The following is a 243,793-nucleotide window of genomic DNA, read 5'->3' as shown; positions in this document are numbered from 1 at the left end:
TGTGTGCGTGTGTCACTGTGTGTATCGCTATCTCTGGTGTGTGTGTGTGTGTGTGTGTGTGTGTGTGTGTGTGTGTGGCTGTGTTCTGTGCGACTGTGTGGCTGGTGTCCGAGTGTCCCTGTGGGTGTGTGACTCTGTTCGGCTCACTGTCTGCGTGTCACTATCTCGAATGCCTGCGTGCGTGTGACTGTGTGTGCATGTCGCTGTGTGTGCGTTGTGTGTGACTTGACCTGCGGTTGTCTGTGTGTCACTGTGTGTGTGTGAGAGATTCTGTGCGTGTGTGTCACTATCTCTGATGTGTGTCACTGTGTGTCTGACTGTATGTCACTGTTTCTAATGTCTGTGTCTGGGTACGTGTGTGTGCCACTATCTCTGATGTGTGTGTCCAGCAGCGCCGGCCCCAGTGCCAGGCAGTGCAGCCCAGCAGTCAGCGACCCGGACTGAGCGCGCCCCTCGCGGGCGGCAGGCACTGGGGAGGGGGAGGAGACGGGCGAGGGGCGGGGCGGGGCGTACCAATACGCCCCGGGGGGAGACCCACGGGCCGCCCCCCACCCACCCCCAGGGCCACATGCCTCCCCACAGCCCTCCCTCACGTCCCCCCTCTCCCTCCAGCCCCGCGCGCCGTTGGTGATTGGCCAGGCTGAGGGGGGCAGCGTGGCCGAGACGCTGGGGAGGGGGCGGCCGTGGAGTGCTCCCGCCCCCCCCCCAGGCCGGCGGGGTGGTGCGGCCCGTTCCAAGAGGGGCGGGGCGCGGAGGGCGCCGCGCCTCCTGGCTCAGTGACACACGCACCCGGCGCGGGGAGGCGGCGGCTGCTGGGGCCGGAGAGCGCGCCGAGCCGAGCCCGGAGCATGGCGAGGACCGCGGCGGCCGCTCCCGCTCCCGCAGCGCCCGCCCGCGGGGAAGCTGCGGTAGCGGCCGCCGCGGGGGCGCCGAGGCGGCGCTGGGGGCCAGGGCCGTGGCCAGGCCGGCGGCGGGGGCGGCGGGTGCCCGCCGGGCCGGGGCTTGCTTTGGCGCTGCTCCTCTCCCGCTTCTGCTGCAGTGAGTGCAACTTTCGATGGCGGCCGGGGCGGGCCGGACTTGGCGGAGTTTGGGGGAAAAGTTTTGTGGGCGGCGCCGGGCGCGGGGGGGCGCGTCGGGGCAGCGGGTGCGGGGCAGCCAGTGCTGACGCGTGTGCGGGGAGCGGCCGTTGGGAACCGTTACTCCAGCGTTCTGTGCGGGAGGCAGGAGCGGCCCGCGGGCCGGGGGGAGGAAGGGGCTCGTCCTCCTCCGCCAGGGCGCTGCCGCGCCTCCGGGGCGAGCCGGAGTGGAGCGGACGCCGCGCCCCGCAGAGCCGCTTCCTTTCCCCCTGTCCCGGCCTGCCGCCCAGCCGCCTGCCCCTGCCTCGGCTGTAGCCTTTCCCCAACCTGCTCGGGAGCGCCTCCAGTCTCCCTCCTTTCCCCTTTCCTCCGGGGCTTCTGCAGCGTTTGCCCCGCGCTGGCACTCCACCGCCAAGCACAGGGGCTCATGGTACGGCTTTGCAAAGCTTATTAGCCTGATTATGAAGTGGGCGAAATCATGGTGGTGGCCCAGCACGATAGAAAACTTGTACTGTAATGCCATTAAAAAAAAAAATTGCTTCAGCAGTGACTTTATCAAAGCAAGACTCAGTATTTCAGTGTGCGGCAAACTGAATTTGACTAGGTTGAGATGAAAATACAGAGTAGCAGCATCTCAGACGGTATCCTAACAGTGGTATCCTGTTAAGGAAGAGGTTGAACACAACAGGGAGCGTGTTAGTTCTTAGGAGGGCATCTTTAACATTGTTCTTACTTTGTGCAACGGGTAGACCTGAAGTGGATGGCTGTCAAGGCATTTGGTTGTGCTCATCAGCCCTGCTCTGAGCTTGGAGTTGACAAGTGGGAATTTGCAGTGCCCCTGAGCTGTGAGAAGCAGGCTGATCTCTAGCTCTTTGGAGCTCATGAATAAAAAGTTAATGCTGTGCAACCAGATTCATAAAATGCCTTGCTATGTCCTATGCCATGCCAGAAGCAGATACTTAAGCTTATAAAGAAGCATCTAATAGTGCTTAAATGAATCGGGAGAGTAAAGGTCAGCTAGCCTTTATTGGGGGATAATTGGGTAGGATCAATAGATAATCTAGTGTAGGTTTTTGAGGCCAAGGAAAGTGTTTGGCTTAATGGAATGGGTATATCATAGAGTGTGAAAGCTATCCTTCCTTAGCTTGGTTACATTAATTGGAAAGCTTTTGGGTATGTTTGCTTTCATTTGGGTTTTTATTTTTTGGCCCTCCACTTTATTTCCAGCATGGCTGCTAGTGACTTTTCAGTTGAAAACCAGCGTGTTTTAGCCTGAGAGAGAAATCATTGTAGGAGATGAGAAACTATACACAAAGCAATACTCTCCCAGTAAGTGAGAGAAGCTGTTGGAAAAGCAGAGAGGAACTGCATGTGTTTGTTTTGGGGACTCTGTCCAGTGCCTTGCTACATAGGAGCAGTTGGCAACAATAAAAATGAGAACACCTCTAAAACCTTAAGTACTCAAAGTGATGAAATCTAATGTTGATAGCTGGTCTGCTGTGATTATCATGCAAGGCAGATGTATTATCATTGTTTATTCTGTTAACTTGGAACACAAGTTTTATGTATGTATTTATTTATTTTTAAATATGTGCTGTTGGCTTTTTTTAGTAGAACCCCTTCAGCCTAATTAAGGACAAGTACTATGTAATGTACAGATAAAGGAATGGCTGCAAGGAAATAATTTTCTTTTTAATAAGTTAGCAAAGTAATTTCCTGCCCTTGAGTAGCTGTTACATTTTTTTTGTCTTTCATCCAGTGGTACCTTGAATGAGTAATGAAGACAACTTGGTGTTTTGAAAGGGTAGTGACATTAAATGTACATAAGTAATCTTGGTGTGCTTTAAATACTGGCAGCTGTTTGGGAGCCTGGCTGCTCTGGGTCATCTATTATTGCTAGAACTGGTGGAATTAACACATGGGCAGGGACAATAGAGAAACAAAAGCCACAAATAACCTTGTATGGAAAAAAAATCGAGCACCAGTGTAATCAGAAGGGCCACTCAGAACTTGGGATTCATATTAGAGGTTGTGAACTACCCTTCTGCTATGTGTTGCTCCTTCTCAGCAAAGCACTAATCATAAACAAGATGCCGCATATTACTTGGGTTTTTGAGAAATTCAAGATGATAAACACAAAGAACCTGTTCTTTTGACATGTGATGGTTTTCTACTGTATAGTAGAGATGAAGGGGCGCGCACACAACCTAGGTACAAAAGCGCTTGCTGCATTTAATAGCAGTTAATCATTTAAATGAAGTATTAAGTTGCCTGAAAGTAACACGGTTTTAGTTGAAATGGTCACGCTTATACCACAGTGTCTCTCTTAAGTGGTAGATCACACTAACTAATAGTCACAGTGTATGTCTCTCAAGTTAACTTAACACAGCTCTCAAGAAACAAAAAACAAAGTATATTTACAATTCATGTTTGACTATTCTGCAGTAATAGGATGAGATTTTCAAAAGAGAAATTCAAGAGTACTACACAGATGAAAACAGTATATTTGTGTGTGAACTCTGGTTACTAAGTTTGAAATTTTCCATACTCAGCTGTTTTCTGACAACAAAAATGTGTGTTTATTGAACAGTCAGTAAAATAGAGATTGGTCACTTATGATACATCACAGAATTAGAGTTGTATTACATATGTCCTTGCATTACCTCCTGTGACAGTCTTCTCTGTTACTAGTATGGTTTCACAATATTGTGATCAATTCATAATAAGATGCAGTTAACTTTGAGATTTATAGAGTTGGATATACCTTGATCAAGTGTTTAATTTACGTTTCTAAAGTTCTGTCTTGGTGGCTATCCCATCTGACAGGGGTCAGGATCAGATGCCATGAAGAGGGCGTAAAAACTTGGCAGGAAGCGGATGTGGAGTAATCTGTCTCAAAACTAGACTGAGTCACAACAGGGTGTTAGCTTGAATCACTGTAGTCCAGCAAAAAGTAAAGCAGCTGAATTGCCAAAATAGTGAATTGTCTTCATGGTGGATAAAGAAAACAAACAGATTGAATGAATATATTAGTTCACCAATTCCTTGATGAGTAAAGTAGGGAAGTAGTCATTGTTCATAAATGTATCTTCTCCTGTCCCTCTTTCATCAGTAAAGATGGCATTAATGGAGGGTTGGGAGATCCCAATACGTATATGTGTATGCTACTTTTATTTACTTTTACTGAAGAATGCAGCCTCCTAGAGGGAGCACATGAAGTTTGATGTGGAAAAAATGAAGCCTTGCCTCAAAATAGGTGTAATAGCTGGCGCTTAAAATGGGCCCCTACTTTTTATTTATTTATTTATTTATTTATTTTAAGTAGGGGTGGGGAAGGGAACTTAAAGGGTTTGGTGGAGCAAGTGAACACAGGCTGACTCAAAAAACTTAAATTAGGTCCTTGTGTAAGAAGCTAATGGAATAAAGGACAAAATTAAATGAAGCAAGGATGTGTGCAGGAGGCAAGGGTTTTTGTGAGTGATTTATCTTTTATTGGACCAACTGCTTGGCCAGCATAGACGTAGACGAGCTTGCAGATGCAATTGATAGAAATTCATTCGAAAGCTTGTCTACATCTATCCCAGCCACGCAGTCAGTCTGTTAAGATAAATGCCCACAGAAACCTTTGCTTCTTGCTAAATGAAACAATATTTTTGAAAGACAAATGGCAAAGAACGCAAAGCAGGTGAGCTCTGTCAAGCTCCTGGAAATGTGCAAGAAAAAACAAGGGTGTTTCAGAAGCTAGCAGAAATTTTGAAATAAAACTATTTTGTGTACAGTGATCGCTTTATTGGATCATATCACTTCTCTTCATAATCTCCCTACTTCGCAATGCTGTAAATGTATACGTTTCTGGATGCCATTCTCAAAGAACTCTTCGGGTTGCTGTGACAGCCACTTGTGCACCACAAGTTGCACCTCTGCATCACTGGTGAACCTGCACCTTCAAAGGGCCTTCTTCAGTGGTCTAAACAAGAGATAATCAGTTGAAGATTGTTCTTTACAGCAGGTGTGGTCCATGCAAACTCCTGACAGGCATCCATGCACTGGGTAGCTGCTCATCTTCATGCTGGAGAAGAACACCTTTCTTGAGCTTCCTACACTGGTCCTAATAGCTGACTTCAGGTGGTGTTGGAGAACATAGCAATAAGTGTTGCTGTTGATTGTGATCCTCTGCTCCATGAACCAGACAGAAAGTGGTCCTATGCAGTCCCAAAATGGGATGCAAAGACCTTGAGTGCAGACCTTTTTTGGTGGTGGCAATGCTATAGATTTTTAATAGCCTTCTCTGCCCTTTGCTCTCAAAATTGTAATGGTAGACCCAGGCCTGGTCCCCAGTGGCAAGTGAGAGCCCCCCACCTTCATCCCATACATCTTGTAGAAGTACACACTTTGACATGTCATTTTATGCAATCAGTCAGTTGCTTTGGCACACAACGGGCACAGACTTCAGTAGTTTGGATGATGGTGTAAAGTGGCATGGATGCTACCAGCACTTATACCTCCTTCTACCATTTGTTCAGGAATGCTCACTCGCCTATTTGCATGTACAGCGGGGATTGACATTAGCAGTGTTGTCCTCCATAGTGGCTGTCAGATTGACCTGCTTGGGTTTCATTTGCTATGGATAAGCAACTGTTCTTGAACTTTTCCACCTGTAAACAGACCTTCTGTTAAGCTGTACAGTTCTTACCATATTGTACTACATCCCTATGGTGCTGCAAAATGGATCCATTTGATATTTCTACCATCAGGGTTCCCTGCTGCTGTGTAGTTTCTCACTTTGTCTCAGACATATGGTGTGGGTAGCCATTTTACTGTCAGTTTCTGAAACACCCTCCACGGTGGAGACTTGGTACTATATGGTTGAAACAGGAGAAACTTGAGGATGAGATTTAGCTTTGCTTGAGCTCATGCATGCATGCTTGCTTGCTTCCAAACTAGACTGGAGTGCCAGCAACCTTTGCACTTAAGCAGAGAAAAGTACAGATGGATGGGAACCTAGGATCTGCATCATACTGAAGATTCAGTATTACAGTAGAGAAACTGAATGATTCACAAAAGTTGTGAAGTTAAATGCTCATCTTAATTAAGAGCATAGTGTGCTTGGCAGTCCGTTGATCCAAAGATGAGATGGCTGTTAAGCTCAGCTAGAGCCTGGTACAAGTAATGCCAATGTCTCAGGTTTGACCCCCGGCTGGAGTAGATGATCTTTTGAGGTCCCTTCCAGCCTTACTTCCCTGTGAAACTTTAATAGTTGTCCAGTGAATAGGGTGGTCATCAGCAAGTCCATAGATAATTAAGGAGGCCAATTTTGAGATCTGCATGTTTGGGTACAAATGGGCCAAGTAGTTTTGGGAGAAAGTTGATGTTGAGTTGCAGCTCTTTGTCTGGCTGTCTCCATAGTGAGGTGAATTTGCCTGACATAGATGTCTTGTCATATACCACCATGCCGTTAGGGATGATTCAGTGCTTGGCTCTTTTGGGGGCCAGTGTTAATATCACACTTCCGGTTGGCCTTCACGGTATCCTTGAATTACTGCTTCTTTCCACCTCCGAAGTGGTGAGCATGAGGCCAGTTTTGGGAGCTGGTTGTCAGGCATCCTTATGACATGTCCTGTTTGAGTGACATCCACTTGCTTTGGAGCATATGCAATATATTCAAAGTTACAGGACAGCTGAAATGTGACAGTCTGTGTTGGAAACTTGTAGTTAAAGCAGCTACATCTGCTGTGATAGACTTCAAGAGAAGTGGTGAAGGTTTCACAGTAGACTGTTTAAAGGCATGCTGAATCTCTTGGAAAATTAAGGTTATACAGGAAAACAGGTGTGTGTTTGTTTATTTTTAATGTTCTGAAATAATCCTGCACAAGAACAATTCTTCTAACACTAGTGATGGATTCTAGAATGTGGGAAAGATAAGGTGGTAAACCCTATTAAAGCTGCTTCCATAATCATAATAAGGGTAAGGCAAGGCAAAGTTGACTATAACTTTTTTCCCCCTCTTTCATGATGACTAGAAGTTGAAAGGCATTTCAGGGTTGGCTATACAAAATGCAGTTGCACATTAGAATGCAGTTTGCCAAATTGTGGTGTGTGTGTGTGTGTGTGTGTGTGTGTTGCATAATGTTAGGGCATTGTTGCACTGACTTAACATGGAATGGTGTCAGAACAGATGTTGCAGTTCGGGGAACAGAATGTTTACCGTAGTTCTAAAGACAGTTGAAGACTTGACAAATTTGAGTTTATTGGAAGACAGAACTTCGTCATGAAGGCATTTGCAGTCTCTGGACTGTTTCACATGGTGAAGAAAAACTGTCAAGTTCACAAATAATGGATGTAACAATCACTCTGAAAATAACTGAACGTGGTTAAGGAACTCTAGAGCATGGTATTAAAAACTAATAAAGCCTTTGATGTCTAATATAATGGTGTTTATATATGGATACTAGCAATTTTTTTACTGGAGCATGACGTATGGGTGCAATAAGTAGCCCAACAGCATGTCCAGAAAGCCAACAAGTATTAGGACCACTTATATAGGTCTGTAGTAAGGGTAAAGACCCAAGTGACAGTTTTAGAATTAGATTTATGAGCTGATAAGGCACATCGCTCTACCTAAATTGTTAGAGAACAGACCATGTCGAGATGCTGAATGCAAGACAAATAGTCTATCTTTTCATGATTTACATGTATTGTTGAACACATGCAAAGGAAAGGCATTTTCATGGCTTAAACCTAATTAAGGAAAGTCACTTTCCTGCACTCCCAAGAAACTTGATTTCATACAAGTCTCAGTATAAATGTCTCTGGAGTATTACTGACATGGTAGTGGTACTAAATAAAAGAGCAGCTACTGCAGATGTCTTACAATGCACTTCAGCAAGCTATGGTTGAGGTGGACCATGGATTTTTCTTTGTCCCCTGACAAGAGTTGGCTTAAACTTGGTTGACAAGAACAGGGTAGACCTACGTTAAGTAGCTGAAGGAATACAGCTCAGATGTTCTGGGTTCAACAGGTGACTCTGGTGGAGATGTGGGTTTTCTGGAAAATTTAAAATTGGAAAATTTTTCTGGAAATGTTTCCAATGCCATAAATAGAGGGTGATGTGATTAAGCACGTTTATTTGACTTGTATTTAGTAAAATCTAAAAAAGTATCCCCATGGTAATTTTATGCCCCAGTAACCATAAGTACTTGAACTGAAATATTTGATTAGGAAAAAAATTAAATATAGCATACTTAATGTGGTTTAAATGATATATTCAAACCATTTCAAAGCTTTATGTAGAAACAAATTATTATTTTTATTGGAATACTTGTAAAAATGTAAAGACAATACACAATAGCATGTACTTAGCTTACGTTGCTTGCTTAAATTTAAGGAAAAAAGACGAAGGCACCAATGACATGGCTCGGAGCACCCCCAGCCAGGTCATGAGGTGCTACAGAGATTTGGGAGCGGGGCTTAGGAGTCTGGGAGCTCAGGTGGTGTTTTCGTCGATCCTCCCAGTCTCAGGCTATGGGCTGAGGAGGGAGAGGAGGATCCATGCAGTGAACCAAAGACTGCGGAGCTGGTGTCATCGGGAAGGCTTTGGCTTCCATGACCACAGCCCACTCTTTGGCGAGAGAGGCAGCAAGCTGCTGGGAAGAGATGGCCTTCACCTCTCCCCCCTGGGGAGGAGGCTCTTCTCAGCCAGGCTGGCTGACCTGCTCCACTGGCCTTTAAACTAAGCCCGCTGGGGGTTGGGGGGACTACTGCCACTGCTGGCCCGCTAAGCAACCCTTGCAAAGCCAGCAGGCCAAGGCACTTAAGGGAGCCCACCCCTGCCCCAGCCCTGGAACAATCTATGGGCAAGGCAAGAACCCCCAAGGGGACACTCGCCTGCCTGTACACTAATGCCAGGAGCCTGGGCAACAAGCGGGAGGAGCTCGTCCTCCTGCTCAGTGCAAAGAATTATGATGTCATTGGGATAACGGAGACCTGGTGGGACTCCACCCATGACTGGACCACGGGTATAGAGGGCTATACCCTGTACAGGAGGGATCGTGTTGACAAAAGGGGCGGGGGTGTAGCTCTCTATGTTAAGGAAAGCTACATGTCCCTGCAAGCTGATGTTGGCGACCAGCATGGACAGCTAGAGACCTCTGGGTAAAAATTTGTGGGGAATACGGCACAGGGGACACAATGGTGGGAGTCTACTACAGACCTCCCACTCAAAGTCCTGAGCTTGACCAGGAGTTTGCCCGGGAACTGACTGAGGCCGCTTGCTCCAGGACCCTGGTTGTCATGGGTGACTTCAATTACCTGGACATCTCGTGGGAAGATCACTCAGCAAAATCTGAGCGGTCGCGAAGCTTTCTCTCGTGCATGGATGACCTCTACCTGACTCAAGAAGTCTATGGGCCAACGAGAGGCAAAGCGCTGCTTGACCTGGTACTGGCTATGGGGGACGACCTAATTGGCGACCTAGTGATCGATGGGAAGCTGGGTGACAGCGACCACGAGCTGATCACCTTCACCATCCGCTGTAAAGCTGGCAAGTCAGTCAGCAACACAGAAGTCCTTGACTTCAGAAAAGCCAACTTTGACAAGCTCAGAAGGCTTGTCGGTCAGGCCCTCAGGGACCATGACCCCAGGGAGAGGGGAGTTCAAGAACCACAAGAAGAGTGGTCGCTTCTCAAGGAAGCGATCCTCAATGCACAAGCTAAATCTATTCCAACATGGAGGAAAGGCAGCAAGAAGGCACAGCAGCCCTCCTGGCTCTCTAGGGACCTAGCAGACCTCCTGCGGCTAGAAAGGAAAGCCTACAAAGGATGGAGGATGGGATTCGCCTCCAAGGAGGATTATTCTGCACTGGTCCGGTCCTGCAGGGAGCAAACCAGGAAAGCCAAGGCTGCAACTGAACTCCAACTAGCTTCAAGCATCAAGGACAACAAAAAGTCCTTTTTCAGATATGTGGGGAGCCGGAGGAAAAGCAAGGGCAACTTTGGACCCCTGCTAAACCAGATGGGGCAACTGACAACTGATGCCCAGGAAAAAGCCAACCTATTAAATAGGTACTTTGCGTCAGTCTTTCATCAGTCCCATGGGACGCCCATGCCTACTATGGGACAGGGAGATCCGGGTGATGGGGATCCCCTACCCTCCATCAATGCTGACCTCGTGAAGGAACACCTTGAGAAGCTGGATACCTTCAAGTCAGCCGGCCCTGACAATCTGCACCCCAGGGTACTCAAGGAGCTGGTGAGAGTCATAGTCCAGCCCCTGGCACGGATCTTTGAAAACTCCTGGTGCTCTGGTGTAGCGCCCGAAGACTGGAAGAAGGCCAATGTGGTGCCGATCTTCAAGAAAGGGAGGAGAGTGGATCCGGCTAACTACAGGCCCATTAGCCTGACTTCTATCCTGGGGAAGATCTTAGAAAAGTTTATTAAGGAGGCCATCCTTGAGGGACTGGCCCACGCTAACATTCTAAGGGATAGCCAGCACGGGTTTGTTGCGGGTAGGTCTTGTTTGACCTATCTCATTTCCTTCTATGACCAGGTGACCTATCACCTGGACAAGGGAGAAGAGATTGATGTCATATATCTTAACTTCAAAAAAGCTTTTGATCTGGTATCCCATGATCACCTCTTGGCCAAACTGCCCAGTTGTGGCCTTGGCTCTACCATGATCTGCTGGCTGGGAAATTGGCTCTGTGGTCAGACCCAGAGGGTTGTAATTCATAGCAGTCGCTCATTGTGGTGCCCTGTGACCAGTGGGGTCCCTCAAGGCTCTGTCCTTGGACCCATACTGTTCAACGTCTTCATTAACGATGTGGACATTGGAGTCAGGAGTGGACTGGCCAAGTTTGCCGATGACACCAAACTTTGGGGCAAAGCATCCACGCCAGAAGATAGGCGGGTGATCCAGGCTGACCTGGACAAGCTCAGCATATGGGCAGACGAGAACCTCATGGTGTTTAACACCGAAAAATGCAAGGTTCTCCTCCTTGGGAGGAAAAACCTGCAGCACCCGTATAGGCTCGGCAGTGCTACGTTGGTTAGCACTACAGAAGAAAGAGACTTGGGGGTCATCATTGACCACAAGATGAACATGAGCCTGCAATGCGATGCTGCGGCTAGTAAAGTGACCAAAATGCTGGCGTGCATCCATAGATGCTTCTCGAGCAAATCCCAGGACATCATTCTCCCCTTGTACTCGGCCTTGGTGAGGCCGCAGCTGGAGTACTGCGTCCAGTTTTGGGCTCCACAATTCAAAAAGGATGTGGAGAAGCTTGAGAGAGTCCAGAGGAGAGCCACGCACATGATCAGAGGTCAGGAAAACAGATCTTACGATGACAGGCTGAGAGCCACGGGACTCTTTAGCCTGGAAAAGCGCAGGCTCAGGGGTGATCTGATGGCCACCTATAAGTTTATCAGGGGTAAGCACCAGGATCTGGGGGAACGTCTGTTCACCAGAGCGCCCCAAGGGATGACGAGGTCGAACGGTCACAAACTCCTGCAAGACAGTTTCAGGCTGGACATAAGGAAGAATTTCTTTACTGTCTGAGCCCCCAAGGTCTGGAACAGTCTGCCAGCGGAGGTGGTTCAAGCACCTACATTGAACACCTTCAAGAGTAAATTGGATGCTTATCTTGCTGGGATCCTATGAACCCAGCTGACTTCCTGCCCTTTGGGCAGGGGGCTGGACTCGATCTCCCGAGGTCCCTTCCAGCCCTAATGTCTATGAAAATCTATGAAATCTATGAAAACTGTTAACGCACTAATTTTAGCACACCCAAAGAACTGTGGGTTCTTTGATATGCTGTGGTCATCCACTCATCTACTTCAACAGAGTTTAACTCTTCCACTGAGGACGTTGCGGGACCTCCAGTTTCACTGTCACTATCTGTAGAATCACTTGCACTACTTAGTTCCATTTCAGAATCAGATTGAGGCAAATCTGATTCAGAACTACTTGAACCACATTCTCTTCGATAAAGGATGGTTTTACCAATGAGTCTATGGGCAAGGGCAATTTACGACACTGCATCTTCTTCACTAATTGTGTTACTGACTGATTCTCCAGAAGTATGAGATTTTTGAGAAATAGAAACAAGCTTAGTGGTGCATTCATTTGTTAGTCTATTCTGCTTCTTTTGTCTTGATTTGAGCTGAAAGCCTTCCAGTTCCAGTCACAAGAAGCTGCTGTTGGTGGAATGCTTAGGATTCTTAGAGCAATTCTGGACAACAGTTTGATGTTACAGTATCCCTTTCACCATGTGAGAGGAGATATATTCTCTGGTGCCTGCCAAATGGTATCTTTGCTCCAAAGTTGTTCTTTTGTGCAGTACTTGGCAATGTCTGTCATCATGGCTATTTTGTTGATGTTGGGGACATTCTTAGCTACTTCCATAATTGTATCGAGAGCAGTAGATAATTAATTTTTTGATGAATGTTGTCCTCTATGTTGAGGATCCAAAAGGTTTGCTGACAGATGAACTGGATGAGAGGGAAAAATCAGTCTCCTGGTAAACATTTGTTTTACTTCTTTTTTGGTTGGAGGTGAAGAAGGCAAAAGCTCAATTAGATTTTCAATCAGTTGTTCATATCAGTTGTCTAAAATATCTCTGGAATCTTTGAAAGGCTTGGTGCATCTCCTTCAGGTTTCTTAATGGCCACTGAAGCTGATAGTAGCAAACTGAATACTCCTTGAACTTGAGCCAAGAACATATCGAGAATCTGCTTCTGAACGTTCACAGGAATAATCTGGAATACTGTGTCATCTATCGAAGCACACTGCAAACAGTTCTTTGTGTGCAGCAAACTATGTAAACACTCTGTAGCTGAGCCCCATCTAGTTTCTCCTGGCAATAAAAGTGTACTGTCCTTCCCCTGCCTGTTTCTGTAATTTCTTCAAAGTCTTATTAGCAACATGATGGTTGTTGAATACCTTCACAATCACTTGGCAGTTTGCCAATATTATCTTCATTGTATTTGTACTTACTATGTCCTTTGCCAGAAAATTCAACCCATGAGCAAGACAGCCAAATACTAGTAAATGAGGATACTTTGCCTTTAATATTTGCCATCATGCAGCTTTCATGTTACTCACATTATCAGTTACAAGGGCTTGTACCCTGGAGGGACCTGCACTTTCAATCTCTTCACTCAGTAATTTGGCTACATATTCACCTGTATGATGAGACGATTTGGTAGCAATTGCTTTCAGGAATATTGGTTCAGGTGTTGCTAACATAATGTCCAATAAAGGATTTCCTTGTATATCAGTCCATCCATCTGACTGGGAGTTGGTGATTCTGCTTGACCAATCCTTTGAATAACCATTGTTTGAACTCTCTCATACTCCCTGTCTGAGAGAATATGTTAAGTGATAATGTGATGGTAACTTGTATGATGGGTGAATTGGCTTGTAATGTTCCTTCCAGTATTGATTTGGATTTATGAAAAGAGGTGTATCACTTGCAAATATAGCTTGAGCTAATGTCTCATCTGCTTTTTTCATGATCATCTTTTGACATTTTGTCCACAAAGCTTGAATGTCTTGAACAGCTACTCATGGTGGATTGCATATTTGGTGACAGCGATCCTGAAAGCAGGGATCCTGCTACTTCTACCCCAAGACCTAGCAGTTCAACATCTTCATTTTCCATTTTTTTTTTACAAGTCTGCTATTTTAGTTGAGTTCCTTCAGCAAAAGGAGGAAAAGATTTTTATTTTAGCCTGTTCTAGACTGGCCTCATCCATCAGAAAGAGAAGGCAAAGTGGCAAAGAGTTTGCTTCCTGCCTCTGATACTCAGGTGCCCTGGGACTGCAGAACCAAAGGGAAGTATAGTCTGGCCCCTGCAATTGGCCAGAGGACTAAGCTTGCTCTGTTGGGGTAAAATGTATATAGAGCTAGGCCTAAGCACTTTGGGTGCTTACTGCAAGCAGAAAGCAGGATACAAATATTTTAAATAAATAATAGTCCAGACTTGCATTAACAACTTTTACAATTAAAATGTTTTAAAACCATCTAGATGCTAGTCTATACTGTGTATTGTTTAACATATGAATTTGTTTACTTAGGGTTCCTGAAGTAGACTTTTCTCAGACGATATTGTTCCACCACTTGGTTGTATTAGCTTTCTCTATATGGTGTGTACTCTTTCAGGACAGTTTCTATATGTTATTAAATGTTTCTTCATTCTTGTTGTGGTGTTAGCATACTCCTACTCGCAATATTTGTATCTACCAACTTTCTTTCTTCCTTCAGTGGCTTGAATACTATAATGATGCCATGCACTAGTTTTTGTTTGTTTGTTTGTTTTCTGATTAGGCATTGTTATGACAACTTCAGACCAAAAGCACTAAAAAACTAACAGATCTTATGTAAGCACTTCCAACTTCCTCAACTCAGGAAAATAAATGAAACACTGCTCTGCTCTGTGTGTTTGCTGAACTGAAAGTGAAACAAAAATTAATCACAGTTTTAGTTTTGGTTTTGCTTTCACTTGTAGTCTGAGATAAAATGAGAACTTTTAGCTTTGGTTTTGATTTGTCCTGCACAGCCAATTAAGTGAACTCATAACTTGATTTTTGGTATGGATTATTACATGAATGTATTTACCTTCCTGTTTACAAATCGTTAAAACATCTATGTACTCTCTCTCACACTTCCTAGGGATAATCTTCTGAAAAACATTAATTACAACTTTGAAACTGCCAAGCTTGCCTGATGTTGTATTGGCATCCACTCATTACTTATGAATTCATTACTTTTAAATTTTATGAAGCTGTGAATTTTTAGAAACTCAGAAGTTCCCATGGAAAAATGAAGCACTGGAAAATTTTCTGCTGCACATCTCTGGATGCTGGGCAGTTTGGAGTGGAGAGTGTGGAGGGGTAAAGTTTCTTAAATCATTTTGTTTTTAAGAATGTCTCAAGCTTGAGAAATAAGTTTGTCTTTTAACAGATGACTGACTAGCAGAAATTCTACATCAGCTAGTTATGATAACACTAAAATAAGTGTGTCTGACAGCTTGCTTTACCACATGGAGCTGAATTAAGAAATAATACAGCTGCAGAAGCGGATGGCAGCAGTGACCATGAAATGATTGAGTTCAAGCTCCTGAGAAAAGGAAGATAGGAGACCAGCAAGAATAAGGATCCTAGACTTCAGAAACAGACTTTGAGTCACTGAGGGAAGCGATGGGCAGGATTTTCTAGGTGAACAGTCTTGGCTGAAGGGAGAGGAGTCCAGGAGAGCTGTTTTTTCTCTAAAGAAAAATGACTGAGGCTCAGGCACAAACCATCTCAATGTGCAGGAAGACTAGCAAATACGGTAGAAGACTAGCTGGGCTTAGTGTGAAACTCTTCGCTGAGCTAAACACAAAAAGGAAGCTTACAAGAATTGAGAAGTTGAACAAACAGCTAGGGAGGTATATAAGAGTATTGCTCGGGTATGCCAGGATGAAATCGGGAAGGCCCAAGTGTATTGGAGTTCGTTGCTAACATACTTGTAGAAACATTTTTTGTTATCCTTCATATCCCTTGCTAGCTACAAGAGGAGGGTCAGGGGAAGTGTGGGTCTGTTACTTAATGGGGGAGACAACCTAGTGATGGATGAGGAGGAAATGGCTAAAGTAGTATTCTTTCACCTCAGTCTTCACAAGCAATGTCAGCTTCCAGACTACTATACCTGGAAGCACTGTTTTGGGGAGGAGGGGAGCAGCCCTCAGTGGTGAAAGAACAGGTTAGAGACTATTTAGAAAGCTGGATGTATACATGTTTATGGGGTCAGACACTATGTACCTGAGAGTGTTGAGGGAGTTAGCCAGTGTGATTGCAGAGCTTCTGGCTGAAAACTCATGGTGATCAGGAGAGGTCCTGGATGATTGGAAAAGGACAGATAGGTAAATATAGTGTCCATCTACATTTCTAAGAAAGAAAAAGAAGGATTCGGGGAACTACAGATCGGTCAGCCTCACCGCAGTCCTTAGAAAAATCATGGAGTAGGTCCTTACAAAATCAGTTGCTAAGCACTTGGGGAAGAAGGTGATTGGGAACAGTCAACATGGATTCACCAAGGGTAAGTCATGCCTGACCAACGTGATTGCCTTCTAGGACAAGATGCCTGGCTGTGGGAAGAGCAGTGGACATGATGTATCTTGACTTGAGCAAGGCTTTTTATGTGGTTTCACAATATTTTTGAAAGCAAACTAAGGAAGTATGGTTTGAAGAGACTGTAAGGGGGATAGAGAACTGACTGGATTATCAGGCTCAATGGCTTGCTGTCTAGTTGGCAGCTGGTATCAAGTGGAGTTCCCAGGGGTCGGTCATAGGGCTGGTTTTATTCAATATCTTCATCAACAACCTGAAAGATGGGCTGGTGTGCACCTTCAGCAAGCTTTCAGATGACACCAAGCTGTTGGGGAGTAGTAGATGGAGAAAGGGCCAGACAGAGGCATGGGCAAACCAGGTAGCTGCCCAGGGCATGGACAGAAAGGAGACCCAAAATGGTAGTTTTAAAACTAATGTTGTTATTATCTCTAGTGAAGGGTGGGGGGGTCCAATACAAAAAGTTCACTTGGGGCTGCCAGGAGTCTAGGTATGGTGCTGGATACAGTGGCGGGTAGGACTAGGATTCAGAGTGACTGTGACAAGTTGGAGGACTGAATCATATTGAACCTCATAAAGGTTTCTTAAGGACAAATGTAAAGTCCTACACTTAGGATGGAACACTTTTTAATGCACTGATACAGCCTAGGGCTGGATTTGCTAAGCAGCCGCTCTGCAGAAAAGGAGTTACAGTGGACAGTAAACTGAATACGAGCCAACAGCATACCCTTTTTGTGAAGAAGTTTACAGCATACTGGGCTGCATTAGGAGCATTGCCAGCAGATCAGGGGAACTGATTATTTCCCTCTATTCGGTGCTGATGAGGTGCAGTCTGAAGAACTATGTCCAGTTTTGGGATTCCCACTACAGAGAGGATGTGGACAAATTGGTGACAGTCCAGCAGAAGGCAACAAAAATGGTTAGGGGGCTGGGGCACATGGCTTCTGAGGAGAGGCTGAGGGAACTGGCTTATTTAGTCTGGAGAAGAGAAGACTGAGAAGGGATTTAATAGCAGTGTGCAACTACCTGCAGGATGGTTCCAAAGCAGATGGCACTAGACTGTGCGCAGTGGTGGCAGATGACAAAACAAGGAGCAATGGTCTGGAGTTGCAGCAAGGGACGTTTAGGGTAGATATCAGGAAAACTTTCGTGTGAGGGTAGCAAAGCACTGGAACAAGCTATTTGGAGTCCTTGTGGATTCTCCATCTTCGGAGGTTTTTAAGATCTGTAGGTCTTGAGGCAGAGGCTCCTGTCTTGTTTGTTTACCCTGCCAGGTGTGATGAAATATTTGTGGTATGCAAGATTTCATAGATTTCATAAACATTAGGGCTGGAAGGGACCTCAGAAGATCATCGAGTCCAGCCCCCTGCCCAAAGGGCAAGAAGTCAGCTGGGGTCATAGGATCCCAGCAAGATAAGCATCCAGTTTGCTCTTGAAGGTGTTCAATGTAGGTGCTTGAACCACCTCTGATAGCAGGCTGTTCCAGACCTTGGGGGCTCAGACAGTAAAGAAATTCTTCCTTATGTCCAGCCTGAAACGGTCTTGCAGGAGTTTATGACTGTTCAACTTGGTCATCCCTTGGATGCTCTGGTGGAAAAAACGTTCCCTCAGATACTGGTGGTCACCCCTGATAAACTTACAGGTGGCCATCAGGTCACCCCTGAGCCTGCGCTTTTCCAAGCTAAAAAGCCCCATGGCTCTCAAACTGTCATCGTAAGGTCTGCTTTCCTGACCTCTGATCATGCGCGTCGTTCTTCTCTGGACTCTCTCAAGCTTCTCCACACCCTTTTTGAACTGCAGAGCCCAAAACTGGATGCACTCCAACTGCAGCCTCACCAAGGCCAAGTACAGGGGGAGAAGGACATCCTGGGATTTGCTCGAGAAGTATCTATGGATGCAAGCCAGCATTTTGGTTGCTTTACTAGCCGCAGCATGGCATTGATGACCCCCAAGTCTTTCTTCTGTAGCGCTAGCCAGAGTAGCACTGCCGAGCCTATAAGGATGCTGCAGGTTTTTTTCCTCCGTAGTGGAGAACTGCATTTTTCAGTGTTAAACACCATCAGGTTCTCATCCGCCCATTTGCTGAGCCTGTCCAGGTCAGCCTGGATCACTTGCCTGTTTTCTGGCGTGGATGCTTTGCCCCAAAGTTTGGTGTCATCGGCGAACTTGGCCAGTCCACTCCTGACTCCAATGTCCACATCATTAATGAAGATGTTAAATAGTATAGGCCCAAGGACAGAGCCTTGAGGGATCCCACTGATCACAGGACACCATGATGAGTGGCTGTCATCAATTACAACCCTCTGGGTCTGACCACGGAGCCAATTTCCCAGCCAGTGGATCATGATGGACCCAAGGCCACAACTAGCCAGTTTCGCCAAGAGGTGATCACGGGATAGCAGACCGAAGGCTTTTTTGAAGTCAAGATATGACATCAATCTCTTCTTCCTTGTCCAAGTGATAGGTCACCTGGTCATAGAAGGAAATTATATTGGTCAAGCAAGACCTACCTGCAACAAACCCATACTCTCCCTTAGGATGGCCTCTTTAATAAACTTTTCGAAGATCTTGCTCGGGATAGAAGTCAGGCTGATGGGCCTATAGTTAGCCAGATCCACTTTCCTCCCTTTCTTGAAGATAAGTACCACATTGGTCTTCCTCCAGTCTTCGGGCACTATACCAGAGTGCCAGGAGTCTTCAAAGATCCATGCCAGGGGCTGGGCTATGATACTTCCCAGCTCCGTGAGTACCCTGGGGTGTAGATTGTCAAGGCTAGCTGACTTGAAGGTATCCGGCCTCTCAAGGTGTTCCTTCATGAGGTCGGCATTTATGGAGAGCAAGGGATCTCCCTTACCCAGACCTCCCTGTCCCGTAGTGGGCATGGGAGTCCCATGAGACTGATGAAAGACTGAAGCAAAGTACCCATTTAATAGGTTGGCTTTTTCCTGGGTGTCAGTTGCCCCATCTGGTTCAGCCGGGGCTCACTGTTTCCCTTGCTTTTCCTCCGGCTCTCCATATATCTGAAAAAGGACTTTTTGTTGTCCTTGATGCTTGAAGCTAGTTGGAGTTCAGTTGCAGCCTTGGCTTTCCTGGTTTGCTCCCTGCAGGACCAGACCAGTGCAGAATAATCCTCCTTGGAGGTGAATCCCATCCTCCATCCTTTGTAGGCCTTTCTTTTTAGCCTCAGGAGGTCTGCTAGGTGCCTGGAGAGCCGGGGGGCTGGTGTGCCCTCTTGCTGCTTTTCCTCGGAGATGGAATAGACTTAGTTTGTGCATTGAGGATCACTCCCTTGAGGAGCAGGCACCCTTCTTGAACCCCCCTCCCTGGGGTCACGGTCCCTTAGGGCCTGAATGACAAGCCTCCTGAGCTTGTCAAAGTCAGCTTTTCTGAAGTCAAGGACTTCCATGCTGCTGACTGACTTGCCAGCTGTACAGCGGATGGTGAAGGTGATCAGCTCGTGGTCGCTGTCACCCAGCTTCCCATCGATCACTAGGTTGCCGATTAGGTCATCCCCAGTAGCTAGTACCAGGTTGAGCAGTGCTTTGCCTGTTGTAGGCCCATAGGCTTATTGAATCTGGTAGATGTCATCCATGTACAAGAGGAAGCTTTGCAATCACTCGGATTTTGCTGAGGGATCCTCCCACGAGATGTCTGGGTAATTGAAGTCACCCATGACAACCATGATCCTGGAGCATGTGGCCTCAGCCAGTTCCTGGGTGAACTCCTGGTCAAGCTCAGGACTTTGGTTGGAAGGTCTGTTGTAGACTCCCACCGTTGTGTCCCCTGTGCCATGTTCCTCATGAATTTTAACCCAGAGGGTCTCCAGTCATCCACCGTGGTTGCCAATATCAGCTTGCAGGGACATGTAGCTTTCCTTAACATAGAGAGCTACACCCCCGCCCCTTTTATCTACTCGATCCCTCCTGTACAGGGTATAGCCATCTATACTGGAGGTCCAGTCATGGGTGGAGTCCCACCAGGTCTCTGTTATCCCTATGACATCATAATTATTTGCACTGAGCAGGAGGATGAGCTCCTCCTGCTTATTCCCCAAGCTCCTGGCACTTGTGTACAGGTAGGCAAGTGTCCCCTCGGGGGGGCTCTTGACTTGCCCACAGATTGTACCAGGGCTGGAGCAAGGGTGGGCTCCCTTAAGTGCTTTGGCCCTCTGGCTTTGCAAGGGTTGCTTAGCGGGCCAGCAGTGGCGGTAGTCCCCCATCCCCCACCAGGCTCTAGTTTAAAGCCTGGTAGAGCAGGTCAACCAGTCTGGCTGAGGAGAGCCTCCTCCCCAGGAGAGAGAGGTGGAGGCCATCTCTTCCCAGCAACTTGCTGCCTCTCTCGCCAAAGAGTAAGCTGTGGTCATGGAAGCCAAAGCCTTCCGGATGACACCAGCACCACGGTCTTTGGCTGACTGTGGATCCTCCTCTCCCTCCTCAGCCCATAGCCTGAGACTGGGAGGATTGACAAGAGCACCACCTGTGCCCCCAGACCCTTTAGCCCCGCTCCGAAATCCCTGTAGCGCCTCATGACTTGGCTGGGAGTGCTCCAAGCAGTGTCATTGGTGCCCACATGAATAAGGAGCATAGGATAGTGTTCTGTGGGCTGGAGGAGCCTTGGGATCTTCTCTGCAATGTCCCAGATGCGGGCCCCTGGGAAGTAGCAGACTTCCTGGACTAAGGGGTTGGGGTGGCAGATTGCCTTCTAAGTCCCCCTCAGGATGGAGTCTCCCACAACAAACACCTTGCGTTTTGTCTTAGGGAGAGCGGGGAAGGTAGCTGCAGTTGAGCCTGTGTTGCCTGTGGGAGCTGGCAACTCAGCAGGCTCTGGAGCAGCGAGAGGTGTGTACATGTTGCTAAGCTCCAGTGGGGTAGGGGCCTTGGTGCGGCGGGCCTTAGGGCCCTTGACTACCTTTGCTTCATGCCCCTGACTGGACAGAGTGGGAGGTCCTGGAGTCCTCCTTTGTCTTGGAGGGAGACTGGTTGGTCTACCCTCTGGCTTCTGGGGGAGAAGGGCCTGGCAGTAGGAGTCAATCTCCTGCTCACAGTTCCTGATGGCACGCAGTCTCTGGACTGTGGCCTGGAGCTCCTCCAGCTGGTGTGCCAGAGACCCCAAAAAGGAGCAGACCCCATGCGGGGAGGTGTCCACGCTCCTGGGCCCCAGAGCCTGAAAAAGGACTGGCAGCCTGGGGCTCTGTCTGTGTGGAGACGGGAACCATGGGCTCTGTCTGGGTGGCGGTCTCTGAGGTGCCGGGGGGGGTGCTGCAGAGCCTGAGGGGACCCTCAGGGTGCGATGCATGCCCATCAGTGTCATGTCTCTGGTAGGGTGGCTATGGCTGGGGCTGTCTACCCTGGGGGGTTCACAGGCAGGGTCTGGGGCCCTCCTGTGCCCTCTCCTATGCGAACGCCACGCTAGCTCATGCGCCAGCAGACAAGCACAGCCTGTTTGTGCGGTTCTGGTCGTGTGGCTCCCTGGGGGGCTGGGCGAAGTAGGGGACTGGGCAGGGTTTGACCCTGCCTGGCTCCATGCAGCCGCCACCTCCCACTCAGTGAGGGGTTAACTCCCTCCCACCACAGGCCCCGCTTGCCTCCAGTTGTGCTGGGAGTCGGAGGGGGCGGGGAGCTCCGTGGCTTCTGGGGGGCTTTGGGGGAGCGGGGGCACAGCGGGCTTTCACCCGCACGTCTCTCGCTGCTCCGGAAGTATGCATCTCTCCCTTATCCACATCCAGTCTTTACTGTACATAAGTAGGGAAGCTGACAAGAGGGAATATTGGTTATGCCTTCCAGAGGGGCTGTAGTGGTCTTCTTGATTTAAACCCCTTGAAGCACTATTTGGAATTGTTCCAGTTATGCAGCTGTCTTGTACCTTACCTGCATGTGCAAAGAACAAGAGAAAGGTTTGCTTGTGACTGCGATAATTGAGGATATCCCTTTGAGTTGCTTGTTAGAGTGAACTAGATACTGACCAATTATTATTGGTTCTGGATCCAAAACTCATAGTGGAGTTGATGTATCCTTAGGCTAAAGGCTGAAAACCTCTTTGGAAAAAAGTTTGAGGAGATGGTACAAGTCTCTCAGCTAGGTCAGTTGAAGAAAGGAAAATGGAATATATTTTTAGAATAATTACTGCAGATGGATAAAGCACCCAAGAGATCCATATGCAGGATTCCGCCCCCCCCCCCCCCCCCCCCCCGAAAACCAAATCCTATGTCTGGGATGATCACCTTATGTTAACAGTTGTGTTAGTTGACCAAGTCAATGTTAAATCTTACTGTTAAGTTGTATTTCATAAGCAGGTACCATTTGGCAACAGTTACGCAAATATGCAAGGTAAAGCCAATCTTTGGGTCCAAGGTACCAGATAAGACCACTGGAGGATGGCATATGGCCCAGTGTAGCATTGGCAGTATGACAAACGCTAATAAAATGTTGTTTGGCTGTCAGTACTGTAACCATTAAACAGTAATATGCTTGGCATCACCTACTTAAGTTGCCTCTCAACGCAGTTCATGGGGGCCTTGTCTGTGTGGTGAAGTTTCGTAAACATTGAGATTTTCTTTGCAAAAAGTTAACTTTATTTGCCTGTGCACCAGTTGTGAGCACTCAGATTGATTTCTCTACTTATAACCTTTCACTACACACCTCTTGTTCAGTCTTGTTTATTCAGCTTTGATGCATTTATTAAGATGAGGAATAGCACAAGAAAATAAAGGATGGCCCTATGAAAGCAGCTGCAGGCTGCTGTAGGTAAGAGGGATTCTACCTCTGCTTTTGCTTGACATCCATAAAATTTCTTAAACTGCCTAGATTAAATTCTTCATAGATTGCTACTACATGTATGTGTGATTTCTTGTTCGCTTAATGATTGAGACCTTGGAGGAATGAGTGGGAAGGGGGCCTATTAAGTACAGATGACAATTCCACTTCAGCTGAAACTAATGGATTTAATGCTAGGAACATAAGAAGTGCAAGTGTGGTCCAAGACAAGAGATTAAATGGGTTCTACATCTCAAATTAACCTTGAATTTTATACCTGCCTCAATTCCCTTGCCTTAAAGTAGACTTTACACCCACCTCACAGAGGTGTTTTTAAAGCATCAAAATTTTTATGTAGCCTTTTTTCCAAGAAAAGAAGAATTCACAACAGCTGTCCCAAGTAAACACCTATCTGGATGCAACCCAACATTTAATTTTCTGGCAAAGTATTTTTTTGTTTTTTTCCTAATGAAAGTGATATATTGAGCAGTTCTAATTACAGGCCTTTTCTTATTTCCTAGTCTTCCTTGTAATGTATTTTAAGTGCAGGCAGCCCTCAGACTTGTGATGCAATTGGTTCCTGAAAACTGTGTCATAAATCAAAAGGTCATAACTCTGAACCAATTGTCCCACAGTGTTACAAATGGGGGCTTGGTCCCTTTTACCATGCTTGACACAGCTGTGTCTAGCTGGTATGTCTGTTGTGAAGGTGGGGAGGGGGATGAATGCCCTGCAGCAAAGGAGGGTTTGCAGCTAGGGCTAGGACAGGGAGGTGCCCAGCCAGGGCGGGGGGGATCACAGGATGCAGGTGCTGCACTGCCTTGGACAAGTGACACACAGCAGCAGGAGCCGCTTCAGTCTTCCTGCACCTATTAGACTAGCTGTGGCTTTGCCCTGCCCTGGCTGGGTGGTGGGGCATAGCAGGGGCTTGTGCCCCAGATTTGCGTGGATGGCACAGGGGCCTATGGGGGGGACTGTAGCCACCCTAAAATTTCTCATGGCCCCGGTCCCGGTCCCAGCCCCAGCTGCAAGCTGTGCCCTAGCCCCTTCCTTGCCTCATTCCCCACCCCTCTCCCCCAGCTGGGCAAGCAGCAGAAGGGCTGAGTCCTTGCTCCCAGTGCCTTTCCCCTGGAGCTCAGCCCCGTGCAGCCCCAGCCCTGCCTGCCTCGCACAGATCCGGGGCACGTGCTGCCACCCCTTTCCCACACCCCGGCTGGGTAGCTTGCCCCAGCCCCAGTCCAGTCTCAGTCACAATCCCTTCCTCTGTGCAGGGGTGTGCATCTGCCCTTCCATGTCCCTTCTCTCCCAGCACAACAGACCTAGCAGCTGGATGCAGTTGTGTCAAAACCCACATGGGAACCTTGAAATGGGGTGTCAGTTTACAAATATTGTAAATGCTGTTTGTCGTAATTCAAAGTCGTACGTCAAGGATTGCCTATATATCTCTAATACTGTTAAGAAAGTCCCTGAGGCGTAGGGCTGTGCGAAATGGAACTACTCCATTTAGGCTTCTATTTCGATGGGACAATGTTTAATTTAGTTTTGAAACCACTGTTCTATTTCATTTAGTTGAAACTGTTTCGCTGTTTTGACATTTAGCCTATGAGCTATAATGCGGAAGCATAAAACTGTCTAAAACTTTGTCATTTCTTGCCTGATAGGGGTGAAAATTGCAGGAATGGTAGCCCCTGCTGAGGCCATGAAGTCTTCCAAGCTTCAAGGAGATGGGTGCTGCAGGGTCTTCTGGGAAACTGCACCTCATGCTGCTGATGCTCATGACATGGGTGACACTTGCATGCGTGTTAAGGTGCACCTTCACTGGTGCTAGGGTACCCTGACTGGTGCTAGGGTACATGACATGGTAGTGTACCCCAGTGAGGCCGCTGCCTCCCCTACAGCCTCAGCCTGGTCCACCACTTTAAATGACAACAGATAATAACTTGGTAAGCAGCAGACTAGCACCAGCAATCGGGCAGCCAAACTGTCACAGACAGACCTTTCTTTTCTTTTCTGCAGGAGTTGCTTCTCTAGCAGCTGCCAGAGAACCCTCCCTGCCAGCCCCAGCCCTGGGACTTGGGTGTGCCCGGGGCCCTGTGTCCTTCCAATCAGGTGCTAGGGGTCTTGGTCTAAGGACATGACATGGCACTGGCACACAAGGTCTTTTTCCTTTGGGTCAATCTGGTCTGGTATGTCTTATCAGGGTTGAAAAACCCTTCATCAGGCTTAGGAAGCACCTGGGGGGGGAATGTGTGCATGCGTACACATGTGGCTCTTGCCAGATGGAAGGAATAGTAAAGAAGCCAGAGGCTGGCATGCAATGCAAGCAAGAAAGCCAGTCATTGAAAATGGAAGTAGAGAAGTTTGGGGGTGAGGGACAGGCTGGGGTGGGGGAGGTGACGAGGGATGTAGCAGTGCAGGTAGAAGTGCAGAGGTACCTGGGAGTCAAATGCTTGGCAGCTTGCAGTGTGTCAGAATTCCACTGTCTAATCTATATTGAGTCCATGAGTTTCTGTACCAAGGAGGCTGGTGAAGTGAAGTTTATAGGCCCGGCTGTGAAAAGTAGTTTGTGAATTCAGACAGGTACCAAACCTTGCTAACCTAACCTCATCACCAGAAGCCAACTTCCTACAGCTGGCAACAGTCTCCAGTACCCCTACAAACTGTACACCAGAAACTGTCAAAGACAAGAATACTTAACTACCTGTGGGGGTACATTTCTCACAAATAAACCACTCGGTCTCCAGTTTCTGAGGCCTGATCCTGAAAGGGAATTTACAAACCGCTTTTTACAGCCGGGCCTATGAACTTCATTCATCAGCCTCCTAGGTACAGAAACTCAGACTCAATATACACATTGGATTTATAACATGCTGCAACCTGCCAGACATCTGACTCCCCGGGTACCTCTCCACTCTTACCTGCGCTACTACATCCTCCCCTCCCCCTTCTCCAGCCTGTCTCTCATCCCCAGGCACCTCTTTCTATTTTCACTGACTGGCTTTCTTGCCAGCATTACATGCCAGCCTCTGGCTTCTTTACCATTCCTTCCATCCAGGAAGAGGTGTTTGTGTGTGTGTGCGCGCGCACTAACTGCAGGTGCTTCCTCAGCTTGACAAAGGGTTTTAAACCTGAAAGCCTATGCCTCACAGGTAGAATCCCAGGCAGCTAAGTTGAGCTCACCTGGAGCCTCGACTCCACTGCAGCTAGCAAGTCTTAGGCCTGTCAAAGATGTGATGGGTCTGGGGTTTCCCCAGCCAGGACTGTGTGTGTATGTGTGGTAGCTGGAGGTTATGGCACCTCCTACCTGCCTTTCATCAGGAGGATTCTTGGTCCTGGCATTCTGTGGGGCTCCCGTGCTGCCAGCAGTCCCACCAGGCCTCCCTGACCTGGGCAGAGTGCAGTTTTAATAGTCATGGCCATAGCCCCAGCCCATACCTCCAAGTTTGTTCTGGCACGGAAGCTCAACAAGGACGTGTTCTTCCCCTGCTGACTGGTGATGCAGTAGGTGCCCCCTCCAGCTCTGAGAGCAGGCCATTAAATGGCTTTTAAAAAAACTTTGAAATAGATTTGGACAGAGTGTGGAGGGTGGCATTCAGTCCATCTGCACCTGGAGCTTGGGGAACCCCAGCAGTGGGAGATTCACCTTCAGCAATGCTAGCTGCTCCACCAAACCAGAATCCAAGCAGGTGGAATGGGGTGTCACTACATCCCCAGCAATGCTGAACACCCTCTCACTCAGAACACTGGTTGGTGGACAGGTTAGGTGTTGCTGGGCAACTGTGGTCAGATCCTGCCACGTGGCTGTGGCTTGCCCAGTAGGCCAAGGGGTTGCACAGCAGTGGCTCCACATCATTGGCAAGATAGGCAGCCACCAAGGCATGAGCACTACCTGCCTGATGGTGGGGTCTGGTGCCTCTGGACCCCACCATGCAAGCCGTGCCCTTGGCCTACACTGACAGCACCTGTAGTGGAGGAGGAGACTGGCTGGTGGATGGCGCACTAACATGAGACAGTGGATCCCCCTCTTCCACATCCCTCCTCCCCTTCGCTGTTCTGCCTCCCTGACTCTCTTCACTGGTACCTTCATCTACTGATTCAGAGTTTGGCTACTGCATACACTGTCCTTTACCCTCTGGTCACACATGGTGGCCAGCATGTGGACTGTACTGGACTGCAAGGGATCAAGCCACTTCCTGATGTCCTCCTTCAGCCGCCTTGCCAGTGCTTGGATGTCTTGTGACAGCAGCTTGCCCCAGCCAAGAATATTGAATTCCTGGAAGCTCTCTATTTGGCTCTGAAGCTCCTTCACTATGGGCATCACCAGTACTGAGTCTCAGTGGCCTTGAAGAAGGGCTTGAGGATCACAAAGATCTGGGAGATGGTATTCCACTCAGCTCTGTTCAGGGGGCCGCTGATCCCAATCTCCCCGAGCAAGGCCATCTCATGGATGGCCTTCTGTTGCTTCACCAGCTGCTCAAGCATCAGGTATGTGGAGTTCCACTGAATTTCCACATCCTGCATGATTTTGTACTACGGGATGATCAGCTCTGCTTGTTGGTCCCACAACATCCTGCTCCCCTTGATGCTCCAGTGGAAGTAGCCTACCACCTTTCTGCATTAGGAAATGAGCTTCCTGCTGGTGCTGGCACCATCACCAGCAGCCCTGTCTTCCTCCAAGGCATCTCTGACAATGCTGCCATGCAGCAGATGCCAAAAAAGTTGGCATCCTGGACTGCTATATTGGTCCCACTGTGGGTGACCATGAACCCATGGGTGAGCTCACCCTGCCCAGCAAGCCACCTGTGCACCAAATAGTTCATGGCCCCCATGATCTCTGTTGCTGTGTGGGACTCCTCCTCCATCACTTTGGCTTGAAAGAGAGCCTACTGATGGCCTGACTGGTTGCAACAGTACCCAGTGGAGGAGAGGTAGGCATGATGTCCACCCCGGCTGCTCCGGATATCCCAGCTGAAGTGTAAGGCCACCTGTGGACCTGCCTTGCACAGCTCTTCCCTCAAGTACTCCCTGCTTGCCTCATACAGGGAGGGCACTACTGTTTTGCTGAAGGTGGTGTGTGTGTGTGTGTGTGTGTGTGTGTGTGGGCACTTGGTAGGATGGGTCCATGAGCACCGTGAGTTGCCTGAACCCTGGCCACCCAACTAAGAAGAACGCCTGGCCATCAACAGCAAGAATCTCCCCAGTGCTCTGGGTGATCCCATTCGCCCTTGCAATACGCCCTGCTTTCTGTCTGCCTTTCCCCCACTGTTCCAGGGTGGCCTGCATACTTTGGGGAATGGGGGCTTTGGAGCAAGAGGGGGTTTCCCTTTGGGCAAGCTCCTGCTGGTGCCAGGCTGAGGAGGAGCAAGGGGGTGGTGTCTGCATAGCTGCATCAGCATCCCCATGGTGCTCATGTGTGTTGTTCCCTTGCCCCAGCTGGTTTTGGCTCAGCATTGCAGGCAGATGGTGTATGTGGGATTATCTGCCAGCTCAAAATGATCCCAGACCACACTACCTGCTTACTTCTGAGGTGCAGGTGTATGTGTGGATGCTGCAGTTTCCCCTTCCTCAGCAGGCAGAAGCACAGCAACACGAGGAGCGGACTCAGCTGAGCCACTTGCCTCCACAACTTCTGCCTCAGCTGCCTCTGGGGAAGGAGACCTGGCTCTAGGGGAAACTTGAGGGGTGTGGAGCACAGACTCAGCTGGTTCCCCTCCTTCCCCAGAATTTCCCTTGTTATGGCACTCGAATCCAGATCCAGTTCTTCCTCTAGCACTGGAAGGCTCAGCCTGGGAAGTGAAATGGGGATGGAGGAGACTATTGTGCTGGTGCTGCTGCTTGTTGTGATGGTGGTGGTTGCAGGGGGGTTATGGCTGGTGCTCTTGGAGGGAATACAGATTCAGGCATTGGCACTGCTTCCTTCTCGCTGCTTGTGGAAGCCTCATCCCTGCTGGTTGTAGGAAAGAGGCTGCATCTCAGTTTTTTGTGGCAGGGAGGGGAACTTGCACCTCTCCTTCTACCCCCTCTTCTGCCCCTCCTTGAAGGTTTGCCAGCTGCCTTTCCACCACACTTCATGGTGTTTCATAGTGTTTTGCTTATATACAAATATATAATGTATCCGTGTTCCTATATAAGGTGTCATTTTTGGTGCACAGTATAAATATATAGAAATAAAATATAAATGCATCTCCCTTCCTATATAAAATTCTTTAGCGCAATATCCAATGTAATTATAAAATTCGAAAAGAATAAATCAATGAGTATAATAAAATAAAAGCATCTAGAAGAAAGGAAGGTATTCTAGAATGCTACTTCCTAAGCTAGGCTAGCAAGTAGGAAATCATTCAAATCAATGCTAGTAGTAGCTTGTTGTCTAATGCTCCTGAGCTGCTAGAAGATAGCTCAATAACTGTCAGACCTAAGGCAGAAAGCAGGGCAGTTCAAACAATGCTGCCTTTTATGCTGGTTTTCCATCCCTCCCCAAGAGCACTGGGATTGAAAGAGACCTCAGGGAAGTATCACAGTCACTTGTCAGCTACACGGTCAATATGAGAGCAGTCCTTCCCCCGCCTCCTCCCCCTCCCTCTCCTTACTCTATTTTCCTGCAGGCAAACCCAGCTTCAGCTTCAAAACTGTATAAGTTTTGAAACTTTCAAAACCTTTAGACTGCCCTTGTTTCATTTCAAGGCTGTTTTGAAGCTCTTCATTTCATTTCGATTTTGCTGTTTTGAACTCTAAATGAGTCAACTATCAAAACGAAACAGCAGGTAAAATTTTGCACAGCTTTACTGAGGTGTAGTTTAAATCAAAATGGCTAACTTCATTGCTTTGTAAATTAATTGTTATTTAAAGTTCCAACTGAAATTCTATAACCTGCTTGTGAAAACAGGAAAACTCAGATCACTGACACAGGAATTCTAAACGGTCATTAGTGTATAGAAACATAGCCTTTTCTGAATAGAAAAACTGGCTTTTTAAAGTAAAGCCAGTAACTGAAGTGGCAAAACTTTTTTTGAATTATACTTGAGCTTTGCCTTCTGAAAAGGATAGGCTTGTGGCAATTCTGTAGAAAAGTCACCTTTTCTTAAAAATTAAGGAGTGATGATGGAGAAGGTCATGCAGCTGACAGTAGCATATAGCTACTTTCAAGGTCGGTGTTGAGTTACTAAGTAGTTAAATCAGGGATAGGAAGAGCAGTCCACTTTGTATGTCAAGATAAACTGGTAACCTCAGCACTAGGAATGCATTGAATGGCAGCCTTCCCTTTAGAAATAACACCCTGACAATTTGGGTTACCTGCATGCATGATGCTGCTGCTGCAGGTAACAAAATATAGCATTATTGGAAGACTATGCTAGGTGGCCGGCAGTTGGGCTGAACCATGGGTTGAAGTCTTACCGTAACATAAAACCTGACTAAAAGCTTTCTGCTTTTCTTCTAGGCTCAGCAGATTCTCTCTCCAAATTAGTTTTTAAAAATAAATACACTTCTGAACTTGAGGACCAAGTAAGTTAAAGCAGAGATGTTTGAGGAGCTAAGTCACCTGTAAAGCCCTGAATGTAACAGAAGATGTTATACACAGTGGATGATTAAAACCCTATTGACCTCAATAAATTACCAAGTTGCAAGTGAAAAAGAGGTTAATTTTCATCTGAGAACTCCAAGGTAGTAAGTTTTTGCAGAGGCTGGCAGTTATAGAGAACACATCTATGAGCTGCCACTTCCATCTGCAATATATATATATATATATATATATATATATATATATATATATATATATATATATATATATATATATATATATATATATATATATATATATATATATATATATATATATATATATATATATATATATATATATAGGTCCACACTAGAAAGCACATTCCAAAGCAGCTGCTGGCTTTCCATTCCCCTGAGGTCTCCACAAGACAGGTCAGATGTTTGGCCAGTCCTTCTCTTCTTTCCACAAGTTTCTATAACTTGGACTACACAGATGAGAAGACAGCACAGGTTCAGCTATTAACTGGAAAAGGAAGAACACATACATGGTGTATAACATTGAGGTCAAGGAGCTCAGTTAACTTGTTTCCCCACTGTGTGCAACCATCAAGGTGTTTCTTCTCCCACTTCTAGGACAAAATGGTCCTCACTGATGTTACTTCCTGTCGTTCATGAAATGTCTTGCCTTCCATCTTCTGAGAGGCCATACTGCTTCTCCACAGCTTTCAGAGCATTCCCACCAACCACATTTCTACATGCCCCCTATTCTTTCAATAGCACTTTAATTTGAAACATTTTTCTTCACACCCAAGCCTTTTGTATAGGCTTAGAACACTCATATTTTCAACTTGTGAAACTGTTTTACTTCAATAAAGAGAGATTTTGAAATGTTGGTATGCCTTTTAGGTTTCTTCTTAACCACCTGGAATCCTACAAACCTCCTGTCTTAACAGAGACTTTAGAAGAGAAAGCACTGGCCTTTCAAAACTGAACCATATGGTAAAAACCAATGCCCCCCCCCCCGAGTATTATTTGAAGCTTGCTGTGATTTGTACTGAACTTGACAGAGCAATGCAAAGATGGATTTTTCCCTGCTCTTTGAAATCTAGGGATTTTGTTTTATTTTAAGAGCAGTTGGTTTTAAGCCCTAGGTAACCTTTTCAAACTTGACTGAATTCCATATTAATCAAAAAAAGATCAACTTTATCTTTACAAGTAAAGATGCCTCTATCAAATGTTTTGGCAAAAGCAGATCCAAGTATCCCTGTATTCAAGAAATACTGTTGCTGACACGGTATTGATTTTTTTTTACCAAGGTTTGTCCTTCATCTTCTGCAGTCAGAACAACCATTTCTCACAGTAGATCAAACTAAAAGCTATTAAAGATAAAGGCTCTTGATACGACTCTAGACCATCAAATTTGTAAACTTTGTTTAATATATGTAGATAAAATGAGCTTTATTCTTTGAGGAAAAGATCATGCTCAAGTACAATTGGATCTGCCAAATTTTGTCATGCAGTGTGGCTGAATTTTTTAAGAGACATCTTCAGTAGCAGTGGAAGTATGAAGGCAGTTACTGAAGAGGCTCTTCTGCAATTAATGTTTAAGTTGCAGTTGCTAAAGTGGGTGTTTCCATCCGAGATTGTAATGACAACACTGATCCCACTTAATTCTTTTTTATTTATTTATTTACTATTTCAGCAAAGCAAAAATGTCAGACACCTTGCATGTGCTACAGGGGTGAGAGGGGCTACGCTTTGATTATAGGGGCTCTGAGAGCTGTTCTAAAGTGCTACCATGTTTTGTGTATCAGCATCTCTGTGCTTAAAAATGACATGGAGGTGCTTGAACTCATGGCAGTTGCCATGCTCCAGGAGACTGGATTTAATCATGTCTGCTGGGATGCACTGGAATTCCAGCGCATTGGAGCAGCTTTGCTGTTTGTGTATAGGGACCCTTCATGAGTAACTTCTAAAGGGGATTGAGTTCCATTGGTATTGGCACTGCACTAGTGAGTTCCTTTTGGGCTGTGTTCCTGTGTCACGTAAATTCAAGCTGTCTGCCTTTACATGTGGGATGATCGAGTAGAACAATAAGCTTTGTTTCCCCATATAAAATGTTTGTTTTTTGACCAAACCAGGTGGTATCATAAGGATTCTACTAAAGCATTCTCTGTTGTTTAAAGGTTCAGCGGCCACCCACAGACTGCATTCCTTAAACATCCCAAAACCTGCTCTCCAGGCTGCTTGGCTGCATTCTTGGCCACATGTATGTGGCTGCATGCATGTATGTGGTGTCCAGGGGCCCTGGCCAGAAGGCATATTGTATTAATCAGTATGTTATTGGCTATGCTGGTCAAAAAAAATGCCAATAGTCAATTAATGTTACTTTTTCATTTATTGGTGTTGATCTGGTATGGCCCTGATATATTGGGGTACCTCTACCCATTATTTATACTTGCTCTGTTTTCAATGTTTAATCCAATTTCTAATCCACAAATAGACCTACCCTGTAATTCCATGACTGCCTAACTTCATTAAGAGTCTCTTATGGGGGACCTTGTCAGAGGCTTTTTGGAAGTCCAGATGCATTCTGTCTAGTGGATCAACCTGGTCTACCTGCTTATTGACTTCCTCAAAGCACTCTAGTAAGCTGAGGCATAGTTTCCCTTTGTCATACCATGTGGAGTCCTCTCCAGCAAGTCCATGTTCATTCATGTGCTTCAGCACATTTTTTTTAGCTGTTTTTCAGAAACACAGGTTAGACTAGCTTGTAGTCTTTTGGGTCCTGTCTAGAGTCTTAATTAAATATGGGAGTCACATTGCCAGTCCTTCAGTTGCCTGTTACCAAGGCAGCTTTTAGTGATTGTCTGCTCATTACAGTTAGGAGTCTGTTAGTTTCTGATCTGACCCTTCAGGACCTTAGGGTGAGTTGCCTGTTCATCTTGCTATGGTTTAGTTTGTTTCTATTTTTTTTAGTTTTTCTTCCATCTATGATCTCATTTGTTGAAATTTAATTTAGGTCAGCTCTACTGGCTTGTCCCTAGAGATGAATGGATCTGGTAAGGGGAATCTCTCCAATGTCTTTCACAGTCCAGAAGGAAGCAAAAAAATGTTTAATTTCTCAGCAAATGGTGTTGTCATCCTTGAGCACCCCTTTTGCACCTTGACCATCCAGAGGCCCAAGTGACTCCCTGGTGGGTCTTTAGCTTCTAATGAACATTTTTATCTTGGTTACCTTTTTATATCTCTAGCAAAATTCTCTCTCGTTTCTTTCTTAGCTTGTCTGATTATGGTTTTGTTTCATTTGTCTGTGTTTGTGCTCTTTATTTATTTTCCTCATTAGGATTTATTTTCTGTCTTTTGAAAGAAACCTTTTTATTGCCTCTGCAAATCTGCCATTAATCCATGCTGGCTTTCTTTTTGTATGTTTTCTTTTGTTGGTCTTATAGTATGCATTTGTTCCATTCTTTCAATATGGTGTTCTTAAGCAGTTCCCATGCTGTTTGTAAGTTCTTCATCTCCTTAAGTGCCCTTTTTAACTTCTAACTAGCTTCTTCATTTTGGTACAGTCTCCCTTAAAGTTTTTTAAACCTGGATTTTCTTCTAGTTTACTCCATTATGAATCTCATATCCCATTGCAATGCTGTCACTATTGCAGAGCAGCTCAGTAACACGTAACCCTTTGCACCAAATCCTGTGTACTGCTTAAGACTAGGTCAGGCATGGGCTTTCCTTTTGTATGTTCCAGGACTAATTGCTCCAAAAAGCAATCTTTTATAATGGCAAGAAATTTGATCTCTGTATCATTGCCTGAGGTTAGATTGACCTAGTCTGTTCGTGGATAGTTGAAGTTACCAGTTATTACGGTGTTTTCTGTTTTTGCAGCCTCTCTCAACTCCCTTAAGCATTTTTAGCTTCTTACTGCTGTCCTGGTTAGGGGTTTGATAATATACCGCTAGATATAGGTTTCCTGGTTGTTTTATTTTCCCTCTGGTTGAAAATAGTTTCTGTCCACAGAGATTCTGTGGTACCTATCTTATCTACCCTATGTGATTAGATGCAGTCTTTGATATCGAGTGCCACTCTCCCTCCAGTATGACTTATTCTATCATTCATGTGTCATTGGTATTCTGGTATGGTAGCATCCTGTTACTTCACCCACACCCCTATTCCACCGTGTTTCTGAGATACCTAGGTAGCAGTTATTTACTGCTAAGCATTCAAGTGCCCTCATCTTGGATTTTAAACTTCTGGTGTGAGTATAAAAGCACATATACTCTTCTTGTTACCTGGTGGGCCGCTTGTTCATGATCTTTAACTCAGTTCATCTATTTGTTTATGTTTGTCTTTTCTGCACTTTACCTGAGTACTGTTTTTCTTTCCCCCACTATTTATGGTGTCACACTCATAGGGTATGTCAGTCCAAATTTTTTTGTTTGTTTGTTTTTTTTGCTCCTTTCAGTTTCCCCCAATCGTTAGTTTTAAAGTTTCCCTCTTTCCTATGCCCTCCATCTCTGAGGCTTGTTCAAGCTTTAAAGTGCCCCTGCTGACATTTTGAAATGTGGGGGACACTGAACATGCATGATGCAGAGGCTTCTGGAGCATGTGAGTTTGCGCTCCAGCAGACTCGGTTTTAAGCAAGTTTGCTCCAATGTATGCTAATTAGGCACACATCAGAGCAGAGGTCTATCGTGAGTAGGTGCCCTAGATTAGTTGTTCTTAATTTAAAGGAACAAACAACTTAACTTGAAGGCTCCCCTCCAAAGAGTGGGGTAGCAGACTGACTTGTGAACTGCTTGCAAACTTCCCTGTTTGTGCTCCCCTGTTACCTTGCTCTCCTGGTTGCTCAGGAAGTCTTTCTCCAGCTATAATTTGACAGTAAATGAACGTTAAAAGATCAAGTGAACCTGACGGATGTAGAAGCTAATTGTGCAATTGATGTTAAATGGTCACTGTACCTAAACTATAATGTTCTTGTTAAAGAATACTTATTTTTAAAAACAGTAGTTCACTACTGGGACATTTAAGCACTATACAGCTAAAAAAACATTCTCTCAACTATTTTTGTAGTTCTATATAAATACCTTGAGAATTTTTAGCTCTCTAAAATGCTTCATTAAAGAAATCTATGTTACAAAGAATAGAAGAGAAACAAAATTTGCTTGATAAGTAAAAGTTAAGTCTAGTCTAGTAAAATGGATTATGTGGGCATTCTTACATGTACTCCAGGGCTTGAAGTGGTGGCACTTCAACAGCTGCTCTAATTAAAGTGCTGCAGCGTTTTGTGTATCATTGTCATTGCACTTCCAAATGGTGCTTGTTTGAGTTTTAGTTCAAGTGCCCCTACTGCCATTTTGAAGCATGGGGACTCTGATGCATGAGACGCAGGGGGATACTGGAGTCTGTTTAATCACAATGCTCCAGCAGACTCAATCAACAGAGGTACACTGATATATTGGTGCCATATCAGATCAGCACTGATGAAAGGGAAAATTAACATTATCTGCTTTTTTGGCTCGTGTAGCCGATAATGATAACTAATAAATAATAATATGCTTTCTGGCTGGGGCCCCCAGATACTACATTCATGCATGCAGCTGCATCTATGCACATGGCTAGGAATGCAGGTGGGCAATGTGGAGAACTGTGTCCTGCAGGTAAGTCTATGGAGGGGAAAGGGTGTGGGGGGTGGAAGGGGGGCAGGGCAGATCAGGGCCCCCATGGTGAGGGAGGGAGTAGACCTGGGGCTGGGGGCTCTGCACAGACCAGGCAGTGAATAGGACCATACTGGCCAGGGTGGGGAGTGAGATGGAGCCATAGGTGGCTGGTCTAGGGGGTGCAGGGGGAGGGGGAATAAGGAGGAGGAGGCAGCTCCCTGCTACTGTGTACACTCCCTAGAGTAGGTATGCAGGGGGCATGTGCTCCCCGCCACAGATTTGTGTGGGGCAGAGGCAAGCTGCCCTCGGGGCTCTCTGTCTTGCTGCTTTTGCTCTGGACCCCACGCAGTGGCCATGCACCACCTGCTCATCTGGCAGCAGTGGTGGCAGTGAGTTTGTGCCTTCTGCTGCTGGGCAGGCAGGGGTTGCAGAGTCAGTGTGTGGATCCCAGGGCAAAGGTAGCAGGGTGGAGAGCCCCAAGCCCACAGCGGGCAGCCCACATCTGTCCTCACTCTACTCAACTCCCCTTCTAAAAGCATCCCTGCACATAAAAATGGTGGCAGCACTTGAACTAAAGCTTATTTGATGAGCTTTAGTTCAAGTGCCCCTGTTGCCAGTCTTCAGTGCCAGGACGCTAATCCTCTGGATGTGCTGCCTGCAGCTCCATCCCTCTCCCCACCCTGGCCCAGGGGTCCCACTCACTGCCCTAGCTGGGCAGCAACTCCAGCCCCTGCCCCACTCCCTCCCTCACTGTGGGGGCCTTGATTTGCTCCCGCCATGCCCTTTCCCCCTGCACAGACTTGCCAGCAGAGAGCTGCTCTCCATGCTACCCAGCTGCTATCCTACACTGGTATTGGCTGATATGCCTCATGAATAATCAGCTATAGGTATCAGCCAAGTAAATCTTTAATAGCGCTGCACCAATAGAGTCTGCTCTAGTGTGCTGTAATTGTGCATGTGTACAGGCACACTACATGCAGTAAACTTAAATCATAATGCTGTAACAGATCAAGCAAAAACAGAAGATTATGGCAGCTACTGAAGCCAAGTAGGGAATATAGGAGTAGCTGCAGCTTAAATATCACTAAGGCCATGTAGGGGCATTTTGTTTCTACTGGGAGAATTGCTGTTCTGATAGAAACCACAAGTGTATAAACATTCGCACACTTTTTCCTTGACCAGAAATGGTTCCAGGAGAGAAATGCAGACTCAGATTTTCCTGGGAGAATGAACATTTATACATGTTCCCATTGCTTAATTTGTTCCAGGACATAAGCAGCCATGTGAAAAAAGTCCCTGTGCCTTCCTGAGACCAAGGTCACTCTAGTCTGGAGGGGTGGTGGGGGAAGAGCTGCTCTCCTCCCTTTTTAAAGACCAGGAGTGGGGGAAGGAGTAGCTTCCAGTTGCTCCCTGTCATCTTCCCTCACACTGCATTTCTGCAGTAAGAAGTGCATAGAGGGTTTTACCTTGTTGCTCCCTTTGTTTGGCTCCCATGCGCCAGGAGTAGCACTGAGAGTCGTCTGCTTGCTTCTCACTCTGGATCCTGATGGGAGAAGTTAGCACGGGACTTTGCTTTGCTTTTGCAATCACCTTGGGAGTGGGAGGATTAGAGCAGCTTGTGCTTTACTCAAATCAGGATCACCTTCCTATCAGAAAGGCATGTGGCACACAAAAGAGGGCGTGGTTGCAGGCTGAACATATTCAGTATTCCTCTCCCAGAATAATCTGTAGTATTGAAAATTCTTGACAGCTAGAAATGAATGTTTGTATGAGGCATAAATTGCAAGAATCTTTTTAGGAAACTTTTGCTGGGAGGAAGAAAAGGGTAACAATTCATTATCTTAAAAACAAGTATTTGTATATCACTACATATATTACAGATGTAGGAAGCACAGCCTGTGAAAAATAGGACTTTGGCACGTTCCCCCTCAACCCTCTTGCAAATTTGAAGAGGTTAAGGGGGGAAAAATATACATGGTACGTGGGGTGTTTAAGAAGGTAGAGCTCAGAGGTTCTTGCTTTACTGCTTGTTTGTTTGTTTTTTCTTTCCTTAATTCATGTAGTTAAATTCCTTAACCATATTTCATTTGAAAAAAATTTAGCTCCAGATGTAAGTTGACTTTTGAAGTCCTTAAACACCAGTCAATGCAAGACAAGTAATAGGTGAGAAGCAAAACTGAAAGTTTGGTAAGAAGTTTTTCATGGCAACTTAGGTGAAGGTGAAAACCCTAATGTCTTCTTTTAAAAGTACTAGAATTAGCATGAGCAACTTTCACTTTTAAGTGGAAATGTAAAATGTTCATGTGTTGCATTTAGGTGGGTGAGAGGACTACTAGGACAGAGGCCCATTATGTTATTAGTTCTCTAGAAAACTAATGAGCTCCCAAAAGAGATTCTGCATACTACAAATAGGATGGTTTCCAGAGGTGTCAAATGGGTAATTTGGCGTGCAAAAAGGTAGAAAGGAGAAGTCACAGGTTGTTAGCTCAAAGCACCTGTGCTGGGTATATCCATAAAAACCAGGACCATGTTGATATTTTGAAAGGTAAGTGATCTTAAAATAAGATGGCTATTCAAGTAACGAACCGTTTCATCCTGCGGTGGCGGGGAGCTGCTGGTAGGAAGGGGAGCAGCCAAGATTGCACCCTCCCTTCCCTCTGCTGATTGGCTGAGAGGGCTTCCTGTTGCATGGCCCTGCCCTGCTTTGCCAGTTAGTGGCAAGTGGTGGGGCTGCATGATGGACCACTCTCGGCCAATTGGTGGCAGGGGGCGGAGCCACGGGGGCTCCTCAGCCAATCATCAAGGGGTAGGCTCACTGCAAAAAAGCTGCAAAATTGGCTCCATGGACCACAAGCAAGCCATGAAAATTCCTTTCTCTTGCAGCAACTTGTTTGGCATGCACAGTACTAGGAGGTGTTCAGTAAAAAACAAAACAAAACACAATTTCTAAGTTTTTCATTGTGAAAATGTAATTTACAATTAAGATTTAGTCTTCAAGTCTAAGGTAAAAGACTCATCTGCAAATATAGGCAATTTAAAACATGAATAAGGACCAAAGACATCTCCAAAAGAATACAGATTTGAGTTCATAGATGGCAGTCAGCAGGGATCCTGGTTTTCTCTTATTTAAAAACAAAACAAACAAATCCCCAATTTTCAGATTTGACAAAAGTAACCCAAAATCCACATTTTCGCATGATTTTAAATGGAATACCACTCTGTGTGTGTGGTGATGGTATTTCATTTTAATCGCAGAGAAATGTGGGTTTTCAGTTACTTTTTTTAAATCGGAGAAAACCAGGATCCCTGATGATTAGTGATGGATTTGAACCTTCTTTGACTCCATACTTGCATATTATAGCCCTATGGCATGCAACTGTTCTAAGTAGTACAGTGGAAGCTTGGCATATACCCCAAAGCTAAATGTTGTCTCATCTAAGAACTTTATTCCCAAGCTCTCAGAGCAAATTCATGGTTCACCGGTTTTTTGTTTGGTTTTTTTTTTCCCCTGTTCCTTAGCATGTGACTCATCTTGTAGCTCAACTTAAACATTTGACTAGGTCTTAAATCTATATTCATAAAGTTGAATTTTTTTATTAAAGGGTGGTAGCTTTCTATGGCAACATTGTTTAACTTTGTTTTTTCAAAGCAAACATCTAAACTACTGAGGCACTTTTAATCTAATGACATGCACAAAATACTTTCTGCTGCAGTTTGTTTGATTCCAGAATTAGTGTTGCTCTTGAAGTCTTCCAGTTAGCCATTTCCAAAGGATAAGTTGTGCAGTTTGTACATATTGACAATCTAGCCAATGCCATTCCTGTGTTTATGGGAGAAATCACTTTCACACATTGATTGTGGGAAGGGGAAGAGAGGAATATTGGGATTATTTGTTTCATTCTTAACTGGAAATCCAAAACAAGACTCTTAATGCAGAGTGGCTGGATGGGCCCCAGTTGAGCTGCTCTTGCTGAAGCTGCCATCCATCCGCACCTGTGCCCGCTCCCTGTCTACCCGCAGCCCCATCCCACATAGGGATGTTTGGTAGGCTGTTGTGCAGGGTGGGAGGGGGTGGTGCCGACATGGTCCATGACAGCTCCCCAAAACTCCCTATGTGGCGTGAGGGACAAAATAATTGCTCACCCCTAATCTAGAGTGACCTTTATGTTGTGCCTTTGTCAAAATCCTCCTTGTGAGACATATGTAACAGCTACTTCATTGTGATTGTGGTGGCTGTCACTGGATCGCAGATAACTGCCCAGGATTGTCAACCTTTCTTTTTTTTCTTCTGATCATGAGGGAGGCTTACAAGATTGAGGCTTGCCTTCCTCTAAGTACAGGGAAAAACTTTTATTTTCATTGACGCTATGCTGAAGCACATTTGAAGTCTTTGCTTGCCAGTTGAGGATGGAACTTTGGGTGATGGGCTGGGACTGCTGTCAGTTCATAGGGCTTACTGGGCTGCAGACTATTTGAGGATAAACTTGCATACAATGTGCACATTTTATGAGGAATTGGGGATAATAACAGAAGATAAGCCAGTTGATTGGCCGACCACATGCACAAGTAGGTAGGTAGCTACCTCTACAGGTATGTAGCTGTCTTTTTTGTATTGAGTATCTGATCTGCAGTGTGAAATGCTTAATTGCATGTCTGCTGTGTTAAATATATGCAGGAATTGCTGGTGGCTTGGTTCTCTTCTGGGGTAGTAAATGGCTGCAAGAGGAGAGTACTTAACAGTTCAAGTGGACATATTCCGACATTTGTTCAGGACCACTTAAATGATACCTTAGGTGTGTTTCCTTCATTTGACAAAGTTCCTATGATGAGGGGTTTACCCAGCTTGAGGAGGCAGCTGGCCAGTTTTTGTGGGCTGGCTGCCATTTTCATAAATTTATCATGATGGGCACCACTCTTCCCCTCCCCCCCCCGCCTCTGGCAGAGAGACACCTGGTGGCCCTGCCTCCCCCCCCCCACACACACACTGATTAGCTGAGAGGGCTTCTGTCATGCCAACCCACCCCTTGCCACTAATTGGTAGAGAGGGATAGGGTCGCACAACAGACAGCACTTGGCCAATCATTGGTTAGTGGAGAGGGTAGCAGTGATCTTGCCTGCTCGCCCCCTTTGTGCCAGGCAGCATGGCCAGGAAAAATGCTGACTTCCACAGGGGAGTTAGCATTTTATCTTTAATAAGTTTTTATTTTAATGTTTTGTTCTGTTGTTTTTTTTCCATGGATTTCATGGAGATGCCTGATTTTCATGATTTCTGTGGAATCCGTGCAGTTATAATTTAAGTAGGTTCCTACCTATGACTGATAACAATGGCTACATAGCCAGTTGGAATGACATAGAGGAGTAAGTGGCTGACCATTGGGGACACAGGGATTGTCAATAAGAAGTATATAGGCCTTGTGTAAGTTCCGCTGGTACTGAAGAGTGATAACTGGGACGAACATATAAGTGCATTGTTCATAGATCATATGGTAAACTTACAGATTTTTATTCCTGAGGGCCTAAGTGCAATTTGACTCAATGACAGAACTGCCTCTTAAAATTTTTACATTTTGCAAAAGCATTTTTGTACAAGTGTGTGTTCATCACTGTAGTGCAGCCTCAGCTAATAAGGGTAGTTTCCTTCTTCTACTGCAAAATCTAGGTTGTATAACAATTTAAAGTTGTATTTGGAGCTAGAGGTATTCCACCCTTTTAACAGCTGTGGGGGGAGAGGATGTCCCCAGGATTCAGTCAGGTGCACCTTATGAGACTCACTCACGGGGTGGTCTCACACCTTCAGGGGTCCCTTTCTTCTTGAAACCCCACTTCTTTTCATAGAAGAGGCCTGCCTGTGTGATCAAATGCTTTGGAAGTGTATTTTATACAAATGTATTATAAAAATGAGTAAAGATGAGAAATCAGTAACAATATGTTGAGATACAGACAGACATATAAGAATAAGCTGGCAAAAGAAAGCATCAGAGTGGTGATTTTACCTTATCCCTGCATCTTAGCCTTAGGCTTTAAAAATGCAGCTCCTCTTCAACTCAAGTTAAAAACCAGCTGCTTCCTCTGACCTTTCTGTCAGGGTGTCTTGCAACTTCTGTCAACTTTATTACACTCAGCCCACTTGGCTGAGGACCTGAAGACATTCCCTGTGCCCAGGAAAACTGAAGACAAATGCTTGCTCTATGGCAAGGCCTAAGAGTGATTCTTACCTGTCCATTTGCATGTTATCCATTAGATTCTTGGATAGCCCATACTATGCAAATAACTTTCTGTCCTACAAGGGTTTATCTGTTTAGCAGTCCAAAAATCTTTCCTGACTGAATTATGACCAGGAAAATCTTTACGTCCTTTCAGACCTATAGATTACTAATCCGATATCTGAAAGATATTGTTTCTCACTTAAATTTCCCACTGTAAGGTTTGTTCCAAGCTGCTGTTCTCACTATGGGCCTTTCCTTTTAAAATGTAAATTCATCACTGTCTGGAAGGGCCTGGCTCAAGATATGGCCATTAACCATACCTATGTTAGATGCTAATTATCAATAATTTATTTCTCTATAGGGTGGATAAAAATTGATTTAAAAAAAAAATTAAAACAAGAATTTCTATTTCTATTAAAAATTTAGATAATAGTTAAATTTTCCTTATTTTAAAATAAACCAGTTTAAAATGAAATTTGAATTTAATACAGCACAGGCTAAGATTTCAAATCTATTAAAATAACTTAAGAAATATTGAATCTGAACATCTACAAAAAAAAAAAAAAAAAAAAACCAAAGCTCTGGAGTTGAAGGTTTGTTTGTTTTTTTGTTTTTTTTTCCTCCTACATAAGAATAAGCAGGGGTGGGCATTTATTTTGGAGGCCATGTTTTTAAAAATACAGCACAATTTCATGTATTAAGGGGCTTGATGCTGCCAGGGATGCAGCATCTATAGGATTGGACACAGGATCAACAAAGTCATCTCATATGTTGGAATCTACTGCTGCAAATGTAGCAAAGATGAGAAGAAACTTGGATAATAAGCCAAACCTGAAACTTATGACATACAGGTGCAGCGCTAATTTCATGCAACTTTTGTGTACTTGGGGAACATGTACCAAACCTACTATAAAAATTGCGTTTAGTTGTAAATCAATATGCTTTGATTGTTATAACAACCAATAACAATACAGCTTTCTTTTAAAAGTCATGAAAAAATACAATGGAATAATTTATATTTTTAAAAAAATCAACTATTTACATTGGGGTTTTGGCTTGGTGATTTTTAAAATCATGTTTTAAATCAGTGTTTTAAAGCTATCCACCCTGCTTCTCTCAAGTAGGAGGAACACTTAAGTTAACTGTTGCTCTACTAAACCATCTTGGCCAAAATAGAAAAATAAAAATTACTCTCGTATAAAATACTACTGTTCACACAGACATAATAAGATGAATTACATCGTGACACAACCCACAACATAAAAACCACACATGCCATATCAGTAAAAATCATGAAAACATGCATGACATCTAGAGGTGTACCAGTACATTGGTTGCATTTCAGATCAGCACTGATGTAAGGAAAATTGACAGTACTGGCAGTTGGCTTTTTGGGGGGTTGATACAGCTGATTAATGTTGCCGATTAAATGCCCCATGCACATGTGCAGCTGCGGTGCAGCACGCAGGTGGCCAGGAGTGCAGCCTGGCAGTGTGGAGAGCAGCTAGGTTCAGCTCATAAGTCTGTGAGGGAAGGGGTTTGGGGGGGTGGATTGAGGCCCCCATGGTGAGTGAGGGAGTGGGGCTGGAGCAGGCAAAGTACAGTTGGGGAAGGGTGTAGGATAGAGCTGTGAGCAGCTTGTTTAAGGGTGTGTGGGAAGCGGGTGGCAGCTCTTGCTACGGCACACGCACTCAGGGGGCATGTGCCCGCAGATCTGCATGGGGAAGGAGGATGGACTGTCACTGGGGCTGGGGGCAATGCTGGGCTTTTCCCAGTGGTGTGGGTTAAGACGGGGCTGAGCTCAAGGCGGGTGGCGGTAGCACTGGGAGGAGGGATTTTGAGGTGGCTGCAGCCTTCCTGTAGCCTCCTCCCAGAGCCACTGCCACCTGTTGTGAGTGTAGCCTGCCCATAGCGGCAGCTCACCCTTGCCCCGCATGCACATCCAGGGGCACACGGCCCCTGTGCTCCCCACAGGGTGTGTAGTGGTTGGAGCTGCCACCCTCTCAATGAGCCGCTCACAGCTCCATCCCACGCTCTGCCCACCTGTGCAGCCTCTGCCCCAGGCCAACTCTCTTCCTCAACATGGGGGTCTTGATCTGTAGCCTCTCCATCCCTTGCCCCTTCATTTATATGAAGATCCTTCATTACAGAACAGAGAACAAATGGGTAAATAAAGCCATTAGTCATCTTAAGCTTCTCTGCTAATAAAACTATAGTGGGATTCACTGTCATTCTAGGCAACAGTTATTTTAAAACCCAACCATCTGGTACTAGACAATGAGAAAGTTAAAGAGTGCTGCAAATGCCACTTAAGTGGCCAGAAAAAAAAATGTTAAAAAGGTAACAAAGAGATTCTTAAAAAGAGGACCCACACCCACTGAGGAGAAATGCATGGCTTACCAACCTGGCCTTATTTGCATTAAGGTATTGGCAGATTATCTTATAAAAATCCCTAAGGATCTCAGTCTACTACCTGGACACTGTCTCAAGGGGCAATACCATTACTTTGTGGAACTGAAAATCTGAAGCATTGATCCCAAAACAGAAGGATAGCTCCAAGTAAAGCATATGCCATAAACAAGAAAGGTGCTGCTGTTAACTGAAGCAGTAACTATTTAGTAGGGCAATTAACATAAGTATTTCTCTGCTCTTCACACTTGAGATGTAATCAATGAGAAATACCACCTGATGTGGGTATTCTACTCTGTACCAAGCACCCAAAACTCAAAATGAAGCCATAAAAACAAAATGATTATAGTATGAACTGGGAAGCCTCGATGGACTTTTGCCCGTCTACTACCAGGTCACAATGAAGGATTGCTTTTATCCATTAGAATATTAAGGCCATTGCTGAGTTTTGTTTTGTGTTTTATTTGTTTGTTTTACATGAATTCGGCGGGGGGGGAAGGGGAAGAAGGGAAGTGTCAAAGGGTACCTTCTTGGCATTCCCTTTCATTAATTATGATGGTGAATAGTTGCTTAAGATGTTGGAGAAAGCCAGTGTCTCTTAAGGTATCTGATATTACAAATTGTTGGTTGTATAACTTAGGCAGGATGCCACATTTTTATAAAGTAGGTTTTCACTGTACCATCGCCTTCAAATAGATGGGGAGAACACTGCTATATTTTGAATTGGAATGTCTGAGAGATCATCTTCTTTCTGTAATTTCAAGCGGGAATACTTAAAACCAGCATAGATCTTTGAAGGTAATTGTTGGTACATAGGAACTGTATATTGTGGGTGTTTGTTTTTTCCTTTCCTAGTAATTTCTTCAAAGCCTATGCCATTGAAGCTTGAGTAGTCTGCTTCAGTTCAGTGAAGCAAGCATTAGTTGAAATGGACAATAGGAGTGCAAAGATGGATGCAGACAGCAATTGTAAAATCTTAAGAGGAAAAATAAAATAAATACAGATAAAAGGATAGGACTGTCGAGACAGAATAACCAGTATTGCCCTGCTTTGTTTTAGACGATCTGGGGTGGATGGGGCACTTCAGACAAGTAGCGACTAAAGATCTTTTGGCTTGGCAGGCATCAAAAATCAATTTAAGCTAAAGTTGCATCAATTAATGAGTTTTCAATCAGGGTCCCACTGTACGCTGAGGTGGCATGAAATCCTTTTAAGGTGTTGTGGAGTGCAGCGCAATATTAGCACTGTTAAGTGTGCAAACATATACATATGATTCACAAGAAGAATATAAGATATTAAGCAGGAATCTTTAGCATCAAAAACATCTGATCTCTTGTGGTCTTTCAGAGTTATTTATGACAGATGAATTGCTCTATTTTTTTTTTTTTCCCCCCCCCATGGTCAAAAAAGAAAGTTAAGACATGGTACATTGAAGGCTACCTGGAGACTAACAGAGTTGAGAACCATTTATTTTAAACAGTATACAAGCATCTCTCTTCCCAAAATGATACCCTTGTCCTTTTTTCATTGCTTAGATTAAATAAGCTAAAAGAGTTACTGGTATGCCAAGCAGTGTTGATATCTATGTGGTTGCCTTTTTTGGCTCTAACCCTGAAATATTTCTTAAAATACCTTATTGCTGTATTGTATATGCTTTTGGTTACTTGTGTGTTTTAATTAAATAAATTCCCTAAAATCATATGGTTGAGTTACTTTCCGGGTCAACTCTGTCAGGGTGTAATCAGGCCCAGGACATGCTGAGTCGATTAGAAAAAATACACTAAGACACACTGTTCCAAGTGCTTTTCTACATGGATTTAATATTTCCCAATATATGCCTTCTGGAAGTTTAAAACAAGTTACAGTGCCCGCCTTTTCTGACCCAGTCTTTCCAAAATAGCTTAAGAGTACTGCACATAACAGGAAAAACTACATATTCTACCTGCCTCAGATGTACTAGCAAGACTTCACCCTGCCCAAAAATGCTGGATACTGGTAGTGAACACTGCTTTTCAAAGTGGAAGTATAATCTGATAAGAATGTCATTCAAATTTGAAAACAAGATTTCAAAGTTACTACATATTGAAGTACAGAAAGTATTGGAAAGTGATGTCAGTCTGTATTTGACACCAGCAACATTAGCTTTGTCAGCTGTGGATGTAGATAGAACAGCAACAGCCAAAAAGAACATACATACAGCTTAAATAATTATCTATAACAGCCATTTTTTACAGGAATAGGTAATAATTATATTAATCTCATGGATTGTCTCAAGTTCCATGTTAGTAAAAGGTGAAAGTGAATCATTGTGAGTTAAGATTTGAGTTGGCAACATATTATGTAAATTATAGAGGCAGCCCTTGGACTTATGACACTATTGCTTCCTGAGAACCACATCTTAAGTCGAAATGTAACTTGGAACCAATTTTCTCATAAGAAAAAAGGTTTTAAATGGTGGATTGGTTCCTGAACCAAGGCCCATACGCTATTTTCACCCAAAATATCTCAGATTTTTGTACTCTATCAATTATAGATGAGTAATATAGCTACATATTGTAAATATATTGATTTAGAAGGGCTTCTTTGAGGTGACTTTGCTGGACTTTTTCATAGATTTCATAGACATCAGGGCTGGAAGGGACCTCAGGAGACTGAGTCCAGGGGAGAAGCTTTTTGAAGGGCTCTTGGGTGGAGTCTTCTCAGGAGTCTTGGCTGCAGGTTTTTTTGGAGTCTTGTCTGCTTTCTTAAAGAAAGTGTCCAAGGAAGTTTGGACAGATGTTCTCCAGGGAGATGAGCGACACAGCAAACTTGTTCGCTAGCATGGCATTGCATTGGATCAAACATTGTAAGTCAAAATTGGCATTGTAAAGTTGAAACAGGGTGTCAATTTATAAACATCAGTGAGAAACATTGTAAGTTGAGGACTGCCTATATGTCTAATTTTGACTTTTTGAATATTCCAATCAAATAAATAAACTCAAGGTGTAGATTGATTGATTGTTTCCTCACCTTCCTTTCCCTTGACACGGAATCTTTTTTTCATATAATGTAGGTAACACTAAACTTGTTCTTCAGACTGAAGTGATTAGCAAATGTATACACTACTAGTTCTATATGTTTTAAAAATAAGTTTAAGAAAAAATGGGTAGTATATAAAGCCAGACTCTTGGATGGATGGATGGATGGATTGATTTTATGTATGTATGTATTTATTTATTTATTTTACTTTAAAGGAGTAAGAAAAATAATTTGTTCTCTCTTCAGATAATTACCTTGTTTCTCATTTCACCCAGCCTTCTGAAGGGGACAAGTATAAGTAGTTGATGAAAATTGCCAGTCTTTTTAAAAATGATGATTATCTAACACCTTTACGTGTGCTAGCAGTAAAATCCATTATGCCGCTTGGTGTCATACTAAACAGTTGTACATAGTGCCTTTTGGCAAGAGCAGGAAAAAGTATCTCAACTTGAAGACCTTTAGCTTCTATCAGAAATAAAACAAATCTATGCTACGTCCTTTCAAGTAAGGTGTTTTGCATTAGGGATGGTAACAATAGAACTCTTTCTTGAAATTGACTAGGATTTACAGCTTTTAAATTTGGAATTAATTTGTTGAATAGAAAAATTCCATCAGTTCACTGTATACTGCTTGGTACCTGCTTTTACTAGGAGGTTTTTGTTTTTGTTTTGTTTTTGTTTTTTGGAGGGGGGGTTAAATATACTTCTGAACACACACAAGTAATGCCTTTACTGGACACCCAAGAAACAGGTTAAAAGCAGGCTTTTGGAGATTCTGGGAAGGGCTCGAAGTCTACTTGCTAATCTATCAGCATTCTGGGACCTTTTTTCCTCTTGAATAGTCTTCTTCAGCATATCAGATTATCCTTTCTACTGTATTTCTGTCATCTTTCAGTTTATCCTGACAATGTCTCTTTTTACTCGTTACAATCCTGCTCCATGTCTTTTAGCAGACTGTATTTTTATTTACGTACATAGTTTTTCACAGACTATTGTTCTTTCCTTTATGTAGCTCAGGCTGCATCTGCCTTTTTTTTGGAACTAGAGAGGAGTGCCTTGTTGGGAAAGCTTGTCTAAAAACCTTTCCCAACCAAAGATTTTCATCCCTTTTCATCAGTCTCTTCTTTTCTTTCTTAAAGAAGCTCACAAATAAAGTGGGACAAATGTAACTAGCAGTAAGGAAACTAAAATGTCCATTACCTACTCAATAGTATTGTTCAGAACTTCATTAGTTAAGCCTTGATAGTTGATGTCTTACCATAAGTCACATTCTTTGGCTGGTGACGGTTTTTCATATACTGTGCTGAAGATAAAATAACACCTTTAGTTTTGTTGTATTGGAGGGGTAAGGGAGAAGGTGGGGAATTAAGTTAAAATGCCATGCACTGGGGAAAAAATAAAATAGCTCTACTCCTCAACAGTTCCCTTTACTTACCCTCTCTGACCCATAGTTTGTAGTTAAGCCAGCCCTGTACACTTCCCATTTCTTGTAGAGGAGTAGTTTTAGTAATTCCCTCAGCAGAATGATGGACCTAGTCTTACCCTTCTATATCATCCTTTTATTTTTTTTTAAACTTAAGATATTCTCTGCTTCCTATGAAGCGTTTAAATGTTTGACCTCTAATTCCCAAAGGAAGGTGTTAAGCTGCCTTCACCAGGTGCTGTTAGCATGTGATTCATTCTCCATCTGCTTGTAGAGGTCAGAAATTTCAAAGACTTAAAGAAATACTGCTTTAGCTGTTTAGGTGGTTCAAAACCATTTTTGGTGAGCCTTTTTGTCCTATGGTATGCATAGGTTGCACCAGGTTGGCCCATGTTGCATAGTTCTGCCCATTGAAGAGGCAGTTGTGGTCCCTGTCAGGCAAAGCCAGTGTCCGGCTCCTGTCTTTTTTTTTTTTTTTTTTTTTTTAACCCTTCACTAATTTAGAGGAGATATAATCTGGAAGAACAAGCTTTCCTGAAAGTGTAAGCGGCTGAAAGATTCAAGGCTACCCGACTGGATTCTGGGCTAAATAAAACTGGACACAGCCATATTACATTACAGTAGCACAGTCCCATTCCACTGTATGTTAGGGCACTTCAGAACTTTCTTGAAAAATGTCTCAAGTGATATTTGCAGGCCACCTGAAGTGCAGTATTTGGCTTTACTGAGCCGCCTTTCATAGTGCATACCAGGGTAGCTGATGTTCTTAAGGGGACTCTAAGACTTGCTTCCACGTATGTAGACAGATTTTGAATGGAGAAAGGGTTATTGATAAAGAGATTATTGATGTTCTTTCAAAGTCAGAGTCTATGCTGATTTAGGTTTTGCCTTCCTTTCTCTGTTCTTCACCCTAATGTGATGTAGGAATGAAGAAAAAGAAGAGTAAAAAGTGCACTTGTCTTGGAACACACAGTACAAGGGCAGAATGCGGGTAGCAAGGTGGTGATACTGTGAAGTAGTCTCTCAACCTCTATGTTGTGGCACTCTGCCTTGAGATGCTTTCAGGAGTGCTGTGGGATGCCACACAATGTTAGCACTATTAGTTGTGCAAGCATGATTTGGAAGATAAATCCCAAAGATTTCAAATGGGAATCCATGGTGTTTAAAATACTATCCCCTGTTATGGTCTTTCTGAGTTGTTTGCAACAGAAGAATTGCTCTGTTATTCTGTAGTAAAAAAAAAAACAAAAAAAAAAATAAAAACATGAGCTGGCATTTTCCAAGAGATTGCCTTGAGACTAAGAAGGCTAAGAACCACTGTAATAAAGGTGCATTGAAGGCGAGCAAGTGCAGCAGAAGGCTCAGTGTGTCAGTGCACACTTTTGCAAATATATGCGGATTATATGTATTGGCTTTCCATTACTGGCAGAGGAGTTCTTTGGGCCACACCTACTTATTTCTAATGGCTAATTCAATTAGCTTTAGATAAGCACCAAAAAGCCCTGCTGAAGCACCTAATTTTATACAGACACTGGATAGCGAGGTCAAACCTCTTTCGGTAAAGTGCTGTTTTTGTGTGTGGGTTTTTTCATGTTAGCAGCTTTAAATATCAATATATTACAGCACAGGTACTTAATTTGCTTTGCTGGGGGTGGAGGTTTTAATGGAAACCTGTTTTATTCCTTTGAAAATTTTAGTCGTCTGTTGTTAAAGGAAGATATGCTTTTTCAAAATGTCAATCGAGCAAGAGCTGTCTGAGAAGCATTTTCACACATTTAAAATGGGGAAAAGATTCCTGCTTAAATAATGAGGTACTTGATGTTAGGTACCCTGAAGATGCAAGTTATCTGCTTGACTGTGGTAAATCCCTTCTACTTAGAGGTTTTAAATTTCAATGTAACCTGTGTACTGTGGCTTTCATGAGAGGTTTTGTGGCCTTTGCTTCCTAGAGGCCATTTCTCAAACCATTAGAAGCAGAATAAGCTTCTGCATAGTTGAGTGATGTGCAGCTGAGTAAGGTGATCACCAGGGATCCTGATAGTCTCTGTTTAACAATAGCAATTTTCTGATTTAAAAATACAAATTCTTTGTTCTAAGTCCTCTGCTAAAATGAGAGATCTGCATTCCTTCTCCCCCTTCTGCCCTCCCCCCTTTTGGTAAAAGGGAAAATCCAGATTGTTTTCCCCTGTTTTCCCATGGGAAATGGAAAACCCAGATCCCTGATAATCACCAGCATGGCTTCATAGCAGGTAGATCCTGCCTGACTAACCTTGCTTCTTTTTACGACCAGGTCACAAATTGCTTAGGTGCAGGAGGTGAGGTAGATGTCATTTACTTTGATTTTAAAAAGGCCTTTGATACAATGTTGCAACCTGTTCTTATAAATAAATTAAGTGGTTGTGACGTAGACTTTTACATTGTCAGGTGGGTGGACAATTGGCTGATGGGATGCACCCAGAGTGGGGTGGTGGATGGGTTGTTTTTGACCTGGAAAAATGTGGGCAGTGGACTTCCTCAAGGTTCAGTCCTTGGACCAGTGCTATTCAATATCTTCATCAGTGACTTGGATGAGGGCATGGAAAAACACTCCATCTAAATTTGCAGACGACACCAATTATGATGCCAGGTAAACACACTGGAGGGCAGGGAGTGGATTCAGGTGGATTTGGAGAGATTGGGGAAATGGGCAGAACAGAACAGGATGCAGCTTAACCAAGATAAGTGCAAAGTGCTGCATCTAGGGAGATGGTGGTATTCAGTCTGAAATGGTATTGCAGTTATGAGACTTGAGGTCAGGGCAGTTGAATCCTTTTTTTTAAAATGACTTGCTATAGAAACTATGCAGTCTTATTCCCTTACTTATAGGATAGGCCCAAGAAGAACTTGTTGCTGGGGAAGCAGGGGAAATGTATATTGCTTAATATTCTGCATTAATGTGGTGCATGATCCTGGTTATTACGAGTTCCTGGGTATGTTTGTGGACATGGTCAGTAAAGGCAAAGAAGCAGAAGCTTATTGCATCTTTGACCCTTTGATTTTCAGTCCAGAGTCAAACTAGCTTACTTGCATTATTAGTCTGTATCCCTTAGAGTTTTTATTTTAAGATCAACAGAAAAGGGTAGAAGCACACAGTTGGCTGCTGCTTCTCAATTTCTTTTGTCTCCTGTCATTCAGATTTGGATGAAACTTCAGGGAGATTACTGACTTGAGGCTAGCAGATAAGGCTAAGAAGCCTGAAGCAGGAGGACCTCCTGTGAAGTTCAATGCTGCTTAATTAAATGCATCTGAAGAATGGAATGACAGTATATGCATTTTCCTAAAGCCTTGCCTTATGTCTTCAGTTGTCCCTGATTTAAAAGTTGCAGAGTAAAATGTTGCACCAGAGCTTCCTGACTTGGACTTGAACCTCCACAACCATCTTCCCTCATTTCCCTTTTTGTGTCCTTGTGATGAGAGATTTAGAATAATTTGCAGATTCATTGGAATCTGACAGGGCCATGTCATGAGTGCTTCTGCTGTGGCCTAGTATGCATCTAATTTTAGATGAACCATGTTTTAAAGTACAGTTCTTAAACTGAAAAGAGCAGGCAAAACTATTTTTGTAATATGAAGTGGAACTTCTGAACCTATATATAAAACAAGAAAAAAAAACCCAACACCCCTCCCCCCCCCCCCCCCCCCCCAAAAAAAAACCAAAACAAAACTGTGGCAATGATTGTATATGTCATGGTTGGGTGGTTTAGGAGATGCTTGCTTCCTGCAGACTATTTTCTCTTCAAGCTGTTGGAGCCAATTCCTGCCCTGGATTTTAATGCCCTGGTGGAGACAGTGACACTGCTTGTTCTGATCACTTGCCAAGGTTTCCTGTTGGCCCAGATCAATTCCAGATGCCTTCATATCTTGCTTATGTGTCTTTGTAACGAAGATTAGGGCATCCTGTTGTGTTTGTTCCCTCTGAATAGCATGTCCTCAGGTGTACGTCCATCTTCCAAACTGCTGAGATGGCCTACCCGGTGCAATCATCTGTGTCTGAGTAAGGCTGTCACACTTGGTAAATTTGCCCTTTGAAGAACCTCTGTTTTAGTAAATTTATCTTGCCACCTGATGTTCAGTATACAGCATAAACTGTGCAAGTGGAAGCTGTTTAACCTTTTCTCTTGATGTGCATAAGTTATTAATGTTTTCCCCACTATACATGAGTTCTGAGTACACAAGCCTTGTACACTAGCATTTTGGTCTTGATGGTAAGCTTTGAGGTGTTCTGTGTTCTTTTAGTTAATTTGCTGAAGGTGGTGGCAACCTTTCCAATGTGAACATTAAGTTCTTCATCCAGTGAGAGGTTGGTGGTCACTAGAACCTAGGTAGCTGAATTTTTGGACTGCTTCTACCTGGTCTCCATTAAGGGTGATTTGGGTCTTGTGGGAACTCCCTGTTCTAGTACAACTGTTTTCTTTATGCTGATAGTGAGAGTAAATGCCTGATAAGCTCTTGAAAGATGATCCATGAGTTCTTGTAGTAGGTCTTTGTTGTTGGCTATGGGGGCAGGATCATCAGCAAATTTGAAGTTCCCTGATAAGCACCTTTCTAACTTTTTTTAGTTCTTTTCTTGAGTTGTGACAGGTTGAAGAGTTTCCCATTTGATCTTGTGTGGAGGTACACTCTGCTTTCCATGTCTTTAAATGCACAGTTCAGGAGTACAGAGGAGATTGCAAAGAGCTTAAAGGCAAGAACACATCCTTGCTTCTCTCCCTGCTTTTCACCTTGAAGCTGTCTGAAGTGGACCTGTCAAACTGAACAGTTGCTTTCATGTTGTCATGGAAGAAACATATAAGACTTAACAGGATTGGTGAGCCATCCTATCTTTTCTAGGACTTCAAATAGGCCTTCTCTGCTAACAGTGTCAAATGTTTTGATTAGCTCCACGAAGGTGATGTCCAATGGCCGGTTTTGCTCTTTGCACTTTTCTTGAAGTCACTGCAGGGAAAATATCATGTCTGTTGATCTCCCAGCCCTAAACCTGCACTGAAAATCAGGGTAGACATGAGACTCTAGCTGTTTGTAGGTGTACCAAGATGACCCTTGCATAAACTTCTCCTGCTGTACTTAATATTGAGATACCTTTGGAGTTGCTCTTATCTCCTTTTATTTTTATACAAAGCAATGATATTTGGTATTTGCATCATGCATGTCTTGTGGTACCTCACTGCCTATCTACACAACAAAGAGGACCCAAAGGGACAGTTTTCCAGCCTCTGCTTCCTCTATGCAAAAATGAAATAAATATATTTCCTACATATGGGGACTTTTTACCATCTTTAACTTTTTTCCTGAGCCTGATTAAAGGGTGCATGAGCCCGAAAGCTTGCAGAATTTTTTTTTTTTTTTTGGTGCAATTTCTCAGGTGGTCTAATGAAAGGCATCATCTCTGAACCAAGAGTTCTAGATTTTTGCATTTCATTTGGTCTCAGACCAACACAGCTACCACATAAATCTGTCACCCTCTTCCTAGCATTTGGGTTGCAGCTGATGAAGATATAGTAAGCTTTCTTTCTTGCACTTGAGAATTTCTCTTGAGACTCCATCTTTTCCAGGAGCCTTGCTACTTGATAATGAATCAGTGGCCTTGCTTAGCTTTTCTACGGTGGGCTCCACATCTAACTCTGGCATGATCTGTAGAGTTGGTATTTGGTCCAGTGATTCGCTGTTGATGTTTCTTTCTTGTGAGTATAGCTCCGAGTAGTGTTCAACCCAACCAGACATCTACTTGCTTCTATCTGTAATGGCTTCACCACTGCACAATTTGAGAGGGGCAGCCTTGTTGACAGTAGGACCTAGAGATTTCTTCAAACTATCATACATGACTTTAAGGCTTCCTATGTCTGAGGCTGTCTGTGTCTCTTCACAATTTATTCCAGTACTGATGTGCACAGCATCTGGTTCCTCTCTGTACCTAGTTTTCTGCATGTTGAAGTCTCACTTTGGTACTCACTGTTGGCTTCTTGTTCTGTTCCAGATAGGCTGTGTTCTTGATTTTGATGAGAGGTAATAGTTTTCTTGCATTTTCTTTGAACCAGGCCTTATTGGACGGTCTCTTTTGCCTAAATGTGACTTTAGCTGTTTCGTGGATTATAGTTCTTTAAAGCTTCCCAACTGTCCTCTGCATTCTCTGGTAGTGATTTCTCAAACATTCTGAGCTTGAAAGCCTTCACAAACTCTTGGCATGTCTTCTGGTTCTTAGTGGCAGTGATTTTTGAGTTTGCTCCTAGGTTTTGCTGTCCTGTAGTTTCTTCACTGTAATCTTCACCTTGCTAATGATGAGGGAGTGGTTGTGTTACAGTCAGCACTGTAGAACACATGAGTCTCCTGCACTGAACATACTTTTTTTCTCCTAACAATAACAAGGTCTAGTTGGTGCCAGTGACCTGATCATGGATGTAACCAGGACACTTTGGCAAATTTTTTCAAGCAAAATATTAGTTGCTAATGCACAATTGGTTTTGGGCACAGAATTCAAGAAGTTGTTGGCTGTTTTCATTCGTCATGCTGGTGCCAAAATGTCCTAGGCAATTTGGCCACAAGTTGTTTTGTGTGCCAACTGCTGCACTGAAGTCTCCAAGGAGGAATAGTTGCTCCATTGATGGTTTTCCATTAACCACTTGGTGCAGAGTGTTGCAAATTATTCTTCTCGGGGCTGGAGTTGAGTGTTGATGCATAAGTTTGATAATGTTCACAGAACCAGTGGTTGTCTGAAGTCTTGAAATGCACTCTGAATTCCAATGGGTATTTCTATAAGCTTTACCAACTTGTTACAGTCAGCAAAAGTGATGCCATGCAGGCAATTTTCTACAGTGCTTTTTCCTCCCCAAAAGAAGGTATAATTGACCCCCCTGGATAGAACCAGCATCTGCAAATCTTGTTTCCTGGAGCACTGCAATATCAGTGTTGAGTTTGTATAGCTCATGATCAATCGAGACGGACTTCTGTATGCTGCTTGTGTTCTATTGCTTGTTACTGTGTCAGGCCAGGACACATGGTCCTGACATTCTAGCTTTTAAGCCAGAAAGTTCTTGGTTTCTTGTTTTTTGTCAGATAAGAGTTTTCTGTCTGCTTTTCAACTTTTGGCCTAGCCCCATGCACCCAATAAGGCAGACTGACTTGTGGGTCAGCGCCTAACTGTTTGGGGACCGCGCAGCATTATGGTGCGCAATAGCTGACCAGTGGGAAATGATGATTCCTCCCACCATTGAAGGTGACCCATGCTACCATCCTCTATGCTGTCCTCTATGCCAGTCAAGTGAGAGCTTATAACCTGTAACTGCCACTTTCTATGTTAGGTCCATGCTGCCAGCAAAGACGGAGTATCCTCTCCATGTGGTGTGACTGCAACAGCCTGGGCAGCTGATATGGAGACGCTGCTTTGCTCCTGTACTGGCGTCCCCCCTCTTGGCTTCATTGGTTTGGTCCAAAGGAAGGACAGACGTCAATGCATTTGGAACCAGCTACACTGTCCGAGTTGCCTGTACAGAGGAGGTCTTCCATCTGCCTTCCTTTCAGGGTTCCATTCCTAGATTGAGCTATTCAGCCATGGCTGGCAACCAGTCTACCATGTGTGTATACCATTGGCAAAATCCCTGAGTGACGATGCTCATCTGCCTTTTGATGGTATTTCCTCTATCCAAGGGTTCCACTGCCCTCAGGAACTCATCTGCCTGAAGCTGTTGGCACTTGCTGAGATTGCCAAGTTAATTAACCACTGCCCAGCACTGGGCCTTGTTGTACTGCTTATGGTCATAGCGGTAGCAGGCTTTCAGTCCGGACTTGATCAAAAAAGGAAACAAGGCATGCATTTTATTAGCTTCTCAAAGGAACTCTCCTTATGGAAGTCCACCATAAAATTCCTGTGTGGGTAACTGACTTTCTATAGGATTCTGTCCTTTTGGACTACTAGGTTTTGGACTAAAAGATCATTTTCTAAATTATAAGAATGCCCTCATTTCTGTGCTTGTTTGATTGTCTTGTCTTTTTTCTTTTGTCCTTCATATGCGTTATCAGTTACTGTAACTGAACATACATAATAGCATAAGTGAGTTAACGTGCTACGCAAGAAACAAATACAACATTTGAAAGCAGCTAACCTTCCCCACAGAGTGTAGTTTAAGATCAAACTTGTTCTAAAACCTAGTATTCAGGGGAAATGGAGGAAATTTGTTTTAAACAGAAAAAAAAATTGCAGTGTTTTATATCCTTGTAAGCACGTAAGTCGGTCAGTACTGAGACTAGTTAATGGTGGGCAACCTAATTTAACATTTCTTTTTTCTTTTTTTTTTTTTTTTAAATCCAGGTGCTTAGGTAGGGAAATACAAATCCTATTGCATGTGTTGTCAGTGTTGTATCATAGAAGTAGAGTTGGGAGGGACCTTGTAGATCTTCAAGTCCGACCCGCCCCCCTCCCCCGTCTGAGCAGGAGGGAAAAACTGGGCTCAGATGACTCCAGCCAGGCAGGCATCAAGCCTCTTCTTAAAGACCCCCAAGGTAGGAGCCAGCACCACTTTCCTTGGAAGTTGGTTCCAGTTTCTAGCCGCCCTGACTGTGAAGCAGTTCTTATGGATGTCTAATCTAAACCTCCTCTCCAACAACTTGTGGCCGTTATTCCTTGTTATACCAGGGGGCGCGAGGGGAAACAAGGTCTCTCCCAAACCCTTTCCAGTCCTCGTAGGATGGAGTCTCTGATGACGAGGACCTGGTGTTTCTTCCTGCTGGTGTTCGCTCTCTGCCCATTCCTTGTCATGTGGGCAGTGGCAATCTCTGTATTTCTCCATCACAGCTGCCAAGGCATCAAACCTGCTCCCCAGGTGAACCTGGGGAGCTTCCACCACTCTAGGCCTAGCAGCTCTGGATTTGGACACCTTCTGCCACTCCTGTGTTGGATGCGTCTCCTGTGGAGTCTGTGTACAGTGGGCGACTGGGCCTGCAGAGAACAGAGATAGGCATCAATTTCATCCTCTGCATCCCTGATCCCCCTCAGCCTGCTCACCTCAGCCTGGAGCTCCCTCCCTTGCTCCTCCAGGGCCCTAAGTCATGCACAGGAGGGACAGGCAAGGGGACCACTAGGCTCCCCTCCCCACCAGGACCCCACCAAGCCCCCCCCCTGCAGATGGGGGCAAGGGGCCACCGACCCTTCAACGAGCTCCGTCTGGGTGGAGGCCTCAGAAGAGCCCATATCGGGCAGCAGCACCAGAGCAGGGCCCCTGAGAGCCGCATTCCACGTCTGCATCATGTTTGCAGAGCTGCGCCTACTGCTTTTGCTTGCTGGAGGTGCCACTCTGGGCAGCTACCTTGTGCCTGCCTTGTGCGAATGCCAGCGCACCCTTACAGGAGTGTGCCTGTTTGCACGCATTGTTCACGCACAGCTCGGGAGCGCGGCTCTCTATCAGGCAAGCTAAGAGGGCTCTGATGGGCTTCCCCTCTGGATCCTCCTCAGCTGTGCTGTACCCTCTGCCCCACTTACCTTAGCAGTGGCAGCAATAGCTGATTCCTGCTGCTGTCTCCTCTGCAGCTGCTGCCTCTGCCACCGAGGTAAGAGGGTACACGTGTGTGTGTGGCACACATGCGCCCTGCTCCCCAATAGGCACTGTTTTTTTTAATTCAATATGAAATTAGTATGCAGTCATTCTTGGAATAGGAAAATAAGAACATTTTTGCAGTAGTTTTGTTCTATAACTAAAAACTGACTTTGGCAACAGGATCTAAGAATGGGAATTTGCGGGAAAGCTATTTTTTTGAGAAATAGTTAAATATGGTATGTTTTTATTGTCTCAATTTACTGCTAATTGCTGGAGTAACATGCTACTTAATCTTTTGTAGACTTCTGTAGTATTTTAATGGCTAGCTTTTAAAGAGCATGTATGATCAGAATTACTTTCCATGTTTCATAATTCTTCAGAGATGAAGAAATGCAACAATTCATGTTTGTGTTACTTCACAATCAGAAATTGTAGCCTGACTGCAATTATTGCCTATGATTTACCTCGGACATACAGGACTTGGCCACTATCACGTGGGGTACTTGATTACTTGTGACTGAATCTGCTTCTGTGTAGGGGAAGCTGTAGCAAACGGCTCAAGGGAAGAATTTGAACTCCACTTGATATTCAGTTAGTTAGTACTGGTTATTTGTTCATACCACACATGCAGTTCCTCCCCTCCCTCTGCCCCCAAATCAGCTGTTAAAAATTGGCATGTACATTTTAAGTAAGGAAGTACGGTTATAGCAACTTGTGGGCTAAGTACAGACAGTCAAAAATCCTGAGGCTGAATCAATTCAGTCTTCACGGGTTAGTCTAAACTGTGCAAACTGAACTGATAAGCAAGGGGACAGACATTCACTTTTGATTCTAGAAGTGCAGCCAGGCCAGAAGCGGTGGGGCACTAGGGCACGCCTCCCCGCTTGGCTGGAGCAGATAGCTTGGGCTAAGGCTAGCTCACCCACCCTGCTATGTGGGGCTTGCAGGGGAGAAGCTGTAAAGCATCCTGGGATGCTGAGGGACTGTAAGTTGACTTGAATCTGGAGGGGTTCTGGGGCGAGTTCAGGTTAAGTTGGTTTATTGAATCGGTGAAGTCTGATATTGCATCCATCTAGGTTTACCTTAAACCAATTGCAACCATTTTGGAAATCGTTTATGTGTGCTGAACTTCTGTTGTGTTACCGATTTGAACCAGTTTCTAATTCCTTAGGCTGGTTTTTGTGTATCTTCTGTCCCTGCCCCTGAAGCTTGGCCCTGTGCTGGAGAGAAAAGAGAAAATAACACAAGTGCAGCATAAGAGGCCACATACTAAGCCCTCAGGGCTCCCTAGCTGCTGGCTATACATGCTTTTTCTTTCTCCTAGCAGAGGCTCATACTGCAAAATCTGTTTTTCTAAAGCAGAGTTGAGTCTTGGGTACCAGGCCACAGACTAAATCACAGGTGGGCTCTCAGTTAGTTAATTTTGTAAGGGCTGCTGGCTAGGATCAGGCCCTCAGTTGACCTGGCAGGTACTGCCAGCTGCCCATCCAGCTCAGCTCAAGGGGCAAAGAGGGGTTGGGCATCCTGGCTTAGCCAGCAGAACCTGCAACTTCTTGCAGCTAGGGTTTAATAAAGCAGCCACATTATTTTGCTCTCCTTGCTACTGCAGCTATCTGATTTCCCACCCCTGGGAAAATACTGTACTTAAAAACCTCTCCTTGAAAATACTATTTTTTTTCTTCATTCTACCTTCAGTCTACTTTTTTCTTCATTCTACCTCTCCAAAACAGTGTACATCTTATTTGGGGGCATGTTGTATGTGATAAATACCAGTTGGAATGAATCTAGGAATTTTAAATGCAAACTGTGTGGTTTGTGTAGGAGTTTTTACTGTTTTTCAGACTGATCTATATATAAGCATATTAAACCAATTGTGCTTGCCTTTACTGTCGGAGAAAATGATAGACAAACCTGTTTTAAACAAAGTTTAATACGGATACTAAGCTGTTCTAGTATGCCTAAAGAAATTAATAAAAACAATTGAAAGAGCTTTTGGGGGGGTAAGTGCAGTTAACTGTAATTATGTGAGGAATAATAGTGTGTGTGTGTGTGTGTGTGTGTGTGTATAAAAGTCAAATAATTTGAAGGCTGGAAACCAAGGAAATGTTGTTTTCATTTTGACTATCCCATCCTTTGTGACTTTTTGTAAATTTGACTTGAGCTGTGTGCTGTAGCTACTTGAATAAATAGGAGAAAAGCCCACAGGAGTTGTGTAGTTGCAGATAGTTTATCTAACTAGCTTAGGAAGAGTAAGATGGTTTGTAACTTGGATAAGGTACGTGTAAAATTCCAGGCAAAAGGTTTGAAGCTGGAGACGTAAATGATAAGTATGATAGTAAATTGTCTACCAAGCAAAACTAGAAGTCTGCTTTAATCTCTATACCCAATTTATTAAAGTAGCAAACAAAATAATCAGAAGTATACTGACTGAAATAATGAGAGAGAAGAATGAGTGAAACGTTTTATTATCCTATTTGCTTGCATTGTGTAATTCAACTATCATTTTATTTGTATGTCTTTCTTTAGGTGCCTTAGCTGGACCGATTGTTGATCCACATGTAACAGCAGTCTGGGGGAAGAATGTCACATTAAAATGCATAATTGATATAAATGAAACAATAACACAAATCTCATGGGAGAAGATACATGGTAAAAGTGCACAAACTGTTGTTGTTCATCATCCTGAATATGGGTTTTCTGTTCAAAGAGAATACCATGGAAGAGTGTCATTTAAAAACTCTTCGCTTACTGATGCAACAATCAGCCTAAACAATGTGAGCTTCTCTGATGCAGGAGAGTATGTATGCAAAGCAGTTACATTCCCACTAGGAAATGCACAGTCATCAACAACTGTAACTGTATTCGGTAAGTTCATAGCTTTTTAAAAAAGAGGTCTGATCTAATGACTATAAATGAGGGAAACTATGTAGCTAGAAAGTAGGGGTGCACCTATTTTTAAAAAAAAATTTTTTTGGTATACTGATGGTCAATTTTAATAACCAGCCATATAGGCTGATACTAATCTAATAGCTGATATGCAGCCTGGCAGCTTGGAGAGCAGCATCTGGCTGGTAAGTCTGTGTGGGGGAAGGGGCTTGAGGGAGGGAAGGTATGTTGGGGGTGGGTGTAGATTTAGTTCCCCACGGTGAGGGAGGGAGTACCCAACCAAGGCAGCCACTTCCTCGCCTAGTTGTGCATCTATCTGATAAGCTGGGCATCAACCCTGATCCAACTGTATCTAGTAGATATTTGCTTTCTTTCAGACCTGTACGTTACAAATCCAGTACCTTTCACTATCAGTTATCCTACAGAGAAAATATTTTACTTTTTACTCCAAAAAGCCTTAGATTAGACTACCTCCCTGGTGATGCTTCTTCCATTTCAAATCACTATTGTTTGAGATGGGCTCATATCTGCACCTGTTTAAGCAGTGCAATATACATAGCCATCTCAAACATGAATTTTTAGTGATTTTTTGCTCCTTTTTGTGAATAATACCGTCTGAACAGGAAAACTTAATCAAGCAGACACCTTATTGTCTGATTCAAGTCAAAATTTATAAAACATGAAATTACAAGTTTACCCAAAATCATGGTTCATACAAACAAAAATGATTAAAGATAAACATGGCATAATATTCAGCTACCAAAGGAGATCAAAGGCTATATTTCATAGATTTTATAGAGTTCTAGGGTCAGGAGGGATGTATTAGATCATAGAATCCAACCGCCTGCTCTAGGCAGGAAAGATCACTGGGGCAAGTAACCCCAGCCAGGTGTTTGTCAAATAGGGGAAAGCACCACCTCCTTTGGAAGCCCATTCCATATTAAAAATAAATAAATAAATAAATCTCTGTGCGACACTCAATCACTCCAAAACACTCCTACTTTTGGGGTGAATTTATAACACTAAGTTAAACAGGATTGTAAAAAAAAAAAAAAGCTTCTGAAGCTTATTTTTCTTGTTAGAAAAACTTGAGCCATGTTGATGAGAAGAAATCACCCTGAAAAAGCAGGTCTAATAACAGAGAACCTTATCTCTTTCTGTAGATCAGTTTTAAAGTTGTGAAGGATTTTTTTGACAACTAAAGTGGTTAAGAGCAGAAATTTAGGTGACAGCTTTTTAAAAGTAGTTGGATAAAACCAATTAATGGGTGTAATGGTATAATAGCCTTTAGAAGCAGTTGCAGACACTACCTGTGAGAGGAAAGAGCTCTACTACTAACACTTCTGAACACTGACCCTACAGAGCTTCACTAATCCTTAAACGTGGATTTAAGCTAAGGGATAGTTATTTATCAAGAGCAATTGATATGGTTGCAGCATAATTCCAGCTTCTGATTCTGGTCCACAGTTTCAAAACCCTTTAACTTTTTTCTTTTACTTAATGGCATAAAGAATGGTCAGCACAAGCATCAATCAATCATCACCTCTGACCCTACAGTCAGTCAACCATGATTTAGCTGCCCATATGGTTATTGGGCACTTCTCAACCATTTTCAAACTGGGCATGGTCACTGTGCCTGAAACCTATACCAGTGGGGCCTTCACAATGACAACCAATGCCTGTATGGACAAGTTCAGACCATGTCCACACTGTTGACTTTTGTCCATTTACAATGGTACCTGATAGCCTTCAGGTTCTTCAAACTGGTGATGACGTCACCTTAAGATGGCTGAAACAATATGCCAAAACTCTGTACACTAAATAAATAAGAAAGCCATCCAGACAGTATTTGGGGGGGGGAGATGTAAAATAAATAAATAAAGCTGACCCAACTTTTAGACAAAAGTTGAACAAGTCAATAATAATAATAAAAAAAAATTGCTAAGTAGGAGATGATTATAGATGGTGATAATTCAGCTAGTGTTCTGGGTTCACAGCACATTCTGATGACCTAAAACATTTTAAGGAGAAATGCTGCCATTTCAAATGTAGCAGACCTACAGAGGCTGGATTATCTCTGGCACACCCTTAGCCTAAGGAATAAAACTGTTACCATTAATAAATAAAATTTAAGTCCAGTAGAATGGAAAAACAGACCTAAAATAAGGAAGTGATGTATTTTGCTGATATTTCAATCTGAGATATTAATAAATACATGAAAACGGGTAAATACAACAATATTGGTTTATTTTGGGGGAGGATAGAGAAGAGGATATGGGAAGATAGTTGAATAAAAAAATTATGAAAGGGTTTATTGGAAAATCTAAAATAAGAGCTCTTGGTAATAAATTAGTTGCTCTTGAATATTTTCTGGTTTTTACTTGGCCATCTTCAGTGTTCTGAAAATCTGAATAAAATCAGTCTCCCTTGCATTAAATTAAAAAGAAAAAATCTTTGCATCTTGAAATAAAATTTGAGTAATAAAAGATATTGGCATGCAATACTTAAGCTTCTTGATGGGGAAACCATAGGAAACATCACTAAAGCTAACAGAACTGAGCCATTCTCTTTGTAAATAGGTCACTAACATACAATACTAATTCCTAGTGCTGTTAGTGCTAAAGTTTGAAGTTAAATGCATTTGTCACAACATGGTTATGTTACTGCAGAAAGCATCTTGCCTCATGGTGTGAAATGTATATTGCTCTCTTCTTGACAAGGTGAGTTCTGATTTCAGTCAACATACATGCATGGGACAAATGAGTGAGAACCCAGTTCTGAAATGCTGGTTGCTCAGAAGGTATCAGAAATCAAAGATGTCTTCCACAACTATTAAGCCCTGTAGTTGGGGTCAGGGGTGGGGTCTTTGTGAAAGTTGATTGCTGAATGGTCTTAAAAGGTAGAAAAAGGAAGACCTAATTGGGGATTCAGTATTGAAGAGACCATCTGTAAACTTACTATTTTATTAAATATCAAGCTGAACTGATGGCTTTTTTTAAAGTTGGCAGAGGACATGTCTGAATTGAACTAATGAAAACACCTATTATTGGGTGTCAACCCATAAATTGAGTTGTCCAGCAAAATTAACTTGCTACAGGATGTTTCGAGTTCAGCTTTTAAGTAGTTAAACTGTAAGCATGAGTACAGGTTAAATATCAGCTCTTGCTTTCTCCTTTTGCCCCTCTGGATTGGGAAACAATGTATAAAACATCAGTGTAACTGCTAAAAACAATTATTGCACTCATTTTAGTTCAGATGACTAAGTATTTTGACTGTGATTAATTTGATCCTGAATGAAGAAGTAGAGCACAGATCTTGCTTAAAGATTCTTCATCTGTCATGTAGAGTCTGATGCCCAAGTCAGAGCAGGCTATACTTTTTAATCTTTTGTTCCCTTTGGCCAGGTCCAGACATTCAAAAAGCCTGAAGCAGGATCAAGTTACGTGGTTTTTCTGTAAGCGGTGTAGCTTAGATCAGTAGTAAACAGAAAATACATTTGCCTTTGGTAGGAGAATGGCAAGTCTTAGGCTGGGTTCCCCATTTTTAATTCTGTCATGGCTGTTTCCTTAGGTATGCGTTTAAAGCCTGGGGAACTTTTGGAATCCATATGCTTACAAGCTTCTCCTACTTTAGATACCTATAGTTGTACTTGGGAGAAAAAAGGGAACCTGCATTTTGGTTGATTCCTCTAAAATACCAACTCTTTTTAAAGAGAACTTAGTTGCCTGAGGAGGAGAGACATGGATCAGTATCATACAAACTTTACTAAATCATCTAATCTTTTTTTTTTTTTGTTTTTGTTTTTGGGGGGCGGGAAATGGGGGAGGAATTGAAAAATTAACTGTTATTCCAAAACATTATCATTAGCTATTGTTAGCATAAATTTGCAGACCAAAGTAAACGTTATACAATAGTCATTTTAATTAGTTGAACCAAAAATATGAATACTGTTTCTAACCTAAGATGCATAAATAGCTTTAAAAAAAAAAAAAAATCTCCTAGGCTACTCATGTCAAGTGGCCTCCAGTCCTCGGTTTAATAAAAGTCTGTTTAAGGGTGTTGGTGGTAGAAGATTGTACAGGGGAAATAATCAGAATAAGAGAATTTAGTGTTGACTTAAAGCTTGAATTCATTTAGACGGTCAGAACTTCTGAAAAAGAAAATAAATAATGCACCAATTTATTAGTGCCTTTAACTGCTTGGTTTACCGTCAGATTTGCTTCTGAGACATTTTAATGGTAGCGGTATAGTGCAAGCTTTTCCTCAGGTCATTGGCTTGGAAACACCACCACATGCATACAATTGTTTACAACCTTAGTCCACTTTCAACTTCCTTTTTGTTATCTGGCTTAACAAAAAATGTCTGCATGTGCACATAGTCAGCTCTAAGGCTGTGACAGACGGATCATATTCAGTCTCAAAATGTTGGTCTTCCGTGTCAGAACTGAAACCCATTTCACATTCGTATCTTTTGTATAGAATCAGTTGAAACAGGTATTTAAACAGTCTCTCAGTGTGGAGAGAAGTTAAACTTGATGTAGAAAGTCTTGTCAGCTGAGTATCTTGGAAAAAGGTAAAATGTGACAGAAGCCCAGGATAGCACTTTGGTAGGGCCTAGTGGAGTAGAAACTGGGCCATTCTTAAAGCACGGTTTTGATAGAGGGTTTGAAGCTTATGTTCTTTGCTGGTGTTGTCCTCACAGATAACTCAAGGGTTAGTATGTTAGATGTTGAGTTGCTGCAGTGAAAACAACAAATCTCTCTAATCCAGAGGCTGGTAACCTAGAAAGGTCTGACCCAGCCTGGGGCAACATAAACAATTGGGTAGCACACAGCTGCGCCAAGCTGCCCATCCTCTTTGCAGGACCGTCTTCCAAAGCCCTCCTTGCTGTTCTCATGCCTGTGCCTAACTGTTACTGCAGAGGGGCTAGATATGTGCATCATGTGCAAATGCAAATGGTTTGAGCCCTCTTAAGTTGGAAACTTGCAGCCTGTGGATGCCTACCCCTGCTCTAATCAACTTGACTAATAGTTTTTTACTGCAAATGTCGGAAAACTATTTTGTACTTTGGATATTAATAAATTGAAATCTCCACAACCATAATGAAACTTTGAAGTTCAGATAACTGACTGGGTAAACAAGTGAGGAATAAGAAGTAGGATGGGGCTTCAGTTTAAGTTGTCAATTGTTAGTATATTGGATGTTACTTGGTACTTAATATCCTGTTTGTTTTTTAACTGGTGGTTGATGTACTTCATTTTGAAATGAGGGGTATGTGTGTTTCAGTACTCCCTCTCCCCATTGTTTTCTCTCACATTCTCATCTGAAAATGTTACTTTTTTTTCAATAGTTGAACCCACTGTGAGCCTTACAAAGGGACCAAACTCTTTAATAGATGGTGAAAATCAGACAGTAGCAGCCATTTGTACAGCAGCCACTGGAAAACCTGCTGCAGATGTTGACTGGGAAGGAGGCCTTGGTGAAATGGAATCTAGTTCAACTTCCTTTCCAAATGAAACAGTGACAGTTGTAAGTCAGTATAAAATCATTCCTACCAGATTTGCAAGAGGAAGACATATAACTTGTGTTGTAAAGCACCCAGCTTTGGAAAAGGAGATAAGATATTCTTACGTGCTGGACATCCAATGTAAGTATCAAGCATTAATGTTTTTATTTAAATGAGTTGTTATTATTTGTATTGGATTTACTACTAAACTTCTGTACAAGATGCCAAACCCATTTAAAAAAGAAATTTAAAAACAAGAATTAGTTTTACAAATGAATACGTCAAAAAAAATAGACACACAAGATGAGTTGACCAAAAATATGCAGTAGCGACTGGCAGACTAGGAAACAGAATTAATAGATTCTTGAGTTTGTCCTGAACTTCAGACTCTAAGCCATGCTACCATTTGATTACCTGCTTACCTGAGAGATGAAGAGTCATCCCCTGTCCCCCTCTGAAATATGACTATTGTTGCAACCATTTTTAAATTGGTCTTCAGTTCATCAGCTATACAGTTTCTAAATGTGACAAATATTTACCATTTCAGACAAAGAGACATTGAAAAATGCTTAAAATGGCAATTGTCATTCTAAATTAGAAATAATGCTTGGGGTGAAATTCTGGTGAACTTCATGAATGTGGAAACCTTAGGGACTGAACAGATTTACATAAAGGTGCAACCACACAGTGGACAGAATGGAAATAAGATCTCCTTTATTAGCACAGATCCTTTAGCTTAACTTGTGGTCTCAGAAGAAAAATTATTTATCAGTTATTACTCTGTTTAATTCAGCTGCAAAAATATTATTAACAAAGATCAGAAATATTTTTGTCCTTGAACCTGTGTGTAACCAGATAGCCTCCATGTAACTACAGTAACCAACATATTTGATTAAACTTAAGTGGGCATAAGGGCACAGATAACAGGTTAAACAAAACAGAAGAAACTGAGGCACGCTTGAGTCAGTCAAAATACTCAGGGGAGACGAAGATGCCCCTAAAATGCTTAGAAAAGTGTGTAGAGGGCCTAAACCAGAAAAGAAAGAGGCAAGATTGAAGGGCCAGTAGAAAAATAGTGACACTTTTGGCAAGAGGTCAGAAAATGTTTCTAGGTGGTGCCACTTCACTCCTTAAGCAAGTTTATTAATGTTGTAAAACCTGTTTTGATAAAGGCTTAATAGAAGACTAGCCATACTAGGAGTTCAGTAAACTGATTTTAGTACTGTAGTGGCAGATAGGAGGGAGGGAGAGTCAGATAATTGTGTCTCTTCCAATGAGTACCATTTTAAATAATCTTCCACTTTGATGTCATTTACCTAACAAACATTTTAATGACACTTAGCCATAATGGTAGGTGTATTTTGTTACAAACCTGGCAGGGATTAATAAATGTAAGTACAGTATACAGGACAAAAGTAAAATACTCTTCCTGTTGTTGAATTTGTGGACCCATTAACTACAGCAGCAGAAGCAGCAATGGCTGTCACCTTAACTGAAGAAGATTGCTCTGCCTAGCAATGGAGACTTAATGCACACTTTGAGCATCCTTTAATCATGTGCTTGGGGCCACATTCAACATACTTCAAAAAAGTATTACCCCTGAAAAAAGTTAAACCTTCAGTTCATGTAACAACTAAACTATGATTTTGTGTTTTTAGTTTCTAGGACTTAGACTGGTATGTTACTTTTCTGTTTTTTTCCTCCAAATAAAATGAATCCTTTTTTTCTGTCCAAAACCACTTCAAAAACACAATTTCAGTCAGTGAAGCTATGTCCATGTTGTTCCCAAAATATGTTAGTGTTACTAGTGTAATTCCAAGAAAAGGTGTTTTTTCAAGAAAAATTCAGGAAATGTAGCAATGCAAAAAGCCCATTTTGCTAGAGTCCATCCTAGCATATCTGGGTGTCAGATGCAAACTAAATTATTTGTCACTTTGCATATCAGTTAACTTGTGCTTGTTAACCTGTCTGTTAACTTCTTTCTATACATTTGATGCAGGAAACTTGTTTTAAACAGAAGCTGTAAATTTCTGCCTTTTAACCTCTTGTAAATAAATTAGATGTCTCATTTGCATTATGAGGCTTAATAATGATAATACCCTGTGAAGTCTAGGCATGTAATGTGCTGCAATTGACTGCTTCCTTTGAGAGAGTTTCATAGTTGGTAGGGTTGGAAGGGACCTGAGCAAATCAAGTCCAACCCCCTGCCATGGGCAGGAAAGAATGCTGGGGTCAAATGACCCCGGCTAGGTGATTTATCTAGCCACCTTTTGAAGACAAGGATGTTTGAAGATGGATGTTTCTAATGCTAGTGTTTACTTCTCACCCTGTTTCCACTCTTACTACAACAACAACAAAATTAAACAGCTACCTGGCCCAGAAGAGAGAGACAAATAGACTTAAATTACAATATTTTCTCAATAACACGCCTTTTTCCCAAAAATTAGCTGCTTAGAATTGGTGTGCATATTTACACAGGATGAAAACTTCTTCCGCTTACTGGGCAAAAGTGAAGTCTGCATGCAATCCATTAGCTGTCCTCCCCAGCTGCTGCTACTTAATTTTAGTACAAAGAAAGATCTTTGTTCCTTTCAAAAAACAAAAAAAAAAGTGGGGGGGAGGGATCTTATTCTGGGACACACTCTTTGAGAAATTGTCCAACTTCCATGTTGCTTTGTTCTTCAGGCAGGAGGACTGTTACATACTAGAAGTCTTAAATATTGCCATCTAGTTTCTTAAATATTATATGGTACATGCTTGAATGTAAACTGTTCTTAACAGATTTTGCTTAATTATTGGCCCACTAAGATACCTTTTTTAAATAATAGATGCCCCTGAAGTTTCAGTGACTGGCTATGATGGAAATTGGTTCATTGGAAGAGAGAATGTTCAGCTTAGGTGCAATGCTGATTCTAATCCACTACCTATGGAATTCACCTGGACCAGGTAAGTATTACTAAAATATTTTTGTTGCCTTAAATAAAGCTTGAAGCCATTTAAGGGTAGGCATTTAAAAATGTTTGTTCCTCTGTGGCTTTTTCCTCTATGTATGCTTCTGTTCCCAATATAGCCACTTACGTGTGTATTTAGTGTCAGGAAAATGCAGGTAATGAACCATGGCTTGCATCAAGGCATCCATCAGCTTTACAGGGAAAATTGATACATTTTTTAAGTGGACTACGTTTCACAAAAGATGATGGAAAAGGGGAAAAATAGGCTGGTTGAAAAATGTGGGAAGCAAATGTAATATAGACGTTTTTGGACTCCTGGTTAGTACTTGAAGAAAATAAAGGATTATTCCAAATTTTAAATAGCATTTGGTTTATAAGGGTCATCTTGAGCTTGCAACTGCCAGGCATTTATTTATGTTGTCTCATCTCGTTGTGAGTTAGAGATATACAATTAAATCTGAATCAGACATCTGCACAGACAGGATGTTTTTAATATTTAAAATAGTGTATTGACAGTTGAGGTAGAACATGCTCTAAGGCTTCAATAAATTGACCATGCTCTTAAAGCAGTAGTTCATTATCTATTCCTAGCTTGTTTGAGATGGCTTGTCTATCAAAGAACAAATAAAATCACTTGCTTCTAGAAATCCGTTGGTTCAGCTACTCTGACATGGCAGCTGAATATCATTAACATTTTGTGGATGGCCGTATTATGTTTGTTGCCATATAGAATTTGCTACTATGAGAGCACTACCTTCACCACAGGGAAGAGACTTGAAATACATGGGTCAATTGCCCTTTTTTAAAGCATCCTAAAATCTTTGGACAATTGTAAAATAAACAAAAATGTAACCTACTTGGCACAAGTTAGCAATTCTGTAAAGGAGCCATTAATATTTTGTAGAAATATGATGTATGAATTTGACAAGATGCTTCTATTTTCTATTACCATTGATGGCTTCCTTGATAAGTGTGAAGGAAGAAACAATTTTATCTAGTAAGCTGTTCTGAATAGCTGGTAACAGCAGCAGTGAAAAAACTGAAGCCCTTTAAAACTTATAGGAACCACTCTAACAGGTGTCATAACTAAATTAAATGAGCAATAGATGTAAATATCAATATTATAACAAGGATACTGGGGTTTGTTGGTTGTTTTTTTTTTAATAATATTGATATTCCATTGCAAGCACTCAAAGTAAATGGGGGTGGGGGAGTTACTGTGGCCACTGTGTAGCTAAATCCCCAAACTTCTCTGGCAGGTTAATTCACAAGCTGCTTTAAAGATGCAGTAGTGCAACAATATTCATTTTTGAAGAAGAGATCAAAAGTAATTCCTATAGAGTAATAGTTGTCTGTCTGTCATTTTAAGTTGTGTTGTTCTGTAATAAAATATTTAAACATTTTCTCACATCAAAGTATTTTTCTAGTCTGTTTAGTGTGAGCATTAAAGCAGCTTTAATGTACACATACATGTATACACAAGTTACAAGTGAAATGTGGCAAACATGCAGGGAAGCAAAACAAGATTTTTTTAATGTGAAAATGAGTATATGAAAGTTTGAAACTGGATGTTGGTCAAACAAGATGGAGCAAAAGATGTTTCATAAGTCAAAGGAGGCTACCTTTTTAATGTCAGGGTTTGCTGTCCAAAGAGGAGGACTAATAACTAGGTCACGTCCCTTGATAACACCCCAATTCAGTATGAATCTCATCTACCCAGCAGCGTCTGACAAAACAGATGTAGAAATCTGAACCCAGACCAAAATGCACATGAAATAGGTTGCCATATTTCATGAACCTGTCCATTTTGGAGAAACTTAATCTTGGCTTTTTTTGTTACAAGGGGAAAGAATGTAATGCTAAGTATTAATTACACAGTTACTACTTAGTCTGAATCACATGGAGGTAGTTGACCACACTCATGCCTGGTGAGATATTACTTGTTGCAGAGATTATGGAAAATTTGGTGTAGAATGAGGCAGTGTTTCTGCAATGGAATAGCAGTGCTAAGTTTCTTCATTATAGAGAGTACCTTGTAGAATTAACCTGCTGTTATGATAAGCAAATACTGTGACTTGATTTGTAAGGTAGAAAAATTCATAAAAGCTTGAGCTGAATATTACCCAGCGTGATGGAAAGAAAGAAGCCATGTATGTGGGCAAAATCCCTCGCAATTAATCTTCCTTGTTAATGCATTTGAATTAGTAAGAATGAACTGGTTTTAATTACAACAGCAAGACCATCTTTAACTTGTAAGATGCAGCTTTCTGCTGATTTTCGTTGGTACTTGTACAATACTGTATGCTTGTTGGCAAGTCGCTAGGGATCGTTTCTTTGCTGGGCTATGGATGACTATAATCATAACTAGCTAACATAGAATCATAGAATCAATGAGTGGGAAGGGACCTAGACAAATCATCTAGTCTGACCCCAGCCAAGTGCCTATCCAGTCTCCTCTTGAAGATTTCCAGGGAAGGTGAGAGCACCACCTCTCTGGCGAGCCTATTCCAGGCTCTGGCCACCCTTACAGTGAAGTAGTTTTTCCTAATATCTAACCTAAACCTATCCTCCCTCAGCTTGTGGCCATTGTTCCTGGTGACTCCAAGGGGGGCCCTGCTGAACAGGCTTTCCCCAAGTACCTGCTGGTGGCCCCTGATAAGGTTGTAGGCAGCCACAAGATCCCCCCTCAGTCTCCTCTTGCAGAGACTGAAGAGATTCAGGTCCCTCAGCCTCTCCTCACAGGGCTGGCCACGGAGGCCCTCAACCATACGAGTGGCCTCCTCTGGACCCTCTCCAGGTTCACCACGTCCCTCTTGAAGTGCGGCGCCCAGAACTGGACACAGTACTCCAGCTGCGGCCTGACCAGCGCCTCCTAGAGGGGAAGAAGTCCTCTCTGAACCTGTTAGTGATGCCCGTGTTGATGCATGATGGTGCGGTTGGCTCTGCCTATTGCTTCGTCGCATTGGTTACTCTTATTATCCTGGAGTCAATCCTGACTCCAAGATCCCTCTCTGCCTCTGTGCTGCTGAGAAGGGCAGCCCCTAACCTATAACCATAATGCTGGTTCCCTCTCCCCAGGTGCAGCACCGTGCACTTGTCCTTGTTGAACTGCATCCTGTTCTGATCCGCCCACTTCTCTAACCTATTCAGGTCTGCCTGGATGCGGTCCCTGCCTGCTGGTGTATTCACTTTACCCCACAGCTTGGTGTCATCAGTGAACTTGAACAGGGTGCTCTCCACACCCTCGTCCAGGTCGCTAATGAAGATGTTGAATGGCACCGGCCCAAGGACCGAGCCCTGGGGGACTCCGCTGCCCACACCCTTCCAGGTCGACATGGACCCGTCCACCCCCACTCTCTGGGTTTGCCCCTGGAGCCAGTTTGCCACCCATGTGACTGTGCATTCATCAGTGCCACAGTCCCTCAGCTTTCCTGCCAGAATTGGGTGGGAGACTGTGTCAAAGGCCTTCTGGAAGTCCAAGAAGATGACATTGATGTCCTCCTTCCCATCTAAGCTCTTTGTTACCTGGTCATAGAAAGAGACCAGGTTAGTCAGGCAGGATTGGCCTAGCACGAACCCATGCTGGTTACCCCTCAGCATCACTTCCCCTGCAGGGCTCTCACAAATGTGGCCCTTGATAATTTTTTCAAAGACCTTCCCCGGGATAGAAGTGAGGCTGACTGGCCTGTAGTTGCCAGGCTCTTCCTTCCTCCCCTTCTTGAAAATGGGGACCACATTGGCCCTTTTCCAGTCCTCAGGGACTTGGCCTGAGTACCAGGAGTCCTCGAACAGGCGTGCCAATGGCTCTGCAATGATACCAGCCAATTCCCTCAGCACCCACAGATGAAGGTCATCCGGGCCCGCTGACCTGGACACATCTAAGCCCTCCAGGTAGTCGTTAACTAGGTCTGAAATAACAGTTGGGGGACTCTCATCCTTCCCGGGCCTCTCTAGACTGTCACCCGAGAGCACCCCATTGTCAGCAGACAGGAACACGGAGGCAAAGAACTTGTTGAAGAGTTCTGCCTTCTCTCTTGCGTCCGTCACCAACTGCCCTGTCCTGCCTTGTAGGGGTCCAATGTTACCCTGAGACTTTTTGCTACCTATATACTTGAAAAAGGACTTTTTTGTTATCCTTAATCCCAGAAGCTAATCTAAGCTCCAGTGCTGCTTTAGCCTTCCTCACCAAATCCCTACAAGCTTGGGTCAGGAAGGTGTACTCCTCCTTTGTCCTTACCCCCTGCTTCCACTGCCAGTATGCTTTTTTTTCTTTGCCTTCAGGCCAGCCTGGATATCCATGCTTAGCCATGAAGTTTTCTTGGACCCTTTTCCCGCCTTCCTGCGCAGAGGACTTGCATCCTGCTGTGCCCCAAGAATAGCCTCCTTGAGGAAGGACCACCTTTCCTGGACCCCCATACTAGCTACCCCCTGGGCTCTGAGTGCCTCCCTGACTACTGCCCTGAGCACATCCAAGTCAGCTTTCCTAAAAAGTCAGTCAGTGAGATTTTTTTTTTTTTTTGAGTTAAAGTAGGTTTGCATGTGTTACCTGAATGTACAGCACTAATGAAAAGTTGTCTTTTGCTGGTCTGCTGAGGTCAACACCCTACTTGGGGAAACTGATTTGCTGAGATGTTAAGCCTGAAAGAACCTGCTGGCTGCCATTATGTTTAAACTATTAACAGTATCCATACATCAAAATGTCTAGAAGTGTTCAACAAAAAATAGGGTTCCTCTAGTGTTGTTCATGCAAACTAAGGATTTGTCAGATGAAATGGCTGTGCATGCATGTAGAACTGTTGCACATAATGAAATGTGTGGAAGAGAAAAAAAGAGCTTTCATTCCAGGCATGTGACAGAACTCCATCGTTTGGGAGACAGTATGGGACTATTGATAGTATGACACTGATGAACTTAACTGACATAGATGAGTGGGGTGGTCCCTACAGCTAAGAAACTTGGTTTTAGATTTTGTGACTGCAATGATATTTAATTTATATTTAGCCAGCCGTTCAACTTTTTAACTTGATCATCAACTGTTTCATAATGTAACACTGAAATATTGGTGACTTGAATTGCCTTTAAATATAGCAGCTCCCCTGAGTTGAGCTGGGGGAATAGACTTGATATACTAGGGGCCCTTAACAGATCTTTGTTCTTGCAAAAAGCAGGAGAAAATGCCACTAACTAACAGTTTTATATAAAAAGCTTGAAATACTCCTTCTGGTTTTAAGGCTGTGCTATTTTTTCTCTTTACTAGAGATTTAACTTAAGGTTATTTGACCTGAATATGTGACTGTTAGCCTTTTCCTCTGACATTTTCTTTCTCTTTTTGTTTTTAGACTATGTTCAGATATTGATGTGTTGTCAGCGAATCATAGTTGCAATCTGTAAACTCACAAAATATAGCAACCTAGCTGTGAAATACCCAGTTTTGAGATATAGAACCTTGCACAGCAATTAATAGTTGTGGCTGCTTAATTGAAAGTTTGTTTGTTTGTTTGTTTGTTTGTTTGTTAGTTATTTTACCAAAACATGGCTGTTGATGCTTCATGAAAGCTAACTTTTTTTTTATTTCTAAAGGAAGAGAACTTTAGATGATCTTGGCTGTAAGTAATAGTCGGACGAACTGTTATCAAAACTAAACTAGTAATATACTAACTGCCTTTAAACGCTTTCTAATCTAGGCTGGATGGGCAATGGCCTGAAGGCTTACTGTCTATAAACAATACTCTGCATTTCAACAGCCCACTAACTTACAATTATACTGGGACTTACATCTGTAGGGTGACAAATTCCCTTGGTCAAAGAAGCGATCAAAAGACTATCTACATATTAGGTGAGTGGTTTCTTTTTGTTTTTATTAATTTCTTTAGTCTCCATTCCCTCTCCTGTTTTTCCCCACTTTCCACCTCCCCTTCCCCCCAAAAAAGCCAACCCCAAAACCCCCCAAGCTTTTAAAAACTTCTGGAAAGATGATTATCAAGATAAAAAACTAGGTATTTAATAAAATGCTTCAGCTATGTCATAAGAGAAGTGTCTGGAATTCAATTCATATTGATTTGGAAATTGATATAGAACAAAAATGGGAGAAAGAAAAATGTTTCTGGTAGCAATATGATAAATATAGTGTGAGGTATTGCTGCTTCCCACTATACATTCACTTTCTGTGTAGGTACTTAAACTGTACCTGAGAATGTCATTGTCATGTTAGCAAATTCCAAAAAAGTATACAAGCTAGGAGCTCTGTCTTGGAAGATAGTGCCTTAGAAATATGATTCAAATAAGAAAATCTGCCAGGTAGCACAAGGGGAATGGAATCCAATCACAGAATTGGAGAATGAGTATGTTAAGACAAAACCCACATCTTGGTTTATGAATGGACTTGGATGTCCCAGCAGAACTCCTTAGACGATTACTGGACTCGCTTTAGAGAGTGAGGTTCTTTACACTTAAGAATGCAACAAAATTGCGTGTCATTTGCAGCTATGAAATTTAGTAGGAAGGCAACTTTTTTGTGTTGCTATCAAGAAGAGTACATATAAAACTTCATACAGATGTCTGTCAAGTCTCAGCACTTCAGCAAACCTCTCTTGCAGAATATGACAATGTGGAGAGTACATTCTTTATCATTAGAATGTGAATAAGAAAGTTTTAAATACTGAGCTCTGTCATGTGCAAGATGGAAGGTGAGGGGAGTAGGTGTGAATGGATGAATCTGTCAGTATGGATGGATGAAATTCTGATGAATCTAAATTTTGATAAATATTATATCTAAAAATATACCAGAGATCAAGACCTCAAGAATTTTGGTTCTGTGACAAACCAAGCTTAAACTGTCAGTACTTTCATGAGGATATATCAGCATGGTGAAAGATGGATTGTATTCTTTTCCTGAAACTTCAGTGAAGGTGGAACAAAGTTATCCCAAGGATTTAAAAGATGATCTTTAAATATCCAGAAGAATTAAACACATTTTTTCTAAAAGCAGTAATTCTAGGGTATTTCAATCCTGCAAGATGTGACGGCAAGAATATTTTTAACAAATTAAAGAGCTGCAGTCCTCTGGCCACTTGTTCTTACATGCGTCATCTTCAAGACTGGAGTTAAAGTAGGAAAGATGTATGTATAATCGAAGAAAGTGAGACTACTGATTTATTGCTAATCTACTGATGCTGAAGTTTTCCTTTCATGCTTTTTGAAGGAAATGTGTTAAGTTTTTTTTATCAAAATGGCTTTTATGGTGGAGTTGTTTCATTTGTTTGTTTTGGTCTAACCCTTAACTTGAAGAACATATATCCTTTTTTCTCACTTGGTTTGTAAAACCAACTCACTTCTAAGCTACTTGGGTAGCAGGCAGTAGCACAAGTTTTGTCATCTTAACAGTACTGCAGGTAGGAGGTAGAACTTTTAAAATATAGGTGTACAGTAAAATGTACTTGGTGCACCCATTTTCTAAAAACTAGTAGTCAATTCACTGTGTCGATCTTAAGGTTTTAACAGTTTATTTTAGATGTTTTTCATCTAAAGTAATAAATCAAAATAAGAATTTAAAGAAAATGTACCGGGGCCTTTTGCTGAGCTGAAGTTGTAAAACTACTTCTGTTTGCCATCAGATAAGTTACTGATAGTTAATATAGAAATAGTTGCATACACCTCTGCATTAAGTCTTCTCTTTCAATAATATTGGATAAGGTTTTCCTCTTTTTGTAGTCTCAAAGCTAGATTGCTAGCTGAAACCAGATTTTAAAACGAAAAGGTTATTTTATGTAGTATCGTTGTTAATGTAAGATATGTTCTGTTCTAACCTCCTAGGTTAGGGACAGAAAATACAAACTGATTTAAGTGATCAGAAACCAATTCAAATCTGTAACACAGCAGATGTTCAGTGTACACAAACCACTTTCAAAATGGCTAAAACTGGTTTAAGATGAGTCTGGATTGATGTAGTATCAGACTTTTAACTGAGTTTTTTTTTGGGGGGGGGGGGGGGTTCGATTTTTAAATTAGCTTTATTGAACTCGTGTCCCAGGTCCCATTCGGATTCAAGCTAACTCACAGTCCCCCAGCAATCCCAGGATTCTTTGCACCTCCCTCTATAAACCCCTGTGTCACAGGGTGGGTGGGCTAGCCTTAGGCCAAGCTTTCTGTTCCAGCCAAACAGGGAGGTGTGCTTTAGCATCCCGTGGCTTCTGCCCTGGGCCACTGCAGGCATGTGGCTGCTTTTCCAGAATCAGAAATGAATGTCTGTTCATTTGCTTATCAGTTCTTTGTTTACAGCTTAGACTAACCTGCAAAGATTGAATAGATTCAACCTCGGGCTTTTTGACTGTCTGTACTTGGCCCTAGTTCACAGGGGGAACTTGCAAGATGTAGCCTCTGGGTGGAATCTAGCAAGAACAACCTGATTGGTCCATGGAAGAGAACACAAATTAGGTAGCAGTAGGACTTAAGTAAGCTGTGTTCTATAATAGAATTTTGTCAGCTGCAGGTCAGGATATCTGGGCAACTTTTTGTTCTGAGTTGCCTGGCCAGTGCTCCAGACCAAAGTCTGCTAGGCCAAAGTGGCTGGGCTTTTTGCTTAGACTAATGGTTTTAACTTTTTGTTAAGTTTCTGTTGAATGTCCCTTCTGAAGACCACATAATTTAGGTCTTAATCTGGTTGTTTAATTTTAGTTTGTGGTCTTAGTTTCATTAGTGAAACTTGTGAACAGTTACCACAATCTCCTTTCATAGAAATTAGCTTAATGGAAATAGGGGGGGTGTGGGGAGTAGAGGGCCTGATCCTGCATAAACCAAACTGCCTTGTTCCTCTTTAAGTCAGCAATGCTTGCTGAGTCAACTGAGGGACCATCCAGCTTGAGAAGCAGGGCTGGGCAGTTCCAACAGTATCAGCTGATGGCCTAATCCTGATAGAGCTGAACTACTTGGCAGAGCTTCAAACTGGGTGGCACTGCATCTTGCAGCTAGGGGATTAAAAGAACAGCCATTAGTTGCCCTCCCTCCCCCCCCCCGGCCCAATAGTTGCTTGTTTTTCCCTGCAACAATATTGTACTTACTGGTATTTTCAAGGCAAGATCTTTTTCTTCATTACAACTTCTAAAAGCTAAAGAATTCTAAACATAGACCCTTGTCTTATTCCAGGTGAGTGGTAGGTGAGAATGCAGAGTGTTTAACCCTTAAGCAAAACTCTTAATTCCACCCTCCCCAAGAAATAAATCCAGTCCCTGAACTTTCAAACCTTAACTGGAGCCTTTGCATCTCAGAACTCTTGAAGTAACTAAACTGTTTTTGTCAGTCGATGAGTGGCTTGTCATCAAGGATAGGATCCTTGGTTAGGTTTCAGGATTGTGGTTCACAGAGTGGCATCTTGAATTTAATATAACAACATTTTTTTTTTCAATCTCTCCTAAATTTTGATGCAACTTGTGGCAAGGAGCTACTCATAACTCATAGATTTCAAGGGACCATTAAATTCATAAAGAAGCAGCAGTTATCTCCCACCTCCTGATATAGGTAGGGTGTTCCTACGAGTTAAAGATCTCTGGCAGAAATTGACAGGAATGCCATTAATCTACCCCTAGCATGCTTTGTATGCAGGAAACCAGTCAGAACAGGAATGATAAACTCACTTTGCAGAGCAGTTCTGCTCTACTGGTTTGGGCTTAGATCAGTGTGGTCCTTTTAAGGGTGTTGTGGGGTTCCATGCTGTGTTAGCACTGTTTAGCTGTACACAGAATTCACAGGATTAAACCCAGAGATTTCAGATGGGAATTCATAGGCCACAACGGGTCAGAATGGTTTTAGCACTGCAATGGTTCTGTTTGCAACAGAAGAATTCTTTGTTCCAAGAATTCTTTGTTTTTCCGTAGTCGAGAACTGAGTGAAAACCAATAGCTGGCACTTTCTGAGGGGTGCTTCAAATTTTAAAGATGTTGAGATCCATTGTCTTAGATGCATGGATTTTGATGCAATTGCCTGGAGTTAACTTTCTCCCTTGAAAGTTCATAGTTTCTGTTCAGAGGCACATCCTACATAAGCCTACAGGAAAAAATAGTTTTGCCTCTAGTTGATGCCTTAGAAGGTTAGTAAAAGTACAAAGAAACAGAGTTTTACTTTAAAGAGAAGTGGGTATTTAATCCTTTCCTAAACCCACAGGAATTGAACAAATGGCCTTAAACTTGGCTTCCACTGTTACATATCATGAGGTCATTGCCTGCCTTATGGTTCCTGAAAGACAACTATGTTAAGTCCTAACAAAAGTGCAGGAAATCATTCAGGTACATAGTGAGTTCAAACCATATCTGGTACAAGAAACTGGGTTCTTTACACTGGATTTTAACAAAGAGCCTCTACTTTTTTTACATTTGTGAGGCAAGACTTCTATTTATCTGTGTCTGGCTGCCCTGTAAAACTGTTTAGATTACGAGTAATTAGCAAGCGGAAGTTCCCCGCTCCTTTAACTCTCTGGGCCTATGTATGGGTTGTTTTGTTTGTTTTTTTATACATTTATTAAAGATGGGTCAATTTAAATAGCTGTCTTGATCTGTGCAAGTTAGATGGCGCTTAAGTGTACAGACAGATGTGAATAAAGGAAAAAAAAACCCAGCACTTTTTATTGGAAGAAGAATCTCATCAGTTTGAGCTGGCTTACCCAGCCTCTGTATAGCTCTTGAATAAGAGCACCAAAAAGCTCCGCTGAAGCACGAGCTGTACAGATGCTGGGGAGACGGGTCAAACTTGTGTTGTTAGCAGCTCCTCTGGGCTTGGGCCTGCAAGTACGATGCCCGCCAAAGGTTTCGGAAATATCTGAAGCCCCAGGCGGGTGGAGGATTTTTTGCTGGTAATAGGGCCACTTATGGTTCTGGATACTTGGATTTGGCATTAGGTTTGGTTAATTTGGACATGGATACAAATTTTAAATAAAAAATAAATAAAACTAAAAAAATTCCTCTTCTGGACATGTTCTACACTCAGTGTGGGGATGTGCCACCCTGAAAGTAAAGTGCTAGCTTTTTTAGTTTAATTGTTTTGGGGGTTTTTTCATGTTAGCAAGCAGCTTAAGTGTTCAGAAACAAGTTTAACTCTCCAAAAAAGCTAACAGCAGAACAGTTTGACTTGATGATGATGGTGTAACCCGGCTTATGAGACCTAATATGCAGCCCTTTGAACTCTAGCACAATTTAGCTGGTGGCCATAAAATTGAAAACCAAGGTGTTATTGTGGCATCATTTAATACTATATGTATAGCTCTGTGTGTGTGTATATGTGTGATCAATGCACAAGGAGGGATATTTTGTTTAACCACTTGCCTAACAATTAGGGGTGCATGGATAAAGATTTTTTGGGCTGATACTGATGGCTGATTTTTTTATTAATGAGCCATATTGACTGATCTGATTTGCCAATATGCATCCCTGTATGGTAAGTCTGTTGCAGGAGGGAAGAGGCATGGGGGGGCTGATTGAGGCCCCCATAGTGAGGGAGAGAATGGGGCAGGGATAGGCACTGCATAGCTGAGGTGGAGCCACATGTATGCCTGGGGGAGGCATGGGGTGCACAGGCCCCCCAGAACTGTGCAGAGGGTGAGGGTAAGTTGCCACTGTAGGCAGCACTGGACTGTTCCCAGTGGGGGGATGGGCCAGGGTGGCACTCAGTATAGGCAGCAGCAGCTCTGGGAGTGGGGGATTTGGGAGGGGGGGTGGGGACTGTAGCCTCTGCCTCCCAGTGCCATCACTGCCCCAAGCACAGTCCTGGCCCAACCCCTCTGTCATGAAGACCCTGACTTAATGGCTGGAAGCGACTTTTGACACTGCTAGGCTGCACTCCTGACTGCATGCGTGCTGTGGCTACACCCATACAGGTTGCACTTACTGGCAAAGTTATTGGCCATATCAGCCAAAAAAAGCAGAATAATGTTAGCTTTCCTTTTATTGGTGCCAGTCAGTGGCACCCCCTGACAGGCAGCACTCCCCACGTAGGCAATGGGCAGGCAGGAGTACCGGTGATTGCAGGGGAGGTAGCAGCCAGGGGGTGGGGGCTCCAGGTGAAGTGCTGCTGGCACTTCTGGGAACACCACTGCCCCCCTCCCCAGTTAGCCTGATTGGCTATGGGGGAACCCCCCTGGTTACTGACTGGCTGCTGGTAGGACCCCACCCCAACTCAGGTGGCACCAGTCACCTGTGGTGCTGATACGATATGGACCAATGTATCAGCCCCTCTACTGACGATCTGAGCAGGTGATTTAGAGATGGGGGGATTTTGGTTTGCTTGGAGTATCTGCTCAGTCATAGCATCTAGTACTCAAGTGAATTGGTATTGAATATGAATGTCCCAGAGCACGATATTGGCTTCTGTGACATTCCATCTAATTTTGGGGTTGAAATAAAAACAAACTATAATGCAGCCTTGTGGCTAACATGGCAGCCATACATACAATGGCTTTAGTATAAAAACAGTAATTTGTAATTGGTGGTAACCCTGTGTCTCCAGAGTTGGTAAAATGTTAGTCTTGAGCTGAATAGATAGTTTTTAACTTTCCATGGGTGTTTCTCTAGAGTGGTAAAGAAAAGTATGTCATCAGGTGGGGGTTTCCCACAACTTAGGTTAGTTTGAGAGCAATATACTGTCAGAGAAAGGGTATGAATCTAAGTTGATTACCAGACGCCACCCTCTTGGAGTTGGGCTTCTTTCATATGTCCTATTGCTACCTGATGCCATGTCTTTCCAAGCAAGGACCATCTGAAATTAAGACACAGTTGATCATTCTGATGCCGCCTTAGTTGAAGGCCACAAAAGATGCAGATAACTATTTACTAACTTCTGAAATTGTCAGACTGCCTGGATTTTATCTAGTGAAAGTGCTGTATGTCACTTATATCCTGATTAAGTGCCCAACAGTATAGCTGTTGGAAATTGAACAGGGACTGCTATCTAGAGGTCCAGAAGATCTTATGAAACTTATGAAAACTTTCTCCGTTAGGATAGATGTTCAGTATGGATGAGCTGAAAGATCTGAACTTGGTGTTGTACTGGGCTTCAGACTAAAGAGTCTTTACGTTAAGCAGACTGGATTTTACTTCTCTTCTAGTGGTATAAAAAGGGATATCTAAAAATCATTACAAGTGTGCAATGAGCAGGGTTCACTTTTGCACTTTACTATTAATCCCTCTAAAACACCAGGCTGTAATAGACGGAAGTTTAACATCTTGTGCAGAGTAGTATCTGGCATGGCAGATGGGTGGGGGAGTATAAATGAGAGGGATTTCAAGCATTAACCAGTAGGACCTTAAGTGACTTATGAGCAAGCTGTGTTGGAGGAAGCAGGCCTAGCGAGCTTTAGTAGACTTTTAAGATACACTTTAAAGAAAGATTTGCTTTCCTGATATTTCAAGTTGCCAGTCTTTACAAAAGAAAACTTGTTAGAATGGTCAAACAAAGCTTTATTCCCTCTGCCTTTCTCCCTTTCCTGTTTTTTCTTTTTCTGTTTCCTTGCCACTGTAGTTTTTTTCCTCTTAGGAGACATGCTGTCATTTAAAAAAAAAAAGTGTATCTCTCAACTAATTCAATACATGTTATAATCTTGTCTCCCTAATCCAGTCAGTGTGATACTGTTCTGGTCACTGACAAGTCTCTATTTGTTTGATATCCCCTACCCCCAAGGTGAATGCAGTTCTTTTAATACTACTGATTGGTTGCTGGACTACTACTACAGTTTTGAAAGAAATACTCAGGTGGCATGTCTTGTAATGTAATGTGGGGTGGCTTTGTAGGCAGCAAGTATGTTGCATCACTGCAACAGGTGAATGCCATTAGCCATTAGTCAAGAAATAAATGTACTTATTTCTTGTAGCAATATTTATCCTAACAAGAAGAGTGGGTGAGATGTGGGCCCTATTCTGCTTTACATGCAGATTACATGATCTTGATGAGCCACCCAAAGATTTTGTCCAAGGTGATACTTACCTGGCAGGGGAAGCACCGTGACCACATAGGTGGGCTCCCCAGGGCAAGTGATTGTCTCTAATATGTCCTCTATAGGAGGTCTATATTGAGCAGACTTTTTTTGGTGTTGGGTGGTAGAACTGGAGTTTGCTCCATCCACTCCAAGCATTGACCTGGTATAACAGTGCTTCCAGGAACGGTGCAAAAAAACAGGAAGAAAAAAAAAAGATATATCTGAACTCAACCTGAGTTAGCAGAAGAACATAGGGGTATTGCTTCTTAAGCGTTATTCCTTTTTGGTGTAGAAATTTTTGCACTTTGCTTGCCAGTTAAAGGGGACCAAATGTTTTGAAGACTCCATGGTAAACAGTTAAATGCAGAGACTGAACAGGCTATCAGTCTGTATGAAGTTTATGCTATGAAATGTCCAAGCTGGACCTTCCTTAATATATGGGCTCTTTCAACCAGAGTCCAGCCACTTTGATAATCTTGTGAAATAAGATAAACCTGTAACATAGCTATCTGGATCTTATACCTGTCTCCTATAAAACTGATTGTGGAAACATTAAAGGAAATGTCCCATTTCAGAGAGTTGTCTGTTTCAGTTGGTTTCCCATGAGACTTGGAGGTGTTCCTTGAGGTATGTGTGGTCACTACTGCAGAGTTAATACCAGGTTGAATTAATCAGTAGATAGGTAGAAATAAAACTTTCAAGTCACTAGAATTCTTGGATGTAGTATTTGCACTAATATTTCATGTTCTTTCCCTTTTCCTTGGACTTCTGCACTACAGACCATGTAATAGACATGAAACTGAGAAGGAGTTCCTTCAGTAGCTAGATGAGGGGGAGTTGGAATGCATCAAGCAAGTAAGCAAAAAAAATAAATAAATAAAAGTCTTGTGTCTAACACTTGGGTTTGACACACCCATGGTATGAAACGGTATGTGAGGAACTTTAAGGTTTCTTCCAGTAACTTGATTTCAAAATATTTTTCACTAGTGGAAGCTTGCAAAGTAAATAGTAACAACACTTTGTTGAAGAGAGACAATTCTGTGCTAGAGTGACTGAAAAAAACGAAGGTAATTAAGGAATCGGAAGACTAACCAAAGTAAATGTGATCTAAAACTATCCAAATGATTGGTGTGCCTTAATTTTCAGACGCCCATCATTTTATTATTAATAAAGTTTACATGTAATCCAATGTGTATGGGGGTGGTGGGGGTGGCGGCACAGTGCCTGTCCCCTGGCGCACTGACTCACTGGATACAGTGGGAGGCAAGCAAAGACGCCTCTCAGGAAACCAGCATATTTGGTTATCCCGCACCCCATATTCCCCTTGGGTGCCAGATAACAGAGCTTTTGCTATATGTCCTTTTTAAGTTGTTTGGGAAGGGAGCAGAGGAAAAAAGACCAGATAGCTTGGTTTGGAGAGTGAGATGGGGGGGGACTTTTTTTTTATTTTTTAAAAAGGCAGGTAAGATACTACAGTTTAAACTTGAGAAAAGGAAGTATAAACATCAACATCAATTGAGCCTTGAAAACAACTGATACAATCCTCTCATTTTTGTGCTTTTATCTATAAGGCCTTAAATGGCTTGGGGCCTTGCATACCTAAAACCCTTATGCCCTATTGTTATCTCCAGTTCAGTGGACAGCAGCTTCCTGCAAGTAATATCAGTACATCAAGTCTGCTTGGTGGAAACTTGTGGGAGGCTGTACTCCAAAAGTTGCTTCTCAGCTCTAGAACTTATTCTTTTGAGGCCTGCGAAACCTGAGCGTGGACATCTTTAGGAAGTACTGCAAAGCATTCCTATTTGGACAAGTATCTAGTAAACTAAGCCAGGACAGTATTTATATCATAAATACAGTTCACCATAAGTTGGACAACATTACTTTTGTATGCCTGGGGTTCACCTAAAAGCATCTTATGAAATTGCCAATGTACTTTTTAAGTAGAATGACAAATACCTGCCATAGCTAAAAGCTTTGTTTTATAGCAATTGAAATAGGCCTGTGAAGATGTGAGGAGGATGCATTTAGGAAGCTCAAGTGAAATATGTAATGTATGAAAACAGAAAAGAAGTGAGGCAGAATGAAAAATTAAAGCATTGTTACTCCTAAATATTTTTCTGTCCCTGATTTTTATGTATATCTAGACTATCTCGGGCATCAGTTCATTTCAGTGAGTTTTTTTGTTCTATGATGAGTTGTCTTTTTATTTGGGGAAAAAAGGAATTTAACTTGGGTTTAAAGACAAAACATCTATTAAATTTGAACTAAAACCCTTGTACTTAATCTGTTATGTGATGAAACTCATTTGTGTCTGTACCAACTGAATTTCTGAAGTCCTGGCATGTGTATTACCTTTTGTTCATTATTGTACAGATTTTATGAGTTTATATTTTTAATTCTCAAATTCATTTGAAGTATAGATGTATATAATCACTCAGCATTTCTAGGACTTGAACAGGAAACAGTTTTGTAGCTAATCTTGAAAAATATCAGTAATTTGAAACTCTTGTGTTTATGCTAGGTAATGTTAGTTTATGAAAGAGATGAATACAGAGACATGTTTGTGCTAATCCTCACAAAGAGGGCAACTGAATGTAGCATTCATATGTTATAAAAAGTATTACTTGTTTATATTTTAAAATGGCTTAAGCTTAATGAACCTACAGCTGTACTGCAAGGAGGTGGCTAAGCTTGCAACTCAGGCTGAGACCCTGCTGCAGGTGGTCAGCGGTTAAGAGTCTGCCTGGGTGGAATACTGACAACAGCAGCAACTGAGCAAATTGGGGTGGAGCCACAATGGCTAGGGCCAGACATTCCTGAATTGATTCAATCTTTGCAAGTTAATTTAGCCTGCAGAGACTGAACTGATTTGCAAGTGAATAGATATTCACTTTTGAAGCATAAAATGCAGGCGCATGCCTTCAGTGGCTCAGGATAGAAGCGGGGGGGATGCTAGAGTGAGCCCTCCCTTCCCTCCTTTAGTGCTGAGCTGAGAGGTCGGGTGTGGCCAGCCCCTGGCAGGGCACTATGATTAGGGAGGGGCTTAAACCCCCACCCTGACCTGCAGAGTCACTAGCTGGTATGTGCCTGGAGTGGGAAGCAGGCCCTGCCAGGCTTTTCCCCCACTTGCTGCTCAAGGGGAGGGGAGTGTTGCCAGGCCCCAGCTAGCATTCTGAGGCAAGGTGGGGAGGAGGAGAGGGAGGATTACTTGTGTGGACTGCATGCATCTCTTGATGATACTGAGCTTTTCAATCTCGCTCTCCCTGCTGTTTCATACTATCTGCAGCAAGCTGACAGCATTCACAGGTAGCATTCATTGCAAACCAGGTTATTTCTCACACCCCTCTCTCTCTGTCTCCCCTGTTGAACACTGACAGACTGCGGGCTTTTAAATAAGCCAGCAGGGAGCTTATCAGAGCACAAGGCTTATCAGCCCATCACGCCCTACAAAAGAAAAACACATCTCTCATTAGTTTCAAGCTCTTATCTGCAGGGTGTATTTGCAAGCCACTGGCTTCTAGCCCTAAGTGGATAGTGTTTTGTCTGCTTTTGTTCCAGTGAAATTGGGCACACACACCCCCCCACCCTCCCCCCGTCAGCATTAGCTAGCATGTGGGGCTGGGGGCATGGCCAGATGCCAGCTGGGGTCTGTGTTGCTGGGGTCCTTGGAATGAGAGAGGGGGATACCTGCTTGAGCAGTGGAGGAGGGGATTGGGGGGGTGGAAATCGGGGGGGGGGGGGAGTCTGGCAAACCCTGCAGTCCCCCACCTCCTCAGCCAGCTTGAGCTCTGGCTAGGGAGGAGAAGAATGGGGCAAGCCTTGCTCTCTGAAGCAGACAGACCAGCCCAGGGCTGAAAAGCATGCTGGGGGACTCTGATTTAACTTAAACCAGGAAGGGGTCTGGGATAGAAGTTGCGTAAACCAGTTTAACCCTTTAAACCTGTTTTGGCCATTTTGAAACAGGTTTACGTTCACTGAACTTATGTTTTGTTACATGTTTAAACCACTTTTTGATCACTTACACTGGTTTATGTGTAACTTCTGTCCCTAGCCAAAGAGGCTTAAAAGCTCCAGAAACCAAAAGAGGAGGCTGATATGCTGAAGGAGAAGCACAGAACCTGGGTTGTTCCTTTCTAGATCTGAAGAAAGACCTCAGGTTTTTTTGGTTTTGAAGCTTTTGCTTGTTTTGGTGTCTTTTGCTTGCTGTGGGGACAAGGGAGCCCCTGGTAAAATAAACTGTCTGGCAACCCAAACTCCAAGCTGACTGGCCTTGGTAAGTAAGCTGGGTGAGTGACCCACTTACTCTTCCATAAAGAATGTAGGGTAAGCTCTAACTTTATTTACATCTACATGTGCCACAATCCTAGGAAGACATGCTACCAAGATAAAAATGCTCACTGCATATAATAGAGGTAACTACTAGGCCTGCGCAAAGCGGCAAGTATTTGCTGCAGATTCGGAGGGACGGTAATTCGACTCAGTGATTTGAATCACTGTCCCAATTCGATTTGGCCAAATTGGATCTGAAGATTCAGCCATAGACTAAACAGGCAGCAGTTTTCGATGCTGGACACAGTTGCCTCCAGCTGGTAAGTCTGTTCTGGTGGGCAGAAGGGGGAGAGAAGGGGCATGGGGGGGCGGCGGGGGAAACAGATTAGTGCCCCACAGTGAGGGAGGGCTGGGACCTGGGCTGGGACAAGCACTGCCCAGGGAGGGAGTGGGGCAGCTTGTGCTGCTGTGTGCCACTGGCCCAGGAGCTGCTTGAGTGGAGGCTTGTCCAGCTCCTCTTGCCTCTGCTCCCACCACCGGTCCGGGAGGGCATAGAGTGGGGGCATGTGTCCCAGGGTCTGTGACGGGCAGACAGGGCCAGGGCTGTACTGGGCAATAGGCAGAAGGTGCTGGGAGCAGGGGTTATGCCCCCCAGCCAGTCGCCCAACCAGTGTGCAACTGGCGCGAGACTGAGCCCTTATGCTCCCTCCAGACAAGCAGCAGCATCGCCTCGGCTGGGCAAGCAGCAGCAGAGCATGCAGGGGAAGAAGGGGCACATGTGCCTCCAGACTGGGGCAGGGCATGTGGTGGAGCAGGGGCTATGGAGGGGCTGTAGTAAGTTTTTGGGTGGCACATGACCCCCTCCCCCCATGCCCTGCTGCTGCTTGCCCAGCTAGGGTGAAGCTGCTGCTCGTCTGAGGCATGGGGAGCCCGGGCTGAATCCTGCTGCTGCGAATGGCTTGTCTAAAGGCAGTGTGGTAGCTCAATCTCATGCCATCCCCGCACTGACTGAGCGAGTGGTGGTGGGGCATAGTCCCTGCTCCCAGCACCTTTTACCTGCCACAGCCCCGGCCCTGTCCGCCCTGCACAGATCCTGGGGCATATGCCCGCGCCCCATGTCCTCCTGGACCAGTGGTGGGAGCTGCCATGAGAACCACTGAACAAGCCACCACACAAACAGCTCCCAGACCAGTGGCACAAGCCACCCCACCCTCTCCCTGGGCAGCACTTGCCCCAGCCTTGGTCCCAGCCCCAATCCCTCCCTTACTCTGGGGTATTGATCTGTCCCTCTCATGCCCCTTCCCTCCCCACTCCACCCACTGCAACAGACTTACCAGAGGCAGCAATGTCCAGCATCAAGGACTGCTGCCTGTTTAGTCTATAGCCAAATCTCCGAAGCAAGGCTGAATCTTTTCTGAATCCATTCAGAGGCTTCCAATTTTTCATTTGGACCTTTAATTGGGTCTCCCAGTTTGATTCGAATTTGGCGATTTGGCTGGTGAATGGAATGGATCTCCGCTGAATAGAATCTGCTACCAAAGCTTTGCTTAGCCCTAGTGGCTACCCTGCAGCACACATGGCTTGGGTAGCCCTTGCATGTGGCAGATGGCAGGTCAGGGAGGAGACAGACAGACCAATGGCAGGTAACAGAGCAGCAGAATGAGTATACAGCACAACACGGGAAACAAACCAGAACAGTTTATCAGTCAGGAGAAGGGGGTTAGAGTAGCATATGTGAAAGGTATGGGGCTAATTTGTCCATCAAAAAAGTTAGCCCCTGCTGGGTTATAGCATCACTGTGGTGCGTACTAGGTCACATGAAAATGTTAAGAGCAACAAGAAAACTATGGATGGATAAATACTTCTATTGTATTTTCAAATACAAAGCAACGTCAGGGTTTTCAGTTTCCATAGTTGAATTTTCTTCAGAAGTAGGCAGGCAACTAGTAAGAAGCAGGTAAACAGTTTAAGTGTCAAATTAAGAGGGTATTGAATGTAATGTCACAATCTAAGAAATAACAAACCCATGAAGTAACTTCATTTTAAACCGCATGAAAGTGTTAGGTTGCATCTTAAGCCTGCTCCTAGATTCAAAGGTATATACTTCCAGTGAAGGATCATATGCAATCCTTGTATTTTTGCCTAAGGGCTTATGTTTGTGAGACTAGGATTGAAATCTATGTATATTTCTTTACATAGGAAAAAAGTAAGCCAAGTTCTGCTTGTTATGGGAAACTTAGCTGTTTATAGCGATTTTTTTTTTTTCTTTTTTTCTTTGTGTGTGAAATTTTTTTATAGAAAAATCAGAGTTCTCAGTTATTCATTTGGGGGGGCGGTTAAAACTATAGTTTTCAAAATGTGTAAGTGCCATTTTTACACTGATAGTATCCTTCCCTATAAAGGAGTTTTCTACACTAAAATGCATGACGTGTAACTTAAGGTTCCTTCACTATTCCCAACTTAAGGTGCCTAAGTTGGATTAACAAATATTTTGAAGAGGAAATTAAATCAATAGTTTTACATGCTGCTAACTTAGCACGAAAGCTGTAGTTTTTCATTCTTTAAGTTTTAATCTTTAAACAAAACACAACTTGCAAACCTTGATTTTTTTTTTTCTCCCCCCCCCCCCATTAGTTAATCTTTGGTACAAGTAGTTACTTCACTATATGTTTCTAACCTCTAGCTGGGGAAGTCAAAAAATGGTATGTCACTTTCTGTTATATAACATTCTACAATAGGCAGGGTAAAACTGCATAGAAATGAAATATAAAAAGTCACTGTTGCAACAACTAAGTACTATCTTCTCCTTTCAAGAGAACTAATGGTACTTCAACTTGATGCCAATGGCTGCTTTCATGTTGCAAATGTTTTGTCTCTTCAACTCCCTACAGTAGAGGCCAAAACTATAAATGGGAGCCAATTCCATAATTATTGGAAAAACTTGATGCTGCTAAAGTACTGTGAAAATAGAGCAACCTAAGAATTAAAGAATGAAAAACTATTCTGTTGGTAGAGAACATATTTTACATATCCATCACCTTGGCTTACTTAAACTCTTAACTGATTTAGCTTGCATTGACATTCTTTGCCTTTTCTGTCTTGTCTACCTCTTTGCTCTTTTCATTAGATCCTCCTACTACTACCACACGACCACCCACGGTTCCATGGCATCCTTCAACTGATGGCATCACAGGTTTAGCAACAGAACCTAAACTAATATATTTTCCAGCATCAACCTTGCCAGCAATGCAGGAAGACAATTGGGGTACCATCATCGGTAGTGCAGTGGGTGGGGCTCTCTTCCTGATACTTGTAAGCATTTTGGTTGGAGTTGTCTGCTATAGGAGAAGACGGACGTTCCGTGGTGACTACTTTGCTAAGAACTACATTCCGCCAACTGATATGCAAAAAGAGTCTCAAATAGATGTTCTCCAGTCAGATGATGTGGATTCTTACCCTGACAGTGTAAAAAAAGAAATAAAGCATCCAATGAACAGTCTGATATCTAAAGACTATTTAGAAGACCCTGAAAAGCCAGAGTGGAACAATGTAGGCAATATTAACAGGTACCAGGAACGGTATGAAAGACCAATGGATTATTATGAAAGTGGAACACTGGGGATGAAATATATGGGTAGTGAATGTTATGATGACAATGAAGAAGACTTTGTTTCCCATGTAGATGGCTCAGTAATATCCCGAAGGGAGTGGTATGTGTAGTAACAACTGAAAATCTAACTTGGTACCTACAGTTCCATTCATTAGCTGATTACTTTCAGATTTGTTTATATTTTGACTTGAGGAATAAGCTTTTTGAAGTTGATTTTCAAGCTTTTTATATTGTAAGTTGACAGATGGAAATGTAAAATCTGGATAAAAATGTATCTGAGCTGCTTTTTTTCATTGCTGTACTACTGTTGTTCAAGATCTGAATTTTAATGCAGAGTACTTTATTGGTCTATGGTACAGGTAACAAACTGCTGAATTAAAGTTACCCTACAAAATTGTTATAAAGAATTGAAAAGCAACTGTCTTGCCTTTTGTGATTGGAAAAAATACCTGAGATGATGATAACTTGTTAGGTGTACTCTCAGATCTAGAAAAGTGAGTAAGTCTGGGTTGCACTTCACCAAAGGTAAAACTCAATTGAAGTGCAACTTGCTGCTGCGAATATTGGTTCTGTTTAGAACGGTTTCTTGTGGGTTTTTTCTTCTTGCGTGGTACTCGTGTGTGTTTTGGTTTGTTTTTTTCCTATTTGTTTTTCCTTTAAGCTGTATTCCTTGAAGATTTGCTGCACAAAAAATACCTCTAGTAATTTTGTTTAGTCTACTATTACTTTTCAAAGAAAAAGCATTGCACTGAAAAAGCAGTTTATCCTATGAACAAGTGCTGAGGAGTAGCAATTAAAATAAGTCAGCGTTGTGTCTGAATTGAAAATGAGAAGTTATTTTTATGGCATATTTAATTCTCAAAAATGAAATCTGTAAGAGACACAAAAAGAAAATCTTGTCCCTTTTTATAGTCTTACAGTTGTATAGGCAATTTAAAACATACATATTTAAGTATAATTGGAAATGCACATCTGATGAGAAACTTTCTGTACCGTGGTTCCAACGAAACAAAAATATCAACAGAATAATAAATGGAAGGCAAAAAAAAGTAAAATGCCAAGTAGGGCAGTTTTGAATTTTAGAGAAAATATAATGCATACCTTGCAAAGGGCACACAGGACCTTGGTTCTTAACACTAAACAAAACAACCAGTATATCTTAAAGCCATAAAGGAGATTGAAAAGCATAATTTTGCAGTAGTTCACATGTGGAAGCCAAATTTGCTTCTTCCATATACTAGGCAGTTTAGCTTGTCTTTTACTGTGTTTGACTGTCAAGTTTGCAAGTGTAATTGTTAAGCACAACAGTGATGGCTTGGCTAGAAAAGTCTAAGGTTGCTTAGTCAGTAGCAAAAGCCAAAATCATCTTACTCGTACTCATATTAGGTTCACTGTATCAGTCCTACTAATATGTAGAATGGAATCTGAATGACAAGGACATAAGTATTATAGACAGTTTTTAAAATGTAAAAGTTAAAGGGACTTGACAGACATCAGTGAAACCACTTAGAGATAAATGTATAGGCTGGAAAAAAAAAAATTATTCTGAGAAACTTGCCTTAATATGGAAGTGTAAAGAAAGAAATAGGCCTCACTTCTTTTTTTTATCAGTTATACCTAGTAGTTTCTTTTCAGGATTGCTTCTTCAATGTTTCTCAAAGTTTCTAGTTGTAAAAAGATGTAACATGACAGCAAGTGTTTAGAGCCTTATAGTAACTAAAATGTGTACATTAGGACAAATGATAACTCGTCTTGTGGAGGTGGGTGGGGGACATGGAAGGCTACAGAATTAATAGTGAAATTCGAGATGAAAGGATAGCATGTTACCCAGGCAGCTTAGGTTCATAATTGATAATTACATGCGTTTGTTGAACAAAGTTCGACTGTAAATACAATAGAAACTGGGAGAATACTCTGCTTCAGTTTCAACTCAGGTAAACAAAGTAAATTTTTCTCTCACAGTCTGAAAAATCCTGTTGAAAGGATTGGTTTACACCCTACATATGCGAAGTACATTATTTAACAGTCTTCAGAGGAGTGTGTCTTTTAAGAAAACATGAATTGTAAGTTCTGCTTCGGCATAGGCTAATGAAGTTGCTCATTCTTAGAGTAACTTGGTGTTTGGTTTTTGTAATAAACAAAAGTTTACAAGTATTCAATCGCTATCTTAAATAGGGTTACATTTTTAAAGTAAATTTGGAAGTAAAGAGTTTGAAGATAGGGTTAGAATTTTTTTGTTCCAGTGTGTTCATACATGATTTTCCTGTTTTAAAAAAAATCAAAACAAACTGATTGTAAGTATGAAGAGCTGTTGTGTGAAATAAACATTTTTGTAAAGTTCTTTAATACAGATAGTGTGCAAAACTGACTGAAGATTCATTTTAAAAAGGAAAAAAAGGTGCACAGAACTGAGTATAGGCAGCTATCTAGCAGTCCAGACTGCAAAGTCCTTGATTTACAAAACTGTGAAATACCAGACTTGACAGAACCTCAAGCTTTCCCCTTTCAGTTAAGAGTGCTTTAGGTGGTATCAGCAGCTTCAGTACCTTGTTATTATCTATAAGGTAGTGGTGTTGGCCACTTCTCAACTGTGCACAGTGTCAAAATGAAGCTAAGGTTGTTTTCCTTCAGGATTCAAGGCATGTTACCACTTAAGATGCGCTCTTAGCCTTTTCTGATTTGTGACTATTAGGAGCAAGGGTAAAACAGGAGTAAAATAGTTATAGACTTCAAGGAAAAACTAAGCCTTTAGCCTTAGGAGAAAATAATCTCCTTTCAACATTGCAACAAAGTAATGATGTGAAGATTTTTCTGGAATCGAGTTGAGCTGAAAAAAGGCACAAGCAAGCAAAAATTAAAAAATTCATCTTCAAGCTCTTAACTAGAGCATGGTATCCTAATGGGTGCTATAAAATGATACTAATGCATTCAAATTGCGGGGAATTTAAATTGAAGGAAGACAATGGAATGGATTATAGTGCCTCTGCTAGCAACCTCTATCACTGAACAAACCTGTTTTTTTTGTTTTGGTTTTTTTTGTTTTGGTTTGGTTTTTTCTCTCTCTCAGTATAGCATAAACTTAAAAGGACTTTTAATTTGGACAAATATCACTGCCTCCTACCTAATTCAATATAAATATAATAGTGGTATGCTCAGAGCTCTTCCACATTACTTTTGCTTTGACTTCTGCTATTAATGTGGGTTTTCTTGTTTTTTTTTTTAATTATTTTATTGCCAGTGGGGTGTGTGGCTTAGTTGTATAACTATTGATAAGTGTTAATTTGGAAGAACTTCTAAAATTGTGTGCACAAAAAAAAAAAAAAAGTGGGGGGCCTAGCAAGCTGTTGCATGTGAAATAATAAGGTAGGAATTCTTCAGTTGCAACCAAAATTATTTTGGGAAAGACATGAACAGTGCCAAGGGTAAATATCATTTATTCACCTAAAGTTTCATATTTTAAAGTGGGTTATAGTTGGTAATTCAACTCCAATTGGCTGTTTAAAAAAAAAAAAAGACCACCTTCTAACTTTTTTGGGTCACTTCAATATGATTTGAAATATAAGGTGCTTGAATACAAAAAGCATTCCATAATTCAGTGCTTATCGTTGCAGTCAGAGTAGCAATTTAATATTTTGTAAAAATAAAAATAACTAAATATTTCTATTTCTATAAATGTTCTGCCTTAGATGTCAAATGGTGGTAAGGGTTGCTATGGTAAGTTCATCTTATTAGTCCTTTTGCATGTTAACTGTTCAGAGAGTCTGTGTATTCATGTTTCCCCTCCTTGAACACTAAAATTGCAATTGTAAGACTAATTTGCTCGAGTGTTTAAATTTATACAGCTCCCAGGCTTGAAAGAACAGTTTTCACTTATGCAAAGCTGGCTGTTTTGGGGTTGGTTGGTTGGTTGTTTTTGTTTTTTTTTGCTTTCCACATGTGTGCCAAATAGTTGAAAATACTTTCTAAAGTAACAGTAACAGTAACTGCACCTTCCTTTTGTAGAAGGAAATTACTAAGCATGCACCCAATGTGATGATGATAACAGTGAGTTAAACAGTAAATCCTACCTTACCTTTTTATATCTATTAGTTTATTATAGGTTAAATGAGAGTTGTAGAGTCTTAATTGTCCCTGACAGTTGCACAACTTGGAAGGTTACTAAGAGGGCTTTTGCTTGATGATGCAAGGAAAGAACATAATAGATTTCAGATTGACACTTAAAAGAATACTTTGTGTTTTGAGCACGGCAAACACGTAATAGTTGGAAGAAGTGTAATCTGTGCTGCATTACGTTACAGATGTGCCAATTAAGCAGACCTCTTCTGTCGCTGTAGCAGGGGCTGTAATTGGAGCAGTTCTTGCTCTCTTTATCATAACAATCTTTGTGACAGTGCTGTTGACCCCAAGGAAAAGAAGGCCATCCTACCTGGATAAAGTGTAAGTACATTAATTCTTTCTTTCATCTGGAAGCAATATGCATGGCTATATATTGTCTGAAAGCTGTAGTCTTTAGAAAAACCAGCACCTTCTTAGTTTTCTACTAAAATCACTGCATCTTTTCACATACTACGAACCCTTAAATAAAATGCATGCCTTTTTTTTTTTGGAAGACAAAGTGGGAGGGAAGGTGAGGGAAAGATATCTTTTTTTTTTTTCTTATGGGTCTGATCTAGATGTGGCTTTATGAAGAAACTGTGCTGCAACGTAGCTTTCCCTTAGAGCAAGTATACTTGGACACGGTGTAGTATTAAGTCTAGCGTTTGTTTTAATGTTTCTTTGCACTGACCGCAGCCCTGTCCCGCATATGTTTGTTAAGGGGTAAGACTTATCAAAAACTAGTACCAATTTGAGAGCTGCTCTGAAACGCCTAATATGACTGCACCCTCTCCTATTTGCTGGCAGGAACAGAACTTTGGCAACCATCTTGTAACACAGTGTGTTTATGCTTTGGCACCTCCATGCAGTGAAGTTCCGGCAATAAAAATAAGCTTCCTTGCTTATTACGTGCCCCCAGTTTTGCAGGCCTGTGTTTTTTGTTTTTTTTTTGGAGGCAGGTGGGGATGGTTTCTGTGGTATACAAGTACATATTCTCATTATTCAAGTATGTATACAAAGCTGAAAATCTAAACACTCAGCATATCGTGAGCCTTTACCGTAAAGGTCTGTCCATTCTTCAAATTTTAAACACTCAACTTAATTCTGTTAATGAGAAAAAGAAAATGACCTAAAAACTGACTGAAAAATCAAGGGAACAGTTGGACTGCTTAAGTGCTGGCAGTGAATGAACCATATTAAAACTAAAGCAATGAAATACCAAAACACAACATAAACATCTGGTCTCTGCACTTCTGTTTACTAGAACTTTTTTTCCTCCCATTGCTGCTAATTAGATTATTAGTGTAGCAATTTATTAAGAATGTGAACTTTGTTAACAGTTGTCAGCAGAAAAGTTGTCAAAATAGTTCTTTGTGGAGAGGACTCTTGGACTAAGTTTGTGGTTTCATAGATTCATACAAGTTGGGCGGGAAGGGACCTTGGAGATCATCAGGTCCAGTCCCCCCTGCTCAAGGCAGGAAAGACTGCTGAGGTCAGATGACCCCAGCAGGGTGTGCATCCAGTCACCGTCCCTGAAGATCTTCAAAAGATGATTGTACCACCTCTGGAGGGAGTCTATTCCAGACTCTGGACGCATGAACCATAAAAAAAGTTTTTCGTAATGTCTAATCTGAAGCAATCCTCTATAGGTTTATGACTGTTTATTCCTAGTCTTCACCTGGGGTGCCTAGGTGAACAGGTGTTCCCCTAGCCCCTCATGTTTGCCTCTTATATAGTTAAAGGCTACCACCAATTGTCCTTTGAGTGTTCTCTTTTCCAGGCTGAATAGTCCCAACTCCCTCAGCCTCTCCTCGTATGGTCTGTTCTCCAGACCTCTAATAACTCATGTGGCCCCCTTTGGACTCTTTCCAGCTTCCCTACATCCCTCTTGAACTGCAGCAACCAGAACTGGATGCAGTATTCCAGCTGTGGTATAACCAATGCTGAGTACAGTGGGAGGATGAGATCCTCAGTCTTGCTTGTGATGCATCAGTTGATGCATGCCAGAGTGTTCATGTTTTGAATTATTTCTATCAGCTGAAGCACCACTACTTTGACAAACTTACTCTATAGTCACATTCTTAAGATGACAAATTGTGTGCTAACACTTCAGGAGTTCAGTACATTGAAAATACTGTGCACAAGTAATTCTGTAAACCACAGGTGACTGTCAGAGGTTAACTCAAAATGCCGAATGACAGTGTACAATTAACATAGCTATAATGTTTGGCTGGAGTTAGGGAGCTGCTTATGAAGGGCAGGTAAAACCTCATAAAACATGGTTGACTAAAGCTAGAAAACTTTGTTTTAGAACATAACTTTCAGAAAATTATGTTCCTGTTTCACATAACATTCCACTTATGTAAAAAGCTTGAAAAACTCTGTTAAAAAGGCAAATAAGCATACATCATGGGGAAAATGTATATTTTTACATAAAGTATTAAGGACTATGAAACTATCAAATACCTGTTGAATGTAGTTGTTGGAATTGTTTGCTCTTGTGTCTCTAAACCAGTAATGGTGGATGCCAGAGACTGTAAGGGATAGATCGCTCTATAACGGATTCAATACCTTTTCTCTAAAGTCTCAGGTCCTTTTACTGTTAAAGTAGAGATACTGGTCTGACCAGTATGGTGCTACTTGCGTTACCTGAATAAGTACTTCAGCCTCCTAGTTGCCTTAGGCTGGAGAAAAAGGTATTGTATATTGCTACTCTGCCAAGCTTTTTTCCAGCAAAAAAAAAAAAGAATAAAAATGATCTAATAGCTAGTATAAGAAAACTTTAAAAGTGTAGTATACTTTTGAAAATGTAGTATACATACACTTCTCCCCACCCCCCCCAACAATAACTTTGCATCTTATTTAATGTGCTTCACATACATTTTTGTCAGCTTTTAAAGACTTGTTGGCAAACGGGTAACTGGCAATTGCAGTTCTCTCAGCCTCACACCCCATTATGACATTAAATTTAAGTGTGTGTGTGTGTGTGCGCGCACGCATGTGTAATGAAACCCTCACCCCAGCACTCCACATGCACACTAGGGGGATGATTCGGAGAGATTTTGGGGGCCAATACAGACAGCTGATGCTTAAGGAGGCATATAAGCCGATACTGATCCAATTTCCGATATGCAGCCCTGAAGAGCTGCATCCATCTGGTAAGTCTGTTCTGTAGAGAAGGGACATAGGAGGAAGATCAAGACCCCTGTGGTGACAGAGGAGTAAGGCAAGAGCTGGGGCAGGTGCTGCCTAGCCAGGGTGGAAGGGGAGGAGGGATGGAAGGGTGGGGGGTGCAGATCAATGCCCCCTGTGGTGAGGGAGGGAGCAGGGGCAGATGCTGTCTAGGCAGAGTGGTGGGGGCCAGAGCTGTGGCTTTTGGTGGGGGGGGGAGGTGGCTCCTGCTGCTGTTTGCACTCTGGGATGGCATGGGGGGGGGTGCCATACTCCCACTCCCCCCAGATCTGGGCAGGGAGGGCTGCAGCTAAGGCTGCACAAAGCTCTTCTCAGCAAGAGCTGGGCTCGCAGCAGGTGTCGGCAGTGCTGGAAGGATGCTGCATCCACCCCAAACTTCACTGCTGCTCTGACTCTGCCTTCTACCCATACACAAGAAAGAGAGCCAGGGCTGCAGCTGGCAATGGCAGTGCTGGGAGCAGAGCAGCAGCAAAATTTGGGGTGGATGCAGCATCCACCAGGCACTGGCAGCACCCACTGAGCCCCCACACAGATCTGGGGGGGGCACACGCCCCACCCTGCCCCGCCATGCCCTCCCAGGGTGCAAACAGTGGTGGAAGCTGCCTCCCCACCCCACCCACTACCCTGCCTGCTCCCTCACCATGGGGGTGTTGATCCACACACCTTCTCTCCTGCCTCCCCTTCCACCACACCAGGATGACCAGCTGGAGGCAAGTCATCTGCTGCCTCTGCTCCTCGCTGCTTGAGTGCTGTGCTGCGGCTACACAACACAAGCATTTATTGATCAAATTATCAGCCCCACTGGACCGGTACCTGATGCAGCAAATTTTCTTTGTACCAATCTGATATCGGACCAATGTATTGGTGCACCTCTAATGCGCGTGTGTGTGTGTGTGTGTGTGTGTGTGTGTGTGTGCGCGCGCGCGCACACACACAAACACAATCAGTCTTTCTCTTGGGCATAAGACTAATATTATTGTGGTATATGGTGATGAGCATGATTTTAAAAAAACCCTAAAAATTGTAACAAGTTAAGGCCAAATACTAAGTTTAGCAGGTAGGATAATAAGAAAGCCTAAATCAAACATTTTATGGCCAGGTTCTAAAGTTATTTCCTTGGTATCAAAAAATGTTTAGGTTCAAATGAAGTTGGGCTATTTATTTCTAACTCCAGAATTAAAATGCAAGTGAAAATCGGTTGTTATTAGCATTCCATATAGCTTCATATACTTTACTCTTCAGCAGGAGTCTGGTAGCTTTCTTGACAGGATTTTAGAATGAGGCTGAAGGGTTATTTTCTGATAGATTAAGACTCTCTCAATGATGGGTATAGTTGCCTTGAGCAACATAATTCACTTAATGACAATGCACTCCCTTTATGAGGGAACTTTGGCTTTTGAAAAAACATGGCTAAAAATTTCAGCAAAATCCATTCAATGTAGAAAAATAAATAAAGTATAGTATAGTAATCAAAACAAAGGGTATAAGCTACTTACTTGTGGGAAGACAAACTTGCTGAGGAGTTGGATTCAGTGTGAACTGTAGCAGAGTCACTAAACAGTGACACTGCTAGAAATGAGATAAAGTATATATAATTTACTTGCTGTTTTTCAGCTGTTTTGGTGAGGATGGCAAAAGTAGCTGTAGAGAGTAACCTACAAACAGTATGAAAAGAATTGTTCTGAGAAATTGTCTACCCTCAGTTGTGGTGGTTCTTTTAAATCTTGAGCACTCTGGCTAGGGACAGGCATTACACACAAACTGGTTTAAGTGATCAGAAACTGGTTTAAACCTATAACAGATCAGATGTTCAGTGCACATAAACCAGTTTGAAAATTGGATGTAACCAGGTTGAGATAAACCTGGTTGAATATAGTATCAGACTAAACTGATTAGGCTCAAACCGGTTTTATGCAATGTCTGTCCCAGACCCCTTGCTGGTTTAAGATATAAACCAGAGACCCCCAGCATCCCGGCATGTTCTGTAGGCTGGACAGGGCTTTCTGCTTCACAGCAGGGCTGGCCCTTCCCCTGTGCTCCCTGGCTGGAGCTCAGTACTGACTTATAGATACAGCAGGGTCTGCTGGCTTCCCTGTGTGCCCCTATTTCCCCCTCTCACCATTTGCTGCTTAAGAAGACATCCCCTCCTCTCTGCCACAGCAGGGCTGTAGCCAGTATGTGGTACGCTAGCTAATGCCGAGAGAGGCGTGTGTCTCCAACTTCACCAGGATAAGCAGACAGAACAATGACCGCTTAAGGCTTTTGTAGCTAATCAGGTCAGCTGGTAAACTGTTTAAGACATTTGAAGTAATATGGAGAAAGGCTATTGTTTTGCTAATCAGGTGATAGATTGCTGTCAGCCCCACCCCCTGGACTGGCCTGCTTGTCTGTCAATTTGCTGCAGATAATATGACAAAGCAGGGACAGAGATTGATACAGAGCTTTTCATCAACAAATGCATGCACTGAGCACCCCTGCTTGCCTCAGAGTGCTAGCCTGGGGCTGGGGGCTGGCAACACTCCTGCCCCTTGAGCAGCCAACAGGGAAAAGTCTGCAATCATGCAGGCAGATCTCCCTAATGAGAGTATCGTGCAGGGGCCTGGCTGTGTCCCCTTCAACTCAGTTTAGCTCCCTGCAGAAAGGAAGGGAGGGGGCTGTTCTAGTACCCCCAGCTTCTAGCCTGACCCACTGCAGGCACGTGCCTGAATTTCCTCAGTCCAGAGAGAATGTCTATCCAGTTCAGCCTATCCAGGTTAGACTAACCTGCAAAGATTGAATCAATTCAGGATCAGGCTTCTTGAATGTCTGTCCCTAGCCTCTGACATTTTGTTTTTACTAGTATCGGTAAGGTGCAAGTCAGCCCTACCTCCTGTTGCACCTAAGAGCTATAAGATCTTGTTGCAGATTTACCATTTTAAGTTCATGGAGTCTTTGGCTCCATAGGCAACAAAACCTTTACATAACAAAAAAGTCTAACCCCTCCCCCCCTACTGTTCTGAGCTTTTTGCATTTGTACAGATGGAAAAAAAATAGCCCTGTCTTTCAGGAGAATGGCTGCTGTGCTCTTGAACTACCCACAAAGAACTGAAAAAATATGAAAACCGATAACCATCTGTCACACTCATCCTTCCTCATGCTGCTGGTGTGGTTGGGTAATGTGACATACCAGCGTTCACCTTTTCCATTTTACAACTATGAAGCCTATTTGATACCAGCACTTAAACAAGTGTCATCAACTCCCACCTCCACCTTCATTTCCCTCTTTGTTCTTGATGCAGCAGAGAAGACCAAAGATGCTCATCAATAGAGGAAAGGATTCATCTAGGCATGGTAACCTAGCAAATTGGACCAGTTTTTCTACTGTGTGAGGCAAGGATCTTCTTGCTTGAGAGCATTTCCAGGACTTGCTAGGCAATTTGTCATGTTTAACTGTTTCAGCCTTTGTTTCTGCTATAGACAGCCAGTGTGGGTTTTCACCTAACATCCTTCAAAGGCCCATCTAAGAAACCCAGTTCCCCAATAGGAACTATAAGTTTAATTAAACCACTGAGGTCATGGCAGGTATACCTTAGAACTAGGAATCTCTGGAATTTGCGATGCAAGTGCGCAGCATGACAGCTTCTTTAATCTTGGAATTTCCCCCATGCGCTTCCCCTGATGCTGATTGGCAGAGGGGTCCCATCTCTCACCGCGTGCGCCTGAAACAACAGCTGTAGCTTTCACCTACTGGCCATCAGGTGAGGGTGGTGAGTGGGGGAAACTCTTAAGATGAAAGAAGGTGGTACTGTGCTATGTACTTCTGGTGCAAATTCCAGAGATCGCTACTCAAAACCCACCCAATGTTTGTCCCTCGAGTGATCAGTTTTCTACCTCATGTGGATTAATTTATCAGCCTTCTTTATAAAACCTCCTGCCTCCTGAATGGAGACCTCATTGCACTCTTTAAACAAAAATCTGGCTCATGCAAACTAGGCTAAAGACCAAGCCCTTTGGACAAATCTTCCAGGGTTTCTCTAGCTGAGATCAAAATCTGTAGGGAATTCAGCTCAGTTTATCTAACTGGCTGTTGGACTGTTTCCACATGTGAAAGTTTTAAATATATTTGTGAAATTGATAGATACTAGAACTGGACATTATACTGTTGGACATTTCAAGGCCACTGTTGCTTTCAGTATGGAGGCCCTATAGTTTACCTAGGAAATTAAGACTTGTCTCTGTGTTCTGGGGTACTACTTAAGAGTTGCCTACAAGTGGGACTGTTCATATGGGCATTTACTTGATAATGGAGACAAGTTATCTATCTCAAGTTCTTTTGAGATTCATTATTGACATATAGTGTGACTCGGGTATCTATTTTCTTCTCCTCAGACAAATGTAATATAGGTCTCTGAAAGAAGTAGGATTTCCTTAGTGTAGGATATGAGCAAGGAGCCTTACTGACTGTTGCAAAGGCAAAAAGTCTGTGATCAAAAAGTTGGGGTCTAAGACTCATGTAGAAATGAGAACAGTACCTCTAAAATCAAGTTAATGATAATCTTTCCACCTCTCTGACTCTTACCTTGTTTTTAGTTGCTCCTTATAATACTTTTCAAAGATACTACTTTTAAGTCAACAAAAAATAAGGTCAAGGTTCTCAGTTATTCAATGGTTGCATCTACGTGTGCACTTTACTACGGAGCTAATTAGTCTACTCTGCAGTAAAACATCACCATCTACATGTCCTCTGGTATTATGCCTCTGTAAACTAACGGATTCCACCATAAGACACTACTGTATACTGAAACACGCATGTAAACAGTGACCAGGCAAGAGCAAAACTCCTGCCTGCAGCCTAGCTACACAACTCCACAGGGTTTGGTATCCTCATGCCCCAGCCAGCCTCTCCACTGCCTGAGGCTGACTCCCTGTTACCCTCTGCCAGCCTGGGCTTGCTCCACCATGGCTAAACCTGGGCATAAGTATAGATGCTGTGCTTGGGAGTAATTTAGTCCAGCTCAAACAGCCCCTGAGTTTATTGCTTTGCCTTAATTTCATAAGTAGAGACACCCAGTGTGGCTTAAATATGTAGCTATTCATGTAATCTTGTACTCCTTCATGTTAAGGGAGTTATCCATGTAAAGAGAATTGAATGATTTATCTAGACATAAACTGGAATTAAGTTGAGATGTTTTATTGAAGTATATAAAATCAAAAGCTAAAACACTTTAAGCCTTTCAGCTGCTGTATGTTACAGTTGAAGCACTATAATGCCCCATGTGTAAGTTTGGGAGATTACAAATTTAAATTCAGGTTGGCATAACTGGTAATATCCAGATGATAATCCCAAAATGCTTGAATTGATGGATGAGAGAGGATTGTAATTTTCAGAATCATTTGAACGATTAATATCACCTTTTAAAATGTTTCAGTAAATGCTGAGTACCAGCCTGGTTGAAAAGGAATTTTTTTCAAAGTACTAATACAGCTGAATTACTAGTCAGATTCCTATCATCCTAAATTACATGTTATTTGGGCATGTCTACACGGCGTGCTACAGCCATGTAGCAATTGCTGTAGCAGCACACTCCCTCAGTATAGTGTCCCACTACAGTGACACAGTGGTGAAATCTGACCAGGCAGTGCACGCATGGCACAGTAACCACCTGTACTGTGCCATACTTTAGTACTTCCACAAGGAAGTACTAAAGCACAACACCATAACGTTGCTGTATGCAACCATTGTTACTGACTCTAACTCTGCATCTGGGCAATCTGTTGTTTTTAAGAGTAGAAATAGAATTAAAGAGAAAATGAAATTCAAGCCTCTGGTAAGCTTGCAGAGTTACCTGCATCTGAAGTGAAAATAAATTAAGACTGCAAGCTGGAATTGCAGAACTCCAATTTTCCATTCACTTCTCCATTTCTGTAGTTGAGGAGAATGCTGAACACCTGTAAAATCTCATGTTTCTCCTCTAAGCAAAAGTCTTCTGTTTTCTTTTTTGTGAAGGTTCCCAAAAAAGCGAGCAAAAAAGGTAATCTCTAAAAAGCAAGCAATGTCACTTTTAGGGTTTTTGAAATTTGAAAATTACAATCATTAAGCCTCATAAGATTAAAATAGTTTAGGTAAAATATTTCAGCAAGTGCCAGTTAAGGCCTGGGATATTACTCAGAACCAGTAAACTAATTTTGGTATATGCTATATGAAATATTGCTCTTATTCCTGTACAGAAGATTACTCAGTAAAAAAACCACTCATCAAAAGGCTGCACAGCTGATTGTTGTCGGTGGGTTTAGGGCGCACAACTTTATTTTAATGTAAAAATCAATGGTGATTAACAATACAAAAAGTTGAAATTTGTCCAGAATCCTTTTAACGTTTTACTTTGTGTTGCTATTAAAAATATGGAATTAACTTTAGTGTCAAATGTCTCACACTGTTTAATGTAGGATTGATCTTCCTCCCACACACAAACCACCACCTTCATATGAAGAAAGAGCTCTCTCTGTGTCTCAGAAAGAAATCATTCTTCAGGTAGGTAAACAAGTATGTTTATTTTTTAATGAAATGAACAAATAAATACTAACTTAAGCTGTCCTGCTTGAAGTAGCATGCTGTTTTTTTATAGTTCCTGACAATGTCAGCTGAATAATGTTGAATATCTGCAGTATACAACTACTGAAGCTGGCTTTACTTAATTTTAACAACTTAATGACAGTTCTCAGTACAATATTGTTTTAACATTGTTTTAACTTTTGTCTAGAGTTGTAAGCTACCATAATTCTGACATCCATGTGTTTTAAAGACAGTTTAAAATATACTTAAACTGTTTTGCTTCAGGGTAAGTTGGATGTTACATACTTCAGAAAATAAGATTCCTTATCACGCAGGAGGCAGAACTTAGCTGTGTATGTAATTAGTCAATGTGGGATTCCTCGAATAGCATTACTAATATATATATATATATATTTTTTTTACATGAAAGTGGGGTGGGGGACTTTGTACTAGCTTTTGGTACCTAAAAACCCTTGGTGAAAAATTGACTTTTTTCCTTTTTGTAGGCTGCTAAAGGGCTGCTGGTTCCATGATTTGCACCCAGTTGTGATTTTGGTTGAACTAGTTTCATATGCTGTCAGTTTGGGTTTCAGCTATCTGGTGGATAGTTTTCAGTTTTCACTGAAGTTCAAATCTTCATTGAAGCTCCAGTAAAAGAGAAACATTTCCATATGAGAGTACCAGATGAAAATTTTAGTTCAAGTTAAAAGTTTGCTACATGTACTAACAGCCACTTCCAATGAAGGAGAACTTAAACTGAAACTATATACTCTTTTGTATTGTTGAGATATGACAGGACCAGAAGATGAGGCTGAGGGTAATACTGAAGGCCATAGAGTTCCATTAAAGTAGGGGTGGGCAATTATTTTGGGTGGAGGGCTGCTTAATGAGTTTTGGTGAGATGTTGAGGTCTGCAAGAGTAGCCCCTCCCCTTGACATATGCCCTGCCCCCTGGTTGCCATCTTGGGACCTGAAGTCCCACCCCCTAACCCCTGACCTTTGCCACTGGACATCTCTCCCCTTGCCCCCAGAAATACTCCTTTTGGGAAGGGGGTTTACCACCTCGGACCCAGAAAAGACAGACAAATTTATATACTAAAAATCAAACACTGATGATAGCAGATTTTTAACTTTATTTTTTTAAATATTTTTGTCCTGATTTGTTTGTCTTGGTGGGGTGTGTGTGTGTGTGTGTGTATGGAGGTAATTGCTTACTAGTTCAAATGAAGTCTTACTCTTGTATATTGTGGGGTGGGCGGGTGGATATGGGGCTTGTGTGAGTATGTGGGTGGGTATGAGGGGTTTATGGGGGGATCAGGTTTGTCAGGGCATGTGGGGGAGTGTGAGTATAGCAGAGCACAGGGCTCTTCACCATCTCTAGAGGCTCAGGGGGGTGGGGGTGGTATGTGTGGTGTGTGGAGGAGGGTGTGATTCTGAGGTTTGCGGGTATGGTGGGATATACACCCCACTAGCTGTTCAGTCTGTCCCCACCCTGGAACAGCCCAGAGCCCGTGTGTCCTGCAGTGCCTCCCTGTCACAGCCACATGGTGTATGGACCAGGCAGGACTGAGGGATCTGGATGTGACCCATGGGCTGTATTTTGCCCACCCCTGGATTAATGCCACCAAAAGCAAGTTAGTGGAAATAGGAAGGAAAAAATGTGTCTGCTTTTACAACTGGTTTGCCAGGCAGAGATCTGGATCATCTCATTGGAGATGACCTGTGACTTCTTCAAGGCATTTATTTGTCTCACCTTCTAATCTATAAACTGGAGAAAGAGGTACTACCTAAGGTTACAAAGTTCTGGAGACAAAATGGACAGGTGACACGCATTCTGAGTCTCATGATGATTTAATGGTAAATGGCATGCAGAAGGATTTGGGGGAGGGGTGTGGGATGGATGTCTTCATCCAGAGTCCTTAGGGAGATGTTAGAGGTAGCTCCTGAAGTATTTTATTCATTAGAGCTTCCTTGAAAAAGAGAAGCACAGATTTACACTCAAATCACCTGGTCAATTTCAATCTATGTGAACAATTAAATAAAAATGAATGGTAATGTATCCACGTTATACCTGATGAGCTCTTCTTGTCAGACAATGTAGTTTAATGACAACTCACAGAAATAGTTGTACAAAACCACAGGACATGGTATGATACTATGTACTGTTGAGAATTTTTGTTAGACAGCAATTCAGCAACCAACCACACTATGTAATGGCAATACAAGGCACAAATAAGCCAATACTGAAAGCATTTAACATGAATTAAAAGGTTGCAAAGATGGCGGAAGGATACTGTGTAATAGAGCTGTGTGCTGTCATTTGAAATAGTCAAGGTGCTTAGAATGTTGAAAGAATCCTAGTATGGTGCGTTGTCTGTATATTTTTCATAAACAGAGAGAGGTAGTTAGCTGCATTAGTCTGAAGTCAGTCAAAAGGCAAGGTAGATGTGCACCTTTACAGACTAATTAAATAAGATTTTATATGTGTTACAGATCACAAGCTTTCTTGAGCCAAAATTCACTTCATCAGATGCTGATGAAGTGAACTTTGGTTCATGAAAGCTTGTGCTAGATAAACAGCTATGCATCTTCTTTAGACTAACTGTATAGATGTATATAAATAAAAGTTTTGCCAGTGTAATATTTTTGGGACCAATACTTTCAGCATTCATTTTTCAGGAAACACTGACTAGCTGTATCTAAGACTTGAGAGTAAAGGATGCCACTAGTCTGTTAGAACACACAGAAGGCCTGTAATTTTAAGTATAGATATCTCATCAGTTAGTGAGTAAACCTAACTTTACCTATGTGATGGAAATGAAGGGTATTAAGCTAGTAGTTAATGGGATCTGAAATATGATGACCTAGATTTTAGGGCTTTTAGCACTGGAGGAACTGCATGGTCCCTTTTGGACAAGAAAAGAATTCTGAGAACCTGGCTATAGGTTCAAGGACCCTTGGCCCACATATAGTGGGAATTCAAGGTAACCTTTTGACAAATAATACTTCTCAAATAATTTATTCCTTTACAATGTACATGTATGTTTCAGCTTAAGTATCAAAACAAATCCAGTCCTTCTGGGCTGAGCTTATTGGACAAAAAAACTAGGTTTAGGTACTTCTACATGGTTGCATGAATGTGCTTTTCTTATACAGCAGTGTTAATTTACTGTACTATACTTTAGTGCCATGTTAAATATTAAAAAGATGAGTGATATTACATTTACTAGCATACCTTGGATTGTTCTTGCTGAAGAAATGAACTGCTAAGAGTTTTATAATGTGATACGTATTCCGGTTTCTTAGCCAGTGGCCATGACTTATGGACCTAAATATATAGATATAGGTTACATAGATATAGATTATGTAATTTAGTCTCAAATTTAGCAGGCTAACTTGAGGGTTTTTAAAACGTGGTACGTGACTCAACTAGAAATATTTAACTCCAAAAAGCACAGTGGTCATTAGATGAGACGAGACCAGATAACAAACTAAATTTGAATGCTAAATACCAGTACTTTTTTTTTATAATAAAAAAAAAAAGATGGAGGAATGGGACTTCCAAGCATGCGCACTCTAAGAAACCAGAAGATTTAAATGTTGGCACCATTATACAACTGCAGAGAGCTTGCTTGGAGTGAACATTTGGTGCCATTTAACAGAACGGCAATTGTTATTCCATTGTGCACATTACTATACTAAGGTGAATCACAAGACATGAGCAAAAGCAAGATGTTGAAGTCAAACATACATATATATGTCTTACTGCAGTTCATATTTTCTTCATGTGTCAAGGATCTAACTTCTAAAGGGAAGCATAGAGCATATCTTAACTTAAACAGAACCCCAACTAAACAAAAATAATCTTTCTAGGAACCAGAGGCATGGGGGCGGGGAGGCATATGTTTTATACCATTTTGCCCCTACCCACACATTCATGTTTACTTAAGAGACGCATCCCTTTTCACACAGGTATAGTCCTGCCATGGAGTAGTTGCCCTAGTGTAGTCTAAACCCAGAATACGTCTGTACTTCTATTCAACATTTATTATTTTTAAATCTACATTAGTAATTTAAGGTGTATTAAGCAAGGGAACCTTATTTTAATCGCTAGCTTATATTACACATGAACTCTTACATCAGCATACACCTTTGTTAGGTTTAAACTTAATGCAAATTGGCAAGTGGCAGCATTTAAAAGCAGGTACTATTAAAAACTAGCTCATTCATGATACCTTTTTGAGTTGGGTTAAGCCAAAATCATATGGGTTAAGATGAGTTGTGCTGTGTAGCTTTGACCCACCTAATGGATAGCCAAAGTAGCTTTAGAAATTTCAATCGAGCTTACAGACTGTAGTGAGCAGCATAATATTTACGTGTCAGAGTTGGTGACCCAACAGCTGAAAAATTACAAATCAACAGCCAGAAGAAAGCTGTAATCTAAAAGTAATCCTTGCAATGTTAAGTATTTTTTTTATGAAAGCTCCTGAGCTGTATTTAAGTATTTAGCATTCAAATTTAGCTTGTTATCTGGTCTTGTCTCGTCTCATCTAATTACCACTGTGCTTTTTGGAGTTATAAATTTCTAGTTGAGTCATGTACTATGTTTTAAAAACCCTCTCAAGTAAGCCTGTTAAATTTGAGATTAAATTATATAATCTATATCTATATATTTAGGTCCACCAGCCATGGCCATTGGCTAAGAAACAGTATCGCATTATAATTCTTAGCAATTCACTTCTTCATACCCTGGATTGTTCTTGCTGCTATTAAAGGTAATATCACTCATCCTTTTAATATTTAACATGGCAGTAAAGTGGGTTTTGGGTTTTTTTTGTTTTGTTTTTTTTTATAATAAAAGAGAGAGGAACGGGACTCGCAAGGATGCACACTCTAAGAAACCAGAAGATTTAAATGTAGGCACCATTACACAATCTATTGAGTCTGAGAGTAGAAGAAATGTGATTGCATCCCATGTGGCACCTTCACCTTCCAGGTGTGATTTTAGTTATAACTAGTTACTTGGTTGCCATTTTAACAAGTGTTTTATATCCATAAATAATGGATTAAATTCATTCATTAAATAATGAAGAATGTTTTAAAATACAAACTACACACATGCAGGATGTACAATGGGTATCCACCTTTGCCCACAGACAACTTGTTCATTGCGTTTCCCTCAGATGCACAAAGACCTCAAACATCTTGGTGACAGCTTATCTCTGGCTTTTAGACTCAAGCCCCCTCCTTCATAACATGCTCTCTTCTGAATTTAGTGGTACTAATTTCAATCATGTTTGCAAATAATACAATTCTGTTGCAAAAACTTCAGATGACAACAACATATCAGAATGTTTTTATCTCTCTAGATTCATATTTGAAATCTCTGGGCTTATCCTTATTATCAAGTATAAGTATTTGTATACCTAACAGTATTGATATTACACTGCATTCTGTGGCACCCTTCAAGATCTCAAGGCACTTTGGAGAGCCATTGAACCCAGATTAAGATTCACTGTCCTGTCTCCTCTAAATCGCAAACAGAATGTTTGTTTCAGGAGATGTGGTGTTTAATTTCATAATCACTTCCATTTCTGTATAGCCCCATGTTAAACCACTGATAATGTGTAAACCTAGTTGCTCCTAGTGCTAGATAAAGTTAAGTAACGTTGTGGGTAGACTAGCATCTGCGTATGTGTTCCTTGAACTTTTCTCAAGGATAATGTTTGAGATGGTTAATGGGTGACTTTTTTTTTTTCTAGGAGCACTTGCTTTTGAAATAAAGCAAAGCATGCACACAGTAGATGTAATAATTACTGGGTTCACGGCAAATCTTTTTTGTTTTTATGATAAATGGAATACTTAATATTACATACAATATACTTGCTATTTTGCCTAATGGCTAACTAGGTAACATAGCAAATGACCTACAGCTAGATGACTTGACCAACCATAAAGGTGAAATTTTACAAGCAACTCTATCTCACACCTACTGTCGTGGTTTTCAATTTATTACCATCTGAAACTGATTTAAACTTGGCCACATGTATTGAAATGTTTGTGTTCATGACTGATAAGGTTTGCACATTGCTCTTCAAGCTTATTTATTAAATGTCATAAAGATGCAGGATGACCTAGCTTATTTAAATTATGGCATCTGTTCATCAGCGAGTGATGGTGGTTATTGCAGCTATTCTGACTGGTGATGCATTTTCTATTGCGGCTGTAGAGACTGATGTTAGACTTTCAGGTCCTGCCACAGTGGTCACAGGTGTACATAGCATTAGGGGCTACTGTTATGACAGGCTGTTTCTGTTAGACCCCGACTCTATGTGGCGCCCAATGACAAAGGAGATGACAATCCAGTTGCTTGGGATCCAGTTGCTCATGGAGCGAATGGGGAGCAAACACCAGCACACATCACTAGCTGATAGCTTTATTACAAAATGGAGACTGCTTTGGGCGAGCTCCCAAAAAAAGAAAAACCAGGGAGCAGCAGTGAACATTAGTTGTTTTCACATTTATACACCTTGGTTCATACTCATTAACATTTACTCCACGTTGGTCCCTCCTTTGTTCCACCCATATTCCCTCCCATCTCAAGCTCTGCCTCCATTTACTGTTTACTTCATTAGCATGGGATTGCCTATGCATTTCATTCATTTACATGTCTTTTTGCTATGAGCACATGCTCAAGGCTGTAAACCCGGCTTCTCCCTGTCAGTAGTGGTTTCTTGCTGATTTCAACACCATCTCCAAGGTCTTACTTCTGCTTTATCTCCTGACAATAGCTGGTGGGCTGCATTTTGTTCCTTACATGATGAGTCATATGTCCTACACGCTATCACATTATTAGGAAAATGCTTGCCTAAGCATCTTGCTATGTTATTTTTAATATAACGTTCTGCCTTGTGGTCAGCAGCTTTTGCTGAGCCACAGATTAAAGCCTTTATACAGCTGCAAATCCAGTGCTCCCCAAGATCTAAATATTGTCACCCTAACAGTTTCCTTTGGTCACATTTCTATTGTCATTCAAGTAACCATTTCTTGTTGTGATGTTGGACTCTGATTGAGAAAGGAGAGCCACTTTTGTTCAGTCTCCTGCTAAAACCTCCCAAAGGCTTGGGTCAGTTCCAAAAGTCTTCATGTTCTGCTTATAGATGTAATTGAATCACAGTTTGGTATTCCCTACTCTTCTTTACCCATCTGCAGTTTGCCCATACAGGATGACTTTTGGGATGTGCCCATCTTCCATCCTGTGAAGATGACCAAGCCAGCATAAGCGCTGTTGTTTGAGTAGTGAAGTGATGGTTGACAGGTTGGTCTTGGCAGTGACCTGTATGTTGGTAATTCAGTCTTGCCACTTGATGTCAAGGATGTGCTGTAAGCAGCATAGATGGAAACTGTACTGCTTTTCTTGATATGCATTTGTTGACCATGTCTCAGTGCTATCCATAAGCACAAAGAGGATGCGGGTTTGTACACAAGCAGTTTGGTTTTGATTGTGAGTTCTGTAGTGTTCCAGACCAGTTTGGAGAATTTTACTGAAAGTGGTGCCAGCCTTTCCAGTGCACACATTCAGCTCTTCAGCTAGTGATAAGTTGTTCACTGTAGATCCAAGGTAACCAAACTTGTTCACTGCCTTGAGTTTTGTTCTCAAGGCTGATAAATGGTGACTAGTGAATGCTCTGTTCTAGGACCACAGTAGTCTTAATGCTGGTGGTCAGGCCAAACTGCTTGAATTGAAGGTCTGTGGGTGGCTGTAGCAGGGGAGAGAGATGCGCAACCACACAGGCAGCCAGGAACGCCGTTTAGTGGTGTGTGGACCAATGCCTAGCAAGCAAGTTGGTGAAGGGGAAGGAGTGTCAGGGGACAGATTGAGGACCCCATAGTAAGGGAGGGAGTGGGGCTGGGGTAGAGACAGAGACTGGGGTGAATGGGGCCCCAGGGCTGAGGCAGGTCATGGGACAGCCAGAGCCGTGGGCAGCTTGTCCAGAGGAGGGGCTCCCACCATTGTGTGTATCCAAGGGAGGCATGGGGGGTACATGTCCCCTGGATTTGTGCATGGGGAGAGAGGGGCTGCTGCTGCAGGCTGAGGCTCTGCCCCAATGCACAGTTCCCAGGGCAAAGGTTCTGACTGCAGTGTCCCCTGCCTGCCTGTTAGCAGGTGGCACAGCATGGGATTGTGCGGCTCCCAAAGCAAGAGCAGTGGGGAGCAGAGTCCAGTGCGCCATGGCTGCCCACCTTCACCCCACGCACAAATCCAGGGGAAAATATGCCCCCATGCCTCCCCTAGGGGTATGCACAGAGGCAGGAGCACCCCACCCCCACAACCCTGGACAAGCTGCCTGCAGCTCCATCCCATTACCCGCCCTGGCCCTGGGGCCCCTGCCTCTGCCCCACTCCCTCCTTCACTGCAGGGGCCTTGATCTGGCCTCCCTACCATTGCTCTCCTCTCCCCCACTGCACACACTTACATGCTGGGCAGTGTGTGTCTGTGTGTGCTCTCACTCCCAAGCCACAGCCCCCCGAGTCCTGCTGCTTCCCTCACTCCTGACCCAGAGTACCCCATATCCTGCCAGGATATGCAGAAACTCCCCCCTCAACACACGCACCCCTAATAAATTTGGTTGTGTGTGTGTGTATACACAATACCAAAAAGTAAAATTATGGAACAAAGATACAACAACCTTACAAGTCTAAAGCAACCAAATGCTAAGAGCATTTTTAGAAAAATGGCGTAAGTTCTGTTTTCAGAACAGAGATGATGAAAGGGGCAAGTGAAGAGCAAGGGAATGTTTGAGAATAGGAAGGATGTTGCCCATATGTCCAACATGAATTATTCATCAATTGGTCATCATTTAATTTGGAGAGCAGTGGATTCTTCTCCATTACATTGCACCTGTGACTCATATTTTTCTTTTGCTTGTGGTAAGAATTTGCTGGATTTTTCACTAACACACTCTTCCAAGCCAGTGTTAATATGTATTATCCATACAGCACTGCTTTTTTGCACTTGGGTATCAGCTTTGTAATTTAACACGCGCATTTATAAATACAATGCCTTCTAATTCTCCGTTTTGGCTGTTATCATTCCTAAAAAAGGATATAAATTTCACCAGTGGGACCGTGAAATGCTCAGCCATTCAGAAGGCATGGTAGCCCCCCCCCCCCCCCCCAATAAAACTCACAAAACTCATCTCCGTGATTTTATTTAGAGCCTTTGACATCCCAGTAAATTTCAGCCTTTGTTGGTAGTTTTATCACACTTACAATATTGAAGTTGCATTCTTTGCTAAAACAGCTTTTCTTCCTCATTTCCCTATTTCCTGAGGGTAGAGGCACATATAACATATGCACACTGCTTGAAATAGTCAAAAACTAACCCTGAAGAAAACATGCACCATTTAGAAGCACTTCAGAATGAAACTTCCTGTTGCATACACACTCTGCAGAGCCTGACAGGGACCTCTGGGTCTTCCAAGATCCCATAATACTTTTCTTTCCCCTCTCCCCAGTAGGGAAGGCAAAGCAAATAACTGTCATTGAGCCCTCTTTTATCTGTACTGCCCTGGCCCTCTCTCCAGAACCGTGATTCCTGCATTCCAGCTCCCAATCCTTACAAACCTCCCAATGTCTGGTCTCCTGGTTCTAGTGAGGGTTCCTTCCAGGATAGCGGAAGTGAAGCAGACAAGAGAACACTGACCTGGGAGGGAATGGATCAGAAGCCCTCTAAGGCACTGGGTGTGTTAGAGCCACAATGGCAATCTGCTGTTCCCACACCTCCCTGTAATTAGGGAGTGGAACCACAGAGCTTTTTGAACCGCACAACAGGGATCTGTATGTCTGTCTGCACCTGAAGTGCACCACCCTGAATAACTGAACAAAGCAACCCAAAAGAAACCACTAACAGTTTTGGTTCATTCTGATAGTTTGCTAGAATCTGACTTTAGTATCAAGCACATCAGCAATTTCTCTGATCTGAGTGAAAGTTTTAAATGTTTGTCTTGAAGAAAAACAAATTGTACTATATTTGCAGGGTGTCAAACATAAATAGCTGTATGACAAGTTAGGAGGGAAAAAAAACTAACTCCGGTTACTGAACAGAAAAGAGAGACTGTTAGAATGTTACAAATGTGTATTAGGCCCCATGTAGATATAGGAGTACAGCTGTCTCCCTGCTCAGTTTGAACATTTGTAGTGTGACTGAAATTTATAATTAGAGTGAGTTTAACTCAAGTATTATTTGCTATATTAAGTTAAAAAAAAAAAAAAAAAAAGAGGAGGAGGGATTGAGCAACACCTTTTTAAAGATCAAAAGTACTTAATTTGACCTTTTTAAAACAGGCTGACTTCCAGTGTGAAGCCCTGCTCATTTTATTGTTCTTGAAAGTGGCCCCAGGTGGGGTAGAGGAGGCTGGGGCCAGTACCTGGACTCACCCCAGCAACATTATCTGGGATTCTGGGTGCCTCTAGCATCTGAAGCTGCAGCAATCTGACAGCAGAGAGCCTGGACAGCCAGCCAGGCTTTAGTTTCTGGTAGTGCACAATGCTGCCATGTAGGCTGCCTTGCTTGTTTTAGGCAATGCATGTGGTGTGGTGCCACAGACAGCTTTGTAGCACTGCATGCCACACACCTGTGCTCTTCTGGATGCATCCTTGGTGTCTCTTGTTCCCTTGGTTAAATTTATTACTCCCTTTCGTGGGAAGGAAACTAACACTTTCGTACCCCACCCCCCCACCCAAAAAAAAAAATCCAACAGTATATGTTTCTCTTTTTGTTATCTGTATTAAGTACACATCAACATCTAAGGAAGGAAGCCTACCTAAACTCTTCCCTTTGCATATCTTTCCACACCTAAAATTAGTTTGCAGCACTACATTTTTTTTATCGGGCATTTATATTTCTTGAGCACAAGGTGTAGCAAGCAGGACTGTCCCTGGGGGGTGCATGAATTGAGCTGACTGTTCCAGGACCCACACTTTGGGAGGCCCCACAGAGCTGGGTGTAGTGGCCTCAGCGACTCCACACCACTACCACTTGCTTTGTGTCCAGCTGCTTGCTACCCACCCTGTCATTGCTAGCTTCTTTGGGTCCTGGGTGCATGGGATTGGAGCAGGGGCAGGGCACCACATGGGCTGATTTGCCCTGGGTCCTACACCCTGCTCGGGTTAGCTCTGGCAGCAAGCAAACTTTGCTTCTGTCAAATTCAATACTTCGATTTCTAGAGAAGCTAAAACTCCTTAATTGGTCTATTACTGGTAAGACAATACACTATTTTGTTCTTGTCCTTCAATGTTTGGCCTGGGTAACAAGGTCTGAATAGAAGTCACCGCTTGTGATTTTCTGTTTTGGTAAATATTGCAAATAAATATTCTGCAGCTCCATATATAATCAGTTAAGTATAGTATCTTTGGGATATTATCATTGTAGTAGTTCTCCTTTCTTCCCTGCTTTGTTAGCTTTTCCGTAGCATGGTTCTTCTGATCCAGTATTTTGTTCCCTAAATCAGTGGGTGGCAGAGGTTTTGGAGCACTGGGCCAAATTGACCTGTCTTGAGTTTTAGGCAAGCCAGTACTCCTGCCCCACCCTGCTTTCACCTGACCCAGCTATAGCATGGCACAGGAAAAAATCTCCCCCTCTGCTGCTTGATTGCAGCACACATGCAAAGCGCCCAGCTCTGCAGGCCAGATTCAGCCCAAAAGCTGGAGGTTGCCAACTGCTGCTCTAAACCATATCTAGAATAGAAGACTGGCCTGTGCTGATGCACATATTCTTCCAAATGTGAACAGCTTTCCATGATATTTAACCTTTCTCTACAAACCTTGACATTCTGTTCTTGTTCATGCAGCTGCTCTTCTTCATGAAAGACATGCCTTAAGATGCTTCATTTTCTTAATGTTTTTACAGGCACCACATGCCTATCTTTAAGTCTTTCTCACAGTTGGTCTATGTAATTTTTGTTCTAACAATATTACCAATATTTTACTTATAACAAAACTTCATCCATACACTCATTATGCTTTCATCTCTTTATTGCTTTGTCCCTGTTTAACATATTTATTTGGTTTTTCAAAATGTCCAAACCTTATTTTTTCTTTCTCCAGATACTTCTCCTTCACTATTCTTTTAGGTGACCTGGTAATATATGGCCTGAATACACTCCGTATTTTCATTTTCCTTGGGGGGGTGGAATTCCCCTTTAATCGACTGAACATTCTGCACAATGAAACTGCATTCCTCTCCACTAAACCCCAGCATTTTTTTTTCCATCCAAAAGGAAATGAATTCATATATTAATATAGACTGCCATCTTTTTATTATGCAACTTAATTTTCCATCTTCATGACCTTGCTTTGAAAATCTCTCAAGTATTGGCCACACTGTGTTTCTGGTTTCTGTACCTGTGGTTTTCTTCACTCAATTTTACCTACTTTTTGTAGAGTGGGCACATCTACACATGCCCATGTGGTGCCGTTGTTCCTGTGCTGTCATTTAGTACTCCCTTTAGGACAGCCATTACTGTGCCAGGCTGGCAGTACACAGTTATTTTTAGCTTCTACATCACTGTTGTAAGGTGCTATAGCAAGGAAGTGTGTTGGTACGGCAACATAGTTGCAGCATCACTGTTTGTGCCCACCAATGCTACATCACCATAGCATCTTATGTAGACAATGCCCAGTAAGTACCTTTTAAAGCGTATTGTAGTCCTTACTTACCTGCTTTTCCTATGTCACTCCCTATGTTCCCTGGAACAAGGCAGTCCAGTAAAAAAGGCTTTTTATTCCTGGTTTGTGTGGCTTTCCCTAATATTTCACTGCAAGTTATTTGAAACTAACCAGGGAGAAGACACAGTAACACTAGTGTTCTGGATGGGCTATTTATGAAAATGATTTAATGCCTACGGAAGAAAGAGAATAAATCATATTTTGAAGTCCAAACATTTTTTTCTAATTAGGAGGTGAAGGAGATTAAAAAACCCCAAAAAGAACCCCCCCAAAATCCCCCAAGTATTTCCTATTACCTAAACAATACAGATGTGCAGCAGATGTGGCAAGAGGAAAGCCCAGTGTTTGACCACTGCTGATTTGAGTCTAAAATATGAGTTAGTAGGACTTCTAACAGATGCCTACATGATAATTATGCTGGTGTATATACTTGGGGCAACTACATTTGTAATCACATTTAGTTGTCTTGTCTCCCTCCCCTGCTGCCCCCCTCCAAACCTCAGAAGCTGTTTTTTCACCAGGAATTTCAGGTTTTCTCTAGCATTGTTTTTCTCCTATACATATCATTGTATTCATTTTAACTCTTTGTGTTCATTATGTTGGCTAATGTCACGTGACTTGCCATGTTGAGAGATGAATCATCCTCCTGTTCTGCTTGCCACTTCCTAGCTCTTGCTTTGTTTCCCAGCCTCATTAGTTTAAATTGGTGTTTCCTAATTGCGCCAGTGACAATAACTCTGCTGCCACTTGGTCACGTTCATACTTGAGCCTTTTTGCCCTACAGCTAGTAACTACATGCAGCTGAGTTCCCTTCATTTTCATGCACTGGGTTGTTTTCAGTTGGTTTAATTTCCTGCAATTGCCACAAAGCTGACAAGGGGGCATGGCTTTTGCCCCACTTGATCCAATGTATCTGTGTTTGTCAAGTAACTGTTTTGTGAACATAATAGACTTTCCCCAAGGTAAAAGCAGGCTGCAAGTCTATTTTGGAATTTACCCAAGCGGAAATGTGATGGCTTGTCACTCAGTTTATTATATAAGTGCTCCTGAGCTAATGAAAAAGAATTCTTTAGTAGTAGAGGTCAGTAACAGGGCATTAAAACTAGTGTAATAGTCTGTCTGTGTTTACTGATTCAGTCTTGTGGCATAGATCCAGTATGGTGACAATAGGTGCTGTGCTGTTTGTTCAGTTTCAGCTGCTCAGCAGTAAGATTTCTTCAGCAGTTTTGCCTCCTCCGAGACCTCTTCCTGGCCTACTCTGACCAAACTAAACTATTTAACATACTGGCCCCCAAATGGGATAAGGTATGTGATAGCTTCCAAGCCTTGACTAAGGAGAAATGCTGCAAATATTGGAATCTGGGAAACTTAGACCAATTGAACATAAGATTTGAATCTTTTGTTATCTTAATTACTGAAATCACGTCTTGGCCTTTAAAGAGTTAGCTATAGCTAGACACGCTTTGCATTTTCTCATATGACCAGGGCAAGTGACTTCTAGTTGGTTAGCATATGTTCACAGTACTAGAAAGACTGATAAATTTCAAGTGTTTGTCCTGCACTGTGAATGGCTGATGGTTTTGGATTTTCTGCATTCTTTGACAATTAAAAAAAAAAAAAAACAAAAAAAAAAACTTGAGTTGCCTATATTTCCCTACTCACCTGAAACATTTCACAATGATGGCAGCAGAGAAGAGACAGAAACTAATGCCCAGTAACCTTAGATGGCTCTGTCTAAAGGATATTGATGTCTGTTGTTGTGATACTCATACTTTATTCTCAAATCAGTTTCAGATTTTGGCATCTTTCCCAAGAGGTGATAAATGAGTGACAGAAAAAGAAACCCTTATAGGATATTCGTTTCCATTTCAGTGAGTTAAAATGCTAGGAGTCGCTAAACCTGAGAGTTTGCTTTCAAACATTTGAACTGCTGTCAATGAAAAAGCACCAGCTTCATAAGGCATAGTTACAGGCAAGCAGAGCAAAGATTTGAAGGCAAGCATTTAAAAAAAATTGATGACTTACATTTTTATAAAGCTTGGCGTCTCTTTGCTTTTTGTGACCCCCTAAGTATCTGCTGAACTTCTTAAAGTTCTTCATTATTCAGACTTTAGCAATGTATACCTCATGCTCCTGAACGCCACTCCCTACCCCCAACACACGTAGTTTTTAAATTGCTGGTGTTTGCATTTGTCCAGTTGCCCAACATGTAATAAATCAGGAAGGTGAGGGGGAATAGGAGTGTGAATCTAAGAAGCCAAAGGGAAAACTTGATGAAGACAAACTATTAATGAAATATGGAAAATCTTCCTGCTTGAAGTATAGGCTGCTGCTTCTACAAAAACTTCTTGTATAATACAGCATTAGTACATGAGTAAAAATACAACTTAAATCTAACATTGTGGGGTTTTGAACTAGAACCTAGGTAATTCTGGCATTTGGGACCATGACTAAATATTCTTCCTTACTGTGTAAAGACCAGTGTCAGTCACATAGGCAGGGGGGGCAAGTGCTCCCTTGAGATTAGCCGATGCCAGCTTCTGAAGGCAGTCGCTGTTCACCATCCCTCCTCCCCGGCTGTCGACATTCGCTTCTGTGGGAGGTCGCTGCTTGCCAACCCACCGCTGATGCTGCTGCCCACAAAATGTGCCTTGCACCCCAGGCTCAGGAGGCACCAGTCACCCAGGGTCAGTCAGTTTTAGCATCACCTGGGACCAGCTATTCTTGGGCTTATCTAAAAGAGTGATTGTCATCAGATTGAAATGAGCAATATATAGATCCTGCCTACATTCTACATACATAACATGATTTCTACATGGAGTTCAAATTGCTTCCTTGAATTTTTATGACGCTTGGGATTATTGTGCATTGTCTAAAACAAACCACGGCAACCATTAGTTGACACTTGAGAGAACTTTGTTCCCATTTGCAACCAGAGTTTCTTACACCTGTTAGGAAAAATGCCCTGATGGTTATGGTGGTAGTCTGAAATACAAGGGAGCACATGTTCAGTTTCCTGTCTGTCACAACAACTTATCAAAGTCACTGGCTCTTTGTATTTGTTTCATAGTACTAGAGAAGCTCAGTGATGTATGGGTATTAAATTGAAAAACATAAGATAGTGTTGGGTATAGGAACATGTGAGAAATATAGGTAAAGGCATTTAATTATGAACAACTTGAAAAGCCTGCTACTAAGATGTTTTCCTACCCAGAATAACCAATACTCACCTTTAGGAACAGTTATCTGCTTACATGCTGTATTTCACAGTTAATGTTATAAGATTAAAGGAGTGCAGAGGGAACATGAATAGCTGAGGGGGGGCATTGTCTAAAACAGGGGAACCTATTATTGCTGTCCCAAAGGTATTGATATCCAAATAGGGGCCAAATAAGAATAAGGCAAGTTGTGTGATAGAAAAATACTGGACTTTAAGCAAAAAATGGTGGCTTTGCCATAAAGCATATTAGGATGAATCCTGCACTATTATGGGGAAAGATGTAAATTATAATGACAAAAGATAGTGATGGTGATATTTTTGTGAGATTTGTTTTTGTAAAATATAAATATAGAGATATAGAGATAGAGTTATGTAGGTAACTTAAGTGATGCAAAGTACCCTATCATTTGAAATTCAGGTACATATGCTTACATCCAGCAGAATTTTAGCTTGCTACAAGCTACATAAGTCACACGTGTGCAATCTTAAAGGAAAATAATATAGGAGACTGCAAAACCAATTTCTATTTAAAAGCTTAGAAATAAATAGTCTACATTATGAATTTCACAACATTACGGAGATGAGGCTTCTTGATATGCAAGAGTTTTTGAGCATAGAAAAAGAATTATTCTTTATAAAGCATGCCTTCCTATATACATAAGGTATGAAGTCATAATGTCAGGGTTTTGAAGCAAGCAAGTGGTGGTTACCTTAGCAAAATTGTCTAACAGGCCAAAAGCAATGAATAGTGAAAACAAGCGAGTCTGAAAGGGAATTCAAGAGAACCTCTCCTTTCATTCTATTATCTTTTATACCAAAGACCTGTCAACTTACTCTAATGTGTACAGGTCTGCTGGCAGGGAGTTTCTCAGACAGCCTCACTTATCGTGGCTCACATGAAGTAAGTAATACTATAGCCTGCTTGCCATTCCAGTGGATCCTCCTGTGGGGAAAAAGGAAGTTTTTTTTGTTTTGTTTTGGTTTTTTCTGATGTATTGCGGTTATAGAATAAACTGGCCTTAACTCTTATTAGTGGTTCAGTTCCTAAAACCAATTAAGTCCTTACTACAGCTTGCCTTTTGTGGAAAAAAAACAAAAAAAATCCCGTAAACCTTATATTGAAGAGTTCAGCGGTAAAAAGGATCACTGCACTGGAAGCTTTCTTGGTTGTGGATTTTTGTCCTAGCCTGACATTTTCTTAAGATCCCGTTCATTAGTCTGGGCAAATTTTTGTCTTTTCCTTGTACCTTGTGCTGTCATATTAAGAACTAGATTTAAATGCATCAAATATTAGAAGTGTGCAATGAAGGTACTTCGTGTTTTAAAAAAATTTTTTTTTCCTGTTTTTTTGCACCGGTCCTGGAAGCACTGTAATACCAGGTCAATGCATGGAGTGGATGGAGCAAATAGCTTGCCAGAATTCCTTTATAGTGTAGTGTATCATAATGCATCATAAGCAAATATATAGCAACAGTCTGCCTGAACATACATAGACATGTAAGGCTTAGTCTGCTTTAAGTACCTTGTTAGTGTCTGTCTGTCTGTCTGTCTGTCTGTCTGTCTGTCTGTCTGTCTGTCTGTCTGTCTGTCTGTCTGTCTGTCTGTCTGTCTGTCTGTCTGTCTGTCTGTCTGTCTGTCCCACCCTGCCCACCTTCCCCAGATGCCCCCTTTCTCTCCTGCTTGCTTGTGGAAGCTTGTTATGTCTGTCCTGGAGGAACAGGTGGGGAAGAGTTAACCTGTACGCCCAGCCCCTGCCACTGCTGATCTTTGGGTGGCTCAGCATAAAGAATAGCAGCAGCCCTGGCACCCAGGCAAGCAAGTTAACCCTTCCCTGCCTGCACTCCCAGAATAGACAGGTGGGCAGCTATAAGTAGGTGTGGGCAGTAAGGAGCCAGGGAAGCCCCGAATGAGTGGAGGGATGCAGGGTGATTCTTACCTTTCAGTCCTCCAGGTCCCGATTGGCCTGAAGTGCAACTGCTCCAAACTCAAGCTAGCACTAACACCAGTTAACATTTGTGCATCTTGCAGTGTAAAGCAGGAGTTGTCAACCAGGGGTACGTATACCCCTGGGGGTACTTGGGAAGGCCCCAGTGGGTATGCAGTGGTGGTGCAGAGAAGGAGTACTTGGGAAGCGTGCTGCCCCCTTCTGCTCGTCAACCAGCTGCTGGGGGACCCTGCCCACTTGTCCAGAGAGTACAGTCAGGAGGGGTACCTACCAGAAGCATTACACTCCTTAAAGGTTGAAAACCCGTGGTGTAAGGTATAGCAAAGCCTTTACCTAACTTGAATAAGATGTTACAGAACTTTACCTAATGGCTGTTTTCAAGCAGTTGACTGTATCACAATTACACAAGAAAATCATGTTTTAAATTCAAAACACAGGGAATGAAAAATGCACTGAAAAATACACTCTTACTCCCAATGATTAAGTGGCTTCCAAGACTGCTGACTTCTTTGTAGACAGATCAGCAGGGATCCTGGCTTTTCTTTGATTTAAAAAAAAAAAAATCCCCCCCCCCAGCAATTTTTGGATTTAAAAAAGTAACCCAAATTCCACACTTTTCTGTGATTAAAATGAAGCACTGCTGTATACATATCTATATATTGGTGGTATTTCATTTTAAACATGGAACAATGTGGATTTGTGGTTACTTTTTTTTAAATCCAAAGATCAGAGGGTTTTTTTTTTTAATATGTGAAAAACAGGATCCCTGGAAATAAGTCAACAAAAAGTTCCTAATTCATGTTGCTGATTGATATTTAAAAAGTTTTCTTTTTCTGTAACTTTTTCTTTGCACATTGAATAGAAGCAAAGTTAAAGGGTTTCCTCAGAAAAGCTATAACATTGGTTAAATTAACAACAACCATGTAAAGCTTTCGCAAATATCAGAAATAAGGGCTAGTCAAAATTTTTCCTCTAGAAAAAATGATCAAATCAATGCCTGACAAGGTAGAAAGCCTTGTTAACTTAATGCTTTTCAGCAGAAATCATGGTCAAACCTATTTGCAGTGTTGAAGCATGCTTACACTATTATTTATCTTCCCTACAGAAAGAGAATTTCCCTTTGCAAAGCCCATACAGAGAGAGAGCAGCTAGAAATTCACAGCACAAAGTAAGTAAAATGATTCTTTGATACAGCCCAATCATGTGACGCTAAACAAATCTGATGCAAGTTCTTAAAAGATTTTTTGCTATATCGTCAACCACAGACTCTAGACTTAGGCATCCAAGTCAGTAACAGTTTATATATGTGGGTTTGTTCTGTTATGTAGACATCAGTTACATCTCACAAGACTAGACATCAGCTAAGCTTAATGTAACTCAAATCTTATGTTTTAAAATTAGTTTTAGACAACACTGATAACTGGTGAAGAAGAAAAATCAAAGCCGTTTGATAGAATCACTTCTGTTATAGAGGTACATAATTATGCCTATCAAAAGGTACAAACTGTTACATTATGCTATAACTAAACGTCTGCACCATTGTATAGTGACACTAGATCGGTTTTGCTATGCTTGTAATCCTACTTCATCCAGAGTCAGTTAAGATGATTTAGTTTGCTAGAATCACTAGTCATGCAGATGTAACAGTTACGGTATATCGACTGCTGTGTACTTTCTCACGTTCTTGGGAGACTTTCTTTTATTGCCTTCTAAGATGCTTTCCACAGTGCAATCTCATGAGGAAAGTCGGACAGAAAATTTTCTCAGTTTATATTTCCCCAGTTTAATTATAGCACCTAGAATAGTTGTGTCTCTTCTTTTTAAATAAAGGGCAAATGTTTGAAGACGTTTAGGTGCCAAACCCCTTGTTCATCTCAGTAGGAACTAGGTACTCAAACACCTTTTAAAGTCTTGTTCTTAGAAGCTTGAAATAGAGTAAAGAATGGGCACAGATGTTGATGCATGGCATTTTAGAGAATGTGCAGAAGAAATATTTGCAAAATGAAAGTATTTTAATGGAGTATTCTAATATTTCTTGTATTCTAGAAACCAGTAAATGTCAGGCAACTTAACTATGATGAGAGAGATCAATTGGGACAAGAAGGTCCTCAACAAATGTACCCAATTTACAAGCAGATGCATTACCAGGACTGGAGTTCCAAAAACCAAAACCCAGGAGCTGGAAGAATCTACATCAATCCTAGAGAACACTATGTGTGATTATATCCCCTGTTGTATATTTCTCTACAGAATATGTTAAATCATTCCAACTTTTTTGTTGCTAATCCAATGCTGTTTGATTATAGGATCAATATGATCTGTTCTGTTTAGCAGGGGTAGTCAATTTTTAGTTTATCTACTTGTTGTCTTTGAGCAGAGGATAGAGGTAGGTGTGAAGAGGAAAATTCCTTGAGAAGCTGTTTAGTATGGGACTTTAATAGGTGACTGACTTTTTTTTGTTTAATTGGTATTTTGCATGTGTCAGTATTGTTATGTTTTTCAAACTGCTATGATCTTCCAAATGAAGAGCCTCAGCTGGCTGTGTCAACCTCTCTGTACTTCAGACTGGCCAGCCAATTCATAATATGAGGACCTATGAAGAAATATGGACACAGTTTGTTTAATTTCTTTGGAAATTCTCTCTTTAAAATAGTTAATTATTAAAAATGCAATACTTGTGCATTAAAGATGAAGCCTAAGATAGAGGGAAAAAGTTGCCTTCTGTGAAATGAGTAGTTGGCAGCTGTGAATAGGCTTTTGTTTAACTTTTTAAGACACTTCAGAGGAGTGTTATTAACTGGCAGACTGACAAAACTTGGCCCTGGCTGCTGTTGCCTTCAGGTACCTCCTTTCCCCCATTCCCATGAAGATTTAAACTAGGTTTGTCGTAATGTATTCTCAGGACAAATACCCCACTTGTCTTTCCACTCAGCTGCTGGACAACTTTTATTAGAAAACCTAGGTTCCATTTTCTTCTTACCGTTGGCTGACTTTAGCAGACCTACTCTAATGTCCCTATATATACTGTTTCCAGCTTCCCAGAACCAATTAGCTTTTGGTGGTAGCAAGAACAGGAGAGCTTCAATTGTGGACAATGACTTTTTTTTTTTAACCCTTGACTAGGACAGGTATAAACAAAAGTATTATGAAATGTTGATTGTGAATGTATTGCCAACACGAAAAATATCACAGGGGAAATTGATGGTAACAGTATAAAGCTGTATTTTAAAGTCAGCTTTTCTAGAGAAGAACTAACTTTTCATAAATAAAAATGTGTGTTTTTGGTTTTAAGAGCTAGCACAGATTAGCCTGTGATTTTAAAGTTTCTGTTTTTCATTCATCCAGTTTACCATGGCAGATAATGGACCCCTTAAATGTAGTTTGTGAGAGAGGATAGAGCATAAACAATGGGATATAAGAAAAACAAGAACCTTTCCACAAGTTCAGTTTCAGGTAAAATGAAAACCAACCACAAAATTTCTACTAACCTTGTGAATAAATTTTTGTGGTTGGCTTTGTGTTTTGTTTTGCCCTTAATTACCTGAAAGTGTGGCTAGGTTACTATTTAAGATGTGATGAAAAGTTTAATTGTCTTAAATATAACATCTACCAGGGGCCTGAGATGCTTCCTTTAATATTTTAAAAGACTCAATAGATGCTACAAAATTTATTCCATAGCAGACTTAATAGAACACTTGAATATTGTTTTTGAAGGGTGGAAGAAATCCCTAGAGCACTTATCCACTTACACTAAGTATTAAACATTTATTCAAAAATGCTTATTTTCGACAGTAGCTTTTTAGACAGCAGCTCTATTTTGTAGATAGCCAAAGATAGTAAAGCATTTTCTTCTGCTGTATTAAATCAATTATTCTTCCTGTGATTTTGTTAAAGCTTTCATCCTTGAGCATCTAAAATAGCCCTTTGAAAAAGTCTGTGCTTAACTTTTATAGTATGAAACATTTTAGTAGTAATGATTCCGGGTTCTCAGAAAACAGATTTGTGCTGAAGTCTAACCCTGTGGCAAGGCATGATTCACTACAAAAAACATTTCCTATGAGCCATTTAACTAGAAAAAAAAGAGTTGCTTTCCCAACCAGTAGAGGTTTCTTGAGTGAGGAGGAGGATTCCTAACTGTGAACTTAATCAGGTTTTCCAGCTGAAACACCAGCATCTTAACCGTGTTTTTAAAAATAATCAAACTTCAACCATCTTATTCACAGCTCAATAGAATGTAGCTATTGGGATCTGATAGAATTGTTTATTAATTATGAGGCAAAATCAAAGACATGAATCTTTGTTGAAATTCATTGTGATAAGTCTTCCAATGAAAAAAAATCTTCAGAAAGAATTAAGATTAGAGTATCCATTGCTTTCATCCAGAAGTAACTTTGTATTATTGATCCTGTAGAAATGAGATTCCATGACAGTCTCATACAATTAACACCTAGCCTAACTTTTACTAGGAGGGGGCAGGCAAGATTATTTCCCACTCTGTTATACGATGGATGAATTTATTTTGCATCACTTGGGTGGATTTGGTTTGATGACTTTGTTGGAAGGAGGTCTGGCTTCCAGTGATATTGGTGGGATGCCTAGCATGCTGCTGAGAGCATTTTCTAATGTTTTGTCATATACTCAGTATGATACTCTCAAAATAAGAAAATTTTGAACACTGACAGCTTTTCCAAAGCAGTTATCCTGCCACAGTTTCAGGAAGACAAACCCCTCCATGATCCTCAGAAACGGAAGTGAAGAGAGTACATGGAAGAGATAGTATTGGTCTCTTGAAGACTTGTTCGATAGCCATGATAAAGTGTCCTTTCTCTGCCTAAGTAATGACTGATGAAACTACCTGACTTGCTAATTTATTACTCTGTGAATTAGAAAATGCCTTGAATTCATTGCAGAACAAATCTCAATTTTACTGCTGTGGAAGCCACTGGCAGTGTAAAGATAAAGTATTTTGGGGCATAAGGGTTTGATTTCTTTTTTTAATCGGAGTATAAGTGATGTAGGGTTGTTCTTTCCCTACAAGCAGAGCTACAAAATTCAAATGCTTAACCATCCTTCCTCTGGCTCTCCGAAGTTTGTGTAAAATATGTTTCGTTACAGGGTTGATACTTGTTGTGACCTGAAGGATGTTTGTATCCCTGTACTCCTATGCCCAAGACAAACTTAGTACAAAAAGTGAGTGAGACTGATGACAGATCAAGTATCTATAAAACTTAGTAAGGAACAAATTCCTAAGGCATGTGTTCATAAATACAGTTTAAAAACAAAAAAACAAAAAAAAACCCCCCAAAAAACCTGCTAGGCTGAGGGCACAAAGATGTGGCTTCCACAAAAACACAATTCCCTGCAATTTTGGCATGGAATCACCAGGAAAGATTGTGGCTGCCCCCTGTCCCTGCCCCTGTCCCTGTCCCTCTCTGCTCATTGACTGAGAGGGCTGCCCATTGTATGACCCTGTCCCTCTGCAATCAGCAGCAAGGGGCAGGTCCACATGATGGGTAGCTCTCTTAGCCAATCAGTAATGAGGGGTAGGGTCACTGGACCCCCTCAGCCAATTGGTGGGGGAGGGGGCACCAAGAAAGACAGTGCAAATGGTGCAATGCATTGCAAGTGGCCTGCTATTTCTATTTTGCCTCAGTGTGGTTTAGGTACACCCTTACTAATGACACTTGATAGACAAGTATTTCAGTTCATTTTATGGGTAGAGCCTGGGAGCCCCAAGGTTAAAGATACCCATTATGTCTGCCTCTGTACAGTTAATAGGTAACAGTCCCTGGCCCAGGTGGCTTAAAACCCTATGTCACAGAAAACATAGCAATAGAAAAACTAAACTGGTGTTCTGTTAAGAAGAAAAAGAAAAAAGGGGACAAAATGATAACAACACCAAAAAGTAAGGCAGAACTCCCAAAGTCACTTAATGCCAGATGATTGTGAAAGGAATGAGTGAACAGAATATTGAGTAACTCTGAAATGGTGTAGCTTTTCAAGAATACCATCCTTGGAGAAACATGTTTCAACTTATATAGGCAGGCCCAACAGCCCTATTTTTAGAAGTCTGATTTTGTCTAAGGACTTTTGACACTGTACCTGGAATGGAGCTTCTTTAAAAATAAATAAATAGCTACAACTAAGGAGGGTAAACAACTTCTTTTTTGATCTTTTGCATCTCATTCAGATCCTGCAGCAGTTAAATTGGCATAGTTTAGAAGTGGCCAATGAAGTGGGATGCCTGGACCTGTGAGTGTTTTAAGCTTTTAATATACTAGTTCCTGAATTGGGACAGTTTTTCTTTTTTCCTGTTTTTGCAAGCTACAAACTCTGTATAAACTCCATATGGCACTGGAAAATTCCATGTGGTGTGTTAATTTGATACCCACTGCTTTGTGGAATGGCAGTAATCCTATATTTCTTTCAAAAAAAAGAAGAGGGCAAATTAAAAAAAAAAAAATAGCACGACCCTTTGGTTTCAGCAAAATGCTTTCCAGCTCTACAAGATGGCTTTTAGAATGGGATATAGTCAAGTTTGCTACCTTATCCTCCTGAGCCCAAGAGGCCCAGGAAGGCAGGGATTTTCCTTTTTGTTGCTTTCAGTGGCAGGAAACGGCTTCCTTAGCTCTGAAGTTAGGTGACTAACTAAACAGAGTTGTCCATTTTGGATTTTCACTACTTCAAATAATGTAATGTAGTCTCAGGAGACTTTGAAGTTTTTCTTTTAGTAGGCACTACTCATAATCAGGTATCCTGGGTTTGTCTCTGATTTAAAAAAAAAAAATCCAATTTTCAGATTTAAAGAAGTAACCATTTTTTTTTGTGATTAAAATGAAAAAATACTGTGCATGTAGGTGCCTGTGTGTGTGGGTGGGGGATGAATGTATGTATGTGGCATTTAATTTTAATCATGGACAAATGTGGATTTGGGGTTACTTTTAATCTGAAAATTGTTGGGGGAGGGTTTATCAGAGAAAACCAGGATCCCTGCTCATCATCTACATTGGCTTCCCCAGTATCTCAGATATGCAACTGGCTACCAATTCAGGAGCCTTATACAACTGAAACTCTACCTATTAGTGGGAGCTAGGCATGCAAAACTTGCTGGTGCTTGATCAAATAGGCCTAAGAGTCTTGGCATCCAAATGTTACTGTCATGCACTGCACTTAACAGCCATCAGAGGGCAACAAACCATGATCTGTTAGTAAAGAGAGGACAATTTCTGTCACAGTATGGAGACTTGTAAGCAGAAAGGCCTCCAGGTATCTTGGCAACCCAGGCATTGATATAGACAACTTCATGTGCCAGTTATAGTAAATGAATATTGCCATGGCAGCAGCAGCAGTTGCTTTTCTGGAAAAGTAATATTAAAAGTAGCTAATATTTGTCTGTCTTAATATACGTTAAAAGGTCAGAGGAGCCAATACCATAGGACTAGTGAGGACCACCCATGGAGATAATTATTACCCATCTATGGTCTACTGTGACACTTGGGTTTTATATACGTGTCAAACTTCATCCACAATTGCGGGGGGAGGGGTTAGGCAAACAGAGAGGATGTGGGCTGAAAACTAATTAGACTACCAAACAAATAGCGGGAGACAAAATTTAAAGTGTTAACTTTGAAGGCCTATTCCTGTTTCTAACAGTAGAGTCCAGAACAAAATGAAACATGCTCCAGAATATATACAAATGCTATGAATATGTTTGTCTTCATGATATCTACTTAAAGTTTGACTGAGTATAGTTTTATAGCTTTTCTTATGTTGTGTTGTATTGCTGTTTCTACTGAGGCATTTTGGTCCAGTTATGTGTAATCAAATACACAAACCAAACTTTTGTTCTAGAGTATAAAGCAAACAATCCTTTATCCTTACAACTGAACTGATATCACTTAGGATGCCATCTTATTAGAATTTCAGGCTCAAATAACAGAGGGCTGCATAATATGTGCATCAATCTTTATTTTTGAGGAGAAAGTAACCAGTAAGGCTGCATTTGTGTTTAGATTTTTTTTTACCTTGATATTGCTTGATTCTTAACAACTTATACTATACAATACTTTAATCTGAGTGGAATTTATAGAAATGCCAGTAAGTGTGATAAATGTTTAGAGTTAACTTATGTTACTAAGGGCATATAGGTGATCAATTGGCAAATAACTGTGAAGTAAACTTATTAACTAGTGTCATTTACAAATGATTGGATTAGACAAGTGTATCTATATAAGACTATTACCTGCTCACAGCTAAAGGTATTGGGTAATGCATGCAGCAAACGCTTGAGACTTGCTGTTCAGTTGTGAAATGTTTTTTGCTAAGTAATGTAACTTGAAATATAGGTTGGTTGGCACGGGGGAGGATTCACAAATACCTGCTTGGACATTTCAAGTAGAAAGACATTGATTCTTTGTGGAAGCTTCAAGAAATAGTTCTTTACTTTTTATGCAGTTTTAAATGTAAAGTATTTTTGTTTGAATAAATATCAAGAATAGATAATTTTGTCTTATATGACAATAGATGTCATTCATTGTTTGGCCAGGCTTAATACTGTACAAAATAATAATACATTTAAGTTGAAAATCTCTAAGTATGTACACATAAAAGAAAAAAGATCCTTGATGAGAAAAACACTCCTATTCCTGTTCATTAGGCACTTTGTTTCCACTCCCACAACACACAAATATTCTGAAAGTAATACAAGTTCAGAGAAGCTAAATTATTGGGTACTAGATTTTGAGAGCTTTAAGATGTCTTGCTTTATCAGACAGCAGTTCCTTAGCAGCTCCAAAAAATAAAGGCTTTTAAGGTCTTAAATCCTGCAACCAATATCACTTTTGGAAAAACATGACTCCTAACTATAAAACTAATATCATAAATAAGTTTTAGGACTGGTTTTTTAAGATGTAGAGTTGTCTTGCACTCATCATGCTAGGTAAAGGAAGACTATCAGCTACATTTAAATCTTATGAGCAGAACGGCTCGTGAAAATGCGAGAGAGAAAGACAAGGGAAATATTGTGGTAGAGCCAGCTGCAAATAGCTTCTGAAAGAGTGTTGCCTCAACAGGTCCAAAGACAGTAACTGTCAACAGAGAAAGTTACTTGGAAAGCCACCCATTTAAGTCACTATGACTCAAGGTGAAGAACTACACTGAAGCCTATTGCTGTAACAGCCTTCTCACTGCTAATGTAAATTTAAAAGAAGTTTTACTTTCAGCTTCCTAAGCACTTCTGATGCATGATTCCTTTTCCAAAAAGAAAAGGCAAAAAAGAGTGTGCTTTGCCTTATTATGGTAAGACCATGTGTGCTACAACAGGGTTATCAAGCTCATTGGGTCCTGTGGGCAGAAGGAGTGGCATGGGACTGTTCCACACACTGTTATCAGGCCTATAGTCTGTGCAATCTGGATTCAGTATGTGGGCTGGTCTATCTGGTGCAGGTGCCACATGCAGCACGCACCTTGGACCAGTCCCATTTGCTTCATGTGGCGTTCAGACTGTTTTAGGGTGTGCTGCACGTGCAATTCCAGCCTGAGTCTCATGGGCAGTATTTTGGGCTGGATTATACAGGTCCACAGGCTGCATCTTTGATACTCTGTGCTAGAATATTAGCTGAGATACAAGAAACCTAAATTGGTTTGCACTCTACCCCAGTTCATAGTAGCTCATCACATGGCCATGTTCTCAAATGCAGTTTTTGCATGTGTGGTACTAGCATAACTGAAATTCTGTCATTGAAATACTGCCTTCCACTCAAGTACACCAACCTCCACAAAATAGTCTGAATCTTGCCTTAAGGTACTCTTCTGAAAGGGGTAAGTAGTAATTATCTCTGTTTCACAGTTGAATTGCATACAAAAGTAAATGATCTGACCAAGGCATGAAAACTCTTCACCTCAGAATAAAATCTAGACAATCTGATGGCTGTGACTATCATAGCAGGAGTTGTTGATTTTTTTCACAGCCATTTATGGTGATGTGGCCCAATTATTTAATATACTATTAAGTATTCAACTTCCTAAAAGACGAAGTTATTGCTAAAGAACAAAAAATCTGCAGCTACAGAATTTAAGGAATACATTTTGAATTGGGAGCAATGCAAGCTGTCAATAAGTTAATAAAATTTAATTACCCTACATTACTTTGCTTAGTTTTTTAAATAAACCCTGGACTTGGAATGAATTGTTGAATCCTAGAAACAATAGAAAAGACCATCTCTCAAATGCAAACCAGACCTTAAATGGATCAGCCTAGACCTGGACTGTCCAACTTGTGGGCCTCATTCAGCTCTCACCCAGCCACTACCCTCCTCCCCAGCTCTGGTGACAACAGCAACCAGTCTCCAGCCCTGATTCAGCTGCCACTTCTTGCCTTTACCGCAGGGGCGGGGGGGGACACTACAGTAGCATAGAGAACTGATGATGAGTCTAGGCCTCTCCACGCACATACTGGGGGAGAGAATGGAAGGCTCAGGGTTCTGTGTAAGGAGAACTGTGCATGTACATTGCAGCTGGGAGGGGGAAATTACAATTGGGCACCTGCATAATGTAACCAGGGAAGTGTAGGATGCGCAGGTATGTGCTGCAGGGGAGCGTTCGTGTGGTCTGTGGGGGCTTATTCATTGGGCAGCCCTGGTCTAAAAAAATCACAGGAAAAAAGATGTGGTAAAATAGAAGGGAACAGCTGTTGGAGAGTCAGGGAGTGAAACTCATCACACTTGGAAAAAGAAATTTGAGCTCATTCCAGCATAGCTATGGACTCTGCATTAATGCTTAAGGCTTAGGGTTGTGCATTTGAAGGGTTGTGCATTTGAAAGATTGCATATGCATCCTTTCTCCATAGACTCTGCAGTAGGGGTATGTGAAACAGGCCGTATTTGATTCGGGTTTGGCTTCAGCCTGAATTGGCAACAGTAATCAATTCGTTGATTCAGATTACTGTCCCCAATTCAGTTCAGCCTAATCTGAATCTGAAGATTTGATGCTGATTCAGAGAATCAGCAATTCAGCCATAGACACAGGTTTAAATGTTTTTTCTACATACCTCGAGGTACTAGGCGTGGATCATGAATGCTGTAACGCTGTGGCAGATAGAGCATCCTACAGGAGTATGGGGGGCCAGGTGGGGGAATGCTTGGTAGCAAACCAGGAAGTGGACCAGAAATACTTCCGATCCACTTCCAGGTTCACCGCCAGTGATTCACTATGGGGGGGATCCCAGGTGCTCCCCCAGACTCAGGAGACACCAGTTGCTGAGCTGAGGGAACCCGAGCTGGGGGGGACCCTCCCTGGCGGACTTGGAAGTGGACTGGAAGCGCATCTGGTCCACTTCTGGGTCTGCTGTCGAGTGGACTGAGGAGCCCCCTGCACTCCTGTGGAACATTCCATCTGCCCCAGTTCATGAACTGCGCCTGGTACTTCGAAGTATGTAGCGAAAACATTTAAAGTTGTGTCTACGGCTAATTCGCTGATTCTCTGAATCAGCATCGAATCTTCAGATTTGGGTTCAGCTGAATCAAATCGGGGACAGTGAACCGAATCAACAAATCAAATCACTGTCCCCAATTTGCGCCAAATCCTTTGGAAACTGGCCATATTTGATTTGAAGAAAGAAATCAAAAGAATCGCCAAATCTGTCTGAATCTCTCCAAATTGATTCCAGAGGGTTCCAATTCAATTCAGAGAGATTAAAGAGTCTCCTGATTTTGATTCAGATTCAAAGATTTGGCCACCAAATTGGGCCAAATCCCTGCCAAATCAAATCAGGGACCGAAGCTTTGCACAACTCTACTCTTCAGTCTTGTGATTCTTGCTGGAAGATCAGGAAATAGGAATTCTCTGCATAGACTTACTTGAGTCCCTTGGATTTTTGTACTTTATTCCATAAGCATGAAAGAAAAAATAGATCTAGGTAAATTTATCCAAACTGTTAAATATCTGTTGAATCTCATTACTCTGTTGTAGTCTTGCTTTAAGAAAATATAGCTAGGGTACTGTATTAATTGAATTGCCTTCAATTCATTACACTGCTAAGCCCTGTAAGCTTAATTGAAAGGGAGAGAGTGTGAACTGTTTTGGGACACTATAAACCTCCACCTCAGCCTCATTCAATCAATAAGTGTTTGTAGAATTGTCTTTTCCTTTTGTAATGCCAACTACAAAAGGCTGGAGTGGGTAGTCTAGAGGGGAAGATGATGTGGTTGTCATAGCTTTATGTTGCATAGTTGAGTCCCAAGTCCCATGACTGATTTGGTTAATGTATCCCAGTGATTTCAGGCTTGCAAAATGCATTTTAAATGTGGGAAATGAATGTTGCTAGATTATGCAATGATAAAAATATTTTTTTTAAAGTTAGCCTGAACTTCTGAAAAGCAGGCAAGCTGTCACCAGGGCAAGCGAACCAACTGCAAAAAAGAAAACAAATGTGTAGAGGCTCTTTGAGATTGCCTTGCTGCAGAGAATCATTTCCTGGAAGCTGTGAGAGCATCTTGGCATCGTGATTTCACACCCTTTCCATTTTGTTCTTCTATGACATCTGGAACATATCTACATAGAAAACAAAAAGCACGATTTATTCTGAGACCTAAAACTTCACGTTTTTGAAAGCAACGTGCTATCTTCAAGTTAGAAAATTCATGGCTTACTTAACCCTAAGCTCATTCATGAGTAAAACTCAAGCATTCAGCACTTATGTCTGGCCTTGGGGAGCTGGAATTGCTGGTATTGGGTTCATTACATAACTAATGTGGTTGGCAAAAGACAGAACATTTAACAGGAGTAGAAACTTATCCCCAACCTTAGCAATAGTAGCTCAAACAGGCTCTACTCAAATTACTGATAGCAGTAAGAAGGAATCTCTCTCTAAGCCTCAGCTGCATGTAAATTTTCTTGTCTATTTTGTTTGGGCAGAAGCATGAGTTTCTTTGTTCCAGCCCCAATAACAAACTATTCTTAGGGACAACGAGCTCCCCGATTTCCACAATTGAAGTTGTCTTGTACGAGCTTTAGGGCACCAGAAAGCTTAGGCTTTTCTGTCGATAGTCTAACACTGTGGCACCTAGCATTCTAGCCCTGTGAGCCAGACGGGTGGTGCAGGGTCAGTCTGTGGGCTGCATTCTGCAAGGGTCAGCATGTACAGTTGGTCCTTGGGCACCCAGATCTGGCCATGTGCCAGCCAGATTCTGTGTGCCGGCTCAATGTAGCATGCAGCATTACATTATCCCTGTGGAGCTCCTCATGGAGTTAACGCTGCCACCACTTCCCTGCTGCTAAATTTCCAGACTCCTGGGGAGCCCAGGGGCTGGATGACATGCATCCCTAGGCTAGATTTGGTCTGCAAGCCAAAAGTTGATCACCCCAATCTAGCAGATACCTATTCAGCATAGGGGCTGAGAACTCAGAGTCTTATTTAAGACTAGAATTTTGAAATACCACGCAACCAGTAGAGATTGTGTTTCAACTTGTTAACCTTTAGCTGCCTTTTACATTGTACACGGATCCAGAAATACTGTTTTGGCTAACAGACTCACAAATCCACCTAGGAGGCTAAAAATCAAGCTGTGTGCCTTATGCCCCTTATGCATGACATGATAAATATTGTACAAATGGAACATAGCCTACTGTTACGCTATTGAGCTATAAGGCACAGTGAGTCCAACTTCCTCATCCTCATGGGTGAATTGGCTGATCAGGAATAGATGCAGCATGCTAAGTATCTAAAAAAAAATCAACAAACCTGAGTATACTTAGCTTTGAAAAACTGTTCTCCCACGGTAACATTGTAAATTTAGTCCACTACAAAGTGTTTCAAAAAAGGAAGATAAGGTCCTTGCTTTGTCACGTGGCAAACACAGAATAGTACAAAGTATTTGCTCCCTAGCTGAAACTACAATTCCTTTTTTTCTAGTGAAAATTGAAGGGGGGGGTTAAAGTAGAAAATATCCAGTGTAGAACACAGTCCATTAGTACAGATACAGTACAGAAGTCTCCCTCCAAATTACTGTAATTATAACTCTACAGAAGTGTCTTGTAGGCAGATGCCAAGATGGCTTCCTGAAATTAGCAGTATACCTACCAAGGGAGAGGTAGCTATTCATGTAAGTTATGCAGAAGGCAGGGAAGTGTGGCACCTTATAAACTACCTTGTTCAGAGATATACTTACCTGACGACAAAACATATACAAGCATATTATTAAGCCTTGGCCACTAGCAGTTTAATTTAAACTCAATGACTAACATCTTTGCTTATAAATGAACAGAAAACTAATTCTAAATTTAGCGTTTTAAGAATATTGAATTAAGTGGAAAATAAAAATAATTTTTGTTGTTATTTTAATATGAGGTCACTTCTAGTGCCTTTGTAATGTTTCATAATTAATCACAGGTCACATGACACTCTAAGGGTTACCTTACTTGATGATAGGAGACAAAATTTTGTAAATAAGGGGAACATTATGTACCCTGAATGGAACACATTTCCTAAGCTAGTAGTGATACAAATTTCTTAAATAGAAAGACCATGTCAAACTTTATATCTACATTAGAGTAGCTAACAAGCAGTCGTGCAATCACTGTTGTAAGATATGCAGCTTGGATTTCTGGCTCTTGCAGCCAACAATCCTAATAAGCTGACTGTCAAATAAAGTTACTGGCTGCCACTCAAAACCTACCATGTGCATTTAATCCTACTAATCTTTCTTTATGCAAGTAAAAATAGTAATTCAATGAATCAATCGTGCAGTAGTAAAATGCATGAAACCTCACTTTAAATTACATAACCTGCAAGGCTACTGATATTACTCAGATAAATGCAGGAATCTGGTACTTAAAATGTTACCTTGCACAGTTTACCACTACAGAGGATAGTGTTAAAAAAATACAATTTAGAGATGAAACAGCAAAGTTTTATATGAGATCATAAAATACCACCTTAGTTTTACCATCTGTTTATCTGGAAGATGAGTTCTGTAAAGATCTAATGTATGTATCAGGTACTTCCTGGAACACTAGGAGATTTCTATAGAAAGCCAAAAATCATAACTGAGTTTCTGCTGTCACTGGCTAAAGAGAGCTCTGACCACTTGCTAAAAACTTTCTGTCTCTAACATGTAGTTTGCTCAAAGTACACTGAAGAAACACAAAGATGAAGTCTTGATAGACATCAGTCAGTGTTTAACCAGGATAGTTAATTAAATTTTTTTAGATACCTGTACACGGAAATTTGCAAGTGATTTCCCTTATGTGGGCTAAAGGGCTTAACCAGAAGAAAGTCATCTCAAGAGATCAGATCAGTAAGAAAATAGTAGTTAAATTATATGAAATAGATAGTGTAAAATCCCCTTAGTTACCTAACCAAACATAGTTCCTGTTGACCTGTGACCTCAATTTGCAAATCTTGTATTTGGGTGTGTAACAGCTTCCCTTGCAAGATTGCAGGGCCTGATTTTGCAAAATAATTACCCAACCAAACTCAAAGGTCTTAATGTCTGAAAACCAAATATTGTGAGATGTAGGTGCTCAGCCTCACTGATGGAAGCGAATGGATGATGTAGCAGCTTGTTGATTCCTAAGTCTTTGGCCTTAGCCATTTTCAATGAGGCTGTTGTGTTAATATGCAGAAGTGGTTGGAAGTCCAAACAAAATAATATTTGTCAAGTCCTTCAGGTCCTTTAGAAAGCAACAAATGTGGGAAATGGAATGGAATCAAACTCTGAAGTGAAGAACATGATTTCTTTTAAGTTCAAAACACTTTTAAAAATGACTTAAATGAGCCATTCTGTTGAGCAGAACATTTAAATTATCAAAGGTTTCCAGCTGACTTGCTAAAGGCAATGCCATTAGTCAGACATGGATCATGTAACAGCAGACCAGAATATTCTGCTTCTCAATAAATACTGCAGATGCTGGGGACTACTTGGGGAATTGTCCCTTCAGTGGCAGTGCAAGTACACACCACCAGCAAGAGATGCCTAGTATAGAAAGAATCCCAAGACAGATTTGGAAAAAGCACAGAAGCTTCCTTATTAAAACCAGTGGAAAACTAGAGTTGAGGTAGTTTTGGCTTTTCATAGTATAACTTCCTGGAACACCAGAAGACTTCTATAGAAAGCCAAAAATCATAATCGAATTTCTGGTGTCATTGACCAAAGAGAGCTCTAATCATAAATTAAGAACTTGCTGTGTCTCACAGGTAGATTAGCCATCATATTTAATTGGTTTAAGTATCAGTAGTCTCCTGTGCCTCTCCCCTGCATGCCATGAGTGTGGGTTCTTCTCGAACCTCGCCATGACTCCTAGGACTCCACAGCCTGACTATTGGAATGACTTCGGGTCAGTCCCCCAGGGGTCTCACCTGCCATGTCTTTGATGATGGTAATTGTTGTATCGGGAGAACGGTGTTTGGTTCTGCCTCCCCTGGTGTCTTCCCTCGGTCATTCCTGTTTTTCCTTCTCCTTGGGGCTCCACCTCCCCTACACCCCACCTACCGCCAACTGCAATGTTGTTACCTGCATCATTGAGATTGATGATATGAACCTTATTGGCGCTCAGTCTCTCAGAGTCTTCGGCCGCAGGCTAATAGTGATGTTTCTTTGCCGAGCACCCCCTGCAACCTCCTCTTGCCATGTCTACGTGGCGTCCGGCTTTGGCAGTGTTCCATCCCGTGGTATGTTGCCTTCTCCCCATGTTTGGTACCTGCTGTCATCCGTCCCTTCCGACTCTAGCTACTATGAAACTATGAAACTATGTGGTGCCTGGATCCTGGCCCTGCTGGGTCCGGCTGTACTCCAGTCACTACTGCTGCTCCTTTTGGTCCGCGTCAACCCTGCAGCTATCTCTTTGGGCCCTCCCTGGCCCTGTGCCTCTGTCAAAACCCCTGTCCGGGGTCTCCACCAGGTCCCCTCACTGGAACCACCTGAGTGCTCTGGCCTGTCCAGGCCAGTTGAGGACTCTGCTTCCGGTCCACTCAGCTTCTTTTCCACCAGGTCTTTTATGCTGGCATTGGGTGTCTGCCCAACCAATCAGCCCTGGCCCATTATAAAATGTGCCCAAGGCAATGCGGGAGCCACTCCTGCCTCCTCCTGACTCTACCACTTTTTTTTCCTGTGATCTTTTTCGCTTTTTTTCGCTATCAGCTCCCAGCATGGCGTCCCGCTCCCTCCCCATCTCTCCAGGTAAGTTTTCAAAGTATCCCTACCAACTAACTTCATACAGGGAAGAAATCAAAGAAAACCAATCAGTGTGATGGACAAATGGATCTGAAGTTGAAACTTCATTTTAAAATAATGTATACTGTAAAATGAAACTCAGGATTTCTCACAGATTCTAATGCTTTAACTTAAATTCTAAGGATCTGGAAATGGGTAGTATGACGCATTCCTTCTCCAGGCTATTCAGATACTAAAATTAAGACTAAAATGCACATTATTAGACAATAACTATTAACAGCATGCCTTGCATTGGTTATAAATGGCCTCTGATGCAACTGGGTGATGGTGGAGAAGTTTCACCAGGAGAGAAGCTGATCACATCTGTAGAAGCAGGGAAAGGTTGATTTAAAAGTGAGAGCTCTTAGGCCCTTCCACTGAAGTGTTATGTTCAGCAGGTGAGGTAAAGTCTGACTTAAAAGAAAAACACTGATGTTGTCATTTTGCTAATATTAAGACTACAGATATAATTAAGTCTAAATAAGTCAATGTCAGAACTGGGGCAAATATTAGCAAACAACACATTTGTACTCAACAAATGAAAAATAAAACACTTGAAAACTTCAACACTTAAAATTTCATGAATTACTTTAATCAATTACTAATTATAATTTGAATAGCAAATATTCTGGTAAACATAATTGTAATGAGAGATGGCTTTTAATGAACGCTTCATTCATTCATATCAAAGTCCACTACAAATACACAAGAGGAATTTCTCCAGCTCCTAGGAGAGGATGCAGAGTTTCCGTAACTTGCCCATATTGCAAGGACAGCACTATTGCTAATTTAGAAAATGGTATCAGGCTCTTATACAGATTCCATGGCTCCATGAAGAGACGCATAAAATTTCTAAAGGCTGGCAGTGAACTCTATTAGGTCAGGAATTTGAATTAAACCTAGTCAATAGTGTGTTGTCTTCAGTCTGGAATAGGTATATTACTAGTAGTAAATGGCCTGTTAGCTGAGATTTTTGTTTGTACTTCCCCTTCAAAGAATTCTGCTCCTTACCAAGCAAAAACCTATTCCTTGCATTTGAAAAATTGTGCTTTTAGTATATACCTAATGACATGATGTATTTTGAATGGATTTTTTTTATCTACATCATAAATAAAATCAAGATGAAGTGCAACCAACAGCAACAAACAACTACAGTAATTTGTCATCAAAACTTGAAAAGAATGCAATGAAAATAAATTGTCAGGACAAAATTACCAGAACTATTTCTCACTGAAGCTGGATATAAATTAAATAAAAACAGAGAGAGCTGGTTCAAAGTCTGTTGTCAATACTTAGAACCCTGTTCCATCTATTGATCTGTTGGCCAAAGGACATGCAATCAATAACATGAACTGTTGAGTAATAAAAGATTATTTACACAGCATGAGGTGTCAGCTGTGCTTCTTTCACTGCAAGTGGGGGGGGGGGGTGAGAGATTTCACAGTTTTATTTGCTTGTATCTTTACACACACACCAAGTGAATTAACTTGACTTTCCTAATAGTTCTCTTGCCCTGCTGAGATACTGAACAGGATGAATTGATCACACCCATCTCTACAAAACTGATGCTGGAGTTTTAAAAAGTGTGATCTTGTTTTCTAGAATCTGATCTGAAGCTAAAGTCCTCAAAAACATTTGGTAACTGGGCTCATGTAAGTCTTGTCAAATGAACTGATCGTGGGGTTATGAAGAAAATGTTGTCTTTGGAGAGGGATGTGTTTCAGTACACTGGTCTACAGATGTCACCCAGGCTGTTGTCCCACATGGTCATGTCCCTGCCATTTCTGGGCCATCAGAGCCTAATCCTGTAGGACTTTAGCCCCAAGTATGGAGCCCCAACCTAGAATATAGGTTTGCAAGTGGGGGAACCCCCAATTCTGGGTGCAGCGGCAAGAAGATGCTCATGTTGTGAGAACTGCCTGAAGGGGATTCCTGTGGTATTCATCTGCAAGTGGGGGACCCCCATTGCTTCAGGGTGTGGCAGAATGAAACAGGGGTTCCCCTGTTTGCAGATGCATGCCCTGAGTTGGAGCACAGCAGCTAGCTATGTGTATCAGAAGACTCCCCCACAGGGGAAGTCTTGGGGCACTCAATAACCAAATAGACCTCCTACTTAAGGCATCACAAATTATGACTATGTTTGGTCATGGTAACATTTTTGGGCAGTTCGAGCATGACAAGAAGCTAGGACATCTGCTTGCTCTCAAACTTGCACTGCCATAAAAATGTTAATGGCAGCAAAAGGGTGACATCTCTTTTCCTCCATGTAACCTATGATGGGCTCCTGGAGAAGTCTGTTGTGAGGCCTGTACTATCCTTGTTTATTTCATGAAAATTTACAAGATGACAAATGGCTGTGAGGGCAAAGGAAGAGAGGAATTCACCAGGAGAAGAGTGTCACCTAAAGAGTACACTTAGATGGGAAGTATAAATTCCATATTTGGAGCCTGTGATGAATTAAAGGTGATTTTGACACAAACAAACATGCCCTGTTTCTTTTCAACAAGCTTTTAGAAAGGTTGGTTTTGTTATAGCCCAGACCTGAGGAAATGTGGTTTATGGGTGCTCAGCTAATAAGACATAGTTATTTAGCAGTCTTATCCCCTCCATACCAAACCCCACCTCCCCCTGCAAAAAACCCACCTCCCTGTACTTTTCTCTGATAGAGCTGTGATTCCTTCCGTTATTGCAATGCTGTTTCTGCAGTTCTTTTTTTGTTGTTGTCAGTTTTTGTAAGGCAGAGGTAGAAATGAAGGGGCCTAACAAGGAAATTGAGCAGGTGAGGTTGCAGTGGCACAAAATTGCTCATATAACAGCCAGAGAAGATTAAACTGTTCCCTCTGCAATTAAGTCTGCTCATTGCTTTGGGCACACATCAAGTTGCTTATACCTGAGAATGTCCTGTATGCTGCCAGGGAGAGCTGATCCATTCAGTGCATAATTACTGTGTACTAGCCCTAATGCCCATTTTTCTTCCTGCAAGCTTCCTGTTCAGATGTCATAAACAAGATCCAGTCAGAACCCTTGTGCTAATTTCTCATAAGGCTCCCTTTAAATATTGACATCAGAGAACTGAAAGAGATCCAAGGTCAATTTATTTTGCTGTCCCCTGTGGGCCTAAGGATGTCCTGAATGCACACGGATTGCTGCAGCAGAATAAGGACAATTAACCGCTGGTGAGTCCAGGGACCACAAGGATGACTGTTGGGCTGGTAAAAGCACAGTGGAAGTGTGCTTCCCAGCAACTGATGCATCCTGTTGCACAGGAGAGGTCTCTTTGCCAAGCTCAGTGTAAATTTGCAGTAGTAACTTTCTCTTCCTGGCAGATGTCTGAATGAGGAGCTTGCTTCCTTCTTAATAACTAAGGAGGCATACGCAATCTATAATGTAGGCAAAGAATAAGATAAATGATAATTTAATCACATTATCCTCAGAGGGGTTTCTTTTTTTAAATATTTTATGTGAGTGTCACAGGAAGGCATCTTGCCGTATCTTAAGAATCTTTGTTGCTCTGGTGGCTTTCTAATGTGCAAGCAATCGGATGAGAGAGGATGAGGGTGTAAAAAAGAGAATCAGCTGTTAAGATGCAAAGAAAGTAATTGGATTTCCAAATATGCAAAGAGAACTGTAGGTCATGGATTCCAACTTGGGATGTGGCTCGAGAGAGCATAGAGTGGGCAGATGACACATGGGTGATGATGAGAGCATAGTAGTGTGGAAGAGAAATTGGGAATAGAAAAGGAATTGAATCTTTGTTTGGGGTTGTTTTTGTTAAGGGTAAGAAATGGAACATGCTTTAGTCGAACAGAATGAGTCAGAGGGCTGAGTTGCCTAAGAGTTGAGTTCCTTTATTTTCACAACTCCTCAGCCTCATGGATCAGATATTATGAATAACTGAGCTTTTTAAAACTATTCAGCTCTTCAATACCTAAACTCTGTGTTGATCAATATATTCAACAGATCATTAGTCTAACCAATGCCTTGGATAGGGTACATTAAATATTTTCATCCAATTAGATCTCCCCATGTCCTATAACATGACTGATTTAAGTGCAATTGTCCTGTTCTTGACAGAGCTATCATGTCATCATGTTCTGAGGAGCATCTGGAGTACACAGACTGACCAGCCTCAGCAGAGGCTTTTGATATGGTCTCCCGCAACATTCTCACAGACAAACTGTTCAGACTGAATGAATGGATTGTAAGGTCGATAGAAAACTAGCTGAAGCACTGAGCTCAGAGGGTAGTAATCAATGGCTCAATATTTAGTTGGCAGCCAATCTAAAGTGGCTGGTCTTGTGCCAGTTTTGTTCAATGTCTTCATCAGTGACCTGGAAGATGGCATAGAGTGTACCATTGGCAAGTTTGCAGATGACACCAAGCTGGGGGGAGTAGTAGATATGCTGGAGGGTAGGACTAGGATTCAGAGTGACCTAGACAAATTGAACCATTGGGCCAAAAGAAATCTCATGAGGTTCAACAAGGACAAGTGCAAAGTCCTGCACTTAGGACAGATTAATCCCATGTACCAGTACAGGCTGGAGAGCAACTGGCTAGACAGCAGCTCTGCCCTGCTAATAGCATACTGGACTGCTTTGTTGCCAGTAGGTCAAGGGAAGTGATTATTCCCCCCCTATTCAGCACTGGTGAAGTCACATCTGGAGTACAGTGTTCAGTTTTGAGCCACCCCACTACTAAAGAAAGGACGTAGACAAACTGGAAAGAGTCCAGAGGAGGGCAACAAAAATGGTGAGGGAGCTGGGAGACATGACTTACGTGGAAAAACTGAGGGAACTGGGCTTATTTAGTCAAGAGAAGAGGAGACTGAGAGGAGACTTATAGCCTTGAACTACCTGAGGGCAGGGGGGTCGAAAGAGGATGGAGCTAGGCTGTTCTCAGAGGTGGCAGATGACAGAACACAGAACAACAGTTGCAAGTTGCAGCAAGGGAAGTTTAGGTTAGATATTAGGAAGAATTTTCTCACTAGAGGGGAAGTAAAACACTGGAACAGGTTACCAAGAGAAGGGGTGAAAGCTCCATCCTTGAAGGTTTTGAATAGCCAGCTAGACAGAGCTTCAGCTGGGATGATCTAGTTGGGGCCGGTCCTGCTTTGACCAGGGAGTTGGACTGGATGACCTCCTGAGGTCCCTTCCAACCCTAACTTTCTATGGTTCTATGATTTTCCACACCAAGGATTATGGCATTTCAGATATTACATTGGTTTAGCACACACACATATTGCAAAGCTGTACATACAGCTTGCCACAGCACCTAACCCTGTTTAAAATAGAATTAGCAAGTGTTTGGTTAAGGCCACTGCTAAACAAATCTTAGACGCACTGACCCAAGTGATTCAGATTATTGAGGTAGATTAATGGTAGGTCTTGCTCTGATGGCCCCCTTGTCAATCGCATATTTCAGTGAAATTGCAAGTATTATGGATTTCATGTGGATCCAATGAATCTCCAGTCTCCAATGGTTTTGTTGTAAAACCAACAGTAACAGAGCATTTGTGTTTTCTTAAGCTTTAAGTTGAAATAAAGACATTACCATATTTTATTGCGTATAACACACTCCTGAATATAACACGTGCCCTGGTTTGGAAGACCCCAAGAAGTTAAAAAAATTCAGAAGTACAGACCTGAGCTCTGGGATTTCCGGGGCTGAGGCCTGATGCAGTTCTCCAGGGCCCAGTTTGGCATGCCAGGGCTGGGGTCACACAGCAGGTTTGGCCATAGACTGGTCCCTAACCTGTTCTTTTACCTGTGCACCAGCCCAATCAGGTGCACGGTGCCATGTCAGCTAGCCAGAAGGCTAGCCAAATCTCTGGATTGTTGGAGATCTTATTTTGCTGTATAATGCACACCCTCAGTTGGTTTGTGGGTGAAATATACATGTTTCATGTAAGAAAATATGGTAATCAAATGTGGAATTAAACAGCCTGTATCAGAAATAAAAGAAGATTCTCACATATGTCAGTGCTTTGACAGCAGTGTTCCAAACAGCTCTCAATTATTGCCTAAAATCAAATATTCTAGAGTAAGAACCTCATTTAAAAGAAAAGCAAATGATGTTGCACTTGAGAACCTCCTAGGGAAACTGTTTTAAGTGCTCTACAAATGCTAATTAAGCTTCCTGTCTTCCCTTGCCAAGTAATCAGATATGAAAAACCAGAAGAAAAAATCAAATGACAGAAATAAACAAAGAATTCAAATGCAATCTACTTACCTAGAGACTGGATACTTAATTTCATGACAAAATGGTTCTATGGGTAATAGAAATTTAAAAAAATAAAATAAAATATTCCATTAAAATGTAGATGTCTTACTAAGAAAGGGGCTTGAAGACTAAATTCATAGCTGATGGGGAATATCTATAGTGAGAATCAGCAGGTTGTAGAGGAGGTATTTTTGTCAGCTCACTGCACTCTACTCTCTTGTCTGTAGGTTTTCTGAAACCAGAAATAATTAAAAATTGAGACTCTTTCTACTTTACTGGATTGATATCTACTCTCCCCTCCATTTCAAATGTACTAGGGACAGGAGGTGGGGGCGGGACAAAGTTCCGCTTTCAAGGTTAGGGAGAGAAATCATGCTGTATTTGGCTTTATATTTAGCCATTCATATGGCTACTCTTGGGTATCATAACAATTGGTAGCAGTACATACACTTTGACCTTGGTAAATACATATTGATTCTCCCTTAAACTGAGAACTTGATTTGGGTTCTCAGTCACAGTCTAGCTTTGTAGTTGTATTATCTGTCGTGTCACACTGCAGATGCACTTTACATCCTTCACTGCTTTTGGTAATGAATCAAAGGTTATCTGTCACCTGACACTTACTGTACATTCAGCTTGAGTTCAGTTCACCAGTGTGAAGTTAACGGGTCTTATTTAGCTCCTAAAGCTAGTCTAGTTCAGACAAATACCTTTTTAGTTTGTTAAACACAAAACAATATAATTAAAGTGACAGAGTTAGTATTTGGTTGATGTGAGGGTGGGAGTTTTTGTTTTTAGGAAAAGGAAATGTAAAAAATTATTTCAATGAGCTACCCTCATTCTATGCCAAGGTCCACTAGAAAAAGTGTACACTGCCTTCATAGGCAATTCACTTCTTTAATGATTAGCTTCTTTAACTTAGCTTTTTTTGCTAAATTTTTCAGCATGAGAATTATGCTCTCACTTACCAAAACCCTTTTCTGGCATTGGCTTATAAATTTAATAGGAGGTTAGCCTTGCTTTGTTAGTTGTCATGAGGCAAATGAAATATAAAATCACCTCTTTCCCTATAAACCTATTATCTTTGACACCTCCATAACCCAATTCCTGTTGACACTTGGGTGGAGAGGGGTTAGGCGGGTGGGGAGGGGTTAGGAAGGCAGGGTGACAATCTAGGAAATCTTGGAGAGTGTTGGGGTCAAATTCCTGATTCAAGTGCTACAGCAGCCAACTACAGGCCATGCTCTTCTTGACCTGTTGCTCACAAACAGGGAATTGATGGGGAGTGTAGTGAATGGCAACTTGGGCAGCAGCAACCACAATATGATTGAGTTGAGGATCCTGAGCAGCAGAGTATGGACCCTGGACTTCAGAAAAGCAGACTTGGATTCACCATTCCAATGTGCAGGAAGATTAGCAAGTATGGCAGAAGACCAGCTTGGCTTAGCAGGGAACTCTTCAGTGAGCTAAAACATGAAAAGGAAGCTTACAAGAAATGAAAGCTTGGGCAAATGGCTAGGAAGGAATATAAGAGCATTGCTGAAGCATGCAGGGATGAAATCAGGAAGGCCAAAATACAATTGGAGTTGCAACTAGCAAAGGGTGCAGAGCGTAATGAGAAGGGTTTCTTCAAGTATGTCAGAAACAAAAGGAAGATCAGGGAAAGTGTGGGTCCCTTACTGAATCAGGTAGGACGACTGGACCAAAAGAAATCCCATGAAGTTCAATAAGGAGAGGTGCAAAGTCCTGCACTTGCGACAGAACAATCCTATAAACCTCTACAGGCTGGGAATCAACTGGATAAGCAGCAGCTCTGCAGAAAAGGACCTGGAGGTGACAGTGGACAATAAGCTAAATATGAGCCAGCAGTGTGCCGTGCCCTTGTTGCAAAGAAGGCTAACAGCATACTGGACTGCTTTGGTAGGAGCATTGCCAGTAGATTGAGGTAAGTGATTTTTCTCCTCTACTCAGGACTAATGGGGCCACATCTGGATTGCTGTGTATCGTTTTATAACCCGCACCCCACCACCACCACCACTGCCACAGAAAGGATGTTGGTCAATTAGAGACAGTTCAGTAGAGGGCAAAGAAAATGGGTAAGGGGTTAGGGCACGTGACTTGTGCAGTTCCCTCAGCCTCTCTTCATTTCTTTAGTCTGGAAAAGAGAAGACTGAGAAGGGATTTAATAGCAGCCTTCAAATCCCTGAAGGGCGGTTCCAAAGAGAATGGAGCTGGACTGTTCTCAGTGGTGACAGAAGACAGAACAAGGAGAAATGGTCTCAAGTTGCAGTAAGGGAAGTTTAGGCTAGATATAAGGAAAAACTTTCACACAAGGAGGGTAGTAAAACATTGTAACAGGTTACCCAGAGCGGTAGTGGACTCTCCATCCTTGAGGTTTTTTAAGACCCAGCTACACAAAGCCTGGTCTGTATTGATTAAGTTGGGGATGGTCTTGCTTTGAGCAGGGTGTTGGACTAGATGACCTCCCGAGGTCCCTTCCAGCCCTAATTTTCAATGATTCTTTAATTCTGTGTTTGCTATGACAAAATCACTTTCTCTTCCAGAAGAGTTCAGGTGGTGATACATCTTGAAAAGGATATGGTTATTAGGATTTTACTGTATTTCCTGGTATCTACTTCCCATGGGATGATGAGGTACAGGTTGTAGCCACATTGGTCTGCAGGCAAATGTATTCAGAACTCTTGGGGAGGTGATATCTTTTATTAGACCAATGAGATATATGCAAAAAAAATTTTCATTTGCAAGCTTTGGGGCACATGTACCCTTCCTTTTCATTTTCACTTCCACCTGGAAGCAATTTTACGATCTTTTCAGTCTGCAATGCCTGCAGAAGATTGCGTGTGCCCAAAAGCTTGCAAATGAAGAAATTTTTTTTGCAACTATCTTGTTGGTCTAATAAAATATATCACCTCCCCAAGAGTTCTGATTACTGAGGGGTGATAGAGAGTTCTGGGGGAAAGCAATAGTTTTCATGGGAAGCGCAACTCCTAAACTAAGAGTTTAGCTGAGGAAGCAGAAGAAGGGGAAATGTCAAAATACAACTTTTCAGATTACCACATACATTGTAACTAGAAGAGAAATTTATTGAATACATTTTTATTGGCCTGAAGATATTTCAAAGCTATTATATTTCCAGGATCTTTAAAAGTAAATATTGGCATTATAGAGATATATAATATGAAGTATCTCCTGAAGGGGCAGAAGTGAGAAAATATCAGTGTTTCATTTTAAACTGCTTTTGGCTTTACAACTTAAAGTGTTTAACACCTGCTTAAAGAGCAGGCAATTTAAAGTAAAGAAGGAAGAGGCTAATAATCATTTGGAAGAAGAGTGAAGTTCCAAAGGACATCAGATTTTAACCCTTAGTAAGGATCACCAGCTCAATGCAACCCTCAATACAAATTTATTCCATCTGCCTTTTTAATGTTAACTTAAGGACATGTTTGTATTCATATTTTATGAAGGTTGCTTACATCTGACAATGTGAAAATGCTTGTTGTATATGTATGCTGGGTTTTTTTAAGCATGGGTGATTTGCTTCCTGTTACACCTCTTACTAATGCCAAAACATTCTACCAATCAGTGCTCTTGGAACCCATTTTTGTGAGACCCATGAAACCAAGAGAAATCTTGTCTGAATTCATAGCATCAAAACTGAAAGCCTGCTTGCTTAATTACCCATGCTGTAAGAGAAATAAGAGGGATAAATTTGTTCTGCTCCTTCCTTTGGGGTCACTTAGCGGACACCACAAGTTATCCACAAGAACAGTTAATGTAACTTTTAATCTGTTTTTCTATTTCCAGGTATTTTATGCATGGAAGGGAACATTAGCAGGTAACAGATTTATTTCCCATAGGGCATGAGTGTGTTTATGTTCAGATTTTAGGAAAATCAAAGGCATAACATGCAAACAACTTTCCTATTTTTACAAACATTGTGACTATGGGGAACAGTTCTCTCCACAGGCAGAGTGTCCCATGGAACTTTGTGTCAGCTAGCTTGCAGCACATAATGACCCTAAGTTAATGTTGTCAAAGAGTCTTTTGTTGTAGCAATATAAAGGAAAAGACTTTTGCTGGTCAGTATTTAAAGTGTTTCAGTGCTTTCTCATTCTATATTCCTAATTATCTTCAAACCTGGTAAAGACACTGACTGGGATGATTAGGGATGATGCTCCTGTCTGATTTGCTCTAGGTCACCTTCTCAAGTCACTCTATATTCTTGTTCCAAAGTTTCTGTTCTATAAAATAGGTATGATCCTTAAAGGTGTAAACAAACATTGCATTTCTCCTGGGAGAGAGGAGAAAGCATTTTGTTCTGGGATCCTACATACTACCAGTCTATTGTCCTACTTTAAGTCCTTGTGAAGTACACAAGATAAAATATGCTGTGACTTTTTTCCCAGGACAATGCTGTGTACCTCTGTAAAAGTGAAGTTATGCATTACACTTAGACCATGCTAAATTTGTAGACTGTTAAGTGGTGTTAAAGTTAGAACGTGCTGTGAGCAGTCACAGATTAAGGGTTAATACTGTTTCTTGTCTGCACAGCTCTGACTTGTTACTAGAGGGCTAGTGAGTAAGGGTATGGCTAGGAGCTACGACACCTAGACTCTATCCCTGCTCAGGGATGTGGGAGAGGGGAGTGGTGCATCTTAGGATGCTGGAGGACTCCATATTACTTATTTTATCTCTGTAGAGCAGACTAAAGTTACCTTAACACAGTCTAGGTAGCATGACCCAAAGTTAACCCTCATCTGAAGTGGCATAACTTTGAGATGCTCAGAGGACACTTACCACAAATTAAGAGCATTGATATGTGGATGTTCATGTTTTAAGTGCCCTTAGTATGGTTTATGTGCAACATGTAACCTCACCCTAACTTTATAGCTGTCCATTCAAATTTATTGCTGGTCATTCCAGACACAAGCCTGTCAAGCTGTGTGCCCTCCTGGACCACTAAGTAACAATGCAGTTTGGAAGGGCTGCATGTGTAAAGAGCTTTGCTGCTCCTCTTTTGTCATGGGTTTTGACTCAGATCAATCAGGACTGCCTCAAATGAGACATCTATTTACAGCCTACATCTTAAATTCTGTCTTAGTGTGTTCTTGTACAGAATCTAATATGGAGAAGTCAGGATCATAGCTGGATATGATTCTACATTGTTCTTTTTTCTGTGCTCACAGCACCAGTCAAACTCCACGTGCTATATCCAAAGTAACTTACTCATCTGACTTCATTAATTTTGGGCCTTAGATCTGGAATGCTTTACTCACTTTGCATCAATTGCCTTTGATGCTGGCGATGAACTTAAATCTGCCCGCAAACTGCCTTTTCCTATGAGAATAAGCCCCAAAACCTGAACATTTCACATCTAACTTCTGTTGATTAGAGCCAGTTCAGAGTGCCTGCCTTATCCTACACAACAGCCATGTGCCTTTTTATTTTTCCTTGTTAATTGGTTATATTAACATAATTCTAGATGAACTAAAAATGCCTTATTATTATGTTAATACTGCTGGGTTTAATTTTAATCATTCTCCCATTTTATTACCATACTGTTCTGAATGCCTTGCTGTTTGCTGGCCTCTCTAATGACTTTTCAGAAGGAACTGGGTACAAATGAAAATGGTCAAATAATCAAGGAATAAATATCTTCTTTGATCCTGAACATTTGGGTGGCAGCTAGCATTTCCATACAGTACTCTTGGCATGTATGCCATGCTACTTGCATGACTTGTGGAAGATACTAACTAGTAGGGCTATGTGATGCTTCAGTCGCTGATTAGATTTGGCCCAATTCAGCGGCCAAACCTCCAAATCCAAATTGAATCAGGAGACCCTTTAATCTCTCCAAATCAAATCAGAACCCTCCAAACCAGTTCAGGGAGATTTGATGATTCTGACATAGACACAACTTTAAATGTTTTTTCTTCATACCTCAAGGTTACAGGCAGCTCATGAACACTGGGATGCTGGGGTGGATGGAGCATCCCACTGGAGCATGGAGGGGTCCCCAGTGTACTTGGTGGCAGACCTGGAAGTAGACCAGAAGCACTTCCAGTCTGCTTCTGGGTCCTCCGCAGAGTGCATGGGGGACCCACCCCTGGCTCAGTGATTGATGCCTGCTGGGTCTGGGAGGGGCACCTGAAGTCCCCCTACAGCTGATCACTGAGCCAGGGAGATGCTGAGGGGGGATCCCCCCCACGCGCTCAGTGGCAGATCCAGAAGTGGACCAGAAGTACTGGCACTTCTGTGGGGTTCTCCATCCACCCCAGCATCACAGCATTAACAAGCTGTGCCTGGTACCTCAAGGTATGTAAAAAAAAATATTTAAAGCAGTGTCTATGGCCGAATCATTGATTCTCTGAATCAGCATTGGATCTTCAGATTCGGATTCAGCCAAATATAACTGAGACAATGATCCGAATCAACAAATCAAATCACTGTCCCCGATTCAGGCCAAATCCAAATCAAATACCATTCATTTTGCACACCCCTATGAACTAGTTTTCTCATATCAAACTCTTCAAGTTAGCTGAAACAGAGTAAGCCAAATTAATCAAATACTTTGCGTGCTGTATTATTTATGCTGGTCTTCTAGAAAAAGGGATAATTATGGCCACGATTGCAATTGAAATCTCTCAACAGCCAGTGGATAATAACAGCATTTGGTAAATTGGTTAGTTATGGAGATAAAACAGGGCATGCAATTTTTAATCTGCTAAATTCTCCTTTTTAAATCAATTTTTGGAGACACCAATTCTCATTAAGTTTAGCCAGTTAGGTAGTAAAGGCTAGAGTCTGGAAAATAACTTAAATGTTGAAATGTCCAACATCCAGGTGCACAACACCAAAATGCCTCAACTGTCCTAATTTAAGCATTACATGAGAGGTGGGGAACAGAGAAGTAGTGGATACCTTAAATGGTAATTAACAGGAGTCAGCAATTTTAAGTTGCCTCAAGGCTGCTTCAGCCAACTACTAAAAATTGTGAGGAGATGCACATGGCTTAATTATAACTTTCACTTAAGTAGTCAGGTATGAGAATGGGTCCATCCCTTACTTCAAGAGATGTGAGGTAGTTGTCCATTCTTTTACGCAATAGACCTGGCATAAGAGACACCTGGATTCTGATTCCTCATTTTCCTGATAGGACTTCAATTCAAAATCCAGAAGGTACTGAGACCTGCAACCCTTAGACCCTAGGCATTATCTCTGAAGTGGGACATGGGGTGGAGTTTGTATCTCAGGGGAGTGCTCAAGCACAGTGCACTTTGGTGGTATGGAGACACCACTATGGCCCATCTTTGGCGTGGCTCAGACATGCTTTAGACACTCCACCAGATTGGGCCCTATAAATTAATAGGTTGGTACTACCTATTTACCCAATTTATTTAGAGTTTATGGTTGAGTTTGGAAGCTTGCTTGGTGCTGTCTTGATTTACATGGCTGTATGTATGGTCAGTGGCAAAATGTAAGCACCAAGAGTTAGTAAAAAAATGAGCAGGACAGTTTTGAAAGTAAGTGGTGTTTACATTTCAATTTTAGGTGCCCAAAGAGGGATTTATTCACTCCACATTCCTTTAAAAACATAACCATAAACATATAACATATACTGTGCCTTTTTATGTTACAAATTTGCATCAAAACTAACATGCATATTTCAGTCACTATCAACTTCTACTAGAATGTAGGTGAGTTTTCCTCACTCATACATATGGGGAAACAGCATGTGGTTGCTTCACCACAGGCATTGGTATTGTAGATGTTCCCGGTGGCTGGCACTGTAATTAACCTGGCTTTAATTATATGAAATGCTGTTTGTAGAGGGCAGCTACATAATATGAACATTGAGGCATTAAGATTAAATTAATTCCACTAGAATAGTCAGGATATCCTGTAGTGAAGACTGCTATCATGCTTCTGCTCTGAGCTATTTATGTTGTGAATTTGCTGGACAGAACAAGCTTACAAGGTTGTTGCTGGGGTGGTATATCTCCAGAAAACCACAGGCACTGTAGAAAGAGGTGTTAGTGTGCAAGAGTCAACAAACAGTGACCTTCCCTGTAATTAAGCTATGTTGTTTCAACACAAATCCTAAAGGTACAGTGGCTGCTGTAAGTACTATTTTAGTAATTTTAAATCAAGGGCTATGCAAAATGGCATTGTTCCATTTCGACTTGTGTCTTGATGGGACAGTGTTTCATTCTGAGTTTCGTTTCAGTTTGAAACTGCTGTTCCATTCCGTTTCATCGAAACAGTTTAGCTGTTTTGACGCTGCTTCAACGTTTTCCCCACAGGCTATAATGGGGAAGCTCAAAACAGCTTATAAATTTGTTATTTCCAGCCTGATTTGGATGAAATGTGGAGGAATGGTAGTCTCTTCTGAGGGCACGAAGCCTGCCAAGTTTCAAGGAGATAGGTGCAGGGTTCTGGGGGAAACTGCAGCTGAAAGTCTTGAAAGCAAAAAACTCATGTCACATGTATGTGTTAAGCTACAGCAGGGTCAAAACTGCAGGGATGCTAGTCCCTGCTGAGGCAACAAATCCTGCCAAGTTTCAAGGAGATAGCTGCAGGGGCTTGGGGGAAACTGCATCTTAAGCTGTGGACAAGCAAAATTTATGACATGGGTGACACTGTGTGCGTGTTAAGGTGCAGCAGAGTGAAAACTGCAGGCCCTGCTGGGGCCACAAAGCCTGTCAGCTTTCAAGAAGATAGGTGCAGGGGTTTTTGGGGTCCTGCCCCTCTGGCTGCTGACAGGCAAAACTCATGACATGGGTGCTTGTGGGACTGTGTCTGTCTTGGCACACAGGGGGGTGAAAACTGCAGGCCTGCTCGGCCCTGCTGCAGCCACGAAGCCTGCCAGCTGTCAAGGAGATAGGTGCAGGGGGAGTCTGGGGTCTGGGGCCCTGCACCTCTAGCTGTTGGCAGGCAAAACTCGTGACATGGGTGGGTGACACTGTGTGTGTGTTAAGGTGCCCCCTTGCTCTACAGACACCAAGGCAGACATCAGGGCAGTTCAAACAATGCTGCCTTTTATGCAGTTTTTCCGTCCCTCCCCCGGAGCACTGGGATTGGAAGGGACCTCAGGGAAGCATCACAGTCACTGGCCAGCTACACAGTCAATATGAGGGCAGTCCTTCTCCCCTCTTCCCCCTCCCTCTCCTTACTATAGTTTCTGTTTCCCTGCAGGCAAGCCCAGCTTGAGCTTCAAAATCCAAAATGTTTTGACAATTTTGAAATGTTTCGACTTGCCTAGTTTCATTTCAAGGTTGTTTCGAAGCTGTTTTGTTTCAATGTTGCTGTTTCAAGCTTGACATGAGTCAAAACAGCATTGAAATTTTGCCAGCAAAATTTTGCACAGCCCTAATTACTAGTTTAATTCATGAAACATCTTTCTTTGCTCTTTGCCAGGATAAACATAATAAAATCTTTGAAGAACAGTGCTTTCTCATCAAAAACACTTCCCCTCAGAGAAAAAAAAAATCTATATGTTAATCTCACTAAAATTTTCACAAAGGTGATATGGAATGCCCATATTCATGGCATATTCAGAATGGGCAGAATAGGAACTGGCGTATAGATCGGTTGCATCTCAGGCGAGTGCCATAATCCCATGATGTGGAAGCTGTTCTGGGGTATGGCTTTTTTTCACAGTAGCAAAAGGTCTGTGAGACACTGTGGATATATGTGAAAAATGCTTAACTTTTTAGGAGGACTTGAAAATAGTTTCCAGATCAACACTTGCAGTAGCACTGTCTTTATTTCTTTTCTGCTAAGTTGCTTATGTAAAATTCTAGTTTCCTATCAACTACTGTACAGTGTTGCTGGTTGCAGTTTCACAACTGACACTTTCACCCCTGAGGTATTGGCATTTAATTCCAGAGTGCAATGATGAAGGCACAGCGTGGGCTTCATAAAGTATGTGAAAGTTCTTGGGATCTTCTAGGAAAGAAAATACAATGTAGAGGTCGGTTATTATTGATTATTATTATTACTGCAAGGGAATAGATGTCAGAATTATGATTCAAACAGGGAATTGGAGGCAGGGGAAGAGTCCATCCATAGCATGATGGAGGGGAAGGGAGGAAGAAAGAAAAGTCTTCCTCTCAAAAACCAACATTTATATAGTTGAAGATGAGGTTGCTGTGCTTATCAGATCTCTTTGCTCAGTTAGGCTGCTTCTCCAGAAAGCCAGAAATAATGAGCTGGTCTGTCAGGGCATGACTAACGGGTGTAAATTATATAGCAGAATGCTAGCAAAACACCATTCAGGTCTAAAAAAACCCTGCCAACTATGGAAGGACCCCAACATTAAGATTAATGGGTGCCTACTCTTGGAATCTCACTTGAGCTAGCCCTCTTCAGGCTGAGCTTAATATAGACTTATTACCAAGATATTTTGAACTCTTGTTGTTTTTTCTCATTAAAAAAATAAACTGTGCAAATCAGTGTTGCCATGGAGAAGCAGTGCATAACCGTAAAGTGCAGGCTATGCTCCCTAAGCGTAGGAAACCTGACAGTAACAGAGTGAGACCCTTGGGACTATACATTGTGTGCTGTTAAAGTCTCTAATCTACAGTTAAAATTGGACAGCCATTTTCAGAGAACCAATATAAATACCACAACTCTAGCACCCTATATAAAACTGACTAATATAGCACAGTAAAGCAAAACCTGTGTGAGGGAGATATATGCAATACACAAGAGTTCTCCTGGCTCCTAGTGAAAACAAAATTAAGTCCATGTTTACTTTTCTCATACAATATCCATGTTATGCTGGACTGGTGGGGATGGAACCTCTTAGAAAGTCTGGATTCACAGTTAATCATAGACTTGGTGTGTTAAAGAACAAGCTGCAATTTTTGACTGATTGGCTACGTTGGCTTTGAAAATGGAGAAAAGAAAGGAAAGGAATGTGATCTTGTATATGAGCTATCTGAAGATATACAAAAAAATGTTGTCCCAGGTAATTTAGGGACATGGGGGTGGGGAGGGGCTTATGGATGTGGATGGGCGTTGGGCGTGTGAGGAGTGGTGGAGGGATGTTGGGGGGGAAATGCCAGGGCTGTGAGATACGAGGTCTGTGGGTGGGTTTGTGCAGGGGCTTAAGCAGGGTCTGCCACATGCCTGCACCCCCACCCACCCCCTGCAGTGTAGGCAGCAGCAGCCAGCGTGGCCATGGCAAGTGCCCACTGTGACAGTGATACGGGGGTTGAGTGGGGGTATGTGTGGCAGGCCCCACTTGAGCCCACCCACAAACCCACCCACAAAGCACATATGCCCCACACTGCACACATCTGGCACTAGCAACCAGCTAGGCTGTGCCAGCTGCAGTGCTGCCGGACCTGAGGTCTATGTGGAGAGAATGCACCTGGAGGGACTTAACAAGGCCTGGCATGGCCCGCTAGTGCGCCTTTGCACAGGACCAGGAAGCATGGCTCCTGTCCAAAGGCACATGCTAGCTGTGCAGGCCAGGTTGAGCACGTCTCCATGAGGGTCAGGCAGCAATGTGCAGCCCTGGCACTGTGCCTACAACAAGCCATGGTGCGTTGACCCTCATGGAGAATGTGCCCGGCCAGCCTGATGCAACCCAGCCCGATCCGTGCAGCTAGCGTGAGCCTTTGAACAAGAGCTGCACATCTCAGAGCCACACCTCCTGGTCCTGTCCAAAGGCACACTGACAGGCTGTGGTAGGCCTGGTTGGGTCAGACCTGCTAGGCACGTTCTCTCTGGACAGATCACAGTTCCAGCAGCACCGCTGCAGGCATGGCATGGCTGGAACTGCAGGGGGTGGTGGGAATGGGCATGTGGCGCTCCCCCACAAACCCCACATCCCCCCCACACCACCCCCACACCTACCCACAAACCTCCTACCCCTCTCCTGCAAACCCCGAACCACCTCCACACCCAACCACACACCCAACCTCACACCTCATACCACCTCCACCCACACCCACCCACACCTCTTCCCACCCCTCTCCTGCAAACCTTACATCCCCCCATCACACACCCAGTGTGCTTACCTGCCAGGCAAGATGCAGCCTGCTGGCAGGAGTTGTGGCCTCAGGGGCAGCTGTCCCTACATCCTGGTTGGTGAAGGGGTCAGAGGGAGCTCTAATTTTGCTATGATAAGAAAGCCAAAAGCAAAAATCAAAGTATATAAATATTTAAAATGTATTTTATTATAATGATAGAGACACTGGTAGGCTTCCAAATTGCTCTAAAATTGTAAATATATCAATAAAACATTGCCCAACTGACATCTCTGTGTGTGTGTGTGTGTGTGTGTGTAGCATGTGCGTGTGTATAGTGGTCTTTTGTTTTAATTGTGCAAGAACATGGATTTGGGGGTATTTAAAAAAGTGAATTTGGGATTTTTTTATTAGAGAATTTGCATTTTTTAAATAGGGAACACCAGGATTCCTCCTAGTGAGGCAAGTGACAGGGCCAGGGCTCACACCTGGGGTCCAGCAGGAAGGCAAATGAAGTGGCCACTTGGGCCCAGGAGGACATTCTTTGAGAGTTCAAAGCAAGCCACCACACTGAAAACATATTTTGGGCAATAGCTGCCTAGCTGTCAGGGCTGTGGCGCACATGGCAGCACTGCCGCACAAAGGCCAGCTGTGCAGCTACGGCCCACTGTCAGCTGGCCAAGAGGGCAAATGCCTCTGCTGCGGCCATGCAGTCCCCATCTGGGTCTGGCAGACAGCCTTGGGGGCCACATGCTGTTGCAGGGGGTAGCAAGTCATATGCAGGCAGCAGCTTCCACTGCCAGACTGCTGCAGTGGGTAGAAAGTGCAAAGAACTCTACGTCCAGCTGGCACAAGGGGCTAATGTCCCCACATGCAAATTGGCTGGGCCCCAAAAGTTCTTGAGAGCACGTAGCTATGAGCTTCTTGCCAGGGCACATTTTTGTGCTTCTGGGATCCCAGGTGCCCCAAGAATTTGCAAAAATGCATGGGGTTTTGGGAAAAGGGGTAGGGAGTATTGCAGACATCCCTATCTGTATATCCTCCTATTGGCAATGAGCTGCTTCTGTTCTAGGTAAGGCAGTGCTGGCTCCGGCTCTAGTTCCCCCTGGCAGATTCTGGAGGAGCTAGGCAAGGTCATTTAGCCCCAAGTGGCACAGCTTGTCCCACACCAAAGTGCATGTCCAGGCATGTGCGCTGAGGCAAAAATCCTACTTGAGTTGCTGCAAGCATACACGCCTGCATGTGTGGATGTGCCCAACGTGCCCTGGTGCTTCCCAGAATCTGGTAGAAAACCCTGCATATTGGTTGGTGCAACCAATTTTTAGCTCCATGGCTTAAAAAAACCCTCCTTTTATGTTTTTCATTTGAAAGACTACCTGACCTTGCTTTTTCTCCCAAGCTACTTCAGCAGGAGGTTGCTGAAACTCTCCACATCCCTCTCAGCTAAGAAAAGTGATCCCTTTTGATACTAGTAAAATCCAGGCCGCAGAAGCTAAATGCAAAATGGTGTATTTAAGGGGTTTATATCCTGGTATGAGGAAGGTGTAGTTCTTGTTTAGTCCAGTTCAAAGAGAATAGTGACAGGTTTGAAAGCTTTGCCAGGGGAGGGGAAATAACACTGGAGCTGGAAAAATGGTCTATTGTGCAGAGAAGGAAATATACAGGCATGGGATCCAATATGCCTTGGTCTGACATGACTAAGAATAGAAGCATTGCTGCATACTGTGCACAGCCAGTAAAATAAGATAGAAGTTGGCCTTGTAATAGGCTCTATTTGCCTGGAAGCGTGTAAGTCTTTGTGAGCCTGCAGAAAAAGGCAAAGTGACACAAGAGAACATGTCTGTCCTTCATGATGCTTAATTGGCCTTAGCAACTGAGAAGTGGGTTTTTCAAATGATGGCAGAGATCTGTTTTCCCTAAGCATTGAATCCAAAGTGACATTTGCTTTGCTAAGCCAGGTCAGGTTGAATCACAAGCACATCTATATTCCTGTGCTCTGGTAGAAAAGAGCAATTTATAGCTGATCCCAGCCTTGCCACGTGACACGTGGGAATATGAACACAGGCATGTATTGCCAACTAACCAGAGAACATATATTACCAAGTGACAGATGGAGTTGTAAAAAGTACTCCACTCGGCTTTCACACTTCAAATGTGTTGACCTGATTTGATCAAGAGTACAGCTCTACTAGGCTTCTTCAGGTGCTGAGGAAATTGAGTGGCATTTTGGGTCCAGTAAGAGCAAATGCAGCAGCTTGAAGTTTTATAAGCATCACTTTGAATTGCAAAGGCAGATTTGAAAAATGCCAGTGATCTGTCCTGTTTTTAGCTTGTCTTTGCAGTCTTGCAGTTCCAGAAGTAGCTGACATGTCTCAGCTTATTGATGACTCTTAAGGTGTTGCTTTTTGTTGTTGTTTTGTTTTGCTTATTTGTTTTTAAGTTGCAAACCAAAGTGCAATCATAGGTCGATTAGCCAGAGTTTGAGGCTCTGCTTTCATGGAGTTAATAGATTAGTTGAAGTTGGCTAAGCCTAATCACTGCATTTTTTTTCCCCAGCCACCCTATATTCAATGGCATGGTATTTAGCTGATGCTCCAGGAAAAGAACATTGGAGATGGGATTACAACTTTGAGAAAGATTTTAAAATGCTTTGACTAGTTTATCTAGCAGGTGACTTACATAGGCATGATTTTAGTGGTCTCCACTTCATTGATGAGACTGCTTGAAACTGAAGAATCTTTCAGTTCAGGTGGTAGGAGGCTGGTGTAGGCGGTTCTTATCTGAGTGTGCCCTAAACTTGGTATCACGGGTTAGCCCTTGTGCTCCCATCTTTCTTTGGAGTATAAGGGACCTATTGCTTCTGGAAGACAATTATTGGGTTGGGTGATGAAGTGATTTTGTCCAGTGAGGCAAACCCTGTATTATCTAAGTCCTGGCTCCCAGCAATGTTTCAGAGCCTTACCTGTGAGCTATAATTTGGGAACAAAGTGCATGGGATTTTGGGAAAAGAGAGCATGGTAGACATTCTTATCTGTAGATCCTCCTATTGCGAATGACACCAAGTTATGGGGGAGCATGGTTACACTTGAAAATAGGCTACAGATACAGGTGAACCTAGACAGGCTAGCAAGTTGGATGCATCAGAACCTGATGAAGTTCAACTTTGAGAAATGTAAAGTTCTCCACCTCAGGATGAGCAACCCCCAAAACACCTACAGGTCTGGTGGCACCAAACTGACTAGCACCACAAATGAAAGGGACCTGGGGGTAAAAGTTAGACCACAGTATGAATATGAGCCAGCAGTGCGATGCTGTAGCCAGTAGGGCAAATAATACTCTGGCATGCATCAATCAATGCATCCCCAGCAAAACCAAGGAGGTGATTCTTCTTCTCTACTCAGCACTGGTGAGACCGCAGCTGGAGTACTGCATCCAGTTCTGGACACTGCACTTAAACAAGGACATCGACAAGCTTGAGAAAGTCCAAAGAAGACCCACCCGTGTGATCAGAGTCTTACGTGGCAAGCCATAGGAGGAAAGGCTGAGGGATCTGGGACTCTTCAGACCAAGGAAAACAAGGCTGAAAGGGGACCTGGTAGCAGCTTCCGGCTATACTAGGGGAGTACATCAAGGGCTCAGCGAGCAACTGTTCACCAGAGCACCTGAGAGGAAAACTAGGAGTAATGGCCACAAACTCCTAGAAGATCGATTCAGGCTCAACATTAAGAGAAACTTCTTCATAGCTAAGGTGTCCAGACCGTGGAATAAACTCCCTCCAGAGGTGGTGCAACCCTGGAAATCTTCAAGAAGAGACTACACAGTCACCTTGCTGGGGTCACCTGACCCCCAGTTATCTTTCCTGCTTGGTGCTGGGGACTGTACCCAATGATCTTCTGAGATGATCTTCTTACAATCTATGAATTGGCAATGAGCTGCTTCTGTTGTAGGTAAGGCAATTTTTGTCTTGTTTTCCAAGTTATATTTTTTTAGTCCCCAGTGTTGCCTTGGGAGGTGGGGATGTGGAAAGGGACAATTTACTTATGCAGGGTTGCAGCTAGCATCTTCCTCAGCAGACAGCTCAGCTATTCAAGGGTGCCCATTGCTGCCAGAACCTTCAGCAATGTACTTTCTTCAGAGAAGAGAAAGAAAAGTGAAAGCAGTGATAGAAAATAAAACAGATGTTACAGTAACAGGTACAATATTGGAATGTAAATGGGTAAATAATGAATGGATGGATGAATCTGTAAGGCAACATGAACAGAGAAGTGCCTGCATGCTATGATGGATGGGTGGGTGAAAGGAAGCAAAATGGGAGGAAAATAAAATTAAGTAAGTATAAACAATGATCAGGAAGGGGGAGAGAAGATAACACTGTGCTGGGACACTGAATGAAGCAATTTAGGGCACATGTATTAATCTATCTAATTAAGGAGTGCTCAAAAAAATTAGGAGACTGCAATATACATACACAAAATCTAATTTTGACCATTGCCAAGAGTTACAGCAGCTATTAAAGAAAAGTGTATTGTTCCTTACAAATCTGGAAATGAGCTGGCATAGCTGAGGCCTCAGATAACACTCTGGGGTCAGAAAGGCTGCACTGGAAAATCAGAATGCAACCACATGCAAAGGTTCAAAAACATATTACAAAACTTGGGCAATGTTGTAGGTGGTGTAGAGTACCATTACTGCCATTGACTTCAGCTGAGTTTCTTATGGAGGAACGTACCTGGCTGAAATAAGAGTGGATCCACTGAGTCATAGATGACTGGTAGGAATATACTTATCAGGCTATATCCAGAGGCTGTCAAGTTAAAAGGCAATAGGTGAGGTATACAGTGTATCAAAACAATGTGGAGGCAGTACTGAAGGAAACTCAGAGCCTAGGCTTGTGAAATCCATGAACTTCCCCAGATCTATGCAAAGATGAGTATCATTTGAACGGCTTTAAAACAGAAATACGAGTGCAGATTGGGGCTGTTTTTCATTAAGTGTGAAATAACTCCAATTTTGAGGAGGCTGCTCGGGGTCACAATGGTACACAAGAGCAACAGTGTAGCTAGTGGTGGGCTAGAGAGACAATAGCCCCAGGTGCTGCCTTAAAAGGAGTACCGAAATCATCTCCCATCCGCACAGAATGCGCCCCAGCAGCAAAAGCAGCTGCACAGTTGCTCTTGTAGCAGGAATTGATACACAGACACTGTGCCGCTGCTGCTTTAAGACCAGGGTAAGCATAGCTTGCAGCAACAGCACCAGCCAAGGATTGCTTTAGGGAAGACTCCTGCGCTCTCTCACCCTGAACCTGTGTGTGTGTGTGTCTGTCCCCTACCTCTCAGGCACATACCCTGCTTGTTATGCCCTGCACAAGAGGACAGAAACACTGGTATTATTCCAAAGATTGAGGGCTCATCAGTAAAGGGACAGCACTTTCCTGGAGCATGGGGCAAAGGCAGGCCAACCTGAGATACTGAGGTTATAGCTATGTAGTGTAGCAGCTTAGCCATGTCTGCCTGAAACATTGGGTATGCTAATTACTACTGTGGGGTGACACTTGTTTAGCACATCCCCAAGCTAATTGAATACAACTTTATTTGCTCTGTTTAGAAGACTGTCCAGGCAAAGCAGCACAGCATGTTTTTAAATGTCTTGAATGAAGCAGATTGAGATGAACAGCCTCTCTGAGCCAGTGATAGCTGAATACCATGCAGGGTGTCCATAGGCTGAAAGGCAAGACCAACCAGTACTCCTACCATCAAAAATAAGTTAATATCAAATGGAGGAGTCTGATCTACAATATTTCTGATGTTAAGTGACTGTTGGAGAAGGGAGACAGGAGGAGGACGAGTTGAAGGACAGCAGGTCTGCAGGAGCTGTGAACCAAGGAACTGAGATCCATGATGAGAGAACATAAACACAACCATTTTCTCTCCTTTTCAAATCTGAGTCTGGGATGAAAAACATATTCTTCCTCACCTCCCAACTGAGGAAAAAAGTTACCAAATTGAGACGCTGAGACTTGAATTTGGAATAATTGCCACCTCCACCAAAAACACAATATAATAGTCCTCTAGCTGTTCAAGGCAGTCTCATGTATAATTACCAGTGCACAGAAATGCAATGGACCCCTTGGGCACCATTCAGAATAATAGCACAACTCCTCGTAAACACAAACAAGCGGCTCTGCATGCAAACAGCTGCTTTTTTCCCTTCCTCAACATCCCTGAAATGAATGTTAAGTACCAACGGCCCCTAAAGCACAATGCCTCTGATGGCAGCACAGCTGTCCTCCAAAGAGCTTGCACTAATCTCCAGCGCACTCTTGGCTGCTCTTTCATAGTGAGAAATAAATCTTAACCAAATGGCACGTGCTTGCACTCTCAACCATTTGTTTATCTCCAGTATTTATGCACTCACTTGGAATCCCTTGCTCTCCCTTATTCATCAATGAAACAGCTTTTAGTTACTGAAACTGCTGTCTCTTGTGCTAATGTCCATGCCATTTCCTTATTCTCCAGGCAGGAGAATGTTGCTTTTATCAAGAAATTTAACTTAGAGCATCTTCATGCATGGGAATGTGTAGTAGGTTGTTAGGGGAATGAGCAGGCAAGGAGTTGGTGGTACTTTTATGTTCCCTTGTCCTCTACCTTACAAGTGAAGTCAAGAGGCAACTCTACAGTTCTTTGCAGATTTTGAAGTTCTCCCTCAGTAACACTTCAGCCTGCCATATCTCAGCTTTACCTGTTTTATCCTACATGTAGAAATTTACTAGCTTAAAGTTTCTGGTGGAATAAATAATCCTTAGGTGTAAAGGTGATTTTTCAAATCCAGCCTTATTGGAGGCAAGTATCACCAATAGGGTGCATTTCAGACTCCCCACAACTGACCTGAGGCTGTCTTCTTTCTTGAAAAGGTGATGCTGCATGCATCAACTACACTCTGTTGGCATTCTAACTACAGGCCTCGTATGCTGGGCTTGTGTATACAGATAGGAATATCATTTCCTCTTACATGCTCTTATCACTTCCACATGGATGCTCTTCTGGGAAATAGGTTGTAACCGTGTTGGTCTAAGGACATAGGCAGGCAAGGTTCTTTGGGCAAATCTGATATCTTTTATTAGACCCAGCCTGTCTCTCACCCACTGACTCCTCAATTTCCATCTTCACTGACTGCCTATCTTGCATGCAGCCCAGCCCAGCCTCTGGCTTCTTTACTTTTCATTCCATCCAGGAAGAGCATGCACCAACTGCACAGGCTTCCTCAGCCTGACAAAGGGTTTTGAAATCCGAAAGCTTTCTAAGAAAAACTGTTTCCTAGTATTGAAGTTGGTCTAATAAAAGATATCAGATTCACCCAAAGAACCTTGTCTGCCTTCTGGGAGATGAGTGTTTTGGTTCTTCAGTTTAATTAAATGCTATCCCTGTGAACCTTTATCAGGAAAAATTTGGATTAAGCATGTCACTTACAATTATTTTGGTCAATTAAAGTGAGTTTTAGTTCAAATGCTAGGTTACATAGGAAAAAAATTTTTTCCAAGGTAGAGAAACTTGTCAAAAGCCCAGATGCTGGAACATGTTCCTGAAGATACTTGTACAGGCGTGATGCTAAGGACTAGAAATGGGCACCATTGGTGAGACAAGGCCAGGCTGTTGCTAAGAAACGTTGCTCAGCCTCTGACAGTCATTCTAGGTTGGAGAATTGGAGAGAGAGTACTTCTGGGAAGGAAATTTGTACAGCAGGTATAAATACTGATGTGGTAACTGTAACAAGTTATTCCAAAGTCCAGGCACACCATGAAAGGGATGAGTCATTTTGCCTAGCCTTTTAAAAGAATATTTAATATCAAGAAATACATATACATGAAATAACCTTGCATACTTGCTGCCCATTAGCTCATATTTTAAAGCCAATAACACAAAACCAGAGAGATTTTCAATTTTTTTCTAAGGGAAACAGCTGATGACTTCAGAAGTGATTCTTGTTAAATAACCTCATGCAGATGCTGCTGTCCCCAAATGGAGATCCTGATTACTTATCAGTTTTGCTACTGATGACAATTGATGAGTCATGCCAATCATTTAAACTGGGAAGCTTGGAACACAGACTCAAGATACAATAAATGCAAGAAGCTTGTGAAGTCTGTAGCCAATTACCTAGTGCATAATTAGGAGCAGGTTGATTAGAAGGGAAAATGCATTTAGAGAATTTGAATGCTATATCAATTCCACCTGGTTGTTGCTTCTTTAAAAGATTCAATCTCCATAAATTAATGCTTCTTTACTAAAGCTTCTTGTACTAGCATGTGTAATACAACCTAATGCTAGAGGTTTTCTGAGGCCGGACTGTTTTTTAAATAAATTAACCTCCTCCCTCATAGTATCTTTCTTGTACAGTGCATAATCGTGAAGAAAAGTGGGATATTAAAAGCAAAGAACCAGACTTAAAGGATCAGTACTAAGGATTGTACGTCTCAGCATGGCATGGGCATATGTAAGTTGTTCTGCTGCAGGTTGGCAGCTCTCCAATGTAGCAATGAACAGTGGTTGTCTGGAAAACTGCTGACACTCGATGCATCAGTGAGAATGGGGAATGTGACTGTGCTACCCCACTCTTACATTTGCATGGCTTAGAGGCCTGTCATCTGGCCAGCAGGTGGAGGCTGCTGTTGGATCAGCCAAAAAAATTCCGGCTAACACAAGGGAAAAATCATGCTGTTCTCAGTGTAGTAGAAAGAAGTTTGGAAAAAAATGGGTTCCAGGGCCTCGAGAAGTATATCCTGCCTGTTGAAGAGCCCAGGAGGTATTGTGAGCAGTGGTGCCATTCCAGGGGGTTCAGATTCCTGGAGGAAGTGTCTGCAGCCAACCACGGACAGGGCTTCCCAAGGAAGTGTATGCTTATTGGTAAAACTATGTTCCCCATGTGTGGAGTGGGCAAGAAAAGGACAGTGGAGAAAAATGGTGAGTAACACAGTCTCTTCCTGACCTGGCTGAACACTCTTGAAAATCTAAGCACCAAACTCCCTTCTTGAGAGCACGGAGGCAGAAAGGGATCTTGGAGTCATTATTGACTCCAAGATGAACATGGGCCGACAATGCGAGGTCACCGTTGGCAGGGCTAACCGGACCTTGTCGTGCATCCACAGGCGCATCTCTAGCAGGGCCAAGGAGGTGATCCTCCCCCTCTATGCAACACTGGTCGGGCCACAGCTGGAGTACTGCAGCCAGTTCTGGGCGCCCCATTTCAGGAGGGATGTGGACAACATGGAGAGGGTCCAGAGGAGGGCCACTCGCATGATCCAGGGACAACAGGGCAGGCCCTACAATGAAAGACTGCGGGACCTGAACTTGTTCCGCCTTCACAAGCGAAAGCTGAGGGGGGACCTGGTGACAGTCTACAAACTCACTAGGGGGGACCAGAAGGGTTTGGGAGAAACCTTGTTTCCCCTAGCGCCCCTGGCATGACAAGCAATAACAGCCACAGGTTGTTGGAGAGTAGGTTTAGATTAGACATCCGTAAGAACTACTTCACGGTCAGGGCGGCTCGAATCTGGAACCAACTTCCAAGGGAAGTGGTGCTGGCTTCTACTATGGGGGTCTTTAAGAGGAGGCTAGATGCCTACCTGGCTGGGATCATTTGAGCCCAGTTTTTTTTTTCTCCTGCCCTGGCAGGGGGACCGACTTGAAGATCTATAAGGTCCCTTCTGACCTGACTTCTATGATTCTACGCAAGTTGGTTTTGTCCCAGTTATTACCATTTCAGACATGCAGGATAGGTGTTCTTCCAAGTGGTATCTTTGATGTCAGGTCTTTAAATGGTATAGCTCATGAAAAACCTAAGGACTCCATTTGAAATATTTTAATGTCTGTATTGTAAGTCATTAACCTGGGCTTTAAGGAATATTCACCAGTCATGCTGATCCTTAATGTTTGTTTGTATTCCAACAAGACTGATGACCTGCAGTTGTAGACCAAGTGCTGCACAAATATAGCACAAAGGTCTTCCCCACATTTTAATCTTTTGGTCAATGGGGCATTTTAATTTGGCTGTTTTCTTCATGCACTTTCTACAGCTGAGTTATAATGCCAGTACTGCTCACAAATTATCTGTGATGCTGATTTGATAAAACCCCAAGCAACTTGGGTTCACTATGGCAACTCTGCAAAAACTTGCATGCTGTGCAAGTGCACCACACTGGTTCATCTGTGTGAAGAGCCCCGCTTTGTTCCTGATTCACAAAAGGTATGCTGGCTATTGCCCTTACTTTGGAGTCATACTTTTCACTTTCAAGATCCCACCCGTTTATTTCCCAGAGTTCCACCTGAGACATACGAGTAACTGCAATGAAGGGAGGAAAAAAACATCAAGTCTTCCTTGAAAATGTGTAGATGTGACAGGCTTCACGTTGGCTTTCACAGCCCTTGATGCATGACTTTTGTAAGCTCTCAGAACATGTACCTATTTTCTCATGACACTAAGAAGGTAAATTAATGCTGTGATATGGGTTCCATGTGAGATTAGAAATCGGAGCTGAAAGCTTTTACAGTGAAGGCTTAGTTTGTGGCTCCTATTATGAACCTTTCCCTCACACTATAAGTTGCTGTATTGTGAATCACAGGTATGCAATCGTTCAGGGTTTTTAGAGGGCCTAGGTTTGGACTGCTGAGTGCCTCCTTGGAGCACTTTCCAAGTTCTTTTTACTAGAAAATCCCCAAATCCCCAGATCTGCATGTATAAGAGGGTGAGTACTGAATCCTGCCTGAAAAGACCTTCTGCAGGACTGAGGAAGAAAGCAATATATCTTTTCGGGCTCCAGGAAGTTTGAGCTTGACAATAATTATATTTCAGTTTTAAGTGCCCCTGTGAACAGAGCACTTTTTAAGTAAATAAGCTTCATTCTTTTTTTCCCTCTAATAAGCACAGATCCTGGTTTTCTGTGTTCAAAACCTGAAAATTCTCTGGTTAAAAAAAATCCCAAGTTCTCTGATTTAAAAACTTGAAATCTGCATTGTTCTGCGAATAAATTGAAATGCTACGTCTGTCTGTCTGTCTGTCTGTCTGTCATCTGAACAGTGTCTCATTGATAGATTTACTATTTTAAAGTACCTTGGAAGCCTACCAGTGCCTCAATCATTATAATAAAATCAGTTCTAAATACCTATAAATTTTGGTGTTTGATTTTGGGTTGGTTTTTTTTTGGGGGGGGGGGGGGGGGGGGGGGGGTTATCATGGAAAATCAGAACTCCCTCTGCATCCTTCATTCACCAATATATGGGTACAGCTACGGCTGTCCCCCCTGCTGCTTTGTGGCACTGAGCAGCCCTGATATGCCAGTGCCCTGCCCCTGTTCATGCTGTTGTCCCTCAAACCAACCCGCCCCCCTCCAGCCCTGCCTGTGCTTCTCACTCCTGACCCACAGCCCCCTGGCCCTTCTGGTGCCCCTCACTTCCAGCCTTCAGCCCCCTAACTTCAGATTTGAGAAAAAGTGCTCTGCCAGGAGCTGGTGTTCAAGTGCACAGACAGCTGAGAAAGAACAGAGTCTCTGGCTATTGTACCTTGAACATCCTATAGACTTGAGGTTGGGTTATCTGGCTACTTGAGACTCAGATTACATCTCCTAAGTACCATGGCCTCATGTTCTGCTATTATTAGTATATTGAAAAAGTTTGTATATAACAATGGATACTTGGTTCTTAGAAAGCATCCTGGATGCTTGAAGCAAGGGGAGGATTCAAACTGGCTATCCCCCATATTAAATTCCACATGGGCTGACATTTTGTAGTTACAATTCACAGTGGACATGTCTACATGTGGCTCTGACTGCACATTTGGTGCTGCGTAGTCCCGGCGACGGATGGTTATTTTTAGATGCTATGTTGCCATAGCAATGAGCTACGATGATGTAGCTGGTCATTACAGAGACGTAGCTTCAGTGTCACAGTCACAGTTTGTTCTCACCAGTGCTACATCACTGTAACGATGAGCTACAGTGATATAGTGTCTCGTAAATACGTCCAGTGTCACATTCAAACCCTGAGGGCAGGGGTAGGGGAGGAGGAGTCTGGGAAGTTCTGGGAAGTTTGTTCTAGATCATATCTTGCAAAATTGTTGGGGTTATGCTAGGATGAGCTGAAAGGACTCTGGGAAGCTGGGGACAGAAAGCTAACACTGAATTTTTGGAAGCATACCAGAGAAGGGAGCTCTCAAGTGAGTAGGAGCACGCATGTACACTAGGTTGCCAAATGCTTCAAATGGCACAGGAACCTACTTTATACTGCTGCTCTGTGCAGGAGATGGGCTCTGTAGTTATAGCAAAGAAAATTGAATGCCCATCCATTTTCTTCAAAGGTTAATTTAAATATACATCTCTCTTACATAAAGAAAAGAAAGATGTTAAGGCAATAAAAGAAAATGTTAAGCACCACATCCTGGCTTGGATCATTATAAGACAGCTGTCTTAGTCATTGCTTCCTTTCCACTAAGGGGCAATCAATTGGAAATACAGTACTTTTATAGCTGCATCTGCCTCAGACCACTTCAGAGATGTTACTTTGTTTGCAAGATTTTGTTCTGAAGGGCTCTGCCTTGGTTGCCTCAGTCAGGCAGCTTGGTGCAAAATAGATCCTGGCTTTCTATTATGAGATGACAAATTTGAACCCACACTGGTTTAGGGATGAAGGAGGCAGTAGGGAGAGGTTCTACGTAAACAACCTAATCTTTTAGCTAATGGCGGATTGAGCATGTGGCTTAAATCAGCATCCAAAAATGAAGGTTGTTTATCTAAATGTGTAAAGCTTGGCAGAATCAGACTGGAGTCTTCATGCACAAAAGATTCAGTAGAAGATTTCTGATGCGGGCTTTCTTTAGCTGGACTTGTTATACTGTGAATGCTTTTTACCAAGAGAGCTTGAAGACTTAAATGTCTAGGGCACTCCAGACTGAAGAAGACTAAATTTTGTTTAAGTGCATAGACTACAAAAAGCTATGAACCTGAAGGTTAAGTGTGGTTCACTCGTAGATCATGGCTCATGAAAAGTTTGAAGATTCTGTTCAGATGACCTCCACAGTCTACTCAGTGGCACCTACTTTTGGTGGACCTCGGTATATGGTACATCACTAATATTAGGGAGATGTTATCTGCAGGTGCAGCCATGAGTGGAGGGTCCTACTTGTCATTAGCTTGTATTTTTCCTCAGAAATTGCAGTTATAGGCAACTATCTTTCCTAAAGTATTTGGCATCCTGGAGGGATTCATTGACCACTATAGTGCTTCTCCTCTACAAGCATGCAGGGTCGTTTGAGGTTTGTAAGAACGAACAGAGCATGGTCTAGTCAGTCGGCTTGTTCTCCAGGCCTTCTTTTTTATTCAACTCAGGTAATGCTGTTCAGTACCTCATCCAGTATCCATTTGAAAATGGAGCACAAAGAAAAACAACTAATTTAAAATTAGCCTCTGAAAAGACTGATTAGTGCATAAGCTTTCTACCAGCCACTTGTAGAAAAGATCTGCGAGCCGAGCTGTCCGTTTGGACATACACCGCTATCATCCATGTTATTGTTACTGCAGTATCAATCTACTCTGAAGGAATTTAAGTGAGCCTGTGTGCGCTTCTTATAGAGATGGCAGCTGGTGCCAAACACTGCAGCTCATTTGTTGAACAGGGATAGAATCAAATGCGACTCTCAGAAAGAAACAGATTTTGTTAAAAAAAACCATACTTCACTTAATTGATGTTTTGTAGTTGAGCGTTGATCATTTCAGAGTTCTAGAATATAATCAGTGTTTTTAAAATCTTCCTGTCCCAAAATTTAGTAACGAGAGATCTGCAAATATTTCCCACTGTTGAGAGTTGTCTGGGAAGTACACAAATCACTAGATTAGCGTGTGACACACACTTCAAGCTTGCACTTGAGATTGCCTATAGAGGGTTTTGGAGAAAGGATCAAAAGATGGTAGAAAAGAGCAGTAGTGGTGGATCATTCTCACTTATGCAGACAAAAGGGGAAAGTCTGGGTTGCTTAAAGACAGTCTGATTGTATTATTGACCTAATCTGTGATTGAAGTGATTTACTGTTGAAGTTGGCAGTTGGGTTGTATAAAAGGAGCCTAAATAAAGATGATCTATCAACTATTAATAGCAGCTCTACAAACTTTTTACATAGCTAAGACCAATAATGAGGGACACATAATAGAAATACAGTACTGAACCTCCAACCTACAGAATCCAAGTATCAGCAGAATGTATTGTTGTTCGCCTGACTAATCATTTTAGAAGAACAGTAAAGTAAGAAGCAGCATACACAGTAGAGACATCTACTGTATGATAATTCTATAACATCTACTTCTAAGGTACTGCACAGGTTCAACAGTTCTCTCATTTAAAGCACAGCAACCAAATTTCGATTTCTGTTGGTAGAAACAAAAACACTCAGTGCTTCTCTGAAGAAAACAGTGCTAATTAAAGGATCTCGAACATACATATCTTTTTATAGCTGTATCTGTATTTTTTCTAAATAGAGAATTTTAATTAGCCCTCAAGATTTTTTTTTTTGTCCATGAAAGGACATAATTGGCCGTCAGGGACTGGAGGGATCACAAAGGAAATTACAGACTAGACTTGAGCTATTGAAAATGTGTAGGCAAATGAAAGAGGTAAGGGGATAGGTTTTGATGTACACTTGGGAGTTCCAGAATGACAAACTTTGCTTTGTTGTCATTCACAGCATGTTGAGACCAAGAAGAACGAAGGATAAACAGTATGTTTACCATCTGAAAACAAAATCCAGTGCCTCTGTACAAAAGTTAAAAACTGGAGAGGTTGTGAGCTGAGGTCTAGGTCCTTCAGAAAAAAAGGCAAACTACTGTTAGTACATTTCAGTTTTAAACTAATTGACTAGTTCCCCTAACTGGATTGGTTTCAGCTGACTTGGTTGATGCACAAAGAAGTTCAACTGAAATAATAAGAATTAGATTTTTTTTTTTTTTTTTAATCATACAAATTAGTAGCTGAAAGTAGCATGGTATGAAAAATGTGGATAATGTTGATCTGGGATGACTTGCTTATCATCACCATAATTTTACAACTAAAATGAAAAAAAAACAACCTTTCCTATTCTAGATTTATGTCTGTAAAAAGCCTCACATATCCCTTGCCTATTTTCTACAATACATAAAGCCTTGTCCACTTGGGCATTTTTGTTGTTGCTGGCTTTTATTTTAACAGCAGTTTTCATCACCACTTCATAGAAATACCAATTGCCCTCTAGTTGACATTTGCATTGCTTCTGTTGTTTGCTGAGCTGGGCAGCACCCAAAGGAATAACAACACAGCAGGGTGCCTAGGGCAGCTGCAATGCCTGGGGGCAATCCAGCATGATCACACAGCTGCAGTGGGGGCAATTTTTTTTCTGTGCCCCCTTCAAGTTGTGCCCAAGGCAGCTGCCCCAGTTGCCCCACCCTAGTTAGGCTACTGGAAGCACTAAAGAACAGCCACTTTAAGTTATGGAGAGCCAACCTTTGTGGCAGGCATGCCACAAATTAGGCCCTGTGCCCTTTCTGAGTGCCACTCGGATCCCTTTCCCATTCCTGATCTGCTGCTTTGCTTTCTGCTCCCTGCTCTATCCCCAGTCTGCTGTGTAACACACACAAAGGATTCCTATTCCACTTGTGGCACATGTGCCCCAGGTTGGCTACTAGGGCTGTGCGAAGCTTCAGTTCCTGATTCGATTCAGCCCAATTTGGTGGCCGAATCTCTGAATCCAAATCAAATCGGGAGACCCTTTAATCCCTCTGAATCGATTCGGAGAGCTTCAGAGATCCATTGATTCGACCAAAGCTTTAAATGTTTTTTCTACGTACCTCAAGGTACCAGGAAGCTCGTGAATGTTGCGATACTGGGGCAGATGGAGCATCTCACAGAACCACGGGGGGCTCTCCAGCGCTCTTGGCAGCAGGCTTGGAAGTGGACCAGAAGCACTTCCAGTCCACTTTCAGGTCCACCGGGGAGTGTGCAGGGGGGCCTCCCATGTCTCCTGGGTCTGGAGGGGAACCTGGGGTCCCCCCCTAGGCGATTACCAAGCTGGGGTGGTGGGAGTCCCCCTCACGCACTCCCCAGCAGACCCAGAAGTGGACCGTAAATACTTTTGGTCCACTTCTGGGTTCACAGCTGAGCATGCAGGACCCCTGTCCCTCCACTCCTGTGGGATGCTCCATCTGCCCCACCATCACAGCATTCACAAGCTGTGCCTGGTACCTTGAGGTATGTAGAAAAAAACATTTAAAACTCTGTGGCCAAATCACTGATTCATGGAATATGCATTGAATCTTCAGATTCAGATTTGGCCAAATCAAATTGGGGACAGTGATTTGAATCAATGAACTGAAACACTGTGTCCAGCTTGGGCTGAATCCGAACCTGAATCAAATACGGCCCAGTTTGCATACCCCTATTGGCTACCTCTGCTTTAAATGTTTCTGCTGTTTAGAGTGAGTTGCTTTGGTTCAGTGATAGTATTGGTAAGTATCCCTAAAGTGATGAACGCCTTGAGCCTGGTACTCTCAGGAAGACAGTGGGAAGCCTGAAGAGCCCCTTTCAGTTTATCTGGGGACTTCTTCAGCTGTTCAATGGGCAGCTGAGGAGGGAGAAAGACATAAGGGAAGAGGCAAGTCTCTAGTGAAGCACCCTGTCCATACCACCTGAAAGGGAGAAAACATGAGAATGAGGGAATAAAAGAAGACATTATAGAGGATGTGTGTACTAAGCCTGAACTAATGCAGTCCATGCAGTAGCTCAACTGTCAATAAATAGTACTCAAGGTTAATTTATTTCCATTGAGTTGTTTAAACAGAATTATAGTCAAGTACTTGTTAGCATAAGCATGTGCATATTTCGGGCCATTAAGTTTGAAAACACACCTATATTTAGGTGATGCTTGTAATTGGAAGTTATAAAAGAAAGAATATAATATCAGTTGGTTTAGGTCATAGTTTGTATCTGTTTTCAGGTAATTCAGAGTTCAAGTTTTAATTGGCTGCATTACAGTAGATAAAGCTCTCAAGTGGAAGTAGTTAACCTATAAATTTCACCAGTTACTTCTCTAGCATTTAACTATATGGATGATTTTTTTTCAAGGAGTTGAGGTTGAAAGGCTATCCCATTTATATTGTAAACCATCAGATGTGCCTTACACCCAGTGGTTCTAATCTTGTATTTTTAGTGCCTTGCAGCAGTTGACAAACCTACACAAATAGATTGATCATAGAATTAACTTGAACAGCTCTTGGTATGTAGCCATCATTGACTGGAAGATTTTGCCCTGAGGGGTCAGGCCAATGCTCAGGAGGTCAATATTGCACTGTAAGACAGGAGGGCATGGTGTACAATTGCACACACACACACACACAAAATCAATTAAGCACACATACACTCACTAGGTACATATACCCCTACTAGGCATACACACTCACACTAGCAACTCAGATACACACATGTTCAAAATAACCAGTCTAGGTTCATGCACACCTATCACCAGTTTAAGCCCATACACGCTACACACTCCAAATTTAGACAAAACCAGTTACCAACACCTACACATCCAATACACATATGTGGATTACTAATTCATATGCCACACACACGCATCTATATATGTATATTTATGTGCATCTAGTGAACAGATACACTAGATACACATATATCTATCAAGAGGAGACTAGATAGGCACCTGGCTGGGGTCTTATGACCCCTGCCACCCCCAGTGCTCCTTCCTGCCCATGGCAGGGGGTTGGACTGGATGATCTGTCTAGGTCCCTTCTGACTCATTGATTCTATGATTCTATAGATATGTGTATTCACTAATTCACACACATACCACCCACCTACACATACACACAGGTGAGTTCCTAAGCTGGGTGTTGTGATGTGTATGTATGTATGTGGTTGGTGTACCTGGGATACCTGGGGAAGGGTTAAGGTAAGAAAGTAGAAGTATAGGGAGTGAAAGTTGCTGGGAGTGAAAGTTACCGGGACCGGGATTAAAACCGGTGGACTATAGGGGCCTGGGCTGAAGAACTAAGGCTCAGAGGTAACTTTAGGTTAATTGATTTTAATTGATTAAAAGACAAAGCCCAAAGCCTGCAGAACAGGAGAGTGATGATGGTATAGATAGAGGTTGGGACCAGAGCCAGAGCTACAGAGGAGCTGAAAAGGTAGGTGGGGAGAGGGAAAATGGGACTAAGGGAAAGTGTGGATGTTAAAGAGGGGCTCTGGGTGTGGGAAGCCAGAGGATGGCTCCGGGGCAGCTAGAGAAGCTTCAGGGAGCGCAGTAGGTGCTGGGAGCTGGAGAAAGGCTCCAGCTGCTGGAGAAAACTGCAGGACAGCCACGAGGAGCTGGGAAGCTGAAGATGGGGATGACTACAGAAGGTGTGGGGTGAAGCCTGAAAACAGACAGACAGACAGCAGACAATCACAGGGAAAGCAGCAGGAGAGACTGAAAGGCAGCAGGGCAGTGGGAAAGCAGAGAAAGGCAGCAGAAAGTCACAGGGAAAAGGCAGTAGATGGCACAGGAGACTGAAAGGCAGCAAGGATAGCAGAAAAGCAAGGAGAGGTTGAGAGGTGGCAGAAAAAAAGGGAAAACAGAATTGGGAGGAGACTGGGAAATTAGCGGGGGGTGGGGCTGGAGCTGAGAGAGAGAGAGAAAGAATGAGGCTGGAATTTAAGATAGGGAAGGGACTGGGATTCAATAAAACATGACCCAACTCAGGGTTGCAAATGACAGTGGTTTTATTGAACAGGGGAGATGGTGACACAATGTCTTATTGGTTCCCTTGCACACACGCACACACAATGACAGCAGGGGTTAGAGAGGCTTGGTGCAGGGACTGAAGTCCACTGAAGTCCAGGAGGGGAGAGAGAGAGAGAGAGAGAGAGAGAGAGAGTCCAAATTGTAGGAGGAGGTATGCTGGTAATATCTACCTATCCAGGCTGGAAGTTGATCCTGGATGACTAGTCAGGGTCTCCTTCAGTTAGGTGTTGTCCAAAGGGGGTCATTGGCAGGGCCCCTGGGGTGGATAGGTGATGTGAAGCTGGTCTGGTCCAGATGCATATGGCGTTCCCACTGGGTCTGTTTTCACTGCCCCTTTTTATAGGGGCAGACCTTGTGTGACTCTAGTGACAGGAGGCATGCCCAGACATAGGTCAGCCTCAGTGTACTGAGCACGTGTTCTCCATGCAGGCATGTGCAGTTTTGGGTGTCTGTAATGGTGGGGAACAATGTAGAGTTGCTGTTTCTGCAGGGTCTTTTGTCTTTCAAATGCTGGGTTCTTGTCTCTGTTCCTGGGTGAGGTCCATGGTTCCTGGATGAATCAATGCGAGGTGATGGCCCAGTCATTACAGGCCATTCGGTAGAGGCATGCTACCATTGTATTTCAATCATTCCCAATCACTCTCATTCATCCGGGAACCAATTTACATGGGAGTGAATCATACAGTTGCAACACAGGGGATGCCTGGGCAGAGGACGCAAGATGGAGACTTGACATATAAAATGGAAACTTGACATGACTTTGGTTCACTTACAAACAGAGGCCTAAACCATACAATATCCATATGAAACAATAAAAATCAATACAAAAATGATAATACTACAATATACAACAGTAAAAATCAGTACAAACCTAATAATAATACAATATAAAACAGTGGATATCCAAAACCAAAAACTTGCTACCAAAAAAAAAAAATGTTAAAGCTTATCCTAAATCTGAGCTTGCTTATGCTTGTCTGTAGGGAATAGAAAGGGAGAGAAGGAAAAGCCACAAATAATTGGGGAAGGGAATGCATATATATCATATGTATGTATGTATCTATGTGTGTGTGTATGTATATGTATGTGTGTGTGTATGTATACGTATGTATGTATTAAAAAAGAAAAACTGGGGATTTTGCTACAATGGCAATCATTATTAAAGGAGACACCAATGGAACTGAAAAGTAGCGATATGCACTAGGTTTTCTGGTCACCTTGCAGCTCAAAAAATGGGCAGATGTATTTTGATTTAGACACAATAAATCATTATAGAATTTTGCTTTCTAATTTAAAGAAGTTGACATAAGTTATGAAACACGATGTTTCAAAATAACACCAAAATATTTGATTTTGAGAATTATGTAACAAAGTTTGAACTCTAATGTATTTTAGCTTTTCTATGCACCTACAGAGAGAGTTTAAACACATGTTCCTGCACTTCAAAATGGTGGCAGGGGTGTTTTAACTAAAGTTCATCAAATGAGCTTTAGTTAAAGTGCCCCAGCTGCCATTTTGAAGTGTGGGATGCTGAATGCATGATATGCTGAAGGCACTTTAATTAGAGTGGCTGTTAGAGCTACTGTAAAGTGCACCCCCTCTGTCCCACCCCCAGTGCACATGTAAAGATGACCATATTCTATAAAATGTGGTGTACCTGAATTTGCAGTTTGGGGGGCAGAAAATAGCTTTGGGCACTAATTTCTCTATTCTTTCAGCAATTAAAATAGGGACAAAAATGTTGGGAAATTCACAGCAGAATAAGAGAATCAAAAGGTTATTATTGAAAGGATAATAATAGACAGAGATATGTAATTAACACAACAGAGAACCCCCATGGTCTATTTCATTGCTTTGATGTGATGAGATAGCAGGTTTCCTCACTCAAAAAAACCCAAGTCTATTTTATGCTGTTTGTTAATACCATTTTGGTGTTAATTTAATGCTAACTTTGGAAGATTTAGCTAGTGAACTAATGCTATGTTGCCCTACAGCAATTTGAGGATTCCTGTTTAAATAATGCTTCCTCTGGTTGGGGATACAAGCAGTGGATAACTTGGACAAATAGCTAGGTAGGAATATAACAACTCGGGCATGCAGGGATGAAATTAGGAAGGCCAAAGTGCAATGGTATTTTCAAGGGACGTGGAGGCATAGCAGGGCACTGTGGTGTGCCTACCCTTTTAAAGCACCCACCAGGTGGTGTGGAGGTTGATTGTAGGCTCACCTGATGGGATGAGGGCCAGGCTGGGGCTAGATAAGCCCAGTACCTGAGCTGCACTGAGCTCAGTCTAGTCCTGAGAGCACTGAGCAAAGGGCAGCAGGGCAGAAGGACCCAAGAAGGTAGAGGTAGCAGGACAACTTTATAGGCCTGGGAACAAGAAAATATTGTGACAAAGGCACCATGCTCCCCAGCATATCCCAACAGCTGCTCTAGCCCTCCCCGCTGCCACACACACACACATACATACACTCTCTCTCTTTCTTTCTCTCCAACCCATGGCTCCAGGAGCAGGACTGGCTAGGACAGCACAACACATGCACACACAGAGCCTTGATCCCGCAGCTCCCAGGTTCCTGACAATCTGGGACTTTTGCTTAATTTTTTTTCCAACAGCCAGGGTGCTGAGACAGCCTATAAAAGCCAAAACCATCCCGGCTAATCTGGGACACATGGTCACCCTATATTTGTTTCAAAGAAGCTAGGAGTACTGGCTGTGAGCGTTATACCATTCTTTTTCTTTCTTCTTCTTCTGTCCTGTCCCCATGTTCCAATTTGAGTCCACAAACCAGGCTCCACCTGTAGACTTAACAAGGCCCTCTTTGGCGCATGGTTCCCCCATATGTGGACAGGCCGGCAGATGTTCTTTTGTCTTCAAGTTTTCTTCATATTCACATGTGTTTGTGTCTTTGGACTCTGTCCACAGCTGCATGTTAGTTTTAGTCTTACTGAGCCCTGTTCAGAGGCAGTTCAAGCTTCTCCATGTTGGCCAACAAAGCTCTGCACCTACAGAGAAATGTTCAGCTGTTTTGATTTTCATCCTAACTCCCTCCTGGGTCATCTCTAGTCATGACTGATTGCCACACTTTTCTTGTGGCTGTTGCTGTTTCATCCAGTGCCTGCATTATAAAAAGAAAACTCTTCCATGATTTTAATCTGTTACAAGCCTCAGTGTGACCATGTAGTGGGTGCCTCTTGTTTCCAGTCTGCTGCATGCATTGTATTTGGCAATCCTGATGTTTGGTGGGGTTAATCCAGTGAGTAAGTGTAGACAATTGTCATTTGTTGGTTTAAGACATCCAGTAATGAACCTGCAACTTTGTTCACCAGTGTCTAGCTGCTTTGTATATGCCCAGAAGGGTCATCACTGTAAGACAAGTTTTTATCTACCATAAATAGCTCAAAATATACATGAGAAAGTGACCATTTGTCTAGACTAGTGCATTATGCTAAAGCACAAGTGGATGGAAGCGTCTGAGCTGTGGCAACATGAGAGTAGATGAGCAATGCGACGTTCAAATGAGCCCTTTTTTGACTCAACCCCTACTGCACAGATATCAATAGGAGTTGCTTTAGGCCTTTGTCAGTTCTTGACTGGAAATCCTCATGGTAGGAAGAAGAAATGCAAGGCCCCTGCAAGAGCCAAAGCTGTAAAGGAAATGAAAATGTGGCAGGGAACAAAGGAGCAGGGCACAGAGGCTGGGGAGATAGGTGGCAGGAGCTGGAGTGGGGCAATGGCTGTGGCTCCAATTCCTACCCTGGGCTTGTGCTTGCAGGCAGAGCCACAGATGCTACCCAGACCCTGCTGGTACTCAGATCTAAGTATCTCAAAGAGGAGGAACGAAACTTGTCTTAGATCAAGTAAATATGGTAATCACAAAACAGTGAAAGATGGATGTGACTACTTCGGGAAGATGACAGGGAAGCCTACAAAGTTTTCTAGGAGTGGCTTCAGGTTTTGGGTGGGAACCCTTAATGTAGAGAGAACAAGGGAAAAACCACTGTACTCTTCTTGAAGAAAGGGAAAGGGATGCAAGTCTCTTTATGGTTAGATAAGATGAAATCACCTGGGGTTCCAAGGGCTGCAGTCTGTTAGGTGAGAGGGATGTGGTCCACACTTACTTTGTGTGCTTGCTTAAAACACTTCCTTTGAGAATTTTAGGACAATGTATTATCAAGTGATATTGCAGAGTTATAATTAGCACATGGAGCTCAATCAAGTATTTATCAGTTGCCCAAACATGGGGCTCAGGTAGCTAAACTTCCACCGTGTCTGTAGCTGTGCCTAGTGGGGCCTGCGTTGCTACAATCCCTTCACATCTTAGGTAAACTTGTCTGTTGCTTCAGTCAAAGCCCATTGGCTAATGCAAATCATCCCATTGTTTTCTGGCTTTGTTTTATTTCTTTAAAAGTTCCAGGAAAAACATGATTCCTAAAGGATTTCTTATTCTAGGAAGTAACTATTTCCGAAATGTTGGATTAAAAATTTCCTGTTTACCTTTTTTCTGTAGAACTTGCACTTTTACCCTTAGGGGTGAAATTGGCCTCATAAAATCAACTTCAGTTCCATGCAATACTAAAGTTTGGTCACATGTCTTGTAAAAACTATCTTTTAAAAACAAATAGGAACACTCTCACAGTGTCTCTACATAAGCATAACTAATAAGTGTTCACACCAGAATACATTGCAATTCATGGGACTTTATTGTTTGTTATCCAGCGGGACCTCTGAGAGCAAGGCTGAGGATCCATGTACTTTCCAGTACAGCAGGGTTAATGTGATTGAGTACAATACCTGAATGAATGGCTGTTGTATTATAAATGATGTGCCATCTAGGAATTTGTATAGCATATTGCATGCCTGCTTTGGACTTTATAGAAACACTGGGGAGGGAAATTAATACTATGCTTTAGAGGCATTGATTGATTGAGTTCAGGATGATCCTCACTGTCAGCAATGTAGGCCCTTCGACACAAATGGGAAGTGTGGGGTTCCACTCTGGTACTAAACTTCAGGATCTTCCTTCAGGAAATGTGCAGTGCACAAGTATATTGTAATTTACTTACCACTACCAACACATGATTAAGCCCAATTTGCTAGCTGATGCTGTGCCTGACATATTTCTTCTACATCACTAATTCTCAGTCAGGCTGCTGTGTTATCGTGAAGTACTTTGAGATCCTTGCAAGGGTTTCATGGGGTGCCATACAATGTTAGCACTGTTAGGTGTGCAAACCCTGAGATTTTAAATAGGAATCCATCATATGAAAAAAAAACCCTCTGCCCTATTGTGATCTGATTGCTTTGCAATAGAAGAATTGTTCTAGTATTTTTCTGTACTCAAATAATGATTGAAAACTAAGAGCTGGCATTTTCTGAGAGCAGCCTGGAGATTGATGAAAGGTGCCTTGAGCTTAACTAGGTTGAAAACCACTGTTCTACAGTTGCTGCTTCAGAAACTGACTGTGAGATTCCTATGATCTGTAAGGTAACAGGCCAAACTGGTAAAGTGTATGGTATCTTCTTTCTGTTGCTAGGGAAACACATTATTGCTCTCAAGGCTTGGGAGGTAAGTAGAGAGGTTTAGTCATTAACTTGTTTCAGAATATAATGCAAAATTTATGCGGGTGTAATGACCCTCAGGTACCATAATAATGGATTTAACAGGTAAAATCAAGTGCAAAATGAGGATTAAAACCTTTGAGTTCATATGGGTACATCTTAAATTGTACTATTCATAGATTTTAAAGAGCTTATGGGCAGTTGTTTTGGTTTCAATGTACTACATGAGGTGTTGATTTAAAAATGAAGGCCCAAAGGAAAGCTAGCAATGCTGTGATATGCCTTTAACATAGGGGTCCAAAAACGATTTTAAATATGTCTACTAAGATAAGCTCTCTGATTTTGAAAAGAGATTCACAATACAATTATTTATGGAAATATAGAAAAAAATGAATATTTTGAAGGTTAGTGAAATCCTTGCATGTCCCCTTCCCTTCAAGTAGAAGAAGAATCCATTTTAGGGATGATTTCAGCTTCATAAAACAGAACAAACGTTTATCATGAAAGCTCTTGTAGTTTATCTAGAAGTTAAGCTTATCCACAAGCGTTAGAAGGTAGTTCAGAAAGATGGGCAATCTGAGAAATAATTACTACTTGGTATATTTAAACTTTTAAAATAAAATTTAAGACGCTGACAAAGCACGGAAAAATGAGAATGAGCAAATGGTGTAACCTTTGTGAAACAATGGCACTCATTGTTAGTAGTTACAGTAATTCTACAAGCGGAGATTGTGACCAATAAACATAACTGAGTACACAAATTCCTTCCACTTTAATAATTAATAATCCCGGTCCATTTTTAACCCTTTCCTCTCCAGGTTTCTTGCTAAAAAGCTGGGATTGAGTAAAATGGGTATCTGTTCCATTCTTAAGGTGTGTATTTGTTTCAGGGAGATGGGTTTATGTGATTCATTCTACCTGTGCTTTGATATATTGAGATGTTAGTTATCCTGAATTCAATTGCTGGCTCTCTTTGTGATTGCTTTCTTCATGATTATAATATAATGCACTTAGCTGAATGCCCTGTAGCTGCTCCCCTACCCCTGCACGGCTTTCTGAAGATGCAAACACCATGCCAAATAAGCAGAGAGTCCTAGGACTATACTAAAGAAAGAGATGCTTTTGACTTCATGAATTGATTTTAAAAAAGGCACTAACTGTATAAACCATTAAAATGTCTCTCTCAGCTGTAGCATAACAGAGTGACAGCCAGAAATGAAAAAAGAGTGGGAAGTGTTCACTGTGGGGAAGCTGCTGTTGTCAAAGAATAATGCATACCCAGGCAAGACTAATGAATTGGGATACCTGAAAGATTAAGCATGCCATTGGAAGGGGCCCTTTATACATTTCTACATCTCACTAAAAACATGTTATGGATTCTGTTTTCAAGCCTCCATCCAGATGTGTGCGGCATTGTTCCTGCTACTGATTTAAGCATAGGGTTTTGGGTATGTGCACACATGTATGTGTATCTTATCACTTGTATGCCTGTTAATTTCCATGGCTTCTTTTAATAGCAGTGTGGTATCACTGTAGCAACTAGAGACTTCAATAGATATTGGGGACTTTATTTGGTTAGACAAATATGAGTCACTTCTGTCTTGAAGTTGACAGCCCAAATAGAGTGACAGGCAAAAACCATGAAAGAGGAAGCATAATCTTCATTTAGCAGATGGCAAACTTCTGTTAAGTTTTCATAGGTTCCTAGAGAAAAAAATTGGAAGGAAAAATGGCTTAATCTGAGGATCAGTCTATTTATGTTTGGGAAAAATTCTTACTGGGTCTGGAGATGACAGATTTGCCTGTTTTGTTTTAGTTGACTGATGGATTATTAACCAGAAAGCTAAACTGAAGGCTGGGGAAATAACCTCCTTTTTGAGAAGGGAGGGCAACCAGATGGTGATGACCAGAGAGAGAAATTTGACTCTTCCAAGCAGAGATCTTTGTTCTGGGGAGGCTGGATGACACTAAGGGAAAGGCGGATTTTGAAAATGTATACATCCAGAATGCATTGAATGGTGATGAAAAGGCCAAATTGGATGGACATAGACTCTCTGAAATGGCCTGACAGGAAACCTGTGTGCATGGATAGATACAGGATTTCCTAAAGAGAGGTGTGGCACACTGCCCCTCAGACCATGGAAGGACACAGAGGTGAGTTGTGGCTGGAGTCTCCAGGCTGGTGGGGATCACTAAGGGAGCCAAGCAGAGAGCACACACATGAAGGGGGGTCCACCTCCCACTCCTCCTTCAGTCCCTGCCTGATCCAAATATGGGGCTAGTCCCAGAGCTGCTCCTGCCTTCCTCCAGATAGGGGCTGCAGGGATTAGCTGTGTGAGGTGCTGGGCTCACCCAGGGACAGGACTCAAATTCTCCTTCCAGGTCCCAGCCCCAGCTGACTCCACCATCAGCTGTGACCAGGTGTTGGAAGGAGGAGCCTGTACACCGCTGCCACGGTCACTAGGTAAGCCTGGTTCCCTGTTCAGCCCAGGACAGAGGTGGTAGCAGGGGGTGGGTTATTCCTTCCAGCATGTGCTTCCAAGCAATGAGAGTTATGGTGGGGGAATGGCAGAGAGCAGGTGCAGAAAGAGGAAATGCACTTCCTGCCACCTGTCCCTGCTGAGCTCAGTACCTGTATAGCTGCTCACTGCAGCCTGCAGCTAGAGTGGGATAGGAGTAGCTCTGGAGTTTCCTTTGAACCTGGATCAGCTGGCAACAGCAGCAGTGGCAGCAGAAGTGGGGGTGCAATGACACTGCTGCACCGAACTTATCAATCCTGGATCCACCGATATCCGTGTGACCTCCTCCAAATGAGTGCTAATGGATTGAGTAATACAATGAACCTTCAGAACTGTTGATGCTTCTGAAGGATTTGGATCTCCCTTGAAATCTTATATCCTTTGTCTCTTTATAGCTGCACTTTTCTGTTGACTGGTAGAAGTCAGAAGAAAGTGTCTTCTTACTTGTGTTCCACAGCTTGCTTGTATTCATTGTAATAGTCATGTGCCACCTTTAGCACCAGAAACATGATTTCTCTATACCTGTGTCCATGCAGGCAGGCCTTCTTCCTGTCTGAGGAGGGTTTCATGAATTGTCTAATGTTTCCATCCAGTGCGAGAAGGGATAAGCAAGATCGTGTGCATTAACTTCTTTAATACCCAGTATGCTTCTAGCCTTTGTCACTGTTGTATTTGTGGTTACTTGATCCCTTAAAAAGGGCAGCTTGAACTATGTGCTGGGAAATAAAAACAAAAGAAAACAAATTTGAGTCCGACAAAGTTGAAATATAGTTATTGCTTCGGGACTTTCTTACAAAACTGATGCAAAAGGAGAATAAGATTTGTTTCTGACTTTTTAATGTGGTAAGTAAATCTGTGAGATGTTTTATGAAGTTACTCACTCCTAGTAATTAAACCACATTTAAGCCTCTAAAGCATCTTTTCCTCTTTCCAGCTCCCCAGCTGTTTAAAAAACAAAAAAACAAAACAAAAAAACTAAAAACCAACAACCTCTCCCCCACCTAAATTTCAGAGCTCAGTACTGCCTTAAAGGATTTTTCTTTAGCTCTCAGTAGGATGCTAATTAATTGGGATTTGAGAGATCTAAGGTATTTATCACTTAGTCATGCTTGCTTTCATTTCAGGTATTTAACTTTATTTAAAAATAATTTTTATTACAGCAGGAGTGCCCAGTGATGATAAGTCTGCAAAAGATTATCTCCCCTCAAAAAAATCAAGGTGGTGAAGATAAGCATATTTTGGCAACTCATGGAATAGTCTGTGAGTGAAGAAAGAGCACAAGTGAATGGGATGAGGATGATGGGTAAGAGATGAGAGGACTGAGATGATCTTTGACGAGTAGATACAGGATATAGCAATAGGATAGTTAAGGAAGTGGTGGAAGCAGAGTTGCAGTGGGGAAAAGGATGTTTAAAAACCAATCAGAAATGGTAGCCCTGCTGAAAGGGAGAGCTCATCCAGTGGTTGCCACTGCCACTTAGCTCCCTTCAGGTACCTGACCTGGTGGGGATGTTGTTTCCACTGAAGCTTGTTGCCCCATTGTAAATCCCTTGAGGTTGTCCTGGTTACCTCTGCTCCAGCTAATCCAGCTGTCCCATTGCTTCATAGTGATACGCAGATGTAAAGAATGTGGGGAGGCAGAAAGGACTTGAACTCCACTTACCTTATGAAAAGTTAAAGTGGATTTGACATGGGAGAAAAGTAATCAGGATGTCACTTTTCTCCCACAGAAAACAGTGAAACACCATAAAAATATGTGGCAAAGTTAGTGATTGTGCTAAAGAAAGGGCAGTTCAGAAGTGCTGAACTTACTGCTCTGCCTGTAATACAGAACTTTATCACTAGGCATGTCTACACATGCATCTACACTGGCTTAAATTTACTGTGCAGTGAGTGGGTTTTGGCAGGTATTAAAGTGCAGTAATTAAAGTATTAAAGTACACATGCAGGCATTAAAGTGTAGTAACACTCTGTGTGTGGACTGACTTGGGACTAATTTTAGTCCCAAGTCAGTCCACACACAGTTTTACTGTGCATTAAGGTGTCTTCACATACATTACAGTGTAGTAACTAATCAGATGTAAATCTGATACCTACATGATGCATGTATCAAATTTATGCTCAAGTTGACATAAGTCACTATATATACTGTGCAGTACAGGTGTGCACATACAGATGTGCAACCATACTATGCAGTAATTTCAGTTACTGCACAGTAAATGTAGATGTCCTCACTGTCACTAAAGAGGAATTTCTTTGTCTGGCCGAGAACTACTTAGCATGTCCGCTACATGATTTAGCAGTTGCACTTCTGGATCTGCACTCCATTGATCACTAGCTTGCTCCAGTGTGACTGATGCTTTGTTTTGGGCATTGTCAACGGGAGGTAGTGTACCCTGGAGGTACTTTGGAAAGTCCCAGGAGTACACGGGGGTAGGTGGGGATGGAGTGCTACCACCTCATGCCACTGCCTCACAGGAGCAGGGCAGGGGCAGGGTGAGAGCAAGGCTGCACAGACATTGCACTGCCACCACCCCCCACCCCCCATCTGCATCTGGCCGCTCACCACCCAACCTCCACTGCTTGGCAATCTGGCTGCTTGCCCCCCCCGGGGTACACTTACAAAAAAGGGGGCCATCAAGGGTCCACATATTTAAGAAGGTTGAATATCCCTGCTATACTTGTTTGCAAGTTCTGAGATAGTTGTTTACAAGACAGCTTTACGACTCAAGTTTACTTTCCTTCTTGTCCTTTCTGGTGGTTGTCTTGGTAAAGTAGCCTCAGTTCAGACACACACATGAAGTTAGATGTCTGACTAATTTCTGGGACATGACTAGACAGGAGAAACGAATGCAGATTTTCATAAAACTCAGCACAACTGCATGGAGTTGCCATCATTCTATTTTTTCAAGACAATGGTTTGAAAAGATAGTTCAGATACTTTTTTCTTAATATTAGAAATGGCTGGTGGACATCTAATCTTTCTATGCTTGTAATTAAGCCTTTCAATAGTTAAATCTAGCAAAGCTGTAACAGAAATGTTCGTATTGATTTTTTTTCCCCTTCTCCCATAGAGGACTGAAATGTCTTGCAGCACCTTGGACAGCACTATCGTGACAGTTATTTATTGAATACTGACCCCACAAATAAGGGCTTTTGCTTTACTTGTTGTGTGTCTTGGCAGTTCTGTTCTAACCATTAAAAAAGATGTCAAGACTATAAAGCTACTGACTGATATGGGGACATGTACTGTTCTAGCCTGTGCATTTTCCAAAGTAGTTAAATCTCATCATTAGACAGAAATAAAAATCTTTTCCCATTTTTGACAGACAAATGGTCAGAAATAGTAAAATTGTCACTTTCCTGGGACCTCCATAATAACTTGTTGTGTCTCACTTATATCATTTTAAAGCCTCCTCTTTTCCTTTGGTGGGAAAAAGATTCAATGTCGTATCCCCAATTAAATGCACATGAAGTAGAGAACACTGCATTTGTTAAACAGGAACTTGAAACTTCCTGTCCAGTAGTTCAAACACAGCTTTTATCATAACTTGATTTATTCTGTTACCTGTGCTGTCATTGTTTGATTTATCTTGGGTTGTCTTCCTACCCATCAGCAAAATGGGGTTTATGATGTACTACTTATGAAGTAGTGAGGTTTTGAGTAGTCATGCCATCCTTTGCATTTCTATAGCTCCTTTCTGAGAAGTACCCACAGTATCATAGCCACTGATAAACAGAGACACTGAAAAACAGCTCCTTCCCCCTCTATTCCCCTTTTCAGTGTTTGGGCTATGAATGTCTCTGTATATTTTCCTGCAATTGTTGTTCAGTCCTTTGAAGCTGTGACCTTCAAAATTTGAACAAAAGTCTTTGTGGCTTAAAAGGAACCATGATGAGCTAAGAGAATGCCAAGCTGACTTCAACACAGACAGGGAGAGTTGGTTTAAGAAAAAAGAGCTACACAGCCTGTTAAATGCAAACTAATGTTTACTGCTTTAATTTGCAGTTGGGTTGCTATCATGTTAAATGTTTACCTCTTTTGTTTAGATTGAAGTAATAGAGGCATGTTACCCATCTAATGGAAATATATAACAATGTTTCAGTCCTAGGTATCGAGGACTATGCCTTGCCTCTTCTGTGGGGATGTGCCTGTCAGGAAGAGAATGCCAATTTCTATTGTAATCTGCAGCCATTCCCCCTCCATATGATACTCATTTCTCACTTAATCAAGAGGGGTCTATATTGAAACAAAAATTGGGACAGAAGCTCAGGTCTGGCTCCTTGAACTGGGAGACAGTTGGTCACGTGTGAGCACACAGATCATTGCTTTGACCTGATCCAAAGTTAATGAAGCCATGATGCTGAAAGAATAGAAGTTGCTTCACATTTTCTTTTTGCTAGTACTCAATGAATTTGCATGGAATGAGATCCTGCTTACAGCTTTTTTTTTTTTTAAACTTTCATTTTTTTGAATGGTTCTTGGCTTGTGATTCATGCCAAGAATCACAAGTCATAAAGAATATATAATGTAAGACCTATAATATTCTCCTTGCAAGTATATATCTAACCAGTACCTATGAAGACATTATTTAAACACAGAAAGACAATCTTTTAATGGAGTAGAATTCTAAATTTGAAACATCTGACAAGATGTACTTTTTGCATCTGAGGGCAGGCTTTGATATCTTGGCTTTAGAAAAAGCCTTTTTATGTTTTCCTTTGAAGTGAAATTTCATCCTTTCAGTCTAGTTAGTAGTTGATCTGCGTAGAGTATGGGGGATGCTTTTAAAAAACAGAGGTCAAGTTTTGAAGGGAAATGAAGGAATAAACTCAGATGCTTATCATCCATGTCAATGAGATGCAGAGGATCTAGATACTTTTATCCTAAAAGCAATTTGTTCTGGAACTTGGTGACTGAGGTGTGACTCCTTATTCTGCTGAAGACTTCCTATTTTGTCCTGTCCCTTGAACAAGTCTCTTGGGATCAAAGCCACAAAGGCTTTAAAATTTATGGAAGTAGGGTGACTAAATACCTTAGTGAATCTTGGTCTTATTTGTTCTACATTAACATGAAGAATACATAGATGAGTGTTTTGATTTTATGAAAGACTCTGTGGTGCTTGTCTGCTATGTGTTTGGTGGGGGGTGGTGAGAGATATATTTTGGTATGAAAGACGTGTGCTTGTTTTTCTTTGTCTTTCCCCCCTTCCCAACTCTTGCCTCCCTAGTTTTTCAGTAAAAAGTTACCCCCACACACACCTTTTAAGCCAAAAATTTGACACACACAAGTCAATGGTTCAGTACCATCCCAAGTCATAAGCAGTTGAAGGCAGTTATGATCTGTGTTGATGATATGGATTAGTCACATTTCAGAGTTATAAGAGATGAATGTTCATGTGAATAGGACTTATAATGTTGGCCCACTTGTTGACTTTTCTACTTGAGACAGATGGGTTGGGGAGAAGCATTATATTTTTGTCCCACTAGTTTGCTGTTCCAGGAGAGAATAGAGGTGTTTTATTAGGATTTTGTATGAGAAGCCTCCTGAGAAATAGGGGTTAGGACTGCCAGTCTAGTACCTTTCCATTTGGGTTAATTCATCTGTGGGCTTTTTATAGCATATAGGCTCACTATTGTCTTCTACTAATCTTTAGGCACTTAGGGTATATCCAGACAAGCATGCATATGCAGTATGTGGCACCGCACACTGCATGTGCTGCACATCCAGGTGTTGCCCATGCTGCTAATATGCAGCACAAGGAGTTTTTTCGACATCAAAAGATCCCACTGTCAAAAAAAACCACCAGTGGAAAATAATTGGGCTGTGCATGTGGCAGCAGCTTGCATCACCCAAAACCAGAGCCTGCCCGGCTGGAGCCACACTCCTGCTGGCCAGGCTCCCTCCTCCCAGATTGCTACCACTGGAGCCTTGGGAGGTCTCCAGACCACTGGGAAAAGGTCAGCTGAATATATGCTCCTAAAAGAATGAGGATGAGCATTGTCTTTGGGGAAACGCATGTGCCTGCATGTCTGAATCTGGCCTTTAAATGCATCATCCAAGCAATGCACAGCTCCCAGAAAATACAATTAAAATCAGATGAGCCCCAAAAGCTATATATTCTAAACCTGAAACTCTGTGGGCCAAATCTAGTGTCAGACACCTTAGTCTGAGATTGTCGAAAAAGTCTGCAGTATATTCAGAAATCCAACCAGAGATCCATCCAAAAATCCATTCAGTCAGAGATCATTTGCATCCTATTTTAGTGTTTTAACCAGGGAGACATCTTCCTACCGTGGGCTGCATGTAGCTTAAGAACAGTTTTCTTACGTACATACGCATTTCCATTTCAAGACTCAACTATGATAAAACCTAAAATTAACAGCATCTTAACTCAAATGCCTAGGAAAGATAGAGGCTTCATTTGGCTTCCTGCTGCGGATAAAGGTTCAGGTCATTTAGCAAGCAAATTGGGACCCAGCCTTTATTGTTGATGAAAAGTGCCTCTTGGCATTCATTTTGCATTTGTTTTTCTGTTGGACTATTTTGTTGTTTACCAAATCCCTAGGAATTTGCATGTAAACCCTCCAAAATACATTAGGGGTTTCAAAAATGTGGATAGAGAATTATTCACTCATTGCTTCTAATTCACCTCAGCTTTTCACTGATAGCTGTGTGGCACTGATTTCTGGCAGCAATAGTCTTGCAGCTGTACGCTTCCGTTGTGTAGGGGCTTTCTTACCCTGCAGGATGAATGCCATTAGGTAACAGAACGCCTATAAAACATACTCCCTTTCAGAAAGAATGGTGGAATTTGAAGCACTGGTGGCCTCTAAATGAGTTTCTAGCCTCTGGGAATTCACCTTTTTGCTTTTTGTGCAAGGCAACCAGTTTTTACAAAGAAACAATTTGCTGTTTATCAGTAGGGACGACAACAACAGAACAAAGCTACATGTTTCTAGGCTTCTCGGGGCTTGCTTGTTCCTTTCCTCTATGCTCTATTAATTTCTCTCCCTGATACACTCTGTGGGCTTGATCTTATTGCATCTGCCAAATGAAAGGAGTTCAAGAACTGGTAATTAACTAGCCAGATGAAAAAATGTTCTTTATTTTTTCCTATTGACAGGACTCCGTTAACATGTGCGAAAGTTCTGTTTCCTTGCGGACTGCAACGCTTAGCTAAAAAAAATCTTCTATACTTGTGCAACTTGTGTTGAATTTCCAGTAGCAGCTGCTGAAGAAATTCAGGAGACCAAACCCCACACATATTCAAGAGGACTTGCGCTTCCAAGTGCTTTTGAAAGCCCCACTTTGGCTCACTCTCTTGTCCATCTTTTGTGTCATAAATCTTGTAAGTGGAGAATTCACTGACCTGAGAGTGCATTTCCAGGTGACCAAGGTAAATTTTTCTTCTACTTAGGGGCTACTAATTGCTCTGTGGGATCAGGCGGCATATCCATTTAAAACCAGCCTCATATCATTGTGAAGGATTATCTCTTCCTGATGCATTTCATTTAAAATTTCTGTTAATTAAAAGGAGAACTGTCACCCACAGTGCCTTTGAATTAGAAATAACATGAATGACACAAACTGCTGCTTCATTCACTTGGAATTCAGTTTGTTTAGTGCTTTAGAAATGTGATTTTACTTTTGTTTTTGCACAGAAAAGCAATAACTTTTTTTTTTCTGGGGCTTAACTAATGTTTCTCCATCTGTGCTTAGCCTACACATTCTCTTTTGTCAGGGAACTGAAAGTCAAAATCCAAACTCCTGGCAACAGTAACAATGGGCTTGATATTTATATTAGAATTGCAACATGTGGACATCTGTTCCCTGTACCAATTTAAAAAAACCCGAATAACTGATTCCACAGGCTAAGTACTTGGACTGTTCCCAGTTGCTACCCATTTTTCTGCCTGCTAGGGTACAGGGCTCAGTGAGCTCAGTGGTTCAGAATGACACGATGATTCAGCTGTGTGGGTTATGCCAGAGTAAGACATTTTATTGAGACATGTGGTTAGCAGAAATGTCCAAAATCAATGCAATTGTTGTAAGACAAGATACAGATTGGCCTTCTGTATTAGAATATCCTATTCATTCCTGTATAGCCTTGAGGATACAGTGAGGCTTTTCGGAAAGGACGCTAGATTGGGGCTCAGGGCTCTCTCCAGTGATACCACTGTGATGCTTGTAAAGCTTGGGCAATTTGCTTCTTCCTGGACTTCAGTTTCACCACCTGCAAAATGGGAGATAGAGATGATGATCTGCATAAAGTGCTTTGAAATTGAATGGTCAGTTCTGGGTAAGAGCTAAACTAATAAAGGAGTTCAAAGTGTGAAAATGCCTTACATAGTACTGAATGGTGTTAACAGTGGAGGTGCAACATATCTAGTGTGAAGAACGTGTCCTATATAAACGAAGAAAGGAAAAAGGGAAGAGAACCATGCAAGAATGGCTGCTGATCCTTTCAGGACATATCTTCAGCTGAACTTTCTCCTTCAGGGGCATGATCTCTATAGTCCAGCCCCCAGCCCAGACTGGCAATAGCAGTGGTGAAGCTTTTCAGTAGAAGTTAACACTTCTTAATATACTACTGAGCTACAGACATACATGTATACTCACATGCCCATGGGGTCATCAGGTCTATGATGCAAATGTCTCAGCTCAGCCATGTAGTACACCAAATCCCCAAAACTTGAACCTTAAGAGCAGATATTTTACTAAGAGTCAATAAAAAAAGGGACAGGTAGATGTGAAGAATTTGTAGCTATCAGCTCTTAGACATTCTTAGTCTTCTGGGAGAATAGCCAACCTTCACTACTCCCAGAGGGAAATAAGATAATTTTCACAGTGTTATCCAAGGAAGTAACAGGATCAAATGAAACTGAGAAAGAACTCAGCGTATCGAGCAGTGGTCACCAACTGGTAGCTCTCAGAGCCTCTTGCAGTCAATCTGAGGCTGGGGTAAGAGGCTGAGCATGCCCCGCCCCCAGCCCAGGAGGTCAATCCATGGGGGAGGGAAGGCATGGGGGCCGGATTGAGGCCCCCGCAGTGAGGGTCACAGTGCCACAGAGGCAGAAGCAGGGGTAAGTTGAGTGGGGCCCCAGCCAGGTGGTGGTGGCAGGATGGAGCCCCAGTGGCTCATCTAGGAGTGCAGGGAAGGGGGAGGATCTCACCAATGCACACCCCAGCAGAGGCCCCAGGGGCCACATGCATCCAGCTGCTGGGTGGGCAGGGGACAAGGCTCAGCCCAGCAGTGGAACACACATGGCATCAGGGCACTCCAAGGCCAGCTGCAGTGGGGCATGAGGCACAAAGTCCAGCCCCCAATAGCAGCTGCCTCTGCCATGCACAGATTGAAGGGGCCACATGCCCCCTCCCAAATGCCGGGCAGTGGGAGCATCTGCAGTAACTGTGAGGGAGGGAGGGAGGAAAGGAGTGGAGCTGGAGCAGGGGCAGGCCCTGCACAGCTGGGGTGCAGAACAGGAACCATGAGCAGCTGATCTGGGGGCTGTGGAGAGGGAGGGCAGACAGCCCAGGATGGCATGGGGGGGGTGTGCCCGTGGATCTGCATACCAGCTGCCACTGCAGGCTGGGGCCAGGGCTGTGCTGGGTGACACTGGGAGCGGGGCTATGCAGGGAGCTGCAGGCACCCAAAAATTCACCATAGCCCCCACATAGCGCCCTCTCCCAGCACTGCCACCACCACTTGGCCCAACTGCTGCAGTCTAGACTGCCACTGTGACAAGAACAGCACTGTCTTCCAGCCCCAGCCTGCCCCTACCCTGTGGAGATCCCAGGGGCGAAGGGGCGGGGCAAAGGGGAAGGCACCGCTGCACTCTTCATGGTGCGGAGTTGGGCTGCACTGTGTTCAGGCCGGGCGGCAGTGATGGTGCTCAGTGAGGGGATTATGGGGGCCTACAGTGAATTTTTGGGTGCCTGCAGCCCCCCACATAGCCCCTCTCCCAAAGCCACCCAGTGCAGCCCCAGCTGCAGCCCACAGCAGCAGCTGGCCAAGCTGCCGTGCAGATCCAGGGGCACATGGCCCCCATGCCTTCCCAGCCTGTGTGCAACCCCCTCCCCCTGGCTCCCAGATGAGCCGCTCATGGCTCCACCCCACACCCTGGCTGTGCAGGGCCTTCTCCTGCTCCAACCTCACTCCCTGCTGTTGGTGGGGGGCAGATTGTGACCCCAGCAGTGAAGGGGGAAGTGGGGCTAGGGCTTGGGCCTTGTTCTACCCCTCCCATTGTCCTTTCCCCTTCCCCCACCTATTTCCCTACAGACTTACCTGCTGGGGGGGGCACACCCACAAATATTTTTTCTCCCCCTTATCTGCTGGGGGAGGGTTTGGGGGAGGGGAGGTGGCAGCAGCACACAGTAGATCTTGGGTTGCTTTTAAATGCCAAAGCTGATCTCCTACTTAAGGTTAGAGACCACTGGTATAGAGCTTTTGATATGATTTTAAAATTTCCAATGGAATTAATACATGATCTCTTTGATTTACAATCCCTGTATTTGGATTGTCTATCTTTCTCCATCTTGTTGGATTTTTGTGGACCTTTTAAAAAGTCTATCCTTTTGTTTGTTAAAGCCAAGGGTATTTTTCAGGGCACAGGCAGGATCCTGAATCCCCTATCAGCATTGGGCACCCTGGTGTATTTTGCCCTGGCTCCTTCCAAAATAAATGTAGTTTATTTCACTTCCAAGGAGGATGAATCTGCTCCTGCTGTCTCAAATAAGAGCATCAGACTGCAGAGCTAGAATTCATAGCCAGCCCTGGTTATCTCTCACTTCCCGCATAGATTTCCTCCTGCTGACAGTAGCATGGCAGTTTTCTTCTACCTGCACAGCTCTATCTGCCTACAATAAGAAATATTGATTGTTTGCTCAGTTAAGTTTCTATGTATTAATGTAATATGTTCAAACCATGGCATTTCAAATGTGTCTGTGTGCATTAAGAAAAGGAGAATCCTAAAAATATATTTATTTAACAGTGAATTGCCTGTCAAGAATGGCTGGGACAGGCAGGAGGAATGGAGCGCCGTCACCCACCACCCCTTGCTGCCACTGCCTCCCGGGAGTGGGGAAGGGGGAGAACCTGCACACAGCTGCCACCGCCACCCCCCCCCCACACTGCTGCCATTCCATGTCCAGCTCTGCACCACCCCTGCCCCACTCTGCTCTGCATCCAGCCCCACGCCACCCCCACCCTCCCTGCTCTATATTTGCTTGGTCCACTCCGCCTGGCCTGCTCTGCTGGAGCCGCCTGTCATTCTTGACCGGCATTCTTGACACAGCACTGGCTAGAGCCATGCCCCTCTGGGAGCCGCACCCCCCAAGAGCATTACGGACAGACCGATAGGCACACAGAGATATTAGACAGTGATACCTGGGAACCTGAGCTCAAGCACTAGGAGATATAAAATATTTGTCTCCTTTGCTAGTGTCCAGTGACAACCAAAGCTCTCAGGTGGTGCAGAGTGTAACCAAAGGGAAACTTCCAAGAACATGAAGACCAGTGAGGGACCAGGCTCCTTCTGACCACTGGTGAAAGGCCCTTATATTCCATTTGTCCCTTAGAAAATTGCTTGTGTATATAGTGGGCACATGGATAATATGAATTAGGGTACCCTATACTTTTATTATCTTGTTCAGACTAATCCTTCACTCAGTCCATGTCACAGGAGCACTGAGGTGTCCTGTGCCTTAGATAAGTAAGTTACAGAGCTGTCAATCAACAGGGCAGTGCAGCTGCGGGTTGCTATGGCAACCAGGCAGTTAGGTGACTGGAAGGGGGCAGGGCCGGGCCCTTTATAACAGCTCAGGCCTAGGAGCAGGAGCTCGAGCTCTGTGGCTGAGCTGAGTGGCCTGAGTTTGTGGTTGCAGCCTTACCTTGCTGACTGGCTGCAATGATGCTAGGGAGGAGAACACCCTGAAGAGAGGTAGGGTGGGGAGCCCTAGAGGGGCTTGGAGTTTACATTATGAGCAGGGAGGCTCTGAGTTGTTTGTGTTGTAGCTGGTTGGCTCGGGTTTTGGTTGTAGTTACACCAGAGGACTGGGTGAGGCTGTAGGGGCATGAGGAGGCCTCACAGGAGTGCCCCAGTGGCTAGGAGGCTCCTGGTGCCCAGCGGGGGGCATGGAGTGTGTGACGCAGTCGGCACAGTGGTTTGTGCCGAGAGGCGCGGCCCAGGCCCCAGAGTGGGGCAGCGGGTGCGAGAGGCGCGGCCCAGGCCCCAGAGTGGGGCAGCGGGTGCGAGAGGCGCGGCCCAGGCCCCAGAGTGGGGCAGCGGGCGCGAGAGGCAGGGCAGAGGGCCCCAGCAGGGGCAACAAGCATGGGAAGTGTGGCAAAGTCTCCACAGAGGGCGAGGAGTGGGATAAACCAGAGAGACAGGCCCGGTGGGACAAGGCCTGGGCACAGCAAGCCCAGAGGTGCCGGTAGTAGGGTGCAGGTCACAGCAACGGCCCAGGGGCGCCGGTATCAGGGGTGCAGGTTGCTTAACCGGCCCAGGGGCACCAGTAAAAGGGCGACAGGCGCGTGACTGACCCAGAGGTGCCGGTAGAGGGGTGCCAGTATTGTGGTAGGCCCAGGTGGATTAGAGAGAGGTGCCGGGGAGTAATAAGCCCCAGGGGTGCCAGGTGGGCGACAGGCCTGGGGTGCCAGAAAGGGGCACCAGGGCAGGACGAGCCCGAGGGGTGCCGGAGAGGGCGCCGAAGGGCAAGGGACCCAAACATCATCCAAGGAACATCTGTGAGGCTTGGGGCATGCTAAAAGGGAGGTTGGAGGCACGCATTGCCCTTAAGGCAGGGGTGCGCTGAGGCACTCCTTACGGAGTAGGGGTAGTAACACGCACCAGTCACCAGGGGATAGAGGCAGCCTCCTTTCTGAACTAATTATCATCAAAGTCGTGGCGGGTGAGAACCAGAGGGTGCTGAATTACCTGAAGTGACGGTAGGGGCCCTAGGGAGTACACGGCCGCTCCTAGACCCCACTCCCTCACAGTCCAAGGATGTTATTGAAGACAGGCAGAATGCAAGAGCTGTTCCTAAAACAATATACACAATTTTCAGACAGTGCTGGTCAGTTTCCAGACATTGCTCCATGAATCTTGCTTTATTCACTACATCTTTATGAAATAACAATATCAAATGGATGTAAGATGGGACTTCTAAATACAACTAAGTGACTTAGTTTTATGCCCATGAAGTCTACATTGAGCTGTAGAGTTCACCTAGTTGACTTGTGTGACCAAACAATTGCATGACATTTTACAGTGCAGTGTTTCTCATGCTCATGTTAATGCCCTAAAGCTCTGTGTAGGATATTCAGGGTATGGACAGAAGTAAGAGTTAGAACATTTCAAGGGCCAGTTGTACAAACATACCCTTCGAAACATCCTAAAAGCAGCTGAAGTGTTTAAATAAGGTGCTACTTTGAAGCATTTCTTTTTTTGTTACTTGTGCACAGGGACAGGGAAGGACAACCTGAGAGTTGTCCAGCTGCCAGGCCCTGCAGTGGATCCCAGCGCATTGCCAGGTTTCCAATGCCCCTTTCCCCCTCCCCCCGCCCCATTTCCCATCAAAACCCTGCTTCTACCAGAGCTAAGCTGAAGCTGTGCTTACCTGGCCTCTTACACCTACCCCATGCCAAACCCCTGCGGACTCCCAGGGCTACCACTAGTGCCAGATCCTCCAGTCCCAATCCCTTCTACCTCTTTGCTCAGCTGAGAGGGAGAAAGGAGAAGTTTGAGAAATTTGGGGGTGAAGATTTGGGATCCCACTACCTCTCCATTTCAGCTCTATCCACATTCCTCTCTCTTCTACCTCCCCTCTCTATGGAGGAGGTGGGAAGGGAAGAGAAAAGAGCAGAGCTACACATCATTGCAGTTTCCTGGTGCTTCACTTGGAGACCTCTCAAAAGTTACTTCTGTCCACACCATCAATGTTCCCAGGATCCAGAAATGGAAACAATGTGCCTCCTCACCCATGTGAGGGTCCTAACTATAAGGGTAACATTACTCCCTGGAATTCTGTGTGCACTGGGTCTCTTTCTAATGCTTGCTTTTATGTTATGACCCAAAGAACATTTACATTCCTTCATGCAAAATGGAGTAGTGTCACCAAGAAAAACTGAGAACAATCCTTCCTGAAGTTTCCTAGAACCTGGTAGATAAGTATTGTATTTTTTGAATACCTGAAGTTCAAATCCCATTGGGAGGGAAGGAGGACTTTAATTATGTTCTTGTACATCCCAAATTAATGCTAAAACTGCCGATTAATGTGTTACCAACTATTCAGTAAAACAGGAACACCCCCTCCTCTTCTGTGTCATTTCTAGTTATAAGAATGATGCTTCACATCTTTATTTCCAATGCTTGCTTAAAAAAATCTACAATGGAAACCAAACATGTGATATCAAGTAGAACTAAATAGTTCATTCATCCTGTAGCAAAACCCGCAGTTTTTCTTTTTTTTCTTTTAAAATGCATTCCCTCCCCTTCCCCAACCATTTCTGACTTTTTCTCTCCCTCTCTATTCCCTATAGATAAGTATAAGACATAGGATAAACTTCAGCATTTTATTTTGGTAGCAAGTTGTATTTGTTTTTTTTTGTTTTTTTCCTTCTTTATATTGTATAATTGTTATGTTTATATTGATTTTTACTGTTCTATATTACTGTTTTACTGGTACTATATGATTTAGGCCTACATATGTAAATTGGCATAAGTCATGTCAAGTTTCCATTTTGTTTGTCAAGTTTCCATCCTGTCCCCAGGCCTAGTTGTGTAACCCATGACTCACACCAACCTCTCCTACATACTTTGGTTCCTGAATGAGTGGGGATGAATGAGGGTGCTTGAGAGACAATTGCAGTAGGTCGAAAAATAGTTCCCTCTGAATGACCGAACCATCAACACCAATACCTAGACCAATGACCCAGCCCTTGGAACCACCCATCAGCATTCAAGAAACAAAAGATGAGGCAACCCACCATTGTGCCAAGCTGCATATGCTCAGTAACAACACCTGGAGCCCTCTGGGGCAGGACTGACATTGCCTGGACAGGTCCTTCCCATAGGAGATCAGAGGTAATCTGCCCCATAAAAGGGGTAGTGAAAACTGAATCCTTGGGACGCCCTCTCCATCTGGTCCAGCACCATGCCACACCACCTATCCACCCAGCAACCCCCCTCTGGAGAACACCTACTGGACAAGGACCCCTTTCCATCCTGGATAGGTATTTATCACCCCCTACCCCCTCTTTAACCAAGGACTTGGACTCTGTTTCTCTTCCCCACCTGGACTCCAACCCTTCCACTGAGTCTTTCTCCTGCTGCCATTGAGTGCTTGTGTGTGGGAACCAATAACTTCATGGGGCTGTATAGTGTGTTTGTTTGTTTAGTAAACCTGTTATTTTGAAACCCCGACTTGGGTTTTTGTCTGTTTCCTGAATGTTTCCTCCTTGCCACCACTTATCTGCCCTCCAGTCTCTAAGCTGTCAGCCTTTTTCCAGCCCCAAGCTCCCAGATTTCTGCCTCTCTCTCTCTGTCTGTTCCTTGCCAGCACTTATCTGCCCCCGCCACCAATATCTCAGCTGTCTGCCTCAGTTTCCAGCCCCAATCTACCTTATGTAACCCCAAGCTTCAGTTCCTCATCCAGCTTCTCTCTAATCTACCAGTTCTATGCCTGGTTCTGGGAACTTTCACTCCCTACACTTTAACTCTCTCTCTCTCTCTCACCTTAACCTTCCCTCAAGTATCCCAGGTCCCCCAAGCACACACATTTCTACTGTGCCATCCAAATTATAAAATTATGTACGTATGTAATATGTCATTGTGTGTATGATATATGAATTGGTGATCTGTGTATATGTACTGAGTGTGTGGGTATGGGCAATTGATTTTTGTCTAACTTTTAGGGTGTATAGTGTATGTGCTTGACTTGAGGATAGGTATGCATGTGCCTAGGCTAGTTTGGATGTGTATGTACCTGAGTTGATAGTGTGTGTGTGTGTGTGTGTGTGTACATCCAGTTGATTTGTGTGTTTGTATATGTGCAATTGTGTCACACCATCATGTTTAACAATGCAATGTTGAGATCCTGAGAGTTGGCCTGACCCCACAGGGCAACAATCCCAGGGGGTGTTTTCCAGCCTTTGTCAAGGGCAATACACAACTTTCATTTTAATTTACCTCAATCCAAATTTTTGTTCTTTTGATTGTTTCACTGAACATAAACACCAACCACAGATGCAGCTTTTTCTTGTATAATTATTGCTCAGTGTCAAGCTGTTTCTGTTCAGTTCCTTTAGTGCACTTTAAATTCCTAGCTATCTTTATGTCTGTTTTAACTGCCACTGGTTCTTATTCTTTTGGGTAGCTGTCTGATTAATCTGAATATGGAAATTGAGGCCAAAGTGTGCCAGTAAGTCTAATTATGTTGGTTGCAGGCAGTTATACAAGTGTTTTAAGTGTTCGTGGCAGATCATGATATTAACATGAAATATAGAAGGGCAAAAATTATGACCCAAGGAACCTATAGCCTGATTACCCTAATATTCATAGATAAAATAATGGAATAGTTAATTTAGGATTCTACCAGTAAAGATTAGGGGCTAAAATGTACTGTCAGTTGTAATAGAAAATTGATATACTGTGATCTTTCAGTGTACTTCTGTGGCTGGAAGGGCTAATATAATCATTGCATGTGTAAAAGAGGAATATCAAGAAATAGAGAAGAGATTTTATTTTTGTGTACAATAAATCCTCTACCAGGTTTTTGTCCTGTTTTTAAGGTCTACTTGTTAAGTAACATGTGAAAGTATTGGAGGAAGCTGAGAGAGAGCTGAATGGAGAGATTTTATAAAAGATCTTACAAAATCTGATGGAAAATTTTGGAATTTGCTGAGAAAATAATCACTTCCTGCCTCCAAACCAGAAAATCTGAGAGACTTTTTTCAATATTGATGTGCAAGTTCTTTGAGTGAACACTTAAGAATGAATTTATAATACATTTTAAAATCAAAAACAGAGTTGAGAAAAAAATAATGGGATTTGTGTTATACAAAGTTCTAGGGAAAAGGAGAGGTGAATTATTGTATAGAGATGAAGACGCACAAGGGTTTCGTCTTGATGGAAATGTTAAGGAACTATTGGAGACTTGGGGGAAGAGAAGAAGGGAACAAGACTTTTGTGGACCTTAACTTGGGTTGTGTTAGCATTGTTGTTAGAAGATTAATGTTTGTCTTTGTGTATATTTGGAGGGATTGAATATGTTTTTGAATGCCATATCTATTCTTTTATGGGCTGATTTTCATTACACATTGCACTTCGAGCTGCTCAAATGTTGATTGGTGTTAGTGCTACCTTGAGTTTGAAGCAGTCCCTCTTTAGGCTAAAAACCTTCTCTGAGTGCCCCCACCTGCACGGCTGTGACTTGCCACTGGAAGCTGGCAGGCTGAGACTGAACTGGGAGCTATAGCTATGTGTTGCCACTAAAGGGCTGGGATAAGTTTCTATCCTTGCTCTAGGTTGGGGTATTGGAAGGATGAGTGGGCAGGGAGGGGCAGGGAAGCGGGAACATCAAGATGAGAGGTGGAGGGTTAATGGGATGAAGGTGGGTAATGCAATGGGAGGTGGAAAGGAAATGTGGGTGGGGGAAGGATGATGAAATTAAGTAAGTTTACCCACTGAAAGATAAAATAAAAAGTGGGAAAAAATAATTTAAAAAGAAATAAATAGGAAGTAAATTCAAGAAAGTCTCATATTTTAATAGATTGGGATTGGGATTGGGGTATGGGGGATGCTTGTCATGTTTTAGGGGGAACTGGAAGTGGTAAGGGAAGATGCTTTTGAGGGATCTTCTTGCCCTGTACCAGGAAGGAAGCCCCAGCTCATGGGGACCTGACCTGGCCCCTACCTTGTTTCCCCTTCTCCCCTCCCCAACCGTCCTAGACCCCACTCTCAGACTCATCCATTCCCTGCAACCTGGCTAGCTGGCATGTGCTCTTCAGGGTCTGTATCCATAGGCATAGAAAGGTCATAGTCCTGGGGGCAAGAGAGGGACTTGGTTTGGTACCACAACCCCACACCAGACAGTAAAGTTCAGGAGGTCCCTAAAGAACCAGCGGGGTGGGAAGGGAACACTGCAACCTGGGATGCTGGAGGACTGTAACTTGGCTGGCTCACCTGTCTGGAGTAGCCATACATTAATGAACCCAAGCTAGGTAACATGGATCAGAGGTATATCTGCCCTGGAACGGCATAACTTTAAGATGCCTAAAGTATGCTTAAGTCTAGTTTCAAGTGTTAATGTGTGGACAATTCAGGGATTAAGAGCTCCAGGAGCCACCTAAAATTAATGTATAACAAGGCCCTAATAAAAAGGTTTAAAAACAAGTCTTTGAGATGCTTGGCTTTCAACAGAGTGGAGAGGTGACTTGATTATTCAGTATAAGTATTTAAACCTGGAAACCATGGTGGTGGGAGATGACATTTTTGTCTTGCAGACAAAAGTGTAACAGGATCCAACAGCTGTAAGTTAGAACATTGTTTCTCAACCTGTGGTACTTGTACCCCTGGGGGTACACGAGACACAGGCAGGGGGTATGCGGGTACCCCAACACTCTGTGTCTCTTGCTCTCTTTTCCCCTCTCTCTCGCTCCTTCCTCCTCTCAAAATTATGGCAAAAAATGTGGTGCAATTAAAAAAAATTAAATTCCCCAGTAATAATTTGTTGGTTCAGCCCTCCTAGCTTTGGCCAACATCACCTCTAGCCCAGGTATGTACCTGAGTTATGCACCCCTGCTGTAAAAGGTGGCAACCCTACCTGCACCAGATCAGACATTTGTCATATCATGGCCGTATATACACAGCCCTTCTTCCAACATATGGCACACAGTCTATAAATATAAAATCCCCTGGAAAATTGAATGTTGGAGTACTTATTCAAATTTTCAGAAGCTTACTACTTAACAAGTTGAGAAACACTGAATTAGAAAATTAGAAAAACTCAGTTTTGAAATCAGATGCCTTTTCCCAGCAGTGACAGCAATTAAACATCGGAACAAATGACTGGAAGAGGTGACGGGCTTACAGTCACATTGTGTTTTAAAAATGAGACTAAATGTCTTCTTAGAACATGCAGTTTAATCCATTCCCAGGCTGTGTTTTTGTGGTCTTTTAAGATTCTTTTAAGCATCCTCATCCTTCATGGCTCAGGGAGAGAACAGGCCTGCTTACATTGCCTTCAGCATGTTTACTGGAAACTTTTGATAAAACTTCTGGAAGCTGTTTTACCTTTGTCTGAAACGTCAGAAAGTGACTACGTAGAGGATAATGGACCTGAAGGGTAAAAAAATTCCTTGTACATTTAGATGCCTAGGTTCTGCCTGATTCTCATGCTTCAGGACAAACTGAATGATCACTGCATCTAGGTTGGAAAAGGATTTTTTTCCCCTTGGGTCACAAAGTTGAGAGCCTTAAGGACCAGGACAGTGTGACTTCTGCACTATGGAGGACAATCACTGTGCTAAGATCACCTGATTATAGGTCCCACAATCAATTTTCTGCTTGTAGAGGGTCCCTTGGACTTTAATGTCTTGGCTTCTCCTGTTCTTTCTGAGGCGTGCAAGATTTGACAGCAACACTACTGCATGTGGCTTCCATGCCTTCTTTGTGGTTCCAGCCCCCACCCCATCATCTCCCAAATTTACTGCCTGAGCTAAAGAAAAATCTATGCAGCTTCCAGAAGCAGTATTTCCTGTAGATTTTTTCACTATATATATATTTTAAGGGAGGGTCTGACTACCCAGGCACAAAAAGATAGGATTAAATTATTTTACTCTTGGCTTTTTTTTTTTTTTTTGACCCCAAGCCTTTCTGGTGATCACAGGTAGAAGTGTCCCTTCACTAGACAGATATTCCAACAAGTACCTATTTGTAATGGACCTGATACATTTATGGTTCTGTTCCACTTAAACTAACTTGCCTTTAAAATTTCCTTTTACAACTCCATTGTCCCCGCTTCTTTGTTTGAGTATCTGGTGTAATGAAGTTACTCTGCTGAATCACTTGTTAATTTCCTGCAGTACAATTACAATGTAGCCAATACAAAAATATTGTTTAGAGGATGTGACCTCTCTGCACTTGGTAACTGCAGCTCAAGACCAGCCAGCTGCTGTGATGCGTGAAATACATCTTAGTTCATGAAGATCAAAGGAACTAGGCATTTGCTCACAGGGGCCATGGCTGCAGCCAAAAGTATTTACACTGATTAACTGCTTTTTTAGAACCCTCTGCTTGAATTGCTAACCTTCAAATAAACTATCCCTTGGGAAATCACTGATGACACAGCCACTTGTCTCAAAATTCTGTGGCTTGATCTTTATTGAACTTTGTGTGCAGACATTTAAATGATAATTGAAACACTAATTAAATGCTGTGTCTGGGCACTTGGCACAGCCTAAGTTGTGATGACAATATCAGGAGCTTCAAACCCTATTTTTTTTCCAGGTTTGTGAGAAAAAGAAATGGTTGAGGCATTGGCACTGATGTCTGTGCTCAGCATGTCTCAATCAGTAAGGATGCACAGCTAAGAAGACCCAGGGATTCCACTTATAAAGAGCAGCAGTAAATCTAATGGTGCATAACGGGGGTTAGAATCTCAAACTCCTGCTTTTACAGTATGTATTTATTGGTATCTTGGCAGGTGCTGATATCAGGTGAAGAGGTTGCCAGATTGGAAGGTTTGAGACTTGAAGTCTGTACTCTGTTCCTGACCTGCTTTTCTGATGCTCTCAAACAGTGCTTTCTCCCTGTGAAATAGTGGAAGATTTACCCACGCTTGTAAAACATGTCTGAAGATATACAAATGGTTATATCTATCTAAATGGTTTCTTTTATTAGACTCACTGATGTTGAGCTTAATTTTTCTTCAATTTATATAGCATATGCTATATTATGCTTCACAAAAGATGGGTATGGCTGCTACTGAAATTCCCCATTTGTAATTTTCTATCGCTTATGTTATACTCCAGTTTTTTTTTCCCTTTTTGGTAGAGTTATTTCTATCTTCATTACCAGGCCTTCTCAAAATTTCTAAAACTCCGATTAGATCACATACCATTCATTTTCTTTTCCAGTGACAACAAAATGACTGCTCCTCACAAGTCAGGTTTATGCATCATTGCTTCACCACATTGAATCTGGTTTAGTAAAAATTACACCTGACATTTCTATAGAAACTTTCATTTGAGGCTCTCAGAACACTTCATGATTATCAATGAGGTGTTCTTTTTGAAAAGTAGCTAAATGTAGCAGGGTCTAAAGACCCAAGTGGTCCCTGGCAAGTTTGGTTTAACTCCAGTTTTACCCTCCCCTACACAGGTGCTAATAAGGCAAGATGAATGAGATCAGTTTCCTTGCTTAGGAGGGATCTGGCACATCATGCCATTGAGCAGGTGCTTTGGGAACAGATGGGGCAAGTGTTGATTTGGAAAACTGACAACTCTAACCTGTCGACAAATGGCTCAGATGGTAACTCAGGAGCAGGAGGTACATCCAGGCCCCCACAGGTGGGTAATGTCTTAGATTAGGTGAGAAATGGAGTAGCTGAGAGCTGGAGTTCTCAAGTCATAATAGTGTGATGGCCTCTAAGAGATACAGCATTATAAATGAGGGCTATTTATTTCCTATTTTAAAATCTTTACTTGTCCCCGTTACTTCAGTATCTGAGTGCCTCATAGTCTGAAATACTTATTCTCACAACAGCTGTGACGTAGGGATATAATATGGCATTCATTTTTAAAACAAAAATTGTGTAAGTCCTTTGTGGAAAAAGGATTTGAACTCTTAAACAACTAGGGTGCTTTTCAATGCAGGACTGTAAGAGACTTGCCCAAGATTACACAGCCAGAAATAAAACCTAGATCTCTACTGCCTCCTTATCGTGGCTCAATAATGTCAGGACTACTGCATTTACCCGAATTCAAAATGACCCTGACTTTAACACAACCCCTCCCCCAATAATTAGCTTACATACATAGCAAATTTAAAAATGTATTGTAATTTTCATGTATGGTGTCTAATTATTGGAGGGTCAGCTTAAACTTTTCCCCTTCAGTACTGCAGGCAGTGGGGAGAGAGGGACAATAATGGGTAAGGTGGTGGGGGAAGAGACAGTGTGGGTGGCAGTAAGGAGGCATGTGGTAGGGCAGGTCATGGGGCTCAGTAAGGGGCAGGCAGTGGGTGGTGGTGGGGACAGGAAGTAGGGAGCAGATGGTGGAGGGAACAGTGTGGGGCAGGCATTGAAAATGGTAGGTAGCTTGCTTCCTGCCACCTACCTCCCATCCCCACTTAAACCTCATTGTGCCTGTCTTCCCATAGCCTCAGGCTGCCCCAATCCCCCTTACTTTCCTCTTCCCCTCCATGTTGCTTCTGCCCTTTGCAGCCTTGGAAGCTCACCCGTGCTTCCTCCCATCTCCACCCCCACAAAGTCTCTCCCCCTGCCTGCCCCTCCACCCTTTCCCCCTTACCTTTTGCTCTGCACTGGCAGGCTCCATCCCTGCTTCAGCCTGGGGCAGTTCAGCCTGGCCCCATTGCATGCAGCCTGCCAGCATGGAGCAAAGGGAGTAAGGAGAAGGGTGGCAGGAGGGAGAAGAGGCACGGAGGGGGAGACATGGGGCTGCAGCTCAGGAGTGGTGCAGCGTGCAGAAGCAGCAGGGGAGCTGGTGGCAGCTGCAGCTCTGGGTCCACCCCAGGCCTGGGTTGGGGCCAAAGCCACAGCAGCTGCCTGCTCCTCCTTCCCTCTGCCCTCTCCCCCCCACCATCTTGTATGCAATTGTAAGGTGAGGTGCTTTCCCCGCCCCCCCCACACCTCCCCCATGTTAAATGGGGGGGAAAAACCCTATTCTTCTAATCAAGTAAATATGGTCCTAATCAGTGTGATACCCAGAGGCTGAACAGCCAGAGCCCTATGAGTATTTTTATGAAGGGCATGTCCTTACAGATGGGCCCCCTCATCCAGAGTCCAGTTTTCCCAGTTGATTGGCTGACTGAGCTGTGGTCCTAGTATTGCAGTTAGCTTCTGCAGTTGCTCAGTGGCTGGTCAACAGAAAAGCATTAAGGTGTTGTTGAAAGACTTCTCTAGATCCTGGTTCATTTCTGACACTGCTCATCTTTGTGATACCTGACTCTAGTTCCTCACCTTTGTCTCTTCTTGGCTTCCTGATTAACTCTAATTCTGGTTTGCTCTTGGGAGGTGGAGAGGAGGGTGGGTCTTACTTCTGGTTTCCAACCTTACTTTAATTCTGATTTTTGAGCCCTTATCTTGACCCTGACCGCTGGGCTGGGCTGGGCTGCTCTTACCCCAGTCATTAAAAACAAGAAAATGTTAGGGTTCTCCTTGGAAGTCGGCATGGTTCTCCTTGATTTTCTAAAGTGTGGTAGTAATACAAGTGAAGTTATTTCAGTTTTGTCATTACCATCCTTAGTGGGTGCTATCATGAGATTAAAAATGCAGTGGTTTACTAGGTCATCTAATGACTTCTGAAATCCACTGTCTCAGTGATGGCTATAATCTGTAATGGCTTTCTAGAAATATTTCTAAAAGCTCTGTCTATACAACACCCAAATGCAGCATGGCACTCAGAGGAATCTCTCGAATCTGTCTGCGGAAACAGGTCCCTATTGGCCAATTTAAACCTTACTGTTCGAATATGTATTCTAAGTTGAAGGCTGAGTTTTAAACTATTTAATATGGATCAGGGAACTTGCTCCTTTAAAAAATATATATTCTGAGAGTGAGTGGATCTTTCTGGCTGCCTTATAATGTTTCAATGTCTTTCACTTTAAAGAAACATACTTCATCAAATTATAATAGTACAGATTACTATGTGGGAGTGTGTTAGTCTCAAGAGATGCAACTTAAAACTCCCCTTACCAGAAATAATGATCTAACCTTTTTATTTATTTAGTAAAACATAGAATGGTAACTGAAAACCAGAAAAACTGAATGGGAAAGCAACTTCCTGTGAAGGTTTTCATTGCCATTCATATTGTTCTGAGTCTCAGTGTGGAGGATTTGAGGATTGTGCCTAAGAGCCCTCTAGGAATTTGAGAATTGCTATAAAATACTCCACGGTAGCATCTACATGAGACCATACTGCAGAGCTGCCTTATTAGTAAAGTCTGAGTGTCTATACATGCAGCTGTATTAGGCTGCAGAAAACTAATTAACTCCACCAGAAGTTAGTACTTGTAAACACAAGTACTATCCTGCAGCAGCTTCATTCAGTGAATTGCAGTGTACAATGTAGACCCTGACAGGGCTGACTTGGGCATGAGGTCGCTTCAACTCAGGGGCTGCCTGTTGGCTAACCCTGCACTGAAGCACCCTCATGCCTAGCCATCTCCTCCACAGCACATTGAGCCAGGTCAGAGCCACCCCAGGCTGGCAGGCTGACCCCCAGGCCCTCTTTCAAATGAGGCTGCTCCGATCTGGCTCAATGTACTGCAGTCCCTGGTGCATGTGTAAATGCAGCTCCCAGCAGCAATAAACTCCAGTGTAAATTGCACTGGAGTTGATTCATTCTTATTAATAGTATGCATAAATGCATTGTATCTCTGCTGTTCTGATATTTCTGAAGTACTAGTGATTTTAGCACAGAAACCCTCTGGCAGCATCCACCACACAACAACATAGCATTTTCCATCTAGTCCTCTAAAAAAGTATTTAAAATTTGTTTTAAGGATACTTAGCATCATGGTATCTGAGCACTTAGGAAAGGTGTTTAAAAATATTGTTGCCTCATCACTGAATAAATTGCATGTTACATAAAACAAGGTGGACTCTTAACCAAACTCTACACAACTATACCAGTTCAATGCAAGAAGTAAAGATGATATCTAAAAACAATCTGTGGTGAAGCTCAGGTAAGCAAAACATTTAAGGTACAATTTGGCAGGCATATGTTTGCAAGTCCAAACCACAAGGTCTTTAAGAGACAGAGAGACTCCAGTATTTAAGATTAAAAACCATTAAATATCAATACAATGTTCTCATTAACATATTAGATTTACACAATCGAATGCATTAAATGCTTATAGAAAAAGTTCTTTCTGGTCAACAATTTTGGTTGAGGTACTTATTCTCAATCTGTCTGGCTAGGGAAAAAAAAACCTTAGAAGAGAAATATGATAAAGTTGGTCCCTATGGGCTATTGAGAAGCAGCTGCTCTGTGAAAAAAAAGAATGGTAAATTACATATGCTTTTCCTAAAACCGAGGTCTAGCAACCAAGGTCATGTGCATGGAATAAGGATCTTTGCAGCTGACCACAGTTCCATACCAATCCCTAAATAATCTGTCATCAACCAATCAAGAATAAGTACCTAGGTAGAGACTAGTTGTGGTAGTACAGCTTCCAGCTCTACAGTGGGGCTCAAAGAGAGACTTAGCACTTGATATCCTCACATGTTGTGTACAGATAATTTGCAGGTTAAGACACTTAATGAGTTGCCTGAGGCTAAGGTTCTTTGTTGAGAGAGCTGATTGCTTCATTCAGAAAAGCACAGCTTCCTCAGAAAAGGTTATGGAGAAGCAGGGATGGATAAGCAGTTGGCTGCCTGGAGAAGAAATACTCAAAGGTGACCTTTGAGGATCAGAGTTTCCTGATAATAAAAGCCCTAGTCAACAAAGATTAGCAGCTTCTGACAGGTTAGGGGCAGCCTTTGCCAAGTAAACAGCTCCATAAACCTAGGTGAGTGAAAGCAAATTTACCAAGTGAAGGAAGACCAATAGGTACTTTGGATATCCAGCCCTGCTAGAACTGTGCTTCTCCATCAATTCTCTTTGCTCCTTTTAGCAATTCAGTAAAATAAAATTCCAATATGTTGCTGAAAAAACCTTCCTGACCCAGAAGAGCCCAGCTTGAAATAGATATTCTGCTCTCCTTGGAAGCTCCCCCAATCTTTTTTTTTTTCCCAAAGGCTAATTTTTCTCTTTAGCAGAGATATTTAATTTGTGGTAGACATACATCAGTGACAGACTGTCAAGAATTAGTGCACCGAGGTACTGTCAGCTTCACTGTGATATTAGTCTTGCTGAAGCCACCAGTAGCCTGATGTTGGATTAACTGGATGGTTCCCCTTGAGTTAAGCTAGGCCATTTTCCTATTAAAGCAGACTAATGGCTTTCTAAGTCATTTGACTGCTTAATGCTAGCCATTGTAAGGAAGCTTAATGCATCCGCTGTCCAAATTGATGCATGTCCTTTAATGTGGCACTAGTGGTTCACTCTGCGGATAGGCATACTACAGAAAGATGTCACGGACCATCTGTAATGCCAGGGACCCTAACTGTGCAGCTGACACCATCCTTGAGTATTAAGCTGTGGGAGTTCTGGTTAGACGAGGGTAGCAGGAAAATTTATTATAGCTGCAGTCATTGGCTAAACTTACGTGTTAAGAATGAGCACTGTTACAGTTCTCTTTGAAAATGCTTGGGTGGCTGTCGTCCATTAACTCCAGCTAAAAGCACTATAGAGGACTGCTATCTGCCAGGCACAGTATGCATGTGGGGGGAGTGTAGGTCACCTTGGGGCTTCACCTCAAAGGCAAATAGCTGCTTTGTAAATTAACAGGGAACAGCAGCAGCCTCTGGGTGTACTAATCTGTATCTCTCATGGGGGTGTGGGTTTCCACTGGGCTCCCCTAGGATTACTATACAAGTGTTTAGACATTTGTCCTCGGCATAGGTGTTGAGCCACGTCATTGCTGCCTTGTCAGGATGTGTTAGGGTAGCTGTCTGCTGTTTGTGAGACACTGCTCCTTGTTGCCACTAAAACACTACGGCTTGCAGTTGTGCTGTGTCTGCCTTCTTCAGTGCTTTTGGGAACCTTGCCAGTTTTGCAGAGAGCAAGTACTTGGATAAAGGTGCCTTGGCTGTACCTCTTGTATGCTATGTTCTACACAATGTATTGATTATCTTTGCAGATGGATCCCTGGGGAAAATATGAACATAAAACACCAGGACACATGGCTGTCAGCATCCAGCACTGGGAGCAGCTGGAGCACTGCCCCACCACAGCTAAAAGGCAGAGTAAATCATCCCTTCATCCCCAGTTCTCTATCTCACTTATGCCAGTTACTAATTTGGGGCTTCCAATTAGCAACAGTGGGGCTACAATGAATAATCTGACATCACCCTTGCAAAATGGGCTGAATAGATAAGCTGATAAGGAGAATTAATGACCCATGTAAAATAAGCAGGAATAGCACTTGCCATTGTAGTGTTGCTTCTGTAAATTGTAGAATCTACTGTATCCAGACTGGGAAGCTACCAACAGTTGTACTTGCGGGCAGGGCAGACAGCAATTGTGATGGTGGGGAAGAGGTGAGAAGGAGAAGCAAAAATAACTCTGCTGCTTCAGTGGGGTCAGCTTTGCCAGTTGCACCTAGTTTGCCAAAACAAAGAACAAATTGCAAAAAAACTGTTAGGTCCAAAAAGCCATTTCTTTCCTGGTAATTGCTGGGGAAATGCTTTTTGTATAGGATATGACAATTCTCAGGGACAATTGGAAGCAACCAGATTTAACATCCTAGGAAATCTTTGTTTTCTGATCTTTAAGATGACAAAAACAATATAAAAAATAAGAGGAGGAGAAAATACACATCTTAATATTACCTTGGTCTGTTGAGTTCAAGGCCCTGCTGGTTGACAATCCATATTTCTTCAGTTCTGAGTACAAGTAGATGAGACTTTCCAAAGTTATTGCAATACTCAACTCCTTTAGAAGCATCTCTTCTCTTGTAACATAGCATGTACACCTCGTTCAGTAATATTTTTTTTTGAAGGGGTGGATAGTTAGCTTTTACCCAAAGTCATTTTTTCATTGTGACAGGTAGCTTAATGTATCTTGAGTGCCACTGATAAAAAGGAAATGATATCCAGATCTTTCAGAGCGGTTACACTACTTCCACCCTACTGGAGACCCAAGTTAGATATAGTTCTCTACAATGCAATTTCATAGGTAACAGCTGGTTTAAGTGATGTTAAATTATGAACTTTTTGGCCAGTTCTGAAACCCTAGGCTTCTATTTTCATGTGCTAATGTTTTACAAATGTAATACTCATTTATTTTATTTTAAATTTGGCCAAAACCCCCCAAAAAGTACCCCGTCCCAAGTTCCTTAAATATATATCCCTTTCATTTTTATTTAATTAAACGAGGTGCCCAAGGCTTTAGTTTGGGTCTTATAACATTAGCTTTTTTCACAAGATAAGGCTGTTGGCCTCATGCCTAACCCCTAACCTGGAAGACCAGGGTGATCCTCTTAGTCTGGTCTCTACCCTTCAGTCTGTTCATCATGGGAGATTCTGCTGGTAGCTGTGTTGTGCTACCACTGACACAGAGGAGTTACAGAGACAGACAAGCTGCTCCACTACATCAAAGTGGGCATATTTTTGGAATGTAAGTACTAAAACTAAGTGGTAAGGAAAAATTTTGGTGGAGCACTAGAAAATGGAATGTGGAGGAGAAGACATAATCAAAAGCTTGTGGACCTTTACAAAATCCTGATGTCTTGAACAAGATAAGAGGGCAAGGAATTAAATGGACGTGGCAAATTGTGAGAACCAATGAGAGAAGACATGCAAAGCAGATAGCAGAAGCTGAGCTGGAGGGTATCTGATCTTGAGGTAGACCGAGGGAACAATAGGAAGAAACACAAGAACTGATCGGGAAGGGATAGGCAACAACCCAACAAGATGGAAGGGGAAGGCAGGTTGTGGTTAAGGTGGTTATAGGCCTTCAAGGCCTGTGAGACCAGAGAGAAAGAGCTGTACTAAACCACAACTGACTAAAATTGTTTGGTCACGCAGTGGTCTGTATTTTTTCATGGTGTCTGGAGAACTTGTAGTGGGTTTTTTATCTTTGTTTATCTTTTATAAACACATTACAAAATATAGATCACATAAGAGAAGACATAAAGAGGGAGAAGTTACTGGTTTCCATCATTTAGTAGTAGATGAGAAACTGTTTACACTGGTCTGGGGTTTTGCTGCTTGACTGAGGCAGTCATAATTCCTTTGCCGTCTAGGGCATGGGTGCTCAATCCCCAGCCCATGGAGCCATGTCATCTAGCTCATGGGGCTCCCTAAGCAGTGCTATAACAGGTCAAGTTGGTGCCTAGGGCAAACCTGTAAAGAGGGAGGGTGGTGGGGTACACAGGCCCCAAGAGCAAGGATATGGAGGAGGTGCAGGTTCTGAGTGAGGAGAGGGTAAGGGCATGGATTATGAGGGTGGATCCTGCTGGGAAACGTAGGGCTAGGGCCAGGGCTGGGGTGGCAGGACCTGATCCAGAATGCACAGGGCTCAGGGTGTGGTGGTAAAGCCTGATCTCTGAATAGGAAAGCCCCATCTGGCACAGACCACTGGGGCCCAATCCATGTTGGGGCTGTGAGGTCCAATCCAGTGTGTACGAGGCTGGGGTTGGGATGGGAGGACTGATCTAGCATAGGCCTGCAGCTGTGATATGGCCCACAGGCTGGATCTGGCCCATGGATCCACCCCACAGACTCTTTCGGCCCATGGGGCAAAAAGGTTGGGCATCACTATGGAAGTCTGATCCAGAGATGGTGTCTAAGTATTTGCTTTCTCCTGGAAGCATGGGTGGTCTCCAGCAAGCAAACAACAACTGTGTTATAGATCCTGTAATGTGTAATAATTTATACAGTAGAGACCATAGCCTATCTTTCAGTGAATTGATACCTCTAGTGTTTGTGCCAACAAGCCAAAGGGAAAAAACAAAGGGAAAGGATGTACTGAAGAAATAATTAAATAAAACTTAAAAAAAAAAAAAAAAAAAAACCACACAAAAGAGCTAAGAGCTAGAACTGTCAAGTAATTGTAAGTATAACATTTCTTGACTCAAGGAAGACATTTGGGATATACATGGCAGCTCTAACAAGACAGCACTATGTTTAAGTAAGCTTTGATTTGAGCAGGTACTTTGAATGCAGTCTCTGAAATGTGCAGAGCCAGTTTTCAGAAGTAAGTTGATAATGTGCAGCGCAATCTCTTTGGCATGTATTTTTGCAAGAAGATATTACTTTCTGGCAACACATTGTGGATCAGAATGATTTTTTTCCCTTACTGTGTATCTTAAGTATCTCAAATAAGGGTTTTCAGGAAGAGTATAGGGACAGCTTTGCTGAATAATGATTGCACTGTTACTACCACGTCAACAGTTGTCAAATGTTAATTCCAGCAGTTTTATTTTCTGGGGAAAAAATAAAAACAAATTTGCCTAACTCTATAAGTCTCATAAAATTGTAGGCCGTCACCAGGAGAATCTAATTACATGGATATAAGGGACAGAACATGTACTAATAAGAGTTAGGTGCAAAATGTGGTTAGGAGGGTATAAATAGACTGTATTACTTATTTCAGATCTTGATGAGTCGTTGGGAATGATTACCTAGCCTAGCTCTTATTGGTTTTGGTGATAGGTTTAACACTTAGGTAGCAGGTACAGGGCACAATTACTTTAGACTGGTTTATGCCATGTTTTACGCCATAACAAGAGGACATGCAACCAGTTTAGGCTGAGAAGAGAAAGGAAGGAAGAGGAATACTAGGTGATGTATTTTTCTAGTCTGTAAAATTCCTAAGTAAATTTCACCTCTAACCTTGTTTCTCTGATGTTCAAATTTCTTCTTATGTGCTACACTGATAATTTCTTTCTTAGTCTTGTGCATTGATTGCTGTATCAATCAGTTAGTTGCTAAATATTTCAGGCACAATTGAACACAGATTTCTGATCTCTTCCTCTTGAGCTTTCAACATGACAAGTATAGCAAGGATTGTCAGATTGTGTTCAAGACATTGCAGCATTTGCTTTTCAATGTCACCCTGGGGCTGTGTAGTAATGACTTTCTCTAGATGCATCAGGAACTGGTCCCTTCTCTCTTGGCTTATTCCTGTCTACTTCAAAAGTTAACATTGCCATGACAAAGATATCAATAGTGATAAATAATGAACAGGGAATGCCTGCCACTTCTTTCTAGGTTGCAACACGTAACAAAAAATAAATCCACTTAATTAAACAGTCTAGAGTTGGAAGCCCAACTAGCAGGCAGAGGCCATGCTGTGGTGCTGATAATCTGTGCTTATTGTGTGCGTGACAAAGCGCCAAGAGAAGGAGAGCAGCCTAGTACATCGGACTACTAACTACTGTACCTCTAACACTACCATACCTCTCACAGTCTTAAAAAATGGATCTTTTTAAATGGAAAATTTTAACCGCTTATTTACAAAGCTGACTTTAGAAGGCATGCTGTACGGTCATGTAAAATGATTCATCAAGGCTTATTTTTGATAAACTACAAATGATGAACTCTAAAGAAAACTATTGAATGCAAAAGCATTTTCCCCATGTGTGACAATCACGTGCTTCCTCTGATGGAAACCTAGGTGGTTCAGGTCCTTGCTTAGCAGTCCTTGCAGCTTTTTATCTCTAGGACAAGATTTCGCCTCTGCTAACCTGGATCCATTCAGCCAAAATGTTAGTTACAGCTAAAAGCCAGGTCAGCCATTGTGCTCAAGACATTGCAATGTCTGTTTTTCTGACGTCATCCAGCCACTGTGTAGCAATTATACTGGGGAAAGGGCTTTATCTTGGCAAGTAATGAGTGGCTGAGCACTTTGACATGAGCTCCTAGTGTAATTATGAGGACAGGATGGGTTGATATGATTGTTAGCTGGATAAATGGGAGTAGTGAGAAGGAGAGAACTGTATGATATTGGGGAGAAGAATATCCGAGCACTCTGTTTAGCCTCTGGTATCCTTATCTTAAAGGAGCTTTGAAAAAATATGAAGGGTGTGGGAAAGAGCTACCAAAGTGATTTAAAAGCTCTAGAAAAATTTATATTGAGAACTGAAGTGCATCTACTTCACTTACCAAAAAATAAGATAAAAGTGACTTGAAAAGTGTTCTATGATTTCTACTGGAAAAAAATACTAAGAAAAATGGTGGTTAATCTAGCAGAGAAAAGCATAGCAAAAGCAAACAGCTGGAAACTGAAGCCAAACAAATGCCAGTTAGAATCATGTTTTTTCCTCTCAGATCCAGATTGGCTAACCATCTGGTCTGTGTTTTACTAAGGGCATGTTGATTCCCCAGCTGTTTGATCCAGTTCTTGTTCTGCTAATGACGTCTCTGACCAGTAACTACAGCTCTTGCTTTTCCTCACTGCAGCCTTTGCTCACTGCCACTTGAATGGCTGGAAGAACACTGATCTGTGGCACTGGTTGGATTGCAAGCTGCTCCTGGCATCTGCAAAAGCTTGCCAACCCCTGGTCTGGAAGACAGACTTCATTCACCCCAAGTAATTCTTTAGGCCAATAGTTCTCAAACATTTTTGACTTGAGGACCTCTTGAAAAATATCAGTTCTCAGTTTCCCCTGATTTTTGGCTAGAGTGAAATAATAGAGCAGTTCCTGTGTTGCAAAGAATTCAAGAAAAACCCCAGCAGGTCAGAATGTTTTGAACACTATGGATTCCTATTTGAAATGTTTGGGTTTATCTTGGGAATTTGTTCGGCCCACCTAACAGTGCTAACATTGCCTGGCATCCTGCACCACTCCTGAAAGGATCTCAAAGCACCCCAGGGTGCTGTGGCACTGAGGTTGAGAATCGCTGCATTAGGTAAACACAATATATTGGGCTCGGTGTAGAAATGGGTAGCTAGCTAAAATTTATTTGGTTGTGATATAGACCAGTGGTTCTCAACCTGGGGTCCATAGCCCCCAGGCAGCTGCAAGCAGGTTTCAGAGGGTCCACCTGGCCTGGTGCAGGGAGGAGCCCAGGGGCTGAGGCAAGTCCCGAGGAAGGAGCGGGGGCAGTCCTGTTCCACCCAGCCCCACTGCCTCTTGCAGGCAGTGCTGCAGGTGGGCAAATGAGGCTCCATGCTGCTCGGGTGTGTGGGGCCTGGAGCTCCACACCGCAAAACCCCACCTGCTCCACCTGGGGCCATGTCAGCAGGGCCGGGGCATTGGGCAGTTTTGGCACAGGCAGGCCATGGGGTTTTTGTAGCATGGGGGGGCGCTCAAAAAGAAAAAGGTTGAGAACCCCTGATATAGACTACTAAGATCTTTATGGTTCTTTCTGGCCTATACATCTAAGTATGTGGTTATGAGTGCAAGTTCAGTTGAATAAGCACCATTTGATGTGGTAGAAGACCTGGGCTTTTTTTTTTTTTTACAATTTTTCCCCAAAGCTTTTTCTTTTTCTTTTCTCTCCCCACACCCCCTTCAGTTGTCAAATCTACAGGTGTCCATTTTGTGCTAGAGCCTGAACTGAAAGCTGACTGATAGAAATTCTACCCTCTAAGTTGGAAGTATAAAATACTAGGTCACAAACTATCAGAGAGCAGATTTAGGTTAGCCATCAGGAAGAACTTCATGGTGATGGTGGCCAGAATCAGGAATGGGCTTCCAAGGGAGGTGGTACTCTCCCCTACCTTGGGGGTCTTTAAGAAAAGGCTGGATAGACATCTGGTTGGGGTCATCTGACCAGAGCACTCTTTCCTGTCCAGGCAGGGGGTCGGACTCGATCTTTTGAGGTCCCTTCCAACCCTAGCATCTATGAATCCTAGCATCTAGTTAAAAGCAGAAGGCAGGGTAGAGTTGCACTTTATAGACTAAGGCTAGGTACAGATATTCCAAACCCCCAAGGTGGAATTGATCTAAGTTATGTGATTTTTCTCTAAGCGGCACAGTTTAGACCTGTAATGAACAGAACATATGTCCATTCACCCTTTGATGGTGGCAGTGGGGAAATCTTAGCCAGGGTCCACCATTTTTAAATCAGTCTATGTGAGGCAAACTTCTGCTCTTTTAAAGGTATAGATTGGTTTTGTGTGCCAAGCTCCTGTTCTGTTATGGGTATAGACTGGTTTCTGATCACTTATACTGATAAAAGTATAATGTCTGTACCTGGCCTAAGATGCCTAGTGTCTAATCTCTGTCTTTAAAACTCCTTAAAATACGACTTCGTACTGTAATGTCTACTGAAAATGTTCTGATTTGGGGAAAATGATCCATTAAAATTCTGAAATGTCACATAGGTTGCTAGGTAGGGTCATTTAGATATTAAGTACTTGCTCCTAAGTTTCCAATGTAGGCACCAGTGTTATCAAAATATGAGTTGCAATGACTTCCAGAATTAGCCATGATTGATTTATCACTTGGTTGCTCAAATTTGGTTTAAATTGATTTTTTTTCAGCTCTCTTGCTCACTAATTGATTTTTTTTTTATTGTTGAAGCTTTGACTCTATCTCATAAAATAGATTAGAATCATTATTGTGCATGCTGTTTAATCATTCCACTGCATAATTACTGTTGCTACTGTTGTCTTTTGTTTTAGACCATTTCTTTTAGCAGCTCTGATTGCTATATAGTTTAAATAATTAATAATCGGTTAAGGTAGTATAAAGGGTGATTACTCAAGGACATTTCAGAGGAACCTTCAGGCACCTGGCCAGGTTAGGTGCTTTAATACTTCCTCACTCTGTCTGTCTGGTAGATGATCTTTAATTGTCTTCCTTCTGCATAATTAAAGTCACTGAGCCTAATCCATCTCCCATAGCATATCACTTCAACATGTTTAAACTTACTGTGCAGCCGGAAAATGGGTCTTCCCAACATAATAGTAGTCCTCATTGTTGAAGGTAGCACTGCATGCTGTACCTTCAAAAGCTAGAGTGCTTGGGAGTACAAAGACATACCAGAATGCTTCAGCATGCTTCGTTATACCAGAAGATGGTAAGTAATCATCAAAAAGTCTGTCTGAATGTACTGGCAAATTTGTGGCATGTTGGTGTCAGGATTTGAGCAGCACTTGTGAATTTGGGTTTCTTATAGAAGTATGTATGGGAGAGAAGGAACAGGGGCAAACTCTGCTCTAAGAGGGCTGTGCATGTGTCCCACTGAACTATATGAAAGATACAAACATGCAAGCATAAAATTTGGGCTTTTGCTTAGAGCAGAAGCCGGAGATACCTTCATTTATCACAGGGAAGGAGTATCAACAGTATGTATATGAGGACAGAGAAGTGGTGAAGGAATACATTTCTGAAGAGAATAAAAAGGTTAAATCAAGCAACTAAACCTTGGTGACCTCAAATATTGTGCTCTACAAATAAAGATATCAAATCTTTTAAAATGTTCTGTTTTGAGGAGGGTTATGCTTAGACAATAACACTAGTTGTAGGGTCCTGGGGAGGCAGTTTAAAACTGGCCTTTGCCAACCAGAATACCATTGGTTGTTTAAATTGTGCTGCTCTCAGCCTTGTGTTGTTTTATTTGGGGATCATAGAATCATAGACTTATTCTTCTCGGGGCTGGAGTCAAATGTTGATGCATAAGCATGATAATGTTCACAGAACCACTGGTTGTCTGAAGTCTTGAAATGCACTCTGAATTCCTAATGGGTATTTCTATAAGCTTTACCAGCTTGTTACATTCAGCAAAAGTGATGCCATGCAGGCAATTTTCTACAGTGCTTTTACCTCCCCAAAAGAAGGTATAATTGCCCCCCTGGATAGAACCAGCATCTGCAAATCTTGTTTCCTGGAGCACTGCAATATCAGTGTTGAGTTTGTATAGCTCATGATCAATTGAGACGGACTTCTGTATGCTGCTTGTGTTCTATTGCTTGTTACTGTGTGTCAGGCCAGGACACATGGTCCTGACATTCTAGCTTTTAAGCCAGAAAGTTCTTGGCTGCTTGTTTTGTTTTGGGGGTTTTTTGTTTGTCAGATAAGAGTTTTCTGTCGCTTTTCAACTTTTGGCCTAGCCTCATGCACCCAATGAGACAGACTGACTTGTGGGTCAGCACCTAACTGTTTGGTGACCGCGCAGCATTATGGTGCGCAGTAGCTGACCAGTGGGAAATGATGATTCCTCCCACCATCGAAGGTGACCCATGCTACTATCCTCTATGCCAGTCAAGTGAGAGCTTATAACCTGTAACTGCCACTTTCTGTGTTGTGTCCATGCTGCCAGCAAAGACGGAGTATCCTCTCCATGTGGTGTGACTGCAACAGCCTGGGTAGCTGATATGGAGACGCTGCTTTGCTCCTGTACTGGCATCCCCCCTCTTGGCTTCACTGGTTTGGTCCAAAGGAAGGACAGACATCAATGCATTTGGAACCAGCTACACTGTCCGAGTTGCCTGTACAGAGGAGGTCTTCCATCTGCCTTCCTTTCAGGGTTCCATTCCTAGATTGAGCTATTCAGCCATGGCTGGCAACCAGTCTACCATGTGTGTATACCATTGGCAAAATCCCTGAGTGACGATGCTCATCTGCCTTTTGATGGTATTTCCTCTATCCAAGGGTTCCACTGCCCTCAGGAACTCATCTGCCTGAAGCTGTTGGCACTTGCTGAGCTTGCCAAGTTAATTAACCACTGCCCAGCACTGGGCCTTGTTGTACTGCTTATGGTCATAGCAGTAGCAGGCTTTCAGTCCGGACTTGATCAAAAAAGGAAACAAGGCATGCATTTTATTAGCTTCTTAAAGGAACTCTCCTTATGGAAGTCCACCATAAAATTCCTGTGTGGGTAACTGACTTTTTCTATAGGATTCTGTCCTTTTGGACTACTAGGTTTTGGACTAAAAGATCATTTTCTAAATTATAAGAATGCCCTCATTTCTGTGCTTGTTTGATTGTCTTGTCTTTTTTCTTTTGTCCTTCATATGCGTTATCAGTTACTGTAACTGAACATACATAATAGCATAAGTGAGTTAACGTGCTAAGCAAGAAACAAATACAACATTTGAAAGCAGCTAACCTTCCCCACAGAGTGTAGTTTAAGATCAAACTTGTTCTAAAACCTGGTGTTCAGGGGAAATGGAGGAATTTTGTTTTAAACAGAAAAAAAAAATTGTTTTGCCCTTTAAGTGTGAATTGCACTGTTTTATGCCCTTGTAAGCACGTAAGTTGGTTAGTACTCAAACTAGTTAATGCTGGGCAACCTACTTAACTTTTTTTTTTTAAATCCAGGTGCTTAGGTAGGGAAATACAATTCCTATTGCATGTGTTGTCAGTGTTGTATCATAGAAGTAGGGTCGGGAGGGACCTTGTAGATTTTCAAGTCCAACCACCGCCTGGGTAGGAGAAAAAACTGGGCTCAAATGAGTCCAGCCAGGTAGGCATCAAGCCTCTTCTTAAAGATCCCCAGGGTAGGAGCCAGCACCACTTCCCTTGGAAGTTGGTTCCAGATCCTAGCTGCCCTGACTGGAAGTAGTTCTTACGGATGTCTAATCTAAACCTCCTCTCCAGCAACTTGTGGCCGTTATTGCTTGTCATGCCAGGGGGCGCTAGGGGAAACATGGTCTCTCCCAAACCCCTCTGGTCCCCCCTAGTGAGTTTGTAGACTGTCACCAGATCCCCCCTCAGCCTTCTCTTGTGAAGCCTGAACAGGTTCAGGTCTCGCAGTCTCTCATTGTAGGGTCTGCCCTGTTGTCCCTGGATCATGGGGGTGGCCCTCCTCTGGATCCTCTCAGTGTTGTCCACATCCCTCCTGAAGTGGGGCACACAGAACCAAACACAGTACTCCAGCTGTGGCCTGACCAGTGTCACGTAGAAGGGGCGGATCACCTTCTTGGCCCTCCTTGAGACACACCTGTGGATGCACGACAAGGTCCGGTTAGCCCTGCCAACTGTGACCTCACATTGTTGGCCCATGTTCATCTTGGAGTCGATAATGACTCCAAGATCCCTTTCTGCCTCCGTGCTCTCAAGAAGGGAGTTTCCCATCTTACAAGTGTGCTGCTGGTTACTACTGCCCAAGTGCAGCACCCTGCACTTGTCAGTATTGAAGCGCATCCTGTTTTTGTTAGCCCACCCCTGTAACCTATCCAGGTCTTGCTGCAGTCTTTCCCTCCCTACTCGCACGCTCACCTCACCCCAAATTTTGGTATCATCAGCAAATTTAAACAGGTTGCTTTTCACCCCATTGTCCAAATCGCTGATAAAGACATTGAACAGCATGGGCCCAAGGACCGAGCCCTGGGGGACTCCGCTGCCCACTTCCCCCCAGGTTGAGTATGACCTGTCCACCACCAGCCTCTGAGTACGGCCCTTCAGCCAATCTGCAATCCATCTGAGTGTGTAAGCATCAATTCCACAGTCGCTTAGTTTTTAATGAGGATGGGGTGGGAGAAGGTGTCAAAGGCCTTGCTGAAGTCCAGAAAGACTACGTCCATGGTGACACCTGCATCCAATGCTTTTGTAACCTGATCATAAAAGGCAATCAGGTTGGTCTGACATGACCTGCCCCTATTGAAACCATGCTGGTTGCCCTTGAGCACCATCCCTGAAGCCAGCCCACCTCAGATGTCCTCCTTGGTGATCTTCTCAAAGAGTTTCCCTAGGATTGAGGTAAGACTGACAGGCCTATAGTTGCCCGTGTCGTCCTTTTTTAAAGATGGGGACCACGTTGGCTATCTTCCAGTCATCTGGCACCTGGCCCGAGCACCACGAGCGCTCGTAGAGCCATGCCAAGAGCCCTACAATAACCCCTGCTAGCTCCCTCAACACCCAGGGGTGGAGAGCATCTGGACCCGCTGATTTGAACATGTCCAGCCCCTCCAGAAGCTCTCTAACCCGGTCCTCCCCAACCTGAGTTCTGGAGGCGTTCCCCTTGAGTCCGTCTTGCATCACAGTGTGGAAGTCCCAGTCCCTGCACAAGAAAATGGAGGTGAAGAATTGGTTAAAGAGGTCTGCTTTCTCCTCTGATGCAACCAGATGTCCTTTTCCCATTTTTAAGAGAAACGTGTGCAGCTGGTTCTCTCCCACTCCATTGTTATCCAAGTAGATTTTTATTAGCAAAATTAACTTAGTACAGTAAATACTCTTCTCTAATGAAAGATTTTACTGCAATTAAAGACTGTTCAGCTACCATTTTTTCAACATTTCAGAGCTCATTATTTGGACAACTAAAAATTTGACATAGAAATGACCTGTGCAGACTTTCTGCTAAGATTTAATCATATTAATATTTTTTCCTCCATTTGCCAAATGATACTAGACATGAGATTTAAAGTCTACATACTCCATCTTCATTTAAAAAATCTCCCTGCTGGATCAATGTAGTGAGGCTTTCTTTTTGACATTTTTGTGTGGTGAACTCACTTTATTATTTGAAAAGCAGACTTTAAAAAAAAATCACCATTTGAGACCTGACTTTGAAAATAGGACTCTATTTAATAGAAAGTCATACACAAACTCACTAATGATCTACCTTTTTACTAATTAAAAGAGGTCAGTTCTGGAAGTGGGAAACAAATTGCTAACCACTCCCACACTACCTAGTGGCAAGCCATTGTAACAGGTGCCTACTGTGTTGGTATTTCCTGGACCAACTGTGTGGTCATTGTTGAATATGCTGTAGTTTGTTATAACCAGTTTTCAACTGGATTCATGTCCATCCTGGCTTATGAAAGCCAGATGGGGGATACTTGGGTCATTGCTGTGGGAGATTGTCAATCCTTCCCTTTGAGAGCATGAGTTGCTGGACCTTCTTAAGTCTGTGGTTGTCTGATCTCTACTCAAGAAACCCCATCACTTAACATTGACCCTATAGACAGCTATCACCTCAGCTCCAAACTCCCTTTGTTGGGGAAGGTGATTGAATAAGTGGTTGTCCAACAGCTCCAGGTGCATCTGGATGTCCTTAGATTCCTGGACCCTTGTGTGGCAGTGCACCTTTGGTGCCTGCCGCTGTAAGGGCTGGACCAGGCAGCCATCAGGTGCTTGATATAGGTGGCCATTTTCAAACTTAGGCAAGGCAGGAAGATGCAGCAGTTTGCTGCTTGCTGCCTTCTGCCGAGGGAGAAACATCACTCAGCTGAGCTGCTGCTCACAACACCTTGGAGGTAAAGGCAGGAGCTAGGGGGCGTGGCTGGAGTCTCCTGGTCCTGGGCATGACCTGAAACTTCACCCTGCTGGGGTAGGGAGCCCTGGTGGGACTGCCAGTGGTGGGGCAGTGCCATTCAAATACCAGGATCACTCACCTCCCCATTGAAAGGTAGGTAGGGGTGCCTCAATAACCCTAGCCCCCACAACACTGGGGCCAGGCATGGCTGTGTGTGTAAGATGCTAGTGGAGGAGTGAGGGGGACAGGCATGACTGTGGCCACTGGAGCCCCACAGAGGTATAAGACCCCAGAGGCCCCAGGGAGAGGGCATGAGAGCAGAGGCAGCCTGTACAGAGTAGGGGGTGTCTTTATGACCCAAAGGACTCTGCATAATTCAGGTGTTGAGTAGGGCTGAAGGGCAGCACATAGGCCAACCCCTGAGTAATAATTGCAGTGGTTACAGTGACGGCCCTAGGGAGAGGGCATACTTGGAGGGCTCCAGTTGTAGGGCACAAGTTGAAGTCCCAGACATGGGGTGGATAGGCCAAGGTAAGTCTACAGACACCTGGGCCAAGGTAAGTCTACAGCCTCCCATTTAGAACACCAGTTTACTATACCAGCAAGTTGTGACAGGCAGGTCTGGATGGACTGCCTTACTTAGACAGGTGGGTGGGCTGACGTGATACCCAGCCCCAGGATTGCCAGCTGTCACACCTTGTCAGCCTGGTTTTCATCTTGTATATAACACAGAGACTGTGCTTGTGGCCTTGGTTGATGTTCTTTGGCTGGAATAAACAGGGGAGACTGTGCACCTGGTCTTACTTAATCTTTCAGCAGCCTTTTTTCCAGGTGACAATGAAGAGCTGACAAAGCATTTACTGACTTTGTGGGTATTCACAAGTCCACTCTAAATTAGTTCCACTCTTTCCTAGCAGAGACATCCCAGAGGATGGTGATGGGTAAGTGGTGCTTATCATTTTGCAACCTTTTCTACAAGGTCCCACAGGGTTCCATCTCATCATTTCTCCTGTTCAATGTGTATATGAGGCCACTAGGTGAGACTGAGCAGCAAAATGGATTGTGGTGCCATCAGTGTGCAGGTGACAGCCAGATCTACCTCTCTTTCTCATTTGACTCAGCCCCTAAAGTCACAGTTCTTTCCTGGTACCTAGCTGTAGATTGGAATTGGATGAGGGTGAACCAATTGAAGCTAAATGTAGGGAAGACAGAGGTGGTGGTGGTGGTGGACAGACTGCTTGATTGGTGGGGTTCAACCTCTACTTGTCACCCAGGTCCACGACCTTGGGGTGATCTCTACATTTGCCAGAACTTGAGCCTGGACATCTTTCAAGAGCTTCCTATTTAGACAGGCATTTAGCAAATAAAGGTTGGATGGAGCCACTGGTTAGTGGGTTTTAAATTTTCTGCTGTTCTGTTAATATTTCTCCTGTTTTACAAGTCATCCTATTATGTTGTAAGCTGCCCTGAGCCTCTGTTGGAAAGGGGTGCATGAAAGAAAGAAGGGAAGAAAGAAACTGGTGTACCACATCAATATAAATTACAATCAGTTATGTAAAAGGCAAGGATTTATTTTATTGGACCAACTGTATAGTTGGGATAGAATTAGACAAGCTCTCAAATACAAGATACTCTTCTTCAGGTCTGACCAGAACAAGCCAAGCAAAATGTAACCAATAATCTTTCCAGGCCTGCTGTATACTCTGGGAATGTTGCAGAGGACAGAGACAATCTTTGCAGTGCCCCAACTTTTCCTCTCCTAGTAACTGCTTTTAATGGTACTTATAGCAGCTGTGCTAGCTTTGGTTTCTTTTAACAGCTGTGCCTATCCACATAGATTCAAAGGCCATTCTATATCTGTAAGTTCCCAGTGAAAAAAAAACCCAAACAAAAAAACATTATAAATGGTTTTACTTTGCCTTTCTTAGTTGACTTTTATTTCCTTTAGAAAGCCATGTGGCTGAGGGAAATACCATGTGGGCTGCTGGAGCCCCCAGAAGGGATGAACCTCCACTTCACTATTTTTCATCTCTAGCTTTGGGAGTCTTTATTGTGTTTGTATCCTGGCCTCACTTATAACCAAAGCTTTCAGCTTTGAAAACTGGAACTCCTATCTTGTGTGCTTGGCCATGCCTATTGCAAACATTAGGAAAGACCTTGATCCAGTGGCACAGATATCTACTGTTGCCAAAAAAAGGCCAAGACAAAAGGAGATGAGGCAGTATTCAGGTCTCAACAGGGCCTTGTCTAATCAAATTTATTACTGTAAAGGGAAACAGAGAACCACCCACAAATGATGAATCCTTGAACTCCACCTGACCTCCCTCAGTTGATTTGCTTCAAAAGAAGGTGGTCTTAATAAGGACATTGGTCTTCTGACTCTGCAGTACATCCACGACACAACTGCTGTGACTAAACAGTGAGTTTGGGATAGCTTCCTTCATGTAGAAAAAATGAATAGTTTTTAGCTTAGGCTAACTACAAAAACTTTTTTTAAAACCTATACAGAAAGCTTTCTGGAAACCAATTACTTGACTCACTTCTAGAGAGTTGAGTAACTAATTGGTTTCACTAAAAGTTTTGGAATATCTTTTCCAAGATATTCTTGTGGAGATCCTGGAAGTCATGGTATTTCTTATGATTCACTGTAATTGTTAGAAAAATTTTTTTGCTTTGCCAAATTTAAGACCAGCTAACTTATCACATACTGACTTTTTTCCAAGTCATATTTTTTTTTCCTTTTTACTTCCCTTTCCTTATATTTAAGGTGAACTATTTGTTTTCTTCCTGTTTGACTGAACTTTTGTCACTTGATGGCGTGGAAGAGGAAACAATAGCCCAAACATTTTTCCTGAATTCCTAGCGATTCAGTCTGTTTAGAAACAGGATGTTTCTGAAATACGATGCAGGTGAGTGATAAAAGCCTCATCTGTCAATAGTTTCTATTTGGAAAGGAAAGAACTATGTCGTGTTAAACCTGATTTTTTGACCCGGGGGGGGATCTCCCTTGTACCAAAATGGAAGTGTGGAAATGAAAAAGCAAACAGGCTCAGGTAAATGAGCAATTATGCTGTAATTGAGGCCTCTGGCAGGATAATCCAATAAGATGAAATATGTAACTGGAATGATTATTTAGTAAGTAATATTTCAATATCTAGAAGGATATGAAGAACTGAAGAACTACTCAGAGGATAGTGGGGAAAAATCTGGTATCAAGTGGTCAGACCAGTCAGATGCCTAAACATAGAATAGCAGGTGTTGTGGCCAAGGCCTATAGAATTTGTGCAATCATCCTCATTTAGGCCTTTTGTTTTTTGTGATGCATTTTTAAAGCAAACTGAATGTGGTACATTCTTGAAAGTGAAAAACAAGTTTACTGATGTTTTATTAGGGACCATCAGAGATTGAGCTGGGCCACTTATTGAAGGTGACATAAAAAAACTTACCAGTTGCATGACAAGATCATAAAATATAGGCATTGTTAAATATCAATGGCATGCCTATTCTTCTATGGCTAAGTGCAGCGACACCCCAAAAAAGATGTAAAATAGTTTCTGTTCCAAAGGCTCTGTTGCAATGTGATATGCACTCATTCACTGAGCTCTCCAGTAAATTTCCTGTATTGTATAGCATCATCTGAGCATAATATAGTAGTAATCAGTATCCAGTATAGTATCATTTGAGGTCACAGCCTTCAAATTACGCTATTTTTCAGTCATCATTGCTCTGAGATGAGATTAAATTTGGAACGGTGAACAGAAGATTATACTCTCATAAGCAATTGGAAGCCGAGTCACCCACTGAAACAACTCTTTTTGATGAAGTGTTTATTTCAAACGAGCCTAAAGATAGAGAAGGGAAAATGTAAAGAAATAAACAGATTTTTAAAAGGGAATTACCATCCTGTGGGGAATTTTGAGACTTCATTTAATCCCAAGTGGGATAAAATATAGACACCACTGACTCTTGAACTGACAATTTCCAAAATGTTTAGTATTGACCATTACATTATGTATGTAAAAAATATAAGATTGCATGGTATATATTGTGTGGTTAGGTATCATGTGGCATATTACATAATGTTGTAACTTGGAGGTCAAAACAAAGTGAAAACATTTTTGAAAATGTTCCGGTAACGTTTTTGCTAAGAGGCCTCTCTCTGAGTGTTCAGTCTTTGTTTGGTGATAAGGCTTTGCTAATATTTATCAACAGAAACCTGTGCAGCCGGCATAGCTGATAGGATGAACTGGTTCAGGTGTCTGTTAACAGGGATATTGAATAAATACAGTACCAGGTGTGGGATCTACACTGCTGATGCATGAGCCTGTAAAAAAAATTTAAAAACCCCAACAAACAAACAAACAAAAAGCAAATCCCAAACCAAAACAACAGCTCCCTCCAAAAGACAAAACAAACAGGCAAACCAAAAAAGAAAAACCCTTGAATGCCTGGTTCCATTTGGATTTTGTAGCCCTGGCAGTTGAGAAAATAATTTTCACTTTCACTGAGTTGAGCATATTTGAACTGGAAATTGCTGAGATTCAATGAACACAGAATTATAGGATGCCACTTTACCAATTCATTTTTCAAAGTTTGAACTACACTTTCTGCTGCAGAATGACATTGATTTATGTGGATTTTCTTCTCACATGTTTTGACAAAAAGGTGTCACCTTGTATACTTAAGCATCAACAAGTAACATTCGACATGCAAATAAACTGCTTAGCAAGAACTCATCCGTGGGTGGCCAGGGATTTTACTTAGATTAAAAGCCCTTCCATTTTACTGATTGCAACCTGCCAGTATCCTTGCTATGCAATGTACTTCCCCACACTGGCCTTGGCTTCACAGTTATTCATGAATGGCGAAGCTATTCAATGTGTTTGCTTTTACAAAATGCCATGCAATGTTAGTGAAACACTTATTTTTGCAATTTCCATATAAATGTCTTAGAGGGCTCTCAAACTCATTTACACTCACTGGTTTAAAAGCTTTATTTTTTTCAGTATTATAATATTGGTACATTTTCCTTCACTGTAGGTCCCTTGTAAAAAAAATTATATTCACTTTCTGTTTTTCCAATACACCTTTCTTATTCTAATGAGCTTAAATAGAAGCAACATAAACCCATCTGGAAATAAAATTATGTGCTAGGTTCACTAAAAAAGGTAATTACATTATAATCAAGCTGTCGCTTTCTTAGATAGTGGGAGATGAAATATACCCTAAGCTGGCAGAAGAAGTGTATGGACTGTTCTTTTAAATATCATCAACATACAATGCAGTGAACAGTGTATGAATTATAAATGAGCTTTAGGAGCAAGAATGGGGTTGGATGTCAGTGAACAAGACAGAGGTGTAACAAGACAGAGGTGTTCATACATGCTGAAGTCTTAAGAGTTGTGTAGTAATAGGCAATTGTCGATCCTTTGGATCCTGGTGTACATGCAAGAGGTCAAGGAGGTGCCTTATGAATCTGCTTGTATGGAAGGCCTGTGACCATCACAACAAGGCTTTTGGCATGTGCCTAGGCAAGATTATGAAGGAGTGGGGGCTACCTAAGACCTACCATCTCCCCTTTAGACCACTGAGACAAAATCCAAAGTCCAAATGTTCAGTGCCTCGATGGTTGTAGCTTCTGCCAGAGAGCAACAGATAAGATATGCTGCTGACTGCTTAACAATTCAATGAGGGCATGTTTCTGTCAGGGTGATGTCAGAGTTGTGCAAGTAGGTTTTTAGTCTTGGACAAAATGCTGTCCTGCTTTTCTGATCGTTCCTTGTGGGAAGCTGTGGTAGCAATGAGGTGTTCATCTGGCTGCTTTAATCACTAAGGCTAAGTACAGACGGTCAAAAAGCCTGAGACCAACAGTCTGCAGGGGTGCCTACTGCTCCACAGTAAAGTTCATTGTTTAGTTCTTCTCATTCATGCATGCCTGTGTTTATTAAACCTGGTGATCCCTACAACATGCGCCCAATTTTAAGCACCACAAAGTGGCAAACCAGACATAAAAAACTGCATAAAATGTAGAACATTTTTATGGATGATTTCTATGGCACCTTAAATTGAACTTGTGGCAGGTCTGGCCCTCAAAACTGCATGCAGGACTTTAACCAGACCTGCAGGCACACGGCTTTCTATTTGGCAGTTCAGGGAGAGCCTGGGATCATGACCTTGGTCTGTCCTTGTATTGGCAAGTAGAAAGGGTGTGACTGGGATTTGATCTCTGATTCCAGAATCATACTTTCTGACATGTACTTGTGGTATGGCAAGCAATGCAATTGTTGGGTCTGGGGATCAGATTCCCTGACACCTTTAGATGGACATGTGCTGGGGGCCTCAGAAAGCCTCCTCCTTTATGATCACTTTTTGTGTAATTCAGAAAATAGCTCACAAATACACACACAGCATGGCTCTGACAATAGCCTAGAGCTTCACAAATAGGAATGGTTGTTGCTCCAAGTTTCTGAAACCTGGATTCCTTTATAGGGATACTGAGATCTTACAGGGTTCAGTGACTCACTGAAGGCCATATCATGTAAAGGCCTTGCTTTTCATACATGCTTTTCACACAACATATATAATGCAAAAGAACCACAGCGCATGCTACGTTGAGCTAAGACAATATAACATTCAAGACCTCGCTATATAAATTGTTACTGAAACTCCAGCAGGGTCCTTTTACCTTCTAAACAAGGAGGGCTCACAAACTGCTTAACAAGGAAGCTATGCAAGGATGCTATGCACAGCACAGGGATTTATATACCAGTAAACTGCAAAAGGAATTGACACAATGATATCTCATTTCACATCTGCTTGTGAAATCCTGGAAGTTTTGTCTCTTCAATTACAAGTCTGAAAGGGTTGGTCTGGCTACTTCCCCACCTCCATGACCTAATGCAAAACTATGCAAGTGAATTAGCAAGGAACTCCATTAAATAGTACAGCTGGTTATTATTGAAGCAATTCAAACTTTTATTTAGTACAGTTATTCTTTTTATTTTAATTTAGACAGTTTAAATGCATAAAACTCTTAAGAATTTTTTTAAAAATGATTTACCATGTGAGTTACAAGATAGTCTTGGCTCTAAATGAGTTAGCTCAGGTCATTCTCAATGTCTGATACTGATCTGAACACCATATCGATCATAGCTGGTATAGCAGTTCTCCTTAAGTTCCACTGGAAAGTGCTGTGAACTTTTGGCTATTGTGTTAGTAACATGAGCAGTATTTCTGTAATATCAAGGAGCCCTAGGAATTGACCAGGACTCTCACTTAGCACTGGGTAAAGGGTAAATACAGAACAAGTGGACAGTCTGCACCAAAGAGCACAGAGACAAAGTTAGAATTACTACATGATCCACATTCCTCGTATTACCCTTCGTGTTTTCCCTTTGGGTTATACGGGTTCTGAATATCTTCGCATGCCACAAAGACTTAGCTTTAACCAGAAACTCAAGTGGGCCAATCAGCTGCATATCTTCCTCCATAAAGTAAATCTTATATAAATTTCCAGTACAGGTGGATAGGAGAAACAACAGTTTCTGTTTTGTACAAAATCCTTCATAGAAACCTATTGCTGTTGTAAAATGGAATGAAAGCAAAAATTTGGGAGATTTCTTGAAAACCATTCGTGATCATATCACTTGAAAGCAATCAAAAAAACTTGTTTCCGTGAAACCATAATCATAAAAAATAGTGCCAATTTTGACCTTTTCATATCAAATGAATTTTGTTTTGAAATTAAAAATTAAAAATAGCATTACAAAGTTCTGACATGGGATCACTACTTATACTTACTTCAAACATAAACATTCACCATATAGTCTAATTTTGATCAAAATGGCTTTTTTTTTCATTAACACTTCAGATCTGATCAAAATCGTGGCTTTGGCTGTTTTCATATACTGTGTCTTAAAGATTCCCAAACAATTTAGAATTGGGCTATTTCTACAGTTTGGAATAATGGGCTATCAGATAAAGCTGCATACGCAGTACCAGTTAGTTTACAACCTGTGAGATGCTGAGCACATCTGCATCCCTGAATAAACTCTAGTGTAGTTTGCACTGGAGTTTATTGCTCCTGAGGGCCACATTTACTCATGTGCCAGAGACCACAGCATGTTGAGCCAGGGCAGTGCAGCCTCTGCTGGCAGGAGGCCACAGGGGTCAGTCAGCCTGCCAGCCTAGGTTTGCTCTGACCTAGCTCAATGTGCTATGGAGGGGCTGGCTGGGGTACAAGGGTGCTCCAGTGCAGGGCTCATGCCCTAGCCAGCCCCAACAACATCTACACGTGTTGCAGCAGAGTAAGTAACTCTGAACAGGATAGTACTCGTGTCTGGCAGTTCTGTCCTACAGAGGAGTTAATTAGTTTACTGTGTCCTAATAGCAGTGCATGGGCAGACAGTGATGTTTTATTGCAGAGCTAATTAACTCCACAGTAAATGTCTTGTCTAGACATGCCTGCTGTCTTTATTTTGTGTTACTCAGCTGCTGCTAGTGAGTAATTCTGGTACAATGCCACAGCTTGCATTTGTTAAGCTCACAACCTGATCATCACTGCCAGAGGCATCAAGTACATGGGGGCCTTAGGTCCCTGGCTACCCTCAGGAAGAGAGCTGTCACCTTACCTAAAATGCATTAAACTTTCCACAGGTCCATCATGTTAGCCCCCTCCCCCGCAACCCACTACCAAAAATAAAAGTTGGCACCTACGGTCACTGTTCTGGGCAGAGCAATCTTCAAATAATTTTTCTTGTGTGCTTATTTGGTCTGATCACGAGTTTTTCTTTCAGTTGTTAGAACAAGGAATGGGCAAGTACATTTTTCTGCATAAACTGCTCTATTTAACAAGGCTGTTGTAGTTGGTCAGGCATAACACTGAATGGTTATCTGAAATGGATGAAGTAGCAATCACAATGTCTTGTAGGCTCATTTGGCTTATCATCATCCCATTCCATGGGTTATTTCAGATGGCCTGTTTGAATGACCTTTTGGTACTATACAGAGAGAGTAACTTCAGAAGCTCCTGAATACAGCAGTATTGATGTACTGTACTGCCTGATGGACTTAAATACTTCTGAGGAGAGGATTATTATGGATAGAGTGTGTACTCACTAGAGCCCTGTCTCTTTTTTCTTTTTTCTGGTTATCCTCAAATTGACCCCTGTTTTAACAGATGCTGTGGAAAAGGCTTGTAAGTATGTCAAATGGTGTTCTCTGTTTTAAGTCTGCAAGCAGCTGAGACTTGAACAAAGTTGAGAGTCTATGCTGGCTGAATGTATAAGCTTCATTAGTAAATGGTTTCATAGAGACAATTTAATTTAGGAAAGGTGCTTTTTCCCCTCCATTTAAAAAACAAAACAGGTGAACAAAAACCTATTTCTAGGATTTTTTGACCCTGGAGCAGAAAGAAGATAGAAACTTAAATCTGTGTCTGTTACGTGTCTTTATACACAGATGATAAGTCTGAAGCTACCAGAGAGCTCCTGAGTGCAGTAGCACAGCACATGGTCTGGTTTTATAGTTACCTGAAAAAAAAGACTTAGTCTATCATAGGCAAAGGGTCATGGTAGATCTGTAATTTGGTTTTAACATGTGATACTACAGGGGCTGAAGTGTTTTTGTCACCTGTTTCAGCAGCTGTATAGTAATCTAAATAACTGGGCATGAAGAATGGTGAATAAGAAAGGTCAGATGTTCCTTCTCCCCTACCTCCCTACAACTTCCCATTGTAGCATGGTTGGTTTTCAATGAAGTGTGAAAAGACCAAATCTAACTTAATGCACCCATGAATGCCACAGTGATGAATGATATCATGTCACATAGTTGAAAAACAGAACAATACAATGGGCACATGCAAAAGAATGCAACTATGCAATATACGGCACCACAAAAACATCTGCAGCGCCACATGCAACACAGTCAGGCATTCTCTGCACCACAAGGGTGCAGTGCCCGTGCATGCACTGCTCAGGTTTTTTCCATGGGTTTTTTGACCCTGGATATCCATGGGGAAAAAAAAAATGGGGAAAAAAACATGGAAAAGAAAACAAAGCAGTGCACACATGGGCAGCATGTGTGGCTGAAAAGTGGAGCCAGGCTGCTTGGAGCAGTCCTTCAGCTGTTAGCTAGGCTTTGTGCAGCAGGATCACCATAGCTGCAGCCCCAGGAGACCCCCAGGTCCCCAGGTAAGGTTGTTGGAGCCAGCACAATGCTGGTCCCAGCCTCCCCTACCACTTCTGGGCAGTGGCAACATGTAAGGGGTGCATGGAAGTGCAGGTGCACCCCTTGAGAGTGCCGGTGCACCCCCTGTCAGGCCACGCTCCCTGTTTAGCTGGTGGGCAGGGGGACAGGCAGGAGCACCAGTGCCCCCACTGTGAGTGCCAGCTGGGGAGCGGGGCCACCAGCAAGAGTGGCCGTGCTGCTTCCGTAAGTGGCTACTAGACTTCTGGAAGTGGCGCGGCCACTTTTTGGTGAGTGAGATCACCCTCAGTCAGAATGACCGGCTGTGGGGGACACCCTCCCCTGGTCACTGACTGGTGTCAGGGGGGCATGTGCCCCTCCCTAACTGAAGAGGCACCAGTCACCCATGCTCCTGGGGTAGCTTGGTGCATGCTAAAGTGTGTGTGGCACAGGCATTCCCCAAGGAACCAAATGTCTGCATCAATCCTTCTCGAGCAAATCCCGGGACGTCATTCTCCCCTTGTACTCAGCCTTGGTGAGTCCGCAGCTGGAGTACTGTGTCCAGTTTTGGGCTCCACAATTCAAAAAGGATGTGGAGAAGCTTGAGAGAGTCCAGAGGAGAGCCACGCACATGATCAGAGGTCAGGAAAACAGATCTTACAATGACAGGCTGAGAGCCATGGGACTCTTTAGCCTGGAAAAGCGTAGGCTCAGGGGTGATCTGATGGCCATCTATAAGTTTATCGGGGTGACCACCAGGATCTGGGGGAATGTTTGTTCACCAGAGCGCCCCAAGGGATGACGAGGTCAAACGGTCACAAACTCCTGCAAGACCGTTTCAGGCTGGACATAAGGAAGAATTTCTTTACTGTCCGAGCCCCCAAGGTCTGGAACAGCCTGCCATCGGAGGTGGTTCAAGCACCTACACTGAACACCTTCAAGAGTAAATTGGATGCTTATCTTGCTGGGATCCTATGACCCCAGCTGACTTCCTGCCCTTTGGGCAGGGGGCTGGACTCGATGATCTCCCGAGGTCCCTTCCAGCCCTAATGTCTATGAAATCTATGACAATCTGGACAAGGCCAATGGTGCCAAATATTCCATGTATTTTGAAGCTGTGACTTTCTAGGGAGTCTCAGTTATACATTTTAGTGCAACTTTATGAACACTATACATTACATTAAAAGGTTGGAGGTCCGATATTTGTGAGCAGGTTGGTCATTAAGGACTTTCAACACTTAAACAGATTTTTCTCCAGACAGAGAGAAGGAGGAACTAAAATCATACTAAGATGATTTTTTTTTCACAAGTTTTCTGCGGAAAGATGGGGTTGAAGGAATGGAAGTTTTCCAGGACAACCAAAAGAATGCAGTCTTGATACAGTTATTAATAAGAGATTGGATGCACCAGCGAGATGGAAGAAGCTTTACACAAGAGACAAGAACAAAAGCGGTGGGCGAAAGGGGTTGATAACTTGGAGCGTTTATACATGTGCTCCAGGAGTTGTGTGTGGGGTGCTTTAATTGCAGCAGATCTCTAAGCTGCTCTAATTAAAGCGCCTGAAGCATCCCTGGAACAGTGTTCCTGTGCTTCAAAATGGTAGCGGGGTTGATTTATCATAAGCTTATTGAACAATAAGCTTTAGATAAAGTACCCCCACTACCATTTTGAAGTACAGGGATGCTGATACACAAGACACAGGAGTCTGCTGAAGCACAGTAATCATCATGCTCCAGCACTCAATCGAGTCTGCTCCAACACACAGTAATTAGTGTACATCAGAGCAGCCTCCCTCCTCATGTACAGGCACTCCTGGCGACTAGCCACAGCTGAAGGTGGGGAAAAGTGTGATTTGGTAAGCCTGAAGAGAAGCCATGAGCAGTAGGAGAATATGCTAGAGCAGAGACAGGCAGAATACAACCCGTGGGCGCTAGGCATATTATTTCTATGCACGGAGCTCTAGACCTATTATTTCTATCCAGACAGCCACTCTAATTAAAACACTGCTGTGTCTCCTGTATTGGTTTCCCCATGCTTAAAAATAGTGGTGGGTGTGCTTGAACTAAAGCTCATTTGACAAGTCAGCATTCAAATGCTAGCCCCCACCACCATTTTTAAGTGTTGGGACACTGATACACAAGATACAGGAGGCTGCTGGAGTGTGGCAGTTGCCACACTCAATAAATTAGAGTTCCAGCATGTTGGAGCAGCCTCACTGCTTGTGTATAGGCTCCCTCATAGACTGGACTGAAGGGTATATGTTTTCAAAAGGGGATGTTGAAAGAAAATCTGCAGGCCCATAAAAGCTAGAGGTAGAAGCCTGCACCTGGACTGTCTTCAGACAACTTTTTGAGAGTCCCATATGGGATGTTTGACAAGGACTGAGCTGAAGTAATTGCTAATAAAAAGTAAATGTAGAACTTGTAAGGTGCTCCGTCTGAGGATGAACAAACCCCAAATTATTTACAGGTTCGATGGCACAAAACTGACTAGCATCATGACTGAAAGGGACCTAGGGGTAATAATAGACCACAGTGTGAACATGAGCCATCAGTGTGGTGCTGTAGCCAGTAGAGCAAACAATACTCTGGCATGCATCGATCGATGCATCTCAAGCAAAACCAAGGAAGTGATTTTTCTGCTTTACTCAGCATTAGTGAGACCACAGCTGGAGTACTGTATCCAGTTCTGGGTGCTGCACTTCAACAAGGATGTGGAAAAGCTTGAGAGTCCAGAGAAGAGCCACCCATATGATGAGAGACTTGCAAGGCAAGCCATACGAGGAAAGGCTGAGGGACTTGGGTCTTTTCAGCCTAAAAAAGAGAAGGCTGAGAGAGGACTTGGTAGCAGCTTACTGCTACATCACAGGAGTCCATCAAGGGCTTGGTGAACAACTGTTCACCAGTGCACCCTTGGGGAAAACTAGGAGTAATGGCCACAAACTCCTGGAAGACCATGCTTACCACTAAAAGAAACTTCTTCACAGTCAGGATGTCCAGACTGTGGAATAAACTCCCTCCAGAGGTGAAGGAAATCTTCAAGAGGAGACTGGATGGTCACCTTGCTGGGGTCACTTGACCACAGTTGTCTTTCCTGCCTAGTGCAGGGGGGACTGGACCAGATGAACTTGCAAGGTCCCTTCCAGCCCCTAACAACTATGAATCCATGAACTTGAGGAAAGCAGAGGATGGACCAGTTGAAGGATGCGTATTGGAGTACTTGGACTGTAAGTGAATAAACAGGTATAGAAAACATCAAAAACTGTGAAAACTCTGAAACATCAAGAGTTTAGTGATGCTTCTGAGTTTGTTTCATCTGGATTTAAACCAAATTAAATATATTGCAAATCTCTAAACTGGAGTACATTATTCAAAATGTGCTAAAAGCACCCTGAACCTATTATTGAATGCAGTTTGAAACTTCCAGTACAACTTTAAACCAGATGAGCTTAATTTTTGTGAAATGTTTTTACTGTTCTCATATTACATTCAGCTTCAGAGCATAGTCACCTGCTCCTGTTGGCTGGTTTGGAATCTTGTAATGTGCACTATGCATATTATTTCTATGCCAGGAACTTAAAGGATCATAAAAAATTTCACCTTTTTGCTTGTTGGAGTTGCACACAAATCAAACCTGCCTCCTGTCAGAGCAAAAAGAAATATTTAGGAAGAATTCTGCTCCAAAATAAAAGGATTTTTTAAAATCTATTGAGATGTGTGAGGAGACCTGTTTATGTCTGTAAGTAGTTCAAGGAAGTGCTAAAATAAAAACTAGTTCAGTCTTGTCAGCACAGATGATTGGGGATGATCAGGGAAGAGGTCACAGAAACCCAAAGCTGCTGCTATCTCTATTGCATTGACAAATCTTACCTAGAAAATACTAAGGCTAGCCAAGAAAAGGGTGTAACCATGGCCACTGGGATGTACTGAATTAGTGGTCTGCTAAGTTGCTTCACTGTTTTGGGTCCTGGAGACCCAAAAGTTTCTGTCAAGAGCTAAGCTTTCAAAAGTAACAAATGTTCAGTAGGTACAAGTGAGTGTCCATAGTTTGGACTCTCTAACTAGAAGACAATCTTACGGTATCCAATTTTCCAATAATTATCAAGCATCTTCCTTGTGCAAATCTGACCTGCTTTTAAGGTGTGTCCAGTTGGAAACAAACACATCAGAAAGCGTAGATCTGAAGCTGTTAGCCATAACCCTATATAAGGCAATGCTAGTACGTTGAATTAGAACTTTTTTTCCACAAACATGCTGAAATATACGGTATTTAATATGCCTCTATGCTACAATAAATCAGTTTGGCCTAGTGGTGGACTGGACCCTTCCTGAAAATGTCTCAAAACTTGTTATAGTTTGCCTAAACAATGACGGGTGCAGGACATACTGGTTGCATAGCCTGGAAAAAAGCACCAGCAGTTTATTTTGGGATGTTAATAGCCCATAAGCCCTAGGTATCTGCATGCTGTTTTGACAGAAAGTATAACTAAAAAAAGCCAAGACGGTAGTTTTAGGAAACAACTCCTGATAGAAAATTCCTTTTAAAACTCTTCTTAGTTAAGAAAAAGTGTAATACAGTTTTGGAAAGGAAAGAGCTCTCAAACCTATCCCATCTAACAGCTTATTTCAGACGGTCATTTGTTTTTGCATGTGAAAATGAAAAGGCTGATTGTCTGCCTGCTTATTTTGTCTGCAGCAGTTATCATTATCTGTTTAAAGGATGTTGCTTTATTTTATACCCTCTAAATAAAAGCTGGAATTGCTAATAATTGGGATTTTTGCTGCCTCATTGTAAAATGCTTGAATCATTAGAAGCAATTCAAGTTATGTCAGGTGATGTTGACCTGTGACTGAATAGACCTGAATACAAAAGCAAGCACAACAGGAAGGTTCATTTCTTTCTAATGTAGTGTCCTTGCTAAAAAAATATTTTTTTAATAAACTACAATAATCTGTAGGTGCAATTAGATTATAACAGGGAGACTTCAAGAGACAGTCTGCCTCTTTTTTTATTTCTTGGCTTATTGAGTAGCATGGTCACTATTTCACAATTTAGAGGTGAGCAGAGTTTTACCATAATATTTAATTTCACTAATTTTAGGGGTATAGTTACTCTTCAGGCAGAGGTGTTTGTATAGCACTTCCTGAATTAAATCAGGCAGGAGGGTGACGACATCTCAGTTGTATGTTCTTCAGCATGGCTGTCCATTACAGGACCATGGGGATCATCTTGAGTTGCTAGCCTGCTCCAAAGTTTGTGTTCCCATGGCCTCATTGCTGCCATTACACATACTGAAGCTACATTAAAGCAAGGCTGCCACCACACCTAGCTTTTCTGAGAATATCCCCTCAGCTGACTGGACAATCAGTTCAACAGGAAATTAAGAGTGAGCCCCATCTCTCAAAATGTTCGTGTTTTGGATTGTCAGGTTTTCCTTTTCTGTCAGTGCTATTCATTTAGATTATGTGCCTTATGCAAAGTCAACTCCAAATCCACTGCTTTTACAAAGGGATGCTGTGGGTGCTGTTTCTTAACATCTTTTGAAGGTGGCCTCCGCATCTGCTAGTGGATAAATCTGCCCTGTGCCTTCAGGGTGATGGAACTGTATAGAACAGAAGAAGCGGGGGAAATGCCAGTATATTACAAAAACAAAAAAACGGAACTAAGGCTAAAACAGATATTGCATTTGTCCCTGAATAAGCTGTGACTGTTTGTCCTAGAACAAAAATATCCTGAGATTGACATGTACACACATTGATATTCTAATCAGGGTTTAGTGAGTAGCTGAATGCTCTCCCATTTTTCTGCCTTTGGTTCAGTCCTGGGATAACTGCACGGATGTACTTTGCAACATCCATGGATAAACTATTACTACCTCTTACGCTGGGACAATGGACATGGATGTCTATATGACTGCACTTGTCCCAAGTTAAAATGGTTTATTCTGGGATAAATATAATGCCTGTGTGTAGACTAAGGTTACACTTGATGCACAAGGAAAACAAATCAACTTAATTTAAAATCATAGATCATGGAGAGAGGACACTGTAGCTTTCTTTATCCAGGTATCAGGACTCGGAAAGAAAGATTTGCCAGAGCATAATAATCGAGATAAACTTTATGGATTTAACATTTCAGTTAAAATCAGAGCCCTGTCCATGGAGAGGTTTTACACAGCGCCATCCTAATCTTGAAATCAATCTTTTGCTTTGATGACAACCAATGTGGGGATGTTCAAATTGGTATGACCCCTGCCAAGTGCTTTGGCAGTCAAATGTTGTAGATGCTCACAAAAGATTAGACTTCAGGTTATATGGAGCAGGTAAACAGATAAGCATCACTATAGTCTTGCCTAGAGGAAATAAAAGTTGTTGAGTTTCTTGGAATCTGCCTACAACAAACCCAGTGAAATCAAATCTTCTGAATGATAGTGTCATTCTCAGTTCAATCTGCCTACAGGCCACTCACAAAGCAGTTGGGAGATAAAACCCCACACAGAGAGGATATTTACTTTGGTTTCAAGCATTGCTTTTAAAGCTTGCCCACACTCTACCTGTACTGCTCCCAGCTTCTCAGCCACAAAGCATGCCTCCAACTCAATCTGACCCCCCATGCCCAATTTTAGAAATGAGACCACGTAGCTACCTCAAGGCAACATTGAACAGTGGTGTCAGGAAGGTTAAGAGTGACATTCTCACCCATTAATGCTCCTATCATTGTGAAGCAGAAAGGAATGAGCACGGATTTTTTTTTTTTTTATCAGATAACTGAGAATGGGATTTAAGCAGATCTTGAAATGAGCTAATCTGACTCCACTCCATTTGCAGTAGTGCTGCACTCCTCCTGTGTACAGCTGGAACCATAGAGGTAGACACTGTATACATTAAGATGAGGAGAAAGATAAATTAGATAGCAGATAACTGATATGCCACATGATCAAAAAAAAATCTTTTTTTTTGTTTTTGTTTTTTTGTTGTTTTGTTTTGTATATTGAATATTGTTATAGCAAGAATGGCCAGGTTGCACTTTTAGATTTAATTTTTAAAATCTTTTTTCCTCTTCCACAAAAGAGAACTTGTTTGCTTTTAGGAGAAATCTGTATTACCAAGCAGTGATACAGCTTTATTTTTTGAGCAGCTCTGGGAAGCAATGTGAGAGTTTACTTCTGAATTCATCTCTGTGCCTCATCATCTCTTAAGAGAATGTTGTTCTAGGTATTGTTTATGGCTGAAGTGTCTGTGCAAGGTAATACTTATGTATGACTAGCTACCACCTCTATTCAAAGACTGGCGTGTGCATATACAATGCAAAACCAAAACCATTGCTTAAGGTTTGTCTCCACTTTACTAGAATAGCTGTGTCAAATAATTCCAGGATCATTCCCTTTCCTTTTTTAAATTTATTATAGTTGCTGTTAAAACCCCAAACTTGAACTCAGGCCTTCTAACTGGAGCCTAGCAGCAGGGAAGAGCCTATAAAACATATATCAGTAAAAACATCTGTCAGTAAAAGAGAAAAAGGTTGGTTGTCAGTAAAAGTTTGCAGATTGTCAGTACAAAAACTTGGGTTGGTAGACCTGCCTTTTATGAAGATTATGGTGGCATGAATTTGTGAGTATTACTTAACTAGCCAGTGAATATTGAAAGAAACATATCAACCCTCATGCTTGCATTGTCAGTGACATTTAAATCCTTAGAGCAATGTTTAAATCCTTAGACAGACTTTGTCAGCTGGACAGTCTCTGGGTTCCAGCAGGGGGCAC

General features: G+C 42.5%; 1 protein-coding gene across 2 annotated transcripts; it reads left to right on the top strand.

Moving 5' to 3' along the window:
- Positions 1 to 762: 762 nt before the first annotated feature.
- Positions 763 to 132,376, top strand: NECTIN3 (nectin cell adhesion molecule 3). 2 transcript variants are annotated; one of them, XM_090057931.1, is made up of 9 exons: positions 763 to 1,038; positions 61,235 to 61,573; positions 66,945 to 67,241; positions 69,929 to 70,046; positions 75,736 to 75,887; positions 96,183 to 96,321; positions 105,598 to 105,682; positions 124,703 to 124,765; positions 125,644 to 132,376. In XM_090057931.1, exons 1-9 carry the CDS (start codon positions 849 to 851, stop codon positions 125,815 to 125,817), a joined length of 1,557 nt encoding a protein of 518 aa, XP_089914057.1. In that variant the 5' UTR covers positions 763 to 848; the 3' UTR covers positions 125,818 to 132,376. The 2 variants fall into 2 exon arrangements, with proteins under 2 accessions (XP_089914057.1, XP_089914047.1); XM_090057921.1 differs by lacking the exons at positions 96,183 to 96,321; positions 105,598 to 105,682; positions 124,703 to 124,765; positions 125,644 to 132,376 and adding an exon at positions 91,402 to 92,302 and having other exon boundaries at positions 768 to 1,038.
- The last annotated feature ends 111,417 nt before the right edge of the window (positions 132,377 to 243,793 follow it).

Source organism: Crocodylus siamensis, chromosome 1 (genome assembly GCF_052110815.1).
Source record: "Crocodylus siamensis isolate JL-2025a chromosome 1, ASM5211081v1, whole genome shotgun sequence".
In the NCBI taxonomy this organism is placed as follows: domain Eukaryota; kingdom Metazoa; phylum Chordata; order Crocodylia; family Crocodylidae; genus Crocodylus; species Crocodylus siamensis.
The sequence above is the reverse complement of the archived record's forward strand: the minus strand, read 5'-3'. Positions and strand labels throughout refer to the sequence as shown.

Excerpts from the sequence above, each read along its gene's own strand:
- NECTIN3 (XM_090057921.1), top strand. The coding sequence starts at position 849 with ATGGCGAGGACCGCGGCGGCCGCTCCCGCTCCCGCAGCGCCCGCCCGC. Across the intron at positions 1,039-61,234 it reads CCTCTCCCGCTTCTGCTGCA|GTGCCTTAGCTGGACCGATT; the intron begins GTGAGTGCAACT and ends GTCTTTCTTTAG. Across the intron at positions 75,888-91,401 it reads AAAGACTATCTACATATTAG|ATCCTCCTACTACTACCACA; the intron begins GTGAGTGGTTTC and ends TCTTTTCATTAG.